The 243,793-nt window shown below is 37.6% G+C and overlaps 3 protein-coding genes and 2 long non-coding RNA genes across 20 annotated transcripts; 3 read left to right on the forward strand and 2 right to left on the reverse strand.

The window, feature by feature from the left end:
* Positions 1-61,176: 61,176 nt before the first annotated feature.
* LOC142036731 (uncharacterized) lies at positions 61,177-86,812 on the reverse strand. The gene is made up of 3 exons (XR_012652215.1): positions 86,042-86,812; positions 83,593-83,772; positions 61,177-62,663 (listed from the first exon to the last, which is right to left on the reverse strand). It is a non-coding gene; the product is annotated as an uncharacterized LOC142036731 (long non-coding RNA).
* A 348-nt stretch (positions 86,813-87,160) lies between these two features.
* Positions 87,161-188,767, forward strand: CHD9 (chromodomain helicase DNA binding protein 9). Of its 12 annotated transcripts, none has more exons than XR_012652214.1 (42): positions 87,161-87,244; positions 95,334-95,409; positions 97,200-97,288; positions 105,439-107,041; positions 130,721-131,058; positions 141,015-141,126; positions 144,438-144,584; positions 145,782-145,850; positions 145,939-145,994; positions 147,428-147,545; positions 148,069-148,155; positions 149,545-149,682; positions 151,905-152,026; positions 154,671-154,914; positions 156,052-156,228; positions 157,105-157,248; positions 157,753-158,008; positions 158,863-159,073; positions 161,183-161,378; positions 162,164-162,331; positions 162,915-163,094; positions 164,679-164,789; positions 165,412-165,608; positions 166,434-166,633; positions 167,131-167,290; positions 168,238-168,327; positions 169,353-169,456; positions 169,578-169,695; positions 170,376-170,433; positions 170,763-170,805; positions 170,961-171,180; positions 171,310-171,512; positions 171,763-172,671; positions 174,860-175,023; positions 176,940-177,212; positions 178,031-178,199; positions 179,266-179,405; positions 179,919-180,140; positions 180,932-181,060; positions 181,525-181,694; positions 183,086-183,190; positions 185,307-185,354. XR_012652214.1 is itself a non-coding variant. In XM_075040233.1 (42 exons), the coding sequence occupies exons 5-42, from the start codon at positions 105,605-105,607 to the stop codon at positions 186,168-186,170; spliced, it is 8,679 nt and encodes a 2,892-aa protein (XP_074896334.1). In that variant the 5' UTR covers positions 87,161-87,244; positions 95,334-95,409; positions 97,200-97,288; positions 97,607-98,661; positions 105,439-105,604; the 3' UTR covers positions 186,171-188,767. The 12 variants fall into 12 exon arrangements, 11 of the variants coding, with proteins under 11 accessions (XP_074896334.1, XP_074896335.1, XP_074896329.1 ...); XM_075040233.1 differs by lacking the exon at positions 181,525-181,694 and adding an exon at positions 97,607-98,661 and having other exon boundaries at positions 185,307-188,767; XM_075040234.1 differs by lacking the exon at positions 181,525-181,694 and adding an exon at positions 97,615-98,661 and having other exon boundaries at positions 185,307-188,767.
* A 299-nt stretch (positions 188,768-189,066) lies between these two features.
* On the forward strand, positions 189,067-193,046 carry LOC142036732 (uncharacterized). Its single transcript, XR_012652216.1, has 4 exons — positions 189,067-189,286; positions 190,421-190,464; positions 191,061-191,210; positions 191,586-193,046. It is a non-coding gene; the product is annotated as an uncharacterized LOC142036732 (long non-coding RNA).
* A 1,524-nt stretch (positions 193,047-194,570) lies between these two features.
* Positions 194,571-220,621, forward strand: RBL2 (RB transcriptional corepressor like 2). 4 transcript variants are annotated; one of them, XM_075040240.1, is made up of 22 exons: positions 194,571-194,796; positions 196,482-196,612; positions 197,816-198,016; positions 200,633-200,697; positions 204,889-205,017; positions 205,935-206,095; positions 206,200-206,264; positions 206,996-207,182; positions 209,100-209,266; positions 209,930-210,039; positions 210,911-211,014; positions 211,373-211,510; positions 212,015-212,179; positions 212,662-212,773; positions 213,440-213,712; positions 214,199-214,473; positions 215,070-215,246; positions 215,402-215,473; positions 215,879-215,996; positions 217,105-217,307; positions 217,742-217,906; positions 218,660-220,621. In XM_075040240.1, the coding sequence occupies exons 1-22, from the start codon at positions 194,599-194,601 to the stop codon at positions 218,828-218,830; spliced, it is 3,387 nt and encodes a 1,128-aa protein (XP_074896341.1). In that variant the 5' UTR covers positions 194,571-194,598; the 3' UTR covers positions 218,831-220,621. The 4 variants fall into 4 exon arrangements, with proteins under 4 accessions (XP_074896341.1, XP_074896342.1, XP_074896344.1 ...); XM_075040241.1 differs by lacking the exon at positions 218,660-220,621 and adding an exon at positions 218,257-218,653; XM_075040242.1 differs by lacking the exon at positions 194,571-194,796 and adding an exon at positions 196,734-196,988 and having other exon boundaries at positions 196,483-196,612.
* Positions 220,622-221,496: 875 nt separating this feature from the next.
* On the reverse strand, positions 221,497-241,413 carry AKTIP (AKT interacting protein). Of its 2 annotated transcripts, none has more exons than XM_075040245.1 (10): positions 241,304-241,413; positions 236,515-236,630; positions 234,975-235,180; positions 232,871-232,935; positions 232,686-232,786; positions 231,260-231,348; positions 231,087-231,185; positions 230,758-230,865; positions 229,994-230,054; positions 221,497-227,184 (listed from the first exon to the last, which is right to left on the reverse strand). In XM_075040245.1, the coding sequence occupies exons 2-10, from the start codon at positions 236,554-236,556 to the stop codon at positions 227,077-227,079; spliced, it is 879 nt and encodes a 292-aa protein (XP_074896346.1). In that variant the 5' UTR covers positions 236,557-236,630; positions 241,304-241,413; the 3' UTR covers positions 221,497-227,076. The 2 variants fall into 2 exon arrangements, with proteins under 2 accessions (XP_074896346.1, XP_074896345.1); XM_075040244.1 differs by having other exon boundaries at positions 221,497-227,187.
* Between the last annotated feature and the right edge of the window lie 2,380 nt (positions 241,414-243,793).

Below are 243,793 nucleotides of genomic sequence, written 5' to 3' on the forward strand. Positions count from 1 at the left end.
CAGATAAAGCCTAGTGTTGTAGGAACCCAAACCAACAGAATTGAGCAGTACTATCTAACTGGAGGCTGCATGTCAAATACTGTGTTCAGTTTTGGGCCCCCCACTACAGAAAAGACATTGAGGTGGTGGAGCATGTCCAGAGAAGGGCATCAAAACTGGTGAAGGATCTGGAGAACAAGTGTCCTGGTTTCAGCTGGGATAGAGTTAACTGTCTTCCTAGTAGCTGGTGCAGTGCTATGTTTTGTGTTCAGTATGTGAAAAATGTTGATAACACACTGATGTGTTCAGTTGTTGCTCAGTAGTGTTTAGACTATAGTCAAGGATTTTTCAGCTTCTCATGCCCAGCCAGGGCACCTGACCCAAACTGGCCAACAGTGTATTCCATACCATGTGACGTCCCATCTAGTTTAGGAACTGGGAAGGGGGGGGCAGGGGGTATCACCGCTCGGGGACTGGCTGGGTGTCGGTCGGCGGGTGGTGAGCAATTGCCCTGCGCATCATTTGTACATTTCAATCCTTTTATTACTACTGCTGTCATTTTGTTAGTGTTATCAATATCATTATTAGTTTCTTCTTTTCTGTTCTATTAAACCGTTCTTATCTCAACCCAGGAGTTTTACTTCTTTTCCTGATTTTCTTCCCCATCCCACTGGGTGGGGGGGGAGTGAGTGAGCGGCTGCGTGGTGCTTAGTTGCTGGCTGGGGTTAAACCACGACAACAAGTCATATAAGGAGCGGCTGAGGGAACTGGGGTTGTTTAGTCTGGAGAAAAGGAGGCTGAGAGGAGACCTTATCGCTCTCTACAACTACCTGAAAGAGGGTTGTAGTGAGGTGGGTGTCAGTCTCTTTTCCCAAATAACAAGTGATAGGACAAGAGGAAACAGCCTCAAGTTGCACCAGGTTTAGATTGGATATCAGGAAAATATTCTTCACTGAAAGAGTTGTCAAGCACTGGAACAGGCTGCCCAGGGAAGTGACTGAGTCACCATCCCTGAAGGTATTAAAAAAACACATAGATGTGGCACTTAGGGACATGGTTTAGTGGTGGAGCTGGCAGTGCTAGATTTACTGTTGGACTTGATCTTAAAAATCTTTTCCAACCTAAACGATTCTATGATATCACAGAGATAAGAGCATAATTTGAGTATCAACACTTTCAGGGAAAGAGTAATTAAAAAAAATTAAAATACTGAAGTGCCTAAGAAACAGCTTTGTGAATCCTTATGTCAGACTTGCAAAAGAGAGAAAAAGTGGCTTTTACTCCACACTGACAAGATCAGTTTAGGTAGGAAACCAGCTACTGGAGGAAAAAAAAAAAAAAAAAAAAAAAAGTACTATCATCATCTTAGATATCTGAATACTGGTCTGAATAGTAATTCAGAGAACTAACCCATGTGATGTTCTTTAGCATAGAAAACACTGAATTCTCAGAAATCAAAACGTATCCCACTCCTTTTAACTGTCATTATTTTTGCTTGAATGACAATGTGTCAGTTATTTATAGCAAAGTACGTACTCTTCTCATAGAGTGTTTCTCATTGAAGTATGCCTAGCTGAGTGCTGGCACAAAAAGGTGATAAGAATTAAATCAACCAAATTAAAGTTTGCATTTTATTCAAAACAGTGTACTGTACAGCTTTCTCTGACTTGTCCCCTGGAAAAAAAAATAAATTATAAATTGCTTTCATTTTTCGACAACTTGGTTTTGTTTTGCCTGGTTTGTTTTGTTGGTTTTCTGGGTTTTTTAATAGATTAGTCACCTTTATCATCTTGAAAAAAAGTATCGTGATTTCTTCACTATTTGAAAAAATAACTTTTATGTTAATATATTATTGTGGGGTCTTGTGTAAGAACCAAAAGATCATTAATTGCCTCAGTGGATTGTGTAGTTATTTGTGTGATCTCAGTGGAAACGGGCTGAACATTTAACTAAAGACAAAATTAAATTCTAACTTTTAACTGAGCTAACAAGCATATCTTAACATATCGTAACTGTAAATAACATATTTAGACAATCCATCACAAATGCAGTATCTGATTCAGCAAGTTGCAATTAAGGTAATTTCTATTGATGACTGCATGCATTCACTAAGAAAAAGAAATGCACTGCAAGGTTACTGAATGCTGGCAACAATTTAGTAGAATACAAAAAAATATTTATATGTGATGTGTTATAAAAGGGAAAAGGATTTCATTATGCCATATTAATAAACTTTTGAAATATTTCTATCACTTCAATTAGAACTATTTCTTTTGATGACACATTATGCTCCAAGCCAGTGTTGCTACAGTAGCTAAATTTACCATAGAAAGGATTTCTACCTTGGTACCTAAAAGTGTTTTATACATTCAGTGTGCTGACTGGTTAAGAATGTAAGAACATTCTTACAAACTGTAGTTGCTTACTTAAGTACTCCTGTTTCTACTTGTTGTCTATGAGTGTGCTCAAATGAAGATATTATATTGTAGTTGGATAACTAAAGGCTGCAACTGTATCATTTACCTACTGCAATTTATTCAAAGTTTCATCATCATGCTGCTTTGAAGATGAAAATGAAAGAGTTTACATTTAATGAAGACCATCTGAAGTGTCCCCATTGCAGCTGCAGGCTCTGTAGAAACTGTTGTGCAGGAGGCAATATGCTGTATTGTAATGCAGATTTGCTTAAGAGTGCATCTGCAGCAACAAGATCGTTTCCCATGGTCTTCACTGTATTTCTTCTATTATTCATAGAACACAATGTAAATGAAGCTATAAATTTTACCACATACTAAACGTAGAAAGAAGATAATGGAAATTGTGAATTATGAATGAATTGCTGTTATTGTGATTCCTCGAGGATTCTGATGTAGATGATTACATGCATGCAAAGACACTGTAGCTAAACTTCTTTATATTGATCTTGAAAAATGATTTTAAGAACATTATAATTAATATACAGGATTCATAGATTTGTTTTTCATGACAATGCCAGATACAACTAACCATCAAAGGCAATTACATATCAATGCTACCTAGGGGCAGGCAAACATACTTGTATTTGGAATTACTGAATTGGGGACAGAAAGATAATAGCTTGCAAAAATGCGTTTCCCAGCTACCCACATGTGTTCTTTCACATTTAAATAAGCCACAGGCAAACTTTGTGGAGTATTCTGTAGCGAGCACATTCAAATGCCAAGTAATAAGTAGCAAGATGGGGGCTTCTCTTTTTTGTAGGGTGGCTGACAAAGAAATAGTTTCTTTAAATGAAAGAAGTATTCTTCTACAAATTGCACTATCAAAAAACCCTACAAGTATGAATCTGTCTCTGCCAGTTTTATCATTAATTATTATTCTCTTACCCATCAAGAATGAGTCTTAGTGATATGATAAAAGTCAGGAATTGTTTGATAATGTTTAGTAATTAGTAAGATTATTCACTAAAATTGCTCTAGCTATAATCAACATCAGCGAAACACTTCCTAAAACTTGGGGCAAGTCTAAATCCCACAAGATATAAAGAGTAGCAAATGTACACTAAAATGAATTTGATACCAAAATTCTCACCCACTATGAAACCTCTCGAACTTTGTTCATTTCTCATAACAGCCTTTGGTCAGTTTGTAGCCATAGAGTAATTGACTGGCTCTGTCACTTCTTTCAGTAGACTTGACTTAAATGCTCATACAGGAAAAGGGTGAACAAGACATTTCTTAATTTATTACTACATGGGCCTATGTTCTGTACCAATCATATCTGCATGGTTTTGTGCATTTTGGGGCAACAGATTTCAGTTACCAGGCAATATGGGCATCTCACATATTCCTGAGTTCATTAGTTGGGCATCACAGGCAAGGCCCAAATCCTTGCCCATTTTTTCCACATTAGAATCTGCACCAAAAAAAGTCAACCCTGAAGTAGTGAAAGTGAGGGATTGTAATGGAATTTGCACACCCTCTTTATATTCAATGCAGTCTCTAAGTTTGCGCTAAGGCATATGGTGTCAGCACAAAAAAAGACTTTGACATATTATCACTCTCCTATGGAAGAAAAACCTAGGATATGAAATAATGAGGGTTCTTAACCTGAGTTCATTTCAAATAACTGGAAAAAAAACCAACAACAACAACATAAAAACAGAATAAACAACTAACAGTACTGAATTTTTTCTAGCCAACTTGAAAATACTATAATGGACAAGAGAGAAAAGCTTGGAAATAAACTAGTGAATAGTCTCAGGATGTGTTTTTGGCAAAAATATTCTGTGTTTTCATACAGGACAGCATCTACCTATCATAATTAGTACTTTGAGGATAGAAGCAGACTTTAATCATTTCTGTGATTTCTAACCTGTATCATTTGTTCACTAGAACATCATGTTACTCATGTGTTTATGCTCCTCTAGGAATTTTGTTACACTTGACACCGATACAGATATAAACTTACTTGCATTCACTCCTATTATGCTGATGTTCATTATCTTAGTAAATTTTAATACAAACCCAACCTATGTTAACACACTTAAAATAACATAAGTTACTACAAAAGTCTAAAAAAAAATTAAAACAAGCGGAATTTCAGGATGATTTATTATAGGATTCCTGTTGTGGCATGAATGACTTCAGAGAAAAAGTAGCGTATGTTTGTTAGTGTAGCACCATTAAACTGAAAAATAAAAGTGATTAAATAGATTTAAGAGAGCCTTATTTATAACAATATAGAACCACAAGTTACTACTCTACTGCAGGATCTCACTCAAACATATCATAAAATTCACCCAGCCAGCTGCTATATTCAGAGTCCACAGGCTTTCACTGTAATAGATTTTCTGTAAAAAAAAAACAAACAAAGCCCACCGAGTTTAAGATTCATCAGCTCTAAACTGCCCTGTTCCCCTTGGAATGCAGAATTTGTAAAGCATGTTAGCTACACATCTGAATTCATTCAAAATAATCCACATAGCTAGTGTTCATGACATACTTTAAAGTACTATGCAAAAACTGCATAATTAAGCTCCACCACAATGGCAATTTATGTATTATTTTCATTTCACAGGTGGCAAAACTGAGAGGCGAATGAAGCTGCTGATTCAAGATAACAAGAAAATAATATCCTAAGCAACTAAGAAATCACAAGTTCCTGGGCTTACAATATTATCATCACTCTGAAGTAATTTTTTTTAAAGGAAGACCCATATGAAGATGAGGATTCATTTTGCATGCTTTTATATAAACAAGAAAAGCCTAAATGAATTAGAGCACAATCCATCATGAAATACATAATCAGATAAACAAACACTACATGATAATGCATTATTCATACAGGTAAAATGTAAATCTAGTTTAGTAATAATGTATCTGTTAAAATGTATGCATCTTACACAATTATAAAATACATAATATAAACTTAATTCTATAAGTATAAACCTAGGTTTTGATTGACCAGGTAACTTTAATATTAACAATTTCTAATATTTGGAGTGCTAGGTTTTTATTTATATATATAGAATTTGTTTGCATTCATTACATTAATATTTGTATTATTTATATTATTTCATCTTTGAAAGTAACATTTTTATTTATAGTCAGTTTCACTACTCTTTTGCATCGCAGTTTTGGAAATCCCCAATAGTGTTAAGTCTAATTATCTATTTTTACTTCTCTTAAAAATACCTACTTTTGACCAGAGCTGCTGTATGATTGTAACAACCTGCAATATGCAACATGCAACTTCTGGTCCTCTGCTTCTGACAGCCTCGCTGACTGTAAGGTCAGACATTAAGGGCTAATTCTCAAGGTACTAGGACAGAAGAATATGCACACAGCATGAAGAGCTGATATCATCAAATGTAATAGTGGAGCTATATACACAAATCGTCCCCAGAGAATTCAGAAGTCTGCTCAATCCTCCGGATATCCAACCAGTTCTGCAAAGTGCAGACCTTAGCTGCTGCTGTTAGCACACATGCATCTTCTACAGACCCTATCTGCACTCAAGTCCCTTCCTACTTGAATAGGTCTTTAGAGGGCATGGATGAGGGTGCCACACCATCTCTCAAAGCTAAGACACCTAAGTGAGCCGCTAAGGAGAGTTGCGCTGCCAGCCTTGACAAGCTCAGCACCGCAGGGCTGTCTTCATGTGAGCTTCACCCTGTGTTGGAAGCCATGTCCTTTCCTAATAAATGTGGCCACTTTTATAGCCCTTTTGTGCAAGATTCCAACAATCAGTACAGTTTGGAAAACTTGTATACTAGAGAAAATTAAATGATGGCTTCCAAACATCTTTAATAGCATTTAGTCGATCAGAGGGGAACTTCTTAGGTAGCAAAATAAGAGAAGCAGTAAGTCCTCATTATTTCCTCCCCATGGCATTCATTACAATTACAGAGGAAATGACTACATAGAACATGGATTATGTATCACTGTATAAACATGTTCTTTGGTCTGGTATAGATGCACATACATTAGCTTTCATAAGCAACATTTAAACAAAATGCTTGTTTACTTGCAATGGCTCTTCTGATGTTAAACTGGGATGAATAGGCAATTAAAGTTCAGAAACATCAGATGTAATTAAAAACATTTCCAAGTAGTTCTGTACATGGTTAAGAAATTCTCACCATATGAACTTCAAAACTCTTGTGCAGAATAAAAAGGCAGGCTAATTCTCTCTTTAAAAGAAACACTGTGTTTCTTGTGTCTCTATCAAACAGGGATTTTGTTAATTCATACTTCTAGAACTGACTGTCCTGATGGCACAGGGTTTTTTTTTGTTTCCATTCCCATCACTAGATATGACAGGATTTAGGGAAATGTTCAACCTTATTTGAAGAAAGAATCTGACATCTTTATGAAGTCAGTGCTATACTAATGTTATTCAAAAATCAGAATCCTAGGACCAAAAAGTGAACTTAGTTTTGATTCTGAAGTGACAGTCAACTCAACAACCAGATACACCAAATCCTCAAATCCAGACGCTGTTCCGCTTGGGCAAAACTCTTTATTTTCTTCCAATTTTGTTACTCATGCTGTTCTGTGCAACTGATCCATAGCAAGCTTCAACACATTGAAACCATGTTTCAATCAAAGACTCACAGGACGACAGAAGTGTCTGCAGGTTTAAAACAAACAAACAAACAACCCACAAGCAAATACCCAGCCTGGTACTTGGCAAGGAATGCAGACACTTTTGAATCTCTTAGGAAAACGGAAGGTTAAATCAAATTCTTTAAGTGTGTCAATTAACATCCACTCAGTCAGATAACATGTATTTGATTTTTGTTTTTTTTTAAAGAAACCACATCAGCAACAGATGTAAATATGAAGACACTTGCTACCACCCTTTCAGAAATCTTCCATCCAAGCTTCAATTTATGAAGACAGAAAAAAGTTTCAAAGAATTAAACCAGGGATATTTATTTGAATCTGAAGTGCTATTACCAAAAACATTCTCTGAGAACATCAAGATTGATGATCTTTACACACCAATTGTGTTTAAGTCAGACAAATGAAATGCCAAAAAATTTAATACAAAAAAGAGAGTTGCACATCTCTCATCAGTTAAGTAGTCACAAAGACATTACACGCTGGGTAAAGTTCTGGACATCTCATAATGACATTTATTGGTTACCTTATCTACAAAAGTGCAGCTTCCAAAGGAGTCCAAAGTTACTATTTGATTATTCTGTACTTGAGAAAGTTTAAATACCTCTCCTGAGGAAACCCATTATGAAGGTAATGCTCTCCTTAAGTCTGTATGGTAGGCATTACCTTTTCCAGTGGCTTATGAGAAAACCAAATGACAAAAAACCTCAATGGGATGTCAAAGATCACATGACTCACTGATGACTATACTAAGAGCAGAGCATGGGAGTCCTGACTACTGCCTGATGAAACACTACTTTCCATATGTTGAGCATATAAAAAGTGAAGTTAAAGAAGATAACACATGCCCCCAGTAATGCTTCAAAACTAGGGCTCTGCACCAGCAATAGTCTGTATTTTATGAATGCAACTATATATTTACAAATAGTGAGTCACAAATTACGATTAAGAGCTTTGTTTTGCTGAGGCAGATGCCCATTTGCACCAAAATGTAAGTCTCCCCAAAAGATTTATTTTTATTAGCATTAAAAAAACCCACAACTCCAAAACCACAAACCCAAACATGCAGTACTATCACAGAGCTGCTGTTATCAGAACTTCATTTTACAGTTCTCTCAAAATCAAGTTACACCAGGTACTGTTGTAAAGATGCTGTTCTATTACTGCCATTTTCACAGTGTCTTCCTTTATTTTACATTTTTCTCCATTTGTCCATAGAAATCCATTTTGTAAAACATATTGGCAGTCTTCTAATATATGATTTATGGTACCACTTAAGCACTTATCACTTGCTATTCATTCTTCCAGCTACATTATTATTCTAGGCTACAAAACACTAAGTACCTCAGCAAAGAAAACATTTTTTAATTTATGGGGTTTTTTATTATTTCTCAGAAAAAATACAATATTTTTCCTGGCCTATGTTTTTAATCATAAAACAAAATAAATCCACTAATGATTTAGATGTCAAAATTCCTTGTTATTCATCAGCATCATGAAGCCTTAAGACTTAATATTGAAAAAAATATAGCCAGCTCCTTAACTTTAAACATGAAAGTAGCCTCAATTTTCTCTAAAGACTTATAGAACTGTAAACTAATTAGGCTCTTTTTTCCCCCTCATTCATAATGAGAATTGATAGTTATTACTACATAAACTAGTGCAACTAGAAAAAGCAGACCAGTTATGGAAACAACCCTTCCCCAGGCCCCTGCAAAATCTCTGTATTCCAGAGAGCAGTTTTGCTTTTTCTACCTGTACCAGATAGCCTAATTAATAATATTCTTTCTCTTTCCAAGCCCTTCCTCATTTTTATGCATAGACTGTTACAGCTGAAACAAGACAAACATTACTTTTCTACAGCATAATCAACCAGATTAATTCTATGGACTCTAATGATGCTAACTAGCAAAGTGACAAGCAGACTGCACACGCCCAGCATAACAACCTTTCTAAAATGCAGGCAGATAATAGTTATTTGAAAATAATTATTACACATACAAAGCTCTGAAGTTAACATTAAAAGGCTTGCAAAGTGCAGAATATAGGTTTTCCAGTACTTCTAAGTCTACGGACATCTAGAAAAATAAGACACCAACTCACCACAGCAAGATTCACTATACATATTAAAAATTTCTCTTCTGTTCAATCACACAATATTATACAGAACCCTCTGAAAATACAGCCTATGACCTGCTCTGTGAAACACAGGACCTGAAGAGACAAATGAATAAAAAGAGAGTGGAAGCTTCCTGATTAGGACCTGCACACTGGAATTAGAAATGGCATAAGGCTTCTGTTGGAATTACAGGAGTTAATTCACATAATTGAGCATGATAGTCTGCCATCATTTCAGACAAACACCAATGATACACCAGAAGACAATTCCAACCCTACTGGCAAGAAAATCAGTTTGGTTCGTGAGAAAAGAAACTACTTACTTACAAAAAATATGAGATCACAAATCTTCCACACCCCCCCCTTTTTTTTTTTAAATGTATCATGCAGACATAAAGTTCTATAAGCAAACACATTTCAAAAATTATTTGAGGTTGCTGAGTTACAACACATTAAATTAGCACATCCTTTAACAATTGTCTACTTAAGAGCAAGGAAATGAATAGGTTACAGACATCAGTCATTAACTGTCAATATAAATGTTACACTAATCAATGTAAATGTACATATCAAAAAAACAACTTCACAAAGGTATAAATCAGAATTTTAAAAGCCTTTTTGTCTTGCAAATAAAATACTACTTTTTACATAAATAGCAAATGAAAATATGCACATCAACAAGCACTAATAATGGTCACCAGCCAACACTGACTTTGCTTTAATAATTTCAAAATGGGAGGGTGTGTAGGAGGGGGAAGCAGTTACTGAAACCTACTGTCAATTGAGCACATCATCTGTTTTGTACCAGGAACCAACAGCCACTCAGTAGCCCCTAACCCCTTTCTTCTGGGCATAGAAGATGACCATAACTTTTAAATACCTTAAATCGCAATACATTTTCATCAAATGCACATTAAGTTTTCAAAGACATTAAAGGCTAGAAGGTTTGGATGAAAAGCAGCAAGGCAATTTAAAAAAATATATATAAATACAGAAGCAAATAGAAACAGCAGGTGGAAGAAAACTTCTTTTGACACAGCAAGTATTTTTAACAGCATGTAATAGAAGCCAGTTCCGAGATGCTTGTTTTCTCCTTCTCTGTGATAGTATTCAAAAGCTCTCTATTTTGAAGCCAAATAAAACTCCAGTCTAGCACTAAACTAGAGAATAAATACAGAAACTGGGAGAGCAAAAGTCTAAGTGTACAGGATACATATTTTTTTTTTTCTTTAAAGTAGTTCATAATGCCATCAAGATGAATGTCCCAGAAAACAAATGTTCACTTTATAGCTCTGAATCAAAGCAGAAAGATAGCATAACATAAATTGTCCAATAAGTTTTTCACATTGATGGACAGAAGATGAGCAACTGGGATTGCTGGGAAACAATCAACTATCTTAAGAATTTCTGACACAATCCAGCATTTGCAGCCCCAGTCTAGAAGGATGAAAAGACTGTACAAGATGGAAAGTTTTTATTCTCTCGTTGTCTTATATATTTCTAAAAAGCACTTGGCTGGGAGAGGACTCAGTATATGTAGGCAGTTTAACAGGTGAGAAAAAGTGCAATTGTGCATGTACTATAAAAGCCCGTACTACAAAAGTACATGAAAGAAAAGGTCCCATATTCCCATACATTTTAAACTCCACATCAAAACTCAAATATTTGGAATTATCATATACAATTCAAGTACCCAGGCTTTGTTATATTTTTGTTTATTACAATTAAAGTTGGAAGTAGAATACTGACAGGAGACAATTAATCACTATTCAGAAGACTAGATCTGAGGAGGAGGTTTTAAGTATTCCTTCTAAAAGGGTTCATTGTTCTGACATGATTTTTTTTTTAGTTTTTTATTAAAACACTAGGCAAATTAATAAACTAAATAATTTTGCTATTCTCTGCACAATTATTTTGTAACTTACTAAAAGAACACACACCACTGTAGATCCATTCTCATACTTCATAAGCTCCATGACTTGCTTTGTCATCCTGGTGAGTTCATCAATTTGATTGTTTAAATCAATACTATATGAATTTACTTTGACTTGAATATTTTATTAGTTTAATTTCAGTGATACTAACTTCACTTTGGCTCCATGTTTCTGTGATTTTTAATGGTGAACATACTACATTAGAATCAGATACTATGTGTCTTTTTTCCAGTAACCAGTTCAAGTCTAGTTACTTGAGGATACAGATAGATATTAAAAATCCAATCCAAACCCTGATCTGTTCACCTTTATTACCTTTTGGTTCTCACATTTCATAATAGAATCCACTCTGAATTTTAACTACACATAAGCTAATATTTACACTTACAATGGAGGAACTTCTAAACCATACTGTTCTAGTCAACAGCTATCTGCTACATGATACTAGTAGTACACACACTTTAACAGAATATATAGACTGGAAGCTTTATTCCTTCAAATACTGCTTAATTTTTAGAACTTGTGATCTCTGGAGCTTATTCGTGTTCTATTGTTTGCTGTTTGTGAAACTGAAAGCTGAAAAGGACAGGAAGTATGCAAGAAGAAAGAAGTATCACCTGGAAAATGATATGTAAAAGATACTAAAAAAAAAAAAAAAATCATTGGAGTTGTATGACGGACAATTGGATTAAAATATAGATGTGGCTATATTCCCCGCAAAGATGTCTTTCTCTGGGAAAGATCCACCAAGAGGTGGACCCCTCTGGAAAGAAATTTTGGACTCTTTTTCCTGTATACTACTCTTAACAAAAATTCTTCCTCTGACTTCAGCAAAGGTAGCTTAATAATGCGAAGCCTGTGAAGAGCAATTGCCCCACATGATGTGGGTCTAATAATGAGTTAATATCATTTAGGTCACATCCTGCACAATCAGCATTAAACCACCAAAACTTGCACATTCTTCTTCAGTAATGCACCAGATCTTTTCCCCTTTCCCCAGTCGTAAGTCACATACCAATTTCTTGCTTAATGATTACCATCTCTGGATTGTTACTCCCTATTTGAGCAAATTAATTTCTGATCCCAACTTATAGTTGGCTTTCCTGGAAATTGCCCCAGTTTGGTCTTACGGGTAGCACAGGGTACAGAATATGCCTGCGATGTGGAAACTCTAGAGAACACATACACAAGAAATACTAATGTGCCTTTTCCATTATGTATATATGTAAAATTGCATCTCTGAAGACACTCTAGCTTGGCAATAATTGCAGAATGACTGGGTGACTGCTAGAGAACTTCAAGAACACCCTGACATCTTGTTAAACACTTATGATTGCTGCTTTGGAATCAAACAGCTTCCTTGACAAGGTTTACAACTTTGTCTATCCTATTGCATACTATACAAAGTAGCTGCAAGCCTACACTATCACACCATCCAATGTATTCTTTGTGAAAAAAGATCTACTTCCCTGGTTTTAAACCAAGTCTCAGCAAAGGTATTAGAATATCTGGCTCAAAATACTTTTTTGCAATGTCACTCATTGCTGAAAAATTACTTAACTGGGAAAATTAGAAAAACATTTCATCTCCATTTTCCAGTCTTCCTATCCTTGAGAAGGGTTGTCAGGCTAAGCAATAACTATGGGGAGGCCCCTGTTAAAATGCTAGCAGTGATAATGCACATTAATTTTCACCACTGTCTCATGAGTATCTTCACACTGAGAAGGGAATCATAGTTTACATACTGATGAGAACAGCATAAAGATACTTCCCTGTAGTTTCACATAGGAAGTACACAAGAATAGGACTGCAGGGATCTCAAACTCTCACCTGAAGTTTCTGTACAAAAAGGGACACATGTATAACCCCCTACTGCTGTACAAAGAAGAAGAAAATAATCTGTTCTCCATGCCCATCATGAACAGGACTAGTAAAGGGTTTAAATTACAATGAGACAGCTTCAGCTTAAATGCAAACAAACCCCCTTCTATTAGTAGAGACTGGAAAAGATTGCCTGAGGAGACTGCACAGTTGCTATCATTTCAAATCTTGAGCAGTAGCTTAGACAAAGATCTGTCCTAAATCTTGAGCTTTGAACTGTCCAGTACACTAAGCATGGCAAGGTTCCAAATAAGCTCTCCAACCTGATGAACTTTCCAACAAGTTACACGTGCAAAGCTATTCAAGCTATATTAAGAGCTACTTAACAGCAGGTACAATATCAAAATCCACATTTTATTTCACTCTCATCCCTAACAAGTGAGAAATACATTAAAATAATGCCGTGGGTTTGATTAAAACTAGGCAGAAGAAAGCAATCCATTACTACTTTCTTTAGTTTCCAAAATTGTACCTACAAATTCGGTACCTGTGAACTGTCTATGAACTCCATGAACTGAAGAGTATTTTGGACTCAGTTTACAAAACCTGAGTTCAACCTATAACTGTATCATAATTGTTATGAACTGACCATTATACTGAATATTCAACAAATAAACACATTGGGTAAGAGAAAGAAACAAGATGAATTCACTAATCTTTATCTTAAGTTAATGTGGGGAAACTAAAAATATGCAGATTTCATATTTACATATGCTTCTGACCACCTGTTTTCTACTTTATGCTCTGTAGCTGACCACAGCAATTGTTTAGACACACACAAAGAGCACGAAAGGAATTTGGGAGAGCAGAAAGTAAATTCTTGTGTACAATTTTGGCTTGTATTCTTAACCTTTCAAGTAATGACAGAATTTGTTTTGGATAAGAAACATGTAACAGACAGAAGTTCATTTAAAAGACACGTTTTCCAGCTATTCTTAGCACTTCCTGAACCTTGTCCAATTTATCAAGATCCTTTTTAAAGTTTTAACATCAGAACTGGACACCAGCATCCCTGTTTTGGTTTCAGTAATGCCATCTAGAATGGTAATACTAGCTAGATACTTGTTTTCAGTACTTCTGCTTACACATTCAAGAATCTAATTCACTTCCTTAATGTGTTGTTTTACTCATGGTTTAAGACCATCTAAGACTGAACTGCTGCCCCCCTCACATTCCTTCTCTTTCTACTCACACCAGCACTGGCATTTTTTGACATCAGTAACAATCTGACTAAAAACTTTTTTCCTGGGAAGCTGGGAAAGGCACAGTCAGAGAATCACAGAATATTTTAGGCACAAGTGCAGCCTTTGTGCAGTTTATGTTAGTCCTGACAGTGCACCTTTCACAACAGGATACTGGCTTATTCCATTGCCAATATCACAGTCTGCTACAGCATTTAAATAAGAAAAAAATATAAGTATTACTTGAACCTGCTTATTTTAACACATGTACATACACTAAGTATTTGTAAATATTTTTATCTTATTACTTGGTCTTTGAGAGAAAAATATCATTTTACTTGGTTTTGCATTACCATTGCAATAAAATCCTACCACCATGCTGCTTTTATGTAAATTTTGTGAGCGAAGGTTCACAGCAACCTGTTACGTGATAAAGTTGTCCCAGCTAGTAAACAATATAGAAAATCAGCCATGGAAGCAAGGAAGATGGATATCCAAGACTGTTCAAATATACTTCATGAAGACTTACTAACATGGGGGTGGCCTGTGGTCCCATTTGGCCACTCAGATTTGCTCAGGGTTGGTTTAATTTGAAAAGACGCCCAGGGACATCTCTTAGCCTTATGTGCAATAAGAATGCTGACAATCTTTCAGGAAACTTTTCATTCACTTTTCTACTGACCACAAAAGCAACACCCAAAGAAAGAGAATAAACCTAGTGTTTCAGTTTTAAACTTGTATGCCTCTTTTTACGACCTCCACTGAGGTTCTTGTGTTACCCCGAGACCATATCTGAAATCCCCACAGATCTTCAGAGTTATTTAACTTGACACATCCCTTTTCAAAATGTTTTCCTAATTCCATTTCAGCTCATTATTTACTTACTCAGATATACACATACATGCACAACTAGCTGAACATGACTATTACTTAATTGCCTACAACTTAAGCTTCTGAAGTAATCTCACTGTTACATTCTAAAGAACACAGGGAAGAGTAGTAAAGTCAGTAACATGCATCAGCAAATGCTTCTTAAAGTAATCCACTGTAAATGTAAAACCATACAGAACTGCAGTTCTGCAGGATAGTTAACAGAGAGCATAGAGATTAGGAAAAAGTATTATCTTGTTCACCATAACAACTGTATGCACTATCAAAAATCAGAAGTTGTGTATGCTTTAAAGTACAGTGCTATTTCATTGTCCTTTCCATCTTGGAATTTAGGTAGTTGAAAGGATTGGTAAAAAACAAACAAACAAACAAACAAAAAACCCCTACAAAACCACCTTCATTGTTAGAACCAATCCTTCATAACTGAGTTTCCAGACACAGGATAGCATCCTGGCCCCTTCTACTGAAATTATATTTTGTCATCAATATCAAGTGGAGAGAGAATTCTGTCCTATCATCACTGCAGACACCAACAGTTCAAACAAATCATTACAGTTCACCACTGCATTATACTGTTTTGGAAGAATTGCCATCATTCTTGGTATGTAAAGCACAAGTGTTGTAAGAGTATTTCTATCTTAGTTGTTACACAATATTTGAAATGGCCTTCTTCCTAAAATGGGCTTTTTCCCCAGCTATGCTCTAGATGCAGCTCTCATTCTGCACTTAAGCAGGGCTTCAGGTGAATTAAAAAGGACAGATATGGCAGCCCTAAAGTAATATATGAAAGTCTTATTGTATTAGTCATTTTTCCTGTCATTTTGTATTAGTGTCATATTAGTCTAATGCAATACTAACATGATACTGAAATGTTAGCATATCACAGATTACTCAGTGTGTCAAGCTTGAGTCTGATCATATTACTTTGCTGTGTGTATTCCAGTGATGAAACCCTTCCCTTCCACCCCCTGAAACTATGCAGGACCAACAGAAAACAGGAGGCACAAACTGTGCAGGAGTCTAAGACTTGCATAAGAGGTATTAACATCTCTTGTGCCAAATGAAAGAAACTAACAGAGCAAACAATATTGATTCAGTCTAGGAACTTGTTCATACAAGATATTCCTTTTCACTTTAAGGTGATTTTGAGTCTCTCCACACAAACTGAAGAACTACCATCAAAATAGCAGCATTTGGAAGTGTTCCTATGATAGGGGAAATCCAACCAGAAAATAAAAGCATTGGATTATCCCCTTTCAGTAGTCTTTGCATTTAACCAGGAACTATTAAATTAGGTAATAAAAAAATCTGCATGTTTTTCTCCAAGTATGTTTTATTCTAGTGACCTAGCATCAAGCAGGAAGTGAACCATATAACTGAAGGCTAGAAGGTGTGGCTGGGTGTTCCTGGGCAGGTCCTAGAAAACCCAGCAGAAATGCAAAGAGTAATTTCTGGCCTGGACAGTAATCATACTTAGGTAATAGCATGTAAACAAAAACCGAGAATAAACCGCCCCCATCCAATCAATCTATGTTACTGTTCTCTTTGGTGATAACTATCGAACTACTTGTTTGTCAAACCAGTGTTTGAATGTTTCCAGTCTAGGCACAGGTAGGACTGTCAGTGAAGACCACAGCCATTACAGTGTGTGACATTTCCTCTTCAGATGAAGCAGAGGTGCAACCTCTGTTTCTGTTTCAGAGGTCCCCATGCCTCTTTCATTTAAGTAACTAAAGTTTTTTAAAAATATATTTAAATATTTTACTTACAATTATTTAAAGTGTTTATTTAAAACAAACACAGAATCCAAGAAAACAAGACTAAACAATGCCACATCTGAAAGGCCTTAGTAAATTAAGCTTGATAGACATTTACAGAGGAACAAGAAACTTTCAGAAATTTAAATGTTCCCACATGAAAACAGATGTTGCTAAGAATGAGAAGCAGTTTGACCAAAATAAAATCCAATTATGTAGGTGAGCACATTAACTACTTTGATTTATTCTAAAACTATAGATAAGTAAGGAAGCATTCAGAAAAAAACAGTTTCTCTTCGTGGTCTTTGCCTACCACACTGATTACCCTGTATTGCTTTTGCAATAATTACTATGCATTAAATTTCAGTGAAGTTATACAGCTTCCCCGGCTCGTTAAGTTTTTACATAATTTTCCTCTACATGTCCTCAGTAACTACTATTAGGATCACAAATAGTACTGGAGAACTCTGCCTATGAGACGACCATAGAGTAAGTACCATTATGTAAGTTTTACATGTACACACTCAGACACATACACGTATTCTGACAAGAAGCACAAAAGCAAGCAATATTACTGTTTCTTTTTTTAATAAGTAGAAAATGATGGACAGAAGAAATGGTAATTAAGAACAAGAATGAAGAACAGAGCTGTAACAACCTATATGTGCAGAGTTCTGGTAAAATATTTAACCATATATTGCAGTTGAATTTTTCTGTATTTTAAATTTTAGGTGTGCATACCACACTCACCTCTGTTCAACTATAGTAGAACGATAGAAGAAGAGTTCTTTTCACAGTTTATACTACAGAGGTATAGGCATGGGCCAATTTACTGCTTTAACTCTATCATTTGTACTTCTTCACAGGTACAAACATGCAGTTATCTCTATATATGCAAGAATGAACCTCTTATGTGTAGTTTCCTAGCTATCCCAGATACAGATGGGCTTTTGTACAAAAAGACATCGTTCACAAATACTGAGTACAAGATGACATGACAAAACTGTGCTGTTTAGTCTTCAGAGTTTTTTAAAGTGATTTTAGACTCCCTAAGTTTACTGCAAGGACTGGTAAAGGTTCAGCCTATTTTTATGGGTTTAAGTCAAGACTCAAAATATCAGATTTTTATATAATCAAACACTATAGGAAGCTAGACTACAAGTTTAATGCCATTTCATCTACTGAAAGAACTGTAAGCATATGATTTGATGAGCAGAGTTTTATTGAATGTGGATAAATATTTAAAGCTTTTTAGAGTCCCACGTAAATGCAATAAACACATATTTGATCAAACTGCCATCTGCTGGGTATTCCTGGGATTTAAGTGGTTTGGTTAAACACACACACACTTCTGTGTCTGAAAATATTTTAACAAGAACTATGAGAAATCTTTCCATTTTCATCACGTTTTTTGAAGTTTGGTTGGCAATAACCAATTGCCCTTGTTCCAGCAGAAATGCTGTCAGAAGAGGCATCTTCAGGACTAGGCCATGCTACAGACATCCTGTGACCCTGCATAACCTAATTCATCCTGCTCACACAAACACTGACATTCAGCTTGCTGGGCACAGCTCAGTTCGCTTCACCTGTGCAGCCCTTGAAGAGAAAGGGACACACAACAGGATCCACATTGCCTGAAGCAACCATGCCCTATAACCACAGAATTTAGTAGAGGTGCTTGACTGCTTTTTCAGAAAAAAAAAAAAAAAAAGAAGAAAAAAAAAAGAAAAAGAAAAAAAAGAAGCAACAGGAGAAATAAAAACACTAACAAAGGAGTAGTAACAAATTACTTAAAGTACCTCCACAAAAAACAACCCATATATAACAGAGGGGCAAATTTCTGAGAACTCTTTCTTCAGGAAATTAAGGAAGTACTCCTCCTTGGAACCATCCAAGATTACAGCCATCAAGAAGCAAGACTACTCTGAGAGTGCACTACACAAGTTTAATAACTGTGGTACAATCAAATGCAAACAGAGTACTCCCAGAAAATTATCATAAGTAGTAATGGTGGTAGGCTAAACTTTTAAAAGTGAGATTTCAAATTAGTTAGGCCCTGAAGGCAGAAGCAAAAGTAAAATCTTGAGGCTTCCAAAAAACAATAACTAAGCCCATTGTACAGAAGAACCATCTACTGTAGTCATCTTCCAACACCCCTCCTCTGAGAGGGCAAAGTAAAATTATGAAATGCAAGCACAGAGCCATCAATTAGGAATTGGGTTGATCTGAGAGGCTGTTACAGAGGTGTTCATTGAGACGTGTCTTGCTTCTCCAAAGCATCTTTGTTCTAGGCCTTCAGGCTTATCTGTTTTGCAAACCTAATATGTCACCTGCTGTTTCTTTCCTTAAGTCCCTGAATACATTTTAAATATCCTAAGTCACCTTTCTGAACACTTACTTCTATGACATTCAGAGGCAGAACTCCAGGTACCACAGTTTTTACTGAAAGAAAAAATTGCCTCTAAGGTATGGGAAGGTAATGGTACATTGCTATATAAACAGAAGAACTGTTTGGGGATTCAGAAGCAGGACTACTCAATCAGGTCAGCTGTAGCTTCACCTAGCTGATAAATCTGAGGTTAAAAAGGTTCATATGCACCTAAGTGTGCAAAAAAAAGCTTTATGGAGAAGAAATACAGCTAGCCATGATATTTGATAGGATCTTTCAAAGGTAGGGACCCTAATTTTTAAAAGGCAGGGCATCTGCCAAGATGAAGTACTTGTGATGGGACAATACTGAAAACCAATCATCTGCAAATTTATTTAAAGCACTTTCATAGAAAACCCTTGTTTCAAACTACTGTATGGTTCCTTTTGGGGTTTGCATGAATTATTAGGAAGAGAGATGCAAATTACCTCACAAGAGTACTTACAGAAAGAAAGTGAGTATTACTTGCATGTGCATAGACTAGGATGGCAGGGGTGGGACCTCAAGCTTTAGACGTTTTTCATAAGGCTTATTTTCCATATGAAGAAGGAATTTGGAAGGGGGAAGAGAAATGAACACAAATTCAGTTAAGCATCATCATTTCCTTCTGGAGCACAGGCAGGATTTAGGTATGCTAGAGGAAGGCTGAAGAAAACCTGGGCTCAAGCAGATAACCCATGCTCTCAAGACTGAAGGATGCTGTCCTTCCTTATCTAGGCTTTAAAGTTATGCTACTTTAACTGCATTTGGACCATATTAGGTATAAGCCTAAATAAAGCTAGAGTTCACTGTTATTTAAACAAAAATAAAAAGTTGTGTGTTTATCTGTCCTGTATAGGAAGAAAAAAATACATGAAGAAATATATACTAGCTTATCACACTTTCATACCGATTAAAGTTTCTTCACAAAAACTTGGACTGTTAGAAGTATACTACATTAAAAAGGTCATCTCCATAGTCTGAACTAAGAATGATGTTCCTATTATTACAATATAGAAATCAAGTGTAAATTGAACCAAAGCGATTTAGCAGAATTCAGAACATAAGATCAGGTTACACTATACTCTAATCCCTATTCAGAACCAAGTCAGCTATGCATAACTGCTGGTTTTCAATGAGAATGAAACAGTCTGTAAATGTTGTGTAAATCACCATGAAATACTTGGGGATCCTGGTGAGTGGAAAGTACTATACAGAGACACATTATTGTCATTTTACATTTAATTCTACAGTATTTTTATTTTAAAACCAGATATTCTACAAAATACAAATAAGTGAGCGGGCTACAATCAGAAAGATTCTCCCTAATTTTATATCTTCCCCCCACGCCCGCTATCAGTAGATATGGTTTACAAGGTGTAGTGTTGGATTGCTAATCCTATATGACATTTTGTACGCTGTCTGAAACTGCAGACTCTGGCATTTTCCAAGAATTACAAGATTATCATCTTAACAACAATGCTTGCAAAACCTGCAGCCATTTTAGTCAGTAGGGGCCCATTAAGTTCTTTGGGAACTGCAGCAGGAGAATGTAGCATTCGCTACATATCAAGGTGCCACGCTTAGATCACTGGTCGGCCCGGACCAGGGAAAGAGACAGATAACACACGCAGTGTGAGCGCCAACTTCCCCCTTTTATTGCGCAGTTAATTCCTTTTATACTAACAAGGGGAGGTGGGGTTACAGGTACATCACAAGGCTGCGACTAACCCTCTAACTTTCCGTGACAACGCGAGATCTTCCGAACGCCGACCCCTACATCAGAAAATGCACAAATTGCAACTAAAAATGCTAACTCAAGAAAACTAGTGCACAATAAGTCAGCCACGCACAACGTGCACCGTATTTCAAAAGCCAGATATAAAATGGTGTTCTGGCTTTGTAGAAATAAGGTTTACAAAGTACCTGAGTCAAAACTTGTTATTCCTTAGGGAGGATTGTCTCTGCTGTCAGGGGAAGTGATGCTGGAACCAGTCAAACACACCTACCACCAGTCTGCTGAAAAAATAGAGTGATGATAGCATAATGCAGGTACAACAAGTGGAGGATAAATGTTCACTTACTGACCACAGTTTCTTGCTCTCAAGACTTAAAATCACCTGGATGAGATGCATGATAGATCCCCTCCTTTAATTTTGAATGCCCACGCAAAGCACTGAGCAGGACTTCTAAAGGTTTCCTGCAGGTATATATGCAGCAAATATTGACTCCTATCAAAATCTTAACTGAAAGCACACTACACAACCAGAAATTGAGATTTTCCAAAGACAAAGAATATTTTCATGTGGAGTTTTAGATCAGCCCCAATACAGAAACAGCCACAGAACACATCATCTGCTTCCACTAATTGCTTTGATTCTTTTAAAACGTTTAGTCTCCTTGGCAAGAGTATAGGAAAGAAAAAGTCTACATTGATATTACTTGGTTTTACACATTTTGGTCATTTGCTTCTCGTTTGAAAACTTGTCTGTTACACAAAATGTAACCTTTAGGTTTGGAGCAGAGAGACTGGGTTTATTAGGGTTTTGGGGGCTTGTTTCATTTGTTTTTTAATGCCCCTGCCCATCAATGACCCTATGAAATTTTAGACTGAAGTTACTACATGCATACCCTATGTGAAGTAAATTCCAAATACCTAAACACAAACTCTTTATTTACACTTACACATTAGAGAATGTGCTGGTTTGGGCTGGGATAGAGTTCATTTTCTTCACAGAAGCTACTATGGGGCTATGTTTTGGATTTGTGCCAAAAACTGTGTTAATAATAACAGGGATGTTTCAGTTACTGCTGAGCAGCACTTACGCAGAGCCAAGGCTTTTTCTGCTCCTCACCCCACCCCACCAGCGAGTAGGCTGGAGGGGCACAAGAAGTTGGGAAGGGACACAGCCGGGAAAGCTGACCCCAACTGACCCAAGGGATATTCCAAACCATAGGACGTCATGCTCAGTATATAAAGCTGGGGGAAGAAGAAGGAAGGGGGGGATGTTCAGAGTTATGGCGTTTGTCTTCCCAATTAACTGTTACATGTGACAGAGCCCTGCTTTCCTGGATGATGGCTGAACACCTGCCTGCCGATGGGAAGTGGTGGATGAATTCCTTGTTTTGCTTTGCTTGCGTGTGCGGCTTTTGCTTTACCTATTAAACTGTCTTTATCTCAACTCACGAGTTTTCTCACTTTTCTGATACTCTTTCCCCATCCCACCAGGGGGGAGCGAGCAAGCAGCTGTGTGGGGCTTATTGCTGGCTGGTTAAACCACAACAGAGTCAGATAGACTCAAGTCTTCATATACAAAATAAAGAATATCAGTTCATACAGTACAAGTCTTCAAGCTTATGCAAAACCCAAATAAGATTTTCATGGTTTGGCTACATATACTTTATTCAGGATATTTTAATGCACAAACATCTTCAAAGTGTTCTGACAATCAAAAGTGTATGGAATACACAAAATGTAAGTGTAAACTGTTTATAGTACGTGGGTAAGCAACAAGCTTTTGTCTAAGTCAATGGTGAAAATACATGACTTGGTAGAAAATATATGGATCTGTTTTCTAACGATACTGTCATGGGGAAAACAACAAGAAAACCCCAAACCAAACCATGGTAAAAATGTTCATTGTATTTCAGTTCCCAAACAATCAGCCAATACTACACTAAGACTAAAGCAAGTAATGAAGACAGTATGACCCTAATATTCTTTCTACCTTGTGTATTCGCATTCTAGTATAGCTACATAACAACTTCAAAGTGATAATTCTATCTTTCTGGGTCTCATTTGGATCCAAGAATGCTTAAATATTTCAAGTAATACAGAAAGTGCCATCACTCTTCAAAGCAAAGTACGTGCTTAGATAATCTGCAAAATTCTAAGGTGCCATTTTTATTACTATTATAATTGTTGGTGTTCAGGGGTTTTTCTAAAAAACTATGCACATAAGAAAAGCATTTGGTCACCATTGATAATAGGTGCTAGAAAAATGGTATCATACACTGTGTCCAGATATATTGCAACATACATATTCATCTCATCACATTGCTAATAGAGGAACTAAAACAACATGGCATTGTTGTACCTCAATTAACTTTTACGTAACATTTTACAAGAAGGTAACAACTCATAACTTTTCCTAACATTTCCTCCCTTCAGTGACCAAAGACAGACTTGCCCTGAAAAAACATTAATCTTTTAAACAGTAATATCTACTAGATAAAATTTGAGTTATTTAACTAGACTATATGTGTTCTTATCTAAAAGTGCATTAACCCTAGCTGAAACTCGTTTTGTGCAAATCCAAAAGATTCAGGTATCAGGAAGCAGACGTCTTTTTACCTCCTACCTAGCTGGTCAAGCAAAATGTTCACAGGGCTCCATCCTTCAAGGCTCAGAGGATGCCTCTTACAGAGCAGATGACCTTCACTCCGGTAAAGGACACCTAAAATTGACGGCATCCAAAAAAAAAAATCTACTTCACCTCAGGCATAAGTAACCTAACCATAGGACAGCTGAGAAAGTATTTCAAGACATCTCTTCCTAGCCAAACTGTTCTATATGGATTTTGGAGGTAAGGGCATAGGCAGGGAGAACAGAAAGAGGAAATGAAGAGTAGGGGGATATTTTGTTTTTCTGTTTCAGTTTTCCACGTGGAAATTTGTTTTCCATATTAGCAAAAGAAGGGGCAAAATGGTAGAGTTGCTATGGAAACTACAAGTTTCTCATTAGTGAACACACAGAAATCAGCTGGAAAAGCTAGAGAGGACAGATGCTAAATATACATTCTTCCTGAACTCATTCATATTACTTTATTATTTTTTTTGCTTGTATTCCCTTCTGATTTACACATGCACAGAGCCTTTCAAAATGTAAGGGGAAATGACTCCGATCAAATACAGAACATGAGGATTGTTTCAAACTTTTTTTAAAATGAAGTGCATACAGAAGAAATCATACATCTAAAAATCTCTCATAATGTGTTAGTCTACAAGCTAACTGTAACTTACAAACACTTAAAGCTAAGCAGTTTTTGTAAAATTATGGCAGGAGGCTGCATATTAGAAGTCACGTAGGTGAAATCCAACACATTGAACGCATGTAGGATTAATACAGAGAACATGAACTGGAGTTAAACCCTGAAATAATGCTCTGATTGTTTCTGACTGGTGCAAATCAATGAAAAATCACAAATCCATCAGTCAAAATTAGCACCGTAGAAACAGTATGGGCTCCAGAATGAAAGTCTAATAGAAATCCAAAGATTCCAATTTCTTGAATCCAAGCAGCATCTGAACTCATAATACTAACTTAAATATACATACTACCTGAAGCTGAACTGAACGGCAATGAGACAGTACAACAGAAATATGTCTTTATTTCTCAGTAAATTCCCCTAATTTGATTTTTCAGAATTGTTTCCTTTCAAGTATACAGAGAGCTTATCTTAATAATCAATGTAGGTTGTTAAACGAAGGGACCATGCTATAACCTGCCATTTGCTATACTGTCTTATTGCAATGGTATGAAAACATTTCTTGACAAGAAACAAGGAAAACATGCTGCAGCGCAAGATTCTTTAAAATTCTGTAATACAACATACATTACAAATTCAGAAACAGCTCCACAGAACATATCTGAAAAATAAGAGACTTAAGTACTCCTGAGAAGCGTGGTCTGTTTCTGAAGAAAAAAAGCTATCACATGAAATGTATGGCCTCTTAAGTGTTAAATAATTTTGCATCAAAAATAAACAGCTCATTTCACATGGTGTAAATTGTGAAAGAGAATTCACATACAGTGCTATAATCTGGTCTAATTTCCATTAAACTGCTTTTCTTACAAAACACTATTTCACTACCTTTACATTGTGCCCAGCTACAGAAACTAATAGTAGACTGACAACGACTAAATTAAAAATAAAAAATAAATTGGAATCTGTCCCCTAAGTTCCATTATTATAAACCAGATGTTTGTTTAGAACACAAACTTACACACTAAAGCAAGTACAAGAGTCCTGATAATTTAAGCACACGGCTGAAGGGGAAAATGAGCTAACCCCTTTCTACATTATCTTTTACTTCTTTTGTCATAGGTAAAACAATGAAAAAGGTTTAAAAGCCAAAAGACAATCTTAACATGAGACCATAAGGAAACCTTCAAAGGGTGAAGAAACCTAGACTGCACTGATCTTCACTCTTAGAAGAGCCACTCTATTGCCAAAAGCACTCAAATGCCATGCACCAGACACTACATAAGAAACTTAACCTTAAACTCAACAAACAAACATCCAGTAGGAGTATTGGAACCATTCATGCTAGGATACTTTGAGTCATCAAGTTTTAAGAAAGGAGAAAAAAATTGTTACAAGTATGAGAACTTTGGCAACTGCAAGAATCTATAGCTAATCCCATGGTATGCACATTTATCACTTCTTTCTCATTTTACCATCACTGTTCTCATTTTATAGCATCACTGTGCCCTTTCAATTCCAGGATATTGTGAAACTGCTTTTAAAGAACATTAAAAGCTCAAAGTAGTACAGAAAAAGCAATGACTGAAGCTAATTAAAGAACTCACTTGGTACAGTACATAAACTGTTTGACAATGTACATGAATACCATCATATGAGGAATGCAGAGTATTTTTAAACGTTTTTGCCTGTCATTTTGGAACTCACTGAAAATGTTCACCAAAACTCAAGTTCACAGTAACTTTCAAAGGTTCACTCTAGAAAGCTTATAAACCAGAAAAATTCTCCTTAAGAACAAATATATTCCTGACATGTTTAACTGCGAATGAAGTGGATCAGAAAAAGCCTAAAATAATTTGTGTAGCAGTGAAGGCAAAGTGCTAACTGACCTCTGGGACATTCTGTTGATCAAAACGGGTAGTACTGCACCTGTATTTTCAAGTTCAGAAAGCGTGATAACGAATAGTTTTCTCCAGACTGGACAATATATTAAGGAACATCTTGAATATAGCTAATGTAATATTTTTCAAAGACACATATTGTGTAGGATATGCCCTAGAAATATAGATATTACTTGTTTTGGAATTTCCTTCTCCTCCCCCCACAAAATGAAGAACAATTGCAGTAGCAAACTTGGTATGAAAGTTATGAATATTTGTATAAAAAGAAAAAATGTAACAGTAGTAGTTGATAAACTATTATTTCATAAGAGCCATTTGGTCAATAGTATTTATGCACAAACGTCATCTTTGCAGAGCAAGATACCTTACAGGAATCACACACCAAAAATCTAATTAGGTAGTCTATAAGCTAGTGTGGTGGGTTGACCCTGGCTGGATGACAGGCACCCACCAAAGCCACTCTATCTCTCCCCCTTCTCAGCTAGACAGGGGGGAAAAAATATAACAAAAGGCTCGTGGGTCAAGATAAGGACAGTTTAATAAAGTGAAAGCAAAGGTTGTGCGCAAAAGCAAAGGAAAAACAAGTGACGTTATTCTCTACTTCCCATCAGCAGGCAATGTCTAGCCACTTCCTGGGGAGCAGGGCTTCAGTACGCGTAGTGGTTGCTCCGGAAGGCAAAAATGCCCCCCTTCCGTCTCCCTTTACTTAGCTTTTATATCTGAGCTGACGTCATATGGTATGGAATATCTGTTTGGTTAGTTTAGGTCAACTGTCCTGATTGTGTCCCCTCCCAAGATCTTGCCCTGCCCCAGCCTGCCATTAAAGGGGGGGGGGGGCAAAAATGTTGGAGAGACAGCCTTGATGCTGTGCCAGCACTGCTCAGCAGTAGCCAAAACACTGGTGTGTTATCAACACCTTTCTAGCTACTGATGCAGGGCACAGTGCTATGAGGGCTGCTGTGGGGAGTATTAACTCCATCTCAGCCAGACCCAATACAATCTCCACCCCTTATTCCATACCATTTGCGTCCTGCTCAGGTCCCACATAATTTAATACAGATATCTTCTAACCATATTATTGTATTTAATTCTTATTACTGAAATCCTTTCTTACCAACACTTACAGCTGAAACTACGTACTGAAACCACTTTTATACCCAATGTACAGATTTATACATTCTTATTAATTACTATCCCTTGTCCTTTAAAAGATAGATATTCCTTGGGCTTCTTCCACTCCTCCAGATGTTCACACTCAGGTTATGACTTAGGCCCCATCCATCAAGATGAGTGGTCAGGACAGGAAAAGCAGTATGTTCGAATGCTGGGCACCAACACCCGCTTGGTTTGGGTCACCGATGCACTTGTCTGGTTCCTTGCGAAGTTCACTCCTCTGCAGTTCAGGTCATTCCTGCTACATTACTTCCTACAACATACAACTCACATCACAGATTATTTTTCCCCCAAGGTTAAATGTCCTTGAGGCACACACTGGGTCTCCCCATCCTTCCGCATTACCCACCAAGTACACCCAGGTCCCTGAGCAAAGACAATCCCACGAATGGGTTTGCCTTTTCCCGTGGGAGGTGCAATCCACACTGCCTTCCCCAGCCACTTCCCCATGTGCACTACGGGGACCTTATCTCCTCCCACAGTATGTAGGGGTTTTATTTGGGCAGGACCAGGACGGTTAGCAGATCCTCTGGTGTTAACTAGCCAAGTGGCTTCTGCTAAATTTGTATCCCAACGCTTCCATGTCCCATTGCCTAGCACTCTCAACATAGTCTTCAACAGTCCATTATATCTCTCAATTTTTCTAGATGCTTGCGGGTGATAGGGTATGTGGTGCACCCACTCAATGCCGTGTTTCTTTGCCTAGGAGCTTATGAGGTTATTTCAGAAATGAGTCCCATTGTCTGATTCAATTCTTTCTGGGGTACTGTGTCACCATAAAATTTGCCTTTCGAGGCCTAAGATGGTGTTTCGGGCAGTGGCATGGTTTACAGGATATGTTTCTAGCCAACCAGTAGTTGCTTCCACCATGGTGAGTATGTAGCGCTTGCCTTGGCGTGTTCGTGGCAGTGGTCCAATGTAGTCAATTTGCCAGGCCTCACCATATCGAAAGCCCAGCCACCGCCCTCTGTTCCAGGGAGACTTTACTCTGATCGCTCGTTTGATTGCAGCACATGTTTCACATTCATGAGTGACCTGTGTGATGGCCTCCATGGTCAGGTCCACCCCTCGATCACGAGCCCACCTATATGTTGCATCTCTCCCTAGATGTCCTGATGTCTCATGGGCCCATCGAGCTACAAATAGCTCACCCTTACGCTCCCAGTCCAGGTCCACCTGAGCTATTTCTATTTTGGCAGCCTTGTCTACCTGTTCATTATTTCGATGTTCCTCAGTGGCACGGCTTTTGGGCACGTGAGCATCTACATGACGTACCTTTAGAGTCATGTGTTCTACACAGGCAGCAATGTCCTGCCACAATGCTGCTGCCCAGATGGGTTTACCCCTGCGTTGCCAATTGGTCTTCTTCCACTGCTGTAGCTGCCCCCATAGGGCATTAGCCACCATCCAGGAGTCGGTACAGAGGTAGAGATCCAGCCACTTTTCTTGTTCAGCAATGTCTAGGGCTAGTTGGATGGCTTTTACTTCTGCAAACTGACTTGACTTGCCTTCTCCTTCAGTGGCCTCAATGACTTGTCGTGTGGGACTCCACACAGCAGCTTTCCACTTCCGATGGTTCCCTACCACACGACAGGATCCGTCAGTAAATAAAGCATAATACCTTTCGTCTTCTGATAACTCATTATATGGTCGTGCCTCTTGGGCATGAGCCACCTCCTCAGGCAATGCTCCAAAATCTCTGCCTTCTGGCCAGTCCATGATCTCTTCCAGAACTCCCGGGCGGTTAGACTTCCCCAGTCGAGCCCGTTGCGTGATCAATGCTATCCACTTACTCCCTGTAGCGCTGGTTGCATGATGTGTAGAGGGGACATTTCCTTTGAACATCCAGTGTAGCACGGGCAATCGTGGTGCCAAGAGGAGATATGCTTCTGTACCAACAACTTCTGAAGCAGCTCGAACCCCCTCATATGCTGCTAGTATCTCTTTTTCAGCTGTGGTGTAGTGGGCTTCTGATCCTCGGTACCCCCAGCTCCAAAACCCTAATGGTCAACCTCGGGTTTCTCCTGGTGTTTTCTGCCAGAGGCTCCAGGTGAGACCATGCTCCCCAGCTGCAGTGTAGAGTACATTTTGTACATCTGGTCCAGTCCAGACAGGCCCAAGAGCTACTGCACGAGCTATTTCCTGTCTGATATGCTCAAAGGCTTGTTGTTCAGGGCCCCATTCAAAATAGTTCTTTTTCCACGTTACTCGATAGAGAGGGCTCACAAGCTGACTATAACCTGGAATATGCATTCTTCAGAACCCCACAAGGCCTAGGAAAGCTTGTGTTCCTCTCTTGTTAGCTGGTGGAGACATAGCTACTATCTTATTAACCACATCCATAGGGAGGTGACGGCATCCATCCTGCCATTTTATTCCCAAGAACTGAGTCTCCTGTGCAGGTCTCTTGACCTTGCTTTTCTTTATGGCAAAACCAGCTTTCAGAAGAATCTGAATTATTCTTTTTCCCTTCTCAAACACTTCTTCTGCCTCGTTGCCCCACACGATGATGTCATCTATGTATTGTAACTGTTCAGGGGCATCACCTTGTTCCAGTGCCGTTTGGATTAGTCCGTGACAAATGGTAGGGTTGTGCTTCTACCCCTGGGGCAGTTGATTCCAGGTGTATTGGACAACTCTCCACGTGAAAGCAAACTGTGGCCTGCACTCTGCTGCCAAAGGAATGGAGAAAAACGCATTGGCAATATATATTGTAGCATACCACGTGGCTGCCTTTGATGCCAGTTCATATTGGAGCTCTAACATGTCTGGTACAGCAGCACTCAGTGGCAGTGTCACTTCATTCAGGCCGTGATAATCTACTGTTAACCTCCACCCTCCATCTGACTTTTGCACTGGCCATATAGGACTATTAAAAGGTGAATGAGTCTTGCTGATGACTCCTTGCCTCTCTAGTTGATGACTCAGCTCATGGATGAGAGCCAGGGAGTCTCGGTTTGTCCAATATTGCCGGCGGTGCACCATCCTGGTAGCGATTGGCACCTGCTGTTCTTCAACTTGCAGCAATCCCACAATAACGGGATCTTCCAAGAGGCCAGGCAGGGTAGATAACTGTTTGATCTTCTCTGCATTTACAGTGGCTACACCAAAAGCCCATTGGTAGCCCTTTGGGTCCTTGAAGTACCCTCTCTTGAGGTAGTCTATGCCAAGGATACAAGGGGCCTCTGGGCTGGTCACAATGGGGTGCTTTTCCCACTTGTCCCTTGTCAAGCTCACTTGAGCCTCCAGCATAGTCAATTCTTGGCATCCCCCTGTCACTCCCAAGATCCAGATGGGTTCTGTGCCCCTGTACCCTGATGGCACCAGTGTACACTGTGCACCAGTGTCTACCAAAGCTTTATACTTCCGTGGGTCTGATGTGCCAGGCCATCGAATCCACACAGTCCAGTATATCCGGTCATCCCTTTCCTCCTCCTGGCCGAAGGCAGGGACCCTCTATTGCTGTTCCTCATCAGAGTATTCACTGTCCAACCCTTGCGGTGCCAGACCAGAAGTCCCCTCACCAGAATCAAGGGCGGTGGTTTCAGTTCTTCTATGCCTGGAGGATTGCTGATTGCTTTCTTGGGCCTCTACAGCAATGACACTGACAGCCGCCTTCTTGGGTGACCCCTTCTTAACAGCTGTCTTCCCTCTCAGTTCACGTACATGGGCTTCCAGCTTAAAGGTGGGTTCACCATCCCACTTCCTCATGTCCTCCCCTTGGTCACGCAGGAAGAACCAGAGTGTACCACGTGGCATACGCCTTGGGCTCCCTTTCCCTCTGACCAGGGCAGGAGAGGACTGATTTCCTGGAGCATCCCTAACAGCCAAGGCACTGTCCTGTAGGGATGAGGAGACACAGAGATTTTCCTCAAAGTTTTGGAGCCAAGACGACACTTTCTCCACAGTTGGTGTTTCCATATCTGGGCAATACATTGCTGCCAAGCTGTTGGAATAAAACGCTGGGGCACCTTGAATCACCTTTCGCCACATGGCCTGTGTGCACAGGACATCCTCTGGATCTTTGGAGACTTCCTCATCATCTAGATCACTGTAGATGACTTCCACCACTGCTAACTCTCTCAGGTACTGGATGCCTTCATCTGCGGTAGTCCACTTTTCTGAGGAATTCACAAGATCTTCCTTGAATGGATATCTTGCCCTCACACTTGAGAGGAGCCGGCTCCAGAGACTGCAAATTGCTGCCTCTTTTCCAATTCCTCTTTCAATTCCCTGGTTTCTAGCGAGGGATCCCAGCTGTTGGGCTTCCTTGCCTTCCAGTTGCTGACTGTCGGCCCTGTTATCCCAGCATTGAAGCAGCCAGGCAGCAATCTGCTCACCTGGCTGGCAGCTGTAATCTTTCCGCAAGTCCCAAAGTTCTGAGGACGTCAGGGACCGGGTAGTTTCCGCTTCCTGTTTAAGTTCCCTCACTCCTTCCTCCAATTTCTTTATCAAAGGACCAGCTTCTAGATTAAGTCTTTCCTCTTCTCCTTCTTCCCTCACTAATCGATGGTATGGACCTGTTGATCTCCTTGTTCACTGTTTCCTTTTCCCTATTGGGGCAATTACTGTAGTTGTTGTTGTTTGGGTCCCTATCTCGAGCATGGTGTCCTCAGATGCAGTCTGGGTCCCTGCCTCAACCATGGTCCTCTGACAGTGTTGAACTATGGCTCGGTAGGCATAGGCCAGGCCCCAGTACAGTGCGAGAAGCTGCTGGTTTTCATTGGGATAGGCAAGGCACCCTTCTATCAGGTGGCGTGTCAGTTTGCCAGGGTTACTTGCCTGTTCGGGTGTAAAGTCCCAGATTATGGGAGGTGATAACCGTCCTAGGAATCTGCCCAAATCCTTCCATATACCCTGCCACCCAGGGACTGGTCACTTGAGGGCACATTTCAGTATTGCCTCACCTGAAACTTGTCTTCTCTTATACCAGGATGAGACCAGATTCCACAATACCCATAATATACCACCAGTATTAATTATTAGTATTGAACAGCTCACATAAGGGTGAAAAAGGACCTCGGAAGCCTGCATAATAAAGCCATTCATATCAATACCTGGTATGGAGAGGGAGATGTGTTCCCTCATCTCCTCCACAAGATAGCTCCCACAACACAGCAAAGCCACCAGTGCCAGGACAAAGCACATAGACATTACTTGTATTAGCATGTTCCCGAGTTCCTTCATTCTCCCCACAAGATAGGTCCCACAACACAGCAAAGCCATCAGTGCCAGGGCAAAGCACACAGCCATTATTTGCATTACCATGTTCCCAAACTAAGCAAGATAGAGATAAGCAAGCAGCCAACAAGCTCCATGACCTGCACAGGAGCTTGCCACTTAATAACTAGCTATAGCACACTTAATGCAAAACTGCCATTGTCAAGCCCCACGTTGGGCGCAAAAAAAGACTGTGGTGGGTTGACCCTGGCTGGATGACAGGCACCCACCAAAGCCACTCTATCTCTCCCCCTTCTCAGCTAGACAGGGGGGAAAAAATATAACAAAAGGCTCGTGGGTCAAGATAAGGACAGTTTAATAAAGTGAAAGCAAAGGTTGTGCGCAAAAGCAAAGGAAAAACAAATGACGTTATTCTCTACTTCCCATTAGCAGGCAATGTCTAGCCACTTCCTGGGGAGCAGGGCTTCAGTACGCGTAGTGGTTGCTCCGGAAGGCAAAAATGCCCCCCTTCCGTCTCCCTTTACTTAGCTTTTATATCTGAGCTGATGTCATATGGTATGGAATATCTGTTTGGTTAGTTTAGGTCAGCTGTCCTGGTTATGTCCCCTCCCAAGATCTTGCCCTGCCCCAGCCTGCCATTAAGGGGGGGGGGCAGGGGGAATGTTGGAGAGACAGCCTTGATGCTGTGCCAGCACTGCTCAGCAGTAGCCAAAACACTGGTGTGTTATCAACACCTTTCTAGCTACTGATGCAGGGCACAGTGCTATGAGGGCTGCTGTGGGGAGTATTAACTCCATCTCAGCCAGACCCAATACAGCTAGCAATATGTGAGGTGGAAAAAAACCCCAACCAACTTTACAAAGGAGTTTTTCTTCTAGCAGCAGCACCAATAGTAGAGGAGAGGTTTGGGACCTTGCTCCCTAAAGAACTATCTCTGTCCACGACCTATTTCTGTTTTGAGGTCACTTGTTACCACCTTCTATAAGTAAGGAAGCAGGGTTGCCATTTTGTTCAAGGAGGAAAGGCTCTTTGTTCTTCCTTTCTGTTAGCAGAATATAGATCTGGCCACTTAATTTTATTTTATTTTATTTTAAATTAAATTACATGTACTGTTGTAGAAAACATTAGAAACAAAGTTACGTTAATGAAACAATACAGTCTATATTAAAAGACTTAATATACTACAGTTTCTTTAATACCTGTCAGTGAAAGGGAATGCCTTCTCCATTCTTTTTTCCTCTTGGATAAATAATCACAGTCTATGTTAAATGTGTGCCTCATAGCACATTTATATATGATCTAAATAAAAGTATCATTACCTCATTCTACTTTGTTCCCTGCAATTTAATAGTATGTCTCTTCCACTTACTGTACTGTAATTAGAAAAAGACCAAAAAAACAGATCATGATTAGCACCAACTCAGTTTTTCCTGCCTACTAGAATGGATAAGTTTTGGGGACAGATACTTCTGTTTGGGTTTTTTTGGGTTTTTTTTTAATATATTCTAAGTAAAACTGAGATGAAATACAGTAATATGTCAATATGCAAGGCTATTATGAAATTGCTATAAAATACATTTTCAAAAAAGTAAAACAAAGACCTATTTATCAGGTCTCACGCATAGAATATCCAAGTATTAAGTGGTCTTTAAAATATATAACTGGCACGCTTCCCTTACATTATGATTAGCATTTAAATGTTTAAGGGAAATTATATGCTTGGAATAACTATTTGGAGAAATAGACACAAATAGAATTTAACACCCTGTCTCAGTTAGCAAGCTAAGCACAGAGATTATGCTGGAGGGTGGTAATCATACACCTTCAAGGTATGGTTGAAATTCTACTAAAAAAACAATTTCTCAAAAACAATTTTAATAAGAATCTAAATTTAAGAAAACGCTTATAGCTTTGAGAAACAATTCTGAATATCTACATACTAAATCATATGGCTCTTCCCAGTTAAGTTACAAACAAGAAGAAGGGCAGTTTCAATGAATTAATACAATTAACAATAATCTAGGTCGAAGCCATTTATTTTAGTACTAGGGATAGTATACACAAAATATTCTATTGATGTTCATATTAGAAGTAGAAAAAAAATTAAATTGAGGTTATAAGTACCACCTTTTTAAAACTGGTTATGTATTTATACAGAAAGAGTATACACAAGTGGCATTCAAAGCCTTAATTACACAACTATAGCAACCAACAAAAATTTTTTTAAAACGTTTTGCAAAACTGAATCCTAACTCACTAAAAGGAGGAGTCCAAAAATGGAAATGTATTGTAAATAGCAACATCATGTTTGATCATGCATGCGTGACCTTAAAATGTCATCTTATCCATTTTAATAGAAGGAAAATTTCTGAAGATATCAAATAATACATATACACAAGAGTACATAATTTTTATTCCGTATATATTTTTCATGCATCACACATACATGTGAGTATATACACATACACATTCCATACATCTACACTTTTTTTTTTTACATATATATGGTACCACTGAAACAAAAGGCACAAAGTATTTACAATGTCATGCCTGAAACAAACTACAATAAAGATGGGGGGGAAGTGGGGTTGTCAACTAACCTTTGGACCCTGATATAACATCTAGTCCACCATCCTGCTCCATCAAGGAAAGTTTAGATTCTTTGCAGAGCAGAGTTTTCCACCATAATTTGTTAATAAGCAATGTGCAAGGATTACGCACAAAAATCTTCCATATGGAAATCTGACACTGCACAGAAAATAAGATTACCTCTGGCCCCAACCCTGGCAATGAAGTGCTGGCACAAATACTTCTACTGCTGAATTAAATAAATGCACTGCTCCTCAAGCTGTACTAATACTTTACACTTTCACATTGCTTTTCATCCTTGTACAACTATTGTGTTTCTAGACCACTTGTGTTGTAGCTTCATGTTAAGAGTATTTTCCATAAAAATATGATAATCTCAATGCTGTAATATTATTATATTTACATAAAAGAATTATTACATACTTGCATTCTTGGCTGCTGGGGGATTGAAATGTTTAAAATAGTTTTAAATTTTTTTGTTGATAATTCAGTTTAGCATTTAATATTACACATATTCAGTATTTATGGTCACGATAGGGATGGAATTGAATGACAAGACTCCTTCGTTTTCCCTCCAGTTCTGTCACAGAATCCTGATACAACAGTGAGCAAGCAGTTTAGCCTTATTTTACACATCTGTTATTTGTATGCTGCACTCACTTGTCTAAAACAAAGCAGTTAATGCCCTTTCGTAAAGGGCTGCTCACTTATCTGGAAGAAAAGTGTAAAAAGTGTAAAGCACAAGCCACACAGGAAGCAATACAGATTATTTCATGAAGTATAGAAACATACGTAAGAGCGAACAAATATGCCAATACTGAAGCTAGTCATTCTGTTGTGAGATCTTGTAAAACCCATTTTAAGCAACTGTTCAAATATTTACAATACTTAGGGCAACACTTAAAATAGATGGTTTTTGTATACTGCAAGCCATATTTATCATATATTTATGAACATGGTTGTAGATACCATTCTCCATTAAGCTGCTGAAGCACCAAAAACATGTATGGGCAGAGCACAAAGTACTACTACATCACAAAGAAAATAATTTGAAATACAAACACATTTACATCACTAAAACTCCCAAAGTTACATTTAAGGGCTTTTTTGACTGTTAAATTCATTCCATCCTGAAAAGATAAACACAGTGCTCTTCAGCCAACTCGTTACATCCTGACGTCTGCTTCCATCATTGGAATTTTCCAGCTGTGGTCTAATGTATTTCTTTAGCTAATTACTAGTATAACCTGACAGGCACTACTGAATAGTTCTACTAACTATTGCCAAGAATATTTATTTTTATATTTATAAAGACTGAAACATTGTATCAAAACAGTCTAGCAGGCAAGAGTGGAAGTTATTTCAAGTCTACAATACTTTTTTTATTCATCTTTTAATGTAGGAAAAAAATGCACGTAGGAGAAACATGAAAAAACTCTAAAGATCTGAAGATTTACAAGCTACATATGAATATATAGCACATTGTAAGAACCTTCAAGTTACTTGCAAATCTACATCTGACTCTCACCAGAAAGGGTCAAGACTATTACTATAAAAGAGCCTAGAAAGGGAAATGTGCAAAAAAGCAGACAGAGATGCATTATTTAATATTACTCTTTGAAGTAACATTCTGTGCATAAAGCACCAATGTTATGCAAGATTCTGAGAGATATGGATGTTAGTACTTAAAATTAAGAATAATATTGTCAAAAGATCTAAAGCAAAAATATATTGCATTTTAGAAAGTAAGGACTACTACTTAGATATTAAAAACTTAAAACTCAGATGCTACTCTTTTTATAAACATTACCTCATACATAGTAATGTATTTTTTGCTCTCAATATAAAAATATAAATACAGGAAAAAAGGAAAGAAATTTTTTTCTGTTAGCATGAGCACACAACTTAAATCCAAGACAGTGTCAGTTAAAGCACTTTTCTAAAGCCAAGAATGTTGTTCATGTTATTTTTCATTCAATAAGTAACTGACATAACAAAGCTAGTGAAGTCCATAACATATAAGGCAGCTCATTTTCAGGCTACTGAGACCTAGGTATATTGAAAAAGAGAGAAAACTGTTTAACTTTACATATACATTCTGATTTTTGTCCAGAATCCAGAAGTCTTAGTTACATTTAATTTATTTCAGTTTCAAAAAGAAAATCTCTCCCCTAAGAAAACACTGGAAAATCTCAAATGGCCCAATCTTTCAGTCCAATGGCCAAATTACTTACAAAATCATGTAAAATTCTGGAATTTGAAAATAAATTAAATACTGGAGAAGAGTTCTTATACAAAGCAGTAATAACCTGTTAAAATTCAGAAACCCAAGAGCAATAATCATGTATCATTAAGTTGCTGAATATTTGGGCACAAAGCTGACATCAGTATCTACTCTTCAAAACAGAAACCAAAAGGTAGAATAACAGACTTATGATAAGCTAAATAACATATCCTTTAAACTCTAGTGTCCCATTAAAACTTGTTAATAAAACTATGTGAGTAAGCACTTATTCAGAGGAAAACTGCCTAATGGTTTATGGAATTTCTGCTTTTCTAGACAATTTTACTGAGATTATTCAAGAACATAAATAGTATAGGTTGTTTATAATAAAAAGCAAGAATAATAGATTATATCTGTAAAGCACAATGCTTTGCTGAGTACTTTCATTTAAAAACCTGAGTTTACTCCATTTGCCAATCAAGACTGGATGGAATGCAGGATCCCCAGCCTTCTCTACTTCGCTTCTAGTACTCTAAAACAAGGACTGTCTCAACTTAAAAATAACACAGAAACAACAATCTTCTACATCTGATCCTTTGTTTATGAATATGTTTGTGTAATAACATAAAAGCAGAGGCATCAATTTACAATTTCCCTCTGTGTAAACAGTGAGTGCTCAGTGCTTAGCCTTTAATTCTTCATACACATTGAATTAGCATACAGTCATCTACAAGGTACCATCCGGTTTCAGAATATTACACATTGTTAAAACATGCTCAGTTTCAGAATGCTATACCAGCATTATATTTAGCAAGTGTCAATTTAGATATATAAAACAAATATTCCTAAACACTGATTTTAACATGTCATTGTATTTTTTTCCTCAGTTTGAATGGGAGATGGAACAGCTCATTACTGTACAGATACCAGCTCATGTAACATTCAAGAATCTGAAAGCATTGAAAATAACTAAAGCTCTAAAAAGTAAAAATCTAATGGCTGATGTTTATTAGGAAGTTATCTTGCATCCATTTTAGATGTTTAATATACACTAATCTGAACTCAGTATTATGTCAGTTAAATAAATAGTTTCCTTCAAGTCTATCAAACAGCATCAGCAATAAAGTTGGCCACAAACAACTTTCAATCACTGCAAAATAGCATTCTTCTCCTACTTGTATCATTTTTACTTTCATTCAGTTTTCTTCAAATAATCATCTTTGTACACATTTTTCTTCAATTATTACAACAAAAGCTCCTTTCAAGTCATATAAAAAGTGATGCTATTTTTTCTTGCAGCAAGCAGCACTAACAGAAAGTAGCAGTGATACTAAACATTGTCTACAATTGTTATGAAAATACATTTATCTGTATCCTGTTGTCATGGAAGCTAAAGATCAAGGCATACAAGCTACATACAATAATTTATACTGATTTGAAAGAACATTTGAAGGAAATATTCAAATGCATAATTTGATAAAAATCAGACTAATTTCAAAGGCACTGGTTACCCAAGGCATGATTGCGAGACAGTTGTATTTCAATCAATATTTAATTCATTACTTACTTCCTCTGGGTTCTATTAATATCCAGAGTACATCCAATTTAATAGCTCAGGCACTCTCAAACTTCTAGCAATTTTTTATCCTGGCATTAGGCCAATTTTAGCAATGTTCCAAGCTACACAAAAGGACACTTGCTGACATTCCATATTTGTTTCTTTTTCATAAAGCAAGGCTGTTTACTTAAGTCTTTTGTTTTGCAGCTGACCAGTTTTCCAAAATGGCAAACTCATGTACAAGTTCTACTTACCTCAACATGGAGCTACTATTCTTTTATGAGTTACTTTCAGTTTCTGCCATTTTTAATTATATAAAAATGAACACTATATCACAATGTTTTAGGTAGCGATTAAGTCTCTAAACACTTCTTCGCAAAGAAATTGTCCTTTATACAGGTGTGAAACAACATAGTTTTACCTATGCATATGCTTAACCACTGTTGCTGGAGAAATGTCGAGTGCCATGTAACATTTTATTTTAGAATTCTTCACAATACTGAACAATCTCATTACTAGTGCTGTTTTAGGAATGTAAAGAGAGTCTGATTTTTTCAGGTTACAGCAGATTTCAGAATAGTGATTACTTGCTTTTGTAGATTTCCACTTTGTTATATTTTATATCATTTAAACAGTGGAGAAACTGCTTTCACTGCTACTTTACTTCACTTCAATAGAAATATTTATGGAACTAAAAAGGTAAGGATAGTCTCTTTTTTTTTTTTTTCTCAATATTTACCCTTATTATTTGAGGGTAAAAGGAACTAAGGGAAGAGATGTTTTTAAAAAAGATCAAGTAGCATCTTGCCTTGAATTCTTCCCCTCAACCAGTTCTTCCTAGATCAAAATCTGAAGTATTTCAGCTCAACCTTCTGCCAATATTTCAAGCAAAATGTCTGAAGCAGAATTTGTGAAAAATTTTCTTGGATGAGAAACAAATACTTTCACATTTGGAATGCAGAAGATCCACAGGGAATCAATTCTAGAATGAAACATCCGCTACTACAAATGTTTAGCTAGCAATCAGCTAATATCATAGTACAGAATAATGAACTCATGCTGCATCATTAAATAACAATTTTTTCATGACCAAATAATGGTTGTGCATAGCAAAATATGATGTAAACATGCTTTTGTGAGGGAATAATACTTTTGTTTTGTTTCATCTGCTACTGAAGGAGAAAACTATACATTCAGTGTAAAGTTTGGTGGTATTTTCTGTCTTTGTTTACTATGTTGCGGATACATATACTCGTGTTTGTGAAAAGATGAAACAAGTTGTTCCTTGCACTTGGAAATAAGTAAGATTTACAATTCTATTTAGTTCCTGCACAATTTTGTTCCACAGACGGGCTGAGCAGAAAGCATTTTCCTGCACAGATACAATGTACTGCTGTTTCACTCAACAGCTCTGTGAAATGTAAGGGGGAAAAAAGCATTCCTCTTCCCCGAGCTCAAGATAACATTGGGTATCTCAAAACTCTCACTTACCTGCAGGTAGCTTCACTTCATATTGTACAGGGAGGCACTGAAGAAGCAGAAGACTAGTATACTTATATGTAGTAGCTTGGGTTTTCTGTAGTGTCAATTATTTAAAGCCTTGATATACAGTATTCTTATCAGCTAACTTAAAAATTAGAAGTTTATGCAGCATAAACAGCAAAAGTGCACTAATATACAACTATACTGAACAGAGTTAGTAAAAGAAAATTATTGTAAAAGACACCACTACTTTCTCCTAAAACCATGCAGATACTGAACAAGACAGAAGTAGCCAAGGTCCTTTACAAGCGAAATGCAGCTTTACATTGTTCCTTTCAGATATTCCACAAAAAAGATCTTCCAACCATTTTAAAGCATTTCTCTAAACCTTGCCACTTGCCCAAGAAGCAAAGCATATCACATACTTAAGTGCTGGATGGTCCAGAAGAGATGAGGGACATTAAAAATTATGTTCATTTTCCTGCTGTTATCAGGACAGGAAACAGTTTCTACAGCCTAAACCAATCTAAATTTCATCTCAACCACCCTAAACTTTGAAAAGAGCAGTCAGACAAGCAGTACTGTAGAAGACCAGAAACAGCAAAAGATGATGGTGTTGCATAAAGATGACAATGAGAATGTAAGAAAGGTTTGCAACAGCAGAAAAAATTGCTTAAGGAAAAAGAGAGGGCTGGTCATAGAAATCACAGGGAGGAAAGAAAACATCAGTCCTAAGAAACATTTTGATAGCAGATGAATACCCTCACAACACAGGAACAAAAGCTTATAGGGATAGAGTAAGAGAGGTAAGGTGGTGTTGGAGAAAGAACTAAATCTGGTCTTGAAGGCAGGAAGCTGAAGTGTCTAAAGAAATCACTTCAAGACCACATTTTCAAGACTGCAATTTTATACACATACTCTCTTATGCACATATGCAGAGAAATACCTTAACTTTATGTTCTGATTTTGTTTTTCAAAGATGGTATGTCTTCGGATTTTGAGAGTCTTCCATTAAACAGTCAATATTTTAATTAACAAATACAAGAACTAGTAAGTTCTTGACTGACCAGAGAAAAATCTTAAACCTATGCATAGAATTTTATTTTTTTCTTAGTTCTTATTATTTATAGCAATTTTTCATGCAAAGTCATTTGAAGTGCAATGCACAGAAGGCCAGAGCCTTCACTGCTTAGTTTAGATTTGTATCTCCACATTTTGCTGTGCTTCCTTCTTGATCACTAACAAATCTTCCTTGAAAATGTCCATTTCTGATCTTGGTCTCTCCCCTCTCCTTCAGTGCAGACAGCTCCTTCTATGGAAGCTATTTGACCTTTTGTCAAGTGACCAACTCAATGACTTAAAGTTCCTTGTAAGGTCTCCACGTTAGTTGTCTTCCCAGGGGAAAAGAAAAAAAAAAAAACTCCTTATAACTAGTTAGCTTCTTTTCCCACTAGAGTGCTCTTCTGTTTTTTTTCATAATGCAGGTTTATCTACTATGAAAAAATAAAAGTTACGATACATGATAAAGTAAAAGGGAACAATAAAAATACTGACAGTTCTTACAGTCAAATTGGAATCCATTAAATTGCACAGATTCCTAAACAAATTTTAAGATTTAAAAAAAAAAAATCTCACCAACAGTTAGCCTTATTTGTCACTCTGATTTCCTATATTAAACTAAATCCCTAGGGCCTCTAATAAATTAGAAATTACTTTGACTTTTCTATTATGACTATTATGTCATCATCCAAATTAGAAATTGTGGTATTACCACAACATGCTTTCCACATACTTGCATTAGAATGGCATTAACACTTGAATTAAGTCTACTTGTCACTGTGATCACACCTAATAATTGAAACGACATTATAATTAATTGATCATAAGATCATATTGAAGTAATTTTAGAACTGTTAAAGCAAATTGTAATGAATCAAAATGGCAGTGCAACAAGTTCCACACTCCATGCAGGTGAGCTGAAATTGTTTTGGCATTGTAACATGAATTACTAATGGTGTGGTAATGGAATCTCATTAGAGTCTGTTCTATCTTTAAATCCTTCTGGCATGAAAATTTTGCATCAGAATAGCATTATGACACAGTTGCAGCGTAGTCTCCCTTAAAACGGGATGGAATCATTTTTCCATACGACAATACCACAAGTTAAGAATATGTGCACTGTACTAAACAGAATACTGAGAAAGTACAGTATGATAGCATGTAAAAAAAAAAAAAAAGCAAAGTTTGCAACATTTTGCAACAATACTAGCTTGGATGTCCATGGAGGTTAAACACACTAGCATTAAATTATGCCTTTGCTAGGAAATTCTCTTCCTCCATAAAGCTGCCTAATCAATGACAGGAACAGACAAACTGCAAATCTAAAGCAATTTCAAGATACTCTACCTTGTTTTGTCTAAAATTGTGGTCAACAGCACTCTGGCAAAAGATACAAAAGCAGCTGTATGAAGAGATTCTGAAAGAATACCTGATATGAACATACTTTACATTATGTTAATTCTTCAGTGCTCTTTGGACAGTGTCAGAAACCTCTGCTGATTAATACCTGCCATTCAAACTAGTCCAGTATCTACTAAAACCTCCCCTGACTGAACTCGCTAGTTGACTTGGGCATAGTCTCTCCACTCCTCTCTAGGTCTGTAGAATTCATTCATCTGGTAAGGTGAGGTTTGACAGAATATTTAAAAGCCCTGTGCAACAGGGAAAATTACATAGTTTCTATTGCCTACCTGTATTCTGGGAGTTTCCACTCAGGCTAGCTGCTATTGAAGCCAATAAAGAAATCTCCCAAAGGCTTGGTTTTGTTTTTTTTCCTTGACATTACTTATCCAACACTCAATTTTTGAGCTGTCATTTCTTTCTACTGCAACCTCCCTGCTGCAGAGTTCAGAAACCATGAGTGAGCAAGCAGCAGGAACAGGCTGTTCCATAAGCGAAGATAAGCCAAGAGGCAAGCATGTCAGCAAGGCAGGCACAGCAAAGGGTGCAGTCCACCACAGCCAAAAAAGAATAGTGGAGCAGGTCTGGTGACAGCAATCAGGGTCACCTAACAGTCCAATGTGTGTCAGAAAAGTCATAGTGATGAGGCTGTCTGAGGTTAAGCCAGTGAGGCAGAGTCAGGTCTGCTAGGCAGGTACAGGCATAGCTGCAACCTAGCCAGGGCAAAGGCCTAGATTTCAGTGCTGCTTCTGAGCTCAAGGAAGCAGACGCCCTGACGAGGCTTCACACAACTCTTGCTAACACAGCAGTCTGGTTTGAGGCCAGAAAACCGCACCACATCAGAGCTGGCCTCCAGCACATGCAGCTAAACCTGTGCAATGGGTGGGAGTGTTCAGGGCCCACATGTGCTGAATATAGAAGAATATGGGTTATAACTATTTTAAGATTTCTTTTGTTACTTCGTTACTACACTGGAAGCTAATCAGATCTTACATCTAGTTCTAGAGCAAAAACTCTACAATTAAAGAAACTTTAAAGACACTCTTACCATGTCAATTTAGTAAAGGAGTAGAAAAATAGTACTAATGACAAAACTATAGAATGGAAACTGAAAGATAATCAAAGTATGAATCACAGGATTATGCCTGATGCTACATATATAGAAAAAAATCTGCACACTTAAGAGAACAGCTGGAGGTCAGCCAAAAGTCTGGCCTCAATTATTCAAATATAAGCATTTTAAGGCCTTTTATCCATACATTTTGGCTCATTTAATTTTCAGTTTTGGTTAGGTCACTGTTGTTAAGTCCATTAAACTGCAGTAATCTCCCCACTGAACAGACCTTTCCTGAAGAGGTTAATAATTGCCATGTAAGTTTACTCCAAAACATAACATTCTTTTTATAACAACAATAAAAGGCAAAATGTCAATCAAAAGAAAATGATCCCTCACTTCAACAATAACTAAGTGTGTTTAAAGTGTACAAAGATAGCAAAAATTAATTTTGGCGCAATCAATTCCTGAATTTAAATGAATATAATTATGTAATTATTAAGTTACTTAATGGATTTCATAGGCTTATTTCTGGGCTTGATGTCATTTTTCTTTCCAGTTAACTCAGCTGTTACAATTAATTTTATATTACAAGCAAAACTAAAGATCAGAGCCAAGATTCACATGACTTCAGTTCACATAAAACCATATAGCATTGAAATTGATGATTTCTTCCTCAGCATGAATACCAATTAACTATGTCCATACAACAACCACCACCACAAGTCCTATAAAATAGCATTGTTTTCACATTGTTTAAAAGGACTCTAATATTATGCCATTTAGCTAGAGTTGTCTTACAGTTTAAGTGTACTTTAGTCACATTATGTTAGTATCTTGTTTTCAGGCATGAAAATAATAGAGGGATACCTTATGTAGTTGATAAATCTGTAAACATTCATGCTATATTTTCCACCGTTATTAATCTGTCATACAACTCTCTTAAAAATACCACATTCTCCCAAGTCTCACTCCTATCTTATTGTTTTGCTTGACACTAAAATAAGATTTACCAAGGAGATGCAAACTAAGGCAGCATTTAGGAAAAAAGTGAGATGTCTTGCTCCTAGGGAAAAAAGTAAACATTACAATTATGAGCTTCTCGAAGTATTACGTAAATCTACACCTAGCACAGAAAAATTCAATTTCTACCACCACGTTATCTGTTGTATGAGAGAGACAGGGAATAAAAAGATTCTTATGAAACCATCAAAATTAAATAAGACAGAAGCAGAATCATTTTGTCACCTAAACTCTACTTACAAAACTTGAAGAGATGTAAACTGAAGTCTGCTGTGAAATACATACTAGATCTATTAACAGGTCAAGTAAATAATCAACTTCAGCAGAGTAAAAAATTCAAAAGACATTTCCCATATGTATATTTCAAATAAATGTCACTGCTGCAGACAGCCTGCCTGTTACATACTTGCTTCATCTCTTGTCTACTAAAACAAATTGTCCCTGATTTCTTCTCAATCACCTATGAACAGTAGCATAGCCCCACCAAAAAAGTAAGATTTTTCTCTTGCAAAACTTCAATTCGGACCAAAACAAACCATGCACAGAGTCACAAAACTCAAGCTGAAAACTGTCAATAATGATTTTGCTCTACAACAGCCTGATGCTGTAAGGTTCTGAACACCTTCAACTTTCATTCAAATCAAGAAAGATCAGTCCCAATGGGTAAATTAAAGCATTAGGTGTGGGATGAAAAAAACTAAAATTGTTTAAAAATGGATGTCTTATCCACAGGAAAGACAAGTATAACTGGATTCAAGTTATTTTACCTACATCTCACTTGCCCCCAAAAATATTAAATAAAATTTTTAAAACCCTCAAGATGCTGCCTCATCTGACATTCAGCGCCTTGTGATAAGACAGGTATCTGTACTATACAGAGCAATTTGGTAATTTTAGTTCCTGTTTTCACGGGAGTTTCAAATACTATCTGTCCTGGTTTGAAATAACCCTTATAGGTAAAACAATGCACAGTTAAAACATGACGTTAAGTCTGCCACAATCAGGGAAAAATAAATTCCTGCCATTTTACAACAATGTCATTTGGGATATTCAGGATTTATTTTCCAGCTAGGATTTATAAAACATCAGGAAGATACAGCCAGTATTATAGAACATGGAAGGTGAGGGAAATTGTATTGAAATAGATCAAAAGCTACCCCAATCTACAGATCTAACCTTTGCATCCATCAAATTCATATGAATGTAATTCTCCTACTGGGGCCCAAAATCATCAGTTCAGATTTGTACGAATGTACCTATTTACAAAATACTGGTTTGCACAAATTTAATTCAATAGCAGAAACATGAGGTTACTAATACAAGTTGAGGTTGGTTTGGTGGGGGCTTTTTGGTCCATTTGTTTACTTTAAGGGTTGTTCTGTGTTGAACATGTCATTTGTTTGTTGGGGAGGGGAGTTTTGGTTTTGTTTTGGGAGTTTTTGCTGGTTTGGGTTTGGGGTTTGTTTTGTTTTAAATTTGTGCCAGCTGCTTAATAGAACAAACATAACCTAGAAGGACAATGCAGTTTAACAGTGCTATAATCTACATTCAGGCAACATGACCAAAACTCTTGAAATGCTAGAGTCATGCTCATGTTGCCAGATTAACTTTACCATTGGTGATAATTACCCTAAAGATGGTTTCTCTTAGAGACAAGACCAGATATAAGGTCATAATCTCCATTTTTGTTTTTCTTCACTCTCACTAGATCCAATTCCAAATATGTACCTAACCCATACTTCCCTTGGTCAGAGTTTGGTATAGGTACAGTTCCAAGTAAATTGATTTACAGTACCTACATTAGACAACAATTTTGCACAAACTAATCCAGTGACAAAAAAAGGTATTTTCTTTCTCAGAAAAACAAAACCCCAAAAGATCAACTTTACTATCAGAACTAGAGAACATGTCTGACCAGAATATTATTCTTTACAGTTACCTGCTCTGTGGCAGCACCTTATACCAAACATTCATTCTACTCGTCCTCTTTCTAAATCAAGTTCCTCCGCAAGACCACCTTATCCATAAAGCACTGAGAAAACCTGCAGTAGCTATCCTCACATACACTAAACACCACACAAAACATAGGTGGTTATATCATCACAAGTTCAGGGGGGAAACCCCAACCAAAAAACCCACATGAACAAATCCGAAACACCCCCCCCCACAGAACCACACTTAGATGGTTAGCTGTCTCTTAATGTTGATGCAACTGCCAAACTTCTCTTTCTATACATCAGGGTACTCCTCAAGAAGTCCAAAAGTGTATTCTGCATGCTCCTCTAATATTATTGTGCTAATGCTTGGGAACATTCCGTACTCTTAAATATTTTGCTTCTTTCTTAGATGTTTGACAAATCATCCTTTCTTATGACCAAGTGATCATTTTCACATGAGCTGTATCCCGTCTTTTTGTTTCACCCTAAATTTCTGCTTAAAAAGCAGGAAAAAATAGAAAGGCATACTAATTTTACTTTTTCTTAAAATGAAAGAGGTCTGCAGAAATAACAGTGGCATAGCTGTCCCAGTAACTGCTTTTATATAACTAGTGTTCCTGTATTATCATCTGGGCTTCTATACGGTTTAACAACATAGGCCTATTCCTTGAAAATTATGAGTCCTACTAGATTTCACTGGATAAAAAGGAACAGTATCACGTTCCTTACGTTAGCAACATATTTGAACATAACAAAGAACTGCAAAATCAACAAAACAACAAACCTTGTTTAGGATCCCTGTCATATCCTAGTGTCAGACGTAACTACAGACAGCTGATTGGTTGCTTTTTGTTGTAGATACCAATATTGCCATATAACCAGAGTATGAAAGTTACTACCTATTTCATCAGTTTATTCTTTGGCAGTTGCCAAGATTTACCAGCTGTTCTTTTCAAGCAGGAAATAAATATTCTATTTGGTTTATATTTCAGCACAAATACACACATGCATGCAAATGTATTTGCACATACCAGAACACTGGGTTAGTTACATGTTTACATTCTGTAGTAACACAACAGCAATATTGTTGAACCAAAACATTCAGTTAAACTATAAATAAAGGATAAGCCAGATAACCTTCACATTTTTCTACTACAGTTCACCTGAAATGAGAAAGTAACAATAAAGGTTTGCTATATTATACTTCATACTCATTCCTTACATTCATTGAGCTAGAGCACTGCTTATTTAGTTCCCACACAGACACATTCTTAAAAGTAACAAATAAAAAGCATTTTAAAGGGGAAAACCTGCAATGAGTTGTCATCAACGAAAAGAGCATCACCCTAACATTTTTAGCTAAACTAGTTTCTGATGTAGTCACATTAAAAACCTCAATTCTGGTGCCTGATCTTGTCAGACACCTACATGGAGCTATTGGGAGAGTAAACTGCAAATTTTCAGCTATTTAAAAGCAGACCCTTAGTGAACAACAACCACAAAAAAGGTAAATTTATCATGATATCTATTTCCTTAGTAATCTAGTCTTATGTATAGGATAGGCATACATCATCTGCAACATCATAATCATTGAAAAGGAAAAAGGGAATTGAGAATCCTAGTTGTCGTTAAGAAACCAATTTTCTGCATCCTATTACAGCTCAGAAGAACATAGTCCATTTATTTCACTAGGAAAGGGGGGGGGGGAATGGGGTAAACCCAGAGTTTAGGTTAGCCCATGAAAGAAAAAAAAAACAAAAACAAAACCCCCCCAAAACCCCACAAAGTATTTTATAGGCAGAAGGGAAAAAACACAATAGATTTATAGATAATAAATATTGGGAAACAGAGAGTTGGAAGTTCAGAGTTGTGACACTTCCTTCCACCCTCCAGAGTAGCTCCCTAACACTTTCTTTCTTCCATAATGCAAGTAGCAATTACTTTAGTGCATCTACAGCAGCTTAAGAGCCCAATGCAATGATGTGGATGATCAGAACACAATCTTGTGTAAGCTGAGAACAGAAACAAATAGCTGAAGCTGAGGAGATAGGAGCAAAGGAGGCAGAAAATAAAGTTAGACATACAAAGGAAATGCCTAGACCAAATAGGTAAATAAAACTTAGATCCTGAGATTATGCTAAGTCAAAGTTGATTATCACTACTTAAAGAGACAACTTCTTCAAGCTTTTCTCCAAAATTGTCTTTCAACTTTCATATATTGAGTAGTAGTTGCTGTCTGTCTTGTCCTGAAGTCTATTTAATTCAATAGTTGTTACAGCCCACCTGAAGCATCAACACAACACACAACGCTCAAGCACTGGTGGGGAATTGAATTTATATCTCATTTCCCTTTATGAAGATCATTCACAGGTCCCAGAGATCTGTTAACATGTACTAGCACAATTAAATACAAATCAAGACTTACCTAACCCAGGCAGACTTGTCATCACTATCCCATACCTAGTATCTACCCTATATCAGACATTTATTTTAACTGAGGTGAATTGAAAAAGAAATTCCTGCCCATGGCACTTTGAGGAAAGAGTGGGTTGGTAGAAACTTGAAAGAGATGAGATGCTGCTTCTGGTATTCTTTTCATCCTCCTCCTTCTTCCTATTTTGAAAGTATCAATAGAGAGGGGATCTTACATATATACGCACACATTTTTAAGTGTGTACAGTATATATTCCATATATTATACATAAAACATTTTATATATAGAAGCAGGATTTTAAAAATGAACTTTTACACTTTTTTATTTAAGTAGGCTCAACTTACTTTCAGGTGCTGGTTCACAAAATTCAGACTTCAATTCATCCCTGCCACCAGTTTTATACTTATGAAAACATGACCAGGAATAGTGACAAACATTGTACATGCTGATTTAACTGTCAACTGCAAGAGAATTTTGGTATCAGTTAAAAATCCATGGACATGTTAGCTAATTTGTCAAAGCTAGGAAAATCTTTACAGAGTTGCAGTGGGTCAGTGGCTACTGCAATATTCACTACAGCTTGATTCTGCAGTAGTTTTTGTACCCGATCCAATTCTGAAAACACTGTACACATAGACCATTTAATACAAAGCTAAATAGAAGAATATGCACACTGCCTTTTTCTAGGATTTGCTTACAAAACTGGTTAGAAACAGGAAAGAAGATATTCTTTACCATAGAAATCTCTTTTCTGATTAACTTTCATAATGTTGCACCTGAAGTTTTTCTTTAACACACCATGTTGATTTTGACAAATCTACCATTATACAACATTGCATGATGTAGCTTATGGACCCTGGTATGATGTGACACAATACAAAACTGTCAACCAATACATCTAAAAAGATACTTCTGTAAAGTGGTCTGAAAAACTCTGACTCAAGAAAAAAAGCAAGAACTGAAAGGGGCAGGGGCAGCATGGCACAGGACAGAAGGCAATAAGGTATTTCAGAATACTTGAAGAAGGGCTAATAAAGTTTCATATTCACAGCTTTAATCCATACATTACTCATTAGATCAAAGGTTTTCCTGACAATACTGATTAAACAATGGTACCAGACAGCTGCCTACCCTTTAGCCTATTACAGAAGGGGCTGAACAGAAGGCACAGGTAAATACTGAACTAGAGAGATGTCGTACTGATCTATTCAACGATCCAGTGATGTGTTAGCTTGGCTGCCTGTATTACATTTTCAGGGTGTGCACACAGGAAAGTTGCTCAACATGTGAAAATGAGTAATAATGGAAGTAATTCTGCCTCCCCAACCACAAAAAAAAATCTAGAACGCCTCTGGAGAAGGAAAAAGGGAGAAACTACTGCAGTTTCTGCAGTATTAGGTTCATCTTCAAAGCGTTTTTGTGTTTTGGGGTTTCCCTCCCCCACCTTACAATTGCAAGATACTGAAAATGCTCAAAAAGGGAAAAGTTGGCTTTGCCTAAATTACTTGGTCAAGGCATTTAATTGGCTGAGGGCAAGAGAAATGTGCTGTTAGGTCCCTAAGTTCCTACTGTCAAGAGAAACTCTTGACTATTTATTTACTTAGTTCTGCAGGTAACAGTTGTGAAATTATTGGAACATCACCATACATGAATTAAAAATACATGCTCAGCAATATAGTGACAAGGACATTCCCTCTGCGTTTAAGTGAAAATGTAAACAAACTTAAGAACTCTGGAATCAAACAAGTACAAAAATCTCATTCACTGCTGCCTCATTTAAGATGCTTTTAAATAGTACACAAATAATAATAATTTTGTGTTCCCTCCACCTCTTGTTTTTGTTGTGTCAGATTCCACAGAATTACACTGATAAACTCATATTAATATACTTAAGGAAAAGGAATTCAGAATTGATTTTTTGACAGAAAGGATGGATAGCATAGAACAGAGAAACAGATCTATCGACCCAAACATTCAAAACTAAATATGATCAGATACTGACACATTTAATATTAGTATTTCAATAAACATTTCATTCTCACATAAAAGAAAAATACCCTTGTGCAGAATATCCTACTGAACTTACTTTCACAATTGTGGAGTAATTTGGAATATTTAACTGTAATTTTCAGTATTCAGCTATTACAAGACTGAGATAATCGTATATGGCTAGATCAAGTGACTAAGAAATGTGGTGGGAAAAGGAAATCAGAAAAAAGGCAAGAACATTCTATGCATGCATCAGAATCAGCTACAGGATGCTGCTTTCAGTCTCATGCAAAAAATTCAGGTATTGAAAGTCAGATCAAATGCAGTATAGAGACAATGAAGCCTTAGCTTTGAATGAAGAAAAGAAGATGACAAATCTTTTGCAGAAGATTTAGTTCCCTCTGATGAACATTCAATAGAACTACAGAGTGTAAGGAACTTCAGATCAATAACTGGATTTGCTATAGTAATTTAAAAATAAAGCAGCTGGGGAAAGTATCAGCAGTAATAGTCTCCTTAAGCAGATGCCTGCAGAGGTTGTCTCTAGAAAAGACTGTAATGAGTTTACACTCTTACTCCACCTATCCTATCCATAGGGGTAGGCTACTAATGATTGTTTGGTCCTTTTGCAGCAGTTAGTGTCTTATGCCTCACTAGATTAGATAAATGAGATAATTAAGGATCATGGGGAAAAGCTTGCTAATGATTAAAGCAAACATTGAACCAGCTTTCTATTTATTCCCCTTCCATATATTTCAGTTCTATCTGATTTACATCTGCAGTTTTATGTTTGTGAATCATCATATATCAACGAGCAATTTGCCTTCTCTTCACTTTTAACATTTTTCATATATGAGAAATGTAACTAATGCCAGCATACACTGCTTGGCAGTTATCAGGTATCTGCTTAAATAATGGACAATAAAACTGATGTTTGAGCAGACAGATATATATTTCTCAAATATAAGAGCACTCCAGAGAAACAAACAGGTAGTCATACTGACACACATGCTTATAAATTGTAATGGCTCAAGTGCATCATACACAAAAACATATTCCCCTTAAAACAGTAAGTTGTTTGTAGGGTCACTGAAGTCTTCTCTTGTAAATTCTTTTTGTTAACTGAAACAGTGGATGAGTTTCTTCTATACATAAAATTTAGGACCACAGGTTTTGAACATATGGTCAGGATGTTTTGTTCTCTGGGCAGAATGTATGAAGTTGGGCGACAACTTCATAACAACTGTGCAGGCTTTCCAGCTCATTAGCCATCTGAAAGTAATGAACTAGAAAAGGTACAGGAAGTTAATATTCAAGTATCTTAGGTTCCTCCTGACTATACATTACAACAGTGACAACAGAAATGCTTACAGCTGAAATAATGCTGCTAGCAGCTTGGGTTGGGGGGTTCTTTTGGGTTTTGGAGGGGGGGACAAGAGGAACAGTATAGGTTGACCATAAAAACTTTAAATCAGAGGGGAAATGAAGAAAAAAACAACTCTGTAAAACATGGAAATAATTAGCAATTCTCCAATACAACCTTTTTGTTTCAGAAAAAGTTTGTAACATTACTTCTGAAATTTAAAAAAAAATTAAAATTATTCTATATTTTCTAAATGAAGAGAACATATTTGGTGCTTCAGAACAGCTTTTTGTTTAAAAACATTGCAAGTTAACTTACTATTATCATGTGAGCCATCTGTTCATGCCAGTGCTTTTCCTTTAATTATTATAAAATTGTAGAAATTTTACTGTTCATCCCGAGTTTCGTTTGGAAGCCATTTTATTTCTTCATTGTTATTATTTAAACAAACAAACAAACAACCTAAAACCAAAACCAAAAACCCAACACACAACTTAAAAGCAGGTACCCACTCATCTCTCGAAATTATCCAGATGAGGCAGTCTCCGCCCCCCCTGCCCAATTTTATACAAATTCCAGTCATTTGTGTCTGAGGATTTCTCCCTGGCATCAAGTGTGGTACCAAGTAGATCACTATTTTGTTCCCCTTGACACCTAATGGAAGACCTTTCCAGTGCATGAAGGAGCTTACTGCTTACACTTTAGTAAGTTCCTTTTTGGTTACACAAGCTTTTATTGAGCAAAGGTAGCCAAACCATAATGTCATCATCTATGCAGTATTGAACTATGAGCACAGGTGTGCTTTCTGAACCTCCAGAGCAGCTGTTTTGATTCAAATAGTTACTGCCATTTTCTTTCCTTTTTTTTTTTTTTTTTTTTAAGTTTAAATGAACAGAGAACACTACAACTCTAAGAAAGCCAAGTGTTACTGCAGTTTTCCATCCGAAGCAGAATTTTTTCTTCCTTGGCTACATGTCTAGTATAGTTAACTTCCAAGTACAGCAAAAGTTACTGAAATTCAAAGCAACTCCAATACTCCTATAGGGTAATACTTTTTGTCCTACATATACACAGTATTTAGTATCCTAGAAGCACTATACTCACTTATAAAGGAAAATCCAATCCAAGATTTGGATTCACCATAAAGTTCAACCTCAACCAATTTCTAATAGCTTTTTTCTATGCAAGTAATTCCATTTTAAAGCCTTACGATATCTGCTTTTTACCCCATTTTTTTGTGGGGGGAAAAAAAAAGGGGAATCTTATCACACTTCAAATCCATTCAAAGCACTAACTTAATGCCTGATTCATGTCCAAGCCCAAGAAGATTATAGGTAAATACACAAACCTTAGCTGTGATGAGCCGACTTTGTCTGTCTTTTTATGCCCTAAAGAACTTTCAAGGAGTAACTGAAGGAAGCTGTGGCCTTCTCTGTTTATAATTTAGCAGAAAGTTTACTCCTGCTGTAAGAGAAAAATTTATCATTCTCATTCTTCCTCCCCTTTCAAAAGTCCCTCCCAACTATTTCAGAAAAACACTAACAAGGCATGTGTTAAAGGATGTCCTGGTTCAAGTATTGCAGTCTGATAAACATTTAGATAGTGCTCTCATTTTTGCATGCAAACCTATTCCTCCAACTTTTCTTACAGTCTTTCTACACTTCGAAATATTAGAAAGCCTACATGCAGAGGCTTACCAATACAAGCAGTAGCACCCCTTATAAATAAACTTCTATATGATCAAAATTGAAGTTTCCTTCCAAGAAGTGTCCATTTAAAGCTCTGGAAACACTGAAAAGATTTAAATCCCTAACAATTACTCATTTTCATTTTTTTTCCCCACCTGACCTCATTTAGCACAGCAGAAGCCTACTTTTCCTCGTCTATTAAGACTTCAATAAAATCATTCATTTACAGTTAACTGCAACAGTATTCACATTTAGACCTGAATATTAATTGACTGATAATGAGATGATAAAGCTGCTTTTCTCTGCAGGTGTACCAATCAATTTCAATGAAACAGAAGAAGTATTTTTCCTTACTGCATCTAAAATTAAAAAGTGATTTATGTTTTCTAATAAAGTGCTTTTCATTGATCTCCTTCTGAAAAAGTACAGTTTCATTTGCACCTTTTTAAATTATAATAGTTTATGTTTGTATAGGAATGATTTTCCAATATTATTTTGGCTCCAATTGATGATTAGCTTTAATATGGCTTTGCAGAATAAGAAAACCCTCCAAAGAATTTCTAACTTCTATTAAACTTTAAAATTTCTAGTCAACAGAATGAACCTTTTTAAAGACACAAAAGTATCAGAATAATTTTTAAGCTAGTACTTCTCTTGGACTTCTCCATTTGTACAAACTGTTTACTATTACTGTTAGTCAATGTAGCTCCAATGCTACTTAAAGACTTTTGCCAGCCATCAGTAACAAATCCAGCTTGCAGCAATTCAAAGTACTATCATCTATTAAAATCTTCTAGAAAATGTTTGAACTAACAGAGAAATTAGATTTCACTTCAAAATTAGTGTCTTCCAAGTGATAATAATTCAGGAACAATGAAAAGAATGCTATATTCTGATCATGTGTTCAAACACCAGGCTCAGTGTAGGGACCAGTAAAATTGAGTACAGCTTGTTTGCTTCAGTACCAAGAGACGACAAGAAGAATGAAAATATGGGATATGGAGTAAAACACATATAAATATAGGCATAAATATTGCTATACACTTTGAGAAACTAAGGACAGAAGCTTGGCCCCAACTCCCATGAGCTCCAGAGTTCTGGCACCTTACTGAGCACAGGTGCTTAACCAAGCTGGCACCCATGATATGTGCAAAAAACATTGGTACTTGATGAAAAAAATTAAAATCAATGTTTTCATATTTTAGTATCTGTAGAACAGTGTTGTGTATTATAAGAGTGATCTGAAATAGGCAGAAGAGCAGCTATGTTTTCTTCGCCAAATGAGAAGCTGAAACAGAGGACATCAATCTTCAGCATTCTCAGTGACTACTCACCACGTAACTAACTACTTTTGACACTGGAAGTGACCATAAACTCCACTGCAATCTTACAAAACTTTTCAGAGCAGTAAAGACTGTACTTAAAGAATCACGCGGTATCCTTACATTTTAGACACCAGAAAAGTGCTAGATATTAACTACGGATCTGCAAGTGACTGTCACCCCAAAAGGAATATCTCTTATCAAAACACGTACTTCATAACACGTGATCATATTGAGTAAAAACATTAAAATTAAACAAGCAAACAACGCTCATTTACAACATTTATTTTACCAGACGATTTAAGCCCATCCAGATGGGATCTGATGCCAGTACTGCAGACAGAAACCATCCCAGAATGAGCCAAAGTGAAAAACATACAAGCCAAGAGATTGCATTGTTCTGATATACATATAGTAAGATGGAGTCTGACAGATAAGGAGGGAGACTCAACATAAGCTCTAGAAAGTTCAAATAAAATGGACCAGGGCTAGGAAGCTGACTCCAGGAACCAGGAGTAGATAGCTACAGAGACAAAAATGATGCCAGGACTCAGGAGTTAAGATCCTAAAGCACAGTCTTAGTGAAAAGCAAGTGTGCAGCTGTACTCACAGTCTTATATAGGCTTCCCTTAAAAGATCTGTTTAGAATAATAATTTCCCATCACAGCAAAGCCTAGGAATTTAACCAGATAAATACTTGCTGTTTGCCCAAGACATTTTTTGGTAGAAAATCTAGAATAAATTCACCAGAAAGCAGCAATTTTGGCTAGACAGAAGCTACAGAAGTTAAATGGATCCAAGAATCAAGGATGTAAGAAAGCAGCATTTACTATGACAACTTTTAACTAGTCTCTTTCATATAGTGCGTAGATGACTGAAACAAATATTCTTTTTAATTTGAGATGACTTCTACTTACTGCAGAACTGCATGACAAATACAGGAAATAGCTTTCAGTCAGAAAGTCTGCTTTCAAGGATTCATTACTTTTAGAGTTTTCTAGAGCTACATGTATAAACTCATGAATAAAACATAATTAATTTTCCTCTGATATAGGGTATTTCATCTGAAGAATTTAGCTTCTTAATGGTATCACCTAGCCATACCGCACCTCTGTACATTGGAAAGTAATTAATTTTCTTACTGCACTGTAAGAGAGTAAAACACATTTAAATTAAAACAGATATAAAGTTGTTTTTTCCAATTTGTTAAGAATCATCATCTAAAGACAGCAAGCCTAAACTCATGATGATGATTTTTAACTGTACTTCAAGAATATTTTCTTCTCACATTTGAAAAGGAGTACACAGCAGTTCAAGACATTTACTGTAATAAAAATCTTACATCTCCAGTATTATTCTGAACTCTCCCCAGAGTGCTAGCATCACATTTCTGTAAAGCAAAGCAAAAGTATGATTTTCAGCCACTGAAGAACAAGAACAACAAAAAAAGTAAGTTTCAAAGTAACCATGGTTTAGAGGCAACATGTATTTTCTCAAAGGTCTCCCAATAGGATCCTCCATCGAGCCACTGGCCTTATCTTTAACTATTGCTTAACTCTAATTTTAGGAGTAATTTGTACCCTTTTGGAGTCATATTTGACAACAGCAAAAAGAATTTTAAAGTTTTACCCAAGAGCTCGACAGAGTGGAGGCACACACACAAAAAATAGTCTGCCACTAAAAACGTTCTCCTTAACTTAGTGCTACAGAATCCCAAATATGGCCAATAGGCACTGGTCACACAACACCAACCATGGCAACAGAAAATACTTTAGAACACAAGCACTAGATAAAACATTTTAAGCATTCAATTCATAACAACGGCAAAAATTTAGATCAAAGCCTTGTTAAAAACATACAGCCTGACTGGTAAATTTAAGAAAGCTATGCAAATTCAGTGTGTTGCATTCTTCCTACTGGTCATCAGCAAAGATTGCGTACCCACATTCCCCAATACAGATTTTAGTCTTCTAATTCCTTTTACAACATTGCCCTCTAGTGGGTATTGCCTGCAGATGTTTAACAGTAGATCAATTCCTTTGCTTCAGTGATTTAGTACTTCTGAAGAAAATTGAATAGGTCTCACCAAGTATTTTTGTATGCAGTAAGTGTTCTACAGCTGGGAGAGGAGGAGAAGGATATGCAGATAAGGTCTCACTTCATCTAACCCAGCCTTCCTGGCATTTCAGTTAATTATAAAAAGTGTTTTTAATTGCAGATGGGAAGGACTGTTAACTCCAAAAAAGCCTAGCGCACAGATTCCACCACAAATTCCAGTTCAGACTACTGATTTACCTCTCTGTCACTCCGTATTTTTGTTGAAGTGGAGAATAAGACACATAGCACATACATGAAATGTTGTTAGCAACTTATCTGAAAAGTTACATTTACTTTTTCTATGGAATACAGCACTTTTATATTAAGAAGTAATTTTTTTCTCTATGTATAATTTTATACATACAGACACACACCCTCTCTTTAAGTGTTCAAGATAGAGGTAATTTCTTGAGAAATGTTAGTGGTTATCAAAAGCAGTTTTGGGGTGGGGGAGCACCAAACACACACGCAAACATCAGTCTCACTACATTTGACAAAGTCACAAAACCAGTACCCTCCAGTAGTTCAGTCAGCAGCATAATCCTTTCCAGGCCCTTGGGGCATTCCATTAAGGATGACTGGCTGGTAGATGAGGAAAGAAACAAGAGTTTCAAGAGGTGTTGCTTGTTTGTTTTTTTAAAAATAACGGAGGAGGGTAGGCACTACAGTGACTGCAATATTTAAGTTAATAGTTATGTAGCAACTCTTGCACAGGCAACAGTTTTCCTCCATCATTGAAGAAAACATAATATACCAACTTTTTTTCCTCCTAAGGAGACACACAGAGGTAACAAGAAAAGAAGAAAGCTGAAGATAACTGCATATAACAGCTCCCAGGATACAAAGATAAGGTTACAGAACAGGGGCACAGGGAAGAGAAGAGTGCAAGGAAAAAAACCCCAAACAAACCCACCCCCCAATAAAAGCCCTGATGTTTGGAGGTCAAATACTCTTGCACCAGGCTCTAAGACCCAAGAGACAGTGTGTGCCTACCACATCATTTTCCATCCCTGCAGTGTTTGTGATGAATTATGGTACAATGCACAGCTTCTCAGCTAGCTCTACACATTACTAGCTAGCAAGGCACAGATCACTAGCCCTGTCCAGGGCTCCACAACACTACTGCTACATGTGAATCCATTACAGTCATCTTTAAAAAATTGTTTTAGATACAAACTGATCTGCATGTCCCTCTTCCTCTGTAGCAGTATCCTTTTACGTTTTATCTGTTACAACAGCCTGGACCCCAAACCCCTAGCTCTGAAGAGCAGTACCTCTGATATGTGCACAGATAAGCTGTGCCACAAGAGGAAGAATTCATGAAGAATGCAGTAGGATGGAATACTTGATGACCCTTTTTTTGTGAGGAAAGGAAAAGAGTGTTGAAGATGGCAGAAGTCTTTGAGTTTACAGGGAGCCACAAAGCAGCTCATAGGATTATCTTAGTGAAAACACAAGCAACAAGGGACTTATGTGCAATGTCTGAAAAAAGCTACAGACATTCAGTACCACTAGCTTAAAATCTTGAACCATCGTCTAATTTCCAGAATATGAAAACATCAAAGTATCAGAAAAAATAATTTGCTTAGAACAATATAAATTTTTTTATTGATAGTATTGATTGTATGGATAGTAAATTGATAGTAAAAGCTATCAATACACTAGAAACTACTGGCAAGTTCTGTGACTTCACTTGTGTACCAAAGAAGAGCTGAACTATCCAGTCAATGCCTTAAGCTAACTACTTGAGGATCAAGTACCATTTTAAAAATTCATGTTAGAACTGCTAGCTGCAAGAACTAAACTGTTAGTCAAAACTGCAAGTAGTACAATTTTTCCTGGAACTGCAGCTTTCTCCTCCCATAAGAGACCAGACCTAGGAAATCCTGCACTGGGTCTCCAGAGAAAGAGAAGCACACCAAGTGTTTTTTTTATATGACCAAATATGGATACCTTAGGTAGCAAACTACCACTAAAACGTTAGGATCCAGTTTGTAAGAGAAAGACAAAATGAATACATACCATGTATACTATCGGTAGCAACAGGCACCTCTGTTAACAGTGGCCACTTCCAGTTCTCAGCCAGGCTGCCTACAATTTTGAAACAGTTGGGGTGATACCAGTCACTTGGATAAGGAACACGTGCACCACTTGTTTGACATCTGAAACCAATTGTCCAATATTAGTCTAAAATAAGATACCAGCCACCCCCCCCAACCTAACAGTTACACAACTATTCAGTGATAGAGTAATGCCTCTTATAAATTTCTGGATTCAACTCCCATGAGCTTCAGGTTGTTAAGTATCTAGAAGTACACACACGGCTATCCTATCTGTTAGCGTATTCACTGGCAGTAGAATTATGCCTAGGTTGCCCCAGTTAAACTCTCAGTTTACACAGAGATAGCAGCTGTATTTCATTCTCGCAAGTGAACGTCGCCAGCATTTAAAACAAGAGATGCTAATGCAGACATACAAAACCACGAACCAACATGTATTTAGCTAAAGAGAGGCTCTAAATCTTCTTACTATGGCTTAATTCTGACAATTGTTGAACATTTATTTGGAAGCGCCAGCCACCTTTAACTTCTGCTTTCTTCACTGGCTCTTGAGGATATAACGAAAAAAATCACAGCACGCAGTAACAGACCTCGTATCTCTTTCCTACTCATCCCTCCTGCAATGCAAATTGAGGTAAGTCCAATAGGCGTACTAAATAAAGTGCCATTTACTGAAAGACTGCTTACTGGACTGAAAACTCCATGTTAGTAAGATATCCAACATAGCAAGAAACAGACCCTTTGGAGAAATGCATCTACTCTTCCTCCTCTTCCCAAAGGTTAATTTTGTCATTTACAGGTATAACATAACATTACAGTTAATTGCATGAGGTTTGGATACATGAATATGAGATAAATACTACTTTTTCTAAACACAAATGAGTGACGTATGTCTCAAGTATTTCCAAGTATTTGATTTAAGAAAAACAGTATTTTCACCTACAGGATTTTACTTGTTAGTTGACCTAACCTAATGAATCATTTTTGCCTCCAGATTGATACATCATTCAAGGACAGAACAAAAAACCCCAAACAACTCAACAGTTGATAAACAAAAAAACTCTAGTCTTTAGTGACCTCCCCACCATCCAAAGTAACCTGTCTCAATAAACAAACTTTGTCCTCCACTCAGTTTGAGCCAATATACCACCATCCCTCAGAAACAGCTCATCCTCAGATATTTAAGCGGACAGCCAAGCATTTTGTGTATATGCCTGTTTGGGAGTCAAAGCCATGTCAAAGTCATGTCCCATGACTAAACTAGAGCTTGTTCAGAATTTAGAAAAAGCTAGAAGCTCCTTTCCAGCTCACTATACTTTTTAAATCAATTCATTTGCAGGCTCCCTATATTAGTTCAAAGCAATTAAGATATTTTTACCTTCTTCCGGCATAGCTACCAGATACCAGGCTCAGATTATTAATAGGCAACCCAAATAACTTTAAAAGCTGCCATATTTATAAAAACAGGGTTCCTGAACAGATTTTATTGTTCTTCAGTTGTTATGTATAGCTATCAAAAACACCAGAAGTTCACTGCTATTATAGAGCAACCATTCAGCTCTGCAAATACACCAGTTATCTAGAGTTACAAGCTCTGTTTATATGTTCAAGTTTTATACCTTCATTAAAGAAATACACACCATTCAACATTTTTAATAGACATACAATTCAGATTACATCTTCTCAAAACAAATATACATAAGCATTATTCACAAGCACTTAAATAATGAAAGAGCTTTAAGAACTGTCAGGCTTCTTTTTATTAGAAGAAACAATTAGAAGTATAGGCTAGTCCACAAAGAAATCTACACCACCAATGTGTATCTTGGCATATGTACATCTTCTAGTGCAGACAATAATAATGGAAGGAACCAAATATCTAACAGGTAAATTTTAGCTAGATTCCCATCAACCTAAAATACAAATGGTATAGGCCTTGTTAGAACAGTAATTTACTTCGGTTACATCTTTAAGCACAGAACTGTAAAGAAATTGTTGCAAGTCTTTGCATCAAGTAGAATCAAAATGGATTATAATCGGGATTTTTAAACTGCTACAGTAGAGTTCATTATGATCAGACACATTAGAGTTATATAGTAAATATGAAGATAGGTGAATGTTTCAACTTGTACAGTTGAGCATAGACAGAACTTAACATGTACTTCAGTTCTTAAATACTAAAATAGATTTCTGTGAGATGTTTCTCAGATTACATTTGTTGAATAATCTGAAAGTTATTACTATTTATACTTAAAAGTTATTGCAATAGAAACTGTTTCAGAGTCAGAGAATTAAAAGAGATACATACACATATGTTTTGGGTTTTGTTTTAAACTCAGTTAATGCCTGAGATTTAGGGCTTCATTGATTTCTGTGAGACTACTTTGGATTCAGCCCAAGCTTCCAGGAGGCTATGTTGAGGGCAAGGCTTCTCATGCAACATACGGAGTTTTCCCTGAGTATTCATTGCAGGGAATTCATCAGCTTAGATGGCAATCTCACACCATTGTCTGTAAACACAGATTTCCTTGATATCCAATATGAAACTTGCCTTTAACTCCACAGTGTCAGTAACACAAAGATCAATCCCTTCAAGCACAAAATGCCAATAAACAAGTTGCTTGCTTCATAGTTACAGTCTGTATTTGGAGCACATCAATATCCAATTTCAGCTTGTTCTGTCGCATGCACTGTTCTTTGTAACTAAATTCTGGATAGCATCAGCAGTTGTTTCTGTGCCAGGATCTTCATTTTCTTCTTCTTCCTCAGGCTGTCCTCCAGGCTTCTGAACAGATTCCACTACTGTCGTGCTCCTACTGGTATTGCAGCCCATTTTGGTCTTAAACAGTCAATGAAAGGATTTTTCTTAGGATGTCTATAGAAGGCTCCCTGCATTGCAGAAATGAAGAACAAGGAAAGGAACCCAAGCTAAATAGCCTTCCCTATTGTATTGTTAAAAGCAAGCATGTTTGGTTTCTCTGACAACCCACTGATCCTGTCAATCAAGCACTGGCTAATAAAGAGCAAGTTTTCAGACTAGGAAACTGTTCTTCATTAATATTTTTTCTTAACAGAGTAACTCACTATTGCCTTGCCCAAGGAAGTCCACTTTATTTTAACTTTTAAACATCCTAAAGCTCAGTACTAGGAAACAGGGTCTGGCTAGAGGGAAAAGTTTATGTTGTCAAAGTACAAGTCTGTACAATCATGTAAACATCTTCAGGATCATAATCTATACTACGATATATCTACCAGGTATTATAAATAAACAGTAATACCTCCACAGTTTTGTTCCTGTTGCTTAAATGGCTTCAAGTCTGCAACTTTCAAGTTCCAATGCTAGTTTTAATAGAACTCCTTGATGGATAAAAAATTTGCTCGATTCACTTATATAATCCAGTTTCCTCATTTCAGTCATGAAATTATCATGTTAAACATAGCTTTTGTAACAAAAAATTGGACTATTGGTATGTCTTTCCTGTTGACAAATTAGGCTTCCGTGTCAACACAGCTGTGAAGTAACAGTAGCAGAGTGATTACCAAAGCCATTATTAAGTAGGAGATTTTATAGAGCTCGTTTTAGCACCATGCAACAACTTCTGATCTTCTCAAGCTTACTCATAAAATGTTTTTCTTACTACCAGCCACAAGAAAAAGCCCCCAGAGTTGGGAGACACTTTGCCTGAGATGCTAGTCTCTCAGAAGTGAGAAGTCCATATGCCCAAACCCTCTCAAAATATCAGCTTGAATCTCAGCTTTAAGAATTACAAAACAAAACAAAAAAAAAACCCAAAATCACTCAAATGCTGGAGTATCTTGAAGTTTTCAGTTGAAAAGCAAGACTGAATGCATACACTCAAAACTCAATCATGTCAAATAGCACATCTCTACCAGATTCTAAACCAACAAACCAACTTACATTCTAACCCAGCAGACAAAATTTTCTAGTAAGTGGTATACGATAAGTTCACAGTGACTGGCTCATGCTATCATCTACTACAAACTACCTACAAGCCTTTAGTACCCTCAGGTACATACAGACATTTGTTTCCCCATGAAAAAAACCTGCCTTCTCAATTTTTTTAAACAGTTAACTGCAGACACGTATTTAGCTAAACAAAATATGCCACTATTTTACAGAACTATGTAGTACAGAAGCATTCAACAGTAGTACAACTTATAGCTCTACGTGTATCCTAGGGGCTTCCACAAAACATGTTTGACTGCAGGAAGATCCTCCCTCCTGCACAGTACTCAATCAGCAATGCATTGAAGGTGAGCAGCAATTCTCCGTAATATACTCAGGGATCAACAGAGAACAACGTCTGAAGAACTTTGATAATTGTAGAGGACCCATCCACCAAGTCAGAAAAGAAATAATTTAGGAGGGAAGTTCAAGAATCATTTCCATTCCAAGGCTAGAGCTAGTTTAACCTCAGCTGATCAAAGGGCATGCAGCATCCAGCAGCTCAAAAAAAGAAAAAAAAAAAATCTGAATGGAAGTATGGGGAAGAAGCAGAGCAGAGCTATAGCTGTGTTAGAACATTTTGCAGTTACTCCCTCATTGTTTTTAAACACAGTCCAGGACCCCATTTTCTCTTTCCAGTACAAAACCAGTGCATTTCAGCCAAACCCTCTAAACCAGGATGAGTTTCATCCCTGTTCAGTCATCTTTACTATTACTGGCAATACTGGAACGTCCAGCGTAAGCGGGTTTTGGGAGTTAGCTTGGCTTACAAGTTACATGTGGTTTGTCAGACTGAGGTCCACCACAAATGAAGTCGCTACACGTAGTTTGTCACTGAGGTCCACCACAAATGAAGTCGTTACACGTAGTTTGTCAGACTGAGGTCCACCACAAATGAAGCCATACACATGCACTACTCCTTTAATGATTAGCTACTCATTTAATGTAAGTGACAAGCACGGGTTGGCTGTACGGGATTAAGTAGGCCCATATCTTCTAGATATAGTGAAAGCTGCATCAGTAAGCTTCATCACTAGATGCTAAAGGTGTGCTGTCTTAGTGTGAAAGGAAGTTGATGTTAATATGGAAGAACAAGGTAAACACGTGCCTCAAAGATGTTCAATGGAAATAAATAGGGAAACTCATTTTCAGTCCTTTTGAGGCAGAGGCTATTGAATTTGCTGCATGGTGCTTAAGATTCTGTGAAGGAAGCACTCTTTTTGCCCCAAATTAGGGAGGATCACTGATTTGCACATCTGAAGCAAGTCAGAACAGCACCACACTGAGTTTGACTCCATATGCTTCTTGGATTACTGCCTCTGACCAGTTACCACCAGAGGCAACATCACTCTCTGCTTCGAGACTCATGTTGTTTGTTCTCTTTTAGTAACTGCCATTAAGCAAGAGTTATTTTTTTGTTTACATCACTACTACCCTCCATTTTATTCCACTAACATTAGGAACACCTGGTCAACCACTTACCTCTACAAGCATTGGGAAGTAAACAGAGCAGGAAAAACATACTTCATTAAAAAAAATACCTGAGGTACATGCAGGTTTAAGTACCCATTTTGGAAATTTAATTCATAGTGCTTTACTCTTCCATTTAATTGTATGTATATGTTAGATGACAAAGCAACTTTGGAATTTTTATCTGCCAGACTCACTTAATCCAGCATGCCTGTTCCAAAAATGTAAGAGAGGAAGATGGAAGCATTCAAACTCTAAAGGGACGTGGGCCGGTTTTAGTTTTGTAAGGAAAATCCAGGAATACAATTCTATGCTTCTGCATTTCACCATTTGTATGCTTCATCCACTTTACTATAGTTCCTCCTTTTAATTCAGGTAGGCCTTAAGAGTCAGAATGGTCTTACTTGTAAGGACTACAATCGGTCAAAAATCTCATCAGTTCCCCAAAGTATAATACCTGTAAAAGTACTAATGATTCTGGAGTGTTTACTAGTCTGCATTTTCAGAACACTATCTCAAATTCCCCACTAGATGGTAGCTGAAAACTACGTTGATTGTGCAATATTACACAGCCTACGGTAGTCACAAGAGCTGCACCTAATGATTACAATTTTACAGGACTTATCACAGTATCTTTTAATAAAAATAAGACATGCTCAGAGATGACACTGTCTTAACTTTTTATGGATAAGAGGTACCTAGATAATTACACTGTCCTGATACTTAAGACTACTTTGCTCTCATTGCATTCCACTTCTAGTTCAGTTTTGTTTGCAATAGTGGGCAAACACAGATTTGCCAGCTTTCAGAGTCAGGTATTTCTTTGGAACACCTCTTGATTTAACACATTTACTCCTTCCTCTGTTGAAAGGGAATTTTTTTTTTTTTTGTAAGACTTTCCATTATATCCCTGAAAATACTGAAAAATTCCAAAACTGGCTTCTTCAAAATGAGACATCATTCAGCTAAAGTACTAATGCCCTGCTTGTAGTAGTAGCCTAAGATTCAGTGCATTTCAGACAGCAAGCATCATATATTAGAACTGGACAATAAATGCAGAAGCACTTTTATATAAGAGTATTTGAAAACAGCTTAAGGTGTCACTGATTATACTTATATCCCATTCTCAAAGTTTCTGGCCTCCCTCTACTACTGCACGTTATTGTAGTATCCATCAACAGTTGATGTACTGATGTGCTACAAACTTAAACAGCAACCACTAGCTTCTCTTTAATTGCAGCACATTATTGTTCCCATAGCAATAACACTAGTTTTTCCATCCTGTATTTCCTTTTCAAAACTGGAAGTGCATAACAGCCAGACAAATGAGCAAGTATTCTAAACTTAACCATACGGTAGACCACTTCACTATTTTTGAATAAATTAACTAAGATACTTTCTATAAATGAACTGCAAGACAACTTCTTTCTTTTGTCTACTTATTCGACAGACCAACTGCTTTTATGGAAGTGCCCTGAAAGCAGAGAAAACTCTACATTGAAACATATTACTGAGCATGTTGTGTTGTCTTAATTGAGTATATTTATACTCTATTTCCCATGACAGTAAGGGAGATCACCTGATTCATCTCATAACTAGCCCATCATCTCCAAAGTTTAAAGGCTGCCTAGTAGACCTCATTTACAAAGCAGTCTCAGTTTCATTGTGCTTCTCCCAAGATTTGAGTTGAACAGGTTCCATCTATCTCCCCTAAAACCAGAAGAAAACCTCCTCTCAAAACCTTTGTAGGAAGTCCCATGACAAGTCTAAAGGTGACAGTCAACATGCACTTATAAGCAATGTGGGCCACAAGGAGGGCAGATTAATCTGGTTGAGGAAATACTAGGAAGCAGCTGACTGGGAAGTGAAAGCTTTAAACCACCTAAAATAAGAAGTCAGAAACTGACTAAAGAGCATGTCTCTCAAAATGTAGTTTATGAACTCCTGTGTTAAAATTCTAATATTTTAAGAAGTCTAGGAATAGTGACCCAGTTAACTATGAAAAGAGTCAGCTACATGAATTACAGATATACAATCCAGTAATGGAAGAAACATTTCAAGCTCTTGAGAGGCAGATTGAGAACGCTTTCTGGCACAACCTTTGCAAAGCACTTAATGTTTGAATAAATGATAATTTAAATCATAAAGTAATAATCATACAATCAATGCCTTAAATGTAGCTGAAGAATTTTATTATGAAGACAAAAGGGAACTAAGAAACAGACTTTTGGGTCCCAATTTACCTAGGATAGACTGAGAGAACTTAAAACAAGCAAGAGAGACCAGCTTAAGAAGTCACATAACACACATGAATGTGGCATCCCCATTCACCTAGCACATATCTTTTGCGACTCTTAACAGCTTTAGCTAAATTCCCCCCCTTTTTTTTTTTGAAGACCCTACAGTGACCTATATGACCCTGGTCATGCTTCCTCTGGAGAATAAGGATTGCTTTCATCTTCATTCCAACTTTTCTCGGTGGAATTTGTTCTAATAGATCATATTAGTTTTTACAAGTCTCTAATGAAAAAAAAAAAGAAAACACAAACTTTAAGACTTCTAAAGATTTCTTCATGTTTCTTCATTTAATAGGTACACATTTATTTGAGTAGCATAGGAACATCCCCCAATGTCTTTATAAAAAAAGTGGTGAATTTGCTCACATATAATACAGGGTCCTCAGCCTAGTATTTAGCGTTGTACCTAGCTCAAACATTGACTTGCTTTGGCAGTTACAGTAACTGAAGAGATAATTCAGTTTTGAACAAGTATGGTTTATCTAATATACAAGGCAAGCCTCTACACCACCTAATCAAACAGCTAAACTGAAAGAGTTCTTGCTCATTACTACAAGGAATGAATTAGAAGCTTTTGCAGATGTGAGCCCTAAAAATATAGGTCTACTGGAAAGCAAAATCTGGTGTTTAAATATTTCAGGCTAGTTAAATGGATTGTGCAGAAATACATTATGGCTTTATTTCATACTACAACTACCGTACACAATAAGATATTAACCCTACAACTGGTTTTGGGCAGGAAGACTCAACTTCTTGGAGAAAAGCCAGCAGTCTTCAAACAATTTGAATCCCTGCGTGCACAAATTCTACATCAGAAACAGCTGCATCTTCCCACAGCAAGCAGGCTCAGCACACTGTTTCCTTAGCTTGCCTGAAAAATGTGTCCATAATATGAAATAAACCTGTACACTGCTCCAGTGATAATGTACACTCAGCACTGCACACTGATGACAAGGCTCATTGACGTTTTCAGGAGAATTGCCTTCTGTCATGTGTTTAGCTAGTACTTTTACGATTTTCCTCCTATTGACTAGCAGTTTTTGACCAGCAGCAGCCAGATCCACCCAGTCAAGCATTTCCAAGCAAGAAAAATGAACTGCAATTACTTCACAGGTACATAATCAAGATATTTAGATTTTGTGGATGCTATAATATATTACTTCCTCCCCCACGTGTTCTGCATTTCCAGTGAAAATACAAAGAAGCATTAAAACATTCAGTGGCACATAGAGTACATACTGTCATCCCTCTTTATTTATCAGAGGTTTGTTGTTTTGGGGTTTTTTTTTATTTGAATGGCTAAACTAGACTGGTAACATTCTGTACTTACATTAATTATGGTTCTTTGAGAATTGGTCTGCCTACCTCAGATAAGTAACCTTAATAAATTTTGCTATGAAATTCATGTCAAGTCAGCCTTGTTTAAGATCCAAATAGCAATATGAAAAGAGACTATTTCCTAATTATTTTTAATTAGTAGATATCCAGGATTAATTTAGCAGTATACTCTCAAAGGAATGCCTATTTGCTATTTATTTACCTAAAAGAGTAAGATGGTAAATAGCTCAACAGAAGACTCATCCATATATGCCTATCTTTGTGTCTCAATCTTAACGTGCTGTTCTGTTGCTGTCAAATATGCCTGTGTTTCCGTACACTAAGGAGAAGGAACCACGACAATCTGTTCTCTCTTTAGAAACACAAGCTGTGTTTGGCTGGCTGAAAAAAAGTCTGTCAAACTAGTAAATATGTTATAGTACTTGACAATTTCACTGAACTAATTTTAAGAACTGAGCTTTTAAAATTCTTAAGTGAGCTACATCACTCTTTAAGCTTTGAGTGTGCTTTTTTAACATCAGCAGGAAATGTATCTCACTAAATTGTTAAATGCCAAATTTCTGCCAACTTCCAGGTGAGGGAGAAAGACATAGAGAAACAGCATGCCTACAATATGACATGATAGAGTTAAGGACCCTGAGATTCTAAGCTTTTGTCTATTTTGCCAGAATACAAGGTTAGCTCTGCACAAAAAAGCACACACTAGAAATTTCCCACATTAAATTATCATCCACCATAACTTGTTTTCTGTTTCGTTGGAAGCCTTGCTACCTAGCCTGAACTGCAAACTGAAAATAAGTTCCATTAACGATCTGACAAGTATTCTCTATCAGCCAGATGACACAGAGCTTCCTTCCAGATTTACTAGAACAAGGGTTCTTTTGTGTCCTTGAATATCAGGGACAGCATTAGGCCTTAACTTATGTGGTTTGTCACACAAAAAGAAATCACAGTATCCTCTTAGCAATGACTGCTAACTACTAGAAAGCTTACCACCTAACAAGGTCCTGTAGACAGAGGGTAGGAAAAAACCCCACAAAATAACAAGACACACAGAACAACACTATTCTTTTTATTATAACAGGACACATCAAGCTACTTTACCTGCTTTTCTTCCCCACCCCTCCTGCCTAATTGCTCACAATATTCCATTATCACACAAACCAAAAAGAGAGTACAAAACTAATTTGAAAAGGAGTCTTTCTATTTTCCAGTTTCCTCTCTGCATTCTACATGCTTTGCTTTGCAAACATAGTTTTTCAAAAGTCCTGAAACCTAGAACATATATGTCCTAATTCCAAAATATGCATTAGAGCAGAGCATCAATAGTCTATTACAGAGTTCAGCATTGCAGAATAGTCTAAAAAACTGGATGTTCAAGTATGGCTTTAATACTCAATGCCTACAATAATGCGTCAAATAAAAGATAAACATAAAAGCAGTGCATGGGAAAGGACATAAGAACAAACATTTAGAAGTGAATAGTTGTATCTGTTAGAGACGTTAAGACGCACACTTTTAAATTAAGATCACTTCCACTTCAGACTGTTCTAATAGTTAACTAAATAGTATACCTTCCTCTAACAATGAAGCAGAAAGCAAACTGATAGCTTGGAACAAAGACCATGATTTCAATGTAAAAATTGCAGTTTTACCTGTGATAGAACCTGCATAGAGACAGGTTCTATCGTGTTTGGGACACAATGAGGAAAAAGGAAAAAACAAAAAGGATAGGGAAAAAAGGCTGAGCTCAGAGAAGAAAAGTCAAACTAAAGCACAGGCTGATAATGAGGGGGAAGTGCATCTTCCTGTGGCTCATGAAACAGCTGGAAACTTTACCAATTCAGGGTGGAAAGCACCAACATAAAAAGCCAACTATTTTAAGTCCCCAAAAGCTCATAGTGGGATCTTAGAGCACAGACTCATAGCCCAGAAATTCCCATTCTACATTCCAATAAAGGCACACAATTCTCTCAACTGACTTCCCAGTTTTTCTTCATTTGTAAGTTTTGCTTTAGTTACCTTAGATATATCAAGAAATATTGTCTTATTGTTAACACAGCGTCTTTGTGGACAAAGTGCTACAGAGCAATATCTGGTAGGTCTATATGGTTAATAATCTGCAGAATCTGCGTAATAACTTGCTAAGCATTAGGACAAATAACTAATCAATTCCACAAGTTTGGTCTATTCAGAGCTTTTAAAATTTGATCTCAATATATTTTTCATAGTACCTTTTCTAGCTAAGCTTATTTGTGGCTCCAGTTGCTCCATTATTTGAAGTTATTACAGAGATTATTGAGCTTTAGACATTAATACAAGCAGCTATATCAAACATACTATTTATGGTTGGGAAGCAGCATTCCTAAACAGACAGATGCCTGTCACCAGATGAAAAACCTTAAGTAGTAATAAAAAAAGGTAACAACACTACTCTATCACAACTTGAGGCCACCAAATTTGACACCAGCCAAGATGTTACACCTACTGCAAAACTGTGAATCAAGGTTTTAAGTAGTATTTTGAAAGCTTTACTGTTCCAGATCTTCAAATTACCAAGGGTATTTAAGTTAAATAATTCTTCCTGATCAACTCATAATCAGAACTTAAGCTATTCTACATCAGCCACTCATGACATTACATCTCATCAGCTATCAGGACTCTCAATATTTTCATCAGCTCTTTTGGAGTTTGTTATTTTAAGCCACTGCAATCTGTTACCCAAATCCAAATGCCATCCATGAACTCTTCATACCAAGGGCATCATCTGTATTAGGAGTCTTAGCTGAGATCCAGAACCATGTATTCATTCACTTAACTAAGGTTTCTACACAGTGGTTGAAATTCTGACTAATTTTGCTGAGATCAGAAGACTTGCCATGAACTCACTGGGGCCATGATTTAGCTACACATCAAAACCAAAACAAAGTTAAATTTGAGCACATTTAAGGAGCTGGAAGCAGATGGAAGAATATAATTAGTAGCCTTGTCCTCTTTTCAAGATGAGGCACATTAAAAATGAATATCAAGATGATAAATATTCAGAAATTAATTCCAAGACCAATACCTTAACATTCCCATGTTTTCAAGTTTTTGTTTTCATAGGAAAGCTAGAACAGAGTGGTATTCAATCCAATTTATTCTAAGAACAACCTTTGAATTAAAGGGGTCAAATCCTGTAGCTGGAAATAAACAAGCAGGTTCAAACCTGACAATGAGACTGGTTAAAAAAAAAAAAAATTGCATGTAGGTTATGGTTTTTAGAAAAGTGCTGTTAGTTCAGCACAGTCATGAAAGAGCTGCAGGTTAAAAAAAAATAAATTGAAGTCAATATAGTCAACAATACCCTTCTGAACAAAGGGTTATTTTCTTTTATTCCTTCCTAAACAACAGAAAGGAGCGACTGAACATCCATTTAATCTGTCCAATCATATCTTCTGTCCACTATTTTTTTCCTCACAGAGCATTCCACTGTGCTTTGTCCAGTGTAGCTATTTTCGTAACAACCATGTTCTACCCCTTGTTCTTTCATGCTCAAAAGCTTCAACTGCCCATGAGTTATACCTATTGATCACAAATCCTTACAAAACAATTAGATATATAGCGCTGTTATACAAATCAGATTCTATATGAGTTGACGGTACAAAGATTTAGAGTAGCTACAAAACAAGTTTATGTACCTAAACTACTGCAAAATTGAACATAATAGAAGGTAACTTAAATGAACAACAAAAAGCAGCACAAAGTACTTATGTGCCTTTCTTCATATTTGACAGTGTGTTCAACTTTCTGCAACTAAAATAATCACTGTTTGGTATTACCTAATTGGTGTTATTGGTTGCTGTATATACACACACACTTGGCCAGTCTGTATTTATTAAATCATTCTCTGGAAGATTAAACAAGAAAACTGCTGAATACATGTTATAAATCTTAGAAGAATCCCATTCTGACATGAGAGATTAGAAGTACTATACATGCCAGCAAGCATCTGCCTGCAAGATACGACAGACAACAACAGCCTGAACAGCACCTCTGGAGTCAGAAACAGCATAACAAAAAATTAGAAAGCCAGACCACAACCCAGTGCAGGTTTACTGCACTCTGAAGTTTTATTTTTATAACACTATCTAAACATATCACTAAGTTTCCTGGTTTCAGCTGGGACAGAGCTAGTTTTCTTTCTAGTATGTGGTGCAGTGTTGTTTTTGATTTAGTATGAGAATGTTGTTGGTAACACACTGATGTTTTCAGTTGTTGCTAAGTAGTGTTTATACCAAGTCAAGGATTTTTCAGCTTCTCATGTGCAGCCAGCAAGAAGGCTGGAGGGGCACAAGAAGTTGGGATGGGACACAGCGAGGACAGCTGACCCAAACTGGCCAAAGGGGTATTCCACACCATGCGATGTTAAGCCTAGTATATAAACTTGGGGGAATTGGCTGGGGCAGGGGCAGATCACTGCTCAGGAACTAACTGGGCATCAGTCAGCAAGTGGTGAGCAATTGCATTGTGCATCACTTGTTTTGTATATTCCAATTCCTTTACTATTATTATTGTCATTTTATTATTGTTGTTATTACCATAATTATTTTCTTCCTCTCTGTCCTATAAAACTGTCTTTATCGCAAGCCACAAGTTTTACTCTTCCCCCCCTGATTCTCTCCCCCATCCCACTGGGTGAGCAGGGGAGTGAGCGAGCGGCTGTGTGGTGCTTAGTTGCTGGCTGGGGTTAAACCACGGCACTAAGTTTAAAAGAAAAACTGTCCTCTTATTCATCTTTTTTTTTCTACTGGGAGATTTATGACATGGACATATTTTAGCCATAGACAACAGATAACAAAATTCTGCAGATAAAGATACTGAAAGATGTCTGCAATTTGGTTGGCAAAGGTCACACAAGTGCTTTCAGTCAGAGACCATGACAAGTTAGGGGAGAAATCAGTGCTTTAGCAACATGCTCCAGGTGTCAGATAAATACACAGAAAAATAGTGTGCTGCCCCTGCCAAGCCCTCCATCAGTGTGACAGGTCATGACTGTGATAAACAGTGTATTACAGGATGGAAAGGTCTTCAGTTACTATGAAGCATCAGTAACCCTTAAAAATAAATCAAGCTAGGCTTTTCAACCACAAGTTCAAAACCAATATGGCCACACTTACTTTTCAACAATACATGAAAATTCTATCACCACAGTGATAATTACTTCAGAGATTATAGTACTTTAATCAGAAACAATTTGGGGGAAGAAAGCTCTTGTTGACCTATAAGCTTCAGAAGTAGCGATTTCACAGTACTACCAGAAAGTTATAGGGAGTTTTCCTTTAACCAGAGAGGACCTGGGCAATTGAGAATTAGTTTCTTTATTATTTTGCATCTCTTGGCAAGTTTTCACATGTGACCAATAGACTTTATAGAGGATTGCTGATGAAGTGAATCAATCCTTTCAGCTCTGCAGAACCAGACCCTAACTTTCCAGAAAAACCTAGATTCAAAGTCAACTCCATCAGTTGCACTCAAATTCACCTATTTCTTGATGAGATGGAGTCCAATTACTCAGTTCTGTCAATAGAAACCAGAAGACTTGAGTCCCAATACACAGCTCACTTAATGAAACACCTTCTGGTGAAGTCCTTGATCTTTTTCTCTAGAGTTTAGTCAGCAGCTACTACAGAGCAAATAAGCCACCTAACACATGAGGAAAGCTACCCTGATACTTCTGTAGAAACTGCACTACACATGCTAAGAAAATACGCCATGGCCAAAATGCTCTTCCCAAAAGGCACTGGAACCTGATTTCAGCAGACAGTCTGTTCATGGCCATTTGCTCTTTGAGCCAAGCAGAACACACCTCACAATTCATTTTGAATCATTTTTAAGAGGTAGGGAGGTGCTCCCAAAACAGAGGTGAATAAACAAAAGGGAAAACAGGCAAAGCTACTGAAAATAGAGAAAATGGGTAAGCTGCTAAGAGTAGCTGCTGAGCCAGGTAAAGGGGAAGTCTCAAGGGAATAGGTGTCAGAGAAAGTAATCACACACTAAGAGACCAAGGATTCCTGAGAACTAATTTGCACTGAAACACAACACAACCCATGCCTTAGGATTACAAAATGAGTCAGTCTGTATCCCAAATAAGCAGAGCCTCCTCCATCCTTTAGGGCCTCCCTCTTAAACACTGCGCTGTTCCATACAGTAACACAGATGCACCTTGAGTGATCATTTCTCAGCAGAAAAAGTCCATACAAGATTATCTGTAGAGACAGAATCAGAGGCAGTACACAAAATGAGAGGACTGGACTAGTGACGGCCAAAGAGAGGCATGTGGAATGTATGGGGACATGAAATGTGTATTAGCCCTTCAACTTGGAGTTAAATTAATCAAATGAATACAGGAATACTTAAACATATGTGAATAAGCTCAGACAACTGGACTATTTTTCTCCCAAGCTTGTCAAATACCTGAGCCCTGTAGGGTCATTTATAGCTTGAAATAGAAAACCACAAACCTCAGCAATATATTGTCAACACAGACCTTCGAATAGATGTTTTAGTTCTAAAGACAAACTGAATTATGGAAAAACATACTGACAATAGGTTTAATGGTTTGTTGTTTTTTGGTTTTGGTTTTTTTCCCCCTGAAGCTCTTCTATTAATGCAAAGTAAGACATTCTAGTATTTTATTAAATATTTCCTGTAGTTGTGTTCTCTTTTGGGGCAGACTGTCTCATAGGGGAAGGTTTTTTTTTCTTTCTTTCTTGTGTTCCAGTAATATCTTCCTAATGTTATCATTAGCAAGAATGTTGGGCACATGAAATACTCAGTTTTGCTATTTCAGCTTTAAAGACCACTCTTCATAAGTGATGGAAAAGGTTGCCTATCAGCTCCAGTTCAGAAATAAATGCTTTACCTAATAGGGTTCAGAGATTCTTGCTGCAAGTAGAAGGGTTTAACAGCCAAAACCACAGCTTCTGAATTAATTTGTTGTTTAATTAAAGTTCTTTCAAGCACTACCTTGAAACAGTCCACTTCAACACAGGTCTGAACAGCAACAGAGTCCAAGTTTAACAGTACCATTGGACAAGGTACTGAAGCAGAACTTCCAAATCTAGAGCATGAGCCTGTTAGCAAACTAGGCTCATTAGCTGGAATCAAGATTCCAGTCCTCACACAGCAGACTTAATCATGACTTAGTAGCTCTTCATCGGGAGGGAGTGAGTTATTCAGGCTGGTTAGTACTTTCAAGTTAGATCATAGCAATGTCAGTGCCTAGATTACACACTACTGTGATTTATTGCTTCCCACATAGGATCACATCAAATTTAGTAAGTCACACTCATGTGCCATAGACAGCAGTCATACAACATTAAAAAAAGACTCAACTAGGCACCCACTGACTGTTATCTGTTCTTGATGCATTATTTATCTACACATTCTTATTTAAAACTGCTCTCCCCATTTCAAAACTGCACTGCAACAAGTCCATCCTGAAAGCTCAGTCTGCTTAACTTCCAAACCTCAAAATAATTTTCCCTACCTCTCACCAATATGAAGTTCTTATTGTTTAAACCAAAAATTATCTTCCTTTGACATTACTTTCACAGCACTGCATCAAAAAAAATTAATTCTTCAGCTAAATCCTGTTCTTGAGATCTTAAATTCATTTTGCTATCAGAAGCTTCCTTTACTCTACTGAAGCACCTTACACCACTTCTTAATCACTTCTTCAGTAATCTTTCTTCTCGCATTATATATTTGAATGTCTCCATTAGCTTTTACCAGCTCCCCCCCCCCCGTTATAATCCCGTAGTATATATACTTGTCAAAAGCATATAAGACATTATATATAAAGTACAGTTTTTCTCAGGAGATTTTTATGACACCTTTAGCTATTCACAGAATTTGGTTCCAAACCTGCCTTGTCTTTTCAGTGATATATGCTTTTTTGTAACCTAGAGTTCATGAGTTTCTATGTCATTCAACGGGAAGTAATTTTGGAAGCGAAAGAGTCATTATGGAAAATTGTAAAACTAGCTTGTTAAAATTAATGTCTTCAGCAGGTAGACCCTAAAAGTCCAACCATTTGTGGGTTGCCAGTCTTTCATATTTCCACTGAGAAACACCATTCTAGACCAGAAGTTTAAATCCAATGAATGCGTGGATTAAAGGTAACCAATACAAAAAAAGCACTCCACTTCAGAGTTCAGACACTATTTAAAAAGTTAGGTATTGACAACTTCAGTATCACACCCAATACCTTCATTTTGACAATATTTAAAAAGTTAGGTATTTACAACTTCAGTATCACACCCAATACCTTCATTTTGTTTTCCTTAAAGCACAGAATTAAATACACACCAAAAACCAGTTTGCAGAATTAGGAACAATTCACCCACAACAACTAATAATTCTTTCAAGAGTCAGACCTTAAGGCAAGAGAATGCTATCGAGTGTAAAGACAAACATGTTCCTCCAGCTGTTTGCCATACTTATTGGACATAATAAACTTGATATGCTGGAGGCTATAATTAATCTTTACTAAGTGAACACTCTTCTTAGGATGACTTGCCTACTGAGCTGTCTAATGACACTTAAGGCTTTGATAAGTAAATAAATTAGCTCACTACAGTCAGACAATCTTTCCTTTTTTTCTTTTAAATGAGATCACAGATTTCTTTATGTAGCTTGCCTTAGTCAGTCATCACCAGCTACAATACTTTGACCCTGAAGCTGACAAAAGGACATTCCATTTCAAAGCTCTCAACTCCAATTTCTGCATTACTTGCAATAACTTAATTTCTTTTTTTAAAAAAGAGCTGGCAATCTTTATTGATAAGAGCTTGGTTTAAAAATTAATTCTGCTGGAGAGTGACAGTATTATTTGCCTTTCTGTTGCTAGATCTCATTGCTCACAATAACATGCACAAAAGTAAAGCTGCAGTGCCCTCTTGTGAGCAGTGAAATCTCAATTTTGCAGAAGTAGTTTTAGCATTGGTATTGTGAGGGTTGGGCAGCATTTGTGCTACAAACTGCCTTTTCTCAAGTAGAAGTACAGCACTTACTAAAAAGATTACTTTATTTATATATACATGCACACACCTCCTCCATCTAACAGTTCTGAAACAGATAAAGAAGCTCATGTTAAAAAAAAAAAGTAAATTTAAATTCCACTGAACCTAGTAAAAAGTTGAATAGAACGATTTCTTTATTCCTAATTTCAAAAAAGGAGAAACTAAAAACCAGTTTCTTGGAGCCATTATCACAAGGACTGGAAGGAAAGGTAACTATTGGTAGAAGTTAAAAAAAGGAAGGAAAAGGGTTTGTAGTAGGGAGAGTAAAAGCAATCGAACAGTCAAACACAGTATAGCAAAAATGCAATCCTAATTCCTAGATGTCTATAGGGAACAATTAGAAGATAGTGATAAAAGTCTGTATAGGCAATGCATATCCATAGCTAGTTGGATAGAACAAATATTTAAGATTTTGTTTTTAGTAAACTACAGTTAGAAGTTCACCAAAAGTCAGCAGTTTGACTCTCAGTCATCCCAAGGTCAATTTTTGTATTCCACAGCATTACAAAATACAAGGTCAGTTACAAATATCTGAAAATTTACTAAAGTTTTAGGGCACCAATACAAAACTAACCAAGTGACACAGAAGGACCAGAAACAGTACCCTACAATTGATTCTGTTGCCTAGGAAGTACACGTCAGAATTAACTTTCTGAAAAGTGACATCGTGTTATATGCCAATAAATATTCTGCTAAAAACCTCAAATTTATTATTTCCCTTGCATAGATCTGGTTTACTGCATACAGTAATAGTCAACCACTGAAGAAAGACAATCACCAGTAGGCTAAGCTGCACGTAACTGTTTCAGTAAGGTTTCCACACGTAACATTTAAAAAGGCCTTTAAGTTTAATTTCACCCTATCCTTGCACTTCATGACCGTTAAAGAAGTTTCACAGAAATGAAGCTTAACACAAGAAATCCAAGCCAGAACACTCACAAATCTTTAAAAGTTCATCTTACCACATTAATTAATCACTTGTAAGCAGATGTTAAATATTTGACTTCAGCCCAGAGAGTCAAGGTCCAAAGGAACTTAATTTGTTTAGGACCAGATCCAAAGAATTATTTCAACTGAATTTAGGCACACGGGTCCAAATTGCTGCAAAACCCCAATGAAACAAAACTTCTCTCCTCTGACTTCCTAAAACCACTGGCAGTCAGCCACATCTCTGTTCTGCCTTCAGCTCCCTCTTGGACAGTTTCAGTACTGCAGATGAGCAGGATGGCTGCAGCCTGCTTGCGTGGCTCTTGCAGTACTCGGGCTTTACTAGGACTTGCCTAAATCACTTTCGCTAAATGACTGCTGAATCCCACACAGTTTACCTCGTATCAGTCCTCAGGAGAAGATACTTCGGGGCACATGGATGTAAAACTTCTTTGGTTTAGAAGTTTCACAATCAGTACCCTACTGAAAATTGTATGGCAGGCACAGCAGTCACACAGAGCCACTCTGGAGATGTATTATAGAGATCAACAAGATTTCTGGTCTAGAGCAGGTGATCCAAGTAAATTACTGCAGTGCGTATATTTTAAGTAGTCAACTACACAGTTTACAGAATTTGGTAATATTAGCAGTTACTCCACGATACCTTAGGAATTCACAAGACAACAATTTGCACAAGCTATATGGTACTGATGAAGTTTACATAGTACCAAATTTATTTTACAGAGGTCTCAAACGGCAGATCTTGCTTCCACATGTATCAAATTAAAAGCAAATGGAAAATGGTTCACTTTAAAAATGCAATGCATGACTGACAAAAAAAATTAACTTTTTTTCTTTTAAATTTGTTGGAGAGCAGATGAGTTTTAGTCTAAGTCAACAATACAGAATTATGAAGAACACATCCTCGTTTTCAGGTTCATGATTACTTGGCTATCACCTCAGTGCAAACTGGAGGTTTACTTATTGAAGCCAACACTGACGAGAGATTGAATCACTGCTTCATAGCTTCACTGCAAGTTTTGTAAAGCAACCAATGATAATCCGCATTTCTCAAACAAGAATTTGACTAGTTGGTTTGGCATGTTACATTATTTAAATTTACAAAACAAGTTTCTGAACATGTTCAAGATAACACAGATTTCTGAAGACATTCTAGGGATCTGGTATTAGAAAACAAGCTTCAGGAAATCAAGTTCCTTCCTGCCAGGCCTCTAGCCTGTCTAGCTCTCTGAATGGCAGTCTTTTCTTTGAGCACATCAACTGGTCCTCCCCCATTTTCACATCACCTGCAAACTCCTCCAAGCAATTGATAAAGATATTAAACAGAACTAGTCTCAGTATGGATCCCTGTGGTATTCTGTTACCAGCATTTGTATAGAGTATTACACACTCTCCACGCCTGATCATCCACTTTTCCATGCATTTGATTATCTACCCATTCAGAGCATAAAGTCCTAACTTGGACATGAATACTGCAGGAGACAGTGTGAAAAGCTTTGCAAAAGTTAAGTGACATCCACTGCTCTCCTGTCATCCATAAAGCTAGTAATTTTATCATAGAAAAATACTCCATATCCTGTAACATTAGCTCTGGCCTACCAGAATAAGGACATCTTTAACTTTACTGGCAGCTAAAACTTCAACTTTAAAGGAAAATTAATGTTCTAACAGCTTCAGAGCAAAAATATATCTGTACAAAGACCACAAGAGGGCAGAAGAAGCTTTCTATACTTAGTAACAAAAAGCAGTCTTGTATGGTTGGTTTTGAGCACCCATTCATACCTCTCAGTCATGCTCTGCTTTATCAAGTCACATCAGATAAATGAATGCCTCGCACAAAACTGAGATATCAAACCCAAACTCTTCAAACACCTATCTGTGATGATAGGACTCTCATGACACAATACATGCATGCTGCACTATAAGAAACAAGTCAATTTCCTGGGTTTATTTCACTGGCTTAGTATCACATAAAGAGTAAAAGGGAATTAAGAGTAAAGCATAATATAATTAATATTCACAGTTTGTTGCCTGTTTTGTGGCAGTATAACTCACAAAGTCAGGAAACAAACAGCATTTTACACCAAAGTACTACTACATTAAAACTTAACATTTTAGGGACATACTTCATATGCTGCTCACAACTGATAACACTACGCATACTACTACGGATGTCCACGTTACATAAAACAGTATTTCCAGCTGAATTTTCAGAGCTGCCTGAGAGAGCCCAGTATGTAAGTCATACCAGTACTCACATGTTACTATGTTTTCTGACAATTTTAAGGGGCCACAATACTATCTGATTTCACAGCTAGTTTTGGACTGCAAAACAGTCCTGAAGCTAGAACCTCAAGAGCTACACAGGCAAGTCCCACAAACCTATTAATTATGATGAGGAGCCCTATTTATAGTGCAACTGTCCTTAACTATAATTTTGTTTTTCCTTCAGGACAGTTCCTTCCCTACTACAGTCCCAGAATACAACAGCTAACAAACTAGTTACTCACATTTTGTTTTGTACACTCAAACTACCTGAAGAGTTTCTAAGCCTCCTTTAAACTGAGGAGTTTCCCTATGTAGTATTTGGAATTAGATAAAGCTCCACATAAAGTGCCCTTTCTTCCCAGTCCTTACCAAACTTTCATCACAGCTTTATATCTTTAACATGTATCTGAGTTTCCCATAGTTTGTGCTTATCACTTTCACGAGTAAGAACACCAAAAACCTGCAACAGGGAGAAGTTGTTACCAATAATCCTCTATCCATCTTTACAAAGAAAACCCTGTGGCTGTAACTACGTAAATATCCCTTCCACCAGACAGTCTTATCTCACACCACCTAAAACCAGCTCTTCGCATGTTCTACTGACAAAGAAAAAAGCAAAGGAAAACAGCAGCAGCGAAAAGAATTCAGTTCCAGCAGGAGACCCGTTACCATCTCACAGTCAGGAGCCAGACACCTCCAGGACAGTTTTTTTTTACTAAAAACCAAAAAATACACCTCTACTTCAAATCCCTCATATGCTCTGCCTCTCCTTTCTCCTCCTCATAAGAGTTACTTAGTCCTTAATTAAGAATATCCTAGAAGTTTTCCCAAAGTCAAGCAGCAGTTCACAACTCCAGCTACCTTTAAAGCCACGCCAGGGATAATAAAAACATAGTTAGTCCTACAATAAATAAAACTTAGTAAAAAATATTTAACAGCATAAAACTTCACAGAGAATACTACACTCTAAGCTCTACACTCAAAAATCAAGTAATGGCATATCCATTCAGTTTCTATAAATAGAAACAAAGAGAAGAGAAATGCAGATAAAACCAGGAAACAGCATTTTTAAAAGGCTCTAACTACTGCATTCCCTTCAGCATCTTACTTAGTAGCACAATTCAAAATACTCACCCTATTATCAGATCATTAAGCCACTTCCAGGCTTCCTCTAGCCTTTAAAGACAACAGAGTATCTGCAGCATGCTTCTGCTTTAATAAAACCTCTTACCTGCTATTTCTACAGCTATTACTGTTTTCCTTCTTTCTTGGAAACTCCTCTGCATTCAACCACTCCACAGAAAACTATTGCAAGGCTTCAGTGTTGTCTTATGCAGCCCAAAGATAGTCAGGTGGCCTTCAGTCCTGTGCTCCACCTGGTCATCAAAACCTCCAACTCTGGCCTTAAAGAGCTACTTTCTTCCTAACACAAGTGCCTAGAAGAGGTCCTGTATCACCTCTCTTCTTTGAACGTGATCTTCACAGACCACACTTTCAACTCCAATTCACAAATCTCCTAACTCTCAACACCCAGATTCACAAACTGGCCTCAGCCTATTAAGATATGAACTTCTCTGCTCTCAAAAGACAATGCAGCAAACCTTTGACAAAACCTAAAATTGGTTACTGCCAGCAATCCCCCCCCAAATACGCTTTTTCGATTTCTTAATGAAAACACAATTTAGTAAAAAAATACTTTTTCGGTAAGATCAGATTTAAAATGTTCTTTCACACTGCCTATTTCATGACAGACCTCATTATAGTACTATCATTACGGTTTTATCAATTAACAGTGTACTTGTCACTGGCTGTCATTGTGGCAACCAGACAATCGAACTAGAGATGTAGGTGTTTGAGGAAACAGCAACGGAAGCAGTTTTAGAAATCAGCATTTTGATATCCTAACTGCAGGTTTAATCAATTTACATCAGTAGTATCCAGCAGTCAGGTAAACTTTTAGGACATACCATCCTGCGAGTAAAACATTCTAGTTGCCAAGAGATTTCCATCTTACAAAGTAGATTACTTCCACATTTAATTAGCAAACAGATTTTAATTTGTAGTTGTTTATCACAATATGAAAGGTTTATATTCAGAATTACAGCTTCTCTTTCTGATCCATACCCTTGGACACAATTGTTCCCACACACAGAGTCAAAATAATTAAATTTTGTCCTAATCTAAAAAGACTTACAACCATACCGTGGTTCACACCTGCCTCTGCAAGGCCACGAGAGAAACCATCTGCTTCCATATACTTACTTTGCATCTGCAGTGTTTCACATGTGCAGGTGTACAGCATAGCTGCTCCTTGCAGGAGTTCCACTGTACATTCCAGATCAAACAAACGTACAAACTGCTAGCCAACGGCACAACAAAACAAGCAGAGCTCCCCAATTTGAACTGCCTGGGAACTTATGACTTCGAATGTGTTCAGAAGTAAAATGACATGAGCTTACACTCACCTTGCAGAGTTGTTAATGGCTCCAAAAGTCATCTGGAGAAAGTGTTTTGTTTCCTACTCATGCTGCAGGTTGCAGAGGCGATGCACCAAGCAGCCAAAACACTTCAGCAAGGGCTCGGTTTGCATGGCACTATAAGTCTTCACCTGCATCACAGATTCCTACCAGGCTTTTAGACTGTGCCTACAAAGACATATGAGGAGTTGCTCTAATAGCAGCAATCTGTGCAGACAGCTGCTCTTTGCTTTCCCAAGTCACACAGAGTGGCTACTGAGAGGGATCAAAGCAGTCACTCTGGCAACAGTGGAATCTCAGCAGCTGATTCAGTTGCATGTGAACTTCATTCCAGCCCTGACCTGAATACACCTGCAGCAACTTCCATGGATAATCAATGTACAGGAATTCAGGCAAGTGCAACAACTGATTTCCTCTGCTGTTTTGTCTTGGAAAATTTTATTCCATGCTTACAGAAGGATAAAGGATGAGTGCCCTTGTTTTGAGTACACAGACTTCTCCCTTTATGGGCTACAATGTGTTACAAGGCACACACATGGTAAATCCTAAGGCAGAATAAATTGCTATAGTTCTGTGGGAGTCAAGAACATAAAAACCACATGTGTTCTAACTCTGTTGTACATGCAACATCTGAAGAAAAATATTTATGGAAAATAAAGGAGGGAAGGGACAAAGTATTCTTCCACTCTTACGAAACCCAATATTTTAGAAGAGTCATCTGTATGCTATGACAGATCAAGGCAATATAATTACATTGTAAAGTAGTGGTGCTGAGAAAACAGAGATCTCAAAACATATAAAACCTGCTAAAATTACAACTATTTGAAACAATAGTAGGATTTTGGGGTGGTGATATAAAGTGGCAGAAGTTTTGATAGAACGAAACTTCAACACTGCACAAAAGCAATCTTCAAAACTGATGAGATACTGACATGTTTGAGAAAATGAAGCCCAAACCAAAAAATCAACATTTAACTCTGTACATTTAAGCAAGCTGGTTTTTTTCTAAATTCTAAGAGGATCCATCCAGACATTAAGTGTTTATGAGATTCAATGTCCTTTTGAGCAACAGAATAACCAGTCACATGGTCCTATTTTCAGTCATTCATGTGATTTATCATTCTAAGCCTGTGCTCTCAACTTATGACATTACCATTCACACTATCTACAGCTGAGGGCCCTTAACAATGTTAAAATAGTGTTGAAAGCTTTATTAAGGAAGTACTACAATTAGCTGGCTAATTCTAATAAAAGGGTAAAGGCTGCCTTCTTTCCATAAAAGTGTTTGCTTCTTTCTCTGTGGAGGTTAGAGGAGCAAAGACATATGTGTTTTCTTTTAGAAACCACTAGTATAAAAACCAACCACCTGTGAGGTATGTTCATTTTTTGAAGTTGCTCTAAATTGTTAGTGAGAAGGAAATTAGAAAGAAGAAAAATCTATAGGGCTGGCAAAAAGAAGAAAGTGAGTACAGAAACTTTAGCTTAACTATTAACAGTAGTCTTTCTGAACAGCTTGAGAACAAGATTGAAGTTTTAGCCATGAAGGAATTAAGAGAGGAGGAGAAAGACAAATGTGCTGTAAAGCTAAAACATTAAAGTAGCTTGTTTAAAGGCTTGTCTTATGAACTAATGCTGAATAAGAACCTACCTTATGCTTGCATCTCCAGAAGCTCTGATGATTTAGAAACCCTGAATCAATTAACGTATTACAATATATAATTAAGCACATAAGATATACAAGAAGTCTGATACTGGGTAAAATGACAAACTTCTCTCTTAAATGATATCCTAAATATAGAAGCAACAGGTTGGAGAGAATTAGAAGTATATCCCCAGTTTCCTGCTGGCAAACTACAGAAGGAAGCCTTAGGATGAGGTTTTTCATTACCTCTGTGCATACAGACCTCCCAGGCCTGATATCCAAGTGTCGATAACTCTGATTGGGAAGTCTCTTGTATTGCTGGAACTCTCAATTTAGTCCTTAGGTCAACTCAGCAAGAGTTCTGTAACTGGTCACCTGAAGAGCTTTTTCTGTTCATCTGCCACTACAGCTAAAACTGCAAGCAAGCCCCTTCAGCGATTCTTTCAACCATGCTAGAAACTCGCTCCTCCAGCTTTTCGCTCTGGTCTCCTGCTACAGGGAAAGGAGTCGTGTAACTACTTTGTAGCTCAAGACTCTTCAAAAGTTACTTCAGATAATGCGAATGTTAAGTGTTTTGTCAACTGCTACTTCTAAATTTTGATCTTGAAATCAATACTTGGCTTTTGATGCAGTTCGCTTTATATGATTGAAACAACTTATGTAAAGGGAAAGGCTCACAGTTAATCTCGTAGGAACGCGTGCCCTGTTAGCCTATTCAAGCGATCCATTCGAAAGTGGCTTGATCCGGTGTACCTGAGGTTATGCTCGCCCTGTCTGATGTCCACCTTTATTTACCTTTGAAAGGCGGGACTTCTCCTTGCTCTCCCTGCTAGTACTTGGGCTTCAATGCAAAACCCGGGGATGCCACCAATAGGTCAAATTAACCGAATTCCTGGTCACACAGGCTCTCCCTAGAGAGAAGGAGAGAGAGTCTTAGCGACGTACCGCGAGCGGAGGTGTAGAACGCACCCCCGCTACTCTAATAAAGAGAACGAACGCATGCATGCGGGCCGCCGCGGGAGCCCTCCTCCCGAGAGGTAACGCCGTGGCAGGAATCCCGGCCCCGGCGGCGAGGCGGGCTCGGCTCTGCCCTGCCCTGAGGCGCTGGGCCGCCCGCCGCGCTCGTCATGAGGAAACCGCCGACAGCGACTGCGTAAGCGCCTCTCGGAAACGTGCCGGAGCTCCAAGTTTCCCTTTCCCAGGGAAAATCCCCGCTCCCCCCGCCGCCCGGGGGCTGGCACTCCGGGCGGGCGCCGTTCCAGCCAGCGCCGCGGCGGCCTTCTCAGTGGGGGGCGGACGCCGGCAGCGGGGCCTGCCCCGCATCCCGGGCCCGGCCTCTGCCGGAGCCTCCAGAGTAAACGCGCCCGGGATTGGCTTCTGCCAGCGAAGGGGGCCATATTGGATCAGCTCGCCCCGCCGCTCACACGCACCATTTTATCGGCTCCGCGGCGGCTTCCCCCCGCCCCCCTCCCCGCTCAGGGCTGCCCCCTCCCGCGGGGGCTGCGGCGTGAGGCGAAGGTGCCTCGGGAAGGAAATTCGCACGCTCCCGTTCCCCTCTCCGCCTCCCGCGCACACTCCTCCCTGCGCACGCCCCTTCCCCTGCTCGCGTCCTCACTCCGCCCTCCTCTTCCTCCCCCCGCTCGCGGGCCCCCGCCGGCCCCGCACAGCCGCCCCGCCGCCGCTCACGCCCCGCTCCCTCCCTCCCTTCCCGAGGCGCCGTGTCAGCGCGCGGCGGCGGCGGCGGCCCCCGCGCGGGCGGCCAATCAGCGCGGGGGTGACAAATATGCAAATGCGCCCCCCAGCCCGTCCCCGCGGGTTCGCTGGGGCCGGTGGGGTCGCGGCGCGGAGCGAGTGAAACTTCGCCCACAGCCCGGCCGCCCCTCCCGCCCTGCCTGCGCAGTGGGCGGCGGGGGGAGGAGAGCCAGTCACGCCGCGCCGCCCTCGCCCGCTCCGCCGCCGCCCGCCTCTCCCGGCCTGCGCCAGCCACCCTGCCACCCGGTAAGTGCCGCCCTCGGCCAGCGGCTCCCTGGGCGCCCGGGGGGGGGCGGGGGGAATCCCCGGAGGGGGAGGGGAAGCCGCCGCCGCTCCTGCCGCCGCCTCTGAGCCGCCGCGTCTGCCCGAGGCCGCCCCGGCGGGGAGCTGTCAGGCGCGGGGCATCTCCTCCTCCTCCTCCTCCTCCTCCTCCCCCTCCTCCTCCCCGCGCGTGTGCCTCCTGCCGGGCAGCGGCGGCGGCTCCAGGCGCTGCCGCCGCCGCCGCCGCGTAATGGCGAACCCGGCGGTGAGTACGTGCGAAGGGACGGGCTGCTCCCCGCCACCTCCGGAGCAGGCCGCGCTCCAGGTGCCGGAGACACCGGCTGGCCCCGGCGCCCCGTCAGCCCCTCCCGCCCCTCCTCCCGCCGGGGGACGGCGCGGCGCGGCCTGCTCGTCGCCCGGGCTCTCCCGGCCGCCGCGCCTCGACCTGCTTCCGCCCCTCGCCGACACCGGCGGCGGAGCCGGCGGGCGCGGGGCTCCTCGCCGGTCCCTCGCACCTCTCCGGCGGAGGTGGGAGGAGGAGGAGGAAGGGGGGCGGCGGCGGCGGGGCGAGTTTTTGCTGGGGGCGGCGGGGGTGGCGCGGGGCAGGATGCAGGCGGCGGGGCGGGCGGGGGCGCCCAGGGATGCGGTCCCCGCCGCCCCCGTCCTCCCTGCCCCGCAGCGGGGCGGAGGGGGCGGCGCGGGGCCCGCGGGCGGAGGGGCGGCCGGCGGGTGGGGGCAAAGTTTGGAGGGGAGGAATGGGGCCTTGCCTCGGTAGCGGGGCGGGGGAGAGGCTGGATGTCCTGCCTCTGGCCTCTTTCAGGTAAGAAGATGGTAGGGCGAGGGGAACAGGGCTGGTCTCCTTCTGAGGGAAGTGGGAGGAAGAGGTCGGATGTCCCTCTCTTCCCCCAGCGAGAAGGTGGCAGTGGGAGGAAAGGGTTGGGTGGAGGAAGGTAGGGCGAGAATATCCCCAGCCGCCTTATGCCCTTTGGGAAGGGGGCTGCGTGGCAGGGAAGGGAGGTGGCACCCTCCCAGGCAGAGAAGTGGGAACGTTAGACCTGGTTTCTCGCTACGCAAGGTAATAGAGGGGGGCAGAGAGAGGAGTTAAAATAATTTCCCAGGGCAAGCAAAGCAGTAGGAAAAAGAGGAGCTGAGTTTGGCAGCCCACTGGCTTGGATCCATGACAGCAGAAGACGTGGGAGCTGGGGAAGGGAATATGGAAGGGGAGGGTTGACATTGGGCGAGGTGTGTCTGGGAGAGATGGAGATGGGCATGCATTCTGCTGTCCGTCTGGGCTGGAAGATTTCTGGGGTGAGGAGAGCTGGTGGCGCATGGCCGCAGGTTCCCACTGCATGGGTGAGGCTTAGAAAGGGACTTGGCTGTGAAAGTGCAAGGTTGGGATTTATGGACTGACATTTTCCAGGTAGGGGCCGCAGCCTGACTTCCTTCAGTGGTGACAAGGAGAGGACGTTGAGGCTAGCTCGATACTATACGTATATAGTTCTGAGTGGATAGGTGGCATGCATCTTTATTCTGAAAATGAATAAAGTGAAGTGGAGAAATTATGCTATTTCCTCCTGAGCCTTAAAGCAGTGAAATGTTAAAACTTCATTATTCCCTCTTCACGCACAAATTTTTGTGAACGGGAATAAAAACTATGAAGAGTCCAGAATTCTCTCATTTGGCTGTATAGCTTTGACGTTGAGGTTGATGCATACACTTTCAGTTCGTAAGAAATGGTTTGCACTCCTCACTGTCTTTGTATCATAAGTGCCTTGAACCTTTAGCAACTAAAAACTTCCTTCAGTACATGAAAGTTGTTTAACTTCATTGGTGTGAGAAAATACAGCTCAGTCTCCCTCCCTTAAGCAGAAGACATCCAAACCCTTTAGTGTTATAATGCGTGCTCATGGGGGACAAAATAACAATCTGTGTAAAGGGATAGGGTTTCTTATTCTCCTCTTGTGTCTTTTTTTGAGACTTTGTAAGAAGTAGCTGTAAAAAGTAATCCTCTTCTCTAAGGAAAACAAGGCCCATCAGTCCTAAGAACTCTCTGCATCTGTTTTTAAACCTCTGTCATTTGATACCATCAAGTTCCCATCTGGCAGGTGTGAGGTAAAATAATTATTTCACCTTGTTTTATGTGTAAGCATTTGTATGCAAATATAAATATGTCTAGCATTCAAGGCAGAATATTAACATTCAGTCATCTTTGAGCAATATCTGGATTTTTAGCCTGGCTCCAAGTTTTAATTTGGTGGTGCATAGATCAACTTTTTGCTAGTTTCTTTCACAAGGTAAATATTTTAAAATTCATAATTATTCCTATCCTATACTCTGTTAACTCTTACAGAAAGAGTAGCAATTAGTATCTTTTGGTTTTACCTACTTACAAAGTTTCTTCACACCCCCAACTAATAATGACTTTTTTTCATTGTTCCTGCATCTGGCAGATGAGGCTTCCAAAGCACCATGGACTTCAATGCCTAGTTTTTGTAAACCAAAGAACAAAAATTAATATACATGTTTTTGAAAGTTAACCAGTACAGGGATCTGTGTGCCAGGCCCTATGTATAAGTCAAGGGCACACAAAGAAGTTAGTGGGAAGTAAGGTAGGATTTGAACTTCAGATATCAACAACTCTGTGTTTACTGCCCATTGTGAACTCTCTAACCTTAAAGTAAACCTGAAGTAGCTTTCTCTTTTTTTTTCATCATTGGTGGGTAAGCTACATCAATTTACTTTGCACTTACAAGATGATAAGGGTAGGCACATAAGTAGTTACAATGTGTCTGCACCGGTTTACTTTGTGCTAACTTACTTGTTTGCATTTAACCAAGTAGTTCTATTTATAAGAATTTATGCTGCTCTTTGTGATGAAGATTTATTAACTTATATCGCTCTGAGTAAAGCTGTCATTTTTACTGTAAAAAGAGTTTTAAGTCTTACAACTTTTCAAGAATTTTGAGGAATCTCAGCACCTACTCATTTCACATGAGCTGCTGGTGCTAAATGCTCCTGAAGATTAGTCCAAGAATTCAGTCATGGAGAAATGTTGATGAAAGCACAGTGTGGTTTTTAAAAAGTATTTTTAGTGATGTTATCTAAAAGATGTATGACATGAACCACTCCTAAGAGACCACAGAGGCCCTAAAACAGGCATTGTTCATTTGTGTCCTTTTGAGAGAGAGAGACAAGGTGGATTAAAACAAGAAGATTGACACGCTGCCCTGTTTATGCAACCTGTATAGTAAATAGATGCACTTTTGTTCTTACTTGCTTTATAGGGCTAGTTGTAAGATTATTTTTCTTTGCTGCATGTTACAATTTTACAATGTAAATTTTCCCTATGATTAGAGTATATGTATCCTTCAAACACTTCAAAAGTACATGTAAACTGGACAATTATATATTTTATGGGTCTGGATTCCTTACAGTGCATTTTTTTTTTCTTTTATATTAGTCCTGTAGAAAGTGTCCAAACACTGCATCATTGTCTGTCTTTGATACTTTCCATGCAATTTAGAGTAAGTTGGATCTGATGGAGTTGAATAGTGTGATCCTATTCATGACTGGATTGCAGTCTTCTACTTCTTTCCGCCACTATATATGAACTAAATTCTCAGTAATGTTTGGTACTTATGTTCATAAATCATCCAGTTGAAATATTTTGGGGGGGTTTAACTGAAATCCAGTAACCCTTAGCACTCAGTTTCTTTTCTAACCAGACTAGTTTTGTGGATACTTTACAGTCTTCCACTGACCTATCCATACTTGTCCTTTTAATGGTCTCTGTTCTATTAAACTATGGAGCCATGAGCTTAATGAACACTTAGAAATCTCACACTTACTTGGGCTCACATAGTGTACTCTCATTCTATTTTCTAGTGCTCTTCCTGTAGTTAGAAACGCTGCTTCAGGAATGTCAGGTATCTGTGTACACATAAATGGGTGTTGGAGAAACCATCTGATTATTTAGTCAAACATTCAAGAATTGATAGCGTTATTGGAAATATTTTAGGATATCGTTGAAGTATTCTCCTTCCTCTTCAGCAAAAGGAACTAAGTAGTAATTCTTTTGCTGATACTACAATCACTGGAAAGAGTTTGCAGCTCTTGCTTTGGCTGAAGGAATAGCAGGATTCTCATATTTTATCTATCTGGCCAATTGATAAATGTGAGAGTGAGCTGACCAAAAGTCAAGCAGGCTGAACATACGACTTTCTTATTTACAATAGTGCAGGGAAGAGAGATCTTTTTTTAAGCAGTATTTTTTTCAAAGTATTACATCAAAAAAGTATAATGTGGTTTACAATGACCGTGGTTTTGAGTAACTGCAGTGTTGAAAACTTGCAGAAGACCAACTCTAAATCCAACACTTTTTAACAATGTGGTTAGTGAAGCTATAGCTTGACTTCAGAAACGTTAGCATCTTAGTAGTACTTCCAAAATGTGTCTGTAGTATTTGGATGGATACAAAGTTATATATTAGAACAAGCTTTAGTGATCAAGTAAAAGGTTAGTTTTGGCAGCACCTTGGAACTGAGTTCCCCTTTCAGTGCTGCCTTTACACTATGCTCACTTACTGAGCTGCAAGAAACATGTTACAAGGGAGGAAGCGTTTTTTGTAAACTTAGAATTCAGCAGAAATGTGTTGGTATGATATGGCGTCTGTCAGTGAGCAAATATGTTGAGACCCTCAACTTCATACATATTACTGAAGAGATACCAAATATTAATCTCTTTAGGCCACCAGTGTATATGCATCTTTCTTTTTTTTTAACATAAAAGTTTTTGGTTTAATCTTAAATCAACAGTTAAAATTTGCAGGAAGATGGAAAAATGTTCCCATCCTTTTTCTGAAGACAAATAGCAATATTGACTTTGTTCTTTATCTGAGTCATATTAGAAAATGTAGTAACTCTGGTTACCAAATTATTTCCTTCTGCAGTGCATTCTTGGGCACTTTTCCCTGTGTTGCATGATCAGTATTAAAAGATTGGTTCGCTCTTTTATGTCAGTCACTAAAACTCAGAAATTCCTCCGAAGTTATTCTGCAAATGGCTTTTGAAGAGTAAATAATTTTATTACATTTGATACTTAACAACCTGATGAAGAAAGTGTTAACCTTCAGAAAGATTTCATCTGTATAATGGCATGAAAATCTACCCATCTGATATTCCATATGTTAGAAGAAATCTGAGCACTAGAATAGGATATGTTTTTGTTTTCAGTTAGCGTGTTGTAAAGCCATTCTAGTTAGTGGCTTCCACCAACATTAAAAACAGTGTTAGGTAAGACAGTGGGCCTAATTCCATATAATATGATGTTGCTTGTTTTAGCATGCAGTTTTTGAAAGTATTTTTTCCTGGTTTTCAGAAGCTAAACTAAAATTTAGCTTCAGAGCCAGATTTTTAGGTAAGTTTTTAAGAATAATTCATAGATACCCATGAGGGACAGATGAGTATGGTCCCATTTAACTGGGGAAGTTTTTTAGAAGTCTACTTTGGCAGAGTCTTGTGGCAGAGTATTGATGTTATAGTAGAAGTTGTCTGAAGTCTCCCTCTATCTACTAGAGGTGATTTCAAGAACGTGTCCTGAGCGTTCTGGAAACTGTGAAACAAGACGAAAAATGTTGTTTTGCTTGAGTTGTTATCAGGTGTAATTGATTTCTTAATTTTAGAAGAGTATATTGAACAAGTCACAAACTCAGAGTGTCTGGCTTAACATGTACTTGGGAGGAACTTTTCTGAGAAACTTTGATATCAAATCTCCTTAGAAATAGTTTTTTTAAAAAACAGAAGAATTGTATCCAGCCTCTCTCTGAAAGGTATAGACTTCTGTTATAGATGAAACTCCTTATGCCAGCTAATGTCGTATGGCGTGGGAAGTCTGAACCTGTTCTGTTCAGTAGAGTACTATCATGGTATCTTAAACTGGTTTTGTCAAGACTTGAAATTGTGCTCCTTTTTTCATAGAGAAGACTTTCTCTGTCAGGGTCAAGTCTTCACAACTGTTGGTCTGTACTCGTAGATCATGATCCATAGGCATCTGTAAAACAGGCACGATTCTTTGCATTGTTCTAGTTGGTACTTCCGGATTATAAACTTGCAGTAGTTCACAAAGATGCTTATCAGGCTAGAACATGAGAATTATTGGAAGTTAGTGTATTATCAGATTGTGAATTGAAAGAGGGCTATGCTGTGAAGTCTTTTGTCTCTGATGTTTTGTAATGAAATCTTGGTTTAGGCCACATGTGAAAATGAGAAGACTTTTTTCTGGTTTTCAATGCAAATGTTTCTCTACATCTTAAAATGGCAATGTAGTTCCTCAGGAAATATACCGGAATTCAGAAACATATGTTGTAGGTCTAATTTAAGGTGTAATGCTGAAATTAATGACAAAACTGTAGAAACCCTATAATGCTTACATCAGAAATCTCAACAGCACCAAGAGGATTTTCTTTTTAAACTTATAAGGAAGCTTTTGTAACTGTCTTTCTAGTGACCTGAAGTAAACTGAAAATTACAAATATGTTACACTGAGTATGTTATCCTAACTTTTTTGTCAACTAAAGAGGGCAAAAAGGGGCGTTCCTATTCTGTACAGATATACTAAGATTTGTGGGCAGATGTCTTAAAAAGGTTGCGGTATTCAAACCTGAGGAAAAGAACATTGGGAAGTTTTGTTATCTGTATTAGAAAAATAAGCAGGAACTCACTGGACTCCTGAAATTTATGAGTTTTCACAGTTACACTTTGGAGAAGCAAAATGGCAATAATGTTTAAAGAGCAGAACTATTTACTAGTATAGCTTCCTTCAGTAGTCTTGTGGCCAAACCCCTGAACTTCTTAACAGTTTTCTTCACTAAAATAAACTGACTCGGGGGTAGACTTTCTTCTTTTCAAGGTTATCCAAACTTTTGGTATCTTTATAGCTCACAATCAACTGTAGCAAATTAAGATATTGTCATTCTCTGTATTATTATTGTCCCTTTATTGCAATTAATTCCCACAAAATATAAATGACTAAATAGAATGTATGTATACACCTCAGCCATTTTAATGCAAAGTCTAATGGGTTTGTTTAAACTGACAAGAGGAAGGGTTAAAACTAAATTGGGGGACTATACACTGAAGCAGCTGATACACATGTACATATTTTGTTCTGCAGGCTGTGCTTTGAGGGCAGTAACCTTTGGCAGAGAGGTGAAGAAGGTAGTTGAAAATAATAACTTCTTAAACTGGTGCTGTTAAATTTCCTAAAGGTATTTGCAAAGACTGAAGACATAAAAGTACACAAGGATTTTGTACAAAACTCATTTCTTTTATTAAATTTACATGATGTTTTAAAAAATAGAAATTGGGGTAAAGTGGTTATTCTAAACTAATTGAAATGAATAGTTTATTTCCTGTTAAACTAACATGTACAAAAGTCTCCATTTTAGTGTCCAAAATGAGGAAGATTACTATTGTTCAAATTTTTTGATTAGTAATAGTAATGCTTTAGGATTCCATCAAGAACATAAGAAATCCATGTGCACTTAGGGACATGTGTATTTATCTTTCAGTATTTTATGAAGATATTATGTTAGTTGGTCTGTAGAAGATAATTTTAAAAAAACTTTCTAACGTAGTTTAATATGTATCTAGGCATGCTTGTAAAAAATTTAGTTCTGGTTCTACTTAATAAGTTTTGTTGTATATCGGTGAATTTTACCAATTCAAGATTTAAAAGCAAGCATTAAGACTCTCTTCTAAAGAAGGAGACTTTACAGAACATTTTTTTTACTGTATCACATTTAACATATATATACATACATATTTATATATATGTAATTCAAAGTTAACATGCAATATAGCTTATTTGAGAATCTGTGGTGATAAAGCTTTCTTAAGTAGCAAAATGAGATCTAAGTTCCTTTTGTGTGGATTTCTCTTTGGCACTTAGTATAATTTTCAATGATTCTTCTGCTGTCTGAAGTATTTCCTGTATTTTACGTTTAGAATAATGTATTGTAGGTTTGGTGAATGTATATTTAGTTATATATGGGGTTTTTTTCTTCTTTTCAACACAGGATTTTTCAAAGTTCTAAGTACTCTACAATTGTCTCCATATTGGAAGCTGTTCAAGCAAGTGGACACTGTCCTAGAGTAAGAAACATATTTTTTTTATTTTTTTTTCCTTTATTTTGAACATTCACAAAGATTCCAGTTGAGGAAGGATCCAAAACATAGCTGTTTTGGATAGCCAAGAACTTAAAGATAGTGTTTGTATTATATGGTAGTTACAGGTGAATTAGGTTTCTTTTTTTACTGTTGAATTCTTACAGCTAGGATAACTTATTTGATTGCAGGTTTTCAATTTTTCTTTTTTTTTTTTTCAAATAAAAATAAATTTCTGAATACCTCTATTCAGTTAATTTATATATTGTAAAACCTTCATGCTACAACTTTGTTTAGTCAACAAAGAACTTTTAAATAAAGAGAAGTTAAGGAAATAAAAATATATATTGGAAGGCTGCATAAAAGCTGACAGTTAAATAATTTCAAAATTGATTCTAATTTCTGGATGTGAAGAGGACTTTGCATGATGGGAGCTCTGTTTGCATGGTGGGAGTTTCAGTATAGAAAATGACAACAACTAGAGGAAGTTTTCTAGCTGTTCTCATACAAAGTTCGTCTCGCTTCACATAGATGGCAAAGAAAGATAGAAGTATTTTAGCAACCTTCACCTAAGAATGTGTTTGGGTACATGCTTATTATTTATGAATTCTAGAAAAAAATCTCTGCACATAATTTAAGTGTCCGTATTAATGTAGAGCTGAGACATTTTAGTTTAGCAACCTTGGCATAAGTCTTGAAGTTACTGAATAATAAACGGGGGATAAATGTAATAATTTATGTACCGAATTAGTACCGAATAAAATTTTTTACTGGCACATTGCAGGCTTTTGATAGCTGTTATAACCAATTTATATCTTTGACATACATTACAATGGTGTCTCAAAGATGTGGGGCGAAGAAATAATCTTTGTGTTAAATCTGCTTCTTAATGCACTGATACATACTATCTTGTCTTTTAGTAAAGATTAAAAGTTGAACTGTATTAATTAGTCTTGCAAAGGTGTTTAAGAGTTTGTCACCAAGAAACTATATTTAGGGAGAGGGAAATCTGTATTTATTGGAATTGGAGGATGCTCTGTGCCTTGGAGAGAATGATCATGTTTTTGAAAGGGTAGCACTGTTTATGGAAAAACACACTGGTATAGAATGTAAGTTTATATACTAACTTCTTGTCTTGTCTGTTAATGTTAGAGGGTGTTTTTGTTTGCTATCAGGCTTTTACGCACAGGCCCTAGAAGCCTTTACTTTCACTCATTACGCATTTTCCCTTAAACTGTGTAATGTTTTGAAGCCTTTTTCAACTTAAAAAAAGAACCTTTTGAATTTGAGCTCCTCTACCTACTGTCAAGGCAAGGAGTAGGATAAAACCGTTTTGCAAGTATGCTCCCCTAGAAAGGCAGTGTCAATTCCTGTTGGCAAGTACATCTGTCAGTATGTAATAGCATACTGCTGTTAAAAGATAGTATGTACAGGGCTTTTTGCATTGACAGGTTTAAAACCTAACCTCAAAAACTTTTTTTTTTTTGTCCTTATATTGTGTCTTAGTTGCCCTAAAACTTTTAGTATTCTGGCACAGACTCTACCCTTCAAACTTAGAGGTTTGTAGTGTTGGGTTGTTTTGCAGTGGTCCTACAAAATGAGCACTTTACTTGCCTATTTATCAGACAGTTATAAAATCATGGCTACTAGTGATTCTGTATTAAATCTGGTGTTCTTGTTTTTATGGTATCTATTATGGTTTTGAGTTTAAAGTATTGCATTTGAATGTATACTCCTGAAGTTGGTTGTGTGACTCATTTACCATGTTTCATTTTCAGGTCTCTAATGATGAAGTATCCATCTGGATTTAAAGCACATCTCTGAGCTTCTTAATTCTTCATAGAAGAGATGTGTTCTAGATTCATGGGTAAGGATATTTTTTTATCTTAACTTGGGCCCTTTTCCTTAGTATTCTGTGATATATTTTTAATTAGATTTCAGCAACTTATTTTTATGTCTTATAGGTGAATCAGATACTTTTATAGTATAGCATTCTTTAGGTGCCTGTGCTAGCTCTTAATTTTGACTCCAGCTAATTATTAAACTTCGGAGTTCTAAGTACCAATGCTCTAACTAAATCACTGTAACTCAGTATTACAGGTAGAGAAACAGCATGGTGGTATATCGGTAAATAATTAAAAAATTGGTTTGTGATTTGAGATTCCTTTTCTGATATATATAATAGTTCTACAGGCTTTAATTGTGCATCTCACCATACGTCTTCTGAATTTGGAGTTTTGGGAAGACAGAAACTCCATCCTGGAAAGCAACGAAAGGGAAGGATCTGAATTTTGTGCAATTAAAAAAACAGCAACACGTTTTTTTTGATAATGTAAACCGTATTTCATCTGAAGAAACTTTGTGGTATTACACACCCACACTTCAAAACAGTAGAAATAAAACAACCACAAAAATCGCACTAGAAAATACAATTTTTTCTAAATACTTTTTAATTTTTGTAGGTCTCTAAATAAAACAGCTAAGATTACTTCATACATTACAGAATTTGTATAATAAGTTATCTCCATGTATTAAGCACTGCTTGCTATAATATCATTTTGAGACTTCACAAATTTACCTTGACTTAAAAATTAATGTTAAAATGGATCTCTTAAAGAAGCAGAGTAAGTGGCCCTAACATATGCAGTAGGACTTTCTGATATCGTGCTGGTTTATACAGAGAGTTCTGTAACATACTTTCTTTTTGGTGTAGTTTTGCTCTGTTCAGCTTACGCAGAGCTCTTCTCAGTAAAGAAGCTGTCCCATTCATAGTGAAGGCAAACATCTTTGAGAAGGGTAGAAATTTAAATTTCTCTTTAGGTGCATTTGGAAGATGGATTTTCTTTCCAAGTGAAATGTCACTTGTCATGTTGGTTGACTTGAACTTTTATGAATGACCATAACAATTGACACTTACTGAATAATTTTTTTTCTTATATAAACCTTTAATATTTATTTCCCAGAGGCTACCTGCGAGAGGAGGAGAGGTGGTAGAAGGGAGTTGTGCATGTCTGGGGAGTAGAAGGGGGGAAACAGTTACATGAGGGGCTTGGTGCAAGCAAACCCAGTGTAGGTATGAGAACAGACTACTCTGAATTACTATGACAATCACACACAAGCCCGTTTGCTCCAGTTTTATGCTCTTACTCAGTTGGAACTGTAGCTGTGGACTGGAACCTAGTCCTCAGAATTTAAGACCATCAGTTTCAAATCTTCCTCATCTTCAAATCAACATACAAGGTACTTGAGTTATCTTTTGAGTATTTAGCATGATGTCTGTGAACTATGCAGCACAATAGAATTCTAAATGAAACAGTGTGTTGAGGGTATGATTCTACTGAAGGGATGGCTCATTACTTGAAAATAATTATAAATGCATACCAATGAAAAGCAATTTTAAAATAAAATAATGCATATTTATGTATAGATAATTGGATATGTATTTTTTTATTTAATGAAACAGGCTACCAAAACAAGTTTTCTCCTAATTTTAGTGATACCAATAAGAGAAAATGCATCTTTTCAATCCATATTTAGCTACAGATACCATGGTACTCTTGTACAAAGACTTACTTATTCCGTTCTGTTAGGGAATAAGAGAGTTCATCGCTACTGAATGTCTAAATGTTCTTCTACATTCCTGGGATTTTGAGGAGATTGTGCTATCCCTCTGTGCATTTTAAATTTAACATGTACATTGATCTTTAAATCTATAATTGAATATCATTTATATTGGCGCATCAGTGGGAAGTACCTTCTGTATTATTTAATTTACTGCAGCTTTTTGAATTCGGCCAAAGCTTTAGTTATAATTAAATCTGACAAATAATCATAGTGTAATTGTCTTTTATTTTTAATATAGGGGAGGGAATGTCTTTATCATGTCTGAATATTAGGCAGAAGTGATCAGTTTTTTGAGTATCTGGTTTTTAACACGTGGCGTTGTCTACCTCTTCTGACACAGTGTTCCATCTGCTAATAGATGGACAAATCATAAAAAGCCACAAACCTGTCATGCTGTTGTATGCTACATAGAATTAAGCAAATATAATGATTTTTTCAGTCTCTTTGGCAGATGTCTTGTTTGGAAGCAACTCTGTTATGCCTGGTTGCATTGCTTTCCTAAAAAGAAAGAAAAAAACCAAAACACTTTGTGGATAATGTAAAACTCTTCTCTAGTTATGACTCTCTGTGTTTACTCCTTCTGTGTCCTTTAACTGTAGTCTGGATTTCTGTTATGTCATGTTTTTATGACTTCAGTTTTAATTCCTTCTGTCTACTAACTTGTCCCTAGCTTCTTTCTGAGATAGCTTCTATTATTTGTCTGGATAGCCATTGTTTCAACTTCTTTTGTGAAAAATGACCATCACAGTCACTGGCTTCTTCTTATCTGTGATACTGTCACACATTAGTCATGTGAAGCAGTGATACTTAGTCTATCAAACTATGAAAGTGTGAATATCATGGTAATGTACTGTATCTTTACCTGATTTACTTGCTTATAACTAGAGTAGCTTGTTTTCTGTTGTCATGTCATCAAAAGTAATCAACAATGCAATTAATGAAATAAACCACATCAGTAGTTTTTATTATCTTGCATTTTACTGCTACTCCCGCTTCATTTTCTTGCAAGCAAAATTTGATGTCTTTGTTCCATTCTGTTTTCTTATGTGTTCATTCTTTTTTGATGTATTCTGTAAAATAAATCTTTCTTTCCTTTTCTTCTGGTCTTTAAATCTTGTACCATTCTCTTAATTTCTGGTCTTGTTTGTGTCTGTTAACTACAGCTTGTCTTTTTACAACTCAGATCTACCACACGCTAATGTAGTATAGAAGGGGATCATCTCTTTGAGACTTCCAGGCTGTCTATTCCTCGTGGTCTTTATTTCTGACAAGAATAAAGAGTTGTTATTAAACTCTGATGGACAACCAAAATGGATAAAATTTCCCCCACACCCAACCCTTTGCAAGGAGTTGCATTAACCGCGTTAACTTGAAATCTCAGTTTCCTAACCTAGCTCTGGTATTGATTCAATCTTGTTGCACATACACTTAAGGAAAGGAATCAAACCAGGCTGAGTGTAGCCAGTTTAATTTCAAAGTGATTTTGAATATAATAAGTAAAAATTGAGAAAGACCTTAAAGTTTAAAAAAAGTTAAAATTACAGTAGTAGTATGAGAGCTGCTTTTGCAGGTTAAGACGACCAACAATATTGCATTGATACATATTCTGTTTGTAACTGAAAAGATAGTTTTAGACCATACAGAATACAACATGGTTTGTTTTTAAATGAAAAACATGTGTTATGCAGAAATTAGTATTTTTTCATTCACTTGGACTCATAAATTCTATTTTAATACCATTTCTCCTGTTCTAATACTTTGGTTTCAATCTATAATTTAAAATAGATCTCTTAATGTTAAGATCTAGTAGATTAAAGAAAGTACAGGTGTTCAGTTTAATAAGTAGTGACCAGACCAAAAAAAACCCAAGAGCTGGGAGATCTTACTCTTCTGATTCAAGTATGTTTGCAGAATAACTTCATACTTCTTGGAGAAAATGCTATGTTTTGTGCGAGGCATCAAATGATAATCAAAAAATTCACTCTTTAAATTCCAGATGCTTTAGCATATCTGAAGATGGCAAACCCTGAAATGTATTTCAGTTTAACTTGGGGGATACTGTTGATGTTTCCTGGTAATTGATTTTAGAAAACTTCATATTACTTAAAAAAACAAACAAACAAACAAAAACCCCACAACTTTTTTTTTTTTTAAGAATAGCAGGTCTAATGTATGATTTTGTTACATAGCTGTTAGATAGTAGTTACACTGTAGTAGTAGTTCCTGTTGCTTAGTTTTCTACATAATACCAGCTTGATTACTACAAAGTTGAGAGTGTGAAATACAAAGGGAGAAACTAAATACTAGTAAGAAGCATTGCTGAATGCCTTTGGGTTCCATTATGTTTAAAAAAGAAAACAAAACCTACTGCAGAAAATTCTAAATTTACCAAGTGTCCTATAGTTTGTAAATACTGCTGAAGCAATTCTAGCTGATAGGGGGCAGTAACTTCTTAAATTCAAGTACAACAACTGTAGTCTTCCAATTGCTTCATCAGGTTGTACCTCTGTTTTGGTGCTCATTTTATTGTCTAGAATTGGTCCAAGCAGTTCTCAGACATTGATGTTGTAGAAGGATCTTGCTAACTTTAAGCTCGGTAAAGATTAATATTAAATCAGTATGCAATAATGGTAGACAATTTAGACATGCAAAGTATTAGAATTAATTTAGTTTTTACAAAAAGTGTAACTTCATCACAAATTCTCAATGTAAGAGGGCACAAAGATGTCAAATTGTACTTACTAAGAGAAATCTAACTTTTTACTGTAGTTTGCTTTATTGAGTGGGGATTCAAAACTAGTTTCCCTATTCTGATTCAAATGCAGCCCCAATAAGAGCTTATCTTCCATGAGAAGTATTTTGGAGCTGGTACTATAAAACACTGGCTGTCGTTGCATTGTTAACATTGTAGTTGTCAAGTCCAATAGATGAACATTTTAAAAATGTTTATTTCTTTGACTGCTCTTCTGCTAACTCAAGGTAAAAGCATGTCCAAAGTTCGAATTGGTAGGAGGAGGCTGGATAAAAGTGTGTTAAACCGTAATTGTACCTGCCATTGTTTTCTATGTAAGAGGGAGTAAGGACATGGAGAAGAGAATCACTTACAGAAAGCATGTAAAAAGTTTTTGTGTCAGAACTTATTTTGTTTCATTAAGTTGGGTGTGAGGAGGTAGGATTTTTGTTTTTAAGGAAAAGACAGAAAAATAGTACTTGTGTGCCAACTAATTTCAGAAATGCATCACAATTTGCTTTCGTATGCCTTCACAGTCTGCAAGCTGAGCATCTAGTATTTCTATATTCAAGTATAGCAGAGAGAAACAAAAAGGACAGTTGTTCAATAAATTTGGAGATGACTTTGTGTGAAAGGCTAGTTTCTCCAAATTAAATACCCTTGAATTTCCAAGTTATGGTTTTCTTTGGGCTGAAAAAAATGTGATGGATTTTGTAGACACTGAAGAAAAAAGGCTAAGGGTAAAAGTACTTCTCTGGTCAAAAAACAAGGTATCTTTGCAACAGAGTTGTGTTCAGGCTATCTACAGCAGTATCCTTTCCAAAAAAGGCTTGGGTTGGGTTTTGTTTTGTTTTTTCACTTTGTGATCTCCTCTTTACAGAGAAGCTTTCTTCATAATAAATTTATGTTGGTCTAATTAGCCTGTAGAGGTTTCTCATGTATCTAGCCTTCAGATTTCTCAGTTTGGAAGTTCGTCTGTGCTATCCATCTTATTTGGATCCTTGAAGTGAAGCTGACATCTTCAGGTTATGTTTCCTTTTTATACCTACTAAGACTTACTGTTTCATAAAGCCTTCTCATTTTAATAAGAGAGTATTATTTCCTCATTATTTCCTCCTTTTTCCTTATGCTGAAAGAAAGTAGGAAAACCTAAGATGAAAAGTGTTTCTTGGGTTTTGAGCAAAGAAGCAAGTATCTGTGAGGCAAGCTCAGAGTTACAGTGTCACAACTGTAGTGATGCTAGCTGTTATGCATGCTTTTTTCCCATTTTTTACTGTAAAGGTACACAGTTAGTAAAACAGGAAGAGATAGTCTGGTATGTGTTTTTTCAATATGGGGTTGTGTTAGTCCTGTTAAATAGTTCTAGGCTACTATGTAGTTAAACTCAAGAGCATGTATAGTAGTTAATTACCATAGAGTAGCTGGCTCATATGTCACTTACCATACGTTAAAAAAAAAAAAAAATAAAAATTGTACATCCTATTGTATCTATATTGCTAAAGATGGAAGAAATCTCTCTTTTTGTCTGTTTTTTCAAGTTACCACCAACTGAATAGCCTTCTTTACGGTAAAATATAGTTTATCTCTGGGCATAACCAACGAGCTGTATGCAGTCTGCTGAGCTATTTATACTGAGTCTCAATATGTAAACTTTTATCGATACAGACTTCAAATTTGAGTTTTTAACAGTAGAGTCCTTGTTAGCTTGGAACATGACATTTTACACATGGCTACCATAATCTCCATCTATCGTTCCTCAGATGGGGGTTTCTGTAATTAGATCATTTGTTCTGTGTCTACGTTATTCTTTCCTTGTACTTAATCTGACTTGCTTGTCTCCTCTTAGCTAAAATAGCTCTTCCCCAACTTATCTTTTGAGTTGAAATACTGTTAAGATGAGAGATGATTATATTAGAAATGGTACAAAAACCTAAACCTGTGACACGTCATCTACCTGGATCCTGATGTTGGTTTATCATCTCTTGGAAGGTGTTTGATACTGAGAAAGTCATCATTCTGTTGCTTTTAATCATAAGCAGACAACTTAGTAAGTGTTGGAAGATAATGGGGTCTAATTTATGTTAGTGCTTCCTTTAACTTGGGACTTCAGGGAGTCCTAACTTCAAGCAGTAAGTTCCGCATGTATCATCTGGAATCCACGGTTACTTTGTTATGCTAAGCTGTCACCTTCCTAAGCCTCTGTGCCCTTTTTACAGCATGCTTGTTCTCTATACTCATAGTAATTAACACTCATACCAATCCATGCTTGATAGATGTCACCACTTGGTGTCTTTCAGTGTGATACAAGATCCATCTGCCCTTTTCCTGTGTAGACCAGAAGTTTTATATACCCAAACCCTCAACAAGGTTTATTAATTTAGATTAGGCTTTATTCTGACTATGGTCACAACACTTTGAGTGGACTAGGAGAATAAGCAGAACAGATTTTCATCAGTCTTTTGTCAAAGACTACTTTGTACTTAATAGGTTCAATGTGGACGTTGTCCATCAGAGAATATTTCAGATTTTCAGTGTGTACATTTCTGGAAGGATCCTATACTCATTTTATTCTTAGGAGAATTCATTAATGAAGAATTGTAGTTGAAATGGAGGAGGAGAGCGTGAAGATGAGCTTTAGTAGTAGAGTCAGGAATTAAAAGCTGTGACTGTTTCCTGTTTTTTCTTTATAGTTGGGTATATGTGTTGACAGGGTGAGGGAATGATTATTCCATGAAGATGGTAATTGAAAGTGATTGCTCCTCTATTCTAGAGGCTTAGTAGTTATCTGGGGAGGTAAATTACCAGAGAGACACATTTTTGACACGTTTTCATTTCCTATTCTGTTTGATTACGCTACGAATATGCAAGTTTTTAGGCTAAAGTTAAACTAGCTATCCTTTTCAGCTCCTCTTGCCTGAAACTCCCAACTGCAAACTAATTCATTGGTGATCACTCAGTGATACTATGAATAAATAAAAAAGAAAACCAACTTGTATTTCAAAACTAGTTAAGTGTGTAAACTCTGTTGTGGAACCAAATGTAGTTCTTTTCCTGTGTTTATCTTTGACTGTATCACTGTATTAATCCTCTTGTCTTTCCTTTAAATAAGAGTTTTATGTCTTTAAAGTGAAATAAAAAACAGTTTTTCAGAATCTTACTTAATGCAACTTAAATAGAAGAAACAGAGTATCTCAGCTTTTCCTACTGAAGTCAAGGTAGCTTTGTTTTTAAATGTGGTTTATAACCTCTCAAGTTTCTTGTTTATACATACAGAATTATTGTGCACATTTTATGTATTGTATGATTTCCTTCTACAGAGAAATTTTAATTCTGGACTACAAAAAAAAAACACAATTCTGTTACAATTTGGTAGTTTTAATGAAAATGGCAACGGGGAATTGAAAATAGAGAAAACTGAATGAAAAAAATGAAACCACTACATTTAAAACGTCAAATATTACGTTGATTACAAAAGGCACAAAAATGATATATGCTGCACAGGGTATTGAGTATAAGCAAAAATAACTTGAGTTGTGGTTTAACTAAACTGTAACATTACAAACAAAATATCAAAAATCCATAAAAGTACTGGGGAGGGGAAGGAGTGATGAGGAGAGTCATGAAAGTAATTTTTCTCCTTTTTTTTCTGCCCCCCCACCCAGGGTGCTTTAACACTTTAAGACGAATGTTTCATCAGAAGCACTAATGGATGTTGGCATGCCTTGGATAAAGTGGTGACCGCTGGATCTCATTTGTTTCTGTTCACTGCAGAGAGCCAAAATTGACTCCATTTGGAGTTGAGAGAAAAAGCAGTACAGACCTATCAAGATGACTGATCCTATGATGGATTTTTTTGATGATGCCAATCTTTTTAGTGAGACCTTAGAAGGTTTGTCAGATGATGCCTTTGTTCAACCTGGACCTGTTTCACTTGTTGATGAATTGAATTTGGGTGCAGAATTTGAACCTTTGCACATAGACTCATTGAACCATGTGCAAGATGCTCAAAATCAACAAAAGATGAGTGAGTTTGATCAGCTGAATCAGTATGATTCACTGAAACTTCACTCAGTAAATCAGTCTTTTAATAGCTCAGCTGACAATGTCTTATCACCACACTCTCAATTCAATTGTTCACCAGTTCATCCGCAAAACCAGTCTAATGGGATGTTTCCAGATGTGGCTGATGGTAGTCCTATGTGGGGTCATCAAACTGCCACAACTGTTTCGAATCAAAATGGGTCCCCCTTTCACCAAGGACATTCTCAGTCTATGCAGCAAAACAAAAGCTTTGTAGCACACCATGACTTTGCCTTATTTCAGGCTAATGAACCGCAGCATCAGTGTGCCTCGCTACGGTCGCAACAAAGCAGAAACAACACAGGGCAAGATGCTCTGAGTCAGCCAAAAGACTTCATGGAAGTTAATGTATCTACTTCTCTCAGAGTCAGTGTTAACCACCCACCTCCAGTTTCTAATCCATCAACTTCACAGCAGCCTCTGTCTGCTCAACAGTTTTCTCAAACTGCAAGTGCTTCAATACATTTTTGTGGGAATCAAGAAGGAAATTTTGATGGACAGTCCCCAACTATTACTCCATGTTCTGTCAATAATAGCCAACAATTTTCATCTCCTTATTCTTACTCCAATAACCACATTTCTCCTACCAGCCTTCTTCAGTCTACAACAGCTCTTTCTACAAGCCAGCAGACACACTCTATCTCCGACTTCACTGGAAGCGATGCCTTTACATCTCAAACAGGGACCAAGCAAGAAACAACTGAGCACATGTTGAATCCTAATACACCTTTGAATTCAAATAGTTTTCAAATGTTGCATTCTGCACATCCTCAGGGCAACTTTAGTACTTCAAAACTCTCTCCTGTGAATATTAATTTTCCAACTTCTACTGGTTCTGCTTCTCAGATAAGCCATTTCACTGACCCTATTGAAAGCAACGGTTTTACATCTTTAGATGATAACTTACTTCATCAAGTTGAGACTCATAATGAACCATTTACAGGACTTGACCCAGATGACCTCCTTCAGGAAGACCTTCTGCCACAGTTTGATGATTCTGCATTTGTTCAGGATAGCACAAGCCATGTTTTAGAGCATGACCTAGAACACCATATAACCCCACAGCAAGTAACACAGTCATCTGATCTTGTTCGGGCACAGTCTCAAAGTCAGATCCATCCTTGGCATTCTTCAGTTTCTAATCAGCATCTGCCAGACAGAAGTCGTGTGACTTTACAAGGACAGGTATGTAGGGATTTGGGGAGCAGAAGTTTGAGCTGTTTGATTTGGTTGATCTGGTGAAATGAATAATAGTGACTGGTGCTTGTGCCAAAGCATGATAACTGAAGTTTCTGAGCTGTTATTATTTGACCCTGAAGAAGTCTGAGTAACAGCTGGTTTAGGGGAGGAAAAAAAACAAACAAACCCAACCTGTTGATGCAGACCTTGCTTTCTCCTGTTGTTTTCTTACCATTGCAGAAAACAAGATTTAAATGACCTGAAATAGTTATTCAGAGAACATGGTGCTGGTCCTTCTGCTGCTTGTCTTTCCTAAGTACAGCAGAGAAAATTGGTTGGTTTATGGTTTTGGTGCAAATATAATGGCTTTTTGTCTTTTAAAGTACTTATAACAACATATTTTTAAGAGGTTTAATAAGGCTGGTGTGGCTGATTCCCTGCGAGAATTGCATTGGTTTTGTTGTTACTCAGTCCTTTGCTTGGTGTCCGTGCTCATGCTCGTTGGCTAAAAACTTTGGTTTTGTTTTTGATGTGATTAGTAATAATAGGAAACATAAAAGGCTATGTCTATGTTTGATTTTGTTACTTTTGGCTAAACCAAAAAACTCTGCAGTTGTTTTAGTGTGATGTGCACATCTACTGCAAGTATTAAAGCCTTCCGCATGGATGACAAGATAGTATAAAAATTATATTGTACTTTTTTTAATGGTATACAAGAGAAACGAACTTCACAGACAGCACTTTTCAGATTACCTGAGAGAAATAAAAATTGTGTGAGCATTGAAGAGTTCATAAAGACAATCCTTCAATCCTTCAGCCTGTTTCTTATGAGAGCTTGCTCATAACATGTAATGTACTGAATTTTCAAATAGTTTTGAGATATTAAGTTCACTTTAATTGAGATATTAAGTCCACTTTTTTTTTTTAATGCTGACCATTATCATCATCTTGTCTTTTATAAGAAGTATGTAAGTGTCAATAAATTGAAATATAGACTGGTGCTTCTGGATTGCTTTTGTCTGTTATGAGAGTAGCTAAGCTTTAAAAATAATAAAAAAGTAGGGCAAGTAAAGTATTTTTTCACAACACTGTAACCAGCAAAATCATGTTTTTATTACAGCTACTAGAAACCTGAGCATATGTGAGATTCTTGCAGATCTTTCAGCTCAAAAAAAGTTCCTGAATCAAAAGATAACGTCTTGAATATAGACGAGACTTAATAACCAAAGGCACAAATAATTATTCTTTCAGCTTTTAAAATTTATCAGTCTTTAAAGGTATTGCTGTGGTTTAGGAGACTAGTTAGTAGTTTTGCTTGTTAATGCTTCAAGAGTGGTATCAGTGACTGCATTATGTGTAAGTTAATACCTTACTATTATCACAGCTTGGCTCTGCTTGGTAGCTTCCAGCCCAAATTTGATTTGACAGGAATGACTGAAATTTCTTCAATTAGACAGTTTGGCAGAAGGAACTGTAGCTTCTGTGTGAAAAATGAACATACTCAGCTGCCATTGCTGGTTATCTAAGGTTTCCAAAATTGTGAGACTGTCTGTTGAAATCCATGTACGTGTGAACAGTGAAAGTAGGTATTTTTATTTTAAATTCCAGTAGGAATTTAGGTTGTATTTGGGAAAGGAGAGGGAATATAAATGTTTTCTAATTTTCAATCTGTGCATTTTTTAAATAGAGGCAACTCTGACATCAAATACACACATGCAGGCAGATCTAAAAAGGTTGTAGTAACTGTATTCCTTCTCTAAATTCTTGCTACCAATATTCTTTTTACCTGAGAATATAGAATGGTATCTTACTGGAAAAATAAATTATTGGGAAGGAAATGAACTTAATTACTGACTCTTGCTTCTGCATAGTTTGCAGAAGGACACAGGCCTATGAAAGAGGCAATGTAACACTTTCCCCCCTGCTCCCCTTAAATTTTATTTCATTAGTGTAGAGATAAGGGTTTAACACATTTAATCTTTGGTCTTGGTTCAGTAGATTGCTTCTCCATTACAATTTCTGCTTATGTTTATGGAGTGTGTAATTGTCAATTCCTACTACTGAAACTTTTTCTGTAAAATTGTAGTGTGATGTTAATAGAACATGTATACAGCTGTGTATTTGAGATTAGCTTGATTAACTGAATGATGCAGTAGATACAATCTGGTTTTGATAAAATGTTTATTATTTTCTAGGTCAGGGAGGTGGAAGAAGAGGGCGTAGCCCAAGTAGCTGCTCTTGTCAGTTATCTGTAGCCTAAAGACACATGGTATAGTAGCTACTAGCAAAACGTGATCCTGCTTATTACTGTGTACAGTACTGCAGAGGGAGCAGCGCCCACATCCCCTGCCAGCAAGCAGAACAGCAGAGCCCAGAGTTGTGAACAGTAGCATTGAGGCTATTGGTCTCCCATGAGTCTACTTGGGGTGAAGGGTGAAGAGGAAGTGGATTCCAGGAAAACTGGGGGTGGCTAGAAATCCAGGCGTTAGTATTGTTTGTGAGGAACATGTGGGATACAAGCCAGGCGGTGGAAAGTAGGTCTAATAAAACTTTCCAGTGCTGTGACTTTTCTGGAGTATACATCAGAACATTTTAAGGTTTACTTCGATCTCGCTGACATCAGTTTTAGCACTTTGTTTTGTAACTAGGAATAGAGGGAAAGTTCTGAGACCTGTGGAGAGTGTTTAACGTTTGGGGGGTTTGGTTTGGGTTTTTGTCATGGTGTGAAAACAAGGCAACTTTATGGTATTTAAACTTTTTTTTTTTTACATTTTTTCCCTGGAACTCTGAAATGAAACAGACGGAAAACAGTTATAAAAATGCTTGGTTTGGTTTTTATTATTTTGGGGTATGCAATAAATTGTATAAGTTAGATTCTGACCTTGAGTTTATCTAATTGGACAGATGTTTAATGTCTGCTTCAGAAACTGGTTGTGAAGTGATGGCTGTCAAACTATTGTGAGGAATATATTGATGGGGGAGTGACAGAAGCAAATAATGCAGAAGCCTCTTCAGATCAGCAGTGTGTTTAACATGAATAGTAATAGAAAAGGATGGCAATTACTGAAGTTAAGAGGTGTTTTGGATCTGTCTTTTGTCTTATTACAATTCGAAGAGGGGGTTTACTTCTAATTCCCACCTTTATTCTTTGATCACTTTGTATAATTTGAAGTTCAAGATGAGTTTTCTGTTTGAGCTTTTTACAATTGTGTGTAGTTTAACCAGAGAGAAGAAAGGTGGGGTAAGGGATGGGGAGGGAATATTGGTCTTTCTGAAACTGGTTGTCTTTAGGCTAGGAGTTAGGTGGGAAGGGAAAATTTTGATAATTTTCATGTGTAATAGTTAAGGTGAAAAGTTTATTGTTTAACAAGACAATGTTTCATACTGGCTTTTGTACATATTGAGGAAACAACTACTAGTGGATTTAATTATTTTCATCAGTTTTAGGTTGATAATGATTATTTTTCAGAAAGGAAAACTTTTTATTTTATGAAGTAGTTAATGAACTGTGGCTACTGGAATGGACCCAACATTGGGCAACCGAAGATCTTTAACTATAGTTATGCTGACGTTATTTAAAATTAAGAAAGAACATTAAATACTTGTTTTGTTATTTGAAAGCAAGCATGCTCATCACATTTTTACTTGTACAGCTATTCTTTTGATAGAAATTAATTTTTAAAATAATACAATCTGTTCAGGGTAATAATGCTGCAGAATTAAAAATAAGATAGAATGTCTTATGCTGCTATTATACTTTCTCTGCCTGCTGTAATTAGATTATAATTGTAAACAAATTGTGCCTCTTAATCTTACACCATGCATTTTTCATCAGTTTGAGAATGCACAGTAAAGTGGAGAAGTGCACTGAAGATTCATGTAGCCTCAGCTTTGACTAATATAACACTTCTGATCTTTTTAACTCTACTTAAAACTGTTTTGAGTTTCCTAAAGCTAAATATTTGCTTTTCATAAAGTTGAAAAAAGACAACAAAAATACAGGCTTCAGCACTCAGTTCTGCATGTTTAGAAGAAAAGGAGGTCAGAAAGATAATCTGAAGTGTAAACTGTCCTAAGAGACATTTTATGTGTTATTTTGTAATAAGCATTTTAATCTCTTCTGGCTACATACATGAAAGCAGAATAATTGAGATTAAACTGGAAAATAATATTCCATAAAATCAAAAGTGCTACAGGACAAGGTGGTAGTCTTAGTTATTAAATCGGGTGAATCTTTTTCTCCCTTTTGTGACTTAAAGTTTGGCACCTATCTTGATAATTCAGTATATTCATGAATTCCAGTGTCTCACATCTGACTTTTTTTGTAGAAACTGACTTGAAACATGCAAGTGCTTTTATGCTTGTAAGCACCTTTCCGACCACTTGTTTTATAGCAACAGATGACACTGTATTTTTGGAGAGAATTTGTCTTGCCTTGTTGAAAGTTTAGCAAAGCAAGTCTGAACATTGTAGATGAGTGCTTGGTTGGTGTTGTACCCTGGGACATCTGTATATATCAGAATGGCATAACCTCATATATGAGCATATCATCAGAGGTGGAACTAAGTTTCACCTGATCATAGTCCAGGCTCATGTGCTGCTGAGGTGCAAGCCCTGAATAGTCATGGGCCTTTCACCTCTGACTGCGTTAGCAGATGCCTCCCTTCTATATCAACTCTAAATTCGTTGTAGACAAGTATCCCTTGGATTATTCCACTTGTAAACTTCTTACTCTGCCCTTGGTTGCTGTTCTACTTCTGTATGAGATCTTGCACTGTAAAGTTTTTATGAGAGAAATACATAGTAAGCAGTGATGTGTTTTCTTGGCAAGTTATGGGAGGTACAAGCCAATTACTTGATATATACAGTTATGGAAAATGTATAAAAGTCAAGGATATAGTATTTGTTAGAGTGTATTTCTTATATTCTGTATAGTTTAAATGAGCCTGCAATGAGAAATATTTTCAAGTAATGAACTGATCACACCATATATAAATTCTTTGTAGTAGAGACTGGCTATTTTGCATAGTAAGTTTATAGATTATGGCTCCTAAGTGTTGTTACCATACAAGATTGTAAAATTACGATGCTGTTAGATACATATAATTTGTGAAGCAGTGGATGACAGTTTTCAGTGGGACTGAGCATAATAAAATAGACGTCTCAAAGTTTCCCCTACTTTGTATCATCTGAAAACTGAAATCTAGACATCTGTTCTGTTCCAGTAAGCATTTGTGTTTGGGGGGGCATTAAAAATCATATATTGTAATCTTGAAATGTAAAAAACCACACCCCACACACCCCCAAAAAAACCCAAACCAAAAGAGACCTAAAACCTTGTTCTTTTTCCTAAAATGCTTAATAGTGCTAGTATAGCTCCCATTAGGCATATCCACTGTGTTTATATTGTTCTTGTTCTTTTAATTATGGTTAATTTTATGGGTGACATCATCATATTAACAAGTGCAAATCTTTGTCTGAACTTTCCTTTTAACCATTTCTAGGAGTCATATATGCTCTGGATTTAGTTCTCTGTGCTTAAAGAACAATTTTCACCTTCCTTGTAGGAGCTTAATAAATTCTTTACCACAGTGAGGCAGCAGAATTCAGTTGTCATCTCCCAGCACCTAATAGGTTTATCATGTATGTACAAGTAATGAAAGTAGTCCCTCCACTGACCTTCTTTGTACTGTATTTTGCAGCTTTTTTAGCTTTCTTTATATTATTTTCAGAAAGACCTGCAGAAATAGGGGGGAGTGAAAGTGGTGAAGCTGTGTCAAATGCACAATGTTAATGAGTAGGGCAGTGTCTCTGAGCTTGACTAGTACAGTTCCTGGAATGATCTAAGTCTTTTTTTTTAAACTATAGCTGTATATAATATGTTTTCATTACTAATCTATGGCTTTTTGCTAAGGATGTGTTCATCATTGAAGATAGCAATATTTTGATAGCTTTATTTATAGATTATATGAAACATTTCCTTTTGCATGTATTTTATCTAAGTTTTATATAAACATTTTATTTCTTTTTAAAATGACAAATTGCATAGGTTGGGGAAAGGAAGTACATGTCTGAGAGATTAGTTTGTAACATATTTACTGATGAGTATTTATTATAATTTTTAATTTCTCCTGTTTTCATTTGCCTTGTTTTTCCTTTCAAAATACAGCTGTATAGTAAAGGAAAGACAAAAATTGCTGGACTTTTAAGAATGGGGAACATGCACCAGTGTATCTGCTTTACTGTTTTAAAGGCTTTATGAGTTTGTTAGTATCTACCATTTCTGTTGGGTAGAGTTAAATTGTTTCATCATTCTTCTTTTTGTTTTCACTAATGCTTTGCTTAAGTCTCTCTCAACCTTTGTCACTTGTCAAATAATTAGGCGGTCCAATTATTTGTGTGTGTTTCCTCTTTAAAACGAAGTACTTGCTGTTGTAATGATTGTTATAATTTAAGAATATAATTTTTCCTGAGATAATTGCACACTCACTAAACGACTGCAGTAATTGTCTTTAAAATGTGCCAAAAGAGAAGCGTGTTTGTAAAAAGCACTTAACAGATGGCAAGCATAGGAAGGAAGCTTCTGACTAGGTCAACTTACAGGAGTAATCCTACAGATATCAAGGCGAGACAGGTTGACAAAAATAAGTAAAATAGATCTTATTTTTGAAATGATATTGCAGAATAACTGTGATTGAATAATCTAAATAATTATTTGCAAGCAGATGTCTTGTTAACACTGAAGAACTATAAAGCAATTCAGTAATGTGAGAATACTGATAGAATTGTGGAAGTTTAGTGTCTGGAAGAAGTGGTACATAATTACAGAGAAAACAGAAAACAAAACCCATCTTAAATTGTCTTCTAAAGACAGCAACCCATACTATAGACTGTTAAAGCTATAGTCCAATATATGCCTAAACTATAATTAGTTTAAGAGGAAAAAAAGTTTATGGAAAAAAGCTCCTATTCTTCCACTTTGTATTGTGTTAATGCAACCATTTGTGCTATGAACTGAACCGGGAAACTCGTTCAGGTGCAGAGAAACTTCTTAGTTTTGTCAAGGGTGTTTTTCAGGAATACAAGTTCCTGATTCAGTTCTCTTAGTTGCACAGAACTGTGTACCATAGAAACAGCAGTGGGGAGAGAGGAAGGAGTGGAAAGCATAATTGTCTGCAGCAGAGGCAAAATAATTGTACATGGAACTGCAGCCTCAAATGCAGAGAGTGCAAATGGGCTTGTTGTGGGACTACTGACTGGCACTGGTAACCACTGATCTGCTTTGTCTAACACTATTATCTAAAGTCTGAATTTTTTAATTGCTTCAAACATACCATTTCTTCAAAAAACTCCAGAACAGTGCTTCATCTTGAGACACTTTGTAGAAAATCAACACTTTATAAAGTGTTAGTGAAGTATTATTACTGAAAGAGAAGAACTTCTGAAGATGTTAACCAGTCGTATGGTTTTGAAGCCAAAGAATTTGAAGTACATTTGGAATTCATGTGGCTTTTGTGCAGATGTCTGTGTCCTTTGTGCACTCAGGTTTTACGGTTTCTTTTAGCTGTTATGCTAATTCTAAATAGAGATCAACTACTAATTTCCAGCACTTTGTCCGCCTAACAGCCTCCTACATCTGGAGAGGTATTGGGTTTTTTGTTCATTATCAGGTTAAAAAATTTGCACAAGTTCCTGGTTACATGGATTTCCAAGATAGCGTCTGTCTTCAGGTGTTGAGTGGATTGAATTTGGGAACTTTTAAGGCTAATAAATACAAGCGAGTGGATTTCTAGGGTGATGAGACTGAGAATTCTTACATTGATTTGAATAAGTTTGATAAATGAATCTGGGAATGTAGCTTTAGGCTAGAAGCAGTTGACAAGTCTTACATTTTTGAAGGCTGTGTAATTTATAGTAGAGATTGATTTTTCTTTTGTAAACGTGGCAGGTTTTCTTTTGGTGTTATTTGGTCTGTGTTTGCACTTAGTTGGGTTTTTTGCTCCCTCAATGTCTTACTGTGAAGGCTAGTATTTTAATTTATGTCTTATGAAATTGTTCCCATCTTTCACATACCGCCTGTTCAGGAGTTAATCTGTATTTGAAAGTAATTTCAAAGGTAGTAAGCATATTGTATATGTACACATAATGCTATTTGATAGCGTACTGACTTGCAAACCAGAACTAGCTTCATAGATTGATAGGAAGGCCTTTTTTAAGAGATACTCATGACTTCACAATTTAGTTTTAGTATATATGTTGGAAAGAAAAGAGAAGTTGGCTTTAGTGTTAAAAAAACACATTGCAAATATTTTGGTTCTGAGCATTTTGGGTTTTTTCTTATAGTTTGAAACATTGTTTCAGAGAGTTCTGACCAACAGGTTTTTAAAATTATCTGAAGAGTAATCTTAAAAACAATTGTTTCACTGTACCATCTTTTTTACTGAGTACCACACATATCGAAGGAGAGTTCTTTAATAGAATTTTAAGCAAAATTACTAGAAAAACATAGCTGTTTTGCTTTTTGTGACTTGCAACATGCTATGGCTTGCAGTACTTGTTTTTATACTTCAGAAGGATAAGAAATAGTGCTAGAAGATGCAGTACATCTGGGTTGTTTTTCTTTCCTAAATCTTTGTAGCAACTGCTCATGAGGCACAGGTATGGCTCAGCTTGATGTGTAAATTTTGTTGTAGCAGGAACTTTCATTCTTGCAAGTCTTAAGCAGCAACCAGCTGTTACAGAACACAAGTTGTCACAGGGACGGCAGGTAAATTAATTTAAGAAACATATGAATGACAAAGACACGTATCTTACTGTCTTTAAGTTTATTAAGAACAAATTTAAAAAGATCAGGTGAATTTATTTTGATGTGCCTGTGTCATAGCTCCTATTTGTATCATCTTGTGGAGGATTCTTTGACCTGCAATCATGTGGCATTATGAAATCCGATCAACTCCAGATACTACACAAGAGGCATGTTTAATGGTGCCAGCCCAGTATGCTTTTTGGCTTATTATAGTTTAATTGCAAATGTGTATGGGCTTTGACTGATTTCAGGAGATTTTCAGAAATGATGACCCAACCTTGATTGTTGGGGACAAAGGTATGAAGGTGCTCGTACTCCTGGCTGTGCTTAAGGATGTCCTTGGCAGTACACTGCGGCTTCTAACCAGGCTGTCATTCTGCTGTATGTTGATAGCAGTTTCTGTTTACTATAACTCCGTTAAAGATGATTAGAATTTCTCTTGTCTTGAGCTTTACACTGGGTCAAGTCCTGCCTCTTCTGCCAATAGCCAGACTCAGTTGAGATAAAAATTACTGTTAATCTTATGTTTCTAGAGACCTGTCTTGCAACTTTTTCAGTTTCATCCCTACTAAAATTTCATGCTCTCTGCTGTTATGGTTTGGGTTTTTTTATGGTAATTCCTGTGAAGCTCTTGGATGCTATGTTCTTTCTCTAGAAATTTTTTAGGAGATTTCTGGGAAAAAACAGTTTGGGTTTTATGCTTTTGGTTTTTTTCCTTTGCCTGAAATTGAATTGTGTTGGTCCCCAGTAGTATCCTTTGACTTGTGACCTCTATTTTCAAACCATTGCCTCTTTCTGATAAATTCCTTTTCTGTAGACATCTAGTTTTCCTCCTCGTTTAAGGGGGAGGATTTTGTTGAGGAATATTTAACTGAGAAAACTAGATTCAACAGAAGTCGTTTCATTAGGTTTGCATATATGCTAAAGTACTTTTGTATTGGAGATTGTGGCATAGAAAGCTGTTAAAGTAGTTCATTGAAGCTGAAACAAAAAATATGGAAGTTGGTTTGAATTGAAGTGGAAGAAGTATGCCCCCCTTTGATTTAAATTGATATAAGCTGTGCAGTCAGTACTGGGTTTAATGATATTAGTGACTTCCTAGCTGTTGATGTTGAAGATAAATGACTTTTCCCAATTTCTGTCAGGATATTTTAATGTATGTTAAGTGCTGATTTTTTTTGTCTCACTGAAATTACAAACTTTGAAAACATTTTGGTTACTCTGTTAGGTATTGAGGAGTACTACAAAAAAAGCCATGTTCAAAGATTGAGTAAACTTTTAAACTTAACTGCTTCTAGTGAATGAAATTATTGTAAATAGAGATCTTGCATGCTAGCCTTTCTGAATATGCAATGTTTTGATTTAAAGATTGTTCATGATGAGTATTTCCCTATTAATATGAAATCAAATCATACCTTTCTTTTTTTCCACATCTGTCATCTTTCACAATACTTCATTGTTCTGCCATGAACAAGCAGTGAAAATGCATATGTTTTTAAAAAACAGAACAAAATACAAAGGAGGCTGCCAGTATTATCATAGAATCATTTCCTGGTACTGACCAAGACGATGAGTTGCAGCATGTTGTTCGAAGAGCCTTCATACTCTGAATAAGCTGGTTGACTTAACTTCTAAGTGAATTTTATTTTAACATTGCACTCAATGTTCTGCAAAATTTGAGTAGAATTTGGTAAACTATGCTGTTAAAACATGTTGTGGAAGAGAATCTGTCTCTGTTTTGTTTAATCTGTGGTTGTTTCTCTGACCTAGCCTAGCTTTCCTTTCTGCAGGTAATTGCAAAAGTGAGGCATTGAGACAAAAGGTGGGCAGGTTCGTGCTAGTTCTGCATAGTTCTTGCCTACTTGCCCTTTGCTTTCATCACTTCAGTAGGTTAAGTGACTCCTTTAAGTAGTAGAAGAGTACAGAAAATAGACCATGGACGGTTCTGCAGTTTACAACCCTTCACAACTGTAATGTCTCCTGACTGTGGGACAAAAAACAAACGGAGAGGTTTCAAGGGGGGAGAGCGTAAGGAAACAGTGACAGTAGTAAAACTTAATAAGGATGAGAGGGGTTTTGTTTTTAATTATAAAGATATTTTCTTACAAGGCCACTCCCATGAGAGGTGTTCCTTCTCCCATGTAGAAGGAACACTTTAACTGAAATTAAGTTTTGACAAGAACCAGCTATGGTTCAGGTCCTGTTGCTTTTTCTTGCTAAGTGATGTATGCCTTGCTGGTTTCTTAGTGTGCTTGGGATAGGCATGCTAACCTGATGTTGGGTGTTTGGATTAAGGTGAATAAAAAGCTCCTTGTGTGTTGTTCTTTTTGGAGATAGTTTGGGTGTGGTTTTGTCTCCTGGTCTTCCTCTCTGGTTGGTAATAAAAAACATGAGAAAATTAGTCTCTTGATGGCACACAAAAATGGTGGCTGTTTAGAACATGGATCGGCAGGCAGCAACTTGGGAAAATGGAAAGCTCTTATTTCAGTTGAATTTGGAGGGTTTTTTTGTAATTTTGTTTTCTGTTATGCACACTTTTGCAGCCAATTCTTTGGTTTTTTTACATAAAAATCAGCTTTTTTAAGGATTTTGTCATCTTGGATAAATAATTTCTGTGTAAAGGTAAACAAAAATTATTTGATTTCAGACTACTTGAAAAGAAAACAGTAGCTAATACCTGAATGCTTTTGAAGTAATATGGAAATTTACTGAAGGCTGTAAGTCTGAATAGTGCCTATGTTATTTTAAATTGCTGGGTGCGTAGTGAAGAGGTTGGATAAAAGCTACCTGAACACATTAAACTTCATGCCCTAAAGTTTGTATGGCATGTATAGGTTACTCAAATGTTCTTTTTTTTTTTTTTTTTTTTTTTTTTTGTTAGGAAAAAAGGTCAAAATTTCAGCTGCTATTTACGATTTAAAGCTTTATGGAGCTTCTAAAATAAAACCTTTATTTAGAATCTTCTCTCTGTATCTACTGTGTTGAAAAGATCTTGATCTTTCCCAGTGAGCTCAAACCTGAGTTTACAGTAGCAGGTGAAAAAGCTGCATGCTTGCTTCTAGCAGTTTTAGGTTTCCCTGAGTGTGAAAGACTTTCTAGTAATGTAGAAAAAATGTAGCTTTTAAAATTTTAATTATTTAGATTGAGATGGTCCATCTCTTTCTACCCCCTTTCCAATTTTTAATGTGAGGTAATTTTATACGTGCAAATGATAGGTATGGTATGTTTTCAACTGCATATAGCTGTAATGGTTAAACACAATTATGTCTTTAGTTTTCACAGTATTTGTTTCACAGCGTGCATTGCAGTTTGTATTTATTTTGGTATTGGGTCATTGAGATAGATATTATTACTTTGCTATCTGGATGACAATAGCACTTGGACACTTCGGGTCAGTATTGGCATTCTGTTGTATATACAGGCTGGGTATGCTGCTTTCATAACTGGTATGCTTTAAAGTTAGATTATTGAACACCTAGTCTGCATCTACTTGATATGGTTTCACTTGATAATGTTTGTGTACTAAGCTGAAGTTAGCAACAGAGTTCCAGTGGATTAGTGTGAGTTTATTTGAGCTGTTATAAAAAAATACATATTTTAAGAAAACAGCAATAAAATTTGCAGTGAAAAGTTCAATATATTCTCTGTGCAAAATTTCTTTCTTTTGCCTTATTTTGTGGATGGAGTATATTTCATTTCAGGTATTTTTTCACCTTTTTTGTTACAGATTTGAATTTATAATTCTTAGCACTCTGATTACAGAATTCCAATGTTCTGTATTTCCAATGTAAGCTTGGATTTTATTTGGCCCTTGTTTTGCTTTTTGATCATGCTTGCAGTTTTGGAAAAGCGTTAATGCTTAACTTCCTTTTGTGACTCATAAGGCCTTAAAGCAAGCTGCTGTATTATTATAGATCTTGTTCCTTTCCTGACAGGCAGTTGCTGAAAGAATCTTTCCCATTAGAGACTAACTTCCTTTGTGTTAGTAAAAGAGATTACATTTCAGAAGTTTACTTCGACCATCATACTGCAAGATCTGTTTCTGCATTTACACCTGAGTGTGTGAATTGTCTTACTGACTTCAGACAACCAAACTTGTGAATTTGTCTGTCTTTCAGGATGGTAGCTTTAGAATAGCAAAAGGAAAGAAAAGTAATAGAAAGTAAGCAGTAGTTTCTGAAATTGATGGTTAGAAATAGAAACTATCACAACAGTCTTATATCTCTTTTGTTTGGTTTTAATTATGCATAGAGAATTGAAACAGGCTTGAGTAGTCAGAATGGAAATACAGTAAGTGGAAGCTTTTCAGGATATATTACCCTGAATTTTAAATTTCCTATATTAAACTTTTTGGAAGAGGGAAGAGTGATAAACTCTGCATTTGTGGGAATACACAATTTCCTCAAAACTTCAAAATAAATACATTTTAATTTATACATGGAAAAGTTCCTTTTCAATCATAATTTAACCCTAGAGAATGATATTATGTGTAGACAAATTAATACTTCAACAGAGGAGTAACAGTTTAAATATTGTCATAAATGGAGAAGTACACTCCACAGCATTTGCCTTTTTTAAAGTATTTATTATTTGCCTTTTTTAAAGTATTTATTCAGCCATTTCTTAATCTATATAATGTAATAATTTGCCATGAGAGTCCTGTCAGTAGGTGCACATTTGAGAGGCTCAGATGCACGGGTAGGAAGTGGGGGGGGGGAAGTTAGAAGGCGATGTTAGATGCTACTAAGCATGAATTTAAAACAAGAATAACAAATCAGGAGGTGTAAAAGACTGATCTTTTGTAAACTTAGTCAAAATGTCTTCTGAAGAAATACAGGTCCCTATACCATTTCCACAGTCCTTTGGTTTTGATGCATTTGAATGTCTTCAGGGAAGGGGGAAGAGCAGGTAGGTAACAGGAAGGCCGGTTTAGCATTGCTTTAGTAGGACTTTTGTTCAGGTTTTCTTTTGTCAGATGAGAATCTATATGGAAGTAGGGAGAAAAGAAAGAACGAGTAGATGATGCGGTGTCAATGGGTTGAATTTTGCAGCTTGTGGTTACTATAATTGTAATGTTTTATGTGGATTCTCAGAGGTCCGAGAAGGATTGAGCTAATGTTTCGTTTCACTCAATAAGATACCTCTTCTCTACCCGTCTGCCTGCTTCATGTAAGTTGTAGGGACATCTCTGAGATTTCTGTTCTTCTAATTTGACTAAATTTGATTAATGGGTTCGAAATTACTAGGAGCTTGAGAGCATAAATGCACCAACTTGTATGGCATGGTCGTATAGCCTTGTTTTGGTTTTTGGGGGTTTTGTTTTGTTTTTTTTTAAAGCAAGCTGCATAAAAATTGAACAGCTGTCACTTGTAGTTTAATGTGCATGTATAACTGTAACCTGAGAGCTGAAAAACAACCTAGCTGAATGTTTTAAAGTTAAATCTTTCATGTAAGTCTTTAGTCAAAGAATTATGATTATCAAAGACTGGCTTCATAATAAGGGACAGAAGCGTTCTTTGCTTTATGAGGGACAACTGTTCTGTCACTTGGGGGGGTGGGGGGCTGGGGCATTTAGCGTATCTTACTGGTTTGTTTTTGATTAAGCTACTTGGGAAAGAGGCTGGTCAGGTGAAGGTGTTAATAATGTGTTTCCTTGGGACAGCCAGTGAGGTTTGATGAAGTTGTAGTGAACAAACTTAGATCCATGTCATGTTATACTTAAGTAGGTTAATCTTGAATATGATAACTACATGAAGATGTCTTATCTCTCCAATGATGTAGCATGTAATTGGGGGGAAAAATGGGCTACTACTTTGCACTGCTATTTTAAATTTCAAAATGTGTGGCATTTTGTAGACTGGCTTGGGTTTTAGTTGGTGTAGGGATGGTTAGATTGAGGAGCATTAGGAAAAAGTCCACTGGTGTCTGCGGAACTCTTTTTGCTACTTCACCATTCAGAGCTCTGTAGACAGCTGAAGAGCAATGATGGGGTTCACAATACTGATGCTGGCATTTGTCTGCCCCCTTTATTCATATTGCTGCTACATCTGCTTTTTAAAAATTCAGCAGATAGTAGCAGGAGGACTAGAAAATCTTGCCTGCAGTAAGCTTATACTTGGCACATTTTGTTGCTATGTGTTATATTTTCAAGATACCTGATGCTTGCAAACTGGAAAGATTGAATACTGAATCATTCTGTTATAGAATAATTAAATTTTTAGGTGTATATGAATTTTTTGGTGGTGCTTGTTCTTGCAGTTTTATAATAAATATTTGGATATTGTTTCTCTTTTTTCCAAAGCCTCAAAAAATAACCATAGGGAAATGTCTGAAAAGGTGCCTTACCTTGGGGAGAGGGAGAACAAACCTCAAACTTACTCCAGCCAAAAGTCATTTAGCGATTTCCTGTTTGCTTCCATTTTGTGATGTGGGGTTTTTTCCCCTCTATCAATCTGAAAGTTAGGAAATAAAGTATCTTCTTACTGTATTGGGTTTTTTGAAGAGAGAACAGGAGTTTAATAGAAGTTTTCTTCCTTTTTGAAATCAGAGAGGCATTCAAAAAAAGACATGTTTCAGTAGTTTGATCTAAAGAAAAGTTCAGAACTCTAATAGTAAAAAGTATTTTAAGCATCTCTCACTGCACTTTATATTTACATTTAATATCTGTTCAGGGAGTCCCCCTACTTTGGGTTTCAAATATAATGCAAAAATAAACTGAATTTAATCTTGTGAGGGAATGCAAGGTTTCCTACAGAAAAGAACAAGGTTAAGAGCTTATTCTGATTTTTTCCAATACTGTTACTCAGCAGGTTCTTGAAGCACCACTTACCAGTGTGAGAGATTAGTTTAACTGACATTTGTTCAGTCATGAAAAACTAGAAATTAACCAAAACTGCACTAATTTTTTTTTTTCTGGAGTATAAAAGGTCATTAAAAAAAGTTGGGGAGAGCTGTTCTCTATTGCTTCTTTGCAGCATTCCACTTCCTACGGATATAGAAGCTATATGGCTTTACGTCTTAAATGAAAGTTTTCCTAGTGTAAAAACAGGGGTGTGTTCCAGAAGCAGCTAACTCTTAACTGTACCTTCTAAGAATGTCTTTGATGATGTGAGATTTCAGTGGATCAATATATTTGTAGGGTTTTATCTGGGGGTTTTGAACTCTAATGACTAGTCCTTAAATCAGAAAGATCTGTGTGATTTTCTTGCCCATAAGTGTTTGGCAAAGTATCTTACAGATTTATTTTCAGATGCTCGCACAGGACTTGTTTCTAACAGCGAACTGAAACCTGACTTTCCTTCTATAGAGCATTGAGTTAAGTCAATTCTGGTTTTTAAGGAGTCAAATAATTGTGAAAATTGTAAGGTAAGATCGGTCAAGAGTGCAAGAAGGAAACAGAGTACTGGAACTTTTTTACTAAAACATTTTGACCTTTAGGATGGGTATTAAAGGCTTTAGAAAATCTGTAGAGGTATGGCATGACTCTGAAGTTGGTCTGAGCCTAATAATTCAACTCTATTGTGCATCCACAATGCCAGTTGACATGAACATGATAATTGCTTTTTTTCCATATATCAGAGCCCACAGTTTTCTCATGTTAAAAATAGTGGTACTTCTAGTGGAGACTCACCCCATGGGTGGAACAAAGGATAGGCACTGCATCAGGCTTAGATCAGTCCCAAGTACTCAGCGTTACTAGTTCAGCATGTGAAAAACAGCACCTGAGAAATTTTGCTGAGGCAGTGGGTTTTGTTGGTACTGTGTGCCATTTTCCAAATACCTGTGTTCACCATTACAGACTCAAACCAAAGAGAAGTGGGTACATGATGCGCACAGAACACTGAGCCACTGAAAACTGACACGTATCCAATGCAGTAGCTTGGCAGACAAGCAGGATGAAGTTTTCAATTTCTTTCATTTTCTGGCAATTTAATATGCTCCATTACATAGTACCTCCTTTAAGAATTACAGTGAAAGTTGCACACAGTTTTTATACCACTACTAAATATTCAGAAAAACAATCTAACTGTGTTTGGCACTGAGGCCAAAAAAACTGTCTTCAAACAAAATCTTCCAAATGGAAGCTTATGTGTGCTGTAGATTCATTCTGTAATATCCAATGCTGCCTTTGCAGCATGCCCAGGTTAGCAGCATCTGGTTACATTGGACAGTGGCTTGCTTTTTCTCCCAACGAATGATATGGTAAGTCAGAGGCTTACTGGTTAAGAAGCTGCTACTAATCACAACTATGGTATCTTAGCTATAGAAGTGGTGAAACATGATCAGTGATATTACTGGGTTCTGTACTATTTAGATGAGGAACGATACCCTATGTAGAGAGTGTGACATGCAAAGCAGGTGCATGTTTCGTCTTAGAAACATGACTAGTTTAAGGTTGCTGACCTTTACATTAATGTTTTAATTTTTCCTTAATTTAAACTTTGGTCATAATCTTGGTGTTAAATGCCTTGTTGAGGTATTAACGTTCTGAAGTGACTTGTGCAGATAAAAACCATTGCCTGGCCACATAGCTGTAGTTGCTAGCCATTCATTTATCAAAATTACAGATAACAAATATGGAAGATGGAAGAGGTAAAACTCCCCTCCTGCCCCATATCTTTTTCCTTTTTTTAAATCTATCTGTAACACATCTATTTTAATTTGGGTTAGGTTTCACAAATATATGTCTTGAGATTCTGTATCCCTTAAACACCGAGACATTCATTAGTGATAATAAGCAAGAAAAAGAAGGAAGAGTTTTACTAGAAAGAACCACAATTTGGAATGCTTCATTGACTGGCTTAGTTCCATATATGCACCAAAGAGAATGGAAAAAATGATAGAACCCCATGGATCTTCATTTGCCAGTGCTCTTGGCTTTGTAGAGCAATCCCAGCAGATGGTGTGGAGCAACTGTTGAACAAGAAAATAAAAAGCACTTCTGAAGGAACTCTGAAGCGGGGGAAAAGGGCACTTTTCTGGAGAAAAGGAACCCTGTTGCATGTTTAGGTGATATTCCCATCAGTTGTGCAGAAGTAGCTCAATTAACCATGGAAATCTTTATCATCTAACGAAAACCGCTTCTTTTGTTGGGATTGCTATTCAGCAAAGGAGATTGCTTTCTGCATGCACGTGGGGTGACGCACATATTGTAAGGAATCTTCTACAGATTGACTTTGTCGAGGGTGTGAGCTCATATCTTTTTTTTTTTTAATAGATATACTTTTTGATTATAAAACCACCATTAAAAAAAAATCACTAAAAGAGTTATTCATGCAGACTGTTCTGGAGGAAAAAAGTTCAGAGTGCTAGAATGGAATTCAGAAGTCACTGCGTTGAGCTCATGCTTTTTTCTTTTTTTTTTCCAAATTTGCATTCCAAAATATAATTTTATAACTCAGATGATGAATGGATATTCTTTTAAGATTTTTCACTGTAGCAGCTTAAAAGCAATTGCAGTTTTCAAATTTTGATGTGATTATAATGTGAAAAAGTGAGAAGCTAATTTGGACAAAAACCACGAACTATTGATTATCATTAGTTATGTGATTAATTTATTGGTATTATGGTTGTGATTTTGATACTGTTTTGGTGACGTGACATGAACAAAGGGATTCCTTATTTAGTAATAAACTTGGACAAAGATGATGTGGTAATGCATGAAGATCAGGTTTCCAGGTGGCTAATTTTAGCTCCTTTCAGTGCAATTGATGTCAAGGTCATCTTGATTTTCCTAAGGACCTGGTAGACTAGCAAGGACTTGTTACGCTTTCAAGGCATACGGTACTTAGCATGCACCTTCTTGCAGGTGTGTGCTACTACCAGTAGAAGTAAAAGAATCATTCAAGGCATTGCAAATGTAAACCTTAGCTTTCTATTGTTAGACTAGTTAGGGTCATAATTTAGTTCTTAGTAGTAGCTAGAGTTTGGGTGAGTAGATCCACAAGTGAAAATCATTATTTTTAAAAAGTGCTTTTCATAATTAAATCATGAATGTGTGACTCATTAAAATTGCAGGGAAAGGCATTACCAGTCCTTAGATTATATCAAGAATGGATGGAACCCAGGAGAGATAGTTAATCTTAAAGATTCTGTGCACACACAGAATTGAAAGTAATACTCCTCTATCATGAATGGCCATACCTACTCTAAGAAAGGTGTTCTTACAGTAGAAGCAATGTTTTACTTACGGAAGAGATAAGGCAGGATTTGGGAGTTTTTTCTAGGAGACAGAAGTTTTTTCTGTATTAAACTTACCTTCCTCTTGGGGCTTCCTTAGTAGTGACATGCAGAGGAAGTGAAGACAATTTGTTGTGGAGCAAATTAAAATGGGGTTAGGCCTTCAAGGGGAAAAAAAAGTGTCTATAAGTGTTGAGGGCAGTGATATGTCTTTGCTGTGGTAAGTACTGTTACACCAGTGAAGGTCTTCAAATGCATGTCCTACGCAACCCACAACAAAACATGGGAGAAATGTCTATGAAAAGCCTACTGAGCAGAGTACTGCTGTAGTAAGTAGCTATTGGGAAGACTGCTGTCATGAGTCTGTCTCTCGATATTGTCTGGTAACTTACTTGCTTTTACATTAGTCTGTTTAAGATACCATTCAGACGTGTGTAGTGTACCTTCTACTCCTGCAAGACAGCATGTCAAATTCTTTTGAATACTGCTGAGAAGATGCTCCCCTGGCTTCTGTGAATCTGGGCATATGTGGGGAAGTCTATAGCTGTTGTCTTATCTGTTCCACCTTTAGTATTTTTTAGGGCTAGCTCTTCCGTGTGAACAGCAGTGTGGCCTATACCTGCTGCTGTTAATGGCTTTTGCAGGCAGCAGCAGTAGCATGAATTTGACATGATTCCTGCCAATTTCCCTGCTGCCCACAGGATTGCTGGGAGCAGCAGGGAACTGACAGGAGGCTTGTTCATTGCACTCTGCTGCTGCTTGGCAAAGCTATTAGCAGCAGCAGATACCCTGGAGCTCTCTCTGAGCAGACTCAAGACAACATTGCACTGGTTTACATTCAGTTATATTTGGATGATTATCTTTGTAACCATGTAAAGTAAAAACATAGCTTTCCAAATAAAATCTTCAGGTTTTAACTACGTGGCTGCCTCAGGGTTTTCCTTTCCACCTTCTGCTATACGTTTGTCGTTTAGGAGTTTCTTTCTTAATGCTGATAGATGGAATAGGTTTGTAAGCTGTTGGTGAAAGGATATGCTCCTTTAGGATGCTTGATCTGCATCCCTGCTTAGTGGGGAGTGGTGGTGGTATTTTTGGCTTGGCAAAAGGCTTTGTCCTTTTTGTTGTAGGTGTTGTGTAGCTTTAGAAATTGTTTTCAGTGTGCATGATGATTTATAACTGTTTAATTATTTTATAGCCTATATTATCAGAATAAAAGACCTCTGCTGAATTAGATGATTTTTGTTGCTTTGGTTGTGAAGTACATGCAGATACTGTCCTCTCTAGTGCAAGCGTGTTTCTGGTTCTTCTCATCTCAAAACACTTGCGTTGCTTCCCAGTTTTGGTTTTTGTGACAATGGTGACTTCCTTGATGAAGGTTTCATTACAGCTTTATTTAGCTTAGAATGGCTGGCTGGTGCCTTCCTGCATCTTCATGAATGTCATTTCCATATGGTTAGAAATGTCATAGCAAAATTAAAAAAATATGTTCTCGGTTTTCTAACAAGTAGCTTACTGTTTGTGCGGTGCAGGAGACAGAAGCAATAGTGTAGAGTAAGCAGCAGAGTGTCAGCCTGAGGAATCAAAACACAGAGTAGCCTCGTCCAGCATACTCAGAATTCTACAGTAAAGAAGTAGTGAAAGCTGTTGAGGAATAACTTTGGGAGGCAGCTTTGAGCTCTGAGGAAATGTAGCGTAAGAAACTTCATTTTAAAGGAATAAAATATCTAGGAAGATGATTGCAAAAGAATTATGAAGAAGCCACCATTTCTATATTGCCCACTTAATTATTAGGCATTTTTTGTTTGTTTGTTTGTTTCTGGCCCAGGAATGTTCAAGAATGTACCAGTTGGTTTTAAAAATCTTCTAACTGTACTGGCTTTAGTAGCGTTAGAGCTGAAATTATACCAAGAGTACATTAGGAATGTTTTTCTGTTTAGCTGATCTCAAAACGCAAAATAGTATGTTAATTAGCATTTCACAAAGTTATGAAATAATAATCCTTAAAAGATAAATCACTGCAACTTGTTATAGATGCTGCAGCTGTAATGTAGAAGCATCTTGGCTAGAGTTCTCAAAAGTAAAACTAAAATTTAATATTTGTCCTCGTGATTAAGCTGCATATTTAGAGAAATATCTTTGAATTTAAGTGGTGGTGGTGTTAAGAAAAGAATCCATTTAATGTATTGGAACCACTGGTGTTTTCAATGGACAATGAACTTCATTTTGAAATTAATCCTAAATGGAATTGAAATTCTGATAAAGCGTAAGGCCTAATCTTAACAATCTCAAAACCCTTGGAATATTTTAAATTTTCTATGGAAAAAAATATGTATCACAAAATAGAAGTATAAATATATATTGAGCAGAACAAATGAAATCTCGATCTTTCTTTATTCTTCTTTAATGGGCTTCTGAGACCACAGGGTATTGCTAGGACAGAGCTATGTTGTCACGAGCCGCTTGGGTTTTTTAATAACCTTTCCGACCATATCTCCTTTTTGGTTTTATTTGATATGTTGACAATACGTGCTTAAAAACTTGTCTGATCTTTTAAAATAGCACTTTAAACCCACCGCGGGACGAAGAGGAGTCGTGTCCCCAGTCATCGAGGAGGTCGCCGCCGCAGAGCGTCCCCCGGTCTGGGCGGGGGGCGGAGGGGTAAAATCGAGTTAAGGTGTTCTTCCATTTTCTGAAGGAAGCAGGGAAGTCTGTAGCTGCTGGCTTACAGTAATGAGTTCAATGGGGGGGGGGTTCAAACCCAAACCAAAACAGTATCTCGGAAAGCAAAATACGTTTGAGGCCGCAGACTCAGATTTCAGTTCCTGTCCCCCCGTGCCGTCCCCCGGCCCCGTTTCGCTGAGAGAAGTGGAACCGCGGAGTCGCAGTGGGCTCTTAAGACAGAGGAAAACGCCCCGTTCCCACGGTTTTCCCTCGAAGCGACAAACCCCTGGCGGCAGTACCGGGGGCGGGCGGGGCGGTGAGGGTTAATGCCCGTACCACATGTGGGGAAGAGCAGCCCGTTGGGGGTTAAACTGCAGAGCCTAATGGAATAATAACGGGTAGCACCATCTGCTGGCCTACTTCCGCAGAAGGAGTCAGTATTTTTAACGACATCTCTAATATTCATGCTGATGCATTTTGATGCTTTGTGCATTCATTTCTTTCTGTGCTTTGTTGGAATCTGGCTGGCTGCTTCCAGCTGTTGCCGAAAGCCCGCTCTGGAGGGGAGGCGAGCAGCCCTCGCCGTACCTGAGCCCCAGGACCAGCGGATGGGTGCTTGCCGAGGGGGGAATATGGTGATAAATCACAACGTGTGTTTGTGGAGGGTTGTGCATATCTTGGCTGCGGCTCGCTAAATAGGCCATTTAGCAATCTTCTTTCAATGCTTTTCTCTTGAGCACTGCCTGGGGTGCTGAAAAAGCGGAGGGCAAGCCTTTGTCTGACGCCAAAAATGTCTTCAGTGAAGAGGCCAAGAGGAAGGGTAAGTGAAAGCCTGAATGAGTGGGAGGAGGAGGGGTTCTTTGGGCTAAAAGGCTAATGGGATTGAATAACCTTCCTTATTACTGGCTGCTGCTGCGGGAGCCGTGCTGCATCGCCATCTTGAGCTTGTTGCTGTTTTCTCGGGTCTTGGTTATTTGTTATAGCCTGTAGGCCTTAAGGTGGCATTTTGGAGAGCGATCCCGAACCCTGCCTCCTTCCCGGTGCTGCAGCGCTGCTGTTCAGCCTTGGCTGAGGCACGTATTGAAAACGTATCCAGTGAAGTGCACTGGATTTGGCCAGAAAATGTGTTCGGAAATTCCTGGTGGCTTTTCTTCATGCTGTAGGCAGAGGCGCATTTACGGGTGAGAACGTAACGTAACTGTTATCTGCTGGGTTTTTTGTCTGTTTGAATAGGAAATTCTTTCCATTCCTCAAAGGGGAAGGGGGGAGGGGAGGAAAGCAACAACATGTCTCCTAGCCTGTTTAAGGAGAGGCTGATAACCGGAATATTGCATTCGTAGCGTAAACAGTTCTGCGTCGATGAAATGGTGATTAAAAACCTGAAAATAAAAGCAAGTTACGTTTTCTAACTCAGGCACTGACCTTCTGTTGATCTCGATAAATACTGCTGTCTGATCTTTTTATGAATATAAAGCTGTTTAATTTTAGTCTTGGGTTTATCCTTTGTTTGTTTTTTTAATCTTGATTTTGTTCGAGCATCTGTTCTGTTTAGCACGAAGTTAGCCTTGTAGGTCTTTCGTCTGCTTTAAGGTAACTGGGTCCTGGTATCTTACCAAAGGCAAAATACTGATGCTGTTAACTTTCGGGAGTTCTGTGCTTTTTCAGGTTTTATGAGAACATTCGTTGGAAGTGTGTGTCAAATGCATGGAAATGCTGGAAAGGTTAAGGATTGGTGTCTCTAACTACAGAGGTGGAAAGAAGGCTGAGAGAATTTTAGCAAGACATTTTTTTACTGATTTGCAGTATGTGGATTCGTTGTTTAAAACCCATAATTGATGTAGTTGTTCTGAAGCCCACGCCATTCTGTGGTATAAACAGAATTCCTTCTTTCTTTTTTTTTTTTGTCTGTATGAGCCCCTGACAGCTTAATGTTTTTTTTAAAATGCATCTCCAGATAAAAACATTTGCACTTCTTCTTTCCCGAAACGTTTATATTCTTAAAATAAGGTGATTTTATTTACTTTTGTTTCTGGCTACAGCCTCCTTCCTCAAAGAAGACTGATGGTTCAGGATCATATACTAAGTTGCAGAATACCCAGGTGAGGGCAATGTCTGAGAAGAAGCAGAAGAAAAAAGCAGACTCGGAAAGTAAACAAGAGAAGGCAAATCGCATAATATCTGAAGCGATTGCAAAAGCAAAAGAGAGAGGAGAGAGAAACATTCCACGAGTAATGAGTCCTGAAAACTTCCCCAGTGTTTCAGCTGAAGGAAAAGAGGAAAAGAAAGGTAGAAAAGTTAAATCCAAACCAAAGGACAAGGAGAGCAAAAAACCGAAAACTGGTTCCTCATCCAAAATTAAAGAGAAAGCAAAAATTGGGTAAGTAGATTAAAATGCCATCTTACTTCTTCTCAGACTGTAAATCCTTGATTAAAACGAATACTGCTTACTGATAATAAAATGTTTTCCTCCACTGCCTACACGAAATTCTTCCTGATTAAGTCCATGTGTGGACTCTCTCATTCAGGAAAAAGAATGCTCTGTTTTCTCTTTAGATAAAATCATTTTAGGACTGTCCTTTTGAAAGGAATTATCTTAAATTCATATTCTAAAATATTCTATATTTACTTTGAAGCTTAGACAAGACCAAAATATCTTTCATCTAGTGTTGTAATCAGTTCCGACTCCAAATTAAGTTTATCTGATACTATAAATGCTGTCTTTATCAATTTTGGCATGTATCTTTAATACAGTGTGCATGATAAACTGTATAGAGAGAAACTGGAAGCTTAATGAACTTGTAGCAAGTGAATATTCTTACAGATACAGTATGTATCAAAAGTGAAGTGCATATTTGGAAAATTAGTATTCTAAGCACTTTGTAGTCTTCAGTCATACCAATTCCAATCTGCCCTCTTAAAAATTTTGCAGACTCAGCTGGGTCAAGCTGGGTGGATACCTTGGGGTAAGGAGTTTTCAAAAGACATTAGATGTTAGAACTCTCTAAGGGATTCAGTAGGTGGCACATCTTCTGACTCTAGAGCTAACCTAGTTCTGTATATTTTTAAAGGAAAGTGTGTAATTTCCAATGGTAAGTATGTCAGTCGGGACTTAGCTACAGTCTGACTTTTATTTTTTAAATCCATGCTCTTTTTGGTAACAGAAATATTAACTGGCATATCTCTCCAAATTAAAATGTCTCATATACATATGTATATTCTCATTTATATGGAGCAGAAGTGAATGTTCTTTTAATCAGCCCGTTTGTTTGCATTTTCTTTTTTTTTTTTTTTCTAGAGATCAGTGCTTTTCTTACAGGTTCAGAGTAAACCTCTTCCTTTTTGAAGCTATCCTATAGTATAAAGGTTACTGCTCTAAACTCAACTTGATTCTTAACGTGAACTTTCATGGTCTTTAATTTCTTTCTCTTCTGGTTATGGATTGGCATGTGAATACTGCTCATAATACTCCGTAGTGCACTGTACAGTACTTCCTTTTCTTCTTTTCTCCATCTTGTTTATAGTGGGATTTTGGATGTGTACTTCCAAAGCTGAATTTCACTTTCATGTTTCTGAATTTACTTATGTTCTATAACAGACATTTTGTGGGTTTGTCTAATGAGAAAACTTACACACTGTTGTTTAACTAGTGTCAGTTTCCTGAAGCTTTATGTGAATTCCCTTTAGTGTGCTTTTTATTTGTTCTTTCAGATAATTACAAAACCTGCCAAAATATCATCCTTATGATATACTACATAGTTCTCATAATATTTTTACTGGTTTTAATCAGAAAAATGAAATAAACTGTTACCTTTGATTTATACCTCTGCATTCAGGTTTCTGTCTTCATGAAACGCTTAGCTGTGCACATTAGTTAGGATCAGTTTTAAAGGTTTCATGAGACAGCAACAGTTGAGACACGGACATTTCTCAGACTATGGTTTTAACCATGATATTTGTGCTTGACCCAAAGTACACTGAAGCTGGTAGAGAGACTCCCATTTAATTAAGTGTGGTCAACTTTTCATAATTTTACATTGAGCTGTGAAGGTTTACCTCCCCTTTATTTACTAGTTCAATCAGCTAATGGCCCAGTAGCACTCTGTTAACTTAATGATGCTGCCAGGTATTGCTTTAACTACGTGAGACGCATACCTAAAGATTTAGCAGTCACATCCTGCTAAAGAGTAGTGAAGAGAGTCTTCTAGAGCCACATATTACACATTTTACAGAATTTCTATGTATTTTGGTGGACAGCAGTAAGTCAAATGCTTTGAGGCATGCACATATTTCACTTTTTTCAATCCAGCCTCATGTGTTACGTTGTGTTACCACTACTTCATATTATTTATATAAATACATAAGATATTAACTGTTAGCAAAGAATATACTACAATGGTTTTGAAGAGCAGTAATTTCAAGAAGATTTTTTTACAAAGTAATCTTACCAGACTCTGTTTTCTATGCAAATGTAGCTATTGATCTTACATAAGAAGAATATTTACTGTAGAATGGCTATACTAGTCTTTTTCAAATGTGGTTAAAAAAATTTTGTGATTAATAGAATTTGTTTTATTCGGAGAAGAACAAAATTAAATCCAATACCTAATAAGGGTTTTAGAAGGCTAAACAACTCTTCTAAAGGTTTATTCCTATCTTACATTCTTAAGAAAATATTTCTTAACAAATCTAAGCACATCCTGGAAATCATTCTTACATCAAAGTAGGATTGGGGTTTGAAATGTGTCAGTTGCTACATTGGTTTTCTCATTTATCTTAAAATAAAACAAACTCTGACTGAATCTTGGGAGAAAATTTTACCATGCTAAAATAATACCTTTAGAAGACAGGGGTTTTACTGGGCAAGAAGGGGAAGGGAGGACCTCAATTCTATGAAAACTTCTGGTTTTCTCTTGGAAATAAGGATTTTTGAGATCTGTTTAAAATTGGAAGGAAAAGAAAAGTTACTATTTTGTTTTCTTTTTTACTCGATAAGGAGAAAAACTTCAAAAAAATAGTTTGCTTGCATTTAAGCAGGAAAGAAAACCCAAAGACAGTAAAAAGTCCCTCATGATTAAAAAGATAAACAATTTCCAACTGTTACAAAGTATTATCAACTGTAGTTCTGCTACAAGCAATGAAATCATGAGTGAAACCTCACAGCCAATAAAGGTCCACAGTAAAAAAGAATAAGCTAAGTATGTATTTTTAACAGTAGCAGAGAATTTGTTTGGGTGCATCTGTCTTTCCTTTTTAGAAGGAGTTTGACTATATGTCCATCCGAGATGAGTATCTTTCTTTCCACTCAGTGTTTTCTATAGCAGACACATTTAAATTGCAGTAACTGTTAAATATGTTGATTCAGATTGGATTTTGAGAGCCAGACCAGTCCTGGAGGTGGTGTGGAGTTATATGTGTTCGAGAGGATCCAAAGTCAGATGCATGTTTCAGGTGACTCCTGTTTGATTTGCAGGCTAGTATAGAGGTGAAAGAGCAAAAACTACTAACAAATAAATTGAGTTTTTTTTTTTTTGAGAAGTGTTTGGAGAATGGTTTTAATTTTATTTTCCACATCTCTGCTAGCATCAAACATAGCCTATCCAATATAAGCACAATTGTACCTTCTATAGTCCATCACTCAAACAGCAAACTCTTATTTAGGTTGTGATCATAAACTTTGCTGGAATCTTACAGGGGTCCTGTCTGTGTAGTATATCCTGTGTAGCATGTCCTGTACTGCTCTTGAGGAGGATTTGCAGAGTTATACAATTGTCCATCTGTGAAAATTATATACTCTGCGTTGCTGATTTGGTAGAGCTGGAGCTGGAACACAAGTTGTAGAGCAGACCTTGATAAAATTGCCTGGTAGCCATCAGTTTAAAAAAAACCAACCAAACAAAAAAAACCAAACAAAAAACAAAACAAACAAACAAAAAAAAAAAACACAAAAAAAAAAAAACCAGGCATGCTTTTGAATGTAACACAATACAGCTTTTACTGAAATGAATAGCCCTCATCTAGGATCAAGATGAGTTTTAACTACTGGGTCTTGATTTAGGGGACAGGATGATTTTTAAGCAGTCTTTTTTTTTTTTCCTCTTCCTTGCTAGTTAAACAGAATTGGTATGTGTTTGGGGGCTTCATGTTAACTGTTTACATTTTCCTTAGTGACTCCTCTGTGATTTACATGTACAGAAAAAAAAATGTAGCATGATTCTCTCCAATTTATCATTGATAGTTATAAATTACTAGCAGTTACTTTCTAGGTAGGCTGCAGTTCCTTTCTAAAGGTGTGGAGTAAGGTTTTTGATCCTCTGACCTGTTGAAGTCAAAGAAATAACACCTGTTAATTTCAGTCAAATGCTTAGAACTAGATTCAGTAATTAGTAAAGTTTCTATGCCATTCAGCATTGGTGAAGATAAATAACTGAATTCTTTTATTACCAAGAACATTGTAAGAAATTATTGGAAGTAGAAGAATGCATGTATAATATATTTAGTGTTACCAAATTAAGTAACCGGTTTGCTTTATGCATTGATTATTGATCAAGTTAATTATTTAAAATTAACTTATTTTACAACTTTTCTGAGGACTGTAGAACCCTTTTTCATATCCTGTCTATTTACCAAGGTGCATTGATGTTTAAGAATCTATTTAAACCGTTAGTATTTTTGCATAGAACTTGTTTCCACTTATAAGCTTTTTCTAACTCATTACAATTCTACTTCTATTTCAAGTGATGCATATTTAAACTAAAAAGTCTACTACTTACCACTTCTTCATATGAAGGATAGAGGAATTATGAATTTGTGAACATTCTGTTGTTCAAAAAATTAGATTGACATTCAGGTTTTATAGCTCTCAGTGTATTCCCACCTACTCAAACATAAAATTAAATATTATGACGCTGATGAAAAGCAGCAGCTCTGCATTGGTGGTGTAAAGGACAATATCAGTAGACTGCATTTAGGAATTTTTTTTTTTTTTATCACTGTATAGTTTCAAAATAAATAAATCCCCAAATCCGAAGAATTCTATTTACAGAAGTTCTATTCAGGGTGGTAACCCATAAGTTCAAAACTGTTTCCTGTTATCAGAAATGGCTGTATTGTTTCATATGCTAAAAGAACAATGGTGGATTATTTTTTTTATTCAACCTTAAATTATGTCATAATGAATCCAACAAGTCCTATATGATCCAGTTCACGACTCAAATGAGTAAATGTCCTTGTTGCCTTGAAGTAGGTTTCACATCTACTGTTTACAAGACAGAGCATTTTTAGGATTCAAGACCCTGACAGAAAATTTTTATATGATTGCTTGTTGATATGATACTGTAAAGATGGTTTGAAACCTTTGTTAACTAAGCAACAGGAGACATGGGGAGGGGGTTGGAGAGGAAGCCATTCACTTGTTACACTGATCCTGTATCATTTAAGTTTAAATGCATAGAACCTGAAGTGAATTTCCCAGAAGGCAGACATTGTGAGTTGTCTTTTGTGTTTTAAGTCAGGCAAATGTTAGCTGATAGATCTATTCTCAAAGGGAAGAGATGCTCACTGAATCTTTTTGTTCCATTCTATCTGTTAGATCATAAACTACTTCTGTCATGATTAGGAATGGCACACAAATTCCAAATTCGATCATTGTTCTGAGATGCACTGAGCTGTGGCTCCTTGGTGAAGTTTTCTCTGCTCCCAGATTCTTATTTTGATGCATAAGTTGGGTCTAAGTGACATAATCTTAAGTTTCGAATGCAAAATACATGAATGCAAAATAGTGTGGTCTTATCAAATAAATAACTACACATTTGTTTGTTCTCTTGCATTATTATTCTAATGTTGTATGAGCTTGAAATAGCTGTTGGTTCCAGTACTATAGGAGTCTCTTAAAAATCTGTGCACAATCCAAAAGTTATTAATTTGAAATATAACTGGAAAGGGAGACAATAGCTAATATTAGTGTGTTAGTATTATATATTAAACATGCTAAAAGGGTAAGAGCAACTGTTTTTATATCACCAATTTAACCCTCATTCTAAGAGGATGCGCATCTTGTCAAGGAAGTATCTGCTTTGTATTTTGCTAATAGATAAGATTTTTAGCTAAGTTTGTATTGATAAATACTAATACTGTTGATAACATAGTAGTTTCATTGCTAGTAATACAACAAAGTACTTTGACTACAAATTAAAATATTTTGAGGGGTGGCTTTGGACACTAATTATTAGTTACTCAGTGCTTCTCTGTTTTGGGAAAATTGAAGTTAAGTGGTGTATTAAAGGCATGTATTGAAGGCCAGCAATACTTACTGTTTCTTACATTCATAATATGTATTTGCTGTTTTCTTTCATCTTTAATAGTTTGTCATGTTCACTATTTGGAAGGCTTTGAAAACTGTTCTTTTTAACTTTAAAGCTGTTCGAAGTGCTGACAACTCTTCCATCACATTCTCTGCTATCAAACAGAAGGGCAATGGAGCAGATTCTTACTGGTTCTTAATTTATAAGAATAAAGGTGCAATGCTCGTCAAATAGTGATTCCTGGTGCTCCTGCGGATACTTTGTCTTTTAGTTTTGTGGATCTAAACCATGTTAGGAGTCTTGTGCTAAGGATCAGAAGTAATAATGGCTCATGAGATGGCTTCTTTTTATTTAAACTTTTCCATTGGTTTAAGTTTCTCAACATCTTTAGTTTGTAGTTAAGAAGGAAGTATTTCTAGATGTTATGTAATAAGATACACTTCGAATTTAAAAAGGCAAGGGAAAATGAAATGGGAATGGAGTCTGCTGATATTATTTATTCTGTGTCTACAGTGTGCTGTTTCATTTTCAGAGAAATGGAATAGATAGTTTCTGTTCAGAACAGTTTGTATCTGGGTGGGAAAAGGGATTTTAGCCAAGGATCTTTATGCTTTCATGCAGAAATTTTATAAACTGGCAAGAGAATTTGTGCTCTCAATGAAAAATTTTCACAGAATTGATCCAGTTTACAAGCTTTGGAAAATCATTGTTTTCACATAGCAGATTTTTTAGAAGTTTTTGGCCAAAATAGGAGCAGATTGCATTTTTACGAATAGAAATGCGTGACTTTAGCACCATACTGTCGTTCAGTAACATTTGATAGCAAGGAGCATTGTGCTTCTGGGCACTGGATCAGAAAGCAGTGAGGCTGTGCATTTATTCTTTGCATTGGCACCGTATCCATATAGAGGAGGAAACATTCTGATCTGCAACATGGAGAGAAGATGTTGAGAAAATTCCAGGGAGATGCATGTGAAGAAAAGTGCTGGGTGTAGGGAGTACAAGATCGAGATAAGACACAAAAGCTGAAGGAGAAACACAACATTGTATGAGACTGCAGAGGCAGAGCAAGAGGTGAACACGAGGGGCGATTACAATTACAGAGGAGAGGAAACTGTGGAAGGAAAGATGTAGCTAGAGCAGTCTAATCACAAAACAAGCCATGTTCTAAACCAGAACGTCCTTAAAATTCCCTGCTATTCAATGGATACCACTACAACCCGTAGTAAAATAGTCATGGCCTTTCTTAGTATCGTGCTTCTTGAATCCAGAAGGAACCCGAGCCTAAAATATTAGGCAGTAGTGCATGAAATGAGGATGAACTATATGTTTGCATGCATACAAATGCTTAATGTAGCAACATGCATTTATGAAGCATTTTAATCTACCTTTTCACAAAAGAGGATCAAAATTTGGAATAGGTTGCCCAGAGAGATGTCAGCCTTGGAGGTAAGCAGAACTGAACTGGACCGGACTGAGCAAAATAAGAGCTCTGAAGTTGGCTTTGAGTAGGGACCATATGTCCTCCAGAGACCCCTTCCAGCTTGACTTACCCGTCAACACTTATTTGATGAAAGAACTTTTAGTTATTTTTATTTGTTGTTAGTAGTCTTGTTGTTCATTTAAAAAGCAAAATGTTTTTTACATTCACAGTCATTTCTACGTGCCATATATGCATCAGGCCTTTAATGCATTTGCTCCAAATCAAAGAGAAGACTTTGGATCTTATTTATTGGTCAAAAAAATAATAATTTACAAATTACATCATGTGAGTTCACTGAATTGAATATGCACTATGTCCAGTTATTTCAATGAAAAGATAAGCAAGGGACAGGTACAGATCAGCACAGCTTGTTGCACTTAATGACATATGGTCAAAGTTTAGAAGAGTGCCTACCCAGCTGAGACCAGAGTTTCATCTAGCCTAGTATCATCTCTCTGGCAATGACCAGAAGCAGATGCAATGGGAAGAATTTAAGAGCAGGGAAAACATACATGATACTTCTTAATATTTCCCAAACTCCAAAGATGCAATCCAGGAACTTTGTGGGATACGTACTGTTTCATTAATTTATTGGTCTTCCAAGAAATTCTCACTCATAAGTTTATCAGATTTCATTTTAAACCCATGTTAATTTTTAGCATCCAAAACTTCATTTAAGAACAAGCTCAGAAGTTCAATCAGAGTGTCCCTTGTTTGCATCACATTGGAATATATTGGGTAACTTGACATATTAGCTGACAAGTGCTAATGTAGCACATAAATTCTATGAAACAAAGTGAGATAAAAATGGAAAAAGTGGTTTATCCAAGTCGGTCACCAGAAAGAGTTGTACTGGACAAATACAGAAAAAGAATCCTAATCAAAGATGGAAAAGCGAGGGGAAAGAAACCCCCGAACTACTCTTGAAGACAGTAGGAAAATCAGTGTGTTAGTTGTTGAAATTATTTCCTGCAGTTATGAAACATGTTTTCTAAGTAATAATTAAACTGAGAACACCTAATGAAAAGCAAGGACTTGAGGACCAGAATTTACTGTTGAACAAGCAGCTCTGTGAACAAGCAGATACGTGATTATGCTTACTGCAGCTTAATTTCAGCATTCATTCGCCAGTGCCATTTAGTTCATACTAGAAGTAAAAAATATGGGAGTGGAAAATGCCTTTTTTTTTTTTTTAACCTTTCCACTGAACATACCTAGTGATTAAATATTGAAAACCAATTAAAATGTTCATTGCTTCTTAAAATATGCCTGTAATCTTTTGTAGGTCATGTTGCTTCAACTATTCATAATGTTTTGGTAACTTAAGATTTTCATTTTCTCTGTGGACTGTTAGTTTGGGTGTAGTAAATACGTGATAGTTCTCTTATTTGTACACATGCAAAGAGAAGCAAATGAGATACAAGTGTTTGAACCACTACCTTTACATCAGTGGTTTTTCAGGTGGCCAATATATTTGATGCCACTTTGGTGTATAATAACTTGTTTAGTCTGTATAAAGACTAAAGTCTTGGCTTTCATTTGTGCCATAAAATGGCAGAAGAGTCTTGTATGCTGGAAAAGTTACTTCATTTTCTGTTACACAGATCTGATTATTAGATATGATATAAAATGTATATTTTAGGACAGCTCTTGATCTGTGATTTTATTGGGTAGTTTGTCATCACTCTGCAATTATGCCACTGAAAACATATTTTAAGAGGAGTATTTGGCACATTTCAAATATGAAAAAATAAATATTTTGACGCTTTTTAGTTAAAAACAGATCAGATTAATTGGTATCATAATTTACAGTGTAACATCTAATCTGAACAAAGAAATAATTGGTGCTTTTTCATTAGAGTTTAACTAACATATTCAGCACAATGTTGATTCTTAACATACTCTGTGAGTTCTGAGATTTCCTTACAGATAAAACTACTGGGTTTTGAATACAGTTTCTTTTTTTTTTTACTTTTTTTTTTTACTTTTTTTTTTAAAGGGCAAAAAGGATTCATGCAATTCCCCCTTTTTTACTATTGAATGACTTATTTAAGCATACAAGTTTTGCATGTCAGACAGCTTTGAATGATTTTAGATTGTTGTCCATAGCTAATTTTTTTGAATAAAAATAAGAGAGTATATATTTTGCAATGATAAATTGTTTATGGTAAATCATTTACTGTTGTCATCTTCAGATGGTATTTATGCTGACTTGTATAGTTTACCACTGTCAGTTAAAGTGTTGGATTTTGCATGTCTCTTACTCATAGATTTAAAATACGTATGATACAGAGGAGTTTCTGATAGTAAGGTAACTGCTTGCCTGTAGAGAAACTCGGTAACAGTAGCAGAAAGTACTGTCTACTGTAAAGTTGTAGCTTTTAGTTTTGAGACATATTTTTCATTTTTTTCAGACAGTGGTGCTTTCTGAGTTTTATATTAAAAAGAATATGGGAATTGCTAGTGGCTGTGGTGTTATTTTTAGTCTTGAAGTTAAGTAGACTAGTATATGGCATTCACTTAGTTGTTGGTTGTTTTTTTTTTTAACAGAAAGCTAATCATCACACTGGGTAAGAAGCAGAAAAGAAAAAATGAATCTTCAGATGAATTGTCTGATGCTAAGCAGACTCCACAGCGGCCACTGAAAGATGAAGACTCACAGGTAAGTAGTCAGAATTTTTCCCTTTAAAATTTGTAAGTGTTGTTATTTCTACAGGTATTTTTTCCGCTTTCTCCAAAAAGTTTTTGGACACAGTGACAGTTGCTTTTTCACTTTCATAGGTGGAACCTTACACTATCAGTTACTTTTCACAGTTGAAAGTCAGAAAATCCTACAGGTTAGAGTCCCCTTTCTGTAATGGGACATCAGTGCCCTTGTATCTGTCCATAGATTTGAGACTAAGTGCTCATCCATTCAGCTGGCAGTTAGACCTGATCCTTACTTTGGCTGACTTCGTCAGGAGAATGCAGATTGCCTAATAGAAGGGACGTTTATCAGTGAAACTGGCTTCTTGAGAACATTTAAAAGCCTTGTTTCAAACTTTACTGTCTTCCTGAGCTCTGCTTCTGTAGAAACTGAAGGATTGGTTTCTTTTAGTGTTGGATCTGAAGGGAGCACTCGCCAATATGCCGATAGGCTCTAGTTGCTTGTGGAATACTTCTGAAGGAAGTGCCAGATAAAGAGTTGAAGTTGTAGAGTCATTCCCTCTGGGAATATCTCCCTTCCTTCTGCAATTTTTTCATAGATTGCCCTGTTGTAATAGTAGCATAGCTACTTGTTTACGAAACTTAGGCACAAAGAAGTATGAACTGCTTGTAAGAGATTATATCCTATTTATGCCTATGTTAGTAACAGAATTCTAACTTTCTTGCTTTAGGGTAAGCTCCATTAAAAGTAAGGTTATATCCTGGAAATGCACAGGTTTTTATCCCGTGGCAACTTCATCCACAGAGATGAAATCAATATTCAAAAGTGGTGTTGAGTAAAAATTAATTGCATTATTTGATGACAATGTCAGAAAACAATTATGAGATACTGAGTTGACCTTTAGTATTTCACAGATGATAATGCTGGGGGACAAAAAAGGATCAGAAACCATTCCCAGAATGATTTGTTTGTTTGTTTGTTTTTGCTTTTGTTAACTTAAGAGAGAACTTGTCTTACGTAAAGGTTACCTGGAAAGGAATATGAAATTATTTAATTCTCAGGGAATTTGTCTTGGTATAGAAAGTCCATTTAGTACACTGAAGGAGGTGAAAGCAGGTTTGGTGGTTCCAAAGCACTTTAACTTATTAACAGTGTTCTGTAATCAGATGGGTATAAATTTGTAGTCCAACAAGTATAATAAAAAAGACTGAAGATAATTTCTTTTTTCTCAATTGCTTTTGATTTTTGGATTTTTGATTCCTAGTACAACAAGGGTCATCTTCAATTCTAGTGTGGATAGACAGGGAGTATCATCAAATTGCATGGTGTGAAGGGAACAGAGGGTCGAGATAATAAGGGGTGACGTGGGATAGAAAATAATTACACTGCTGAATTTCACAGCACTGCCCTGTCTGTCTTCAAAGGAGTTTGGGAGAAGCGTAACAGGAAAGACTTAAGTTGCTTTACTTCGTTAATTCATTCTTTCTTTAGTTCCCAACATTTTCATTTTCTTTTACTATTGCAAATAACTCTATTTCTAAGAGGGAAAGAAAGGGGAAAAGTTTAGGGTTTTTTGGTTGGGTTGTTTTGGTTTTTTTTCCCCCTAATTCATTTTGTATGCTTAAGTTTCACAGCAAGCATCTTCCTTAAATACATTGATTTATTTCTTGGAAAAGTGTGTGGTACTACTTTATTTCGTGCCTTAGAGCATTTGTTTATGACCATGCTTCTCAGCTCAGGGAAATAAAAAGGTTTTTTCAAACAACTCAGGTTATATATCAATATGTTGGACAGCATATGTATGTTGATGTTTTGTTAATCACTTCATACTTTAAGAAAAGACATAGTGAGAAGGCTTGAAAATGCTAGTTAATGCCTCCTTAGAGTTTGAAAAATTCAACATGTACTTAATGAGTAAAACTGGAACCTGGTTCTTAATCCTTCTTTTCCTAGTTCATACATCATTTTGCATTGCTTCTGTTAGCTGGCATTTAAAAAAAAATTCTACTTCTGTCAGCAAACTATTGTTGATTTAACTATAATGTGATGTTTTATGTCACTTCAGTGTGTTTGTTTAAATCTGAAGTTTCTTTCTGTGCTAAAACCCCACCTGCACACACTCACTTTTGATTGAAGAATAGCTAATCTGGCTACACTATTGTGGAAAGCTGATTGAGTAGTTTCATATATGAACTGTCCCAGCTTCTCCAGAGGAATGGTGATGCCCATTCTTTGACTTTTATTGTATATGTAGTGTTACTACTCTACTTTACTAAAAATAATGTAGTTGTTAAAATATAGCTAGGTCTTTTACCAGATACCAGCAAGACCAAGGGCTGAATTTAATAGGAAGAAAGTTCCTGTGCTGCAATCTTACTGTTACTTAATATCTGCTCTGCAGAAGCCAGTATGACCACAGGATTTTGGTTTTTGTTCTATTCGTAACTTGTTCTTCTCCCAGCTGATTACTACAGTGTATTGCAACCAGCAGTGGCTTTTCCTAAACAAAAATATGCTATCATTATTTATCCAATGGATTTAAAAATTAATTTTACGAATTGAATAATGCAGTGTGTCGTATATTGGTACTGAGGGATGAAAAGGATATGCAATCTCCTAATTAAGTATTTGAAACTTAAACAGTGAGTGAGAAGGAATTATTTCCTTAGACTGAACATTATTTCTCCAAATGGAACTTGTCCTCAGACTCTTGCAGAAACAAGCGTGCATGGAAGATTACAGAGATAAACCGCAAAGCAAGACAAACACTGCCGTTAAACAAGCTTGATTAAGGTGGAGGAGAAAACAAATACATTAACAAAGCAACAACTTTATTAGCCATCAAATCAGAATTCATCAGCAATCTGACCAATACGATCTAATGAAAATCATAATTTTTTGTATAGAACTGTTATGTAGTAGAGACACTTCAGCGTATTTTGTGTCTTTCACTTAGATTCTTGAATCACACAGTAACATACTGCTGTTATACTGCATTATGAAATTGCTGTTGAAATACTGATGATGATGATGAGAGATCTGTTAAATATCAGCTTTGTTCTCATAGGCTGAAAATACTGTTCCATGTTTGCGTTTGAACTCTAAAGGTAAAAGTATCAAATGTTTATATGAAACAGAAAAAAAAATTGATTTATAGACAATAGTATATGGCTGCTTCTGTCCCTCTGTGATTCACATGCTTGATGTTTTCTCTGAATGTTGGCCTTTGGTTTTAGATACAGCTAAAGTACTGCTTAGAGTGTCTCAAAACTTTCAATTGATGTTAGAGGAAGTTTTTGGTAAAATCTCTATTCTCCTGCATGCAGAAGAGAAGATCAAATCGTCAAGTTAAAAGGAAAAAATATGCTGAAGAAGGAGAAGGAAAACAATCAGAAGAAGAAGCTAAAGTTTCTGTAAAAATGAAAAAGAATTCTGCCCCTTTACCTGCTGAACAGCCTTTACAATTATTTGTGGTAGGTAAAAATTGGCTTGGTCTGTAGTGGGAACTTTCCATTTGTCTCAAGTAGTTCAACGAATAAAGCTCATAACTTGGAAGGAATACATTATTATTACTAAGCCGTAGTTTATTTCATGTGACATCTTGCTAAGATCTTGACAACTGGAAGAAATAGCTTATTACTGTTTTTTTGTTTCCATTATAAACATTCGTTGACTGAACTGAAGTTAAGGATAAAACTAAGGATAGTATATCTCAATGTATTATGCTGTGTAAGCATATGAAAAAGATATGTGGTAATATTATGACTTCCAGAAGTATAAAACTAATTGAGCCTGTGGGGATCTCTGCTTACCAATATTTTTAAAAAAGATACTTGTCGTCCCCCGTCCCCCCCCTTCAGGTTTACAGTTCACTGTTTAAGTTCTGCCACTTCTGATACTCAAACTTAACTGTTGAGCCTTTCTAGGTAAATGAAGTGGCAGGAAAGAAACAGGAAAAAAAGTGATCCTGAGACATTTGAAGGAGTGCCAAAGTGGTAATGGAAGGAGAAAGATAGTATGATTGGGAACAAATCGGACAAGAGGGAAGGTGACTTTTTATTGGAAGCAACCTTTAAAGACTGGCTTTTTATCTCTGGAACCACAGCTTCAGTCTTGGCAGGGCTTAGTAATCCTGTATCTGTGTCACACCTAAGCCCTGCTGGAATTCTCAGGCATGACCTTGTCTGCCCGATTCCACAGCATGTTTGTTACCGATGTTCAGAGTAAACCTATTAAATTGAGTTTGGCACATGCTGGTTTTGTTTTATTAATATTCTTTTTAACCTGTCTGCCAGAGTTCTTTTTTCTCCATATCTGTGTAATGGAATTCTGGGTGTGTCCAGTGCATCAGATCAACTTAACAGGGCATTCATAGTGAGTCTGTGTCTGGAAAGCATCAGAATCACCATTGCTTGCACTATAAGTGTGTTTGTGAGCATTGCATCTGATGCTCTTTTGGAAGTGCCAGACTTACTGTACTTCTGCATGTGTTTCCTCTGGATTTTAAATTTTACTCCCAGATTGTTAAAGAGAATGCTACTGGTAGAGGTCAAATTTGCCTTTATTGTTGGTCTCATAACAAGCCACTTGTGTTTGAAGGTTTTAAGCCTGATCAGTTTGAAGAGAGGGCATTTACTGCAATTCATGTCATTGTTTTCCTGCATTTATAGGAAAATCCAAGTGAAGAAGATGCAGCAATTGTAGACAAAATCTTATCCTCCAGGGTAATAAAGAAAGAAGTAAGTGATTGTCATGGGATAAAGTTGCGTATTTGAAAAAGGGGTTTGTGTCTATTGTTTTACATATCTCCTGAATTTCCTTTCTTAGATACCTGCTGGGATGACAGTAGAAACAGAAGAGTTTTTTGTAAAATACAAGAACTAGTAAGTATTAAAAAGTTGTTTCATTGGAGGCGTTGACTGAAATGACAAGTACCATATTCATGTACTAAAGTCTGGTATTGTTTGAAGATTATTTATAACCAGATTTTGTCATCTTTCGATACTTCACAAATTTAATTTTACAATTGCTAAGAATCTGCATTATGTTGTTAGTATTAAACTTAAAATTATCAGCATTGTGAAACCAGCACTGACCAATAAGCTGACAGCCATTATTGCCAAAAGAACAGAATTTTTAGAGAAGATATATTTATTAAATTCAGTAGGGGCTGCGTGCCTGCAGCTGATTTTAATTTCATGAATTGAAATCAGAGCTGTTTTCTGAACCTGGATTAGATTTACAGTGTCATACATTTAGGAGAGGTTGATGTAGGAGTCAGTCTTACTGTTTTAAAAAAAAAAAAAAACAAAAAAACTTTTAGTGATAGAAATGATTTTACATCAGGAGGAAATAAAAAAAAGAATTAAGAAGAAAAAGAACTTTTTCCATATTTTCATATTTTAAATTTCATACCTGTCTTCCTGTCACTATTCAGTTCTTGACGTTAAAAATGCAAGCACATTTTTAATTTTACATATGTAAGTAATTTCATTAGATTCTTGCTAATAAATGTAATTTTTTTGAGACTCTGGATTCATATGTTTCTGGAGACTATTTAGCTCTTGTTTTTGAAAGGGTAAAGTCTGTCTTTTCATCTCAGAATGAGTAATACCCAGCAACAGCTCTTTATTTCTAGCAAATCTTTAGAAAGCTTAAAAAGTGATTAAAATATATTAAAAAGGGGGTGTGAGGAAGAATTAAATGTACTTCTGTCAAACCAATCTAACTTCAGAATGGCTCACTTGGACTGCAGTTAGATGGTGTAGGTACTGGTGCTTATGCTTCCTCCTTCCTTTGACTCCATTACTTCTTGCTTCTGTCCCAGCCCAATCTGATGATGTTCCTTTTTGCCATGGGCTCTGATGCTCCTCACTGATCTTTTAATGGGCTCAGATATATAGCTCAGCAGTACCTGTGAAGAGATGTTCACATGAAGTACATGAGAAAGCTACATCCAATATATTAAGTCCTTTATATCTCTGGGTACTTTCTGATAGAGGTGTCAGTTTTTAAACTTATTTAAGCTCACTTCAAGTATGCTTCCTTCTCTTCTTGGGACACATGAAAGAAATTTATGAATCCATAGAGTTCTATGGATCGTAGCCCAAAAACACTGCCTTAACTAGATGCTGTAAGATGATCATTTGGAGGAATATATCTTTGTTCTTTACAGTGAATTATGTCTTAAATGATAAAATGTTCATTTTCGAGTGAAATTCTGGTTTATAAAATACATTATTTTAACTGCATATAAAAAATAGATAGTAAGGTTTTGCTTTCACTAATATGTTAATGTTAATCTCCGTAATTTTAGCTCTTATCTCCACTGTGAGTGGGCCACAGAACAACAGCTTTTAAAGGATAAAAGAATTCAGCAGAAAATAAAACGATTCAAACTAAGGCAAGCACAAAGAGCTCACTTTTTTGCAGATGTGAGTATGAAATATACAATTAAATAAGCTTTTTTTCCTTGTAAATTTGTGATTAGTAGTTAGCTTTTAAATAGAGCAGCTGAATGTTGAGAAGTAAAAATTAGCCATCAGGGTTGGGTTTTTGGTTGCAGCAGGGGGTTGTTTGTTTAAAGTAATTTTAAGAGCAAGTCTTCTAGAGTCACTGAACTAACCTGACTTGCATGGTTTAAAACTGGGATTGTTTGGGTAACTACTTAAAAGTGGTGAGGAGGGAAAGATTATGTTAGTATGGCTAGTTTCTCTACTATATGACTTTCACAAGACAGCACTTCATCCCTGAATAACTGTATTTTCTATTCTAATGTCAGATCTGTCTTCAGTGCCAGTTGGAAAAAAAAAAAAAGGGGGGGGTAGATTTCAAGGTGTGTGCAAAAACCTCAGTAGTTTCCAACTGCCAAATTCACTTGGTGTACAATGAGACCAGGTCTTAGCATATACCAGCTTTTTTTGCCTTTCTATTGATTTTATTAATCTTGCATTGCAGATGGAAGAAGAACCTTTTAATCCTGACTATGTTGAAGTAGACCGGGTGTTAGAAGTATCTCTTTGTGAAGACAAGGACACTGGTGAGGTAAATACATCTTAAAGCAAGTCAAGAAGATACACCTCCAAGTAGTGTTTGATAATCATAATTTTAGCAGATTTCAGAGAAACACGTTAATGATTTTAAGCTTCAATAATATTTTTAATGAGACATGACAATTTTGTCATTTCCTATGCTAGCCATGTATTTTGAAATAGAAATCAGAGTTCAGTGGCTTTTATTAGTATTAATAGGTCATAGTAGACAAATCTTAGGTAGTTACTGATATAAATGTGAGGTTTGGTAATTCCTTGTGAGTTCTGACAGAAGGCTGATCCCATGTACTGTCCTGTCTCTGATAGTGACAAGGAGTCACTGCTGAAAAAAGCATGAGAAGACAGGACAGTGATGGTTGCCTCTTCCTTTCTAACTGTCTCTAGGCTTCAGGCAACCAGTGATTGAGAGGTGTTTTGATAGCCACCAGTGGACCTGACCCTCTGTATTTATCAAAACTCTTTTTTTAACTTAAGTATCTCCTCTCGAAAGCTATTACAGAACAAAACAAGAGATTAGAAAATAAAAAAAGAAAACAGAAAAGCAAATCAAGCAAATAAATTGCCAAATTCAGGAAGAGCCTGAGGCGAGCAGAGAGCAAAGACTGATAAAGTTGTTTATTAAGGCTACTGGAATAGCTATGATACTTGTTCTGCTCTTCTGGATAGCAAAATGAGCAGACTTCTATGCAGTGATTTCTGCATTAATCTTCCTAAAGCAGGGTTGAAGGTTAAAATTACTTTTCAATGTGTGCAGCAGATTTGTCATTATTATACTTGTAGAAAGAATGTGTTGTCATAAGACTTTTCTCCAACTTCTTGAAAGATTACTTTTTATTTGGTTTTTAAATACTTATTTACTGAGTCTAAATAAAATAATCTGCTTTGGTTCCATCTTTTGAGACTTTTCCTAAATTTTTATGTATGTCACCCAGCAGACCTGTAGAGCTTTCTATTTTGTTGAGAAGACCTCTGTTCAAGCTACTTTCTCAAGCTCTTTGTTGTAGGCTTAGATAGTGTGATTTGGAGAGTGGAGGAGATGTTCTCGGTAGCACCTCTGTAGTTAGTTCCGCTTGCCCCACTCCCCCTAGCCCCCATTTCCATAAACATCACAAATGTAGTAATTTATCTTTCCTAAGACTTAAGATTTACTTGTGGGTAAGTGGACTGAAAAGTACTCCAAAATTCTGTAACAAGTGGCAGAGTATGAGAAGCCAAGGATAAGTAGGTAGATAACAAGAATCTGCACCGAACATTTCTAAAAGTATCAGAAATGTGCTTTTGTTTCCAGCTGTCATGTAAGCTAGCCACTCAAATAGTAAGGCATATTAACAGTCTGTATGCTAAATTAAAAGCTGGTAACATTCAGAATTTTCTTCTGCAGCCTGTTATTTACTATTTAGTAAAGTGGTGTTCGTTGCCATATGAAGACAGTACGTGGGAGCTGAAAGAAGATGTAGATCAAGCAAAAATAGAAGAATTTGAACAATTGCAAGCTTCCAGGCCTGACTCAAGGAGATTGGTAAAATTATACTTGATTTACTTGTCTGTCTTGGCAAATTGGATTTGATTTTCCCAACTCCAAATTTTTGTGTTAAAACATAAGGCTTATTGACATTCTGTGTAAAGGATCTGTGTGCCTTGTTACCTAGGAATAATAATATTTTCAGGTAGGCATAGATAAATATTCTTTTCTAATTTGTTACTCTGTTTAAAAAAAAAAAAAAGCTGTTTAGGAAAAAATATGAAGTGCTATAACTTTCTGAGATTCTGAGCAAGGAGCAACACATTGAAACTGGCTATCAGAATCTAAACAACATTAAGATGAGGAGAAAGCGGAATAAAGTATAAACATCCTTTTATAGAGAACAGAGTTAAGTCTTGTGCTTCAACACTGAAGGAAATTGGCAAACGAGATCTGTCAAACGGATTCTGTAATTACTTCCTGCTTTTATTTTTCTTCTTGTCATAAAGGGCTTGCTGAAAGGAAGAAAAACGTGTAATAAGGAAATGTGTTTTATCTTTGAATTATCAATCTTCTGTCTCATAGAGCAGGAGAAAACAAACTAGTTCTATTTAAAGTCCTGTATGTCATTGTCAGAGTAAGACATGTGTCCTGCATGGTGTAGTACAACACTTGTTCTAACTTACGTATTTTACGTAACTGAATATGCATAGTGTTTGAATTTGTAGGCTTTGGATTTTATTTTAGTGGTTTTTCCATCTACAGATAACGACAGTAGTTACGATTAGCATCTTCATATTATATTTAGTTCATTTTTCTAGTATTTATTTAAAATCCTGCCATTTTGGCATGTGGGAAGAAGGGCTTTTATACCTCTGTTATGGTATTTGGCTTTGTGAGAAGATGGTGATTAAAGCACAACTGTACAACCGACAGTCATCTTAGCATCAGCAACAAGTGGTTTTTGTTCCAGGCTCCAGCAACTACAAGAAAGTATGTGCTGACTTGCAGCCCTGGGAGCAGGAGCATGGCTGCTTCTGGTGTGGGGGAGTGGACAGATAGTTGCTTGTGAGTGAGGGGAGGAAGGCACAGCGGCTGGGGAGGGACAGCTACTTCTGCTCAGAGACCTGGTGTCAGGTGATGCTGACATTGGCAATAAAGAGATATGAAATTCAAATTTAAAATTCAGAGCTGCCAGATAAGGCCACGTGAGTCTAGAGTGAATGCAAGCTTTTGTAAATACTGAGAAAAGCGGGGGGGGGGGGGGGGGGGGGCGGTACAGCTGATCAGAAAGGCTCTTACTAAAAATGTTTTGCTTGATTGTGTGAGTTTGTTCATTTTGGGATGCAGAAGGTATCTGAAGAGAGTGCTTTCTGCTGGAATCCTACTTAATATAAAAAACTTCATGATTTCTCTACTAAGTTGCCTGCTAAGCTAATGGCCAGCCTGTTGAGTCTCCAGGCTTGGGAACTAGTGTGTGTGTATGTATATATATATATATATGTGTATATACTTATACATAGCCTGTCACCTTTCCTTTAGCTTGCTAGGGACATTAAGACAGTATACCTTGATACTCTTATCATCTGTTTTGTGATGTCCTTTGAATCATGATCCTGCATATGCTGATGTTGCCTTTTGTCTGATCCCTTGGAGGAATTGATTCAGGGAACTAAACCACTCACAAATCTACTTTTTCTCTATTCCTGGTGTTGGCTTCCTGAATTGGGTAACTGAGATTGTGTGATCAGCAGTGACAAGGGGAAGTGCTGAAAGGCATGGACAAGATGACAGTAACTCAATGCAGATTGCCCTAACTGCTTCAGGAGGATAGCATCAGCATCCAGAGCTACTTAGACCTTGGGGATTTTGTTAGACCCAAATACTCAGTTGACTCTGGTTGTAGGACAGCTGTTCTTAGAGCTTCCAGAGTGAAACTTCATATGTTCTTGAAGTTTGTCATATGAATGTATTGCTGTTTCAAATTACCAGTGCCAAGCTATTTGTATGCTTAGTTTTGGAAATCAGTTACTTGATATTATTATAATATAGTTTTTAATTAATTTTAAAAGTATTAATTTATATAGACAAACAGCTACAAATTTCAGGTTTCTGCAGACTAGTAATTAGTAAGTAATGTTAACCATGACACCTTCCCAGTTTTAAGGTTGAATAATTACATTCTGATTCTGAATTGTTAAACTCGGGAAATAGGTTAAAATGTTTTGGAAAAATAAAGCATGCACCAACTTGCACATGTATTAATATTTCCCTCAAAGGACCGACCGCCTCCAAACTCCTGGAAGAAGATAGAACAGTCCAGGGAATATAAAAATGGCAATCAGCTCAGGGAATATCAACTGGAAGGACTTAACTGGCTCCTATTCAACTGGTACAATAGGTATATGCATGGAATGTTTTTTAATGTAAACTTTAAACCATGTGGAGTGAATCACTGTTACTGGGGATAAATACTGTTTTAACTAAGTTCATCTTAACTTCTGTGCTTATAGCTAAAAGGGTGTAACTGGAAAAAAAAATCTTTCTTTGGGTGTACAAGTATGTTTTTATCAACAAGTATAGCAGAAAGCAAATCTCAAAACAATAAACCTAACTGAAAATAAATTTTCAACGGCTATGAGTAAACTAAAACAAAAAGCAACTTCCACCAAAGAACAAGCTTTCAGGATTTTTGGAACAACTGGGAAACACTTGCATCTTTCAGCATGATTTCTAGAATTAATAAGTATTTCAGATAAAGTTACCTCTCTTCAAAAATAAGGCTAGTAAATAATTGTTTTCTATATTGTAAGCTAAAGTTAACTTTTGAGCATTAATGCTGTGTTGTATTAATGAGACTAATAATCACTTTCAAGATTTTTTCCAGAATGATGTATTTTCTCTGTATCTAAGTTGGACTTCTATTCATGAGTCTTCTTGCTTGCTTTATTTCCAAAATATCAGTTGCCTGTCCTTTATAGCAATTATAGAATCACAGAATCATTTGGGTTGGAAAAGACCTTCACGATCATCGAGTCCAACCATCATCCATGCCCACTGAACCATGTTCTGGAGTACCTTGTCTACACGCTTTTTGAATACCTCCAGGGATGGTGACTCCACCACTTCCCTGGGCAGCTTGTTCCAATGTCTGACAACCCTTTCAGTAAAGAAGTTTTTCCTAATATCCAACCTAAATCTCCCTTGCTGCAACTTGAGGCCACTTCCTCTCGTCCTATCTCCAGCCGCCTGACAGAAGAGACCAACACCCACCTTACTACAGCCTCCCTTCAGGTAGCTGTAGGGAGCAGTAAGGTCTCCCCTCAGCCTCCTCTTCTCCAGACTAAACAACCCCAGCTCCCTCAGCCGCTCCTCATGAGACTTGTGCTCCAGGCCCCTCACCAGCTTTGTTGCCCTTCTCTGAACACGCTCCAGCACCTCCATGTCTTTCCTGTAGTGAGGGGCCCAAAACTGAACACAGTACTCAAGGTGCGGCCTCACCAGTACCGAGTACAGGGGAACAATCACCTCCCTGTTCCTGCTGGCCACACTATTTCTGATGCAGGCCAGGATGCCATTGGCCTTCTTGGCCACCTGGGCACACTGCTGGCTCATATTCAGCCGGCTGTCAACCAGAACCCCCAGATCTTTCTCTGCCAGGCAGCTTTCCAGCCGCTCTTCCCCAAGCCTGTAACACTGCATGGGAGGTTGCTGTGACCGAAGTGCAGGACCCAGCACTTGGCCTTGTTGAACTTCATACGATTGGCCTCAGGCCATTGATCCAGCCTGTCCAGATCTCTTTGTAGAGCCTCCCTACCCTCAAGCAGATCGACCCTGCCTCCCAACTTGGTGTTGTCTGCAAACTTGCGGAGGGTACACTCAATCCCCTCATCCAAATCATTGATAAAGATATTAAACAGAACACGGCCCAACACCGAGCCCTGGAAAACATCACTTGGGACCCACCGCCAACTGGATTTAACCCCATTCACCACAACCCTCTGGGCTCATCCTTCTAGCCAGTTTTTCACCCAGCAAAGAGTACACTTGTCCAAGCCATGAGACACCAGCTTCTCAAGGAGTGTGCCATGAGAGACAGTGTCTAAGAGGCCTTGCTGAAGTCAAGGAAGATAACATCCACAGCCTTTCCCTCATCCACTAGGTGGGTCGCCTGGTCACAGAAGGAGATCGGGTTGGTCAAGCAGGACTTGCCTTTCGTAAACCCATGCTGACCGGGCCCGATCCCCTGCTTGTCCTGCACTTGCCATGTGAGTGCTCTCAAGACAAACCATTCCATAATCTTCCCCGGTACCAAGGTCAGGCTGACAGGCCCGTAGTTCCCTGGATCCTCCCTCCGACCCTTCTTGTAAATGGAAAGTATGTCAGCGAGCATACCATTTTTACCATACAGTTTCATGATCTGCAAAAGAAAATTTTGTTTTAATTCTCAGTCAAGCACTACATAGCTGTGTGAGCGTCTGTGCTAACAGTGAAGGGCTGGAATGTATGGCTGAGGGTGAGCACCTAGTGGTACTTCATGTAGTAATCTGGTAATATGCATTTGTCTCAGTTTTAGAAACAAGGGGAATTTTGTCAGTGATGCTATAATGCACTCCTTTTATGTGAGTGTAGCTGGGATACTTTCCATCTGTGACTTTTAGGGAATCTTCATTAATTTCTAGCAGTTTTGTCAAGGTGAGTGTACATGTAGGAAATCTGATTAATTTGAATGCCTTTAATTAGGGCAGACATAGTCCCAAAAGAATACTTCTGGAATTTTTTCTAGGAGAACTGCATAGAACATTCCATTCTCAGGTTTTGCCAGTGCTAAACATGATTGAAAGCTTGTGGTTTTGTGTACTGAGTTCATTCTTTCACCATAACCAGGGAATGTTTGCAAGCATCTTTTAGAGTATCTCAATTTTGACTCTTGCTTTAAACTGGTAAATATGAGCTTTGTTTTTATAAATTGCCCATTTGAGTAACAGCTTTAGTGTCTGTACTGTCTTTGATGTTAATAACAAATAAATACATTTTACTTTCAGACGAAATTGCATTTTAGCAGATGAAATGGGTCTTGGCAAAACCATTCAGTCTATTACATTCCTCTATGAAATCCTCCTGGCTGGTATAAGAGGGCCTTTTCTGATCATTGCTCCACTTTCCACTATAACAAACTGGGAAAGAGAATTTCGCACGTGGACTGACCTTAATGTTGTGGTGTATCATGGAAGCATGATCAGCAGGCAGATGATTCAGCAGTATGAAATGTACTTCAGGGACTCCCAGGTATTGTAACGTTACTTGTATGCAATAACTTACCCCAAACCTGTTTCAGGTAGTAGTAATGAAAAGTATACTTTCCATTATCTGTACGTATGTCTTAATGAAAGTCATTTTACATCCCATGATGTGTTCTTCAAGCTTTTTACATATTGGAATCTTTAACATATGCTTACTGAGTAAATTTTGTGAAAGTGGTTGCAGCAAGATGCATGTTGTTCCCGTATGCTGAGTAATTTTGCAATTGAATAGCAGTGATGCTGATACTCATGTGGAGATTAAAGTGTGCACAGATGGTTGCAGTTGGATCCTGAATTTGAAGAGCAGTGAGAACAGAAATACAGCCAGTTAAGCTCTATGTTACTTTCATGTAGCTGTTGATTTCATTTTCCTAGTATAAACGAGCTTTGTGTACAATTTGCTTTTCTGTCTGAAATACTTCAAATTAAATGACATGAAAAAACTTTGAAATCTGAGTATTTTTCAAGGGTTTTTTTTTCCTTTTCTATATATTCTGCATAAATAAACAATTTTTTTAAACTATCATGGTATTTCTACAAAACTGATAAGGCTGAAAACTTTTTCTTTAAAGTAGTGCTAAATACTAAACTGACATCTGGTTTCTCTAGTGAGTTATCGTATACTGCCTTATTGAAGGCCTTACATATTCTTGTTGTCAGGCCAGTGGAGTAGAGTAAGCTGGATAAAAAGTGTTATTTTAGTTCTCAGGTGATATTTTTGTTACTTACTCTGTGAGTGATAAATGTATTACCGTCATACGTTTTGATTGATTGGTGGGAGGGTTTTTCCTGTCAGTCAGTCTTTCAGATTTTCCTAGGGTTAAAAATGTGATATTACCTACATGCACCTTTTGAAACAGTTTTATTAGATGGTTATATTTGTAATTGAAAAGTGGTTAAAATTTTACTGTTGGTTAGATAATATTGGATTTGTGGCTATGGATAATTACTCACTAGTATTAATTACAGAGTTGTAGAGATGTGAACAATGTGTATGGGATGACAAAACAATTTATAATGTAAAATCTGGTGTCTGGCTCTTGATAAAATTTCAGCAACAAAATCTTTAAATTGAGTAGATTTGAGGTAATGTAACAAATTTTGTGTGTTGATGAATCTCTAGGGACGTATCATTCGAGGTACCTACAGATTCCAAGCCATTATCACAACTTTTGAAATGATTCTTGGTGGGTGTCCAGAATTAAATGCAATTGAATGGCGGTGCGTTATTATTGATGAAGCTCACAGACTGAAGAACAAAAACTGCAAACTCTTGGAAGGACTAAAATTAATGAACCTTGTGAGTAACTATTATTTCACTTTTTGGGTTTGGTTCTAGTTAAGTACAGTACGATGATAAATGACAAATCTGCTTTATCTGCTGAAAAAGACCTTCCAAGCAGTCTTTCTCAGGACATACCTGTTCCTGATACTCTGTTAAAATATGTGGGGTTTTTGATAGCTGATGCTGGCATGTTTTTGACTAAATAAAATGTGGCAAGTTCTACTTGTAAGCAGAATCTATTTCTGATAATACTATTCCATAGTTTGTTTTGATTATGATGAAGATTTCATTTAAAATTTGCTTTATAATAATAGTTTTTGTGCAGTAATCCATGTTTAAAAACCTAGAAAGTACTTTAAACAAGTTGTTTAATGATAAAAGCAAGCAGGTAGTAGAATTTAACAGAATTATTGTGTAGTCCTGTAGTTAAGGTTTTATTGGAAATAGTGCAAGATTTTGTAAAGCAGATACTACCATGAACCTTGAGGCTTTTGGTGCACTACTACAAGATGCACCATGAATAGTTTTGCATTGGTTTTTTGACTTCATTATTACTTCGATAGACTTGTTGGTACATGTTCTCAGAAGTCATCTTTCTGATACATGCTTAGTGTATATTTTCTACACTATAGAGAGAATTATACATGTGTGAATATTACTGGAGAAATTGAAGTGTTCAGTCATTTCTTCATTACAGATGTAGGAAGACAATTTGAAGAAAAGCTAGTAGAAGACACTTACCGTTGTTATTTTATGAATCTGTTTATCTGTATTACCACTGTACTTAGTGACATGCAGAACTGGTATTTTCAGGTTATGATATTCAGACTTAATGCAAAAAATTTTGCAAATGTGTGCGTATAAGGTCATGTGCTTTGTTTTCTTTTATAGGAGCATAAAGTGCTGTTAACGGGTACCCCACTGCAGAACACAGTGGAAGAATTATTTAGTCTCCTTCATTTTCTTGAACCATTGCGTTTTCCTGCTGAATCTACATTCATGCAAGAATTTGGAGACCTTAAAACTGAGGAACAGGTATTGCATGTTGAATAAGTTCATTTTGAACTTCAGTGTGTAAGAGTGACTTCCTTGAAAGGAAAAACTTTTGTTTTGGGCAGTAACCATTACTGCTTCCCACCCTCCTCTTCACTCCCCACATATAGCACCTATGAGTTCTTCTGTCATGCAGTTTCTCTAAACTGTGCAGGCAGTAGAAATCAGTTAAGTATGACATTTTATGTTGAAGAGTTATTTTTGCTTTTTTGGGTTGGTTTTGTAAATTTGGCAAGTGAATAAAATAATAAAAATTGAAGTTTTCTGGCTTTGTAGTCAGTCTTTGCAGACAAGTGCTAAAAAGATACTCTTTTTGGTTTTGGAGGACATTTAAATTCTTTAGTAATTTGAGGTTAAAAAAAGGGCTGTATCACATCTCAGATCTTTTATATAAGGGAAAAAATTAGTGATACTGAATTAAAAAGTTTTTAATTAAGCTATTTAACTACTTTTCCATGTTCCAACAAACTGTTGTGTTTCATTCAGGTTCAGAAACTGCAAGCTATCCTGAAACCCATGATGCTTAGACGATTAAAGGAAGATGTAGAAAAAAAGCTGGCTCCTAAGGAGGAAACTATAATTGAAGTAGAACTAACTAATATTCAGAAGAAATACTATCGAGCAATTTTGGAGAAAAATTTTGCTTTCTTATCCAAAGGAGCAGGGCAAGCAAATGTACCCAATCTGGTTAACACTATGATGGAACTCAGAAAGTGTTGTAATCACCCTTATCTCATCAAAGGTAAATACATGCTAAAGACTGATTCTTTGGGGGGGGGTTAACTACTTTTGTACTTTTATTTAAAATACCCAAGAACTTTTGTTGTGATCCTTGATGTCTTCATCAGACTTGCCAAGGATTGGATTAGGTGGAAGCATTTTTTTGATAGAGGTAAGGCAAAGTTGTGAGGCAGTTGCTTATTTGAGGCCTGAAATGTGAACTTGTTGTTTTGTAGGACTTTACAGAACATTTAAAAGCAATTATCTCATGGAAATGTTACATCTTTTTAAAAGCAGTATGAAGAAGAACTTCTAGAGCTAACTTTTAAAATTAATGCTTCTTGCAAGTGATATGGACTGTGTCAGTCTTCATTGCTTTTTCTTTCATAGTTATAACTAACTTTGATTGTTTTTCCTGCTTGCAAGAAAATACACTTTAAGCTCTTAAAGGTTTTGCTAGGATTTCAATCGTAGAGGGACTTGAGAAAAGGTTCTTCAAAATACTGGGTTTAAGACTCTATGTCCCATTTAAAATATCAGAGACAAAAGGACTTTAGGTTTTTTAGTTGGTCTTTTACACAACACTTGAGAACAAGTTGTATTTTCGTTTTGGCAATTTGGAGGAGGGGTTCACCTCATTCTAGTTGTTTTTTTTCCTGTGGTGTTCTGCTTAAAAACTTGAGACTTGTTTTCAAAGAGCATAGAAATAGATCATCTTGCTAGACTTCAGATCCATCCAGAAATTTGTTCTGTCTCCAGCAGTGGCTAATGGGGGATATTTAAGTACAAGCACTGATTTTGGTAACTTGGTCTTGTATGTATACAGAGATACTTGTGTAGATACACCTGTAGATGCAGAAATGTGTTCTTTGATAGGTGCTGAAGAGAAAATCCTTGGAGAGTTTAAAGAAACGTATAGCCCAAGTGCTCCTGACTTCCATCTGCAAGCAATGATTCAGTCAGCTGGTAAATTGGTTCTTATTGATAAACTTCTTCCAAAAATGAAAGCAGGAGGCCACAAGGTCCTTATCTTCTCTCAAATGGTGCGCTGCCTTGATATTTTGGAGGATTACCTTATACATAAAAGGTAAGATACTGCATATTCTCTCTCCTATTATTGTTCTCAGTGGACATATCTTTGAATGTTAGTGCAGGATTAATGATTACAGCATACCAAAGATAAGAATTTTTTTTCTTTTTGCTAATCACTGTGTAACTTGCTGTGTTCTGTCATGGCTTATCATTTATTCACCAACAAATTAAAAACTTCAGAGAACAACTAAAGAGAGGTTGTTGAGTAAACCATGTGCCTTCAGTTTGTTGCTTTTTCTATTAAACATTCTTGTATGTATGTACTGTTTATACATTACCTGTTAGAAACCAAGTAAGTTCAAGCTCAGCACTGTTCATCCAAACCCCAGGAAGCATAGAACGTGCTCTTTATTTATATCGTGTTGAACTTGAACCAGACAGGGGTAATGCAGCTCCTTACTCCCAACAGAACAGAAGTACAAAATGGTAAACAACTGGAGTTTTGGCTTTTATTAATGTAAAAATAAAAACACGCTTCCTATTTTTCCTAAAGTATTACTGCTTTGAAATTTGCAGCAGAACGGAACTGCCAGCATAAAGCAGCTCCTGAGATCTGCTTTTGCTGTCGCATATAATAGTAGCCTTTGATTATACTGTTGACTCCACAGAAACTAAGAGCTTATTTAAGCACATGACTAAGTACTATGCATGAAGCCTTAGCACATAAAGTATAACCTTGAACTTGGTTACAATCAGTAGTTGCTATATCAACCTGAAGAACTATAAAAAGGCGTACTTTTGGTTGTTTTAATAGTCCATTTGTTGGAATGTGCGTACTGCTTTGAACTGTGTCTGTCAGTGAACTACATGGTAATACAGAGTTAACGTGAAAAAACAACTAGTAAAAATGTCAAGCCTTCCTGCAGTGGATACTGGAATGTATATTGAAAATCATTAGTAGATTATATTAATACTTCTTTTTGTGGTAATTTTATAGAACTTCTATGTTTCTATATTTTTTGTTTCATAAAGCTATCTATTTGAAATGAGAGCTCAACAGTTCGTATGTTTTATTTTAATAGACTAATTTTAACTTCATAGTAGCACTTAAAATCCAGTATGGAAAATACTCCTTTTTCTGTGACAGTGTAACATCTAGACTACTGCATCATATCTACAGGTAGAATATTCTGAAATCCACAGAAGCTGAAACTTGCTCAGTGTTACTGTTTGATTAGAAATGTTGGAGCACACACATGATTTCACTCAATACTTAACAGAATTTGTTGCTGTAGGAAATAGCTGCCTGCCAAAATGCCTGTGGTCCTGTGGATTATCTGCTGTGACATTTTATAGTTGATCAGAAGAAAGATGGTTGTGAGGCTTTTTGGCTAGTAGATACATATTCAGCATCTTACTCCATTTACAATGTACAAAAGTATTTGCTCCCTTTTTAAGCATTTCACTTGATTTCAGAAGTTTCATAGGAGTCCTTGTAATTATGAAAGGTAACAGAAATGACAGTATTATTTCAGGCTTTTAAATTTGCTGGTTTTGGTTTAGGAAGCCCCAGATTCATTGATGCCTTGATAAAGACTGTTAGAGTGCTGTCGTGTCTTTTTTGTTCCATTTCGCTTAATCTTGACAGAATCAATATGTAGTTTGTCCAATGACAGCTCACCAAGTACTGCTTTCTGCTGATTACTTGGTTATCCCTAACATGTTCAGACAGTTTGGTATATAATACAGAAGTACACTGTCCTGCTTCTGTGACCTTGGGTGGGGATCCAAGCATAATAGCATGTGAAAAAGCTGTAAGTCCACATGGGACTTCAGGTTATGGTATGTTTTAATGCAGCTAAGTGCCATGGTAATACATGTTTCCTGGTATGTATGATCAGGTACTTGCTTTAATGGACAAAGTTCGGAAGAACTTGTCTTAAAATGATAAGTGTTTGGACTTGCTGATGTGTATTAGTACTACAGGTATGTGATTTCTGTTGTGATTCCTGGTTACGTTACCCACTGATAATCAAAGTTACTTTCTGTCACTTTTATTCGCTGTAAAGAATAAATAGATAAGCAGGAGATCTGTTCTAATCCCCCTTTAAATCGTGAAAAACTTTGTAATTATTTGTGTGGGTGTGTCTGTGGCAATTTCCAGATACTTATATGAACGAATTGATGGGCGAGTACGAGGGAATCTCAGACAAGCTGCAATTGACCGGTTCAGCAAACCAGATTCCGATCGCTTTGTCTTCCTTCTGTGCACCAGAGCTGGTGGTTTGGGCATTAATTTGACTGCAGCAGATACATGTATAATTTTTGATTCTGACTGGAATCCTCAAAATGATCTGCAGGTAAATTCCTCTGAGCATAATAGTGAGGCCTAAGTCATCAAACCTGGTTGATAGAAATTTGGTCACTTTGAATATTGTCTCTGTTTTGAACATGCATCATTTTAAAATGTTCAGGGTTTTTTTTAAGGCATGTGTTTAATGTTTTTCAATGAATACTTTCTACTTGGATAGGAGACATCATCTGGGTTTGGCTGGGTTCTAACTTTTTCTTTCAAATTGATTACTCTTTAAAAGCACAACAGAGGTAAACGAAGTCAGTAAGTTGATAAAACCCTTAAGATTTTGATGACACTGTGAAGCCAGGGGTTACATTTGGCATATACTGACTAATACAGTTTATGGAAATAGAACTGTTCAGCTGAAACTTAACATATAGAAAAGGGTTAATATGTATTAAGAAACAGTGAATTAATCAACTCTAGGAATTGGGTGCTGAAATTGAATCCATTCTCAAGTTGCAACTTCTTTATCATTTGTATCTGGAGATCAGATAACTTAAGAGATAGCATGTCTTTTTATCTAGTGTTACTGCAAGAGAAATACCGTTCAGTAGCATTCAGCACAGATCATTCATCTGCATTTTACTTACTACACTGGTTTTAGAAAACTGTTCACAATGTGGAAAATGTCTGATAGCTTCCATTTACTTAAATGTGAATTGATCTCCTTTTGAGTTCATACTGTCATTTTTCAGTTTGTGCTACAGCAGAAAAAATACTTAGAAGAATCCTAGATGTTCCTAGATAAGTCTAAAATCTTATTGCTGTTCTCCCTTCCTTCAAAAGGCTCAAGCCCGTTGTCACAGGATTGGTCAGAACAAAGCAGTGAAGGTCTACAGACTGATAACACGTAACTCCTATGAAAGAGAAATGTTTGACAGAGCAAGTCTGAAACTGGGACTGGATAAGGCTGTCTTACAGAGTATGAGTGGAAGAGAAAACAGTGTTGGTGGTGTATGTAGACTTATTTCTTGAAATAACTTCCCTTTTGCTTTTGTAATCATGTGGGAACTATTTTAAATTACAGAAGCTACCATTTTTCTGTTGTTTGAATCTGTTCTGTTTTCTGATGTGGACTAACCATATAGTTGACATAATTTTAAATGTAGTCAGTTACTCTGATAAATCTTTCACTATTTCTTGCCTCTTAAGGTCCAAGATAGATAACGTCGAATTAAAACAAGGAGAAAAGTTTCCCTTTGTTTCCTTGTATCTTCTCATATTAATATAATGTGTTACTTTGATATGAGATTTACATCTAATATTAACAGGTGATTTTTTTAAACTTGCATTCCTCACAGTGTTGAGAATAGCCAAAACAAAAAAGACACGTACTTGTGAAAATGTGTACTGTAACCACATAACAAATTAATTCAACTGTCAACTGGACTTTTCTCTTAGCTTTTAATAATCTAAATTTAAAGTTTATAAATCATAAGGCACAGTTAGGTTGCAGAAACATTGGAAGGGGAAAGAGAAATAGGAAAGACTTTTTTTTTTCTTCCTTGATTGCCTAAAACCTATTTTATTTGCTCAGATCCAACAACTCTCCAAAAAAGAAATAGAAGACTTGCTTCGAAGAGGTGCATATGGTGCCATTATGGATGAAGAAGATGAAGGTTCTAAATTCTGTGAGGAAGACATTGACCAAATTTTGCAGCGTCGTACTAAAACTATCACAATTGAATCAGAAGGAAGGGGCTCCACATTTGCCAAGGTGCAGAAGCAGCAAGTTGTTCTTTAACAGTATGGAGCTGTAAACATAATTGAATGTTGTAAAGCTTGTGCTTTTTTTTCCTTTTTAAAGTTATGTTTACTTTTATTTAATGTGTGTGTATGTTAGGTACGTTTTTGGGGTTCTTACATCTATGTGTTTATATTAACACGTGCCCATAGCAAAATCAGATTTGCGCATACAAATTGGGTAAATGCCAGATGCAAAGAGCATGCTTGAGCAAAGATGACTAATAGGAGTGTGCTGCTTTTGAAAAGGCTAGGATTTGTGTGAGATAGAATGCACTGCATTAACCAAGAATATTAAAATAGTTTTGTTTATAGATCTGTTTGTATTCAGATATATTAAGAGTAGGAAAAAATATATATAAGGCAATAATTAATAAGATTAAAAATTGTCAAGCTTATTCTAAAAATGCCTACACATAGGATATAATTTGAACCTTGAGCTTTTTGGTGGTTTTTGGTTTTTGGTTTGGTTTGGTCTTGGGTTTTTTTGTAAGAGTTTGAAAAGCAAAATAAGAAAGTTCCTAAAATAGCAGGGGGTGGAAAGTATATATATGTACATTGGGGGCTGAGAATGTAAAGTCTTAGCAGTAGTAGTCTAGGATAAAATGGGACCAACACACTCTAAATTTTGGTGAGTAAGAGAAAAACAGTAATATCATAGCATCCAAAAAGCTATGCTGGAAAATTGGATGAACAGAACAAAAAGTAAATTTGGACTCCTTAATTTCCAAAGCATATGCAAATATCAATCTGAACAAATACAAGTTCAGATAAATTTAAAAATACATGAATAAATATTTTTTTTTAAAACTCAGGGACTGTAACTGAGCTTGGAACATGGGTCCTTCATGAATGCAGTTGTGACAATTAAAAAAAAACAGGAAAACTTAAGAATATAAATGTATATTTACTATATTTAAAATAATATTTATAAATATTACTTACTTATACATTTATTTAGGCTCTCTTACCTTTTGTTGTTTGTGGCTTAAACAAGAAATAGACTTCTGAAGGTCATCACCACTGTCTTTTTGTCAGAAGAGTTAGAAGTTTTTTGTATGTATTTACTCTTTTCCTATAAGTAGGGTATCAGGGTTTTTTAAATGCCTTCTGAAATTAAGCCTATTCCATGCTCTCAAGCTTTGATTGTTGGTAGTTTAAACACTCCTTTGAAATTTCCCTCAAGCGAGTACTTGTGCATGCGATGAAATCCCCAAATGCTGATAAGCCTCTTTAAAAGATTCTATTTTCTTCCGTTCAAGTAATTTAGATTCAGACTTAGAAGCAGAAGAATCTTGCTGCTTAATGTTCTTCTCTCCTGATGGTGCATAAAAGTTCGTTAGGTTTTTCTGATAGATTATGGATCTGGTTTTAAAAAATTAAGGGGGAGGAGAACTTTTGAGTTGCTTTGCATTGTAAGCAAGTTTTAAACTCGTAACAGCTGCTTGGGAGATTATTCGATGAAATAAGGTTATGTAGTCTTCGCTGCACTGATGCATTCAAATGCTACAAACTTTTGATGTATGACGTTGGTAAGATTTAGTTTTATTTATTACAGGCTAGTTTTGTTGCATCTGGAAACAGGACTGATATTTCACTGGATGATCCCAACTTCTGGCAGAAATGGGCCAAAAAAGCAGAAATAGATATAGATGCTATCAGTGGTAGAGTAAGTACTTCTCTTTTTTAATGCATGTTTTTTCAAGTATGTGCTTGCTGTTGAATTCTGAAATAGGAGGTGCAGGATTTCTGGTGCTCAACATGCTGATAGCTTTAGTATTTCCTAGCTCACTGCTGTCCCAAAAGAGTTTGGAGGTCTTTGATTTTTGTTGAAGATCTGGAAATGCTCAAAATTGTGTAATTGTTCTGCTTGCCCTGTTTCTCTGTAAATCCTGGGTTGGAATCTGCAAAATAGCTGACTAAGAGTTGTATAAATTTTAGAATACTGGAAGTTGTGTCCTATACTTGAAGGCATTCCCTTGCAGTCAGTTCTAAAAAGGTTTCAGTGCCCCTTTTTACTCAGACACTGCAGTGTAGTCTGTGTAAGTATTCAGCTCAGATGAGGTACTCAGTATTGTTTATAACTAATGAAATGGCATTGTGATATGAAACCCACTTTTTTGTTGCCTTAAATATACAAAATGTTTTACTTGCTTTTTGGGTGTTTACTGTCATGTCTTTACAAAATACCTATTAATGACATTAGAAACTGCTGTTTCTGAACTGAAACCATTTACTTAAGAAAAACTTATCAACTGTTTCTCTGATAAGGTTTGTTTGAAATTTTGCAGAACAGCCTGGTTATTGATACCCCAAGAATTAGGAAACAAACGCGGCCCTTTAGCGCTACAAAAGATGAGCTGGCCGAGTTGTCTGAAGTGGAGAGTGAGGGCGATGATAAACCAAAGCTCCGCAGGCCTTGTGACCGTTCCAATGGATACGGAAGAACAGAGTGCTTTCGAGTGGAAAAAAACTTGCTGGTCTATGGGTATTGTATACATCCTTCTTCATTCTAGGAAGTTTTTTAAAAAATACTCTTTTTCCACATACTAAATTGTATTTATGGAATAACTTTTAGCTATATTGGCAATAACTTGGTGTGTATATAGAGAATTTATTTAGAATATGAATTTATGTGAATTTATCATGCACCCTGTATAAATCTTTCTGAGAATTTGCAGTTGAAGAAACATTAAAGAGGAGAGGTGAAAACCTTTCTTCAGAAGAGGTTATGACATTTAATATGGGCACCAGAGAGGCCAGTAGTCTCTCTAAAAAATCATTACAGTAAGTGCTGTAGGCAGGCTCAAAACTCTGTAAATGAATAAATATCTGAAATAAAGTCTTGATAGATGACTTGATGTTCTTAATTGCAGAACATCTTGCGCTTCCATCAGGTGCAAATAGGAACTGGAAATCTAACCAGTTATTTTAACTATACTTAAATCAGATATGTTGATTTGGAAATAAAATCTCAGGTCTTCTCTCACCCACCTTATAAAATAAATGACTAGGTTTGTTTATCAGTATGAGTTCCCATCAGTTTTGTGTCATAGAAGCTTAAAACGTTCATCCATAATTTTTTTTTGTAAACAGGCAAGTTTGGTGTTTTTTTTTTGAAGTCTGTTTTAAACAGATGGAGTTTTGTTGCAAACGTTAATGTTACTTTCATGTTTCCACTCAGTAACTTAAGCTGAAGGAAGAAAGTGGAAGGCTAAATATTTTACAGATGAATTCCCTTTTGTAATAGAAATCTACAGGCTACCCAAGGGTTTTGCTTCTAAGGGCTGATTTGTGTTTTACTTTGGACTAGGTGGGGTCGATGGAGAGAAATTTTGTCACATGGTCGCTTCAAGAGACAACTAAATGAACAGGATGTGGAGATAATTTGCCGAGCTTTATTAGCTTATTGCCTTGTTCACTACAGAGGGGATGAGAAAATAAAAAGTTTTATATGGGATCTCATTACCCCAACAGAGGATGGGCAAACACGAGAGTTACAGAATCACCTTGGTAAGGACTTAACGTGTTTCTTCAGTTCAGTAGCTTCGTATATGTATGCCAGTGGTACTGGGATAAAACCAGCTAAAAATTCTTTCTGGATGTGTCCTACTTGAAATAGATGGAATTTATTCCAGATACGCAATTCAATTGATGGGAAAAGAAGTGTCATTTCTGCTTTGCTTTGTATTTGATGGCTTACCCAAATGGATTGGTATACTCTGTGTAAGCTTTCTTTTCATTTCAGTTTATAAGAACCTATTCTGTTTCATAGTAGGTGACAACACACTCCTTTCTTTCCCCTTCTGCTTTGTGCTTAGCTGGTGAAATGTGCTCCAGAGATACTCTAAGAGACTAAAGAGGAAAAAAAGTCATATCCAAAGTCTGTGATGCTAGTATTTTTTCTGCACCGCAGGTCACAATACCGGTATAGGATACAGGAACTGTAAGTGTAATGGGGATCTGTATCTACATGTTGCTGTTACTGTATTATATTTTAAATTATATAGGCTTATCAGCCCCTGTGCCTAGAGGAAGAAAAGGAAAAAAAGTGAAGACCCAGGCTAGCACTTTTGATATACACAAAGCAGAATGGCTTCGAAAATACAATCCAGAACATCTATTGCAAGATGAAGGATACAAAAAGCACATAAAACACCATTGCAACAAGTAAGCAGTAGTTGAAGTGTGAATGTTTATGTAAGGATTCTTTTTTCTTCTAATTCCTCATTTCTTAGAAGACTTTAAAATACTTGTGGCACTATCAAGAAAGAAGTTCTAATGGTGTTAGCTTGATTAGAATAAATAGGTTGCAGTGTATTCAACGCTGAACTGAGTATTTCACATTCAAAATAATAGTTACAATTTTTAAAGGAACTGTATGTTCGTGTCTGTACAGAGAGAAAGGGAGAGACATCTAGCATTTTGGGGGAGCCTTACAGCAGCCGAAGGACTAAAGAGTTTGGGAGTGCTTAGCAGAGAAACTGAAAGCACTAAAGTTGTTGCCCCTCAATCTTATATGCTGTTTACCTGGCACGTTTTCTAGGTTTCTTAGAATCTGAGCTACTGGCTTGTTGAAAGCTCATTCATAATCATGAATGAGCTTGTTTTAGATAAACCATTTTTCTGTAGCAAACTTGTCATACTCTGCTTGAAAACTACACACAGCTGTAGTCAAGACTGGAGATAAAGCATGGAGAAGCCATTGGGGTCATGCACCAAATTCTAAGTGAGAAGGAATGAGAAGGTGATGTGAAAGGATGTTCATTGTCAGCCTGCTCGATTCGTTCTAAAGGAATCTTCTAAGTAGGAAAAGGAAAATAGCAGTTTCTTCTTAGCAGTATTTTATGAAGCAAGTGAGGAGTGTTCTGCTAGCCCTGGTCTTTGTCTAGGTTTTGAAAGAATTTTTGTAATGAAATGATTTGTAAAAGTGATTGCAATAAAAAGTGTTAGATGACCTGAATTGGAGGTTATCTCCTCTTAGAACTGAAGGAAGTGTATTTTAGGAAAAAAGACTTGAAAGCTTTGTGATATTACAAAAGACAAAACAAAACCACCTACAAATATGGAAAGCTTTTAGAGTGCTAATATTCGTATTTCTTTTTTTCTTTGTTTAGGGTCTTGCTTCGAGTAAGAATGCTGTATTACTTAAAACAAGAAGTCATTGGTAATGAATTCCAAAAGGTGTTTGATGGAATTGATGCCAGGTGAACTATAGAGAGGGTTTTTTTCTTGTTTATTTTAAATGTAAACTATGAAATGAAAATTCAGAAATCTTCCTAGATGTAAATAAGAGAAGTTAAAACCAAATATTTGTATCCTTAGGCTGTGAGAAAAATGTTTCTGTTTACTAAACACTTTGTTACGGACTTGACATGAGGAAATCCTGATTCCTATTTATGAGTTTAGCTATATACAGTAAAACTATTTTCTGAAAAAGTGAGTGAAAGATAGAACTATATATTTTACATTCTAATTGGTGGGTTTTTCCTGCCTCTCTATGCACACTTTTGGTTATGTGCTGCACATTCCATTAATCAATAATTTTATATTTTTAATGAAAGTATTACCATTTGGAAATTCTTGAACTCACTGATACAAGAGCTTGTTTTAATTTGATTCAGAATGCTGTTAAAAACATTTGTGGAAGAACAGTCCATCTCATGCTATTAAACACAAAAGCAGATAATCTTTGGTTTGCTAAGTTTTGCAAGCACAAACTGCTAGGAGTTGGTGGATTTTCCTGAGAGAGGAAGAATATTGTATGCTGGTTCTGCTTTCATATTCTTTCCCTGTTACTGGTCTCTGTCAAATACAAAATACCAAGCTGTCTGGGTGTTTTGTATTGCTGGTTTTAGGGTCCTGTTAAATGCAGAGATGAAAAATTGTATGCATCAGTTTCTTTAGGTTATCAGAAACATTTGTAATGATAAATTAATATTGTATTGTGTGGGATGTGTAACTTAGTAGTGTAACCATCCACTTTTTAACTGTTACTTGCTATTAAATAACAAAGTGCATTAAAAAATTAAACATTTCAGTCCTAGGTCTCTTTACAACCTTCAAAGTAGTCTTTGTATTAGTTTGCTGAACATGGAATATTATACATGTGTGCTTGAAGAGAGGAGTTTAAAAATCCCACGTTAAGTAGAAATTTACAAAGAGAAAATAAAAATTTATTTCTTCCTCTGAATATTATTAATGTTGGTGTGCTGTTGGTGGTTCTCTGTAGTGAAATTGATGTTTGGGTCCCTGAGCCAGATCACTCTGAAGTTCCTGCCGAGTGGTGGGATGCAGAAGCAGATAAATCCCTTCTAATTGGAGTTTTTAAACATGGTGAGTAATATGGATGACTACATGCGTACTTCCCTATGCCTCAATATAAACACCCTACACTAAATGTTTTTATAGCTTACTCTGAAAGTTGAATTTGTGCCACTTTTTTTGTCCCTTATAGGTTATGAAAAATACAACACTATCAGAGCAGACCCAGCGCTGTGCTTCTTAGAAAGGGTTGGCAAGCCAGATGAAAAAGCAGTTGCTGCTGAACAGAGAGCAAATGATTATATTGATGGGTATGAGCACTTAAAAGTGGGCATGAATGTTTTGGGGCCTTAAAATAAACAAGACTGAATTTTTTTGCTGTACTTCATTCTCCTTTTAATTGGTTTTATACTAGTTTGATGTCATCTTTGTGAAGAATACAACATTGATTTTACTCCCACAGAGTGGAAAAGAGTTAGGAACAGGGTAACAGAACCACTGAAGTTTGGGATTTCACAGTTAAGGGAAAAACGCAGCAACTTGTTAGCAAGGACTCTACCTTGTGTTGCTATTTCAGAAATACTACTTAGACACTGAAGTGCAACAGCCTTCAGAGGCGGAGTACTACAGACCTATTTAACTTGATTTCAGGTCAGTCAGCTTGGTGTATTAGTCTTGTGTAGCTAACCAGTCACCCCAGTAGATCAATTTGAGTATCACTGATAACTGCTGACAGGGAGAACTGCTTTTATTCATTGTTTCATTGGTGAGGTTAGCAGCTGTGGTCATAAAGAACATTTTTGAATGAGATAGTGAATTGTGGGGGGCAGCATTCAAGCCAAAGGTGCCATGAAATATTTTCCTCATTTCAAATAGAAAGCTAAATACAGTATATCTAACTAAATTTAAATGAATTTTGCTTAATTGAAAAGAGTGTAAGGACTTCTGAAATGTTACTAAGATGGGTTCTTTTGTGTCAAAATTTTAACAGGGATGTAGAAGATCCAGAATATAAACCAGCACCAGCAATGTTTAAAGATGACATAGAGGTATAGTAGGCACCTATTAATAGCTCCTTTTAACACACTTATAATGTAATACTTCCATCTTTTTGTTGAGCAGATTGTTACATTTTTCTGTATTTCTCTAAATTGATAGAACTTACGCCGTGTGTTACTGCAGTTGTGTGGGCGGGGGGGGGAGGAATGGGAGGGAATTGTTGTATAATTCTGTTGCATGCCTTGTTAGCCATTTGTCCAAAATATATGTTACTTTTATTCTTTGTCATATTCACAAATTGTCTGCAAGATGTAAGTTTAACCTAAATCTCTGGAGAGGGCTACATTTTAAATTTTGCTTCACTTCTGTTTTTCTGCAGGATGATGTTTCATCCCCAGGTGATCTAGTAATAGCAGATGGAGGTAAATACATAAAATCTGAGCCAGTTCAATCTCTTTTGAATTGTTTAATTCTCCCTAATTCTTGGATGAAATGTATGTAGATTGCCTAGTGTAGAACCATAGGCACCAGCAATGATTAACTTCTTTATTTTTCCTGTGACTTTGTTTTAATATAGATGGACAAATGATGGAAGGAGACAAAATCTATTGGCCCACTCAGTCTGCCTTAACAACACGTCTTCGACGTCTAATAACAGCTTATCAACGAACAAGTAAAAACAGGCAGGCCCAGCAGATCCAACCAGCATTCCCAATACAAACTAGTATGATGCAGCCTCCATATGAAGAAGCTGCTCTAAATCCAAAGATGGCTGCTAAGATTGAAAGACAGCAAAGGTATGTGCAGCATGCAAATACACATTTTTAGTGCATCCTTATTTAAAAAATACTGAAGAAATAATAATTGCTAGCTGCATGAAATAGTGGAAAATGACAGAATTTCCAATTTTTTTCTTGCTCATGAAGATGGACGAGAAGAGAAGAAGCTGACTTTTACAGAGTTGTGTCCACATTTGGAGTGGTGTTTGATCCTGAAAGGGGACGATTTGATTGGACCAAATTTAGAGCAATGGCTAGACTACATAAGAAAACTGATGAGAGCTTAGAGAAGTACTTGTATGCCTTTATGTCAATGTGCCGGAGAGTCTGTCGTCTCCCCTCAAAAGAAGGTGGGTGTATAAATTTTTACTTTGTTTTATCTTAAACTTCTGTTGCCAGTGCTTATCTTGAAGAGGTGGGGGTTTTTTCATGTATTCGAAAACAAAAATGGGGCAGAAGGAAATAAGGAAACATGTGAAGTGCAAAATTGAAAGCTTATAATGGGGAGACATATTAACTGATTAAAACCATCTCCTTCTAGTATTGATTTGCAGTGGGGTTTTTTTGCCAGATTCTCATCTTTCTTTTGTTTTAATACAGAACTTGTAGACCCAAACATTTTTATCCAACCAATTACAGAGGAGCGTGCTTCTCGGACTTTGTATCGCATTGAACTCCTAAGGAAAGTGCGAGAACAGGCTCTTAGACACCCACAGCTGTTTGAACGACTAAAACTATGCCAGCCAAACCCAGACTTACCTGTCTGGTGGGAGTGTGGGACTCATGACAGGGATTTACTTATTGGAGCTGCTAAACACGGAGTTAGCAGGACAGATTATCATATTCTTCGTGATCCTGAACTCTCATTTATGTCTGCCCAGAGGAACTATAATCAAAATAAAGTGGCACTCTCAAGGACTTCTACTCCACTCTTGCATCAGTACCAGATGGCATTATCTGCTTCTCCTCTTACACCTCAGTCAAGATTGTCAGATGCTAAAGTGAATGCTTTTGAGGACGCAAAAGCTAAAAACGAAAATCTGAAAGAGGATCCTCAATCTTCTGAAGAGGAATCTATGTCTACAGAGGAGACACAGACAATAATGAAATCTGAACCTTTGAGTCCAAAAAATGGCACACCAATACAAAATACAGACCACAAACCTAGCATGAAGACTGAAACAGACAGGCGCATGGTGGCAGCAAGGACAGAGCCTCTAACTCCAAACCCAGCTTCCAAAAAACAGAGAGTCAGCAAAAGGGGATCTGACTCTAGCTCTGACTCAGACTCTGACTCAGATAGATCATCCTGTTCTTCCAGGTCATCATCTTCATCCTCTTCGTCTTCCTCATCTTGTTCACACTCTCGATCAGGCTCTAGCTCTTCATCATCTTCATCTTGTTCTTCAGCATCTTCATCCTCATCCTCATCATCCTCATCATCATCGTCGTCGTCGTCATCATCGTCTGAAGAGAGTGATAGTGATGAAGAGGAAGCACAAAAACGTGGTATGTGTGTAGTCTTATTTCTCCAGTATAACTCTCAAATGGAACAAGTTTATTCTTAATGGAAAAATGTCTAAAAAGGGATATTAAATTCCACAAAAGTAAACTTAAATAAACATATTTGTTTGATTCATCAAGTTGGAAGAATTTCAGGGATGCAGCATTTTCTTTGCTTCATATCAGTGCCTGGGATGAGGTACTTGGGATTTGTTGACAGAATGATTCCCTAAGCAAGCTTACTGTGCATGTGGTTCATGTGTGGGAGAAGAGTGGAAAGGCTAATGTTTTCTGGAAATATACTGTGTATGTGTATTCCCTACTACTACGACTTCTTTTTTCTTTTTCTTCCTAAATATATAGGTTCTTTTGGTTTCCCTGTTTGTTTTTTCCACCCTTGCTCACCTGACTTTGTGGCTTCCTCATTGTGCTTTCGTGAAATCTGCAAGCTTCCTTCTGTCTAAGCTGTAGAGTAATATAAGCTGCTTTTTCTTAGAAACTGGAGGTGGTCAAGCAGTGTACTTGCGCTGAAAATTTTCAAACAATTAAAAATGGGTACCTGTTTAGAAAAGACTGAGACAATTATAGACCATGGGCCCAAATAACAGACACACTTCTGAAAGCTTCAAAGTAGAAGCAAAAACCTCTGATCAGTAAAGTGATGTAATTTTTTTTAATAAACCAACCAATCATTATTTAATACATTCCTTATTGTGATACTATGAAGTGTCCTCTACTTTTGCTCTATTGAAACTCAGAATGTGAAAAGATTCCTCCACTGTGTCATAACAAATGGTAATAGAAAAAGGAAGAGGATGAAGTTAGGCGGTGGGATTACAGCATAAGTAAATGAGCTATATTTTTTTTCCAGTACCTCGAGGAAAAAAGCGTTGTGTTTAATCAGGTGGATCCTCTTGTCTATGGAAATGACAGATGGAAACTGTAGGGTTAATTTACTGGGAAAATGATTACTGGGCAAGTAAAATGCCACTTAAACCAAATTATTAAGATGCTGCTGCCTATAGCAGTGGAAGGACATTTTCAGAGGAAACAGTTGTATGCAAACATTAAAACAGTGAGAGAAAAGGAATGCTTATATGACATAAATATTTATATCTAGATGGTGGATACTATAACACATGCTACAGTCCACATATTAGGCTTGATTTCTGTCAGCTCAGTCTGTTCAGGCAAGTATTGTGCCATCCTCAGATTGCAAAATCTCGTAAATCAGTCAGCCTTTCTTTTTGTGGCTGTTTTGCTGCAAGTTGGTGTTGAAGAGACTGCTAAATGCTGGAAAGTTTTCTTAACTTCATCTGTGTTTTAATATGAAGCCCAGGTTTTATTTCATATGTTGTACAATGATCATGGATCTTTGGCATACTTTTCACATTTGAAACAACTTTTAAGGGAGAGCTAAATTGTATCAGATGACTTGATACATAGCTATTGTTGAGGACAAATTTGAGTTCTGTAGAATTGTCCCTCAATGCTCTTACTTGTGCTGCTGTTACCTTTTCAGGCAGCACCTTTTCTTTTTTTTCTTTTTTTTTTTAAAGTTTCAGACTGTTTCCCCATGTCATAGTGAAACTTACATTGTTGTCTGGATGGAGGAAAAAGTAAAATAATAATGAGGAGAGAAGTATAAGAAAGTCAGATGACACAGTGGAAAGATAACTAGGAAAAAATACTCTGTGATTAAAATTTGAAAAATTAAATGATGCAGACGTATGTGTTCAAGCAAGAACACATTCATGGAACATCCAGGATTCCATCCAGTAAATGAAAAGGGGTGGTTTTTTTAAGTAGTATCCCAGTAGATTTGCCACGTTCTGGTGATAGACACTTTTCATTTCAATTTAATTCTGTATTTTAGTGCATGTTGGCTTACAAAGGAAATATGTTAAAATAAGTAAGGACTGTCTGTCAGAATACTCTGAAGCATGTCTGTTTTCAAATAGCTAAATGTTCGACATGTTAAGCTCTTGAAATATTAACAGGAATATGTGTGGAATTTACATGCCTAGAAAAGAATCAGCAGTCATCCTGAAAAATCTAACAGATTAATTCTTCAGTTTAATTTTGTGTTTGGACTTTCTCTGAACATTGTTCTGTGTGTTTTGTTCACCTGAACCTCTTACAATGAGTGTTTAACTTCTTTACGATATCAAATTATATTAGTGGTTTTCTTTAGCAGAAGGAACCGCACATATAAAAGCATATGATGAAGAGAGTGTAGCCTCTCTGAGTACAACACAAGATGAGACGCAAGACAGTTTCCAGATGAACAATGGGACACCAAATTCCAGTTATCTCCTACAAGGTGGATACATGTTGGCTGCATCCTACTGGCCAAAGGCAAGTTTTCAATACCACTTTGAAAAACAGGGTTGTAGGGGAAGGTGGGCTGTGACAATAGTATTCAATTAAGTGTGTTAAAACCATACCACTGAGTTGTGGGGATATCTTGGAAAAAAACAGAATTTTGTTCATGGTAAATTACAGTAAAATTATGACAAAGCATTTTATACATCGCTTGTATAGCTGTATCTGTAAAAGAGGGAATGTTCACATAGGAAACAACTTTAAAGGAAGCATATTTAAGATCAAGATGAGATAAATTTATCAGGTATTTGGATCATCTTAAGTCCATGAGAGGAATTGTTTAGAGTAGTCCAAAAGAATGTAAAAAATGAAACAGAGCAAGAAATTGGTCAAGCTAAGTATTACAACAAATTTCTTAATGGTAGTAGGACTCCTTCAGCTACATTGCAAAATCCTAAGTCATGTTAAAGCATAGGCTGGCTGAAGCACTGAGGTAATACAACTTTTATGTTAAAATTTAATTATATGATTCTATATGTGAATTAGTGATATTCTGAACTATACTTTGAAAAGATACGAACACCAAGTGACTGGAAATTCATCTTGTTTGAAATAAATACTGAATATTTTTAAGCTCTTTAGTCATATCTGAATTTCTATGGCTGACACAGCTTGGAAGACCACAGAGCGGTTTCTGACGCTTTCAATTGCTAGCTTAACTAAGAAGATGAAGCAAAAATTGTGAATTGCTGGATGCCAGCTCACTACATAAACTTTGACTGTGACATATTTTTGAATAGATTTCTGTCCTGATGTATAAGGAAAATGAGACTGATTTGGACATTTTCTGGGTCTGAAAAATCTACTTGCTTTTATAGTCAGTGTTACACTTGGAGATTTTCGTGTGTGACTTTTTTTTTTAAGTGTAGGAAACCCCATATAATGTTAACTTTTGTAACTTCTTTTGATGCTTATATTTTTCAATAGTTCTAAAGAAATTTTAGCATGTTTTAGCATGTTTAGTGTGTTGCTAGGCATATGCTTTATATAAAAAAAAGTACACTGGCGTTCCAATAAAAAAACAATTTCAAAGTTGGAAATCAGCTTGAAAATTCAGAGCCAGATCACAAGGTTGTAATGAAGTAAAAGCTTCAAGGTCAAGCAGTTGAGGAAAGTCTGAAAAGGAGAGCAATGCAGGAGACAAAAAGGTTGATGAAATGGGGAAAAGAGATGTAGAGTCTGAACTTCAGGAGCTTTTAGTTGTTATTATGTTTGCTCCTGGAAGATTTTTTTAAATATAAATACTACTTTTCAGAATTTTTGAATGTTCATTTTGAGAAGGGGAGTATAACTTTCATGTCACAGGTGCTTGGCAGATTGTGAAATAAGATATTTGGAGTGCACAAAATCAGACTATTTTTAAATATAGGGGACGGTCTCCAACTTGGTAAAAAAATGTTTGCTTCCAGAACAGTTAATTTTAGCGTTCACATTTTTTATTTGACAAATAACTGCTCTCTGAAATTATCAGAAAACCTGGTAGTTTCTGGAGTCTACATTTACTTAGCTGATTGTATTGGGACTTGAGATTTATGTATTATGCAGGTGTGTGAAGTTGGATTTGTGTGTGGCGTCTAAAGAGTGTGAATGAGTAATAATGTGGTTTCAAAAGCTAAAATGAGATGTGAATAAAAGTCTGTAGATTTCCTTTTATAAATGCTGTTTGACGGGTATGTTATGGTGCTGCAATTAAGTACAGAGATGGCTTTTGCATAGTTTTACAGGGAATCGGTACAAGTCCAGGAACTTAGAAATCTTTTAAGTCCAAGTCCAGTGATTAAAAAGTTGTCATTTCTCTTCCTTTTAGAATTAGAAGATAATACATAAATGTAATGTGTACAGTGTTGGTAAGCATTACTCTTACAAAAATATTTTCTCTTGGTTTTTAGGATCGAGTTATGATTAATCGACTTGACAGTATTTGTCAAACAGTGTTGAAAGGTAAATGGCCTTCAGCAAGAAGGAGCTATGACAGCAATACGGTGGCATCTTTCTACACAACCAAGCTTCTGGATAGCCCCGGTGCAGCTGCAGATTACAGTGAGCCCAGCGCACCAACACCCCCTCTTGCAGGTGTTAAAGAAGAATATGATCAATCACCACAGATGTCAAAGGTGAAGAAGCATGTACGAGAAAAGGAGTTTACAGTGAAAATCAATGACGTATGTTTATTTTTATTGCCCTAGGACCTGATTGCGATTGCGGTGTGAGGCATGCTTTACCTGCAAGTGGCTGCCTGCTCTCACTCTCACTTCCTTCACACACTTGTTTGTGGGTATTTGGGTCTGCTGCTTCTGGGCATTGAGTGTTTGGGTTTGGGGTTTTTTTTTGGGGGGGGTGGGGGTGGGTGCTGGGTGGGTTAGTTTTTTTCTTTTTTAATTTGCATAAGCCACTGGAAGGAATTGTTATTTCTCTCTCTGAAATTAAATTTTACCATTCTGGTGCTTCTTCAGAGAGCCTGTTTTATGCTGTTTCTAAGAAATCTGGTTAGTAAGAAAAGGTATTGCTGTTGTTTGGTGTTTAAACATTTAAACGTGTCCTATCCAGCAAGCACTTTATTATTTCATGGCCTTTTAGAGGTTATAGGTAAAGTTCCCAGTTTCAATGCAGGCTAGAAGATTCAAACATTTTTCTTGTCTGTAGTTTGAGACATGTTTGTAGCACACAAAAATGTATGAAAAATTCCTCTTGTAATTGGGTTTTACATTTCTTTAGGAAGGTAGACAGCTGTTCAGTGTCTGGATTTTTTCAGTTAAGATAGTAGATAATTCAAAATTTATATTCATATAAGCAATTCCATGACATTTCTGTTGAGATTTGTTCTTTACATGGACAAGAAGCAAGACTTGTTTTAAGGTCTAACACAATGTTTTCATTCTTCCTCAATTCTTCTGGAGTAACTGTATGTGAGAATCCTGATTATGAAGTAGTCGTTTCTGCTTCAGAAGAGACTCTTCTAACCCTAGCATTTATTTAACAGGAAGGTGGTTTGAAATTGACTTTTCAGAAGCAGGGACTGTCTCAGAAAAGGCCATTTGAAAGCGAGGAAGGTGCACTGGGACAGCAGCAATACCTGGCTCGGCTACGTGAACTCCAGAATGCTTCAGAAACCAGCCTTGTCAACTTCCCAAAATCACTTCCCAAATCAGGTACATAAAATGTTAGAGGGCATAAGGGATTAGTATTAAATCTTACTTCCTGGGTTCTTCTGTTGGTCTCCATGTATAGGCAGTGGAGAGAGATGTTTGCAGTGTTACTTGTTCTAAACTGCAGTCTTGGGGGAATTCTCTCCAGTGTGTTAAGGAAACCAGGCACCTAAGTTAAGGCACAAGGTTGGACCACATGAATACTCTCTCACAGCATCAGTTACTGTAATATTCATTTATTGGAAGGATGCCATTACATATTAGAAACACCCCCACAAGCAGATTTTAATAATTGCAATGTCCATCACTGGTCACTGACAGTAATCCGTTTAACTCAGAACTTATTGTGGCTAGTTTCTAAGAAACATGAAGAGTTCTAGATTTCTGTCTCTGTCAGTTCGCATTCTTCATATTCTTTCCTGTGTCTAATGTAAAGAAACAGTGGAGGATAATAATCTAGAACCAATTTTTGACTTACAGCCAAAAAATTAAAGTTGTTTTTTTTTAAAAAAAAAAAAACAGTAGGTGTACGCTGACAAGTAAAAACAAGCCTAAATTAAGCAGTTAAAATTTGGATTAAAATATTTGCAATTATTATAATTAGGTGCTCGATTTCACCAGCGTCTGATTAAATGACTGCAATTCATTGAGACTGCATACATACGTGGATGAGAACATTCCCTTTAAAAAAAAATACTAGCCTTCACTTGCATTTTGTACTTTCTTGTTCCTTTGCAACATACCATTAAGGTCTTGTTATAAACGTTTATTTAGGGATGTCTGCGTGTGTGCGTGTGATGTCAGCAGTTCTTAACAGCTCTCCTCCCTGTATAGAGGGGGTAAAGGGCAGTAATAGGAAGCTTTCATAGTAGAGTGGCTTTTCAGAGCCTGATACTAATAGTGTTTTAAACAGTCATAAAACAATAGGCGATTTCTGTTAGATATTACATGTAGAAATTACATGCACTTGCACTATTTCAAATAATTTTATTTCCTTTTTTATTCAGACATGTTTCTTGTTATAAACAGCTCAAGCATCTGACACTAATTTTATTGCATCATTAATAAGGTACTTCCAGTCACTTAACAGCCAGTGCCAATGGAGTCATAGTTGACAGTCAGCCTGTAGTCAAAAAGAGAAGAGGAAGAAGGAAGAATGTGGAGGGAGTTGATGTCCTCTTCATAAATAGAAATAAACAGCCTAATCATGTAAGTAAACTTGATTTTTTTTTTTTTAATCCAAAAAAAGGTCAAAATTAGTTAGTTCCTTAACTGAGCATAACTGTCGTCAAGATACAACACTTTCTTACTCAAAACTGTTGGGTTTGGGTTTTTTTGGTGAAAAATTTCACTGTCAGTTTATGACTACACAAATGAGAACTGGTATAGTTTTACTAAATATTAGATATATACAATATTGATAACTATTATTAAAAATAAATTTAATTCTAGTTTTGATGAACTGTAATTAAGAACATATTATTAAAAACTTCCTATTTGACCTAGCAATGCTTTCTGACATCCTTTACTGTAACATCTGTTACAGGATTTGATGGTACAGTGACTTAAAGGGAGTTATCTATGGCATGAGTAGTCTTACTGAGTCCTTGAGTGTGTGCATAAGGATCTGCAGGACTGTGGCCTTCATTGTATTATATATGAAATAATTGTGATGGTTTGTTTTCTATGGAGAACTTTATCAAATGTTTTGAATTTCTCCAGGTTAATCCAGGTATTAACTCCTGTCAAGTTGCTGCAGGAATAAACCCAGCACTCACTTACACGCAGTCCCAAGGCATGCTTGATGCAGAGAGTCCAGTTCCTGTTATTAACCTAAAAGATGGAACAAGGCTTGCAGGTGATGATGCCCCCAAAAGAAAAGATTTAGAAAGGTGGCTTAAAGAACATCCTGGATATGTTGAAGATTCAGGAGCTTGTATTCCTGTGAGTATTCCTTTCAGCTGTGCTTAAGCTAAATAGTAGAACATTTCTTATAAAATATATTTGGAATTTTATTCTATTTTACAGGGAATTATTCCTTCTTTGTTCTTCTGTTTTGTTTAGGAAAAAAGGAAAATGTCCATTTCTGTTTACATAATTTTAACTCCGCAAGCCTTCCTTTTCCCTCACAAACGTAATTGCTAAGAAAAGCAATACTAAGCAAAGACATTTGATCTTTGTCTAATTTCACCTAAGATTAAAAAAATTATCTAAGATAAGAAAACTCTTATTACCATGATACTGATGATGTGAGCTGAAAATGTGTAACAGTGTATTTAGTGATGTGCGAGAGGATTAAACACTTTACTCTGAGATGCATCTCATACCTACATTACAGTGCTATGGTGGTGATGTTTGTTTGTGGGTATGATGTTCTCATTATGTTACCTCTGAATTTGAGAGTTGTTAATGTTGAACGTGATGTAAGAAAATCATATGTATGACATCTGGAATAACAACCTTATTTCTCCGTAAAGATGTTATAATACAAAACAGTAGCAACATTCCTGATAGTTAAAGCACTGTGTAGAGGCATCAGAAAGAGGATTTAGTGCTGTTTATTGGTCTGCTTATTGTATAACTGTGATTAGTAAATTAGGATTGTTACTAAAATACTTGTGAAATTGAAGATGACTTCAAATGAATGCCTGACTCAAGAGAATGCACAGATATCTTACAATTTTTAAAACAGTTATATTGGAAAGTTAAATGGCTTGTTAATTACTTTATAACAGAGGATGCAGTTGCATGATGGGAGGCCCAAACAAAAAAGACACCGTTGTCGAAACCCTAATAAACTGGACATTAATAGTTTGACTGGCGAAGAACGTGTTCAGCTCATAAATAGAAGAAATGCAAGAAAGGTATTCATAATACTGTTCCCATTCTGATGTTACCGAAATGAATAGTTACCTGAAATGAAGAACTCTATACACTACACTTGCTAAAATACTGTGTGTGAACGAAAGGTTTTTGTTTTAAGCTTTTGGCACAGAGCAAGAAAGTCAATGACAATCTTCTAGTAACCGTTTTGCAACTATGAAAATGCGTAAGATATGGCTAGAAACTTGCCCTGTGGTTTATGTTTATATAGAATATGTTTCAGTATTTGTGCTGTTGACTAATACAGAGGCATGGCCACTGAAATACATGTTGTGCTGATCAAAGCAGCAACATTTCAGAAGTTCTAAATTTTGTCTACATCTCATTACTACTTCTGACATGATTAAAATTATATTAGTAGTGCGTCCTGCATAGAAACTTGTCCATTGGATTTGCTTAAATCCTGTGTACTGGATTATTTTGCTTTTTTTTTTCTTTTTTTCAGTTATCTCTGGCAGTTGACCTTTATGGTTCACCAGTATATATCCGTTGTAAATCACATTGCTAGATTAAACAGTAGCATAACAGGGGAACAAAAGTAGAAGGGGAATTCTTCTATGAAATCCCAACACTGGAAGATGGGAGACCAGGTGTTGAATTCAAGTTTTTGGACAGGTGATCAAAGTTTGGGAAATGCATAATGCATTTGAATAAGCTTTGGGGACGGCTAAAGGCAATATTCAAGAAAAGCATGCAGAACATTACTGTCGTTTATTGAACAAATTTGGACAGATATGTGGGATGGTGTCTTTGAATGTCAGTGTAGTACCAGAGCAGCAGTCCAGTGGGAGTCTTTGAGGTATTATGTCAATGTATGGAGCATTTTCTCTTGTGATACTGCTAGCTTTTCTTTTTGTTAGACACCAGTTGCAAGGAAACCAGGAAATTTTTTTATGCTGCTATATTAAGGTCAGAAGCTTTGTGCATCTGTAGAGAAGAGTGAGGCAAAATCTGAGAGTCTTTCATCTCTTCAGTGCATTGAGACAGCAGCTCTAAAGAGGAACCTGTATGGTTGCTAGTCTCTTGAAAAACAGACCCTTGGCTGCTCTGTAGCAAGCTGTGCCCTGAGGAATTTTTCGAAGTTGATGATCAAGGAGTGAGAGATTTGATCTGTGCTTGCTGTAAAAGCCTGTGTTTTCATGATGGCTTTTTTTTCTGTAATAAATTACCACACCATAGTTGAGACTTGTATTAACTTCAGTTTTCCCATTTATAACCTGTCCCTGACTCCTCTGCATCACCAAACTCATTTTGTCTCATTTTCTTTTTCAGTTCAGTTACTCATTTAGTAGCAGGGGGTGAGGGGATCAAAAGTAGCCTAGAAAATGTGAGTTTAAGTTGCAGTTTATAGAGAAAGTTGACCAGAAACTGGAATTCTTTTTTTCTTTCTACTTTATACCATTTCATCTTTGTTTCTGGATCTGAGTAATACTTCTGATTAATTTGAAAGCTTACTTTCCTGCTTATATGATTTTATTAGGACATGCTGTCTAGCAATCTTGTCCTTTTTTGCATGAAAAAAATACAAGAAATAAATTTCGCAAGAGAAGCAGAGTGTCTTAATAGAAGTATTTTTAGAAGTTGACTGAGGTGATAGACTAAAACTGATTTAGTGGATAAAGGAAGAGTTTAACAAGATTATAGTGACAACCTTCTTGGTAATGCGTGGACCGCTATTGTTCTCTATTCATGTGGTTGCTCTTCCATTGATTGTGTGTCTAAATAAACTCTGATATTAAACATTAGTAGGAATGTCAAATATTGAAGTTGCAAAGTATGAGTTTAATAGATGAGTTTGAGTTTAGTAGATATAGAACAAATCAAGAGTATCTCACATATGCCACGAGGAATCAGTCAAAAGCTCTGTCATACTCCTTGATAATTTAAAGTGAGATTTTATTTGTATTGTTTTATATAAAAGGCAAAAATGAAAGTGTCAGGTATGAATGTTGCCTTTTTCTTACCAAATGAGAAGTATTTCCTGACTTCTATCTTCTGCTTCTCAGGTGGGGGGTGCGTTTGCTCCCCCTCTGAAGGATTTGTGCAGGTTCTTGAAAGAAAATCCGGAGTATGGAGTGGCTCCTGAATGGGGAGAAGTTGTAAAACAGTCTGTGAGTATTTGCAGAATAAGATAACTATGACATCAAATGTATCATAAAAACAAACAAGGCAAACAGGAGGAAAAAAAGCATGCCAAAAGGCATGCTTTTCATTTCTGGTATTATATTAAATGTGGAATGTGGGTCAATTTTAGCTTTTCTTCTGCCAGCTCAGTTCTGTAACTTGGTTTGCTGGCACAGCTGTGAGTAGGAGGAAAGGAGGGACAGTGGCTGGCAATCCCCAATTAGAGATTTGGTTGAAGGTGTGATAGTACTGTGACTTCTTTCATAAATGTAGCCTTGAAGTTTTTTGGAAAGGTTTTAGCCCACAGAATACTTTCTTATTCTTAAAGTTATAGTTAAGAAGAGAAATATAATTTTAAACATTTCTTTTACTTTTTAATAAATTTCCTTTCAGTGTGTACCTTTAAGAAATACTTTCCTCAATCAAACTTTTAATCAAGTATTAATACAGCTATTTTCTATTACTTAGAATTTCTATTTTTTATTTCTTAGAGGTTTTGTTTTTAGCTAAAAACTAGCGTTGAGATTCCAGTGGAGGGAACAAGGTTAATTTATTAATGTATTTTTTGGAGTAGGTCTGCATGACTTCAGTGTTGCTCATGTATTCCTTCTGTATGGATTGCCAACAAAGTTAGTGATAAGATTTCCCTGGTAGTCCTGAGCCAGCTTCTTACTTGGCAGCAAGATGCATTCAGTGTGTTTGAGGTTTGTACTTCATTAAATTTAAAAGAAGAAAGTGTTTTGACAGACTTTGTCCACAGTTCCAACAAGACACCAGGCATACATTTTCATTACAGGAACTACTATATAGCTGGTATCTCTTTCCTTTTAAGTGTCATTGGTTCAAGTATGGTGTATGGTCCTGAGTTCATTCCCTGTTTGCCTTAAAGATAAGGATACATTTTGAACTTCAAAAAGTTGTGTTGTATAATAAAGAATGGTTTCTGAGTAACCCAGTTACTCTTCCATTCCATGTGTCTAACAGAAATGAGGATGGCTTTGTCAATATTCTTGCGAAGTCTATTTTCTCACCTACTATAACTTGTCAGAAGCGTATTTTATTTATACTACATCTTCAGCCTCTGGCAAAGAAATGACGGAGTTAATTTTTTTTTCTAGTTCATTGTCAACAGAACTTGTAATCTTTCTGTGAAGTTCTAAGTGCCAATCTCTCCAGTACCCTTGTGGGACATTCTGATAGAAAAATAAGTAACTAGGAACAGGGTTAGACTGCAGTGAATAAAGGTATAAATAATAGCAGAATTACTTTCAGAATTTAGTGGTTATCCACAGAACAGAACAACAGAGCATAAGTTCTGAATGCCTTTAGTTGTATTAGAGTAGTTTAAATTAAAGATATTTGCTGGGGGAAGAAAAGACCATTGTAGTGTGGAGGTGAGTAATAGTTGGATCTTAATGATTGCTATTTTTAAGAGGAATTTTCAAGACAATGCATTTCAAAGAGAATATTAATGTCCATTGCAATTCTTTCTTCCTCATTAGGTAGGAGTGCTTACAGAGGAAGAAGTAATACTGTGCAAGCCCCCAAAAGAAGTGCTCTGAATTTCGTTTTACTTGAACTTGAGTCTTTACTGTTTATTCTTAGGTTTAAGGATAAAGTGAACTGTGAGGACATTAAACAGACACTGGCAATAATAAAAAGGGCTTGGAGATTGTTGGTTTGTGTGCAATCACACATTTGTATTTAACTTCAAAATGAGTAATTTTTTTTTTTAATTAAACTCTCATGATTGGAATGTGGTAATATTGCAAAGCAGTGCTGGGTTAGATCTTACATTGAGATTGCTTTTATAATTAGCTATGTTTGGCTTGATTTGCAACCAAACCCCTAGGGATGAGTTAGCGGAAGCTCTGAGAAGATACCTGTGTAGTCTTCACTGTGGAAATGGGCCTTTAGACATTTGAGATGTGATAGCACAAAGTCACCACAAATTCCAGTGAGTTGTCTGGAGATCAAGCTGCTGTGCTAACATGCCAGAACAATCTTTGACACTGTTACTGTATGCTTGGGGCTTCTGTTTGCTTGTACTTTTCCATCCTTAAGGTCTCAAAATACTAAAAATACCCAATGTGTCTCTTGCAGGGATTTCTTCCAGAAGGTATGTTTGACCGTATTCTCACTGGACCTGTTGTGCGGGAAGAAGTAAGCCGGAGGGGAAGGCGCCCCAAAAGTGAGATTGCTAAGGCAACAGCAGCTGCAGCAGCTGCCACCGCTGCAAGTGTATCAGTTAACCCTCTGCTAGCTAACGGATTGCTTCCAGGAGTGGATCTGCCTAGTCTTCAGGCCTTACAACAAAACCTGCAAAACCTGCAGTCACTGCAAGTAACAGCAGGATTAATGGGAATGCCAGCTGGCTTAACTACTGGAGGAGAAGCGAAGAACATGGCTGCCATGTTCCCCATGCTGCTGTCAGGGATGGCTGGATTACCAAACTTGCTGGGCATGGGAGGACTTCTAACAAAGTCTACAGAATCTATTTCAGAGGAAAAAAAGGGAAGTGATTCAAAGGAGGCAGATAAAAAGAAAGAAAGGACAGAAGACCAAAATACGGATACTGGTGGTGAAAACTCTGTTTCAAGTTCTCCTTCAACATCCTCTGCTGCTGCAGCTGCCAATCCTCTCTCTCTTAACCCATTACTCTTGTCCAACATACTTTACCCAGGGATGCTTCTCACTCCAGGCCTTAATCTTCATATCCCAGCTTTGTCTCAGTCTAATATTTTTGATGTACAGAACAGTGAAAGCAATGACACAGGCTCAGCCAAGCCCACAGAAGAAAAGGAGGAAAATTCTAGGGTTAGAGATCAGGAAGACAAAGGGGGAACAGAGCCAAGCTCTCACAATGAAAACAGCACAGATGAGGGTTCAGAGAAAGCAGATGCTTCATCTGGATCTGATAGTACATCGTCTTCATCTGAGGATTCAGATTCTAGTGATGAAGACTGACCCCAGACTCTGCACTTAAATTATAAACTGATTTTGAATTTATTCTTTAATTATTTCATTGTAAATAACCCAGTGTTGAGTGCATCAATGATTTACTGACCGAACATTTCAGTATTTGTTTAGAAGTGCAAACTGCTTTCAGAGACGTTTTGCATGTAATATTTCTTGAAGTTCATAAGTTTCTGAACTTGTATGTACTATCAAATACACAATGGTGTAAAATTACAACAAAAGGCATTATAATTTTGTTGGGGGGTTAATTTTATGAAAATAATGCTCAAGTAAGAGCTGTATATTTAATATATTTGCAGTGAACACAGAATACTTTATGCATATTATTGATTTAATTTGAATATAGTTTTACAGCCTCCTTGACACTTATAATTTACAGATCAAAACTCAGCAATAATTTGGGCAGCTAATGAATGTCATGAAAGCTGTAGAATCTACATCACCATCCATTGCTTTAATTACATGAAAATGCTCTAGTGTTGTGATGCACTGCTGTTTCCAATTCAGGTACAAGTGTGTTTAAAAGAAGATAAATTTTTCCCAATCAGCCAATTAAACTGGCTACCTGTTACCTCAGCTGAGTTAGTTTAGGAAGTTTACATTGGTTTCTATTACTTGTTTTCAGGTTTTGTTTTGTTTTCTAAAGACATCCTGTATATCATGTTAACATCTGAGTTATTTGAGATATGACTGTTGGTGGTTTTTTTGCCCTTATTACAACTGTTCTCTTTGACAGCAGTAAGGGGAAGTTAAAGCAAAAACTGTCTTATCTCATGCTACTTGGCACCATGTAGATCTATTTAGTTTACACCTTGCAAGGTTTTGGGCTCCCTCTGCAGAATTAAAAGTCCCAAAATGAGGAGTAGTTTCCCCAAGACTCAGAAGAGGCAAACTGTCATAAAGTGCCACTGAAAAGACCTTTCAACACTGCATACTTCATGTAAAAATTGTTTGTTTGCTTTGTTTGTGTAGATTTCTATTTGTGTTTTATGTCATAAAACCTCCTGGAGTTACCAGTTAATAATGGCAAATAAAGTATAGATAGTTTTGAACTCCTTTTGAGTTTAAACTTCTCTGCAGATTTAAATCTGACTAAATACTAAATATTACCCAAAATCATTATTGGGATATCACTTCATATATTATGCTGAGTTACCCACTAAAGAAAAAGCACTTTGAATAGTAAGGAAGACAAATTATTCCTAGAAACCACAGTAACAGGGCGTAAGGCATCTGTTTAAGTCCAAATCCTTAGAACCCTTTGCTATATAAAATCTGTCTAATATTTGATGTATGATATGATTCCTCCTTCTTCTTAAGCTGCTATTACTCTGACACAGTTGAGGCCCAGATTCACATTTACAGAAGTTCTGAACTGACTGATAATTCAGTTGACCTTGGTTACATTGTTTGCGGTCCAAGAATAGGCAAGTGTTAAGAGAAAATAGATACAGGTACTAAGAGAAGTCATTGAAAAAGCTTTACAAAGGGATAAATTTAAAAATAAAAAACGAAAACTGTATATTTTGATATAGTTCTGTTGCTTGCTTGTACAGTAAAACAACTGTGTTGTTTTTTATCAAGAACTTTACCAATGAAATATAAGTTTCTATGTGCAAAATAACTAGCCCCATGATTAGAAGCAGTATTACATGTAATTAAACAATTATACAAGTACCATTTGGATTGTGCTGGTTACGTATTTTCCCAAATAGTATTCTGATATTTGGCCCTTCATGCAGTGTCTTAGCAATAGTGAAAATTAAAAACTGCCAAGAGAAGGGGGTAGCAATTCTTCATCATGGAAAAAAAAAAAAAGTATTTCATATTTAATATTTTGCCCTTTGTAATATAGCACTTTTATTTAACTAGGATGCATTTCTGAAATAGCCAAAGTTTTACAAACAGTAACTTAGTTTGCTGATGGAGTATGTCAACAATACCATCACTTCCCACCCTTACCCCACAAAACAAATCCTAAATCTTGTGGCTAAAACCTAATTTATATCAGATTTATGAAATAAAGTATTTTCCTAATTATGGTCAAGTGAGTTTGGTTACCATTCTAGTGATTCTTTCTATGTAATAAGGCAATTACAGTTCCAAGTAATGAAGGTTGATGTAGACTTGAACATAATATATTGGGTTTATTTTTAATCACTTTGAACCAGAAGGGGAAAAAATGTCCCACTATCAGCTAAACTATATGCAAATACGGTTGTATAAAGTTAAGGGTTATAAGGAAACCTCAGTAGAATTACACTAATACTGAAGTTAAAATTAAAAGGATATCCAAGGTGATGATAAAGTGTGTGTTGGTAGTTACTAAAAGAACTTTAGCTGTTATTGCCTTGTATTTCTATCCCTTGTTTCAGGCTTCATGATCCAAGTCCTAGTCCAGGGTTTTTTTTGGACATTTGCAATATTTGCCAGTTGTGTTCTGTGTAGTCTGAATTTGCTTTCTGTAGTTGAACAAGCGTCTTAAAAAGTCATTTGTAATTTATTGAATTACTTTCTATGATGTTCTATAGAGCAAATGGAAGTTTAATTATTTTTTATTAAACATATTCTTTGACTACCCATGATGTCGGCCTCAGTATGTGAAAATAATGCTGTGTAAGGATTAAAAATGTATCTTTCAGCAGCAAAAGTTAAGTGTTAAGCTTTAAACCAAAATTATTCTTAAGACCTTAAAAAAAAAATTTAAAAAAAAAATTTAAAGCCAAGTCCCTTGCTCCATCCCCTGCCCAATACTGTTGTATAATTTTTCTGGGAATCAATTTCCTGTAATTCTGCTGTCCTACAAACAAAATAAGCTGTTGTTCCAGCCCTTCAGTAGTTACGGTTAGAAAGGAGTATACAGTCTAGATTCTGGTCCAAAAGTTGACTTAATTTGAACTAACGATGCATCTCATGTTCCAGGGTAAGCATGTTGGCAGTGGAGTAGCTTTGAATCTTTTTTTTTTTTAAAAACTCTGCATTACTATCTACATGTTTACTAAATCTTTTAATTATTTACACAACACTTAATGTTGCTATTTTTCATATATTTCATACAGGGCACGGACATTTCTCCTGAACACAAGTTGTTTCCTGGTTGTCAGGTACCTTCTTGTTTTAACCTGTCATTGCTCTACGATAATTCAGTGATATCCTTCTTATTTATTCCAGTCTGAATTTTCTCTTCAGATCATGATCACCCTTTTTGAGCTTCTCCTTTCTCAAATCTGTACACAGGTGGTAAAAATGCACATATGCATATGAGCTCTGTTCTCATGTTCTCCCGTTTCTTTTTTTTCCTTGGAAGTCCTGAAGAATCCGTAATAGTATTTTTTAAATTTATTTTTAACAGGTCTATTAGAAAACTGCCACGGATTTTTTAAAAGGGGGGGGGGGGGGGCAAGAAAATTCATGTCTTGTAATTTTACAATCCAATCTTCTTACTCCCTAAATTAAAATATAACTAGATGTCTTTTTCAATGAAACTTATTTCCAAGGAACAGATGATACAGGCACAGTATTGGCATTTAATTACTTGCACTCCTTGGAACTTTTTTGAAACTGTATCAATATGATGATTAGATGAGACTATTAATAAGGTGTCCCAGGCAAATTCCTGTCCTATTTATTGTATCTTGTCTCTGAGAAAAATTTCTGCCGTGTTATTTAGTAATACAGTTTTCATTTATTGCTCAGTACAACAGTACTGATACACCATCAAAATGAATGTTTACTTCTTAAATGCCTGCATTTAAGCTGTAGTGAGATGAAGTGTGCCTGGTGTACGTGGTTAATATAAAGGGATCTGCAGTGTAGCATTATATGAAGGTATTGTGATGTTATTAACATTTAGTTGTATAAACAGTGTCTGATCTAGCTCTATTACACCTATAATTATCTTCAACATAAGCAAGCTGTATCAGTGTAATGCGGGATTGACACTGCTGTAGTTAACCAACACTTCAAATTTTACATCTGTACATTGTTGGGACATCAGGTTTATGCTGGTGTCTACAGAGGAGACTAAATATACTAGTGTTGCTACGGGAGTTTACAAAATAACTCTCCTGGCTTATCTAAATAGCCCTAACATTATACAGACAGGCGGTGTCACTTATTTGTCACATTTAGAGGACAAGGAAATAAAGATAATAGCTTTCCATAAATAAACAGTAAGAAAATCTTGATCACTTTGTTTCTACCTAATGATTTGTAACACGAAATTTTTCTGTTAAAAGATGCAGCAAGGACTTCTGATTGATAACTGTCTCTGATGACAAAGGTAAGTTTCATTTAACATTTCCCTGAGGAAGACTACTCTCTTAGGAGAAAATATTTTCTAGCTTTCAGTAATTCAAGTACATGTGAGATAAGTCTTTGAAAATATTGACAATATGCACAGAGGAAGAATGTTGAAATGTGTTGTAACTCTAGTGCTGTCAGTAAATTACATAGTTCATTACTGCCAAAAGTTCCAGCCTGCCAGAAGTGATAAACAGTATTTTGATTGTTATATTTCAGTTTTTAACCCAGCATTTTAGGAACACTGTTCACTGAGAAATAAATACAAAGAATTGAGGAAAAATTTCCACAAAAAAGGGTGGGCTGAAGTCTTGAAATGGAGAAGTACATACACATAAGTACCTCCATTCAGAATAGTAACGACCCTGAAACACTTTGACTTACATAATTTAAATTTTAGCTTCAATTTAGAATATTTTATACTCTAGCTAGCTAACATTCAGATTTCTTTTTAAAAATCCCAAACTACTTAGCATTAATCAAACTCTAGCATTTCTCTACTTAAAAGGAGCCAGGGACATTGTCATATTAGACAATTAAGGCTACGATATTTTTTTCAACACTGCTTCCTTTCAGGCTCTCTCACCCAAGGAAGGAAGGAAAGTGCCATTTGTAAGATCCTGCCCTAAAGTTATTCTACAAAATGAGGACTGTTTTCCCCTGCCTTTTGTCTGCTTCAACTGTGAATGAGACCTAAGACTGCAAAATTCTCATTGAGTGTTCCAGGTAAGGTCTCTTGTGCGTAACCATTCTACGGTCTCTTCTGCATATAAGGGAGGCTGGTGTGGGAAATTCTTGGGATACTAATGTCAGATATGGTATCATCATCTCTCTTTCACCAGTGCTCACCAAAACTGATAGCAGGTCCTTAAGCTGTTTTCTGAGAAGAGAACATTTGGGAACTACTGTGTCAGCTCCTCTGCTTCACACTGTTTGATCTCTGTTCAGCTGCTTAAAGCAGGTGGTAGGAGCTTGGCTTTTTGCTCCTCTAAGTCAGAGTTTCTAACTCCTAGTCCCTAGATAAGATAAGTGCACACTGCTTCATTTTTTTAATGCAGCAGCAATTCTAACCTAAATAAACTGATTTTTTTTTCTTTTTAGCGTTACGAATGTTTCTCAAGAGTCATGAGATGAAGAAACATTCTGCTTTTCAAAAGACAGGTGAAATCTTCAAGTAAACGTTGGTTTTCGTCAACTGAGGCTTAAGATAAAATACCAAATGTTGGAAGATTCCTGATGAAGTCATGCACACTGACAAAACAGCTTTACAATTATCAGGAGACAGGCTGAGTTGGGAAGGTCCCGGAGAGAATACTGAAAGAAAGTTTTCTGGGGTGTGTTTCTCTTTTACACATACTTCCAAGATTTGGTCATCTTGGTCTTTTCCTTACTAGGAGATCAGACTTTGCCTGGTATGTATCTAGCCTTATCTGGGAGGTCACTTTATTTCCCTGCAGGTAGACAACACTAACCACCATTTCAAAAACTTCTTGTCACAATCTTCACTACCTGGGGCCAGTGCATTCAGGGCCTGTGCTATGACTCTGCAGTATTTGGTTGGCTTCAAGATTTGCTACCTGTTCCTTGTATTTTATAAGCGAAGTACAGTTTACTGTCAAAGCCACCAGGATAGAAAGAATTTGAGGCCATTTGCCTTATTTTTGTGCAGCCCTGTTTTGAAGTTTCACTGGTGGTTCTGTGAGCCGCAAACACCACCTGTGTTTGACAGGAGTGCTACCTGTCTGAAGAGGTCAGCTTGCCACAGCTGCATTCCCCAGTGTGACATTAGCAGGGGCAGGAGGCACAAAACAAAGGAATACGTATGCCTGAAGCCCTTCGATGCTCAAAGTACCATTTGTAGTTCATACAGAAGTCCATTTCGTAGCATGTTCATAAGCAAAGTTTCTGAAATTTCAAAACAGTAAAAAACATACTTTATTGTAGGATATCCTAGCAGCTGTCAAGGACCCAGACTGAGAGGATGTGTCTAGTATCCCCATTAGAGGTTTGCATGACACTATTGGCTGTAACTTATTCTTGGAATATTGGTAGATATAATATGGAATCCAGTAGTGGAAATTATTCAAGTCATTAACATGCCGAATGAGGCTCTCTTCCTATTGCAGTGTTCATGTTGAACATTGCTATTATCTTGAATAAAATGCTTGCCTCTTTCTAAGGGGAAAAAAGAGGAGAGAGTTGAAGTGGAGGAACAAGTGAAGGTAAGTCCTCAGGGGTGAAAAAAATTCCAGTGTCTGTTGTGTCTAAAATGTTTCTTGCCTAAGTTTTCAGTAGACCATTAAATAAAAAATTACCTTTTTTTAAGTCTTCTACACAAGAGCAGTCAGGTTAAACCATTTATTTACAAAGACTGGATGCATAAAAACTTAGGGGAGTACGCAGGTGTAATCACAGCATAATAACCTTTAACTTCGGCTTTGTTTTATGTTTTAATACTGTGGGGGTTTGTTACTTTTTTAATCCAAATGGTTTTGAAAGAGTAGATTAATGTTTGTCAGTAGAAAGTAAAATACTTTATTAAGTTATTGCTGCTTTCTGCTTTAACAAATACTATAACTCTAGCTTAACAGAAAAGCCCTACAGTATTATATGCAGACTTCTGGGTGCCTAGAGAGCATCCCGTCAATGCCCTGTATACCTCAAAGCAGCTTGCTGCCTCACTGCAAAGTTCACAGCTCCTCAGTGTTTAAAAAAAAAAAAAAAAAAAAAAAAGACTTCAGACCTTACGTACAGCCTAACCATTAGTTTTTAATGTTACAGTGAAGTGGGCATGACACCCACATTGTCCTGGCAGGCTGGGGGGCTGCAGGCACAGCAGGACCCTCCTGCCGTCACCATTGCCCAGTGCCAGCTCGGGCTTTCTGCCGCCATCTAGTGCTCTCACTGCTGGGTAGAAATGCATACTCAAGTCCTGGAAAACATCTCAGGTTAGCCTAATCATCTTTTCTTGACATTTCTTTTTTCCCCTGAAGCTTTTATTGTTGTTAGCTTTGAAATGTTAGTAGTACAAAAGCAAACAGCCACAGTCAGTAAATCAAGTACAGTTTGTTGTACTCATCTCTTAATTCACGTGTACCTCCTCTAGGACCGATTTCTCCTTAAGGCTCTCCCACTTGTGGGAGTCTCCTCTCCGCCTGGTAGGGCCTTGACAATAGGAGCTCTCGCTGTTACCCTTCCAGCATGTTGCTGCTCACCCTTTGAAATCATCTGATTCACTTCCAGTTATTGGGACAGCCATTTAAAAATTTTGACTCCACCAAAAGTGGTTCAAATCAAAAGTGAATCTTTGTTATTTTGTGGCCTTATTTTGAAATTGTTTTTTTCTTTATAACAGTCTAAAGCTCTTCAGATGGATCTGAAGAACTGAATGTCTTTGTTTCTACTTGGTTGTATAAATGCTCTGCACCGCTGCCTTTAACAGAACTCGACTTAATCCTCTTCCAGTTTTATTTAACGGTCCCTTACGGTACGTAGCCAGCAGTGTTTTCGCTTTGCTCATGAAGATCTCAAAACCTTACAAGGTGTGAGTGACCACTTTGTGCCATAACTCTGCCGTAACATCGGTGTTGGCGCTCGTCCATTACGCGTGAGGCCCGCCAGCCCTTCTGCTCCTCATCCCCGCAGAAGCAAGGCAGGTGACAGAAGGGACAGCGGCACGCTCTCCCTCCTCCCTCCCGCCGTTCCTCCACCACATCAACCCGCCGCACGGGTTCCTGCCGTTTAACGAGGCGGCTGGGGGCACCGCCCCGCCACACCCCGCCGCTGTTGCCCGTGACGTGTACGCCCTGACGACAGCCAGCGGCCCTGCTCCTTCCCGCTGCATTCTGGGAGCAGGGGCAGGAGCGCTGCCGCAGTGCCTGCTGGGAGGGGGCGGAGGCCGTCGCGTCGCCAAGGCCGCGGTGCGCCTGCGCAGGGCGAGGGCGCGGACGGGGCCCGCCTTCGCCCGCCGCCCAATGAGGGGGCGCGGCGGAGGGCGGGGGCGGGGCCCGGCGCCGGGGTGTTTGGATTCGAACGCGCGTCGCGCCGCCCAGGGGCGGCGGCGCAAGCGCAGTGGGCGGCGGGGCGGCGCTGCCCCCTAGCGCCGGGGTGCGGGATGCCGGGCGAGGAGGAGGACGAGGCCGAGTCGGGGGCCGGGGGGGGCGCCGCCGCCCCCTCCCCCTCGCCACCGGCCGAGGAGGGGGACACCCGGCAGCGCTACGAGGAGCTGTGCAGCAGCCTCAACATGGACGAGCGCGCCCGCTCCGAGGCCTGGCTCAGCTACCAGAGCATGAAGCGCAACTATACCCTGGAGGTGAGGGGCGACGGGGCTCGGGGGGCCGCGCTGATGCGGCGCGGGCGGGGAAGCGGCCGATCCGAAGCGACCGGCCGCGTCGAGGCGACCGGTCCTGGGCGGACAGCCCGGCGGGAGGGAGAGGGTTAAGCGGGGGGGGAAGGGGAAGGGGACGGCCCTTGAGGCGCGACGGCCTCTCCTTCACACCGCCCGGCGCGGAGGCGCCGCCCGGGCGTTAGGTGGCAGCCGGCCGAGAGCACGTTCCAGGCGCGCAGCGCGGCCTCGGCCCGTCCCGCCGGCCCTCGACCCGCTCGGGGGTCGGTGGCGCCTCAGCCGCGGGAGGCTCTGCCGAGGGACGTGCCGTGACGGCGGCCGTCGCGCCCCCCCGGGGGAGCCGGGCGGGGCCCGGCCCGCCGTCCGCACAGAGGGCGGCCGCGCAGCGGTGCTCTCCAGCTCCGAAATCGGGGGAAAAAAATGATAATCCCGTGTCTTGGCGGTGAAAAGGCGTTAAAAACAAAAGCCGTCGTACCGCTGTAGTCTGTCTACTGTCGGCTGCTTAGCGGACGAACGTGACGCGGTCATCTCGGTGGACGTTTAGCGGTAGCCCCTCAGTTGCCCGTCTAGACGCTCTCAGCGCAATTACAATAAACGGGGTTTTGCGTGAACGTGGCGCAAAACTTTGTGGATGACTGAAGGCGTGCAGGTTTTTTAAGATCGTTCTTTAAAACGGTGACATAAAGCGGCGCACCCGCTTCGTTTGGGAGAAGGCTTCTACCGGGGGGTGGCTTTTTAAAAATGAAGGTGGCGCTTACAATAACAGCACGTCTGTCTCGATTTAATCGGAGTTTTTTAGGGCTTCCCTTTCCGTAACCAGGCGGCTCTCAACGCAGAGCTAAAGGCAGTTTCGCACAGGTGGAAGGCGGTTAGTCCTGCCGTGCCTGGAGCTGCGTGCGTCTGCCGGAGGAAGGAAGTGTTTTGGTCTGCCAGCACCCCTGTCACACACGCTGCTTGTAACCATCGGAAACGGGCCGGGAAGCTCAGAAAGAAAACTTGAGTTTTCCCCGAAGGTGTGTGCTCGTCTGGCCTCGTGATGCTATGTAGCCCAAGAAACCCACAGCATCGAATTCAGACTTCTGTGCACCAATTTTTACTGTCCTTTTGCTATCAAAACGTTATTTTTTAATCGAGAAGAGAGAATAAAATTTGAAAGGTTTTCGTTTGAATTAATTTCTGGTTTTAGGTACCAGATTGAGTAATCGTTCTGTTGCGTAATACAGAGAAAAATGGAAACGATCTTTTTCTGTTCCCACTGTCTGTTCAGGGCAGAAGAATGTTTTGATAGCAGGGAAACGTAGCTTTTATATTTTAACTTTTTTTTAACACCAAGGCAGAACAAAATGTTATTAGGGGAGAAGAGCAACACTAAAAATACAGTTAAACTTAGGTTCAGGGGTGAAATTTATAAGGTTAACTAGTAACTATGTAATTCTAGTTTTGACACAGTTTGATGTTAAGTATCTGTTTAGCACAGGTTTTTTCTTGTAGTTAAAAACACAAAGTAGCTCAACAGAACTTTGAAACAACGAATCAACTTTCTCACTGGTTGAACTGCATTCATTTAGGAAACAGTTCTATGGGCGCGTAGCTGAAGAGTACGGATTTCTTTTCAATGAAGTCTTTTAGACACCTGATGTTTTAATTCACAGGGGAACGATCTGCATTGGCTAGCGTGTGCCTTGTATGTGGCTTGTAGGAAAGCAATTCCAACTGTAAGCAGAGGGACAGCTGAGGGAAATTATGTATCTTTAACCAGAATTTTGCGCTGTTCAGAACAAAGGTAACTTTTCTTTTTGCTAATTTTTCAACACTTACAAAATCTCAAAGACTGCTTATCAGCTTGTAAAATTTAGAAATTGAGAATAAAAGCTAAATGTCTGTCTTGTTTCCTGCTTTTAAAGGTAGAATTTATATCACTGGAATCATTGTGTTAGAGCTCATGGCCACAGAAGTAGGACAGTTCCATTTGTCATTACTATGCTGTAAAAACACTGGTTTTCAAAATCAGAGATTGACTTCCCTCTCTCAAAGGAGAAACAAACCAGTTCCTGAAGAACAGTCTATTTTTGAAGAGTTGTGCAAAGTATGACCTTCTCACATGAGAAACCATTTTTACTTGGCTGTGAAAATATTCACGCAATTTATCCTTTTTTTTGGTAAGAAGACTTCACTTTTCACATTTCCTGCTTTATGAAACCAAAGTGATGTCAGAATCTGATAAATTTGTTTGAAATGTTTATGTCCATAAAGCAATGAAGAAAAACTTCCTGAAACAACCAACTTTATTTATTAGCAATCGGATTGTTTTGTAACAATTTAGTAATTTGGCAAAACAGCAAAAAAATTTTCTTATGCACTTTTTCTTCCCATCTCCTTTACTGTTGGAGCATTGCTATTGGTTTAAACAATACAAAAGTGTTCCTTTAAAAACGTTGGTTTTTGGGGTTTTTTTCCAAAGCACAAACTCAGGGAATTGAACGTGGATACATTGTTTTTGTTATCTGGGCTATCAAAGACAAATAACACTGAAAATGTAGATGTAGATAAAGGAATGAAAAATAAACAAAAGCCAAATTTATGAAGTGAAATTTATTGAAACTTAGGTTTTTCTCATGCTTTGTAGAATTTTCTTATTATTGCAGAACTCAAGAATTTGTTAATAAATTATTCAGAAAGATGAGGGAAATCTGATTATAGAGTAATCTGACTGTTGGAGCTGATCGTGTCTTTGTGAGGGAAAGCCAGAACTGTGAATATATATTTAACATGGTCCTCAACCGAGGATATAAAAATACTTTGCAAGTTGTCTGAGCTTATCCTTGTTTATGGGCAAAGGACTGGCTCTGAGTACATTGTCATGTTTGCAGGACTGCCATTTTGTCAGTAGTTTGGGAAGTTGAAATTGCACTTTTCTTGAAAATGTATTGTGTATTTTTGAAAAAAACCCTCAACCTTTCATATCTAACCTGTTTGGTATTTTCAGCTTGATCGAGTTTTTTAACAAGATGAAAAAGTGGGAAGACATGGCAAATCTACCCTCCCAATTCAGAGAACGAACTGAGAGATTAGAAAGAAACTTTACAGTTTCTGCAGTAATTTTTAAGAAGTATGAGCCCATTTTTCAGGACATTTTCAGATATCCTCAAGAAGATCAACCTCGTCAACAGAGAGGAAGAAAACAGAGGTATGTTTCTGTTATTTCCAGACTGATTTTGGAGCATTACTGTTACAAAAATATAATGAAGTTGCTTGGTTGTTTTAGGTGTGCTTTTGACTGTATTTTCATAGTGGTTCTTTATAATATTGGAGTTGGTCTGTCTGTCCTTGCTCGCAGTAGTTTTTGAATCTTTTTTTCAGTTTGTCAGATCTGACAGCATGCAGAAAATCCCAAAGCTGCTAAGTTTTTATGATTTGGGAGGCAGGGGAAAGGGGAGAGATTAAAGTCAGCCTGTAGACAAGAGAAATATTAGTATTTCTAAGATTGGAAAGGCTGGAAGAATTTGGTCATTGTACGATCTGTATGGCCTCAGTAGCACATAGAACAACTCAGCCTGTTTCACTGCCTAATAAGTCCCCTAGTTTTCTTCATAGATGCAGATCTTCTGGATATTTTACTTTGTAGTAGAAGCTTTGTTTCTTTTTTACTGTTTGTATTAGGAGTGCTGTGAAAATTAAGTGCTAGCCTTCTTTTCTTGTTATTCTGATCTTAACAAGATTTCATCTGTTTGTGTCAGCACTTAGCATGGCTTGTGATTTCTCCTGGTAGGTAGTAGAGATTGATTTATTCCCATTCATTATTTCTTTCATCTTCACTACTGTGAAGTGCTATTGTTCGGTTGCTTTTATGGGGGTTTGGGTTTTTTTGTTGGTTTTTTTTTTTAATTTTCTTTTACTTTTTTCTAATATTTACACACTATTTCTTAGTTGGGTTTTTTGGCTTTTTTTTTTTTCTTCCCTTGATGTACTTGTGAGCATCACTTAGTGGTATTTGTAACCAAATGTATCTGAGTCTATAATAAAAGACGGGATTTTGTTGGAGAATGCAAAGGGTGAGTAAATTAGAATTGGACTATAGATGGAATAGAGTTATGTATTGAGATGAATATTTGATGTTGAAATGAAAATATACTGCATATATAATTCCATTATTAGAAGAGTAAACCCTGCTAGTTGGTTAGCTTGGATGGTAAAATGTAAAGTAATTTTGAAGATTAAGTTGGAAGATGATACTTAATAATTTTTGTGTGAAACATATGTAATCTTTATGTAACCTAATGGAGTAACTAAATAAGAAAATAAAAGATTAAAGCTGAACAAACTACTGGAGAAATGGAAAAGAACATGGCCTCACAATGAATTAATTTGGCCTGAATGGAAGAATTTCCAACTTAACTACATAATACTGAATGAAATAAATAATATTAAATACAGTCTTACAGAGCAAGCTATGCACTCTAGAAACAGAGAAAACCTGATAAAGACTATTTACATTGTGCAAGTACTGCTTGTTTTTGAGGCTCACATGCCTGTTTTACAATCCATATTAGACAACTACACTTTTAAAAACCTAGAAGGAATGTGATAATATTGGACAAAACATACCTCTATGCCATTTTTTTTGCTGCTCTAATGTTCTCCTGTCTTGGGGATGAGCTGCAGTATATTAAATAGCACTTCCAAAGATATGTTATATGGAAACAAGGAATGATGCTGTAGAGTTATAAAAATTGGTGCTAGGGAAGGGGGTTTTTTGTTTATGGGGGTTTGGTTTTGGGTTTGTTTTGGTTTATTTTGGTTTTTTAATCCACACAGTAAATACTTGAGCATAGTTTCTGATTGGGAGGGGAGGGGGGGAAGTAAAAATATTTCAATGAGTTGATTATTTTGTCAAGATTTTCATGTTACCAAGAACACAACCCAAACTTAGTAGCCAGAACTGTGAAAGTAGGAAGGATATTTAGGAAAACCTTCCAGTATGCTATACGTGGCAGTATTGAGAAATAAATCCTCAGTAGCTGCAAAGCTTTTGATGTAAGAAGAGGCCTCATGAATGAGTTATATTTTATCTGAAAGCATTTTAAACAAAGACCAGCAGAGGAACTTGGTTCTGCTAATCATTTAATATATTTCAAAATTCTGTAAATTGTATAAGATACTATGTAAAATGGTTTATATTAGTACATAGATGACACTCTTGTGAACACACAGGTCTGAAAGTCTTGCCTGTACTGAGTATATTAATATCAACACACTGTGTAATGTGTTCCTCCAAAAACATCTATACATGCTTATATTGCTCAGAATGCTTATGAAGAAGGAATTACAGCTCTGTCTCTCAAATTATTTCAACTGACTATATGTACATTTGTTGTATAGAAAAGCAGAAATAACATTTTCTGTATATTTTAAACTCAGGTATTTACCTGTTCTTTAGAACTAAGGTCACAATTTTACCTTAATAGAAAACATTTAGGCTAGCCATGTTTATAATTAAGTTTACAGTGATTTTCTGATCAAGTCTTGGCCTATTCCTAAGGGAATTTGCTGGGTTGGTCTGCTGTAGTGACATTTGAATCATTACATGCAGACTGAGACTGGGGGTCCACTTGTGTCCGCTAAACCAGGGTGCAACTTTCTGTATTACCTTCAGTCAGGTTTTTGTGGGAAGGGTTTAAGATTTTGGCCACATGATAGTAATGCCTAATTTTCTTTTAGAATATTTGAATGTTGTATGATGTTTTATCAGTCTTAATTCATTGAACTTATTGGGTGTCTTCTTCCTGTATTTTTTCCCCAAAAGACGACAACCATGTACTGTGACTGAGGTTTTCCAGTTTTGTTGGGTGCTATTTGTTCATGCAAAAGGTAAGTGATTTGAAAGGGATTAAATACAGCAAACCTGGTTTTGTTAGTTGTTACCTTATATCAATCCTTAAACACTGAATAGGTGCAGGCATTTCTGAATTCAGAAATGCCTTTGCAGAAAGGGCCTTCTCAGAACAGCCTGAAAGAAAGTATTTTGTCTTAATTTACCCACTGTATGTTTTACCACATTTTTAAGGTGAGCTGTGTGTGCAAATAGTTTGGTAGCTTTTATGTGGAATATTTTTATGAAGTTTCCAGTATTGTGGAGACTTATGCTGTAATTCAAAGGGAAAAAAGTAGCTTAGAATTTTAGTGAATTCATATTTAGATGTTGTTGTAATTAACATAAGGTGTATATGTATGTTTACTAGGAACAAAGAATATTTAAATTCCTCCTAAGTTTCCAGCAACGCTGAAAGTATTTAATGATTTTTTTTATACAACCTAGTAAAAATTTATCATAAAATTGCAGGTGTGAGTACTTTCACACTAGTGTCACAGATAGCATTCTAATCCTTTTGATAGCCTTTTTGCCACCCTACCTTTTTAAAAAATGAGCATACAGCAACTGTATCAAATAACCGTATGCATTACTAAATACATCTGCCTATGCCTGTCTTGCAAGGGTGCTTGCACTTTGGACATAGCAGTGTATATATAAATGGCTGACTGTCTTGAAGACTCAGATACCTTTGGAACACATAAGGGGATCCTCTGTTAATATGCTTCTGCAGAAATAATGCAATCAACAGACAATATATTGCAATGTATATATAACCTTTATTGTAAGAGTAGCCTTAAAGCTAATAAGAACAGCAGAGGATTTCAGCAGTTTTTCTTGATAATGACTGATGGGAGAGAAAGTCACAGGGGGGAACAGGATTAAATCCTTATTTTAGGCTTAAGTTGCTCATTCATATCACATATAGTCTGAAGTCTTTCCTCATCAAACCTGTGTCTTAAAGAGTTTCTGCATACCTAGAGCTTTATTCAAGTACTGCTTGGATGAGTGTTTACTGGGAATTCTGTATAAGTAAGATAGTGTTTTGAGGAAAATAAAGACAAGATTTATATTTCTCACTGAAAGAAAGTCTTTGTAGATTCAGGTCCATTAATAATTTCCAGAGACTTTTTATATTTTTTCATAAGAAAACTTCTAGTAGAAGAAAACTAATAGTTTAATTTCTACAAGAAAAGTGATAAAAGCAATTTTGTTTTGGTTTGGGTGTGTGTGGTGGGGTGGTTTTTTCCCAGTTTAAAAGTGAATCAGTGTTAAGATTCCTGCAGTGTGCCGTGATTTCCTTAATTGGCAGCTTTTGAGGATAGGACAGAGTAGGCTGTCACAATATTGAATTATCTGGCACTAACTTTGTTAAATACAGATTAGCCTTTCTTTCTACACTGTACCATGTCATGGAGGGCTGCCAGCAGCTCCCTTTTGGAAAAGTTACTGGCAATATTATGGACCCTCACCATCACATCTTTGTACAAAGATCAAGAAGGTTGTGGTATTGCACAAGTGCTGTACTGAACACTGTATCTTATGCAGAAGATGCCTTTTTCCAATAGGCTGCAAATTCCACTTCATTGGGAAAGAGAAATCTTTCCTAAACAAGTATGTTGCTTTGCAACCCTTGCAACAGTATAATTTTCATCTTTTTAAAATTTTTTTTCATTCCAGAATAGCGCTCTCAAGTAGTATGAAATACCTATTCATATTCCACTGAGTCCAGAGGAGAGTTAGTACTGTACTTCATTTCCAATCACTCAGGACTTTATTCTTTAGCACAGTTAGGCAGCTGAGGGAGTAAGTCGGTCGGTCTGAAAAATCACAGATTTTTCTTTTCCCTTTTATAAAATCCCTAATTCTGTAGGTAGATTAGACAGTTGACAAGGTACAAAGGGACTTAATGAGTCTTCCTATTGCTAAATTATCGGTTAATATGTTTGAGTAACTACATCATCAATTAACTACTTGTTAATTAGCGAGCAGCTTCAGATATACAAATTAACTTTGTAGAGAATACCATGTCGAGAACATAGTCAATTATATTTTACAAGAAAAAGGAAAATTTACAGTAATTATAAACTGCAAAATTAGTAAGTGGCTAGTGGTAAATTTATTAAAGTGTGGCAGCACAGAAATGGAAACTAAATGTTGACCATTTCAGGCATTAAATATTCATGTTAAGTTTTGTTCACTGTGTTTTGAGGGTTGGCAGTAATCCTTATCATGGCAACCGCACATCAGTGGCAAGTTCAGGCTTGTCTCTGTGATATTTCTGCAAGCCTGAAGATCATTGCGTTCAGTTTCACAAATGGAGAAAGTACAGGTCTTGTTCGTACTTCTGGTATATGCTGCAAAGTAAGATAGTGACTTTGTTTAGTGATACTGCAATTCTTGCATACTATTTTTAAGAATTTATCTTTAAACTCTCTATCTTGACCTTTTTCTTTAAAATGGAAATGGGAAAAAAATACCTCTGCAGCACTGAGATAACTATTTTTTTATTATTATTATTATTATTTGGTACTACGTTGTGAAAGGGAGTAGTAAGCTATTGTTTGAAATATCATTGAGAAATCATTTGTATGAAACTACTGGTAGTGTAAAATTAGATTTATTTTTGACTGTACTGACAGTAACAATTGTTGTGCTAGACTTCATGGTTATGAAAGTGGACCTACGTTATGAGAGTTACTTCTTTAAGATTTTTATTGATTAACATTTTGCTGTTGTACTTAGAACTTTCATTGCTTTGCTGTGAACCTTATTTGGTTATTTGGAAATGACTGATAAATGTGTACACTTAATTCAAATTTCCTGTAGGCTTCATTATTTTAAATAGTTCCAATTATTTGCATTGAAATTATTTTTCTTTTAACAAATGTGGAAACAGAAAATTAAATATAAATTTGAACAAACTGATACATTACTGGTAGAAAAGGAACAATATAATTTAGAAATATTCATACATACATTCTGATGTGTTTTGAGTGAGTTTATTACTATGTGATAGATTTCTTCAAGGATTTAAACCTGTTCTTCATAGTGGGCTCAGCTAAGTCCTTTGGAGCTTACCTGGGAAAAACGAAAAAAAGGACTAAAGGAGTTATTAGTATTGAAAGAGTGACAGAAAAATCATGCTGTGCATATAAATTCATGGAATTGTGATTTATGGTATTAATTAATGGTATAGTTTATTTTACAAGACTGTTTTTAGCTATGGCCATTCCTCTAAAGGAATATCATAAACCTAAACGAGTTCAGTAAAGAGTAATGAATCTGAATATAATCTTTGTGAAAGGTGATAAAAGAGTGAAGAGGTTACAAGGATTTTTTTCTACAGGAAGATGATAAATAAAAAATACTTTAGAGGTATATGAAATAAAGCTACATTGTAAACCAGAGCAGAGAGACATATTTTAACTTTTTTGTAAAGCACAAGAGAAATAAAGTTAAATTTATTACTGTTTATAATGAGCACGCCCCCAGCAAAACAGATTCATTCTGGAGAATGGGGGGGGAATTGAAAGAGGGGGTGGTGCTTGCTTTTTCTAGGACATCTGAACACTTGGGTCTAGCCTAGAAAAAGTTAAAGTTCTTTGCAACACTTTTCAGCAATGCAAAATTGGGGAAAAGGAAAGTCTCAGTCGGAACCCATTCTTCCCCCTTATACACCCACCTGTTATAAGCAGAACAAGATTCTGCTTCAGGCAGATGGAGTAAGAATCTGTTGAAGGACGTAACTCTGCCAGACAGTGGGGCTTGAATTGCCAGAGTTACGGTAACAATTTTTTCTTCCCTGAGGTACTTTGCATTATATAGTTCATGCTGCTTCAAGTTATTTATGCACTGATTAATCAGATTACTGTGAATGACTGAGTCTGCAATATCACGTTTATCAACATTTTGGTAAGGTTTGTTTTCAAAACAGCATAATATATTTGAGTTCCTACACAGTTGCTGCTGTTCCTGAAAACATATTTTACTATTGTATTTGCTATATTTTATTAAGTGTGTGTCTGTTTTACTACCTGCATTTCTACCCAGATATTTATAGTCACCAAAGTCTGTGTTTCCAAGACTCCATTTTTGATTGTAATACAAATATCAACAGTTTCTTGGTTAAAATACTTGAAAATCTATGCTGATTTTAATTAATGTCTTATGTCTTTCTAATATTGAAGGTAATTTTCCTATGATCAGTGATGACTTGGTCAATTCCTACCATCTCTTGTTATGTGCTTTGGATCTAGTGTATGGAAATGCTCTCCAGTGTCCTAATCGTAAAGAACTTCTGAATCCTAATTTTAAAGGTATGTTGAAGAAAACTATCTATCTTTATCCAAAGTCTGCAAGAACTTCTAAGGCTACTGAAATGAGTATGAATCTATGTGGCAGAGAATAAGTTGAATAATAGTGATTTGAAATACGTGGGAATTAATATTTTCTATATCTGGCTATGCAGTTAGATATCTATTAATGTAGTATGTAATAACAGACTACTGAATTTTGTCAATAATATAGTAAGTCAAGAATTTAATTTACTATGGAAATACCATTCAAGGAAGTTCCAAAGTAAAAATGTCAATTAATGACATTTTAATGTTAGTGAAAGAGTGCATAGTGACACAGTTGTCATTGGACACAATCAGACTGGAGAGTTCCCGTGAGGCAGCAGTTTGGAAAGATCTAATGCTCAAATATGAGAGTGGCAACTTGATTGTTTCTTTCTCATTTCTGTGTTGCTACTGTTCTCTTTCAGAAGAGAATGGAAATGTAGGTTGACTTGATAACCACAAATACAAATGAATGGTGAGAAGTTTCCATTGAATTTCTGATGTAATTCTTTCCAGACTTATACTTCATTTTCAGTGCTGTACAGTATTCACATTTACTTTGTAGTGGTTCAGATGTGAACTGGGACCATTATCTCAAATTTATTTGAATAAATATTATAGTTCACAAGTGTTTGATTGATTTTCGATTAGAACTGATATTTTTAATTTTTATCGCACAATATCTAATTTTTTAAATATCTGACTCAAAATTGACTTTTGACAACATTATCAAATTGAGTGGGCATTATATAATTAATAATTCTTTCAAGGGATCTAGTTAGTTTACCATTTTAATTTCACACTACCTAGACTACACAGCATAGAATTTAAGTTTAACAAGAAAACAAGGTATGGATTTGCAAAATTAAATAATACAGTATTCCTAATTGTAGGTCTACCTGATGACTTTCATAGTAAGGATTATAAAGTATCATCTGATCCTCCCTGCATCATTGAAAAACTGTGTTCATTACATTATGGATTAGTTTTAGAAGCAAAAGGCATAAAGGAACATTTTTGGAAGCCATATATTCGGAAACTTTTTGACAAAAAGGTTGGTCAATAAATTTGTAATGTAGAAAAATTTCTCCTTACTCATTATCTCCAAAACCTTTTAAGAACTGAAACGTCCATCCTTTGTTCTTAACTGTCTTGCAGCTTTTAAAAGGAAAAGATGAAAATCTGACTGGATTTCTAGATCCTGGGAACTTTGGAGATAGCTTGTGAGTCACTGTATTCATGGTTTGGTTTGCGTTAGTATCCCTCTGTAATACAATTGCACTTGCGCTGTTATCTGTGTCTTAACTAATACTAGCTATTTGACTTGTGTATTTATTAATGTTTATACATGACATTGCATTTCAGTTCCTTTCTTTGAGGTGGTACAGTCTGAGGCATATTTGAAAGACGAATGATTCTTCAGGATGGTGTTACTTGATGTCTGCTTTTATTATGTTTCTATGTTTTCATTTTTTTGTATATAACTCAGAGTATTAGTATGGAAAAGATGTGGGAGCACATTGAATGAGTGGGAAGTGGGAGGGAAAAATTGGATTTGGTGTTATTTTTTTCTTTATAAACCTAGAGATGCTTATGAGTAGGACTTATTTTCTTTTAAATGGTATGAAAACAGTTAAGTGTAGTTTATGATTATGTGATGCTGTGTAAGTTTTGAGGAGCTTGCAGCCAAATATGAGTTCTCAGTATTTTATTATGTTCCTCCTGCAGCTATACTAAATGGCAAGCCATCAGATGTAATGGAAAAATAATGTCCTTGCCTCTGTTGTGTTTCAGATATTGTAGATTTTAAAGGAGCTCCAATGCTTCAGTCAGGGTTAAAAGAAGTTCTGAAGTAGACTTCCAAGAGACCAGAACTGTGTTCATTCAGTAAGCAGGTGAACAAAGCACTGTCTAAATAAAGGAGGTTTTGTATGTCTTTTCCTTTTTGCTGTAGCAAAGCTATCAACAAGGCCTACGAGGAGTATGTTTTGTCAGTAGGAAATCTTGATGAGCGAATATTTCTTGGGGAGGATGCAGATGAAGAAATTGGAACTCTTACAAGGTGCTTAAATACAACTTCAGGAATGGAAACAGCTGAAAGAGTACAAGTGAAGCATAATTTGCAGCAGCACTTTGACAGGGTGAGTGTGACATGGTCTGTGTTGCTGTTTTTATATGGAGAATAGGTTGAGTTAGTCTATGTCTGATGAAAAGAAGCAGCTACAAGAAATTACCATCTTTATTGTTCAAGGTGATCTGGGAGTGTACACAGCATAGCCAAGTTAGTTTTTGTAATTGATTAGATATATTGTTTATTTGGGGGACAGAATTTCTCCATACATTTGGGTTTTCTTTGGTTAAATCCAGTATAGAGAATATTTAGGTAATTACCTAAAAAGGTGTGTTTAGGTAAATCTTTAGGTGAAGATTATCAAGCACAAAAGAAGGGGCAATTCCCCATGGTTGTTTGGCAGGTGCTGAATTGCCCTGCAACTGTTGGGGCCCTCTGGACCTGTCTGTCCAACTTCCCCTTCACTCACATCTCTGTCTCATATGCAGAGTTTTTTGTTTAACGTATGCAAAGCTGCTCCGCGCTTTGCCCTATGCATTCTTTTTGTTTCCTTTTAACAGATGTGCTTCAGGTGTTAATATTACATCTTTTTACAGTTTTAGTTAAATCACTAGGGAATGGTTTTCACCTTGCTTGCCTAAAAGCATGATACATACATATGTCTATATGTGACTAATGAAATAGTATAGAATATGGTCTTTGAGAGGATAAAGAACAACACATGTTTCAGAACAATAAAGTGAAGACCTATAAAATTATCAGGGCCTTTGTGTGACTAGAGTAGCATTTGAAAAACAGGCACTGACTTTGAATGCAGACAAGTATACCTATGATTACAGAATATCAAAATGTTCCTGAAGATGGAAAAGATATCTTAAAGGAGGAAGGATACAAGACAGGCAAATAAAGAAGGATATAAGCTCTATTAGCACAATTAGATTACAGAGATCAAAAGGGTAAAACAGTCTAGATCACTGAAATAGTTCTGTGATCTTTTCCAGAGTGAGAGTTGCTTAATGGCTTTCAACATTCTGGAGAGAAAAGATCAAAATAACCTTATCTGCAAAATCAGTGCAAATAGTTAATTCTTCGCTTCTGATCTGTTTAAAGAAATAATCAACCACTTAGTTTTGCTGGCATATTTCTGGGTGCGTAACTCTTGTAGGTTTCTGTAGTGATGAAACAGTGTGGCCTATATGACAGCAGCTTGCAGCTGCAATGCTTGTGCTGTTGCATGCTCTTGGGGAGTCCAAGGCAGGGCTGGGGGAACCATCTTTCCTGGTAGGGTATGGAAACAGAAATAAAACAGACTTAAGAGTGTGTGGGAAAAATGGGAGGAGTATTGGGAGGTAGACTTCATGGTGAGAAGACTGCAAAATGTAATGTATTCATTAAAATAGGGAAAATATTTCTTGGTTGTTGCGTGGTTAGATAATTAGAAGATGCATTGTTTTTGCTGTATATTAATTGAAGGAACATCCTTGATGTTGTTTTGATGTGATGATGGCTTGATCTGATGCAAATGAATTAAAATGCTAATCATTAGATTCAGGACTTTTCATGTTAAGATTTAAACCTGCTGAAAGGAAACCCTGGCTCAGTATGCTTTTCCTATAAGCTACAGCTACCTTTGGTACTCAAGGGATAGGAAGGGACTGCTAGGGTTTTGGGGTTTTTTTCTAGATTGGCCTAGTTGTTTCACACTTCACTCCCAGTATCTGCATTTCAGTGTGAGGTCACATCCTCTCTGTTTATATGTTTATACTGTACTGTTTGATACAAACATCCAAGTGACACAGACAAATCTTTTATTGCTGGCTATTATCTAAGACGTGAACTAGTTTGGCCTCTTTGATTCGTAGCCATTTTTTCCAGGCATATATCATAACACAGGGTAAGAATTCTACAGATTGACACTTCTAGGTTATGACATGTATCTAAGTTTTATAACAGTGTACAGTTATATGCTTTTTTTTTGTCTTTTTAGTCCAAATCACTTAGGATTACAACCCCACTTACTGGCCGCAAGTATATTAAAGAGAGCAACCCATATGTAACACCTGTTTCCATAGCAACATACAGTTTGAGCCGCCTTCATACGATGCTGGCAGGACTGAAAAATGCCCCCAGTGAAAATCTGGAGCAAATACTCAGGTAAGTTTGATGTTTAGCTAACCAAATAATTCTATTTTTTTAAATAGTTTTAATAAGAAACGTTAATGCTGAACAGTGTACTTTAAAATGTGAGTCAGTCTTGAAAGGTTCTGGAGTAAAATCGGACCCAGAAAGACATTTAAATTTCAAAAGACTTTGCTCTCTTTATGTAGATATATTTGTCCTTAAGAGACTGGTGGCTGTAAGAACATGCAACATTTAAAACCCAACAGTTCTGAGCTTCTCTAACAGTAAACTGCTAATACAAAGTTTTCAAGGCTTTTCTTCTTCCTACTTAGCAAATCATTCCATACTGTAGGAGATGCAAAATAAAATTTATTCTCCATGTAGATAAACTGTTGCTTCAGGCACAATGTATTTTAAAACAATTTTTATATCATGTGGAAAATGCTGTTTCAATATTTATCCCTGATCATGAAAAGACGCGCATATTTACTACAGCGTATAGAATAACAATAATAGTAATATGCTTTGGACATTTTACAGTACCTATATAGTTTGGCACGTATGGGCGTGTTTGTATTGCTATGCAATATATTTACAGTTTCATGCTTTTATCATATTAAAAAATAGTTGTAGATTTTTTTCTTTTTTTGTCTTAGTAGGAATAGTATGTTGAAAATGTTTAGTTTTTATTTTCAGGGCATGTTCCCGAGATCCTTCTCAATCTATTGCAAACAGAGTAAAAGAAATGTATGAAGTATACTGCCAGAGCATGCAGTCTGAAGGAGAATTCAGTAATTTTTCCAAAGGTGGGAAACATTTTGCTTACACAGACAAGAATTAAATGCCTGTAAACATATTCATCTCTTGTAATTTAGTTTTACTTACATGTTATGCTTTAGCACAAGTGTCTCTTGCGTTACTTTTGTCTTTTCCTGTATTCTTAAGACGTGGCAAATTTCAACGTTGCATACAATTTTATAATCAGCCTTAGCTTAAATCACTGGAATTTGATGATACTTTCCGTTCTACAGAAGTGAAATGAAAAGCACTGTTAAGGGTACCACTTTTTCTCTCAGATTTAAGAGTAATAGCAATGGCATGGATTTTTGTGATAGTAATGAAAAATCTGACTAAATGTAGTCTTTAAACTTTGGCAATTTTGGCTTACAAACAAAGATACGTTAATACAGATACTAAAATACTGCCAGTATAAATTATTATTTACAAAGTTGTCATGAATTGTGAAATGCATGAAGACGCATTGAAAATAGAAGATGCTGTTTCTTAATAGGGCCTTCCTCTGTTCTTGTCAGCATAGTTGCTTCAGTGTTTTCTGTTGCCCAGTGCAGGCTGGATCCATATAAGTGTACTTTTCAATGTATTTTCTGAACTTGAAATACGTATATTGTATTATAGCAATGTTAAGGATTGTTCTTCATATATGGTGTTTTCATCAAAATCTGGGTTCAGTAATAAGTTATTCTGCTTTGCATTCACAAGTCAGTGCAGCACAGGAGAGGGTTTCCTCAGTTAACTTTAACGTAACTAACTGGCTTAGTCCTGAAAGTATTGTAGCCATAGCAGCACTAAAATCCACACAAGCTACTAAATCATAGCTTAAGAATATAATTCTTTTATCGCATTTCACCATATTGTTTCTATTTAAAATTCCTGCAGATGTTGCTAGTAAGCATTTTCGTCGTGCTGAGGTGCTATACTACAAGGTCTTGGAGTCAGTCATTGAGCAAGAGAGGAGGAGACTGGGAGACACTGACTTATCTGTAAGGAAAACTAATCAAATTATACCTCATTTTTAAAGTTGGGCTTACAACAAAGGAAACCAGATGTAGAGCAGAACAGACACCTATTTAAAATGAGGCTAAATCTCTAAAAAGTAGCGTGAAAATACACATGAATGGAAGAAAAAGTGTACAAGAAATCATTTGCATTTGCAAACACAAAGCTATATGAAATTTTTAATGAGTAAAGATGGCTCATTTTGGATTCTGTTCTGTCTCTTACAAAATAAGATCTCTTTTTATAAGCTTAATAATCTTGCTGTTGAGGCAGAATAGAAAGCATTTTATTGTTCTATAGTTACACTGTAAATGAGCATTAAAATTTGCAACTCTCTTGCAGGCAATACTGGAACAAGATGTGTTTCATAGATCTCTGCTGGCATGTTGCCTTGAGATAATTACCTTTACATATAAGCCACCTGGAAACTTCCCATTCATCACTGAAATATTTGACATTCCAGTTTATCATTTTTATAAGGTAAAGTGTTTGATAGCTAGAAGTGCTTATCAATTCATGAGTACTCTATTGACTTACAATTTAATCTCCTTACCCAGATGTTAACTTGCGCATTAACCTTCATTCTCAGCTTTGCCCCTTTTTGTATTGAAAAAATATTACCCAGGTACCTGTCATTCTGGGGTGTCTTGGGCATTTAAAAATCAAAATACTGTTAGCAGTTTAACACAGGAGCAGCATCCAAGTATCTATACAGTAACTAATGGATTGTCATTTTATCATGACCTATTGTTGTAGCTATTCAGCAACAGTGTTTGACATGTTTGTTTAGAAAGATACAAATATCTTGTCTTCTGCTAAAACTGCAAGACAACATATGATTGACTCATTGTAATGCAGCATTAATACTTCTAATAGTCTCATCTTCCTTGAAAATCAGAAATTCTAATTGGATGTTTCTGCGAGAAGAAATAAATATATGAAACAAGTACATTATGTTGATCATAACTATCATCTGCCTTGCAGGTAATTGAGGTTTTCATTAGAGCAGAGGACGGCCTTTGTCGGGAAGTAGTAAAACACCTTAATCATATTGAAGAACAGATCTTGGAAAGTATGGCATGGAAACAGGAATCCATATTGTGGGACAGAATCAGAGATAATGAAAACAAAGTTCCTAGTTGCGAAGAGGTGAGCACTTGTTGGTATGTTTTACATAGGTTTCCTACACAGACAGGATGGTAGAGAGTGGATGTTATACCCTGAAGGAGAGGCTGTGCGTGTCCAAATTTCAGTTTCACCCTATAAGCTACTCAGGGCAGAGAAAACAGTAAATGTGGTGTGCTCTGCTCTGTTCATGGACAGCTCTAGAGAGACATCCAAAATGGAGACATGCAGCTGAGATGATTCTCCCCCAGTATTTGCACAGTGTAGCAGAACAGTGAACAAAATGGACAAGCAGGGAAGGTTTGGAGCAGTCACACTTGAAAAGTTTACTAGACAAGAAGTACGGAAAGTACAGACTTTTAATTGTAGTCATAGAAAGATTATTCCAGTACTGTGTGTTTTAGAGTAGTACAATCACTATAAAGCTTTAGTTAGGCTTTTAAAAATTTATTATGATGTAGTTAATCTGCAATACAGACACTCTAATAAAAGTATAAATATTTTAGGTAATGCCACCTCAGTATTTTGAGAGATCTGCTGGGAACAGTGTTGTAGGTTCACCATTGACACCAAGACGAATAAATGAGGTTCGCGCTGAAACTGGAGGATTAGGAAAAGGTGAGACTTTTTTAAGCATAACATACTTACTTACACTTCTTAGACCATGGCTTTAATTTTTAAATCTAAGTGGTGTACAACAAGGAAGCTGCTTTAATGTCAATGTATAGTTAACTGCAAACACACACATTTGTAAATGGTATTTCTATTGCAACTCACATAGTTAAGTCAGTCAGATGTCTGGGAAGGATGCATTCATCATTTCAGTGTGAACAAAATACTATTTTGATAGGGTGTTTTCAGGAAGTTATTTATATGAACAGCATAGATGTATGTGTACATATGTATATGTTAAATAATATTTATACACGCGCAGTACTTATGTTCTAATAGGTAGCACTTGAATAGTTTGCTTTATTGTTATACCAGAATAGAAGCTCCACTATATATTTAGTTATGTCAAGTCTCAACCTTTTCTCTGGAAAAATAAAACATAATACCTTAATATTTTTCTAAGCTAAACACAGCATTATTTGAGACCATCACCTCTAAAAACAATCTGTAAGCCGCAAATGTAGACACAAGGAATTTTTAAAAATGCTTCCCAAAGAGCTTTGCATGACATTGTTTGGTTCTCATTAGACTTCTGTCACATATTTGTGTTATAAGGGATTAAAGAAAAGAGTTAAATATATATATATGTGTGTGTGTGTTTTTAATTCACAGGTCTTTCATCCTCTCCAACTACCCTGTATGACAGATACAGTTCTCCTACAGCCAATCCTACAAGGAGAAGACTGTTTGTTGATAACGATAATACCTCTGACAGTGGAACTCCAGTAAGAGTTTCCCAACAGCCCGTGGTAAATACGGTGCCTGTGCAGAACATGAATCCTGAAGCAATGTCAGTAACTCCAGTGCCCGGCCAGACACTGGTTACAGTGGCAACTGCCACAGTAACAGCCAACAACGGGCAAACTGTGACAATACCAGTACAAGGTGAGAGAAAAGCCACTAAAGAATTATTGAGGCTTGTTCCTGTCAGAGTATTAGTACACAGTGGGGGGGGTGGGGCGGGACAGTACACTGGTGGAGAAAAAGTATGTTTAAGGATTCATAACTGGGAAAAATTGTTTGAACAGATGAGCAGAATTTAGAAACCAAACATGTACAGCACAAGGATGTTCTGACTGCCAACATTTATAAAATTTAGTTATTTCAGTAAGCCTTCCTTCCTGAACTGGCATGGGATGAAAGTTGCATTAGTATGAAAAGCTTAGTTCAATTTCATTATCTTCTTCTCTCCTTATGTTGAAAAGTCCAAAAGTAGTATATATGAAATTGTTTCAATAAAATAAACACATAGTTACAGTTATAAGCGACTAACTACATGATTACTGAATTCTTTAAAAAAAAAAAAAAACAAACCACAACCTCCCCTCCATCAACCGGCTCTTACTTCAGAGTCTTTCTCTTAAATTACAGGTATTGCCAATGAAAATGGAGGAATAACTTTCTTCCCAGTCCAAGTAAATGTAGGTACCCAGCCTCAACCTGTCTCTGGCCCCATTCAGCCTCTCAGTGCCCAGACGCTTGCTGGTACCCTGAACACTCAGATGACTGGGGCAACATTGCAGTTACCAGGCCAGTTAACTGTTCAGCAGATCTCTCCTGGAGAGCAAAGACAAACCCAGCAATTTACCACTGCCATGTCCATCAGGCCTCGGAAGATGGGCTCACTTTCACTCTTCTTTAGAAAGGTACTTTTCAGTCTAATTTGTGCTTTGCTTAGTTTGTATTTTGGTAAGTCTTCAGTGATTTTTAAAATAGGTACTTTTTATTACTACTAAGCAAATATTCCATTTCAAAGTTAATCTCTACCCTTTGTCTGTTCATACACATACCTGAAGAGTAGTTTTCTTATGCAGGCAACTTCTCACTAGCAAAGGAGTAGACTATCACCACAGCTATCACATCACACGTTGTGAAGCAGATTATGTACTTGACCAGCAGGTACTTAAAGGTGTCCATTTTCTTTAAGGCTCTTTCTTTAAAAGGAAGAAATCACCTTTCAGACATTCTGGTTTATTCAATCCAGTGGTTTCTTATCAGGCTATGCAGTACCTTTCCTGTGCTCAGGACAACTCAGAATTTAAGCTTCAAACAACTGTTTTCTTAGCATCAATACCAGTACTGAGAATGTCTGTGTCTTGTAAGAAAAAAGTTAAATTTAGTTATTCTTCTTTTGGCTTATCATTTGCACAAGTTCTACAGGGTGGGCAAGCCTGAACTACTCCTTAGCTGGGTAGGAAAAGCAGTATTGCTGTGGCCCTAAGCACAGTCTCCCTTTCAACAGGTGTATCATTTAGCTAGTGTTCGTCTGAGAGATCTCTGTGTCAAACTCGATATATCTGATGAACTGCGGAAGAAGATCTGGACATGTTTTGAGTATTCCTTGGTGCACTGCCCTGAAATCATGATGGATAGACATTTGGATCAGCTGCTGATGTGTGCCATCTATGTAATGGCTAAGGTACAGTGTGAATAAAGAAAAAGCAAACAAACAAAACACTTCTTTAAGACTAAATATTCCAGAGATTGCAATTCCTCAAAAAAAACCACAAAACCAGCCAACACAGAAACAAACAAAAAACCCCACATTTAACTTTTCTGTTCATGTCCTCTTAGGTTACTAAGGAAGATAGATCATTTCAGAATATTATGCGCTGTTATCGGACACAACCACAAGCCAGGAGTCATGTAAGTAGAGGCAGTATTAAACAATGTGGTATTCCATTTATTAAATGCCTTAGTTCTATTTGAGGAATGGATTGCTTTTTACAGTAACATTTAGTTATTAAATGAGTGCAGTCTGTGATCCATTCTCTTCAGAAGACAGCAGTTGCATCCAAAATCCTGCGCTACTGAAAGCTTTTTATGCTAAACTATAACTAAAATAGAAAATATCTTTACTTAAAACCTAAGAAGGCAGTGCCTATGGGATAATACTCCTCTTAGGAGGCTGTATTTTCCCCTGTAAGAAGCAGTTTGATACCACAATGCAGTTTCTAACAAGCAGATATATCATGCAGACTATTGTTTCCTGATGATGTAACTGCATGTCTAATCATCCTTCCTTCATTATGCTTCTCTTTTTCCCTGCAGGTATATCGCAGTGTCCTGATAAAAGGCAGGAGGAGACGACGACGCTCTGGCAGCAGTGACAGCAGTAGCCAGCAGAACTCACCTACAGACAGAAGTAAAGAGAGAAACAAAGAAAGAAGTGAGTGATTCCAACTTCAGATGTTTGCTTTTAATTCCATTTCCAAAACCATGTGCATAAAGGAAGAGTTAGGTTTTGCGTGTGGCACTTGCCACCACAAGCAATTCTTTCTTTGGTAAACTTGGCCACAATTAAAAATATAATTTTAACATTTAAGAGTTGCTATAACTCAAACTTAATACTACACCCACTTTGACAGTTTTGAATCTATCACCATGTGCACTTACCTGAAGAGTTTACCACGATGGCCAGCCTGAACTCTTTGAGTTCAGTTTGTACACCAAAGAACATGTCTTTGTAGAATGGAAGGAAATCAGTGCTAGCCCGTGTTCACAGCTACTCTCAACACAATCATGGAGCTGCAGCAGGTTCTTTTGCAGTAGCTGGCTGTCTTCAGAGATAGGAAGAAAGCCACCCACAACATCTATTTTAGCATATCTGACATCTCTGAAGATTCTTTTCTTGATAATTGAACTGACACATTTTCCTTGAACTAACTTTTATTAAAGGAAAGCAAATAAGTGATGCTGTATGTTCCTACCACCAGTTCTCAAGATATTTAATAGATGATGGTATAAACTGTAGGTATTAATGCTTTCTGTCACAGAGGTGACAGGGAGGGGAAGAAAAAAAATTTTTGTATATATATATATAAAAAAAAAAGTATTACCAAGCCAAATATTTCTACTACTAGCTGAAAAAGACTACCATTCCTTATTTGAAATTGTGCCAGCTGGCGACAAGAAAGAACTACTCTTAAAAGGATAGCACAAATGCCTGCAAAATGGAGTTTTAGCTCTGCTTGTATTATGATGAAATTCAGCTTATACAGAAAAGGCACTTGCAGTTTATCCAGTATTAAGTTGGAAATCAAATGTGTTTCTGTACACATACTTGGCAGTTTGTTGGTCTTTAACAACATACTGCTTTTTTGTAAGGGAAGATGCCAAGGGAACAAAATTAGCATCGCTGATATTGACACCAGGTTCACAGTCACTATACCGCAATTTAAAAGTCTGAAACGCAGCTGAGTGTCTGGGATTAAAGTGTTTGAAGTGCATTAAACAGTTGTGGCTGAATAAAGGAGAGATGGCTCTCGTCTTTACAGCTAGCAGAGACTCCAGTCCAGTAATGCGATCCAGCAGCACCCTGCCCGTACCACATCCCAACAGCGCTCCCCCTACTCCAACCCGACTGACGGGTGCCAACAGTGACACTGAGGAGGAAGAGCGAGGGGACCTTATACAATTCTACAACAACATGTATATCGATCAGATTAAAGAATTTGCCCTGAAGTATACTTCAAATGCAGTAAGTTAAATTCTGTGCTTTTCATCAGTAATAGATATTTTTTTTTTACTGTATATGCAGTAAAGTACTCTTAGCTAACCTCACTGTAAGCAAATTCAAGGGATTATATTTTTATGACAGTAATTTCACCTCAAGGACATACTTTATGGCTAAAATACTAAGTACTTTTGATGCCTGTATGATGTTTCCTCCAGTATGAGAGACACAGCACTGAGCAATGTCATCTGCCAGCCTTAGAAAAGTAAGATAAAAAAAAATATTAATCTGGCCTAATAACATGACAAAACTTGCATCTGTTCTAAATGCGTATGGTGTGACATTAGTGGAAGAAAAACTAAATTATGTTTATGGTGACCAACTCACAAAAGCCTTACTGTAGTAATGCCTGAGATCAGATACCAATTATTGGGTGATTTTCATTTTCTTTTGAGCAGACTGATTCTCCTCCGCTCTCGCCCTACCCATTTGTAAGGATTGGCTCCCCTCGCAGAATACAGCTGTCCCAGAATCACCCAGTGTACATCTCGCCACACAAAAACGAGCCTACTCTCTCTCCTCGAGAGAAAATATTCTATTATTTCAGCAGCAGCCCATCGAAGGTGAGTCAAAAAGGGTTTAACTTGCTTTTATAAATCCTTAATTCTACCTTTTCTTTTTGGTAGTGAAATTACAGGAGATTGTGCAACACATCTTTCTGTTCATATAACATGTACCTTCTCACCTAATGCTCTTCCAACTGCCTGTTCAGGTATCTAAGAAGTTGTAAAGCAATTAGGTGTCCAAGCTACTTGTGTACTTTTAAAAGAAGTTACTCTTTGTACCAACACACCTGACAGACTCAGGAGGCGCGGCAACAGTACCCTTTGCTTTCAGGGAACAGATGGGTTATATGGGTCGGAGACTGTTGAAAGAGAACATTAAGTACAATCACAAACTCTTATCTACCTAGTGGGGAAAAATCCTCCAAGTGGCCTTAACATGAAAGGACTTACCAGGTGAACATGTAACAGGCTGAATCCTGTCCTCTCTGGTCACCAAGAACGAAGTAGAAATCTTCCCTGAGAAGCATCTTCATTCTAGATAGGGATTGTTGCACCTATGGTGTAAGGTAAGAGTCCTAACTATGGATGGAAGGGCTTTCAGCTCTACAAGCAGCTTGCTTGAGTTTGAGTAAGACTCTAGCATACTCTAGTAATGGAAAGACCAGTACGGTGATTAAAAAGGTACAGTACAGATCTCCAGAAATATAGCACACGTAATCCCATTGTAATGCAATTAACAAAAGTTCACTTTATATTTTGGTAGTCACAATAACGAGACTAATTCTACTTTTTCCCCCCACCCCCCTCCAGAGGCTAAAGGAAATTAACAGCATGGTTAGAACTGGAGAAACTCCAACAAAGAAGAGAGGCATTCTCTTAGAAGACGGTACTGAAGCACCAGCTAAGCGAATCTGTCAGGAGAACCACACCGCTCTGTTAAGACGACTACAAGATGTAGCAAATGACAGAGGGTCTCACTGAGTCCAGTGTTTCAGCACAGATCTTCCCTCGCTGCTGCTCCGCCGGGCCAGGCTGCTTAGTCCATCACATGGAGTCACCAAGCCTTTGCAAGTGTCTTCAGCCAGGCTGTCCTCTTCCCACCTCGCCACCCTGATTGTGACCCGTCTCCTGCCAGACTGCGCTGAGCCTTTGTACTTGTCGGGAAGGGGCAGGAGGAGAGTCTCCCACAACACCCACAGCAGCGAGGATATGCTGCCAACCCTGCGACCCAGCCTCACCCTATAGTTAAGCTAACCATAAGGCAAGCGATCCATCTCCAGGCTTTGGCTTCGGCAAGCAGCTGAAGTGCTTTCCGTTGCTTGGAGCATGCATCCCCAACACAGCTTTCTACTGCGCACCAGGCATTTAAATCCATTTGCTCTAACCAGTCCACTCATGCTGTTTGTATCAGTGCTTCACCATTTTCATCTTTGGACTAGGAAGTTATATGTGCATCAGACGTGGGAACACTGCACTGAGATAACCATATTCAACAGTGTCTTGATTTGTACAGTAATGACTTCCACAAAACCAATGACTTACAAGTACTGTTCTAGCAAAGTCCAGTTCTGCTTGGAAAAAGAAGATGGAAATAATCTTTTTCAGCCCTGAAGGAAGCTGTCTGGATGGATTCTTTCCATATTCAGGATGTTGCATGTGCCCCTGAAAACCATCACATTGTTTTGCTTTAATGTTTGGGCACCTTGTTGTACAAAGATAGATAATTTTGTTTATGCATTGTTTTTAGCTGTGCAATGTTTTAAAGTGAACTCATGTTCAAAAGGTGGCACTTTTGATAGGGCTGTGAAGCGTCATTTTTAAGGAAGAGTAGTTTTGCTGTATATTTGCAATGGCACTTTCTAAATGTGAATATTTTTTTCAAAGGCCGACTTCAGATGTCTTTCTGTGTTGAAGCAATTTGACTTTTGTATTTATTTTCAAGTTGACATCCCGTAGCTCCCCTCTTCAGCAAATGGCATTAAGAATTTATTTTAACTTGATGTATATGCAGTAAATGAATGCAGGAAGCTAGGGATGTTTGCTTTTTTCCAAGGAATTTTATATGCTTGTCATGTTTCTTCAGATTGCTTTTCCTGAGTGTCAGGAACTGGCCACCTTGCTTACTGAGTAGGACAGTGGTGTCCATCTCTTAAAACATATACTTTGCTTTTTTGTTTGGTTTTACAGGACAGGGTTTGGGGGGTTGTGTTGTTTGTGTTTTGGGGGTGGGGGAGGGGTGTTGGTTGGGTTTTTTTGGGTTTTTTAACAGACTAAATCAGGCTGCCTGGGAGAAATTTCTCCCCTACTAACAGGATAAGAAAGTGGTGCATATATTAGACTTACTAGTTGTTTTTATTTAAAATAGTTCCAAAATACCAGACTTATTAGGAAAGCATTAAGCATACTAACAACTGGTACAGTATACCAATTTACCCGGGGACAGTGTTGTTGTTAATGCAAAATATAGCACACTCAGATTGTAGAGGTTTTTATAAGGAAGCAAAAGTTAAAAGCTTCATGTTTTCAGTCATTCCTGCTCCTCTGAATAATGGGAAAATTTAGGACTTTAATTGAATTTACAGTGGAATTAAAATTAAAGCATCTTTCATTCTTACCTGCATAACAAAAAGGCTGAAGTCAAGAAATTGTGTAGATGTTTCTGTAAAAATATTTATGAAATTGTCAGACAATTCTTGTTACTCTGTACCATTTATGTTACTTTGTATGAAAATATTGCAAGTGTATTTTTCAATAAAGAATTCATAAACTCAGTTTTATGTTCTTGTGTGAAAAAAGCATCTTATGTGCAAAGCTAAGAATAGTCTATAGCTCTCAAACACTAGGTTTGACTGCTTAGTGCAAAAGGAAAGTATCAAAGCGATCACAGAGCTGAGGTCCACAAGGCACATGATATACTTGAGATTGCAAGAACTTCAGTCAAACATTTGCAATTAATAGTTTTAAAAAAGAAAAGAAAATCGCACTTACTAGTCACACAACAAGGACAAGGCTTTACTCTTGCCCCCGTTTAGTCATCGTGTTTGTTCTAAACGCGTTTCCTCCTGTTGCTCTGCCAGAACATGGCACCACGGAGCCCGCAGAGGGTCAGCGCCAAGGACTGCCTTTGCTGGGGCGTCTCTCCAAGCACAGCCAGGGGCTGGTGGTGCTGCTCCTCTTCGCAGAGGAGGCGGGCTGGCAGGGCTATGCAGCAGAAGAGGAGCCTAGAACAAAAGCAAGCCGGTCTGTCTGCCTTGCAGGAGCTTTAATACAAGATTGCACATTTTAATCCAATGAAAGCAGAATTATCTTCATACATACTAGGCTATGTACTCATGTTTGAACTAAGTTAGGGAACTAACTAAGAATTCTTAGTTAAGTTGTTAAGAACTGTTTTGGTCACTGGCAGCCAACTACTGCATTTTTACAGCTAAGTACGTACCGGTTTTCCCCTGTATTTTTACCTAGTGGCCCTGGCACTAAGCTTCAACAGCTTCTGTTCCTATCCCTTTCTGAAACCAAATTGTTTAGGAACCCTCAGCTGTAAATAATAAGAGGTACAATTTGTAGTTTATGTTTTGAAACAAGTGCTAGAAAAGCTACTTCAACAGAGGTGTTCCAAAGAAAAAACAAACAAAAAAAACCCAAAATAAACCTAGTATGTAAAAACTATTTAAAAAAAAAAAATTCTCAAGTAGCTTCAGAATATTTATTTCAAGACTTAGAACAGAATAGTTTGCTTGGAAAGGACCTACAACAATCATCTAGTCCAACTACAAACTTAACTGTTTAAGACTGCTGGCATAACTTCTATTTTTCTTTCAGAAATATTTTTTACAGAGTTGAGAATTGCAAAGATGTTAGTCAACTTAAATTTACTTTTTCATTAAATGATATACTTGTACTAGGAAAGATGACTATAATCAAGAGAAAAGGATTTGATTTCAATGGTATTGTTTCAGTACTCATGCACCTACCTTGTTCCTGGAACAGCTGCTTTTAACACAAATATCCAATTACAGAAAGATATAGTTAGTGTTTTCTCCCCTTTCTCAATCTAATAAAAAAAAGTTTCAGATTATCCATTCTAAACTAAACAAAAATCCACATTCTTTAAATAAAAAAAAAAAGTATTTTCTTTTCAGGAACCTGCTATTAGCATGGATTTAGCTTAGAGCAATCCAACCTACTCACCACACCTACAGAGGTCTGTAACAGCTCAAAGGTAAAGAAAATTTACTCAAATAACCATCATTTTTACTTCATTCTATCATTCTTCCTTGTCATTGTTTTTACTAACTGTGGCATTTTCTAAACCCCAGCAGCAATCAGACAAATAAAACAACAGCAGCAGCCGCCACACCTCTGAACTGACATTAGGTAACACTCACCAGGATTTGCTCCCTATTGAACTCTGCCCCCACCCCGCATCATCAATAGGTGTGGGGACACGGTCCCTTTTCGGCTTTGTACAGCAGTAGGAATTAAGTCCTGCATCTACCCTGCTGCAGCTGAGATGAGAGAGCATCCCAAAATTAGAAGGGATTAAACTTCTACGCAAGTCCTTCACCTAAGTGGCTTAGGAAATTTGCAAGTCAGTGATTTATTACAAAGGCTTCTGAGTAATCTAAAAAAAAAAAAAAAAAAAAAAAAAAAAAAAAGGACTCACATTCCAGTTTAACACTCATAGTTCTGCCTCCCTGCCCAGCTGGTACAGCGTGCTCAGTCACAAAGCCAGGCCCATCTTCTGTGTCGCACTAAGAGTCCTTTAACTAAACTTTTCTAATGCTAAATCTGAAGCAGCATTTAAATTTCAATTTCAGCCTTCCCAAGAAAAGTGTAAGGGAAATAACAGAGGCAACAGAAGTAATGTTCACGGTATTTTAGTAGCTACACACTAGGCCAGCACACTAGCCCTCAAAAACTTTTCCCACATGCTTTCCTTGAAAAAAACATGGCACCACTTTCCAGGCAATAAAAGCTCAGCTTTCAGATCAGTTCCTCCCTTTCTGTTTTCCATCATAAATTCAAACAGGCATTTGACAATTCCAAGGCACTTGCAATTCCTCATAACCTGCCAGATGCCTGAAATACGCAGGCTAACAGGGGCATTAATGCCACACAGAAGAGAGAGCTGACGGAGGTAAGTGACACAGAGCCATCTCTTTTTCCTTTGTACCAGGTTAGAAGGAAGCTGGCTGCTTTTCTCACAAGTTTTTACAAGTCCAACACTGTGTTAAAGCTCACTTCAGCTATGCTGTACCCCATTCTAGAGACTTCCCTAGCAGAAAAGGGCTGCTCAACAGCAGGGTCATGCTGGACTAAAACCATATATTTGTTAGAAAGGTTAACAACCAGTGGCACATGATACAGAGGATGGAGTGAAATTGAACAAATGCATATTTAGGATTATCAGAAATCTGTTCCCTTGAATGCAAATAACAGCCAGAAACACTACAAAGGATTGTTATTTTTTTTTTAAGTAGCAAGTCAGCTTTATAAGAATCAAGAAAAAGGTAGAGAGCAACAAAAGAAACATCTTCCAAGTATTAAGCTAGCTATCAAGCAGTTGTCAGCCACCCCACACTCCCAGAAATAGTTTGATTTAAGCACGAGACACTGGCTGTGGCTGCTGCAAATGTTCCTCCATGTGTTGTGCCACACGCCTACCCACTTTCCATGGCCATAAAAGTGCTGGGGAAGGTGCAAGCTGGATGTGAACTACTTCCTGCACATACCCTTCCTAACAACACAAATTACAAGGCACAGCATTAAATAAGAGATATTAAGAAAGATATCCAAAAGCACTGGAGGGGTCTAAACCAGAGCGAGAAAACAACTGAACTCCTGCCCAAGCTACGCAGAGAAAGGCCATTCCCCGCACGCACTGCCTTCAGGTCTGCGAAGCTGCAAGCATGAAAAAAAGCAAAATATGCCCAAGAACCTAAGCACACTCTTGAGAACAAAAGCATCTTCGGACAGTTCCCTTCAACCCTGGCCTTTGTGCACAAGCACTTGAGGCCTTGGCTTCTACAAGATGGCATTCAGCAGCCCTTGCTTCTACCAAGTATTTCAGAAGTAGTTGAGGCAGAAAACAATTGAAGTCCCACACTACAGCCACTGTTACAGCCCTGTCCTGCACTAGCTATGAGCTTTCTTTCTGGTACAAGAGGAGGTAGGCTGAGCAAGACACCAACTCCCCCACTACCACCTCCCTCCCTCCCTCTCAAAGGAGGGGATCAGCAGCGAGATCACTCACCCTTTTCCATGGGGGCTGGACATGGTCTTCAACCTCTTCAGCAAAGATCCCAGGGAGAAACGACCACATCCATGCCGGGAGATGAAGCCAGGAGCTCTCTGGAGAGCTGTGTGGGGCTCACGAAGCTGCACACAGCCACACTGGCCCAGGAGATGCCACAGGTGCTGCCAGCACACACTTACCACGCCATCTCAGGCAACACATTGCACCCCAGAGTGGGCACTCGCAGCCTCCTGGCACACAGGATCTCCCTCTCACTGATGGAGGCAGGCCAGACAGCTTCTGCGGTTGGCAATACACAGTAGGAATGACATTCTTTGCTTTAAAAGACTGAAAAATTAGGTTTCAACCCCCTATGTTACACTGACAGTAGTTTCCTGAAGATCACTGAATCAGCACTGGAGCAAAGTAATGTTATTTACCCAGTTATTCGTTCCTTTTGCTCGCACAGGAGGAAAACCACATGCACGCATGTACATGCACACACGCTCTCACACTCTCTAACACTGTTACTCACTAGCTTTTCAAGAAACAGCTGTGGCACTAAGCAGCTGCTCCAGAAGGTTTGCGCTTCCTTTTGCTTTCCCATGGTGGGTACAGAAGAGAGGGAAGGACAGAAAGTCTTTCTGCTCATGTCATCACACAACTGACAACAGGAACAGCAGAGGGAATCGCTTGCTTTCTTCCAAGATCCACAGGTTTTTCCTTCTTTTCTATACTGATAGATGTATAAAATTATAAAAGGCTTACAGCTATCTGCCATCCAAGTCCTGTTCTCACAAAATAACTGACTTTAGCACACAAGATAAAGAATGCAAAAACAATTAGAAAAAACATCTTTAAATAAAGAGGTAGAATGTTCCTACTACAGGAAAGAGTACACAAACCAAAGTGCCAATTCAGAATTTTGCACTCTCCTCAAAGTTTTTGAACTGAAGACAGGACTTAGCAGTTTATTTATGTAACATGTTTTTTCAAAAAAAATGTAAGAGCAAAGTTCTTGCAAGTCCTAAGCCTTCTCACACTCTTTCCTTCCAAAGGGGTAAGAACGGGACAAAAGAGAAGCCACCACAAAAATCTCAAATCCCATTATTTGCATAGGTTTATTTCAAGGTTTGGAGTTGAATGTTTTGCTCCAACAAGCCATCACTACCAGCAAGAAAGCAACATTTCATTTGATGTTATCTTGTTGATGCTGGTTTCTAGTGTCGCTGCAGAAACAGATATAGTGCTTCTCCTAACGGTAGCCACTGCTTCAAGACTCAAACAGCAAAACATCCTATACCAAGTCTGTTGGCTTCACTCTAGTTACTGATATATCAAAGCACTAGATTGGCAATACCAATGTAAGTGGAAATACACAGAATTATTCTAGTATTGACTTTGCAATTGTCTAAAAACATATCAGCAGCCACCTTCAGAGGGCCACTAAAGACTGCAGATTTGCTCTAGATTTCCCTATCCATTTTTAAATACCACTGCCTTAACACATCATCTTCTCAGCCTCATGACAAAGTTGGATTGAGCTCTGAGCTAGAAACAGATTTGTGTTGAAAATAGTAGAAACTGAGTTTACTCTGAGTTAACTGCCCTACAAAGTCATACCAAGTCACAGACATCTCACCCTATGATTGACTCAATCTTGGCAAAAATGTCCTTTAGGAAGATCTGTACTCAACTACCACTATCGATACAGTTTAACATAAAAAAACCCAGTGCATTTAAAGCCATTAAATATGTTTAAATCTGCTGTACTAATTCACATGACCAGGGCCTGCCAGAGCCTTCTGTTTACATAGGCCCATACCTCACATATACAGAGTTAGCAAGAGCTTTCAGAGAGCTGAAGACAATAGTTCAGTTGCAAATACCCTGTTCAGAAGCACCTGCTTGGTAACTTATGCTTAGAATTCTTCTTACTTTAACCTCAAATTTGTTTAGGAAGGAGCCACTCTCAATTGTCTCAATGCTTTAGAAAGTTTTTCCTGTATGTGGAACAAAACTGTATTTAACCAGTCTCTTCAGTATGTAACATCCTGTTATCCCATTAACATCCTGAATACGCATGCAGGCGAGTACATATGTAGTCAGATGCTTCCATTCCGATTCCAGTCTTTGCTAAATGTCTACAGTATAGACAGACAGAGGGACAAAAGCTAGACCATGGTTTCTTTTTATTTTAAGATGTCACTATTAACACACATTAGTCAAGCTATCCTACGTAATCCCCTAGACACCTAGGGAATCTAAAATCCTCTAAGATTTTATTAGATCAAGAGACCACCATTAAAAGCTTTGATTTTAGTGTTTATGTAATAAAAGTCTAATAAGCCTGACACTCTGCTTTCACCCTGTCAGACTAATGTGCGCTTTAGTGACGATATCATTTTACAAATCAATAATACATCATACATCATCCCCAGCTTTACCTCTGGAAAGTGCTAAATGGAGTCAGTGAACCATCTATTTACAATTTCAAATCCTAATATATTTACAATAGAAACCAAAAGTATTTAAAACCATTAAATATAGTGTTTAACTCTGCTATATTAGTTTACATGAACACAGCTTATCTCTGGCGTCGTATCTCCAATGCTAATATTTCTGCCAGTTATTTAAGATTTTTTAAAAAATTGCTATTCCTGGAGGGAAAAAAATAAAAGCTTAAAAACCAACCCAAAACCTCCAGGCATTTCAGAGCCCTGAGGAATTACCCACCCTAGACAGTCTTCAGGTAAAAGTACTGCAGTGTTCAAGAGAGACTTCCAAACTCCAGGCAAGCCTTTAAAACCTAATGCATATGTAAAACATTAAGAGTCAGTAATCCACTGAACAGGTTTACTGGAGTCACTGCTACCATTCAGTTTTTACTAATCCATAGTCAAGAAGGAAACTGCTGCTTTGCTGTTTCTCCCTCCATTACATTCCCTCCACCCACAGAAAGTGTTTTGTGCACCATCGTCCAGAAGAGCTAAGTAGGCATCATCTTCTCTTCTTTGCTGAAAGGCTGAACTGAGCCAGGCTTTACCCATGACAGGCCAGAAACATGCATACTTTTGCAGTGCTGATCTTCTGGCTTCTTCTAGGTAGAAGAAAGTCAGAATTATTAGACACCCCAAACCCTCTCAAGTCCCTCCCCATCCGTTTTACCTTTGGCAACCACAAGCATAAAAGAGGCTAGCATCATTTCCTCTCCTCAAAGAGGAACATGGCTATTGGTTTAACTCCTGTGAATGTGTGTGGCATCTGTAGAACTACCCCGACATTACAGGAGAGTTTAAATGACTTAGTTCATGTACTGCTACCCTATCATACTACAGAGATTAAGAGATAGTCTTTGAACAGTGCCTTTTGCTTGAAGGCTGTGGCCCAGCACCACTGCACTGCTATTTGCCAAATTTCTTGGTTCTACAGAAAGAAGTGTCAATCCAAATCAAAACATTTGTCATTAACTTGACATTGTAATCGTAGCCTACTAGCTTGCGATGCTGGGCATACTGTGGAAGAGTACTCCAACCCACTGAAGGCTTGTGAACGCAAATTAACATGGCAAAGTAGCAGCTGATACCTTTGCTATACCACGGAGCTTCTTAATGCTTTCCAAGGATGGTCCTTCTCTTCCCTGAGCATTTATCATGGTTAAATGCTTGAACAATAACTATTTCTACCAAACACAATGCAATGAACATTTGAGACTGACTATTGCAATTTAGAAGACAAAAAAAAAAAGCTTCAAGTTGAAGGAGAAAGATGCAACTTCAAGCATCTGTAGATCTAAAGTAGTTTAAGATGATTAGTAAATTAGACACCTACTCTAGCAGGTCAAAGAAACAGAATAGCTTGCAGGGTTTGTTTTTGCATACCAGGAACTAGCCCTGCCTCCACACTGCTATAGGCTCATCAGATCATCTGTATGCCAACTACATCAAACCTGGAATGACGCATCAAGTTCCAGAAAGTGATAATTATGTAAGTAGACTTTGTCATACTACAGGAAGCCTTTTGCCTGACAAAGTAAATTAAGTCAGCATGAAAACAGAACCTGCGCTTCCTCTGTCCCTCCCCATGTTTTGTGTAAAAGGTGACACTATGTGACAGAATTGCCGCAACACATCAGACAACAGCAAACAAGGGATCAGTTAAGCTTGAGTCTGGCAGAGTAGCTGGCACCTGCCTATCGCATGCCACACACAGGACATCATCTAGCAAAAGCCATGTGCTCAGCAGGGAACTGGGACATCACAGCCCTTCCTGGGCTACAGTTCTAGAATAGCCAGGTTGTTTCCCAAGGTACAGGAATTACACAGCTAATAAACAAGGACCCAGGGTTGCAGAAAAAGGGAAAGACAGGATACAGGATTAAGGAACTTCCTTTTTCTGTGAAGGAAGAGAATGTTCTCAGCTACACTGATATTTTGGAACAAATCTGCTAAAGCACAGAAGTTGGGCCATACCTGCTATCAACAAAGTACTCAAGTGACTAAAGTACCACACATGCAATAGTTACTGAAGATGTCACTTTTCACTTAAAAAGAAATTAACATGCATCCCCAAAGAAAAAGGACGAAAGAAAAAGCATTGTTTGCTATAAGTCTCTGAGACAGCATCATACCCTTTCAATTTCAAGCACCTCAACCTGTTCTTTCTTAGGTCTTTGATTTAAAGGTTAAGAAAGAAGGAAGGAGAGAATGAAGGGCAGGGGAAGAGTCAAAAGTATTTCTCAAGTTTTTATAAGAACATCAAGAAGTCAGAATCTGATCAAAATATTTTCCTGTGTGTTCTAAAGCTGGAGAAAAGCCACCTCACCTCAAGCCCTGCTGTGACTCTGGCTGTTAGGAACATTGCTACACTGAGCTTACAGGCAGCATATTGTATTAAGATCAATGTAAAAATCTCATTCGTGGCAGAAGACAGGAAGAACATGAGTTAAAGCTTGCAGCAAGGAAGACTGAAGTTTGGACTGACAAAAAAAAAAATTTTTTATTACAAAAAAAGCAGCAAACACCACCACAGCTCTAGTGCAAGGAGCCCAAGTCAGTAACTAAAACATTCAGAATGTTTTTCCTTGACAGTCCAGCAAAAATACAAGCCACCATTTCAGAATCCCTAGGCACTACAAGCAGATTTACTTGTCATGCCACTCAGTGCAGACTCAGAATTGCTGTGTGCCAGCTCTTTAAGTGCAAAGAAATAATAAATAAATAAAAAAAACCACAAAAAAAACAACCAAAACCAAAAAACAAACCCTACCCTGTTCCCCAAAACCAAATGTGTTGCTCAGGTGAAAGCTGTATGAGCCAAAACATTCTTGCTATATCAGTAAGAGTGCTTTGTGACAGAAGTAACTCTATGCACTCTTCAATTAGCTGATATTGTCTTATTAGAACTCAGTGTTGTTAGAGATGTGAGCAAGGTACTCTGCCTGTGCTGCTTCAAAAAGTCTGGAATGAGAAGAAAGCCCTGAAGCTTTGATTCAATAATGAAAGATCTCTCAACAGAAGAGAACAAAGTTGGGGACTGTCAGGTTATGCAGAAGTGGTAACGACCATGACAAGTGCAGGACAAGCTAATAGGCAGTCAGCAAATCTCTTCTTTCCCCTCTTTCCTTCCCTTCCACCCCTAAACAAAAAAATCTGCCAAGTGTGCCAACAGTTGTACTAACAAAGCTTTCTAGCTGGCTAAATGATTAATTGCTTAACACACTGAAGTTAGAACTGTGACATAACTGCTTAGTTAGGAGACCAAATCAGTTTCAGCATGCCTGCTGATCCAAAAGAAGGGTGGAATAAGGTTTGTCTAGCACACATTCATCTCAGAGACAGAGAACCTTTCTTCCCTTATCAGGCAATAAACCCACACTACAGTGAGAATCTGGACTTTGCACATACCTTCTGAGTCAACATCTTCTCTCTAGCTTCATCATGTATAGCTGGATTCCATGGAGAAAAACTATGGAGAAAGTATAGTTACCTCTTACTTCACATTTTTGCAAACTACAGCTTAGAGCAGAAAGCAGCAATTTTCCTTGGTTTAGTTTGTTGAATTTCAAGTAAACATTGAAAACTCAGACTTGTAGTTAAAACATACTGTTAAGAACTGAATTCACATTGTCATGGATCTTTTCAACATGAAGTACTTGGGTTTTCGTTTTTGTTTTCAATGAGAACTGGCAATTCAGCAGGTACTACATGAAACACTACTCATATTCCCTATGGTGCTGACTGCTCCATTCCCTACGCAGTCAAGCTTAAAAGCATTTTAAAAGCGTGACCAAAGCTATAGTCATGCAAACTATGTTCAGGAAAGTCCAAAAGCAGTATTTACTCCATGGGTATCTCTACCTGAGGGACATGAAGTGATCTGGAGCTTTTGTTTGTTTGTTTTGGGGTTTGTTTGTTTGAGGTTTTGTTGAGATTTTTTTAAGTCTTGGTTGCTTAGTGAACAAACAGTAAACACAAGTGTCTGATTATATTTAGGATTCACTCAATAGTAAACAGAAGGAAATGAGGGTAGGAATATTCAAAGTAATGCTATAAATGTAAGAAAAAAAAAAAAGTCAGTCAGCTTGGCAGAGAAAGGCTTCAGATCAACAACTATACCAAAACTTGTACTTGAAACATTAGGACATGGTGAATTTGCTCATGGTACTTACATGATTGCATAGGGATCCTCTATTTTGGGCTGATCAAATAAATGACTGCTGCATAGCCTGACACTGTCCACTACTTTACTTTTGAACAGCTGAATATCTTTTTCATAACTGCAAGAGAGAAGTAAGTAATGTTAAGTAATTGCAAGGAGGTACAGGTTTGCTTTAGAAGCATGGACAGACTTGGCAAAGCCTCAGCTTTAGTTGCTAGTGCAATCAACTCTGGCAGTAGAGACCATGAACCGATAAACAATTTTACAAACCTCTTGTTTCTGCAAGTCTATGCAAAAACGTCTTAAGAGACCATATCTATACACATGGAAGATACTTACAGCACTGCAGCCTCAGGATTCAGAGGAGTAGTTGTATCAATCTTGTAGAAGACTCTGCGAGCATACATCAATACTTGCCATATGTGATTATGATTTCGCCTAAAAAGAACAAAACACAAATGAAGAAAGGAACAAAGTTCTTTCAAATTATACATCAATATGTTACCACTAACCTCCATTTTGCAAATGCTCTTTTCACATCCAGTTCACCAGATAAAGGATCTACTAGTGGATGGAAGACAGGCAGATCAAAAACCAAGCGCTGTATTAGAAAAAAGAAATTCATTATGACAACTTCAATACTAATGCTAAAACCACTGGGTGAAGGTCACTCAAGATGTTGCTTCCAAATACTAATTAATTGTTACTGTATTAAAAGAAAGCAACCTGAAGTGCTTTATACCAACTGTGAAACTGTAACCCAACACACCCATGTTACATGCAGGGTCCTGTCCTCTCTCACATGCTTATCACCAAATCAGGAAACTAATCCAGCTAACCACACAGGCACTAGTGCCAACACAGGTAATATCAGATAAGATCAGATTAAAGGAGTTTTTCTGGTTTAGCTATTTGTGACTGAAAGCTTTTTACATACTTGAGCTACAATCAATACTTCTTTTATCCTACATATTTTTAAGTAAACTGTGCAGTGACATCACGGTGTCTTCAGTTCTGTACAGCTAGCTTCCTCTGGTATTCGTGCATTCTTCCAAAAGAAAACTTAGTTTCAAAAGGAAGGTTTTAAAGCCCTATGGGAGCAATAGAATGATGGCTGTATGAGAGATACTGAAGTCTGATCTTTGAAAGAAACTGTTTCCTACTGGCTCTGTCCTTTTAAAGATGATGGCTTTGCACAAGTTTGACACCAGGCAGACAGCTTCCTGACATAGCAACTTGTTCTCAGCTACAGCAGTTACACACACCTGTCCCTCAATCTTCCTCTTACAGAAATTTGGCCAAGAGGACCAGCTGCTCTGCTCTGGAGAGTCAGACTGCCACAAGATTTTTTTTAAATTTTATTTTTATATGTTAATTGATGTAATAACTTGGATACTTTTCCCTAAAGAGAAAAAGAGAAAGCAGAGATGGAAGGTAACACTGTACTATCTATCTCCTACTGCCTTTTTTTCACCAACGTTCTCCTCAACTTCTTGTTGTTGTTTGTTTCAATGTAATTTAGAAGAGAGACAGGCAAGAAATCCTGCAGTACTACAAGCAAGCACAGCACAGGTGCCTGGAATTTATGTTCCATTATATCACTACTCAGAATTTGCATACTACTTTAAGTGTTTCAGTGTTGACTTCCTTGCCGAGGAAGTAGCAGATCAAGAGTTGAGGTAAAGAACTGCTTGATTACTTCATACTCTAATGCATCTAACCTCAGGAAGTTCACTGTACACCAGCCTTAGTAATCAGAGTAACTTAATTCCTCCACAGATGTTAGGATATATGTACAAGACATTGCAAATGAGCCCAGCCAACTGAACAAAACTAGTTCATGGAAATGAGAAGCTAACTGGTATATTAGCTTTAATAAAAAGTCATACTTAAAACACCAGAAAACAAGAAAAACCCAAGATACACACAACCACTTACCGGGCAGTCTCCATCTGGGTAATTATCAGGAATATAGACAGTAAATTTAAACACACCATCCTGGTAGAGCCCATGTCTTATGAATATTACACCAAACCACACTGCAAGTGAAAAAGTTTGCTTGAGTGAAAGAATTTAAAAATATATATATGTAAAAAAACTTTAAAAGTTAGGTTTAAACTTACTTAATGCTGATCGGTAAGATGGTTGCACGTAGACACCTGGTAGTTTCTGCTTTACAACCAAGGTACTGCAATGAGAATCAGCATTTAGGATAGCTCCACAACCACACTAAATCTACAGCAAGCTGACAACAGTAAACCCAGAATGTACTACCAACAGCTTAACAGGGGACTTCTTCCACAAACCTACAACTTCTTCCACAAACTTACACGCAATTCCCAAGGTCAGATTGCTCACAGAAGGAGGTGGCAGAAAACTAGTGAAACCATATTTTTTCACTCTTGTTTTTCCTACCCCTCCATTTGAAGAGTTACTAACAGGAGACATTATTCCTCCTGATAAAACTGTAAGTAGAGAAGTAGAAATAAATTCTTCCCCCAGTAGATGCATTTAACACATGTCATTACTGAAATTTCCATTTTCCTACTGAATCCCCAGTTTCAAAGTAAAGAAGAAAAAAAGAAATGCAATTAAGTAATTTTGAATGCAGATTTGCAGTCAATTGTAGAAAATTTTGAAATGTTTAAAATTTAAGTTAAAGTTTGGTCACAAGTAGTTTTTCAGTTTTAGATGAGACTATGCTGCAGGTCAAACAGGAATTACACTGGCAACTGACAAAAAGTAACAGAAAATAAAAAGGACAGTCAAGAAGCAGGGTATATTAGAGATCTGGATCGAGTGATTCCAGGCATCTAATTAACAGGATGGACCAAGTAATTTTCCCAAACTTGCACTTATTTGCTATTTCACTTCTTGAGATAATAATCCAGTCACGATCTTCAGTCACCAATGACCAGTGCATTATGAAAAGAGTTTCTACATCTCCTTTTGCTTTTTAGGAAAGTCCATTTGATAATCAACATTACTACAGGGGAAAAAATGTGCTATTTTTACTAGTTTTCAAATCAAGGAGCACAAGTAGTTGCTAGTAAGTTTAACCAACTGTAGTTGTATGGTATGCAGATTCTACTGAATGCTATAAATGATAAACCAAATTATTCACTTCACAGGTTTTCCAGTTACTTGGCATATAGGTCCATTAAATTGAACTCTGCATGCTTGTACAGATAAACCATAATCTTAAAGCAGAATATTAACACAGTCCTGTGCTTATGATTTTCATAAAGTTAATTATTATTTCCCTAATAATAAATTTGTTAAACTAGAGGAGTTTACATTATGATACCAATATATTTTTGCATGCTGCAGAAGAAAAACATCTTTCTTGAATTAAGAAGTCAGGGTCAGTTCCCTGAAAAAAAAAAAATAAAAATTACTGTTTTGAGAGTTCTCACTTTCAATTTAATGGTTAAATGCAAGAACTGAGACTTAGCATTGCGTAAGGACTCCAGGGATTTCATTCCAAAAGGCACTACATACTTGAGAATCCAGCATGTCTGTTACAGAGGAAGTCCCTTCAGCTTTGTAGCACAGAACAGTTTATGTAAATAGAAAGTTTTGCAGACAAATAGAGATTTCTATGCTCACACAGCAGTCTACAAATCACTAGACTGGATCAAATGCAACTGATCTGAAGAAAGTTATTTAAATTGCGCTAACTCCTCCCTCATAAGTTTCACATTAAATATCACTGAAAGACAGGAAAGAATATAGTCTTCCTAATATCCATTTAATAAGCCATATCAGACAGCGTTCAAGTGTTCCATGTAACAACTGAAGGAAGCTCCCACATCCTAACTCCATTAGACAGTGCCATATATTCATAACCATCTTCCCACTAAACATCTGCTTGCTTCTATTTTAATACTTGTTTGAAAAATTCAGTATTTCTGACCAAAAAGCTGTTAGGATAACTGGTCAGGATGCCTAAACCCAAAATGTGTTTACTTCAAGACTGAGAAATATAATAATTCAGAGAATCACATCTAATCACGTCCCTTTAAATCTCATCTCATACTCCTCTCCCCTTCTACCTCAAGAGATTGAGACTGCTGCTCCAGAAAAAGGATTTTGTAGAACTTAAGTTTTACTGCGTTCTTCAAGGACTATGGGAGAGACACCATGTAAGAACTAGATCCCTGCATGGTTTTTTGCCACTGAAGCATAAGCCCAGTGACCTAAAAGACACAAAAAGTGAAAACCTACAACTCTGCAAGGAGGGAATACTCCAAATAAAAAGGCCCATAAGAAGCATGTGTTCCATTTGTCGACTGGGATGACATAGCAGGTGAAGCAGGCTTGGTTATTGGCACAGCATTCTTTGGAATAGAAGGCAACTGTTTCTTTGTAGAGGCTCGTAGAGGACTGGTTCGCAGCTCTCCACTCAAAGTTTTCTCTTCAGCATCGGGTCTCTGTTAGATTGAAAGAGAACCGTGAGATTACAGGCTGTATTTCATAAACATTTAACACATGAACATATTTTAACACAGGTTTAAACTCAACCTTGTTAATTACAAGTCTGGCCAATGAAACATATCTTGAGTTTTGGTGTTCTACTGCTTGGGGGTGGTGTCTCTTTGGGGTTTGTTTTTAAATAGACTTTTATTCACTCAAACCTAGTCTACAAGTACAAGAGTAATCAATGCTGGATAGGAAATCTGCAGATTAGGACAAATACTTAAGGAGGCTTACGTTTATTTAGAAACTGGAATCACATAGTATATAACATCAGCTTAGAAGTCAATCTATTTCTAGCACACAATGCATCAAAATAAATCAATTCTACTGACAAGCATCCTCACATTCTAGACTTCAAAGAGTCTTTAAAAGTAGTGTAGTAAAGCTGGGATGAAATAAGAACTTTTTACAGAAAATTTCATGTGTTTCACTTCCTGCCTGTGCTTAAGACACCAACATCCCACTTGGAACTGATCACATAGCCCACTCCCACTGTGAGACAATCACCATTTGACAGTAATATCAAGTTTAAATAGTTTTGCTATAGCAATCTTTTTACGCCTATGCTGTCTTTTATTAAAAAAGAAAAAAAACAAACAAAAAACCTTTTCTACTTAACTGGTCACTGCTACGCTGCTAGCGAACATTTTACTACATACAGACCTCAAAATCATTCTATAGATTGCCAAGACAAACCTGCAGACTTGTGATTAGGCTAATTGCAGTGACTACAGGCATGATTTAGGCTATAGTGTTTTGAAGTGCTTGAGACTTGGACTAGTAACAATACCTATGTCATAAGCATTATCAACAAAGTTATATAATTTGCCCTAGCAAAATTATATAACTCACTTGAGAAGTGATTAACCCTAGAACTACCACGCTTTCATCATTGCTACAATCTGAAGTAGCAATAGTATTATGGAGGCAGAGTTTTGTCAACGCTCACTGCACATGCAATACCTGGCTAAGCTCTATGAAAGACAGTAAACAAATGTGTTAAGAAACAAGTGTTTCAACCGTTTGAACAAGTTTGTTTCATCTTTCCTACTTAAAGATGCTTCAGATAAAGAAAAGTCAACAAATTCTGGAGTAGACTCCATCCACAGGCAACTCCATCCAGTTAATACAGCTCAAAGCTAGCTTACACTTTTATTGAAGAGGATCACAATCCTCAGAATAAAACACACACTCCAACTGTATTTGTGTATCATCTGATGGTCTCTTCCGGAACTGCTACCACCCCTCAAGGCACGTTAACACCTTATGGCACCCATTCATTAAATACCTTGCGCACAGAACTTGTAGACATACTCCAGAAAGGGTTCATAACGTGTATTCCAAATAAATGACTGGAACTCTTCAGTGTCTTCAGAGTGTCCTCAGGCCTCTCTGGTTTATACCCTAAAAATACACAGAACAAATATGCATTCTAAGAGATAAACAGCACTCAATATATAAATAGGATTCAGGTCTAATTCTGCAGCCAGATTTATATTTCTGTAACTTCAGAGGCAAACTTCTTGTACTTAAGACTGACAATAGTTAAAATTGCCAAAACTCTATTATATATTAGACTCCAGGACAATACTACAGTTGTCTATGAAGTAATTTTTGCACAGGAATCCCTGCCTTCTTTCTGCTAGAAAGATACTCTAGATTCTGCATTCCATGTTTTGTCTTGCCAACTGGAAAAAAAACCCATCTATTGGCTCAGCACAGTCAAGAAAGATCCTCTACACATGCAAATATTAAAAAATTATAACTTCACCATTTCAGTCCAGCACCAGACAGTACTACAATGGCTTACTCTGGCTTACTCTCGTAGCACAGTTAAGTGTTGTCTCTCACATACACTGCTGACTTTGCATGTTTCTGAAGCACTCCAGTTTGAAAAAAATCTCTGCCATTCCTAGTGAAAGAGATGATCCTCCCATTGAGTTTGCATCATGTATGTGTCATTTTGTTTTCATCTGCATTGGAACACCACCAGGAATAGACAAAGCCACAGAACACAGAAGTTTTTCTGTAACTTATTTAATGGTTTCATTATGAGCACTAAGGCTTAGTGCTCTTTAGATCAGCAGTTCAGTAACAACGACTTCAGCAGTATTTAGAGTTTCAGTGTCATCTACTGTAGATGTCCTGGTTTTTCCCCTCTCTCTAGTTTGTTGTTTGTTTTTTTTAAAAAAAGTCTTGCTATTGTTTGTGCAAGAACTCTCATCTACAGCACCTCTTGTCTGGCACAGCCTACTTCCTCCACTCTTCCCCCCCCCCCCCCACTTCTCCTAGTTACCATTCCCCTTCCTGCCCCCCCATTTCTGGCTATATTAACTAAGGTTTTGAGACAATTCACTCTACTCAATTTCTTTAATAGGAAGTTGTACAACATTGACCAAGGCAATTCATAGGATGAAAGAGAAACAGAGAAAACGGCACAGGCTTCTATTGTGATCAACAATAATTTTTTCTATAGTAAGCAAGGCACCACCTGTTCAGCCATTGTTTTGACTAGTTTATAGAGAAAAAGGTAACATTATGTTCAAAAATCTCCCTAAAAGGAAAATAAATGCCAATTTTGTTAAAAGAAAAAAAAAAAGCCAGACAATTTATCCAAAGAAAAGTCTAGCAATGGTAAATTTTTAGAAGAAACATTGGTATCAAATCATAGGTATCCTTCTAGACTATATAGCAGACAAGCATTCAAAAATGCAAGCACCATTTAGAAAAGTGATGAAAATTAACTAATTTCTCCACCCCAAAATCTCCTCAAAACATTCCAGTACGCATGATTCCTCCAGATATTTTTCCTCTTCAGCAGCCAGTCTCACATCACTCTGAGCCACTGAAAACAGAAAGTCAAAGCACAGCTACCACACCAGGGCATGCCCTGTGACAACAGGGAGAAAATGTTTTCACTTTTCCCCATCTCCTGCCTGGAAAGCAGAGCCACGCCAGAGGGCTATGCCGTGGGCCTTTTCTCTTCCATGAAACCCAGGCAGACTAAGTAAGACAGCAAGATACTAGGCTAGGAAGGTACAAGACGTTTCCTCGGTAAACTTCAGCGTAACCAGAGGGTGGAAGAACTGACGCACAAAGCAAGCACCTGAGTGCTATGGCTTTGACAAGAAAGTAAGTGCTGGAAGCTGAGGTACAGGTTGGAAGACAATTACCTGGAATCTGGAGTGATTACAGGTTTGGGGTGGGATTTTTTTCTTTGTTTGTTTGTTTTGGACTGGTGGTTTTTTTAATACTAGGTAATATAAATTGCATTATTCCACAACCAGAGATATGAGATACAAGAGCTGAGCAGGACAAAAAATGACTTACGTACATAAAAAACAGCCTAACCTATTAACACAAACAGGGAACGGATCTGGAAGCTTGGTAACTGGTGCTAGATGGAATTCAGTCACTGACTCCACCTTTCAGAAAGCAGCTATGCATCTCAGTACACTTCCAGCTTTGTTGAAAAGCTTTTCATTATAGAGACGCCTATTAACAGGCTATTAAGAGCAGTTTATATCTCCAAATACAACATTATTTTAGCTCTAAACTGCAGAATAACTTCCAGAGATTCTCCTGCACAGACATTTTTTATCCTGTTACTTGCCAGTAATAAGTCATACATGGTCTTGTCCTAAACTTACTGTTTAACTGCCTCCAGTCTCATTCACCTGTTAAAATACTATTTATGATGGAGAACTAATAAACTCAGAGTACCAGCTGCCCAGAGGAGAATCATTTAAAAAGCCTTTCAAGGTGTTCTAGAGTTTGTCTACTTCTGATCACACTCACTCCTAGCTGTGCTATGTGGCAGTGGAGAATAATATCAGTATAGGAAACTTATTCGCAACTGCTTATGCTCTGTAGCGCCTTCACCTCACAATTTACTACCCCACATTAACACAAAGAATAATTAAAAAAAAAAAATCAATCAAATAACAGCATATTTAAGTTAGACTGTTTATCCTACTTCTCACTATGGTGAAGGTCTGCAGCAGACAGAGAGCCAAGTCCCAATATCATTAAGTGGAATTTCTAGGTAGTTTAGTCATTCAATCTTACACAGGGCTACAGTGCCTACTACAAGGTACCTACCATTATGATACCTTAAGCTGCTCTATCTACCAAAACCATCAGCTTCCCACAAGAACCCAATACACTCTCCTCGTTTTATGAAAAAGTAATAAATAAATTCAAAATCATCGCCCTGTCTCCCTTCCCACTATCATGATTCACAGTGCCTCATCAAAGGAGAAACTAGTGTGCCGCTCAGTAATACGTTCTACTAATTTCCCCTACTTCAAAAATAGAAAGTAACAGCAACCTTCCTAAGCAGACCTCCTCCCATGGGCTTTTTATAGATATCTTTTTCTCTAGTGTTTTTCTTCTAGTACAACAGCAATTAAAAAAAGACACAACACAGATTTGTTAAGAAACATTATTTCAAATGCTGCTTCTTGGAAAGGCCTTCTAACTTCTATACAGCACTGCATTACTAAGGTCCTATCACACCTGGACCAAGAAAGCCACCTGCCACCAAGCATAACCTTATGTTGACAGTCACCAGCACTGAGGTACACAATACAGGAGAGCAGTCAGAGCAAGTGTAAACTCACGCAGTACTTCATCATCACTCTAAAATACTTCAAAAAGTTATCACTAATGAAAACCAAAATTTTAAGTACTTCACTTTTGCACATTCTCCTTCTCTACACTAGGTACTCTCATTAAAGATTACTTCTATTATTTATACCTACTGTCATACCACATGTCATATTTCTCTCCTGCCATCAGCAGAGACATTAGATTAAATAAAACACTATTAAACCAATCTGACAAGAACTTCATCTGCCTGGAACAGAGCACTTCTCCAAGTATTTTCTGGAAACATAAACAATTCCTCAAGAAGAAAATAAAAAAGAATGTGTAGATGAACACATATAATATAAATTCTTATATATATGTTTTTATGCATTTGATTCCCTACCTAAAAGGGAAGGGAGCCACTCCTACACCTGAGAATAAACAGAGCTGATTAGGCAGGGCACAAGAGAACAGCACATGTTCATCACAACACTATTACACGTTTGTCCAACAACTGTAACTGTCAGTTTACACCCGAACTTACTTCTCAGCACACCTACTCCTGATCGTCAAGGAGTTTCTCCACGGATTTCGCCAGCCCACACCTTAACCTACTGGACAAGGGAGTCGCCGAAGGAAACGCTGGCAGCGAACAGGAACGCTGACCAGTCAAGCCTGTTTGCCAACTCTTCCTCCACAGGTGGATTACACCTCTCCTACCGACACCTGCTGCCGCGACTTCCACCCCCTAACGCCCTTGTCGAGGAAGCCATAACCTACGCCAACGAAACCAGCCCTTTCACAACGAACAGCTAACAGTTTAAAAGGCGCAAGAGGATGACTTGCCGACTTTCACAGGACAGCTGGGTTTCCCGAGGGGGCTGTCAGCTAGAGGACGGCTGGGTCGCAAGAGGGAAAGAAAACAACCAAAAAACCCACCCCCAAGCCCTCCTAGTCGGGCGAAGTCCCGAGACCCGAGCGGGGCGCAGCCTCCCCCGGCAGCACTCCACATCGGGGCCACGGCCGCGCCCGGCGACGCCGTTTGAAAAGGCGCGGAGAGGCCCGCTGGGCCCCGGCCCCAGCCCCGCCGGCGGCCGCCCCGAGCCCCGCTGCTCGCCCCCGCCGCGGGGCCCCTGGAGGAAGGGGGCCGCGGGGGCCCTCGCACGGCGGGCGGCGCCGGGCCGGTTCCCCCCGCGAGGGACAGGGCTGTCCGGGCCGGCAGACGCTCTGCGCGGCGGCGGCAGCTCCTCACGGGGCGAACGGGCGGTCGCCGCCCGCGCCGGCCCGACCCCTCCCGGCGACAGGTGACGGCCCCGCGGGGCGCAGGCAGACGACCCGCCGCAGCGCCGGCCCCGCGGCGCGACCGGAGCTGCCCACCGCCCTCCCGTGCCGGCGGGGACTCTCTCCCCGCGACCGCCGCTGGCGCTGCGCCCGGGAAGGCGGAGCCGGGCCGGGCCGGGGGCAGCCGCCCCGCCACGCTCGCTCACCCGCGCCGAGGCTCCCGCCGCCCCGCTCCACTGGACGAGCGGCCCAGGCCCCGCCAGCCGCCGCCGCCGCCGCCGCCGCCGCTCCCCCCCTACCCCCTCCCCTGCCCCATTTAAAGCCCGCCCCTCAGCATCGCACATCCGGACCCGGCCTTCCTCTCGACCAATCGCCGTCCTGTTCTTCCGGGACGGCTCCGCGACTCGGGGCGGCGGGGACGAAGCCAGCCAATCACAACCACCGCCCTCTCCGTGAGGCAGTAAGGCCGACTTCTCGCCTGTCACGGCGCGGGGCGGGCGGCCGCTGAGGGTTCCGCCCCGGGGACGGGGAGTGGCCCGCGTGCCTGTCCGTCTCGCGGCGGGCGGACCAACGGGGCGGTGGGGACGCACCTGTCACTCTCTCGACAGGAGGAAAGCGCTGGGGCCGGAGCTTAGAGAAAAGAATCTCCCTCATTGGCCGGCGGGGGGAGCGAGGAGGCGTGCCGTCGGCCGGCGGGCCGGGGCCGCCGGAGGCGGCCATTAGCGGCCGCGGCCGGCGGGGGCAGGGGCCCGGCTGGGCACGAACGGCCGCGTGGAGGCGGGGCCCGGGAGGGGGCGGCACTGCTGCTGTACGGCGGGGCTCGGCCGTCACCCTCAGGGCGCGGGCCCCGTCAGCCGCGGCCGCCGCTGTCCGCCCGTCCGTCCGAGTGAAACTGTCGCCGGCGTCGGCTGGGCCGCGGCGGCCTGGCGTGGGCGGAGAGGCTAGCCCGGGGGCCTGCCGCCACGCGATCCAAAAGCGAGTTGAAAAAAGGCAGAAAAGGGAGGAAGGGGGAATTGAAAGGGGCCGAAAGAGCCCTCCGGAGGCGGCCTACGGTACAGGAGAGAGCCCGCGCCCGCCCCGCCGGACGAGGCGACCCGAACCGTGGCCGTCAGGCGTTCCGCGCGCGGCGGCCTGCCCATGCGGGGGGCCCGGCGGCCGCCCCTTCCTCTGCCCGCGGCCTCTCCGAGGCGGCGGGCCGAGCACAGGCCAGAGCTCCGGCCGCCGCCTGGTGAAGACTTCATCGGTCACGGGCTTACGCCACTGCTGGGAGCAGGCTTCGAAAAACTGGCATTCTACAGAACATGCTTGAGCCGGATTTTTTCCTTTTTTAAGCTAAGAATGCATACCAGCTTCCACTGTTGGAAAGGTACATGTACATACACGCGCACGCAGTGTCAGTTCATAGTTACGTATACGTATACATGTGTATACGTACAAAATTTAGCTCCAAAAAGCTGCTGAAGGAGCAAAATAACAAAAGTCAGGAGGTTGCTTCTTTTCGTAATTGGACTTTTTCTGAGCCCTGTAGAACAATTGCAAAAATGCTATACCAAAACCAAAGTAACTTGTCAAGGTTTGGAAGATGACAACACAATCCGTGCTATCTCGAGTATAAAAATTACAGAGAAAATTAAAAACCAGTGAATACAGGGTGGATTTTTTTTGTTCCTAAGTTATGAGCAAAAATACCATGCTGAGGTTATCACTTTGTCTCAATTATTGTAACCTTCTCCTATCTTCCTGTCCTCAAAATGCCACTTGACAATAGTCAGTCAGATAACAACGTTGTTATTCTGGCCAAACCACTGTCTTGGTTTCTAAAACCCTTGGCAGTTTGCTTTTCTTCAGTGTTTCAAATGCAAGCTCTTTGCCCACACCTCTGAAGTGCTGCACAACTTCCGTTTAGGTTCATATCCTAAATTATGTAGCTTCCACTGCTACATGCAGTAGCAGTCACCTGTAGCCTCATTTTCTTTCTTAATCTCTTTCCTGCTACGTATGTTTTCTTTTTTCTGCTCTAAATCTTGTCCCACCATCTCTCCTTTAAAGGTTGCATTTCCAGAAATCTTTTTTACATGGTTACCTTCACCAGTGGGCTTTTCAGACCTAACCATTCCTCAAAGTGTCTTGCCTGTATTAGATCCTGATCTTGCTAAGGAATGCAAGATGATCATTAAATGCTCATTTACATGTTATGCAGATGTCATAGATCGTATATTGCAAAATTCTGTGGCTGGAACAACATTTTAGTGTTAATTGCGTATACATGTTCAGGATGTTGCAAAACTGTATCACAATTGTAATGTGAATAATATTTCAACTTTAATACCAGGGATTGAGAGGAATACTTTACCAAGCCATTGAACACATCACTGTTAATCTTCCAAATGCCATGACCGTCCAAAGCTTCCTATTTTGCCAACTACAGAAATAAAACTTTGACAAGAAAGAAACTAGTTTTTGTCTAATACATTTTCATAAATGCTTCTTTCTGGACCACTGATAAGGAAAACACCTTTTCTGTCATTTTTTACTAGAACCACCTGTAATTAATGTACAGACCTACACCACCATCATTTGTGGGAATCCAGCAACAGGACCTGTTTGCAATCTGGATGCAAGGCTGTCACTTAAAATAGCGTCTCTGTGCTCAAATGATGCTAAACGTTTTCCTAAAACATCAAAGCACTTTTGTT

The sequence above is a fragment of the Buteo buteo genome, chromosome 11, assembly GCF_964188355.1.
Source record: "Buteo buteo chromosome 11, bButBut1.hap1.1, whole genome shotgun sequence".
In the NCBI taxonomy this organism is placed as follows: domain Eukaryota; kingdom Metazoa; phylum Chordata; class Aves; order Accipitriformes; family Accipitridae; genus Buteo; species Buteo buteo.

Coding starts and splice junctions, on each gene's coding strand:
- RBL2 (XM_075040240.1), top strand. CDS start 194,599: ATGCCGGGCGAGGAGGAGGACGAGGCCGAGTCGGGGGCCGGGGGGGGC. Junction 194,797..196,481: donor AGCGCAACTATACCCTGGAG/GTGAGGGGCGAC, acceptor TTTAATTCACAG/GGGAACGATCTGCATTGGCT. Junction 214,474..215,069: donor TTTCACTCTTCTTTAGAAAG/GTACTTTTCAGT, acceptor CCCTTTCAACAG/GTGTATCATTTAGCTAGTGT.
- CHD9 (XM_075040233.1), top strand. CDS start 105,605: ATGACTGATCCTATGATGGATTTTTTTGATGATGCCAATCTTTTTAGT. Junction 107,042..130,720: donor GTGTGACTTTACAAGGACAG/GTATGTAGGGAT, acceptor TTCTGGCTACAG/CCTCCTTCCTCAAAGAAGAC. Junction 167,291..168,237: donor ATAAAACACCATTGCAACAA/GTAAGCAGTAGT, acceptor TTCTTTGTTTAG/GGTCTTGCTTCGAGTAAGAA.
- AKTIP (XM_075040244.1), bottom strand. CDS start 236,556: ATGAACCCTTTCTGGAGTATGTCTACAAGTTCTGTGCGCAAG. Junction 235,181..236,514: donor CTACAAGTTCTGTGCGCAAG/GTATTTAATGAA, acceptor TCAATCTAACAG/AGACCCGATGCTGAAGAGAA. Junction 231,349..232,685: donor ACCCAGATGGAGACTGCCCG/GTAAGTGGTTGT, acceptor TTTCTAATACAG/CGCTTGGTTTTTGATCTGCC.